The sequence below is a fragment of the Micrasema longulum genome, unplaced genomic scaffold (assembly GCF_059751315.1).
Source record: "Micrasema longulum isolate JH-2025_06_02 unplaced genomic scaffold, ASM5975131v1 h1tg001597l, whole genome shotgun sequence".
Classification (NCBI taxonomy): domain Eukaryota; kingdom Metazoa; phylum Arthropoda; class Insecta; order Trichoptera; family Brachycentridae; genus Micrasema; species Micrasema longulum.
Window position 1 is genome coordinate 413,470 of NW_028278779.1, and position 288,358 is coordinate 701,827.

At 32.8% G+C, this 288,358-nt stretch overlaps 5 protein-coding genes and 1 long non-coding RNA gene across 19 annotated transcripts; 4 read left to right on the forward strand and 2 right to left on the reverse strand.

The window, feature by feature from the left end:
* Window positions 1–1,739: 1,739 nt before the first annotated feature.
* LOC148274736 (uncharacterized) lies at window positions 1,740–182,942 on the reverse strand. The gene is made up of 6 exons (XM_088236721.1): window positions 182,808–182,942; window positions 27,836–28,482; window positions 25,231–25,331; window positions 4,398–4,723; window positions 3,523–3,772; window positions 1,740–2,163 (listed from the first exon to the last, which is right to left on the reverse strand). The coding sequence occupies exons 2-6, from the start codon at window positions 28,475–28,477 to the stop codon at window positions 1,740–1,742; spliced, it is 1,743 nt and encodes a 580-aa protein (XP_088092847.1). The 5' UTR covers window positions 28,478–28,482; window positions 182,808–182,942.
* LOC148274737 (carbohydrate sulfotransferase 11-like) lies at window positions 8,574–20,558 on the forward strand. 13 transcript variants are annotated; one of them, XM_088236731.1, is made up of 9 exons: window positions 8,574–8,613; window positions 10,928–11,192; window positions 11,598–11,809; window positions 12,775–12,933; window positions 15,531–15,684; window positions 17,102–17,155; window positions 17,362–17,535; window positions 19,018–19,193; window positions 20,290–20,558. In XM_088236731.1, the coding sequence occupies exons 2-9, from the start codon at window positions 10,944–10,946 to the stop codon at window positions 20,417–20,419; spliced, it is 1,308 nt and encodes a 435-aa protein (XP_088092857.1). In that variant the 5' UTR covers window positions 8,574–8,613; window positions 10,928–10,943; the 3' UTR covers window positions 20,420–20,558. The 13 variants fall into 13 exon arrangements, with proteins under 13 accessions (XP_088092857.1, XP_088092859.1, XP_088092853.1 ...); XM_088236733.1 differs by having other exon boundaries at window positions 8,574–8,834; window positions 20,290–20,549; XM_088236727.1 differs by having other exon boundaries at window positions 8,574–8,624; window positions 10,896–11,192; window positions 20,290–20,549.
* Window positions 49,666–163,228, forward strand: LOC148274738 (carbohydrate sulfotransferase 11). The gene is made up of 6 exons (XM_088236740.1): window positions 49,666–50,667; window positions 131,081–131,301; window positions 140,207–140,513; window positions 145,943–146,113; window positions 156,196–156,353; window positions 162,268–163,228. The coding sequence occupies exons 1-6, from the start codon at window positions 50,416–50,418 to the stop codon at window positions 162,353–162,355; spliced, it is 1,197 nt and encodes a 398-aa protein (XP_088092866.1). The 5' UTR covers window positions 49,666–50,415; the 3' UTR covers window positions 162,356–163,228.
* Window positions 182,943–184,731: 1,789 nt separating the features above from the next.
* On the forward strand, window positions 184,732–197,129 carry eEF2 (eukaryotic translation elongation factor 2). 2 transcript variants are annotated; one of them, XM_088236715.1, is made up of 11 exons: window positions 184,732–184,852; window positions 185,287–185,501; window positions 187,095–187,288; window positions 189,558–189,755; window positions 189,839–190,083; window positions 190,769–191,029; window positions 191,836–191,937; window positions 193,650–193,874; window positions 195,341–195,532; window positions 195,756–195,935; window positions 196,047–197,129. In XM_088236715.1, the coding sequence occupies exons 1-11, from the start codon at window positions 184,850–184,852 to the stop codon at window positions 196,764–196,766; spliced, it is 2,535 nt and encodes an 844-aa protein (XP_088092841.1). In that variant the 5' UTR covers window positions 184,732–184,849; the 3' UTR covers window positions 196,767–197,129. The 2 variants fall into 2 exon arrangements, with proteins under 2 accessions (XP_088092841.1, XP_088092842.1); XM_088236716.1 differs by lacking the exons at window positions 184,732–184,852; window positions 185,287–185,501; window positions 187,095–187,288 and having other exon boundaries at window positions 189,557–189,755.
* Window positions 197,130–197,859: 730 nt separating this feature from the next.
* On the forward strand, window positions 197,860–205,349 carry LOC148274740 (uncharacterized). The gene is made up of 9 exons (XR_015824217.1): window positions 197,860–197,997; window positions 198,590–198,645; window positions 199,697–199,751; window positions 200,043–200,091; window positions 200,649–200,711; window positions 200,996–201,050; window positions 202,164–202,229; window positions 203,144–203,192; window positions 204,988–205,349. It is a non-coding gene; the product is annotated as an uncharacterized LOC148274740 (long non-coding RNA).
* Window positions 205,350–212,006: 6,657 nt separating this feature from the next.
* On the reverse strand, window positions 212,007–283,921 carry Fs (Follistatin). Its single transcript, XM_088236722.1, has 6 exons — window positions 283,918–283,921; window positions 281,411–281,602; window positions 280,065–280,280; window positions 278,211–278,444; window positions 220,169–220,396; window positions 212,007–218,263 (listed from the first exon to the last, which is right to left on the reverse strand). The coding sequence occupies exons 1-6, from the start codon at window positions 283,919–283,921 to the stop codon at window positions 218,196–218,198; spliced, it is 942 nt and encodes a 313-aa protein (XP_088092848.1). The 3' UTR covers window positions 212,007–218,195.
* Between the last annotated feature and the right edge of the window lie 4,437 nt (window positions 283,922–288,358).

Sequence of the window (288,358 nt, forward strand, 5' to 3'; positions counted from 1 at the left end):
TTTTTTACTATTATACTTAACTATGATTTTTTACCATATATCTTTTAACTAGGTCTTTTAAGATGTTTTTTTTATTATGTTTTTTTTTGGGTTTTTTACCCAATGTCTTTTAAATATGTCTTTTACTATATATTTTACTTTGTTTTTTACTAAATGTTCACTATGTTTACTACCTTTATTTGTTTTTCCTATGTATTGATTACTGTTTTTATGTGTGGACTGTCTTAGAACGGGGTAAATAACGCCAGTTAGACAGTTAAAACGACTTTATATAAATGTATAATTTCACATATATGACATGATGTAGTCAAGTCCATCAGAGATTTAGGAGTTGTTTTGGACTATAAACTGACATACAACGAGCATATAGATAATACAGTAAATAAATCACTGAAATTACTTGGCTTCATTAACAGAATATCCTCTGATTTTACTAATGTCCGTACAATCAAAACTCTTTATTGCTCAACTGTTCGCCCTCTTCTTGAATATGCCTCAGTGGTCTGGTCTCCATTCTATGTCAATCGCATAAATCTCATTGAATCAGTCCAACATCGCTTGCTTCGAAAAATAGCGTGGATGCTTGGACTAGAGAGAGATAATTATTCTTATGCTGAAATAGAGTCAATGTTAAATATTTCTAGTCTACAAAAACGTAGAACTAATATTGACTCCATATATATGTTCGGCATACTAAATGGTATAATCGATGTTCCATCATTACTGGGACAAGTAAAATTCAATATTCCGACTCGTAGATTGAGAAACAATGAAGTACTGTTCATCGATCAGCATAGAACAAACTATGGCCTAAATTCTCCAATGACCCGCCTTTGTCGTATTGTTAACTCAAGACAGGATCTGGACTTTTTTGGTTTAAGTTTACAACGATTTAAACGAGCACTAAATAAATAGTCCAGATCTTGTCTCGATGTCCCTTATGTTTGTCAATGCTTCTTTCTTTTTTCTTTAAATGTTTTAAACTACTCTTTTATTGTAATATTTAAACCTTATAAATTGTATACATGGACAATGTCCGTTAATAAATAAATAAATAAATGATAATAATAATAATAATAAATAAATTTACTTGTTGTAAAATTGCAAACAATGGGGGGTCTGCATTGTCAAAACATGAGTTTATAAAAACAATGTTCTCACCATTTTTAATAGTTCAAATTAAGCAAACTCACTTATAAATATCGATAGATCAATCGTTTAACTAAAGTTATGCCCCATCAGCAACCTTCAAATCTTCATAAAACTGAAAAAGGAGCAAAAAAGCTTCTGTAATCCCAATTTTGGCAAGTCAAAAGATTCTAGTGTTATCTATTGACCGATTACGCTAACACACATTTTACACCTACATTTAAAAAAAAAAAATATTTGCATTCTTATTTCAATTTTGAGGGCCATTTTCAGCGAGTCGTCAATAATGTTTTAGGCTTGTACAAACTTCTGTAGACAAGGACGGATTTGACCCCCCAGAGAGCGGTCAGCGGAGACGAAGGAAATATAGCCATTTTAATAATAGGCCATTTTTAATGTCACAAACATCAACAGGTGGAAGAATTGAAAGAATATACATGTTTAAATATAGGCAGGATGGTGAATTTACAGTATGTAAAGTGGCCACTTAAACCAGCCAATGACAATTTAATGTGTCAATTTTTAAAATATGAAATTAACTGTTACGAGCCTACTGAAAGCTAAAAGTAAACAGTTGAAAAGAAGAGAAATTATTTGTTGAGTATTTTATTATGTAAATCATTACAAGTAAGGGTATGCCCTATTACAAAATCCCATAACTCCTCATACTTCTGCTTCCCCAGAGCCATAATATCAATATTCATTGAATTCTCTTCGCCTTTTGTAGTCAATTTTCTCAAATTATTTTCTGACATGACTTCCATACACTTCTCTAAATGATGCGACACCGCTGCCATCTGTGCTTCCATTACTGAGGCATATTCCAACAAATCGTTTTCTTCCTTGTCGAAATTTAATTCTTGACTTATGTCCATGCTCTCCACTTCAGGAGAGTTGTCAGATTTATGAGGGTTTATTTTGTGTTTGACAATATACCCGGATGGTACGATGACACATCTCGCTGGCAACAGGTCGTAAATCAGATTTATAAACAGTAAACTTTGATTCTCTGACCTGCAAATAGAACAACTCACTTGAAAAATTTTAACTTATGTTGGTTTTAATTGGTACAAAAAAATAGGATAATTATGTTCAATGAAGTGGTAAAAAAGCAACCAATTCTTCGACATTCTCCATCCAAAAACAAGACTGCATACAGTCTTCAGAGGCTGTCAAGGAACTATGAAATATCAACCCAATATCCAAAAAATTTAAGTGAAAAGAAATATATACGAGGGTGGATCATTAAGTCTGTGACTTAATGAAAAATAGTGTTTTTGGCAAATAAAACATTTAATTTTTAACATAGTCTCACTTGAGCTCAATACACTCTGTCAAATGTTTCTCCAGATTTTTTATTCCTTCCAGTCGAGGTCTTCAAAATAGGTGTTTGTTGGAGCGATGATTTCATCGTTTGAGCCCAACTCTTTCCGTCGAACCATTTCTTCAAGTTTGGAATTAGGAAATAGTCACTGAGGACTAAATCCGGAGAATATGGCGGGTGAAGAATCAATTAATAGCCCGATTCGTGACATTTTGGCATGGTGACTACGTACGTGTGCACCCATACATTGTCTCGGTAGAAGAACACTTTCATTATAGCCAAATGCGGTCATTTTTTCTTCAATCGACGTTTAACCGATTCAATAAGTTGGCATAAGATTTGCTATTGATTGTTTTTTCCCTTTTGATAATCGGTGTGAATTATTAATTACACAATGCATCCCAAAAAACCATCGCCATGACTTTGTTGGCTGACAGATCCACCTTGGCCTTCTTCAGCGCCAACTCGACTGGAGAAACCCACTGTTTCGAATGCTGCTTGGTGTCTGGTGTATTGTGATGGATCCACGAATCGTTCACAGTTATGAAACGGCACAAAAACTAATTCGGTTTGCGGTTGAACAACACGAAAGACTCCTTCGAATTTGTCACACAATTATGTTTGCGGTGAAGTGTGAGCAAACGTGGTACCAATCTTGCGGATAGGTTTCTCATAACCCATGTGGCCATTTAATGTCGAAACGACTGAACCATATAATATGCCAATGACTTTTACAATCTTACGCACTTTCAATCTCTGATCGGCCAATACCATACGGTGGATTTTATCGAGTGTAGTGATTTCAAATGGATGTCCATAAAATTTGGCATCACTAGTGTTTTTGCGACCACAATGAAATTCAGTAAACCACTTCTTTACCATTGAAATTGATGTTGCAGAGTCCCCCATCTTTTACTTTGGTTTGAGTGATTGAAATTTTGAAATTTGTCACAGACTTTATGATTCATCCTCATATGATATGTATATTCTATTTAATTTGAAGTGAAAACCAGCATTGTTGATAACAGGTAGGTACTGCAGAATCTTACCGTGTAAGTAAAGTAATCTTGTTCATATGTGAATCAATACTGTCTTGGGAAATGTAAAGAGTTACGCCGTGGAGTATGTGAAGTGGTGAACTAGAATGTCTGAATATATTTTTACCAACACCGAGAGAACGGTCAAATTTTAATTTTTCCATGAAAAACTTGTCTAGTTCAATTTGTTCCTTATTAATGTAGTGAATGTCCAGTTCTGTTGAAATGCTAGTGGAGAGGATTGCTAGAATGTCATTTAAACCTGGAAACGGATCAAACGCAATATTATTGATTAATTATACATAGTATCTTGATCATTTTTGTTACATGAAGGTGAGATCAGTCTTACACTTCAGGCACTATGAAATATTCTGGTGTGAAAACACCCTTTTAAATAAATATTTCATATCAAGCATGTCTGGAATCGAACTCGAGACCTATCGCATGGTAGGCAAATGCGCTGACCATTACACCACGAAGCCGACTTAGTTAAAATAAAATATTGAAATCTTTAAGCCTCATTCCTCTTCAGTTTAATTAAAATAGATAAATTTTATCACCGTCCTGTAAAAATAACAAAAATCACTTACGTGGTGTTGTTAGCAAAAGTATGATTTGTCTAACATACTGGAATACTTTTGTTACAGACTGTTTTTTTATAGACACAATATCTTCTCATACCATATAATTAGTTCAGCTTCGTGTAGGCTTTGCCCTTTTGTTCATTACCAATGACTTGAACTGACTGCTATTATAGCCGTCAACGATTTTGTCGACTGTAGCCGCATAATCGCAAACATGTTCACATCAGATATTGATGTTTTATTTCAAGATACAGAATACAATTTCATTTTTAACAGTTGTTTAGTATATTTAATGTTTCTTACCAAATTTTTCATCAGTACATAAAATTGGGTGCATGTCTTCTTTAGCAACATCTCCTACATTAGCCACCACTGTTGGTAATGGCAATGAGAGTTCCAGTTCTCCGCACTTATATCTTATACTTCCTAATAATGACACATGGGGAGTCATCACAAACGGGGGCTCTTCAGCTACGACGATCAGAGTAACATCTGCCTTGGAGTCCAGAACAGTTTGCTTTCGCTTTTTCCAAAATGGCGGAGCTTCATCTGATTCGTAGAGGTGAGTTTCATAGGTAAACACGCTCTTGTCTCTACATTTTAGCAAAAGTTCAATATTTGATATTGACCTGTAACAAATATGAAAATCACAAATTGAATATTTTCAATAAATTGAGTTTTTCTACTGACAGTTCTCGGTGGAACTGCATTTTAAGTCCGGCGATATCGGTCATGACGAAACCTGAACGTCATTGGTAAAAATTATAAATAAAAATGGAATTATTATAATTGATATTTTTACTTTTAACCAATTTTCACTAATTTTATGATTTTTCACATTCAAATTTATTTTGTGTAAAATCACTAAAATATATTTTTTGATAACTGACAGGTTGACATAACATTCAACTTTAATCCTACCATTCATTCAAACCATAGAACTAAGAATAGTCATTCAAACATTTATTTTGTAAATAAACTATAAACATTTAATGAAATTTCCTGGTTCATTGTAATTTACAATATAAAAATTCAAAAAATTTCAAGATCTCACCCAAAACACTTCAAAAAAGATCGAAGCCTTTAAAATGTGGTGCTACAGGAGGATATGAAAAATCTTCTGGGTGGATAGAGTCCGAAATGATGATGTTCTCCGACGGATGGAAAAAGATAAAGAGGTACTGAAGACCATAAAGAAAAGAAAACTTAAGTACTTTGGGCATGTGATGAGAGGCGAAAAATATAAAATTTCACAAGTCATTCTACAGGGAAGGATTGAAGGAAGACGCAGGCAGGTAGAAGGCGCATCTCCTGGCTCAAGAACTTGCGCGACTGGTTCCATTGCAGCACTCAGTCCTTGTTCAGGGCAGCTGCCAACAAAGTAAGAATCGCAACGATGATTTCCAACCTCCATCGGGGGGAGGAACCATAAGAAGAAGAAGAAGAATTTTAATCATTTAAAATCACTAATTAAATAAATGGGCTGACCAGTTTCGAAACAATAGAAAAATATATTTGGATACTTAATTTAATTAGTGAAATAAATATGAAGTCAAATCATTTAAAATTCAAATAATTCAGTTTTTGAATGAAAAGTTGGAATATACCGATGTATGAATTTATTTAACAATGCTTTTGTGGTTTACAAGTTTTTTAATCCATAACGTAATGTCGACTGTAAATCTCCTGAGATTTACACAACGATTTTCTTCCTTATTATTTTATTATTATTATTATTCTTCAATAACACAACGAATGAAAAGTTAATGAACACAAAGGAGATAACTGTTTAACTGCTGGCATAAAAATATGTCTATATTCTGTACCTGTATAAAATTGTTTTTGAATGTATAATGTTTTTAGATACATTCTAAGAAAAAAGTCTAAAATGAGACAGCTAGATAATAATAATGCAGTTTTTCTTAAAATGGAAACCTATTTTAAAAAAAAAGAAATATGCATATTGCTGCTTAAATTTAAAAGGGCTGCACGCAGATCGAAAACCCTGAAATTTTGTTTTATTGCATTTTTGCAATATTGAAATCAGTCTTATTTTTCCATCAGGACGAGGCTCCCGTGGATTTTAAATGACCCAAATCCCATAACAGCCCATTGGCACATTTTGGTAGCTAACTTCAGAGCAAAACCCCCATCGCCGCAGCTTTCTGAGTGATAGTTATAACAAAACTCCATAATTAGATACAGCTTTAAAAAAACGCATCTAATGATATTAAAAACAGAAATATAAAAAGTAAGATTAAAAATAAAAAAACAAAAACTCGTTTTAAAAACTTATAATGTCTGAAAAAAGTCAGGTTCAAATTCATGGCCTATTTAAATTTCAGTAGCGATATGTACAACATTGAAAAAAAAACATAAATTGTGCAATCGATTTTTGTGCGCGTGTTGGAAAAATGAATTCGATTAAAATTTTGCTTAAAACATTTCACATTTTTTTATGAGTTGATTATTCTGAACTAGATAAATGTTATGCTTTGCATTTTTACATTATGTTTTACACTCATAGTTAACAAAACATTAAAGATCGCCTCAATGCCTCACACCGCAAGAATGGCTGAGTCAAGTGTGCGCAGGTGTCATATAAACAAACACTTCGTTTAATTATGCTCCAAAAATAAACCTTAACACTTAAGACCTAAATGAAAAAGACACTTTAACTCTTGTTATTAGTAAATTAAATGACATAATTCGCCCAGCGGTCTAGTGATTGGTGTGATCGCCTACCATGCAAAAGTCTTAAGTTTAGTTAACGTAATATTTTTTAAATGTGTCTACATTGCAATATTTCGCAGTCCATTAAGGCTGATCAGCTTGCCTGTTTTTCTTTAGGTATTTTTTTTATTTTTTTATATGGGAGTTGCTTTATTATTTACCTTGCTTATAATATACAAGGTTTATATTTCAAAAAGTGGATTTTTATGCTATTAAATATCTTAAAATTTATCTAAACTATTGGGATCAGGAGGGATATATTAATGTGGGCTAATCAGGAACTTCTCAGCATTTGCTCACGTGGAGAGGAAACCACTTAAAACTCTTCAGGAGAAGCCGGCCTGTTGGCAGTAGTCAACAGGCCTTCCGTTCCACTAGAGGAGTGTTCGGCATTTTGTTCCCTACTTTGGTTTATTTTACCAATTTCCTGCGCTATATTTATCATGTTCTTTAGGTATTGGTACCCAACATAAAGGTATCAAGATGATGATAAAATTAAAAAGAACATTTTTTTTACAATACAGAAAAAAAAAGTGAAGACAAAAAGCGGTATGTAACCAGATTGTCATCAACTTGATTCCCATTTTCTAAAAGTGAGTTATTTATAACTAAAAATAATAGCCCCCAAAATTCAAATAAAAATGAAAATGTTTTTTTTATTTCAGAAAAATATTTAAATGACATTGTAACATCATTGTCATTATCCACACCCAGTGGTGCAAAGGGCACTGCATTGGTACTCCAACTGCAGCATATCTGCATCGTTTTTGTTACTTGGAAGGCAAGGTGATCGGTCTAATGTTTCAGGCGCAGTGAAGGATCACCTTTAAAGCCAACATTTCACATCTCCTGCTAAAAATCGAACCTGGGACCTAAAACATGATAGACAAACGCTCCGACCAATATACTACGAAGAGGACTTATCTCCACTCGATTTCTCGTTTTATATCCTAAACAAGAAACTTTAGTAGATTCTTGGTAACAAAAGTCTACCATGTATGCAAGAAAAGCGATTTATTATGAGTATTGATAAATCGAAAGTGACGGTTTTTGACCGGATGAAAATATAACTAAATGTGAGATCAGTATGAATGGAGATATTCTGAATCAGGTAGAAGAATTTGTGTATCTGGGAAGTATGTTTACTAGGGATGAAAAGACTGGGAAAGATATTGAAAGGAGGGTAAATGCCGGGAACAGGGTGAACGGTGCACTGAAATCTACTTTGGCAAACAAATGTTTATCGCAGGATCTAGCGAATGGGCAGCGAAAGAACGGCTAAAAGGATCTACGATGCGAAGGATGCAGGAAACGAGGAAGACTGAGAAAGACAAGATCAAGTCCATCAAATACTTGAAGATGGACATGTCAAGAGCAGGAATAAATAAATAATCAGAAGATGTATAAATGTAGAGGAAGCGAGGTCTGTGTGCAAAGACAGAGTGATATGGCGTTCTATCCTCTCGGGAAACGGTGTAATGGTTTGATTGATAAGAAACAAAATTTGGTACATTTTAACAGTTTTTTGTTTTTTAAAATCGATTTTAGTAAATCATTAAGCCTTTAAAAATAGGCAATAAAAATGCAGCCTTCAGCCTAATTTATGAAAGAAAGAAAATACAACAACTATTCTCCAAATAATGTATTTTATGTAGTCAAAAAATCTTCTTAATAACATATTGTGTGGCAGGTTAACAAGTGTTAAAAAAATACAAACAAAAATCATTCGAAGCACATAATATCGGTATATTGTTTTAAATTATCAGTGAGCTGTGCCATGTGATATGTATATTTAAAGTTTATCATTTCTTTAATTCTTACAAATTAAATTGATATTTCGATATAATATTTTAAAAATCAGATAAATCTTTTGAGAAAATAGTAATTTTAGTATTGGGTATTTTCACAGTCTGGAATTTAATAAAATCAGATGTCTCTGATATTCTAATACTATCAAAGCTCGGAATATGAAATGGAAGAAATCAGGATGTTTAAACATAGACAATGGTGAATGTGAAATGTGATCACTTAATCCAGCCAATTACAGGCTGTTAAGACCTGTAAATGCCTGGATTCCATGTATCTTTTTAAAGAGGTTCTCCATCTCGGTTGTAGTGTTTGAAAGTTGATTCACATACCTGTTTTTTACTTCAATACATTCATTATATGGACTGAGAGCTGTTAGTTTTAAATTATTGCTATTTTTACTCTAAATAAAAATAACAATAGTTTTTCCAATCCGTTAGCGTTTTTTTATTTGATTAAAATTGTAAGTAATATTAACAGAAAGCTTTCTAGGTTCCCCAACCAAAAAAAATAATTGATTATTACGCGATATTGCAGTATTTCCAAAGAAATCTCTGGTCGGAACTGTTTCAATTTGACCCTAAAATGGGGTCAACTGTGGTGACTTGTCATAATTCATTTCAACATTCAAAATATTTAAAAACTTAGAAAACAACTCTTTTTAAATCTCATGTTGCCACACCCAGTGGTGCGTAGAGCACTGCGTTGGTACAGCAATCGCAGTGTATCTTGATCATTTATTAGATACATGAAAGCAAAATGATCAGTCTCACACTTCAGGTGCACAAGTCCAGGGACAATGAAATATGCTAGTGTAAAAACACCTTGATAAATAAATATTTCATGTCAACCATGTCGGGAATCGAACCCAAGATCGCTTGCATAGTAGCTAAACCCGCTAACCTAGGGGTGGACAAAATGTTCATATTTTCAACGCACAAAATTTGAGCGAAGACTCTTCCGTCATGAGAAATTTAGGACCTTAATTTACCTTATTTATTTTTATTCTGAAAAATGAGGGCTAGTGCTATAAAAGCTCCTGACGCCACTGCAACCTGTGTAGATCTTTTATGACAGGTCTCCTTAAATTAGTTCTTGTCCTCCAAGCCTAGCTCTTTCTAGTTATTAAGTGGAGGCCAAGTGTTCTCATATTGCTAAATCTCCCCCTCCAAGCCCAGGGTCACAATTACAAATGCTATCTTCATCCGGTACATACCGAGGCAGTATTCTTAACTTTTCTACTATCTTCTTCTACCTCGGTATGCTTTATCGACCTGTTGATACGTGTTTTTATTACGTCATCTCAGATGTCATATGATCAAATCCAACCAATAAAAGTCACCGAAACTTTACTCCGCGTTCAATGATAATTAAAATTAAAGTATTTCTCTTCCTTATTTTTAATAGGCTCTTGTGATAAAAAGCAGCCACTTCAAAACGATCAAAAATTTAATAAATCGCAATTAAAGCAAAGAGTCCTGGCTTGAAAATGATTTTTATGACATTTGACAGTTCCTAAGACGGTATGGTTAACTTTTGTACTATCTCTACCTAATTATTACAAAGCCGGCTTTATCGATATGTTGATACGTTCTTTAAGGAAGACAGGAATAAATGTGTTTGTTTTTCATACTGGAAATATTTTTACCAAATCCCAAAGGTCGTAGTTTTAATGCGTAGATATGTATACTGTGGAGTATGTGAGCCCTCGGTACATATCGATAAACCTACCGGTACATAACTTGAAGATTAAGAGTTGGTAGTATATATTCGTTATCGCTCGGGAGAATTTGTCTTCAACTATGACGTCATAATGAAGGTATGTCACTTAAGTGTGGACCGTGCTATGCGTGTCCCCTTGGTACATATCAATGTACCTTCCCAAAACTTGAAGATAAATGATCGGGAGTGTATCTTCGTAATTGCTCGGGAGAATTTATCTTCAACCATACGTCATGGTGAAGATACGACGTCCTTAACTTTCGATTGTAATCGCGACACTGGCCCTTAAAGTAACAGGCTATTAGGTAGGCGACGAGCGCTCCAACATCCTCAGGCTTCTTTTATGCAACTTATCTTACATTGTCAATGCCATTTCAGTATTATTTTTCATAGGACTTTGAACTGTAAAGTCAATTTATTTTAATTCAGGAATATATTACTAACTCTACATTATCAGTGATAATACCCTACTAATACCTATACTCATTTACAATCAATCAATAAATGGTTGAATATTTATTTTCATGTTTCAAAATACAGGTTAATATTTACCAAAACATTACAACTTCTAGAGACTAACAATAATAGATGAATAATAATTATTGTAACATAAAGAGAAAAATACATTCTTTCGTAAATAGAAAAATTGTAAAAAGTGATCAGAAAATGTTTCTGGTATACAATAAATACACGGGGAGATTCCCGGTAGATAGATTTATGTTTGCTTTGTGTATATCCTTGGCCTTTATGATGGTCCTATTATACGTAGCCATTGTCAACCATGTTACAAATGAGTATGAAGATGAAATTGAAGATAAAGAGTTCTTGAAAGTGAAGGTAAATTACAAATTATGTGTTTTTATAATTATTAACAGATTATGACAAGGAGTTTTTATTTATATAATAGGGACTCGAATATGTTTTCCGACAGATAATATTATCTTTACCTTTTTATATCAGCCAACTTCATCTTGAAATGACAGTTTATGTTATTTTGCCAAAGTGAAAACAATATATTTTTCCATAGCATTAAACGTATCAAATTTCGGGTTTTTGCGGGGAATTTTACTGCACAAAAGTCTGCAGCTGAACCACATAGAATTTTCGTTGAGACTTACAAAGACCATGCTCAGTCGGAACATCACCGAACACCATTATCATCGTCTCTGCATGATTTTGACATGACATATTTAAAGCTCTAAATATCTACTAAAGTATAATGTGCGTTAATTTAATTTACAGTTTGGAATTCCGATAGAAGATCCGGATGAAATATCATCCGAAATGATAAACCAGTTTGCATATCTGAACGCGAGTGAGATGGAGAGACTATCACACAGAATGGAGGACAGGAGACAGATGGTTCGAGAGTCTTGTGTCAAGATGGGGATGGACATGTCCTCAGAACCCAATGGATGGGAGTTTCTCATTAATAAACAACATCATCTTATTTGGTAATTATATTTTGGTACTAACAATTGCGTTACGATGCCTTGGACTAACTGTGGAGGCGACAGATTGGTGAATTTTCAACCTGACGTTGCTGCGACCTGTGTGGATCTTATGTGAAAGGTCCCCATGCATTACAGGTTTAGAAACCGAGTGGAGAATGAGTGTTCTCATATTGCGAAATCTCCCCCCCCAAGCCCAGGCCCTTAAAGAGTCGGGCTATTAGGTAGGGGGCGAGCGCTCTTACATTCTTAGGTTTAACCAATGGTCTCTCGAGAATGCGGCATTTTTTGAGGTATAAAGCATCACATTTACATAGAATGTGTATAGATCATTTATCATCTGCGCTGCAGAACCTATATCTAGAAGTTTCAGAAAGGTCTATTTTAGCAAGGTGATTTTTCAATCTGCAGCGCACTGTAAGGTCTCTAGCGATAACTTGGTATTATAACTCGGTGATAAATCTTACCCTTAATTTAGCATGCTTTACTAAATTAATTGATACGATGAGAAGATGGTTAGTATTTATGTGTATTTTTAGTGCAATTATCAAATGGCTGATGTCATTAATTTGTTCACACAGTGGCATCTCAAAATCGTATGGCCATTAGAGCAGTTGCTAAATATTAATCTTCAGCTGTTGATCAATTATGTTGTTCAATTAATATTATTTAACGACATTTTTTGTGTAATTCTTTTGTAATTAGGTTAGTTATAAATAAAAATACTTGTTCGATACACTTCCACTTATTTATTTGACCAATTAGCGCTTTCATCCAATAATAGGCATCTTCAGCCTCTCTTTGAGGTGTGGCCCTGGCTCGTCTCAGGGGGGTCTCCTGAAAGCGAGTGGTGATGTCCAAATGCTTCACTTGGAAGTGAGTGTGGAAACGAAGAATAATCCGGTATAGGTACAGAATATGAATTAATCAATCGATGATGTATGAAGAAAATAAATCTGTTTTATCAGGTGCAACATCTTCAAAGCGGCATCGACTACTTGGCTGTACAACTTCAATATCTTAGGAGGATACACGCAAAACCAGGCGGCCCATGCCATCCAGCCCCAGTGGCTGGCCAGGCAGATATACCCACGACCCTCTGGACAGGAACTTCTAGAAGCTCACAGGTCTTTAATTCCTCATCTTCCCTGCACACAAATGACTATATATACTTTTAAAAGCCCCAGTGTCAGTCAAAGAATGGCTTAAAGACACCTCAGTTTGGGGATAGTCCTCACAAATATAAATTCTAATATTCTTAGAATATTTGAGGTATTTTATTTTGTTAAATTTCAGGGACAGTTGCACAAAAAACGGTAAGTTAAGAACGATAATGTTTAATATTTAGTTGTCACATTTTATAAAAATTGACGGCATTGGAAGCAAAGACAGCAACCTCCAAAATTTTTTTTTTTTTGTTATGATGTCATTCTGTAGTTTATCATCTTTATTTATATAAAAATCATGAGTGCAAACGTAGTTTAAAATCATACTTCTGATGGTTTGAAAATAGTGTTAAGCAAACAGCAATATCCATCAGCCATTTTGTTCGAACAATGATAGGCTTGAGATTTGAATTTTCAAAATGGCCGTGCCATACAAATATTAAGAAAGTGTTTTGAATTCGTGTTTCTATTAAAGTTAATTTATTAGTGTCTTAAAGTTGAAGTTCAGTGAAAATAACATTTCTAACATTAAGACTCTCTTTGGCATTAGTGTAGCAGTTTTTGTTATTTTTCTCGAAAACACCAAAACGAGAGTTTGCTATCTTTGCTTCCAATGCCCTCAATTAATAAAATGGGTCGCATGAAAAAATGTAAGATAAAGCGGCAACCCATAAATATGAAAACAAAACAATTATATTACAATAATTATAATAAAGCAAAGTAAAAATAAAATCATTAAGTATGAGCTCCAAACAGTAAAGTTTAGTTTAAATGTCTAATAGATTGAAAACAATATCTTCTCTTACCCTAAATTTGATATGTGCTTAGAGAAATAACTTAATAGAGTCACCCATTCTACGATTATTGACCCTGACGTAAGCTACAGATTACAGCAATACAACAGGCTGTAGGTACTCTGGTAGACAATAGCGAGCGCTAACCAAAACCGTTCATTACACCGTTTTCTAAGAAAAGTGCCACGGTTGCTCGGATTACAAAGGGGTAATTATTCCTATTTCGAAATAGAGCAATCTCTTAATCTGTCTTCATTGGAGAGACGTAGAACTGAGATGGACCTTATATGCATTTTCAAAATACTTAATGCTTTAAGTGATGTCCCATTTCTGTTGCAATCAATTTCTTTTCATGTTCCCAACTGTGTCACCAGAAGTCAAAATCTGCTATTTATAAAATCTTCTAAGAGCAACTTTGGTTTTTATGCCCCAATGTTTAGAATGTGTAGATTAGTCAATTCATCACACGACTTGGAATTCTTTGGGATAGATCTTCCGGCTTTTCGTAGATCTCTTTGCGACTACACAGTGTGGGATGAAGTTGGATTGGCATGGTTTAGCTCAAAGTTTTAGGTCTTTCATTTTTTTGAATATATTGTATACAATTATTGTTTTGCCCTTGTTTGTCTTTGCTAAATAGTTTTATGTTCTTTTTGTTCAGTTTCTTGCATTTATGTTTCTTCATGTAACTGTTGTAATTGGCTTAGGTCGTATATATAATAAATAAATAAATTACACGTTTGTTGATAAACTAAAAACCAAACAAAAAAATTGTAACGCTATTGTTCGATGCAATAGAGCTTAAGAGCTCATCTAGAAAATTATTTCTCTAAGGGTATGGTGCTATATTACATTTTGACAATAATTAACTCGTGTTGAGGAAGTAAAATAACTTCTTAAGTTGACATCCCTCACTCTACCTCTTACTTTTTTACAATCATTGAATACTATTTATCTTTATATATATATAATTTCTCTGTACGTGTGATGTCACTGAACTTCTCCTAAACGGCTTAACCGATTTACATGCGGTTTTCAGCGAAATGTAGATCTTTGCACTGTGCGTGTTCGTAGATTAAATTTTTAATTGATTCTGTGAAAAAAAAGTTAGAAGCATAAACTTTTTTTCATTGACCTACCAGGGTTGCATTCGACGAAAATGTATACACACAAAAAATGGAAGGATTTTGTTTTTTGTGTTTAAAAAAAAGTTGGTTTTTGGATGTTTACAAACAACATTTGCTTTTTATGAATCCCAATCAGATCCTTACATTATTTATAATTTATTCCCATTTATTTCTTTTTAATGGATTTTTGGTAATACTAAAATAATATTAAGCGACATTTAATACATTTTTGTGGTGAAAACAGCCGAGTTGGACATTTGCAAATAGAATTCTACATTTGAAAATGAATTATTTTATGTTTTGGAATTCAACCATAAACATGAACCTAGGTACCTACTTATCAATAAAAAATCTTTTTCCAAGGTAATAGCAGGCGAGCCAACGTTTGGGCAGAACAAAGTCTTTCCGGTCCGCTAGAATGCATATACATTTTTTAAACATTAAGAAAGGATATTTAGATAGTGACATTTCGGTCTTGATTTAAATGTAAATAAATGAGGGGCATCTCTGACATTAATGGGTAGATTATTCTCCAATTGAGCAGCTATTGCTGTGAAAGAGGAGGCTAAAGATGCTGAACTCTTGTTGTACACGTACAAGATTCACCCATTGTTAATTATTTTTGTAATTATAATAGTGATCCAGGAAGTGTGGCATTCATCATCGTGCGCCACCCGTTCGAGCGCCTATCTTCAGCCTACAGAGACAAAATGTTAAGTGGTCCTCCAATGGGCATGTACACCAATCTCGCTGAAGAGATCATCATGAAACACAGAAAGAAGAGAGTACAGGTATGTAATACAAACATTAACAAAATTTGTTATATTTTCGGAAAAAGAATCTACTTCTCATTGGTACCACTCCACGGTGCAGGTCGACTATCATCATGGCAATTTTTATTTAGTCTGCAGCGGCTCTGAACAAGGATTTGGAACTACTCACTCTCTTATGTTTTTAAACCAGGAGATGAGTCTTCTTCCTACACTGCTTTTTCTTTCAACTTTTCCTACAGACTATTTCATAAACTCCCTGCATAAAATGTTCAAAGTAGTCGAGCTTTTTTTATCAATTATCAATTGTACTTAGTATTTCTGGCGATGGGGTCACACTCGTAACGGTGTGATCACAGCAGATAACGAGGGGATGAAAGGCGAGTTCGAGCGCCTCGAAACCAGAACCAACCAGCTAAGGGAAGGTAAACTCGACAGAAAAATCCACCAGAGAAGGCAACGGGAAACCACTCTGGTCATCTTTACTCGAACCACTATGGCGAGTACGTCCAAAGCGCAGAACCGATATGCTTTCGCTGTAGTGATCGCCAACGTCGGGGGGACCTGATAAGGCACCGCAAGAAGAAGAAGTATTTCTCTTTCTTTTTTCGTGCGTCTCAATACCCCTTGTTGCTAACTCTGTGTACCCAAGATATTTTAAGCATTCTTTCATAGCACCATTTAAAAAAAAAAGTGTAGATTTATATAATTGATAGGCATTCTAATTGTTTAACATGTTATTATGAGGGGGGAGTCCTACAGTACCTGCAGGCCTACAGTATCGGCCGGTCAGTGTTACGGAAAACTGACACTCGATATTGTTGGTGTGACAGTGTCTCTTTGAGACGTACTCACACAAGCACACGTTTCGCGCGGCGTGAACCTGTCGCTGCTTGTTTACCTTTAATAGGGAGATATTTTCCATCGAGGGAGAATTATCAGTGCAGCTAAAAAGTTCAAGAAGTGCTATCTGGAAAGTACGGAAGTGCATAAAATCCCACAATGAAGATTGGATACAATGCAAAAGTTGTGAAATGTGGGTCCACAAAGCTTGTGCCTGCATTTCTGAGTTGTTTAATGACTACATTTGTGATTTTTATAACATATTCATAGTATTGCTGACACCCAATACTGGCTGCCACATTTTTAAGACCTAATTTTTTCAGGTTTTGCAATTTCAATGTTTTTTCTAAGTAATTGTAGCTAAGAAGAAACTTCTACGTGGTTCAATTATAATTTTGTAAATTGGCTATATGATTTTTGTGGAATCGACAAAAATCATAAGGTCACGGTACTGTAGGACTTCCCCCTATACTTAGTGAAATTCCTGAGGTAAAAAAAAATTAGAAGACCTTTAAGTCCTTAGGTCATAATAGATATAATGGTAGCCATCTTTTAATGGAAGTTGGCCATCATCAAGATGATTTTCACTTTGCAGACTGCAGCCGAGAACGATGCAGAAGAACTGCAATTATACCAGTTAGAGAATGAGGTACAGCGATTTCTTGTTTATTTGCCATAAGCTTCCCTTGGATAATAAGTTAGTTAAATTTCAGCTAGGCACTCTTTGTGACATGTCTGAGATCCATATGCAAACATATTATACGAAACAGGTTTCATTGTGTTGATTCAAAGCTGTCATTTCAAAAATAAAGTTTGATAGTAAAATATGTTATTTGTTTTTTTTTTACTTTTCAGGAAGACGAAAGCTTCCTTCATCAGCTGTGGCCGACATTCACCGAGTTTGTAAATTATATTCTAACTGAATCCAAAAGCAACAGGACTCTGGATATCCATTGGTCTCCATACACTTCATTCTGTTCTCTCTGTCAGTTTGATTTTGATGTCATCGTTAAGTTTGAAACATTTGAGGTAAAATTTGTATCCAATTGAAATAAAACTAAATTATTGTATTGTATTGTTAAAAATCAATATTGCAAAAACCCATGTACTGTGTAATACTTCGTGCCTTGATGGTCAAAATCCCCTGACTCTGTCAAACCAAATCATCGAAAGGGTCGAGAGTTTCAAACCTGGGAGTACTGAAATGGCAGCTTTCAAAAAGATTAAGTGCGGTTAGGAGTAGCAGACGCCACATTCAACGGTATGAAGGCCGTCTGGAGATCGGATATTTACTCAGTGAAAACCAAATGCCGCCTATAAAACGCTTGCATAACACCTATTCTCCTCTACGGATGCGAATCGTGGCACCTCACTAGGGCCCAAAACAGAAAAATTCTGAGTTTTGATAATAGGTGTCCCAGAAGAATCTTTGGTGTGCGGTGGTTTGACTTTGTTAGGAATGAAGTAATGAGAGAACGGACGCAGCAAACTCCGGTGACAACTGTCATCAAGCGAAGGCGATACGGTTGGCTAGGCCACATCCTGCGGATGCCTCACAGCCTTAACCACACTTGCCTACTTTACAAGGCAAGGCATCAGGTTCTCAACGTCCTGGACGTCCACTGCTGATTGTTCGTTGGGAGTTTATGTCAGAACTTCGGGACGAGAACCTGACTTGGGATGACGCAAAGGAGTTGGCAGCCGATAGAGATGCATGGTGGCTCTTTGCGAATACCATATGCTCCTACTAGGGAGCGGACATGGAATAATGATGATGGAATTATTGTATGCTTAAATTATTAACTCCGAAAAGGCTGTGCTAAAAAATTCCTTTGGGAACGGTACTGTTACACCGGTTACATTAAGCAAAATACGGAGTTTTCTAAAGTTTAGACATTTAAAAAAAAAACATAAATACATACTATTTAAAAATTCCTTTATAAATATTTTATTTGAAAAAAATTCATAGCATGAGCCAATCTATATGCCAAGATCATCAGCGACTTCTCTGATTGTGATTCGGCGATCGTTCATAACCATTTCATTCACTTTTTACAAGTTTTCATCGGTTGTTGAAGTGCTGGGGCGTCCGGGGCTTTCGTTATCTTCAACGTCTTAACGGCCATCTTGGAAACGCTTATACCACTCGTAAACTCTTGTTTTACTCATATCAGACTCACCATAGGCCTTTGTTAACATTTCACACACTTTGTTACACTTTGTTTCATTTTTTACACAAAATTTGATACAAATTCTTCAATCCATTTTTTTTAGCAAACAAAATCGCCGAGCTCATAAAAACACGTCTAACTTTAGTGGCTGCCACAGACAAAGTAAACTATGGATACAGCTGATAATTTTATCATACTTCAGGGGCATGTATATCTATATATAACATAACAAAAAAATAATTTGTTGTGCATAAGGCATCCGAATGAAATTCTTGTGAATTGCTGTATATTTTAATGTAATTTACTACAAAATGTCTGCATCTTACATATCTGTTTGTAGGAGGATCAAAATTTCTTAGTGCAGAAGGCCGGATTGACGAATTTGCTAAGCCCACACTGTCGGAACTCCGGAGTAGAGAAGAAAGACCACAAGGGAAAAGAGACTACAGATATCCTACAGGAACACTACTCGCAACTAACTCGGAACAAAATATCAGAACTTTATGAATTGTACAAGTTAGTAAAAATTTATTCATACAAACAAAAAAACCGTCACGCCGTTTTTGTAACAGAAAAGCCTTGGTTTTCCTAAGTGATTCTGAACAAGTTTGAGACATCCTCCATATGCAGAATGCACATTAGGCATCGCTGCAATGGTTCTCACCTGTTCAGAATCCATGTCCGGGACTCTGCCATTTGTGAATGTCAGCTTGATGGGGAAGATTTAAACCATGTTGTTTTGGATGCCCCATAAATGATTGTTATCCTGATTTCCTATCCGACCTCTCTGATATTAATATCCCATTCCCTATTCATATTTTAACTCTCCTGTCCCCACATGTATTTAAAATTCTATGTAAATATCTAGTTATAAATGGTGTTATAAATAGTTATAAAAGCTGTAAATATGTTATATTATTACATGTATATATTAAAATTAAATACTAATTTGTATACAGGTGTTCTTTAAACCCTGTCACATCCGAAACCACAATGATCAGTATGGGCAAGAAGGCATATTAGCATATTTAAAAAAATATTTAGAACAAAGAAAATGTTTAAAAGTAAAATATTTAAAAAAACAAATTGTTGCTTACTTCTGCAGGGGAGAAGTGAGAGGAGCACGGTGCAGTATCAGATTCCCCCCCCCCCTCAATTCTCCCCTGCAGAAGAAAGCAACCATTTGCTTTTTTGATATTTTATTTTTAAAAATTTAATTCATTCTAAAAAATTATTTTAATGTGCCAATATGCCTTCTTGCTCATACTGATCATCGTGGTTTCGGATGTGACAGGGTTTAATGAACACCCTGTATATTATATTACTAACACATGTGTAAATATGTATTAAAAAAAACAAAAAACTCGACACCGGCCAGAATACCCGAGTCGAGAGGAGAAAAGGCCATAAAAACGAAGAAGAATCACGCCGTTTTATCATTCACCATTCTGACTATGTTTAAACATCCACATTTCCTCAACTCTTCCATCGGTTGACTTTTGCGAAGTTAAAAGGCTGAAACCTTCATCATGCGGGTGAAATTCATCCGGCTGAACCAATTTATGTATTGCTCGTTTTTTTTTCAATGTATTCATTTGCGGATTTATTTCAGGAGTGATTTTGAAATTTTCAACTACAGTGCCGATGAATATTATAAAATGGCTAAAGAAGACTCGCTAGAAGAATCCGAAGAAGATGAAACAGTAGAAGAAAGTAATGAGATGACTGCCGATTTTCATTGATCTAATATAATATATTTTATTTTTGTAAATGCTGTCATTTTTTCATAAAGCTTGTTATCAAAACGGTTAGCATCAAATCAAAGATTTTGTAGAAATTTTAAGCAATGTCCTATAAACGACAAAAAAACAATCTGGTTTTTATTTTAATATTTTTGTTTCCAACCTATATTTATTTATTTATATATACGCCCAATGGGCATTTTTAAGGACATATTTATGCATAGATAATTATTATAAAGGAAAGTAGAAAGACACAATGGTATATAGTAGACTTGGTGGGAGTGGGAGCGGGAGAGAGGTATTTATAATTGAATTTGATTCAGTGATCGTTTGAAAGAAGACAACCTGTTATCAAAGAAATCAAGACTGGTATGTTAGTTGCCAGACCTAAGAATTTTGGGCATAGGGGAATGAAAACCATAGTCAGTTCTATGGTTATCGGTATGAAAAAGTAAGTTTTGTCTAAGGTTTCTAGTTGGGATATTTAATTTTATTGAGCTCAGTAGTTCAGGCGCATCAAAGAGTGAGTTGAGAATATTATTATTATATTATATTAGAATATTCTTGATGTGAACATCATAATATGGAGACCAGATAACAGAGGAATACTCTAGGTGAGGGCGAACTAGGGAACAGAAGAGAATTTTAAAGGTATTGATATTTTTGAAGTCAGTTGTGCTTCTGTTAATAAATCCAAGGAGTTTTAAGGAATTATTGATAACATGATCAATATGAATTGTAAAAGAAAGCTTAGTGTCAAGTATAATACCTAAATCTCGTATACTAGAGACACAGATGATAATATTTCATTGTACAGTGAGTAGTCGTTAATGTTTTAATGTAAATTTCGAGGCTACTACCTCATCAACTTGACTTTGTAAGGAATGAAGTAATAAGAAAATGGACTAACTCCGGTGATAGCTATCATCAAGCGAAGACGATACGGTTGGCTTGGCCATGAACTGCAGGTTCTCAACGTCCTGGACGACCACTGCTGACTTTGTCGGCAGTTCATGTCAAAACTGTAGGACGCGAACCTGACTTGGGAGAAGATGCACAGTAGCTGGCAGCAGACAGAGATGCCTAGAGGATCTTCGTGGACACCATATGCTCCAACTAGGGAGCGCACATGAAATGATGATGACCTCATCAACAGGACTTAAGAATGACTTTACTACATACAGTTAGAATTACACATGTCAGTTATTATATTATTCCAAAATATTTAGAAAATTAGAAAAACTGGAATAAGTCCTGATCATCCTATTCAGTGGTATTTACTTTCTACATCCGAAAGCTCTTACAGTCTAACCTTTCCTTTACTATCCCAAAAACATCCGCGCGTTATGGTGCTGTGTAGTCATTACACATGCAAACAAATTGAGATTTTAAATCGGAAAAATATAATATTCATAGGCAATTGCTTCAATTATTTATAGTTGAAGTCAAAAGTGATAATATTTTTAATCTAATTGCTAAAAACATGTAAAAATCATTAACTCATGATCACAGCGCCTGCGAAAGAACCACCCCTGACGAAAGTCGGGAAGCTACTAACCGGCGTCTGGGAAAAGTACTAGAAACTTTGTTGTTGGCGCGCGTGACGCGTGAAATCTTTTTTTTCGCTCCTGATTATCGAGATCGAGACGTAAAGATTGTGTGAGACAATTATATATTAAGATTAATCTTTTACTACGTATGCAACATGCGACACGTTGGTAAACTTTCTATTGTATATGTGATTTATCTCCGATTTTCGATAAAATACTTTTTCTGTTTCAAGATGCTTATTGAAGCATTAATTATTTATTCAAACCGATCCGTAAATGTATAACGGAGAATTACCCACAATCTTAACCCATAATTTATTATATGTATGGAGATATTAAAGATTAGAGGCAATGTGTACTAGCCACACATCAACGGGAATCCCTTCCCGAGTTAAGCTTACGGGGATTAAATTACTGGGATAACAATTCGCCCCGTATAAGCAGATAAAGTTTGTACTATTAGAAATCATACTAAAAACTGGACTGTTTGCATTATTCATGTGTGACAGATAAGCCTGATAGGCCTCCGACTGAAATAATAATCTATATATTATTACTCTAGAAATGATTGATTGTGTCTGTCCTGTACGGGCTTATTTTTCCGGCTGGTATTTTCACAAATATTTAGTATACGTACTGCTGGAGCAAAAAGTTTCATAAGCGAGTTGATTTGGGATCCTTATGGTTCGAATATTGGAACAAAACGGTTTTACGTTTCACAGGTCAGCCGCTAGATGACAATAGTGGTGTAAAAATCACAAACAGACAGGCAAAAAAATAGCTTCCTGAGAAAACAGAAAAACGTGAGTATTTGGTTTGTGGTGTAATTTTAAAAAAAGGGATGGCAGAAAAAGTAGCTTTTATCAACTTTAATTTTGTGCTCTCACCAGGAATCGAACCCGGAACCTTCCATGCGTGAGTCGAGCGTCTTAACCACTACACCATCCGTGGCCTCCGGGCCGCCGGGATATGTAGTATATTATAATTGTGTGGTTATGGAAGCGTTATTCTGATTGACAGATTATTCTTTTTTTTTAACAAATATTTGTGTTCTTATTATTTACTATTTATTTATTAGAAAATGAGAACCAAGATCGGGGTGCGAAAATTAGACCTCTGTTCCCTGGGTCCGCGGCATTAGGCACGGGATCACACCCCGGTTCATAATTATATTTAAATTGCTCCTAACAGCAAAAAATAAATTGTGAGGCTTAATAGGGTGAAATTTCACAGTGCCTAATTCTAATTAATCAACTGAGTCCCGCGGGGCCGATAAAGCGAGGCCCGAAGGGCTATCGCCGACTGTTGCCAGCTAGTTAAAACGATTATTGTCACTGCTAGTCTTTAGTCCTTATTCAGTGGTCCTGATGATAACGAACAGTAAATTAAAGTGGTTTTTATAAATTTATAAACAAAAAAATATCCGAATGATATAAACTAGCGGGTAACGCTACACTTCAAGATGGACGCATCTACACTCAATTTCCATCTTGGGATTTAACCGATTGAATAAAAAAAATTAAAAAATAAATCATTAAAACTGATAAAAGATATTATTTCCTAATGCATAAATTGGTGATATAATGGAATATTGTAATAAAATGTTAATTGATTTATAACCAACAATGATAAAATCAACATTTTTCATCGTGTTCTGATCAAAATGATAATATGGTTTAATATAATAAATGGTCAATTATTCGGTTAATTATACAGGGTGTTCTTTAAACCCTGTCACATCCGAAACCACAATGATCAGTATGGGCAAGAAGGCATATTAGCATATTTAAAAAAATAAATAATAATAAATCGGGTTGTGGTCCCGTGGCTAGTGTCTCGGACTCACGGACCAAAGGTCCGTCGTTCGAATCCCACTCTACCCCAACTTGATTCCATTTTCTAATAGTGAGTTATTTACAACTCGTTGAAAATGGCCCTCAAAATTAAATATTTGGGTAAATCATAAGAACGCAAATATGTCTTTTTAAAAAATAAAAATAATAAAAAATAAAAAATAAAAAAAATTTAAAAATAAAATATTTAAAAAAACAAATGGTTGCTTACTTCTGCAGGGGAGAAGTGAGGGGGTCGCGGCCGCAGAATCAGACTCCCCCCTCCTCAATCCTCGTTTCACCCCTGCAGAAGTAAGCAACCATTTGCTTTTTTTATATTTAATTTTTTTAAATTTTATTAGTTCTAAAAAAATATTTTAATGTGCCAATATGTCTTCTTGCTCGTACTGATCATCGTGGTTTCGGATGTGACAGGGTTTAATGAACACCCTGTATTTAACCCTTCGAAGTCCAATTTTTCTAAATCCAACTAAAAATATATTTTTTTGTATGTTTTATAATGCACATACTGGGAAAAATAATCAAAAAAAAAAAGTTTGATTTTTCAGTTTTCATTTTATTTCTAGGTTTATGAACATATGCTACATCGGGCAGTTTTAAAATTGACATTTCATAGTTCGACATTGTAAACCTATTTTTAAAAAAAACGAATAAGAATTGGTCAACTCAATCTAATTTAGTGTTTTGGGTAATGCTGAAATCACAATAATGTTCTAAATGTAAATGAGGAAGTTCAGTGGTTTTTTTCAAATTTTTTATTTGTTAATAGACTGTTAAACTAAGTCAAAATTTTTATTTTTTAATTTTTACATATCGTATTATCGGTGCTACGATTTTTTTAAGTTTTGTATTTCTGAAATAACTCCGCGTGTGACGTCAGAGGTTCATTTCCGCTTATTCTCATTCAGTTCTTCCCATTGGTCCAGAAGCGACAAGCAGACCGGAAATCTTCCATAGCTCTCAGATCATAGGTTGATTCACATGAACCAGTGATGTCATTTAAAGTAGTGCGTTTTTATCAAAATATTTCTTATTATTTTTTCTGTACATTTTCAAGAAACTTTGCCCTACAATTTAATGCTCTCATTTTTACCCCGCGTAAGAAATCATTTTTTGTATCCAATTTCCCGTAGGGCTGAAGTTCCTCATTATCATGTTTGGTTTCACGTGATCGTATTTTTTTGACGTTTCATCATCATCAGTATGACCAAAACGTAGTCGTATGCAAAAAATAAAAATCTCCGAATTTCTCTTTTCTCTACCCCCGCGAGAAGATTTAGAATAGCACCCCAGGGATCTGGTTTTATATCATACAGATAACTGTATTCTTCGTCCGCCGGACGCAGAAAAATATTTTTGGGCTTATAAAATACAACCATTTATTAATAGTAATTTTATTTTCACTTACACGTTTGTCGTATTTTGAAGAGGGAATCCGATAATCCATTTTCCAGAACAGATCTTTTGCCAAACTTCTTTGATTTTTAATCTGTCTTTTCTCTCAGTTTCCTGCAAACAAATGTAATCCATAGAAAAGTGGTAAGTATACATGTAGACGCTGTCCTTATTTAAAAAAAAAATACCACAGCAGCCCGGAGGCCCAATTACAATGGTTGCGAAAAATCACATTTTATTTACTTGTGTTCTCACCGGGAATCGAACCTGGAACCTCCCGTGCGTGAATAAAGCGTCTCAACCAAACCTGCCTTTTCCGTTTTCGGTAAGGGCCGGTATGAAGGTCATAAAAACGTAAACAAGATGTTGTTTTAAATTAAATATTACAACCAGAATTATCTTATTAAAAAAAAAAGAGAATACAATTCTATAAGAAAAGGTTTCAACTAAAGTATTTTAATATATTTTTAAAGTGTTACCGAAGGTTTGATTTTACGTAGAAATAAAGGAAAATATCACAAAAATGTATTTGATTTAAAACGCTTGTATGTCTTTTCAAAATCAAAAAATTAAAATTTGGCTGCGGCCACTTTCATGTTCAATTTATTATTTTTAAATTATTACAACAAATTTTAGTTCAATAATTAGTCTTTATTGAGATCCCAGATACCTAAGTTCAGTCTAAATTTGAAATGGCGTAATCTGCTGGTCTAAAAGTAATTTTATTTTAGTTACATAAAACTTTTAAGTATATTTTTTAACAGAAATATCTTTAAAAAATATTGTTTTTGTCTAATTTATGTTTTTCTATTATTGTATAATACCCTCATATAATATATAAACACAGTGTTTCAGTGCCAGACCGCCAAACTTCCAAGGAACATTCCTTACGGTAAACTTTTTGAAAAACCTTTTTTTTTTTTTTCAAAAACTCTTATTTTTTATGAAAAATATTTATTATTTTAATTTTAAAATGTCTCTGATTAGCATCCCCTCCACAAACCCATACCCCCTTTGTATTTGGCTTTTAAGTATTGCCAGCACTGATATTGAAAAATCCTACGTTCATTTTCATTATCATATTATTACATGCTAGCAACATTGAGATATAATATATAGAGATAACACTCCATACAAATCCGAGCTAAAAAGTCGTCCCAAAGGAAAGGGAATGACCAGCGGAGGAAGCAAGTATCGTCACATCATATCACGTGGACTTTGACAAGCTAAACAAGTAGTACAATAAAAAGCACGGACTTTTTACATCGGTCGACTGTAAGCCTGAAGCTGACTGAAGCCAATGTCAAAAGTAAATTGAGTTACATGATCGCCTTCTGGGGAACTGGTAACAAGACAGAAATAACAAGAATACAAAGACAACAAAATAAAATTCTTAAACTAACATACAACTTACCCTACCTGACCTCTACGACTGAACTGTACAAAAAAACACACCAGTTTGACATAAACTACTTGACTAAAATTGAGACCTTAAAAATTGTGCACAAAATAACACTGGGAAACATACAAGACGACGACATAATATTAGTCAAAAATGCTGACATACACAAATATAACACCAGACAACAACAACACTATCATATTGAAACAGCCTAAGACAAACACAGGACAGTCAAAAATACTACATAATGGACTTAAACACTACAACGACCTACCTTACTACTTGAAAACTTTTACTAGAGACAAATTTAAAATCAATCTGAAAAAGCACATGATGACTGAACTAACTAGACTAGACGGGACATAAAATGACTAGACAATATTAAATTTCTAATGTAACCCTAACGGGTTTTTTAAAATTGTAAATATATTTTTTTTAAATAAAAAAAAGTTCTATTCAGTATGTCGCTCCCTCGCACTAGACGCCCGACTAACTGAGCAGGACAGAGACAAGAGATAGCTTACGACTGGTAACATATTAATAAAGCGTTTTTTGACATTAAAATAGCTATTTTAAACAAGTATTGATTAAGATAAAAACATTGCTTACCGGTGAAAGGTTATACCATTGCTTTTCCAGACCAGTAGTATCAGTGCAGTATCTTAGTGTATATATGGGCATTTTAGTAGGAGAAAAGTAGTTAGGGAATGCTCGCAAAAGACTAAAGTCCGTTCTATCAAACAAATGCCAATTAAGCGCAGGTTGAGGGAACATATTTTGAACGCTCATGTTTACTCTAGTTATATACCTTAATGGCTAGCAACGCATTCTTCTTCTTAAAGAGCGTTCAGAATCGCACCGCTGGTCTCGAAATTTCGATACCAGCAGCTTGAGAGTCTCAATATTGAAAATTTTCTCGATACTCTCGAAATTTTGATACTAGCATCTCGAGTCTAAATATTGAAAATGCCTCGAGACTCTCGAAATTGCGATACTAGCATCTCGAGAGTCTCAATATTGAAAATGTGTCTCAACTCTCGAAATTTCGATACTAGCATCTCGAGAGTCTCAAAACTGAAAATTTCTCGAGACTCTTGAAATTTCGGTACTAGCATCTCGAGAGTCTAAATATTGAAAATGCCTCGAGACTAGAAATTTCGAGTCTCAAGTCTCGAAGCCCTAGACACGACACAAAATAAAACAAATCGCATCTCACCTCTTTGATTTCACCATATCTTGCTTCCTCTTCAGATAGGAACATAATCTCTTGCCGAAACTTGGTCCTTTCTTCCAACAATTTCTCACTTCGCGCCGTGTTCAGTTTCGCTTGGGACATTTTGTTTTTCATCAACAAGATAAAATTTTCGTCATGTTTTCCACATTCTAGGTCATCTACATTTTCAGCATCAACGGCTTTATACTCTTTATCCAGTATCACTGGAATAGAATCGTCGTGAAGCCAAATTCTCATCTGGACTGTGCAGGATAAATCGAAGTCTCCAAATTCAATTTTAGACACATTAGAAAACGTTTTTATGACTTTCAAATTATCTGCATCACACACCTCAACAATAAAAACCTCAATCTCGCTTTCAAGAACATATGTAGGTTTTAATGTATCTTTTATATAATGTAAATGAATATGCTTTATTTTCATATCTTTCTCAATCAAACAAGACCTTTGGAGCAGTCTGTTTTTGAATTCGATGATTTCGCCATGTTTGGTCGTTACTACTATTTCGGGGTTTTCAGGAAATGTTGGTATTTCAGGAATCAGACAAAACGTTGTAATGTTTTCGATAAACGCTTCCGGAAGAAGGGATTTCACGTGTTTCAGGACTGTAGTTGGGACATCCATTATTCCTGAAAAATAACGAAAAAGAAAACAGTAAGCATGATTCAACAATATTTTGAGTTTGTCCAAATTTTTGTAGACAGGAACTGGATTCAACTCCCTGGGGAGCTGTGTATATTAACATATTACAACAGAGATGAAGAACACATTAAGAAAAGGTAATATAGAAGGATATAAAATAGAATATTTAAGAATATAAACCAGCCATTGACAGGTCATAAGCCCTGTAGAGGCCTAGAGTTCTATATTACCTTTTCTTAAATGTTCTTCATCTCTGTTGTAATATGTTAAAGTAAGCATGATTGTTTTAAAATAAACATAAGGAATCTCTACATAAATTAGTCAATAAAAACCGAATAATAAAAACTACAAAAACATTTAAAAATGAACTTTCACAATTGATAAAAAATAGTAAAGAAAGTTACTATAAAAAGAGGCTAGTAAAAATATTTGTTTAATTAAATTTTTCTTTTTAACATTTAAGTCATATTTAAGTAAACAATATTTTGAGTTTGTCCAAATTTTTGTAGACATGGACTGGATTCGACTCCCTGAGGAGCTGTTTACATTAACATATTACAACAGAGATGAAGAACATTTAAGAGAAGGTAATATAGAAGTCTAGGCATCTACAGGGCTTATGACCTGTCAATGGCTGGTTTAATCTCTGTTGTAATATGTTAATGAAAACAGCTCCCCAGGGAGTCGAATCCAGTCCTTGTCTACAAAAATTTGGACAAACTCAAAATATTGTTGATAAATCCACCTGGTCCATGAAGAAGTATAGAAATTGAAAAATGACATTTTCAGGCGTTGCCTAGTATGTAGGTGAAATAATTCTATTAGATCAATCTCACCCGCATAAATAAAGGTTTCAGCTCTTTAACTTCACAAACATCAACAGATGAAAGAATTGAAGGAATATAGATGTTCAAATATAGACAGAATGGTGAATGTTACACAGTGTGTAAAGTGGCCTCTTAAACCTTGCCATTGACAGGTCATAAGCCCTGTAGATGCCTAGACTTCTATATTACCTTCTCTTAAATGGTCTTCATCTCTGTTGTAATATGTTCATCACATTAAAGTTTTATTTTAAAATTAATGTAATATGTTTTTATTTATATATATTTTTTAAATATTTTGTCCACAGTACTTGAAGTTTTTTTGTTAAGCAACTCGAAAACTTTATTTTATAATTTTCTTTACTATGTTATAGTATGTATGTGGGCATATGTGTATGTGCGTGCGAGTGTGTGTGCATGTGCGTGACTGTATGTGTATAATTATACATGCGTGCACACGCATGCGCATTTGCATGCATATGTATATGCGCTTATTTATAAAAAAAACGGAAAAATTATAATGTATGAAGCCTATGTAAAAACTCAAATATGTTATACGCAACTACTATGGGGAGCAGGATATCAAAATGACATAAACAGACTACAAAGACAACAAAATAAAATATTTAAGTTAGTATATGACCTTCCTTATTTAACTGCAACTAGAGAACTTTTTAAACAAACTAAGCAATTAAATATAACTGAACTCTTTCAACTAGAATCATTAAAATTTATCCATAAATTAGCCACTAATGTAATTGTAGACGAAGAACTAAAACTTGTAAAAAATTGTAGTCAACATGGACATAATACGAGAATATCAGACAAATACCATATACTACTTTCTAAAACAAGACAAGGACAATCAAGACTAATGAACCAGGGACTGAAATTATACAATAAACTACCAGACAAAACTAAACAAAAGACTCAGACAAACTATTCAAAAGACGTAAAAAATATTATTTTGAACAACAGAGTATGATTGAAAAATGTATATATTATTCTATGTAAAATGAATGTAATAATCCGTAAGGGTTTATAAATAAATTTTCAAATAAAAAAAATAATGTTACGTATTAATACACAAGTGTCATGACTTTTATGCGAAAATTATTAGGTGGGTAGTAATAAAAGTACTTTTTTATGGTTAAGAGTTAATTATTTTATTTACTTATCTTATTATATTTTTGTCGGCCTCGTGGTGTAATGGTCAGCGTGTTTGCCTACCAAGCGAGAGGTCTCGGGTTCGACTTCCGAAATGGTTGATATGAAATATTTATTTAAAAGGGTGTTTTCACAGCAGAGTATTTCATTGTCCCTGGACTGGTACCTGAAGCGTAAGACTGATCACCTTACCTTCATGTAACAAAATTGATCGAGATATGCTACGATTGGTGTACCAATCCAGTGCCCTATGCACTATTAGGTGCGGAAAGGGAATGATGATGATGATTATATTTGACGTTAACATAAATTGTGTCCATTTTTTCCAATTTAAAAATAAGCATATAAATTTAAAAAATGGTAAAGGATAAACGTCATTCGAAAGAAAAAAATCTGCTCTACAGGATATTGTGTGTTTGCTTTCACATTACATTTTTTATTTTTTTATTATTAGGTGAATGGGTCATTCACATCGTGGTTTAATATTCCGAAAGGAGTCAAACAGGGATGTGTAATGTCACCATGGTTGTTCAACATATACATCGATAACTGTATGAAAGAACTGAAAGATTTAAGAATGGGAGCAAAAATGAATGGTATAACTGTTAACTGTCTTCTGTATGCGGATGATGCCGTGCTTCTTGCTAGCAGCAAAGAAGACCTTCAATTCTTAGTAACAAAAGTCTACGAGGTATGCAAGAAAAGCGATTTGCTTATGAATGTTGATAAATCGAAAGTGATGGTTTTTGAAAGGGATGAAAATATAACTTAATGTGAGATCAGCGTGAACGGAGATATCCTGAATCAGGTAGAAGAATTTGTGTACCTGGGAAGTATGTTTACTAGGGACGGAAAGGTCGATAAAGATATTGAAAGGAGGGTGAGTGCCGGGAACAGGGTGAACGGTGCACTAAAATCTACTTTGGCAAACAAATGTTTATCGCAGGAGGCTAAACTAGCAGTTCACAACGGAGTTCTAGTTCCAACTCTAATGTATGGAAGCGAAGTATGGAATTGGAAAAATAATGATGAAAGTAGGTTGAATGCTGTCGAAATGCGATCCCTCAGGCGAATGTGTGGTAAAACGATGTATGATAGGTGCACAAATGTCGAGATCCGTGAAGTGTGTAAGGCTGAGACATGCATTATTGACAGAATCAAGAAAGGGGTGCTGCGTTGGTTTGGACATGTAGAGCGAATGGACAGCAAAAGAATGACTAAAAGGATCTACGATGCAAATTTTGATGGATGCAGAAAACGAGGAAGACCGAGAAAGACATGGCACGATCAAGTCCATCAAATACTTGAAGATGGACATGTCAAAAGTAGGAATAATCGGCGTGCGTGCATAAGAAGATGTATGAATGTAGAGGAAGCGAGGTCTGTATGCCAAGATAGAGTGTTATGGCGTTCTATCCTCTCTGCCTACCCCTACGGGGAAACGGCGTGATGGTTTGTTGTTGTTGTTGTATTAAAAGCCTTCAACATGAAATAATGTCAAGTACGTGTACTTTCGTGAAAGTGAGCATTTTTAACAACTCCTTCTGTTCGCGTACAATCAAGTGAATAATGATGTCTTTACAGTTTCCCAAAAAAAAATTATTTTAAATACATATTAACAAATATGTTGGGCAATTAACAATGATTTAAAGTAATAAAAGAAGAAAAAATATATATAAACCGATAACTACACGATCTCCCACAAATAACACCCTAAAGCAAATCAATTTAAATATTACATTGGTGAGATGCTCTTTTTGAACTAAAATATGTATAAGGACACATCGCTAAGTCAAACCTAAAAAAAACTAAAAAGAAGCTATAAAAAATATTCTGACCACGTTTATTGTAAAATTTGTTGTGAATTTTACTATATATCATGCGAAATTAAAAGAAAATGAAATGATTTGAGGAAATTATTCATGAAGTAATGTTCACTGCGTAAAATCGTTTTTTTTTTCAAGCAAAATAGTGAATATTTCTTTATTTTATTAAAGTAGCTTCGTTGTTTACATGTAATTTTAAATGTTGTAATTAAAAATCATAAAAATATACGTATTTTCATACAGTAAATTCAATTTATCTTTAGAAAACCCTTTTTATTTATAAACCCTTACGGATAACGTACATTAAAAAAAAATCTTTTTGAATTTATTATTATTATGGATAACTTATATAGCGCCATTTTCGTAATAAAATACCCCAAGGGCGCTTTACATAGTGATTCTATTGTTAAATTAATTTCATTGAAGCTTTTAAATTTGTAATTTAATTAAAACAATTTATGTTGTTGTCACATGCTACGGATTTATTCAAATGATTTAGAGAACAAGTGGGTTTTAAGTTTTTTCCGAAACATCACTTCACTTTCACAGCCTCGCACCTTTGCTGGAGGAGCATTCCATGCCATAGGGCCTGCGACCGCAAATGCGCGTTCACTAAATTTAGTGCGCTGTTTGCGTAGAGGTATAATAACTTTTCCTCTCGCCGTAGACGTAGCTGATCTAAGCGTGAGACGCCTGTCAGCTAGTCCATCTGGAGTGCATAGTTCCCTTAGATATTCCGGAGCAGAGTTGTGCAGTGACTTATACATAAGCCAACAGAGTTTGTATTCGACCCTCTGTGGAAAACGTAGCCAGTGTAGTTCCCGAAGTAGTGGAGTGATATGACTGAACTTAGAGATTCCGAAAATAAGTCTCGCTGCGGCATTCAATACAGATTGTAGGCGAGTCATTTTGTTCATTGGTAGACCTGCATAGATACCATTACAATAATCGACTCTAGACACTACAAACGCATTTATTATTTGACGGGCGGCATCAACCGGCAAATTTTTGCGTATGCATTTAATTTGTCTCAGCTGGTAGAAGCATGAACTTATCGTTCTACTAATTTGAGCGTCAAGAGAAAGGTCAGAATTGAGTAAAACTCCCAGTAGTTTAACGGTGGGTAAAGCGGTACTCCCTACATTGGGTAGGGCCGTATCCTGGATCAAATTCTGTCGTCTGGCTGAAGCCACCCACAGTTGTTCAGTTTTCGATGGGTTTAATGTTAGTCATATTCTACTGTTAATGATAACATTTTTAACATCTTATTAAAAGTTGTCTGAGTCTTTTGTTTAGTTTTGTCTAGTAGTTATTTGTATAATTTCAGTTTCTGGTTTATTGGTCTCGACTGTCCTTGTCTCGTTTTAGAATATTTAAAAAAATATATATTTTATTATTTTATTCAGAAAACATACAGTCGTACATAAAAAGTATTAAAAACAGCGATTTTCTAACATAAAAAGTCCAGTTAAGTTTTCTTAAATTATGCAAAAGATTTAAACACTAAATCTGACAAAAAAATAAATAAATAAGAAACTCAAATGAGAAAAGAATAATTGTTAACATTTGCGTTTTCCATGGAGGTTTTCATTGGTAATAAATCAAAATACCAAATGCACACCCCGAGTCATCCACGCACACACACATGAACGCACATACACAAACATAACATTACATGCGGCACAAATACATAGCACAAACCACTCAAGGTGTATATAATATATTGTTATATAATATGTAATATACTGTTCTGATATTCTCTTATTGTGTCCATGTTTACCACATTTTTTTTCAAGTTCTAGTTCTTCGTCTACAATTACATCAGTGACTAATGAATGAATAAATTTTAAGTATTCTAGTCGAAAGAGTTTAATATAACTGCCGTTGTAATCGGGACCCTGGTATTATACGAGTAGTATATATGTTTTGTCCCGTGTATGGGTATTGTCAATTTGCCGAAGAATTTGTAATTATTTGTCGAGATTCAGAACGCCATTAGAACTCAGAGCTGAATCTCATAATGACGAGGAACGTGGCCACCACTGCCTTCGGTAAATATTGCTGCCTGATATCAATCACTGCAATTTTCTTGAATAGAGAATAACTCTCGAGCTTTTGCTGCTGGGTCCAACTCTGTCTTGGTACAACCACCCCCAAGCAATTACACATGTACGTCATGACAAAAAAATAATACCGGACATAAGTACATAATATGGCGTCATCGCTTTGAATGAGAAAAAATAATTAAGTTGTCATATGTCAAGCCTTCTTTATTTCGTACATTGAACTAATTAGCTTTTATTTTTAGGACACGAATTTCGGACAGTACAAAAAAGATAATACAGTGTAATTAATGTTTGTTAATTAAATTTAATACTCACCAGACCTCATGAAATAATTATAATAAATAACGGGGTAGGAAGGAAAAAGCGCGCGTTTTCGTGGATAATATTAAAAATTCAAATTCTTAAAGGCTTTCGCGAGTTCGGAAAATAGCCGCAGATGAGCGGCGGCGCTTCTATGCGGCGCTGCGATCGACCGATGACGCCGACCCTTAAAACTGACCGCGAGCAAAAAAGAAACGTTTCAACAGAGCGACCGATCCCACGCCCGATCAAATAGAACCACCCTTCTGCGCAGTATCAAGATTTTCATTCATTGAAAATTTCCGCAGTTTTCCGGACAATATGTAACCGCGAGTAAAAAGCGCATTTTTATTTATTTGGGTTTGTATTACTGTTGGGAGGTTTGCTCGTGGTTTTTTGCGTGCTGGGTGCGTTTTCATGAACAGAAAACCTGGTGAATTTTCCGCGTTAGTCCGGCCCCGGCCGCCGTGTATAACGGACGTGCCGGAGCTAGTGGCGTGGTGCCGGCGAGGCAGAGCGCGCGTGTACCGAGATCGCATCGCCGTATCGTGACATAGTGATTAGTATCCTTCTCGATAATAGGTAAACATGACAAATAATTCACAAATTTCCACTAGAAATTAAGATGTTATATATTTAAGTTCACAAATCGGTGATTTTCTTGAAATTCCGTGATTCCCGCTTGATTTTTCCGACATCGCATGCAGTATTTTGAAATGTCAATTCCATGGCGCATATATACATATAAACAATACTAATTTGTTTCTTTTCAAATAAGAAAAATGCATTCATAATTTGAAGAACAACGCTATGAAATTCATTTGTTTTATGAACCATATTCGAAAGAAACGATTTTCAATTGTTTTATTTATGTATGTACTTTCATAAATTGTATAAAAAGGCAAATACTGAAATGTAACATTTCATATAATATTATATTATTATGAAATTATAATGATTCTTTTTTATCCAAATTTCAAATACTTATTTTTATTTAAAATTTAAATTACTTACTTTGATTCGTAAGACGATGGCTATAATTATTTTTTAAATATATTCGCTTTGCACATATTTTTATTTATTTTTTATTAATGTATAATGTTAAATATCCGCTAGGGTTATATAAACATATCAAAAGGTAACAAAATCAACAAAATGTAATGTAAAACAATTGAAAAAAATCCAACATAAATTTCTCCGGTTCATAATTTTTTTACTTCCTTTACGGCGAGAAAATATAAAAAACCTTCTCCTATATACGTTGAATTAACTCAAAATTAGTAGTAGAAGAATAATCTGATCAGTTTTTTTTTTGTATACAGTTGTCAATAATCTTTTTGATGTTCCTGATTTGGTAAAATGTATCTATTTCAGTGTGCCTAATAGGCCAATTAAGCATCATATTTATTTTAGATATATTAATATATCCAAGTCAAATCCGCACATTAATTCTCTGTTCTTTAGAATTTACTCTCTCCGGAACAAACACACAGACGACCAAAAATTAAATGTATTTGCTTTAACTTTATCAAACTTCAAGAACCAATTTTTCTTAATTTTTAAACTATAATTAAGTTCCTAGTATATTTATTTGTTTTTTTCATTTGTAATCGTATATTTATTTAAAAATTGTTTATAAACTCTGTATATGTAAAAGCTCTTTGGGCGTTGATTAATAAATAAATAAAGTCATGCGATGTCTCGTCTGGTTAGTATATATATTTTTTATTTTGTTGACTTTTAATTTGTCTACAAAATAACTTCAAGTATTTAGGTAAGTCGCTGTAGTGTTTAAGTCTATTTTACAGTATTTTGACTGGTTCTTTTCAATAGTATACAATAGACAAAAAATATTTTGAAAACTGCATAGTCATAATAAACTCGAACTTCTGATTTAAATAGTATTGAGAAAAAAATATAACATTTTCTTTACAGAAAAAAAAGATGGGGATCAAACATCTTCATAATTTAAAGTCGAAAATAAATTGACAGTATTTTGATTTCAGAAAAAGAGAATGTCGACATTATAATGAAAAACTTAAAAAATATCCAATTGAATCGTCCTATAGTCTAATTTAATTCCAATTTTGCAATAGTGAGTTATTTAAAAATAATTAACAAACGCTTTTTTCCCTCTCTGTTGAAATAAATTTAAATATGAACAACTCCCTAGGGAGGAAATCCAGCCAGTCTGCAAGCATTTGGACATAATTAAACATTGTTGAATTACTACCTGGTAAAAGAAGAAGTATAAAAATTAGAAAATTGTTTTCAGGCGTTGCCTAGTAGGTGATTTTTTTTTTTTTTTTTTTTTTTTATTAAGTTTTATTCATTTTAACAAGTAAATAACATACAAAATTGTATTTTTGTTCCCGCAAAGCCGAAGCTTGTCTGCGGGTTACATTACATTATTTTTTTTTAAATTTATAAGTAAGTACATAGTTTAATAATAATTAAAGAATAAGATATATTTAAACACTTAAGTTTCACTTGCTGTTTAATAATTTTTTGACTATTTTTTTAAATGAAATTAGGTTTTTTTCTTCACGATTTTTGGCTGGTATTAAATTGTACAGTTTTGGTACTACACTACCCATTGTTCTGTCACCATAGTAGTTTTTTTGTCGTGGTACCATCAGCTGCTGTGCCGATACTTGTCGGGTCATGATCTGGTGGTTTATTTTGGATTTGAAATTGCAATCGAGGAAGTGATCTGTCATTATCTTATATTGACACTGTTTGTTAATTGGCAAAACGTTAACAAAATCAAATAATATTTTATTGTTGTCTTTTGCCTCATTCTTTATTTTTACAGGTACGATAATTTTTAAAATTTGTACCTGTAAGCTCAAGACTCTATCCGTATAAGATTTAAAACTTAATCCCCATATTCTTAATCCATATTGAATAATTGGGTCAACTAGCCCCAAGTAAACTAGTCTCAGCACTGGGTATGGTATGTATGGTTTTAAATGGTACATGTTAAGTAAGCAAACTTTTAGCTTATTGCAAACTGTTTTTATCTGTTCTTCCCAATTAAAAGTGGAATCTATAATAATACCTAAATACTTATAATTTGATACGTGATCTATTTTTGTGCATTTGCAGTCTTGCAGATTGATATGCAAGCATTCGTGAGTGTGTGCATATATTAACAAATCTTCTTTTGGTCTATTATATGGGGACGTAATGTGTAACGCTTTCGTTTTTTTTATATTTATTGTTAGGCTATAATCATGTGACCATCTTAAAACTTGATTAAAATCCGATTGCAGTTTTTGCTGCGCGTCTATTTGTGAGTCTCCAATAGCAACAATTGCCGTATCATCTGCAAACTGATAGCACAGTGAGTGTTGTATGACATTTGCCATAGAGTTACAGTATATCAGGTATTCTAGGGGACCAATTACTGACCCCTGGGCTACTCCCGTTTTTACTTGTACTTTTTTGCTGAATATGTCTTGTATTTTCACAATTATATTTCGATTTTTGAGATAGTTAGCGAGTAGTTCTTTATACTTTCCTCTGATCCCAGCATCGTCCAAACATTCTACAAGGCGAGAGTGATCTAAGGTGTCGAAGGCTTTAGCATAATCGACGAAAATAACAATCACGTGTTTTTTGTTATTTAAGGCTTGGTTTATATTGTTTGCAAAGTCAGACAATAACTGTGTTGTGTTTTTTCTTTTTTGAAACCCATACTGTTTACAATTTATTATTGAATTCTTATCAAGATATTTTGTTATGTTCTGAACCAAGAATGTTTCAAATATTTTATTTATACAAGTCAATATAGAGATAGGTCTATAGTTACAGTATTCCAAGTGAGAGTTTCCTTTGTAAATAGGCCTTATTATAGATATTTTTAGACAATCAGGATAAATCCCCTTTTCTAGACACAGATTTAATTTGGTTCAGCCGGATGAATCTCACCCACGTGATAAAGGTTTCAGCTCTTTTACATCACAAAAGTCAACAGATGAAAGAGTTTAGGAAATTTGGATGTTCAAACATGGGCAGAATGGTGAATGTTACACAGTGTGTAAAGTAGCCACTTAAACCAGCCAATGACAGGTCATAAGCCCTGTAAATGCCTAGACTTCCATATTCCCTTCTCAGAAAATTTTTCCCTCTTTGTTGAAATAACTTTATTATTACAATTAAAAAAATTCTTAGTGATTTTATAAATACGTAATTTCAATTAAAAATGTTAATGTTTTTTTTTTTTTTAAATTCAGATCATTTTTATAGGATCTATTTGAACTTTTTTTTTGAATAAGCTAAAAAAACGATAGTGACGCTATCATTATTTTTGCCGTGTGGCATGGGATATTTTTTTTACAAAGGTTGAAAATACGCATATTTTGAATTACCTAAAAACGGCACGCTTCGCGCCCTATGGGACAAACTCCACGTATTATGTTAACGCGCCATAATTGTACGCAATGTTTGTTAGAAGCGCACTCGGCGGGCGTGACGAGTGACGTCAAAATGACGTCAGCCGATTGCGGACCATTTTTGTGTTGGATTTTGAATCCGAAAGTTATATCATTGGAATAATAAAAATCCGCACTAATATTTGGTATATTTTTTACGGTATTTCCGATTTGTAAAAATACCCCAATACCGTATTAAGCTGGTTTTTCCTACCGTTCACAGATTTTAAATTTAGTAACAAATTGGTTGAAAAAAATTGTTTTAATGTAATGAAGAACTTCAGCCCTACGGGAAATTAGATACAAATTTTTTTTTCTTGCGCGCGGTAAAAGTCGGAGCATTAAATTGTACGGAAAAGTTTCCTGAAAGTGATAAAAGAGCTTCGAAAGATATCCAGTTTTCTTTCCGTAAAGGGACCAATCGGCAGAACTGACAGAAAATAAGCGGAAGAGAATCTCTAAGGAAGTAATTTCAGAAATATAAAACTTTACAAATTTATAGGACTAATAATACGATACATATTTTTTAATTTTTTTTTAAATATTTGGCTTAGCTTCATCATCATCATACCCTTTCCGCACCTAATGGTGCATAGGGCACTGCATTAGCACACCAATTGCAGCGTATCTTATCATTTTTATTACATGAAGGTAAGATGATCAGTCTCACGCTTCAGGTTCCAGTCAGGGACTGTGAAATATTTTTAGTGTAAAAACACCCTTTTTTAATAAATATTTCATCCCAATCATGTCGGGAATCGATCCCGAGACCTCTTGCATGGTAGGCAAACGCGCTGACCATTACACCACGAGGCCGATAAGATAGTTTAATAGTCTATTAAAAAATAAACTATTAAACTATCGATTAAACTATTCGATTTCATCAGTTTCCTATCAAAAACAAAACCATTTGAGGTTAATGTTTGTTATTCACCCGTCAATAATTGTCGACAGATATTGTCTTTGATGTCAAAGGAATCTCATGGAATATAAATATTTGGCAACATATGCCGAGTATGTTCAATTCCACATAATTATACATATAAAAAAAATACCGTTGTTATTTCCTTGCATTTTTGGATTTGTACCCGTTTTTTTATAGCTTTTCAGTAGAACAATCACAAATAACTATCGACGTACTATTAAGCGACGTGATAACTCACCATGGTTGTTTATCGTATTTGCGATCACAATGAAACATCCGTGAACACCAATAATACTTGGCTGATTTATATAGCGCCATTTTTGTAAAAAATCACCTCAAGGGCGCTTTACAATTGTATACCTAAACTTACATTATATATTATATATCCAGATTTAAAATTGAGGGTATGATAGTCTAAAGAAGTGGGATTTTAGTTGGGATCTGAACTGACTGGGACCGTCGATGATTCATAAGTTTGAAGGCAATTGGTTCCAGGCAGAGGGGCCGGCGACGGCAAAAGCACGATCTCCAAATCTAGTGTTTGGGGAGCGCCGGATCTCGACAAGTTTTCCTCTTCCTGACATGTATTTTCCCTAATACAAAGGTCCGATAGGTATTTTGGAGCCTAATACTAAATGTCAAAATATTTACGTTTCGCGACGTATAATCCTGCTGCGCAATCACATATTTGAATTTCACCGGTGTAAATGTGAAAAATATTCCAAAACTGTTACTTTTATTTATTTATTATTTATCATGCTATGCATTGCATTTAGCCGGCGTTTGGCAAGCCAAATGTCAAGAAAAGCAGTCGCCATAGTAATTGTAATTTAATTTTCACTTTTTTGTATTAGATACTCCTTACTATTTTACAAATTTATTTGTTTATTTTTATAAACGCCCAATGGGCATTTTTAAGGACATATTTATACATAGAAAATGATTATTAAGAAAAGTAGAAAGACACAATAGTATATATAGTAGACTCTGTGGGAGTGGAAGAGAGGTGATTATAATTTAATTTGATTCAGTGATCGTTTGAAAGAAGACAACTTGCTATCAAGGAAATCAATAGGGGAATGAAATCCATAGTTAGTTCTATGGTTATCGGTATGAAAGGGTCAGTTTTGTCTGAGGTTTCTAGTTGAGATATTTAATTTTATTGAGCTCAGTAGTTCAAATGTTATATACTTCTTTTTGTAAACGACGATTTTTCACCAGTGAACTGTATTTATTTACGAGGAAAACAAAAAACAAACCGACACGAGCGTTGACTTAGAGATTACACACGCGTTGACTTATGACTGCGATAATTTAAGCATGTTCATTATTGTTCATTGTGATTGCTCAAATGCTTAGCATGTTTTTAAGCACGTCGAATAGATATTGGTGATTGAGCTACCGTAAATAATTACACGTATGTGGCATGCTTGAAGAGCGATTTATCGGGACATAAAAAAAAAGATTAATATGAAAAAAACACGCGAGTTAAAACGATATTCAACACCAAACAGAACGTTATTTTATTGAAAACCCTTGTGTGCATATTTTTTTACAAATACTTACAATTAAACAATTCAATAAAAATGTACAAATTTGTGATTAGGTGCAACATCGTTAAATTTAATTATTCTCCCGGAACTTGTGTTTCCTTATTTAAAAACATCCTTAGGACTTTTACATATACACGATTAATATACAAATAAATTATTCATTAAACTCTATACTCATTCTTTGTTAGAACACAGGATCATCAACGGCGAGGTATAAAACAAATCGAAATCATCACCGTATTGATTTGCAAGCCGCTGCATGCGGGTGACTGGGGAATTCGATGAATAATATTAATATCACGATGAGGCTATCACTCCCTCTCACTTCTGTTCAATGTACTTCATAGTCCTAACGCTCCTATATACCTGCGTGAAAAATTTCAAGGCTTATCAGTTCATGGTTTACCTCTTCGTTCTAATTCTAAGGGCAATCTCTTAATACCCATCCACAATTCCTCTTTCTTCTCTAACTCATATAGTGTCCATGCGGCTCGACTGTGGAATCATCTCCCATTCACCATGTCTCTGTTTAAATCACGTCTGAAGAAACATCTCCTTTATCTTCCTTAATCTCTCCTCCTTTCCTTTTTCCTCTTTTTTCTTTTTTCCCATTGAGTAATAGTTTTGATTTAAGGTAATTTATAAACAAATACGTTTATTTCTATTTTTATATATCTTTAGCTTTTTAATATTTTTTTTTTCTATTTAATATGTTCTGTAACTTGAATTATAAAAATAAAACTTTTATTTTATTGATTGGTTGGAAGAAATTGCAACTTGGCAATAAGCCCGTTAATGTACAAATAACATTATTTACAAAAAGTTAAATAAATAAATAAATGACTGAAACAGAAAATTAAATAAGGTTAGACAGCCAACTGTAAACCTGACGCCAAAAATCCAAAACAGATTATGTTCTAAATTGGTCTGGGTGTTGTAGTCTATTTTCATAACCTCCTTCCACATCCTCTCTTCTGCAGACAAACCTTTTTTTTTTAAAGTAAATTTTAAAAAAAATATTGCTACGGTGTTATTATAATTCTTTTTCTTTGTCTTCTTCGGTCTTGTTATCTCGACTGCTGAATAAAGGCATCTTCCAAACGTCTCCATTCCTTCCTATCCCCTGCTTTTATCGTCCATGTTTTACCGGCTATCAAGGCCATTGCCGTGACATTTCATCGACCCATATTATTTGTGGCCTTCCAGCACTTCTTTTTTTTTCCTGTGGTCTCCACTTCATTATTCTGAGTGTTTATCTGCCATCATCTTACCTCGCCAAGTATCTTCTCCACTGCCATTTTAATTTTCCTGCACGATCCATGAGATTTCATAGATATACTACTCCGGTTCGGCGCTTTATTTCTTAATTTCTTATTCCGTCTCTTAGACATATACCGAGCATCTGTTTTTCAATCCACTTTTCCACTTCAGTTTCTGGTTACTTGTCTGTGTCACAGGCACGATTTCTAGGCCGTATGTCGTCACATAAGTCAAATAATATTAACGTTTACCTCCGCAAGCAACTTGCCAAGACATATGTATGAAGCATATTGATGTACGGTTGTGAAACATGGTGCCTTACCGAAAGAGATAAAAAAAGACTAGATGCCTTAGAGATTTGGTGCTACAGAAAAATATTGGGAATTTCCTGGATAGACCACCTCACTAATGACGAGGTTCTCAGTAGAATCGTAAAAGGGAGGCACCTAATCAAAACTATCTCAGAGAGGCGAGCCCAAAATATCAGCCACACTATGAGGGTCTCCTGCATGACATCATAGAAGGAATGGCTGAGGGGACAATTCACAGAGGGCGCCCCCGACGGGAGTACTTGGAGCAAGTGTGCGACAAATGGAGGACGAAATGCAAGACTTTGCTGCAAACAAATCCCCAGGATTGAAACTGCGAAGATGTCGTCACCGGCAAAATACATGATTCATAGACATGTCGTTTTAAGCATACTGGGACTTGTTTATTTTTTATTATTTTTAATATATTTTAGCCGAAAGCCCAACTTAACCCTATTCTTTTTGGGAACTCCGCTGTCTGGTTATCTTTACCAAGTTTGATTGTGTGTCCTAGATATATGTATTCATCGACCATTTCGATTTTATTATTGCTCGTATAATTATTATGCCACTTTTATTTCTAAAAACATTTCGAACAAGATGTCGCAAATGAGTGAAGTGTTTGTTTTTGCGAATAATTGTTATTTTACTGTGCGCGGGTGTGTGTAACTAACTGCTCTCCTGTAAAATGAGATTTCTGAGTTGTGTCACTGTTATTCCCGGATTGCGATTGGTACAAATAATTATATCGAGAAAAGATAAGTGAAATAAATTGTTGTAATGCGGGTTTTAACTTAGTGAGTACCGCTAGTAGCTGGTGATAGTATTATTATGTATGTATGTATGTAGGTATCAGGGGCGAACCGTGTATAGAAGCGATTATGCGCAGCTTACCATTATATTTGACTACCTATAATAATGTTTTACGGTACCTTTATAAACGGAAAAACCAACAAATGATTAATATTTCTTATAAATCATTGCCACCGTTTGTATTTTTCTCCAAATATAAATAAAATTATTAATAAAGCGCGCCTAGCGCCAGCAACGAGCCAAGAAACTAGCCGATTACTCCAGCTTATTTCTGGATAAAAATAAGTGTACTATATTTTGAACATGTTAAACCCGTGGCGGGATTTTTCTCCTAGAGTAAACTTGCAGATTACACCAATTCTTTGAAGATTCTCGATTTGGAAAACAGTGTTTCCAACATTATTTCTTAAAGACTATTTTTCTTTTAGATGATACTTTTGACATATAACTTTAACACATGTAGCGCTCGACGCGGCCGTTTTTAGCATTATTCATTTTTAGAACAAATCGGCCAGTTGACATTACATTCGTAATGATAATACTGAATGAATTATAGTGCTAATTTTTATAAACTTTTATATAAGTTATGCGTTAAAATAATAAATAATATAGCAACAAAATAATATATAATATATCACAAAGTTATGTCGTTTGAGCTGATTTCATAGATGAGAGTTGTTGTATCGCACAGAACCACAGAAAAAATAGCAATTTATAGTATATATCACTACTACTATGTCGGTACAAATAAATGATATTTTTTTATGGCTTACCTGTAAATAAAATCACCGTTCGCCACTGGTAGGTATACCTGCCAATTAGCATGTTGTCATGGCTAAATCTAGACGGTAAACACTTGGGTTTTATCAGCGTAGACGTTAGTTTCATAATAGGGGTTACAATCTACATATAATATTTTGATACACGTGCATAATATTAACGGTATGTTTGAAGTAAAGGCAAAGTTCTTAAAGTTCAACTTGTAATTAAGACGAGGAAGATAAATGTTAACAATATCGTTGGTTAAAATTTGAAATAACGTAGAAAATTATTCAAGAAAAAGAGAAAAACATTTGAAAAATACATACTCGAATTTACTGTTTTTTGTAAAAATGTATATGTTTCTTTGACAGCATTTTGAGTTAAGCCAAATTTTCGTAAAATAATCTGGAACATTAACATATTACAACAGAGATGAAGAACATTTTAGAGAAAATAATATAGAAGTCTAGGCATCTACAGGGCTTATGACCTGTCAGTGGCTGTTTTTTTTTTTTTTTAGGTTTTATTCATTTTAACAAATAAGTAACATACATAATTGTATATTTGTTCCCGCAAAGCCGAAGCTTGTCTGCGGGTTACATTACATTTTTTTAAAATATTATAAGTAAGTACATAGTTTAATAATAATTGAAGAATAAAATATATTTATACACTTAAGTTTCACTTGCTGTTTAATCATTTTTTGACTATTTTTTTTAATGAAATTAGGTTTTTTTCTTCACGATTTTTGGCTGGTATTAAATTGTACAGTTTTGGTACTACACTACCCATTGTTCTGTCACCATAGTAGTTTTTCTGTCGTGGTACCATCAGCTGCTGTGCCGATACTTGTCGGGTCATGATCTGGTGATTTATTTTGGATTTAAAATTGCAATCGAGGAAATGATCTGTCATTATCTTATACTGACACTGTTTGTTAATTGGCAAAACGTTAACGTTTAAGTGGCCGTATCACACACTGTGTAACATTCACCATTCTGCCCATATTCGAACATCAATATTCCTTAAATTCTGTCATCTGTTGATGTTTGTGAAGTGAAAAAGCTGAAACCTTGAAACATGGAACTGGCAGAGGAAGGATTAAAGCCGAATGAACGCGGTCGAAGTGCAATCTCGACAAATTTGTGGGAAATCAATGTATGACAGGGTTACGAATGAGGAAATCAGGCGAGAGTGTAAATCTGAGTCAGGTATAATTCATAAGTTTAAGAAAGGGTCTCTGAGATGGTCTGGTCATGTAGAATGAATGTATGACGAAAGAATGGTAAAACAAGTATATAAGTAACGTGGAACGGGGACGACCAAGGAAGACGTGGCATGATCAGATAAACCCAAATCTTAAGTCTGGTCATGTCAAGGAAGGGCATGGATGCCAAGATGTATGAATGTGGAAGAAGCTGGAAATGTATACCAGGATAGACGTGTGTGACTGTCTATTATCTCTGCCCACCCGTACGGGAAAATGGCGTTATGTACTAGTAGTAATTTATTTGATAAAACTGCATAGTTAATGATGATGATAAAATTATAAATAAACTTATCAATTAAACTTCTTGGTTTAGTTTAACTTTTTATTAATTTGAGCAACGAGCGCTTTAAACCTGTTAAAATACTTATTTGATCTTAACTCTAAAATATGTTAAGAATAGTATAAAAACTGTAAATGTTGTAAACAATTCACCAATCTTGAAGATGCCTACTACGGCGAAAGCGCTCGTTGGTCAAAATAATAAAACGTAAAACTAAACCAAGAAAGTTCATTGATAAGTTTATTTATAATTTTATCATAATCAATTATTTACTTACAACTCGTTGAAAATGGCTTGCGATTTATTTTTTTAAAAAACACCTAAGAGGTAAAATCCAGTAATTGTCTTTTAAGATTTGGCGTATTTAAAAATAACAATAGGTATAATATCAAAATGTATACCTTTGTTATTCTTGTATAAGATTATCGTTTTAATCATTGCATTGGGCAAGGGAACGAATCGTACAAAAACGGAATATGTAATTAGCATAACAAAACATTTCCAGCGAATAGGGTTTTTCTTTGTGAATACTTACATACGCCGTGTACGTATTTACAAACACATTGTATATTTATTACGTATGCATCTCTCGTGTATAGTCATGGAATAATATAATTAGCATAAACGTTGTGAATTAATAAACTAGTTTTAATACCTTTTTTTTTTATACGCCTCCACTCGTTTGCGAGTGATTTTGGACATTTAGCAACTGCTAATAGACAGAGACGAGTGATAATTAAATCCTGGCCAGCACCGTGCGAAGGAACTGATAAAAGGCTACTTCCAACTGAGACAAATTAAATGTATACGCGAAAATTTGCCGATTGATGCCGCCCGTCAATTAATAAATGGGTGGGTCAAAAGATTAATGGATCAAGTCCATCGATCCTGATTCTGAGATAGTTAGACCTAGAGTTGAAAGACTTTTGTAAAATCCAGGGATGTTTTCGCTGCAAACACCTAATTTATTTTAATAGTACGTGAATCGATTTAAATAAACAGACAAAAAAAAGTTACACAAAGGCTTTATTAATATCAAAAGTACAAATCAAATAAAATAAAATGGACATGATTCACTATTATTATGAAAATTTTCCCAACGAAAATGAAGCACATTAAAAAAAATTAAAATAGAGCAATATATTAAAAACATTAAATTTGTTAAATTTTAACGATAAAAGAAAAATTATAGACCTTTTAAATTTATTCAAAATTGTAAATTGAATATGGGATTGCCCTGAACTATTATCTCTCATCAACTTCAGGGTGCCTGGAAGAATGACTAGACAAGTGCCACCGTTTTGTAGCAACAATTCACGGACAGTGTATACTTGTAATGCCGTATTAAACAGACTTCATGAACTCGGCAATAGTTATTCCCACGTATCTGATATATTTAGTGTAGGGTATTGTTCCTATAGAACAAACCTTTTGAACTTTTTCAAAGATGGTGAATGGTAATTATATTTATTTATTCATGCATTTCATAATATGCACAGTTTTTTGTTCACTTTGCCCAGCTGTATGAAACAGTACTTATGATTTTCTAGTTAAATTACTTTAAAATGTTTTGTTTTTTACATTTATTCTTGAATTGTTTAAACCTTCTACTGGAATATGTTGTATAATTTTTAGGTTGAATTTTTTTTATAAATCTTGGGTATTATGCAAACTAACATGCAAAACCCACTATAAACCTTCACCATTTGCTGATGACACAGTTGTTTTGTTTGAGGCTAGTGACTGGAACTATATGTTATAAAAAGCAAATTGTGGTATGAGAAGTGTCAAAAAGTGGCTGGATGACAATTGTGTATTTTGTGTATTAAATAAAATAAAAAAAATAATAAAATAACACGAGATGCATTTTAATAAGCACATGCACTAATTAGGACAAACATGCACTCAAAACATGTTGGTTTAATTGGTGTCCTGACGAAGAGACGGGTACGTTTCGAAACCGGTAGACAAAGAAAAGTCGGTAAGTGGTTATATACAAATATTTAATGACATTTAGTAAAATGTTTGACCACAAAAAATGCTTTAAATATTAATAATAATGTAATGTATTTATTAAGATATATAGTAAAAACTATAACCATATATAACTGGTTATAACTTAGATTATAATCAATATAAACAAAAATAATTTCTTTATTTAAATTTTTTGCAACAGAGAGGGAAACAAAATTGATAAGGGAATATGGAAGCCTAGGCATTTACGGGGCTTATGACCTGTCATTGGCTGGTTTAAGTGGCCATTTTACACACTGTGTAATATTCACCATTCTGACCATGTTTAAACATCTACATTTCCTAAACTCTTCCATCTGTTGACTTTTGTGAAGTAAAAGAGCTGAAACCTTTATCATGCGGGTGAGATTCATCCGGCTGAACCAAATCACCTACTAGGCAACGCCTGAAAACAATTTTCCAATTTCTATACTTCTTCTTTTACTAGGTAGTTAATTCAACACTGTTTGAGTATGTTCAAATGCTTGCAGACCGGCTGGATTTCCTCCCTGGAGGCTAAACTAACAGTTCACAATGGAGTTCTAGTGCCAACTCTAATGTATGGGAGCGAAGTATGGAATAGGAAAAATTATGATGAAAGTAGGTTAAATGCTGTCGAAATGCGATCCCTCAGACAAATGTGTGGTAAAAAGATGCATGATAGGTGCACAAATGTCGAGATCCGTGAAGTGTGTAAGGCTGAGACATGCATCACCGACAGAATCAAGAAAGTGGTGCTGCGTTGGTTTGGACTTTGGACATGTAGAGCGAATGAACGGCGAAAGAGCGGCTAAAAGGATCTACGATGCGAATGTTGATGGATGCAGAAAACGAGGAAGACCGAGAAAAGACATGGCACGATCAAGTCCATCAAATATTTGAAGATGGACATGTCAAGAGTAGGAATAATCGGCGTGCGTGCATAAGAAGATGTATGAATGTAGAGGAAGCGAGGTATATATGTAAATTATGTATTTTTTAATTACTTTTTAAAAAAATCTTTTCTAGAATATTTTAATTTCTCTTTCTTATGTTACACAAAAATATTATAACTGTCTTTTTATTTTAGGAGCAAAAATTCATGAACATTTTGTTGTATACACACGAACAGGCCATGCCTTTGTGGGTTTTTTTGTTCACTATTTTTACGATTAATATGTATTTTATTGCTATGTAACTATCCGTTCTTTTTTAAGACTCTGTTTTACCTCTTTTGTTTATTGTAAAAAAAAGATAGAGTGATATGGCGTTCTATCCTCTCTGTCTATCCCTACGGGGAAACGGGGTGATGGTTTATTATTGTAAGAAGATAATCACAAACATTATTATTCTAGAGATATACTGATTATAATTATGTTTCATTTCAGGTTAGGATATTCCAACCAATAAAGATTATCAATCCTGAGGCCTAATATTATTACAGTATCGCATAATCAACATAATAATTAGTTAGATCGTTACTACTTAGTCCTGCAAAGTCTTCCATTTTGATAGCGTAAGTTTGAAGGAAAAAGTCCGAGCCATATTTATATGGCTATATATAATCGTTCCAAAAAGCACGATCTCTCACCCATCGAAAGTGCCACAACAAAATAGGAACGTGGAGTAGAATGCTTGATGCTAAAATTACTAAATTATAACCCGAACACAACAATAGAAAAGGTTGTGAACTTTGAAAAAATACACAAATTAATTAGAAATATCCGAACAGACAGTATTAAGAAAGAAAATTGGAAAGTGATATTTAAAGACAGGTGATATTTTTTAATCGAGTAAAAATAATTGGCAACACGAATTGCTCTTCTGACAAAATACAAAGAAAAGAATTTTAAAAACATTGAACTAAACAACTAGGAATTGGATGGTAAAGGCGAGATTGAAAAGACTAACAATCGTTCAAAGGCTCTGTATACGAAATAAATCTTACGTTATACAATAAATCTAAAATCCTGACGATCTACATGGAAGACTATTGTAAAAGGATCCCAAAATTTAAACATAATTATTTAAAAACTATCAAAGATGCTTTATCCGGTGCACGTGAAGTAAAATATTTACAAGAGTTTAATCCAGTGAAAATATTTAACATTTTGTTTGTAACGTAAGCGGAAGCGAATATGAGTTCTAATTTTCGATTGGAATCGTTGCGACAAGGGCCGATCAGGAAAAAGTTATCAGGCATCATGGGGCACAGAAGATTCATCATCAGACCGGTCGGAAACACCCCGAGGAGGCCGAGAAGGAGCTGCATGGCACCGAAAAGGTGTCTCGCGTTCGCCGCTCCCCTCGCCGCATTGCCACTTCTGCTGGTGCTCCTGGCTACTGACCCGAGGAGAGGACACAGCTTGAGACATTTATCAGCCCACCAGGTGAGAAACAATAAGCTTCACATTTGATTTAGTTTGAATGATGCAACGCCGAGTTTTGGAACGAGCGATGCAAATTAGAGCCAATAGGTTATGGAATAATAAAGTGATTGTTGGGATAAAATTCGTTGGAATGTTAAAAGATTATCCCGATTTGCGATAAGTTTATTACAGTTTTTTAGAATTTTGTAGGTTATGATTATTAAATAGAGCGTGGACAATCGGATAAATATTCTGATACTAGTATTTTATTTATTTATTTAATTTACAACAGTTCACAAACAAAAAACAATACATACGACTTTGGTATAATTATCACAATTTGTTATGTTTATACAGGGTGTTCTTTAAACCCTGTCATATCCGAAACCACGATGATCATTATGAGCAAAAAGACATATTGGTACATTAAAATAAATTTTTAGAACGACTAAAATCTTAGAAATAAAATATGGAAAAAAACAAATGGTTGCTTGCTTCTGCACGGGAGAAACGAGGAGGAGGAGGGGAGAGTCTGATACACCGAAAACCGCACCATTTGTTTTTTTAAATATTTTTTTTTTTTAATATTCGTTCTAAATATTTTTTTAAATATGCTAATATGTCTTCTTGCCCATACTGATCATTGTGGTCGGATGTGACAGGGTTTAAAGAACACCTGTATATTTATCATCAATTGTATGTGAACACAACACGCAAAAGTAAAAAAATATCCGAGTATATAATTTTTTTAAATTAACTAGTTTAATCATCATCATTCTCTTTCCGCACCTAATGGTGTATGCCCTATGGGGCACTGCATTGGTACACCAATCACGGCGTATCTTGATCATTTTTGTTACATGAAGGTAAGATGATCAGTCTTACGCTTTAGGTGCCAGTCCAGGGTCTATGAAATATTCTAGTGTGAAAACACCCTTTTAAATAAATATTTAATATCAACCTTGCCGGGAATCGAACCCGAGACATGATAGATAGGATAGGTGGGAATGTATCATAGCGTAGTAGGCGGCAAACAAAACGGAATGAGGAAGCAAGCCACGAAATCTATGCAATACGCCAGTTACAGGTGATATTTTTGATTTTACATGTTTAAATTGGTAGCTCCATGAAAGTTTTTAGTCAATAAATAGTCCCAAGTATTAAGTAACATTGGTCTTTTCAATATAGTCAGTTCCGAGGGAAATATTGATATTTTAGTCCTGTTTGTTCCCAAACATTGGCTATATAAAAATATAAAAAATAGTACGTATATCCAGTTTTTCACAAATATGAGAGAACATGTTACACAGTAAATAGAAAAAAATAGTATATTACATACGACAATAGAAAAAAGAGCAAGACGAGATGAGGAAATAGAGTGGAGAGGGATTTTTATAATACAGTTGTCCGATTCAAATTTTGATATGATAATATCATGAACATAATTAAAGGTACATAAATTTATTACACACTGACAAATGTTTAATTTTAGAGTGTTTCAAAAAGTTTTTTTTGAAGTCATAAAATTTTGTATTAAAAATATTTAAATAGGGACAAAGTAAATTTGGAGTAGCTACGATGAATAAACGAGTTTTGAACATATTTTTTTTTGGGCAGTGGATTATAAAAAAAACACTGGTCGGCTTTCCGGACTTCGGCTTACGGCTTCGACTTACGGCTTTTGGACTTAACGGGACAGTTTATTGAAATACGCTCTAAGAGATAAGGACTATCGATAAAATTGTTTAAAAATTTTAAGAGAAAAGCATATCAGAAATGCTTCTACATTTAGTAAGGTAAGTTGAACTATGAAAGGAACAAGAGCCTTTGTACGAGTCAAAATAAGTCTGAGATTTACGATCCAACAGGGGCGAACCGTGTATATAAGCTTTTATGCGCAGCTCACCATTATATTTGACTATCCATAAAAACATGCAAATAATTACTATTTCTTATAAATAATTGCCACCGTTTGTACTTTTCTCCAAATACAAATAACAATATTGATTAAGCGCCCCCAGCGCTAGCAATGAGCCAAAGAACTAGCCGATTACTCCAGTTTATTTCTTTATACAAATAAGTGTACTATATTTTGAACAGGTTAAACCCAGTAACGGGTTTTTTCTCCTAGGGTGAACTTGCAGATTACACAAATTATTTGAAGATTCTCGATTTGGAAAACCGTATTTCAAACATTATTTCTTAAGGACTATTTTTCTTTGAGATGATACTTTCGACATGTGACTCGCAATACATGTGGCGCTCGACGCGGCCGTTTTTGGCATTATTAATTACTAGAACAAATCGACCAGTTGACATTTCAATAATAATGAGAATACCTACCTAATACTGACTGAATTCATTGTGCTATTTTTTGTAAACTTTTACATAAGTTATATAAAGATAATATAGCTACACAATATAATATATCACGAAGTTACGTCAATTGAGTTGATTTTATAGATGAGAGTTGTTGTATCACACAGAACCACAAAAAAATAGCAATTTATGGTATATATAACTTACATTTTATTATGTACCTACTATGTAGGTACAAGGAAATTATATTTTAATTGGCTTATCCATAAATAAAATCACCGTTTGCCACTGCGATACAGAAGTTAAAGGAATCTTTTTTGTATCTTATCTAGTTGTGATATATGAATTGTATTTCGAGGATTCCAAACAACAGAAGCACACTCAAGATGGCTGCGAACGAATGAATTATATACAATTTTGGGGGATGCGGTTGTTTTGAAAGAAGGTTATGAAAAAAACCCCAGAACCCCCAGAAAAATATTTCTTGGATTTTTTCTTGCAGCTGGCGGGAATCGAACCTGCGACGTCAGTTTCATAGTTGACCATCTATCCAACTGCGCTACAATAGTTATATATATAGTACATATGTAGATTCTTAAGATGCTTCATTATAAACACTCGTTCATATTAGCTTTCATTAGCCGCTCAGTTAGTACTAGAGTTAGTAGAGAGGTAACGACTCTCGCATTCTTTATCCGAGATAGTTGACCCGTTTTCCCATGTTTGAAGATGCGCCTTATGTGCCATATTGTACTCAAATCAAGACTAATTGAACGCAGTTATGCAGAATGCAGCCAGCCATAGAAAAGTGAAACTGAAACAATAGCATTTTTTGCAATAGAGGGAAAACATTTTTGTGAAGGGATTATGGAAGTCTAGACATTTACACGTATAACCAGCATTTTTTTTTAATCTATTTTAAAAAATTGTTAATTATATACGAATAAAATTACGAATGTTTTGTATATACATAATAAATAATAAAGTTTCTACCTCCCTTGCGTTTACAGATGGAGTTCGTTTTACATTCATTTAAATTTGTATATGATATATGTATACAGGGTGTTCTTTAAAACCTGTCACATCCGAAACCACGATGATCAGTATGGGCAAGAAGATATATAAGCATATTAAAAAAAATATTTAGAACAAAGAAAATTTAAAAAAACAAAATATTAAACAAAACTTACTTCTGCAGAGGAGAAGCGAGGGGAGCGCGGCCGGGCATTTTTGGCGCATCAGACTTTCCCTCCCCCCCTACTTGTTTCCCCTTGCAGAAGTCAGAAACCATTTGCTTTTTCTGATATTAAGTTTTTTTGAATTTTATTCGTTCTAAAAATTTATTTTCAAGTACCAATATGTGTTCTTGCTCATACTGATCATTGTGGTTTCGGATGTGGTAGGGTTTAATGAACATCCTGTATATATTTTACTAACGCATGATTTTCATTATCTAAAACAGATTCCTTAAAATTAGATATTAATTGATAAATTAATAGACTTTTAGGAAATGATCTGAAAATTTAAATATTTTAGTAAATAATAAGAATTCAAATATTTCTCTTTCTTTTAAAAATAAAAAAAAACACAATTTTCTACAGTATGGAGTTCAAGATAGAATAAGTCCCGTATGTTTTTTTAAATTAGAATGAAATGTTTTCATATTTACTATTAATTTTCAAATTTCTGAAAGAATATTAAAGTTTTTTTCCTAACACATGAATAATGATTTGCTAAAGTTGTATTACATCTAGGTAAAATTAAATAATTTAGAAATTTAAATTTATTTGGAAGGGTTTTGAGACATTTGTGAATTGGTGGGTTTTTTCGATGGCTGGTTTAAGTGGCCACTTTACACACTGTGTAACAAAATAAAACATCCACATTTTCTCAACCCTTCTATCTGTTGACTTTTGTGAAGTGAAAGAGCTTAAATCTTTATCATGAGGATGATTAAACATGGGCAGAATAGTGAATGTTACCCAGTTGCCACTTTAACCAGCCAATGACAGGCCACAAGCCCTGTAAATGCCTAGAATTCCGTATTTCCTTCTCAAAAATGATTTCCCTCTCTGGGGCAACAAATTTACATCTAAATGACTCCCTAGGGAGGTAATTCAGTCTGTCTACAAACTTTTGGACGTACTCAAAACATTGTTGAGATAATAGCAATTTTTTGAAAAGAGTGAATAATCAAATCTACACAACGGTTGTTGGAATGTTATTTACTTTGAAAAATGATAAATAGTGTAGACTTTTTTATTTATTTTTTTTTTTTTTTAAATTATGTTTTTGACCAGGTTTAATGATTTTTATTTGAGTTTGGCTGACCACACAACTTAACATAAACATTTTTCAGAAAACAGCCAGCCCTATTAAATCTCTGATGTGAAGTATGTTGTGTCATTGTGTATTGAAGATATTATTTTATATTTATGTAGGGGTGCTTACTTGTAAAGAATCGCTTAATTCATTTGTTATAATAACTATAAAAATAATTTAATCATATGTCAAAGGAATTTTGGTGATTTTTTAAAGTCTGGCTGACCACATAGCAGAAAAATGTCTGATCTAATATTGAATGATAGGTACCTCCATCCAAACTTTGGATGTATGAAGTGATATTCAGTATTTAATCATATTTTAGTTATTACAGGTATTTTCTATGAATGAATTAATAAAATTAAAATACTTGTGTATTTATCCACTTTTATTTATTTAAGAGAATCAGATTTCTGGAAAAATTGATTTTCTCCTCTGCATCTATGCCGGAAGATTTTCTTGTTGCCGTGGGTGTTTTTGCAAATTGAGAAATGCCGTATTTGGGATCAACGCTATTTTCAGAAAGTGATTATTACAGTTTTTTTGTATGAAAGCGGCCTAAAGTCTGTTCATTATTACAAGAATTTCCAAATAAACAAACTAGCCGCGTAGCATCCGACGACCATAGCGATTTTACACATATCATCTTAATCTAAATGTTACGGTAAAATTAAAGTGGATTGTCATTTATAAGATTCGTTTGTATCTATTTAAATTTGATAATTTTTTTTTCGCTTTTTTTTTTATAAAACTCCATAAATAATGATTTTAATAAAAATATTAATAAAATCGCCTAGGTTAGTTATAATGTTCTTATGATTTGACCAAATATTTTAATTTTGGTGACCATTTTCAACGAGTTGTAAATGACAGAACTCATTACTAAAAAATGTAAATCAAGTTAGGGTAGAGTGAGGTTCGAAGCTCGAACCTCTGATCTGTAAGTCCGCAACACTAACCACGGGACCACAACCCGATTCAAAAAACATAGTAAAATTTAACAAAAGAGATATTTTTTTAAAAAAGAAATACTAATTCTTATTATTTACCCAAATATTAAAATTTTTCGACCATTTCCTCAAAGCCGTAAATAACGTGCTGGAAAACTGGGAATTGAGTTGTGGTAGAGTGAGATTTGAACCTGGGACCTTTGGTCCGTGAGTCCACAATACTACCACGGGACCACAACCCGGTTCAATAATTAAGATTTTACTGATAATTTTATCAAAATCGTTGTTTAAATTTAGCGAGTACTCTCAGGTAAAAATCCTGCAGAAGGAAATCGACTCGAGATTAGTCGGTCTCATGGTGTAGTGGTTATTGCAATTGCGAGGCATTAAATAAACAAATAATTGTAAAACAACACATATTGATCCACCGTATTGTATTTTATCTTGTCGTGTAGTTTTTTGCGTAGTGTGAAATGGGCCAATCATGCGATATCACGCAGTGGGCTCGTGGTTCGCACGTGCACAGCGGTCCAGTCTCCGTGAATGTACGGTAACTGTTTTTAGCAGAACATGGAATCGACCTTACGGCACTCGACCAATATCTCATTTTTTCAAAATCGTGGACTGACTGCTTTCTGCATAACTGCGATCAATTGACTCTATACATTTGTATGTGGGTCTATGTCAAGGTTCCCATCACGTATCTGCGCGAATAGTCTATTGTAGATCATTATATTACATAATAATATGTAGTTAGCTATTCTAAACATAACCGTATTTACTATTCAACCTGCGTCGAGTTGACAATCAAATGTAATTACCTACCGCAAAATGACCCTTTTTTATGTGGTTAATTTGAGTCATTAATAAAATTAAAAATATTAGTTTTGTCCGTTTTTTTTACAAATTTAACAATGACTACCAAAAATTAAACAAAATGTTAAAGGATATATGTCATTGGAAAGAAAAAAAAAGCTTCACAGTATATTGTGTTTGTTTTTACGTTACATATTTATTTATTACACATGTGGTACACATTTTCATTTAAACAAAATACAAATATACTCATATACAAAGACACAGAAATCAACAGTGCTGTAAAATCAGTAGGCACCTAATTACATGTGCTATTTTTAGATTTTACCTATTAATCAATCAGCAAAAATTATGTCTTTGTTTTATGCATTTGGTGGCAAATCGTAGGATTTGAATAACATACTACAGCCTTAAGGAGAATAAATTTTTGACTAATTTGTTGTAATTTTTCCTGTTCTCCTCATTTCGAAAAAAACGAACACAACTTATGTTGACACCAATAATTAAGGCGGAGGTCGGCAAACTGCGGCTCTTTAGGCACTGGACCGCGGCTCACACAGCACAAGTTTCGCCTTTATTCGATATATTTCGTCTACCGGTTCTAAAGAAGAACTTTAAGGATTATTGCCACTGAAAGTTTCAACACGAAAATGGCGAGAATATTGCAGATGCTGTCATTAAATCCATGGAAAAACATCATATTAAACTCGATAAAATAGTTTCAATGGTGCAGATGGGGTAAAATGTTTTTTTTTAATAGTATTTTGTAGTCAAAAATTAATCCCGAGATACTTCTTTACTAGTGCATCATTCAACGAGAACCGCTTTGTGCGCAGACATTTCCAGAAGAAATGTTTTAATGATTAATATTGTCATCACAGTTTTTGCTAAAGCTTTTTATCATCGCCAATTTTAAGACTTTCTAGTCAAAATGGAGACCAAATACGCATATTTTTATTTTATTTATTTTTTTATTCAGGAAACATATTTTATTTACACAGTTAGACTTAACTCTAATGGACCAGTGAAATTTCCATATTATAATATAATGTTTGTGAAAGCAAATTATTCTACCAAATCCCAAAAGGAACACTATTAGAAGTCTAACTGGAGGATGGGTCATGGGGTCTAACACAAACTCTGAATTCTAGCAAAGAAATTTCAGATTTCTGGGCCAAAATATTCAATATATTACCCAAACATTGCAAAACCATGACCCGGATTCAATTTAATAAATTTGTGCAAAATTGGTTACTAGGTTTAGGTCGAAAAAAATCGAAAAATTTACTCAAAATACATCCTTTAATAATAAATTAATATTGTATAACTGTAAAGTAAATTTACTAGTAGGACGTAATGTTATTGTTTATTTTTGCATAAAAATGTCTGCATTGAAACAGGTTGTACCTAGTTAGGCAGACTAGACATGATCCAGAGAAACCTATTACCTAAGTGTGTATGTAGTAGATAAAGTTATTGTTATTTTTGTCACTAAACTATGATTATTATTATTAATTTTATCTAAGGTTATCAATTAACTATTTCGTCTTTTTTTTAAGTACAAAAAAGAGAAGGAAAAATAAACATAAATGGAAGTAGTTTAAAAATTTAATGAGTAATTTTAAAGAAGTTTATTTAAAAAAGAATAAAAAAATAGTAAAAGTAATTAAAAGGTAAGAATTAAAATAAATAATGAAAAACATGCCAAGATGCAAAAAAAAAAAACATTTTCAAAGTGAAAAACATAAATATTTTAAGGGATTCGAAGAAACAATGAGAAGAATCTTTAAAGGAAACGTAAGACAATAAATTTAAGTTAATTTAAAATACATCTTTTAAAGTAATGACACATTATAGTAAGAAAAGCAATATATTGTTTTAAAAAGCAATTCTTGGTTTAAAAGTATAAAAACATGTCAAGCGCAGCAAAAAAAAAAAGAAAAAATAACAGGTATATCAAATTATGTTTAAAATTTGAAAAAGAAATCTAGGGAGAAGATTTTAAACCAAAGGTAGTTGATAAAATTTCATTAAAGCGATATAAGCAGTAATGAAAATTTCAATAGAGAAAATTGATTAAAAATAACAATATTAATGTATGTAATGTGAAATGATGTAAGAGAAAAAGGCATCAACGGGAGTTTTGTTCAAAAGTTTTCAATACACTGTTTTTATTATTAAGGTACGTTGCCATTCATTTATTTATTTACATACATGTAGTTTATAACACATTGTTTGATACATAAATCGCAACTCCGTGGGATGAGCAATTAGTTGACACAGACACAAGAGTATATTACTACAAATATAGGATCAGAAACACAAAAAATAAATTGAAAAAACATATGTACGGCACATCATACAGAAGAAACAGTTTAAAACCTTAAGGAATTTGTCTCTTAAAGAAAATCTTAATTGTTCAACTGCCGATCTTTGGGTCTTTTGACTAATGAGTTTGCCGACCACTGACTTAAGGTAAAAGTTTTATAATTAATCTTTTATAAGGGTTTTCGGAAGAGGCTTTCTTATTGAATACGGACCCCTATTATTCTTTCTTTTTTATTCAATAATCCATTCTCATCATTTGTTTTTTCCTTCGGTTGAACGCCAACAGAAGGTGTCGAAAATGCTCACATTCCTATACTTTACATTCCATTATAAAGGTCTGTAATAAAATAAAATAATGTGTAACATAAACGTAAACACGCAAAATCTTGAAGAGCAGAAATTTTTCTTTCGAATGACCCATATACACGGTTTTTCAGGGCCAGACCGCGAAACTTCAAAGGAACATTCCTTATGGTAAGCTTTAAAAAAATACTAATAATTTTTTTCCAAAAAGTCATTTTAAAAATAAAAAAACATTTTTTTTATGATCTCAATATGAAATGAATCTTTAATCTCTCGATCTAGCATCCCTTCCGCAATTCCCTACCCCTCCCCGACAAAAAAAATTGCGATAAAAACGTATTTGACCAACAAAGTGATACGCACCAGACGCGGGTAAGAGAAGCGGCTGGGTAAGAGAGGGGTAGGGCTTTGTGGAGAGACTGCTTGTCCGAGAAATTAAGGATTTACTACATTTTGAGATTATTATTAATATTTTTTTTATTTTTTTTAAATGACTTTTTGTAATTTTTTTATAAAGATTTGTTTTAAAGCTTACCATGAGGAATGTTCCTTAAAAGTTTTGCGGTCTGGCCTTGAAAAACCGTGTATAACATTTACTATTTTTTAAATATTCGTGCTTATTTTTCAATTGGAAAAAAATGGACGCAGTTTATGTTAACGTCTAACAAATAAAAAAATAACTCTTAACGATAAAAAAAGGACCTTTATTGTTTGTTTTCTTTAAGAGCAGACAATTTTCTTTCGAATGACGACCTTTACCATTAATTTGTAGATCAAAGCAACAACATTTATTCAAAGTATCTCTGAAATTATTTTCGTTATTATTCTGTGATTCTGCGAATTACGAGAGATATACATTTATATATTTTAAATATAAATAGGCAAAATAAGGGTTGGTATATTCGTTCTGGAAAAGAAAAATGAGATATGAAAAATTTCCATTCGTAGACCTGGGGCTGACACCGATAGCGAGGGGTTGATAATTCGGTCTCACGTCTCCGCTCCACATCGTCAATAAACCCGGCAAATTAAAGCCCGAGTCGAGGATAGATCTGAAGGTTGGGGAAATATACCGAAAGGGCTTTATTTTGTGTCCTGGCTTGGAGCCAACATTTCCATATCTAGATTACCGATTACTAGAGAGATTATAGAAAGAACGCATCAATCATCGATCGAATAGGAATTATATCATAATGAAACAGAAAAGAAAATATTTGATTTGGCACAAGAATAGATACTGTATCAAACATCGCTTAGAAATCGGGTTACAAATAAAATACACTCGTACATAGGTTATGTAATTGGAACATTGGTCATATTTATTTATTTATTATTTTATTATTTTACTTTATCAAAGTATTAAACAGATGTAATTATTTTTTATTATATTCAGAAAAGATACAGTTATACAAAATAAGTATTAATAAACAGTGATTTTCTTACATAAAAAGACCAATTTAGTTTTCATTAATTTAAAATCGGGTTGTGGTGCTGTGGCTAGTGTCTCGGACTCACGGACCGAAGGTCCGTGGTTCGAATCCCACTCTACCCCAACTCGATTCCATTTTCTAATAGTGAGTTATTTACAACTCGTTGAAAATGGCCCTCAAAATTAAATATTTGGGTAAATCATAAGAACGCAAATAATTTATTTTTTTTTAAATAAAAAAATGTCAAAGATGTTAACATTAAATGTGACAAAAAATAACTAAATGAAAAAACTTAAGAGAGAAAAGAATAATCGTTATTATTTGCGTTTTCTATGGAGGTTATTATTGGTAATAAATAAAAAATACCGAATGCACGCTCTGAGCCATCCATACTCACATATATGAACGCATATATAAAACATACACATACATTACCAGCGGTACATATACATACATATTATAAACCACTCAAGATGTACTTTTAGCATCTATCCCAAATAATCAACTGCAGGAATACATTTTCTGTATAAATGCAACGTGCAGTTAAAAATGTCCATTATATGTTTTACAGCTGTGTCTAATAAATGAATTTGAGGTATAATTGTTTTTACAGAGGAAATTAATCTCGTATAGCGAAGAGGACAACGGAAACCAATATTTTGTAAAAGGTACGGCGATTCAACCATATTATTTATTGATTTTAAACTTCAAGTACAAAGAATAAGTACTTTGGCAGATTTATTGCTAAAAGCAATAACTTCCAGCCAACCAAAAAACAGATTGATCAAAAAGAAGAAATTGGTCAAAATTTTGTACTAAAAAACCATCAGTATATACCAAAAGATAGGTACATAAATGAAATAAAAAAAACCTAACTAATTAAAAATAACGGCTGTTTTTTTTAATTGGGAGATAAGGCTTGCACATATTAACTTCAATAAAATAAAAAAGTACATTATGTTACACATGTTAAATGATGAAGAATGTGGGATCAGATAATGTGTTTGGAAGGAGAGAGAAAGAGGAATCGAGAAAAGAAAAAGGGATAAAAATACATATTTATGAAAAATAATAAAAAAGCAGTAAAACTCAAGGAGTTTTTTTCATTTCATTTTTTTTTTTTTTTTTTTGCACCACAACAGGCTAGGATGCCCAATTACAGTGGTGAATTACATTACAGAACAACCAGGCTTGAGAAATTTTTTAAATTTTTGTGTTCTCACCGGGAATCGAACCCGGAACCTTCCATGCGTGAGTCAAGCGTCTTGACCACTACACCACGGAGGCCGCCGTTCAGGATTCTGGGGATATATAATAATGTTTCAGACGTTTCTTGAAGGTGTCCAGAGAAGGTGAATTTTTCTATGAACGGGTAGCTCATTGCAAAGTCTAGCAGCTTGGACGGAAAAGGAATAGCTGAAAATGATGTGCTATGTCGAGGAATAGAAAGTGTTCTATCACGAGAAGAGCGAAGCAAAACACCACGATCAATTGATCACGTATTTAGAACTATGAAACGAAAAATTAAAGCACATGTAAGACGCCTTTTTGTAATGATTATATATTAAATTTAATTAAGAATTCGCTGTAATCATTTTCAATGTAACCAAAACGATATTCCAGGCTTCTTATAAATTTCTTTTGAATGTTCTCGATTTGATTAATATATACATTATGCCGAGGAGACCATACTAATGAAGCGAATTCGAGTTGACTACATACGTTATAAGTACAACAAACTTGTTTATATGAACAACGTAAACAAAAAAAAACGTTTTTCAATGGGAATATTTAACTTTAAATGAATACCGTGACTGACCGATGTTTCGGATTCGGTTTGGGCATTTCGGCCAATAGAGTTTCGATTACGTTCGACTGTAATCGGGTTCATATATATTAAATATATATTTTTTGTAATATATATGTTATATTTAAAATGAATAAATTGAAATTGAATTAAAAAAATAGCACAATAAGAGGTATTAGATTGCTGTCTATACAAATAATTCGTTATTTTATTGTCGTTGTCTAACATAAAAAATAAAAACTAAATTGATTTTGTGATATGTTGACGACAGTTAGTAGTTCTAAGATCTATTAAAAAAAATTGTAATTCCTTTTTGGTTAATAAGTTAAAGTTCCTCTAGCGTATTGAAGCATCGAAGAACTGTTACATATAATAAATATGTATAACATAACAACGAATCAATGAGCGCTAAAAAAATTAAAAATTGAAATTAAATTTAAGCCTTTTATTTCATATTGTATTTTATTTAAAATTTATTTTGACAAACTTGTGAGATTTAACAGTAAAAAAGCCTAATTTTAAGCGTTTTGAACAACAACAACAACAAACCATCACGCCGTTTCCCCGTAGGGGTAGGCAGAGAGGATAGAACGCCATAACACTCTATCTTGGCATACAGACCTCGCTTCCTCTACATTCATACATCTTCTTATGCACGCACGCCGATTATTCCTACTTTTGACATGTCCATCTTCAAGTATTTGATGGACTTGATCGTGCCATGTCTTTCTCGGTCTTCCTCGTTTTCTGCATCCATCAACATTTGCATCGTAGATCCTTTTAGTCATTCTTTCGCTGTCCATTCGCTGTACATGTCCAAACCAACGCAGCACCCCTTTCTTAATTCTGTCAATAATGCATGTCTCAGCCTTACACACTTCACGGATCTCGACATTTGTGCACCTATCATACATCGTTTTACCACACATTCGCCTGAGGGATCGCATTTCAACAGCATTCAACCTACTTTCATCATTATTTTTCCAATTCCATACTTCGCTCCCATACATTAGAGTTGGAACTAGAACTCCGTTGTGAACTACTAGTTTAGCCTCCTGCGATAAACATTTGTTTGCCAAAGTAGATTTAAGTGCACCGTTCACCCTGTTCCCGGCACTCACCGTCACACTCAAGCGTTTTGAAGTAACTTTTAAATTAATGTTAGTAAATATTAGTATTTAACCACTCACCAACTTTTTATGTCTACCGGTTTCGAGACGTGCCCGTCTCTTCATCAGGACACTCGCTTTATAATTATTTATGTATGTTTCGGTATCTGCCTGGGCCGAAACTAGAACAAAAGCCTAAATTCATTTCGGTTTCGGCGGAAAATTTTGTTTCGGCCGGTCATTAAAAATTCACTAATAGTTTAAAGGATTAATCGTACATATTCTTATGTACCTACAATTAACCCAATAAATGCAATATCTTAAACTTATTTAAAACACTGCATATTTTGTGATTTTACAAGAAAAAAGATCATTATTATTATAGATAACATAATAGGTAATACAGATAGGTAATATAATACCCCAAGGGCGCTTTACAAAGTGATTATATAAAGAAATAAATTTAATTTGTAATTTAAGAAATACAATGTACTTTGTCATGACATGCTAAGGATTTATTTAAATAATTTAGAGAACAAGTGAGTTTTAAGTTTTTTCCGAAACATAACTGCTCTCTCACAGCTTCGCACCTCTGCTGGGAGAACATTCCATGCCGTAGGACCTGCGACCGCAAATGTCGAATTTAGTGCACTGTTTGCGTAGAGGTATAATATTTTTTCCTCTCAACGTAGACGTACTGATCTAAGGGTAAGACGCCTGTCAGCTAGTTTATCTGGAATGCAGAGTTCTCTTAGATATTCCAGAGCAGAGTTGCGCAGTGACTTATACATAAGCCAACAGAGTTTGTATTCCACCCTCTGTGGAAAACTTACCCAGTGTCATTCCCGAAATAGTGGAGTGATGACTGAACTTAGAGATTCCAAAAATGAGTCTCGCTACGGCACTCAAAACAGACTGTAGGCGCGTCATTTTATTCATTGGTAGACCTCACATTCCATTACTGTACACAAGATTTGTTTTTGCTTAAGATAATGAGAAACGTTAAGAAACATAATTAAATTGATCAACATTTTTCTGAACATAGACTACATATTAAAAAATGTATCGATGTTTTTAGCTTCCGTGAGACTACACTTTTTAGCCTGTATAGCACATACTGTTTTGGGCCTTACTTATAGATTGGGTATAAAGTTAAGTTTGAGAATAGTGGCAGAATAATGATGGTATAGCAAAAAGTATTACTTATAATCCTCGCATACAGTCAAACTCGGTTTAAATCTGGGATAGCGACCATAGAAACTTATACCTGCACATTTTGTGGTATAACGCTGGAATAAGCACGCGATCTGTAAAGATTAATATTTTTCGGCAATCAAAATGGATAGTTTATCAGATGTTTTTAAAATTTTAAACAATTTCGAAGTCCTACGACCTTTTGAATGCGATTCAAGAAATGTTATTAATGCATTTTATTTTACAATACGCCCAAGGGGCATTTACAAAAAATATACAGGTAAGTACAAAACACAGTAAGTAATAATTTAAAAAATAAACAACGCTTTTTTGTATACATCTAGAAACAATAAAAAGCATACTGCTATGCAAAATAAAAAGTGAAACTTTACATAGTAAAAAGTAAAAAAATATGGAAATAAGAAAAGTGGTTGAATTAAAAACAAATTGTAAATAATTTGTAAAGAATGTAAACTAAAATATATCTATTTATATATACGTATAAAAAATGCATTAACAAATTAATGTTAAAAACAAATGATAAAAATTAGTTTACAGTAAGTATATATAAGATATAATTATATTATATGGTACACAAAAATATTTGATACATTAATTAATAAAAAGTTACTGCGCTCGCACACAAGTCAGTGTTGACTGTTTAAAAAAATTAAGCACGAAATAACCCGTGAATTGTAATTCCAGGTAATAAATATTTTTATAAGTAAGTTTTTTTTATATCGGTTTTAAATAGTTACACCGGGTATGATTAATTTTTAATGCAAACCTGGTATAAGTAAGACCCATACTGTTTTGAGATTATATTAGTCTCACCTCAGGAAGCCTGAAGCAAATACTGTAAGAAGGCAATTAAAATAAGCTACATGAACCAATTTGAAATGCTGCAATTGACTTCATCAAATTAGAATGCAAATGTGTATTTTTATAATGCTGTATGCAAAGAAAAGTGTGACGTAACGAGTTCCCTCGGCACGATAGTGTGGTAGTGTGCTCATCCATCTATGTACAACACGCGCACGACGTAAAGCAAAAGTGTATTCTGATCTATTAGTGAACGTCCGAGCTATTGTAAGTATGGGACAAGCTAAGCGTACATCATAATATATTACTCGGCACAGAACACTGAGTCAGACGACAGAACTAGATTGTGATCTGAGGCTTGTTAATGCAAGTACCAACAACTCGCTACAAGCAGAAAAATATTCTCCACCGCATACCGGTAAATCGAAAAAACTACATGATTTTGGTAAAACAATCGATAAATATTTTTTTATTTTTTTTATTAAGGAAAAACAACAGTTGTTATATAAGAATACAAAATAAAAAAAAATAGCTTATACACCCAGTTAAAGTTTTTCACAAATATAATGAGAGAACATGTTACACAGTAAAGATAAAAATAATATATTATATAAGACATGAGAAAAAAAAGAGCTCTTAAGAAGGTTAAGGGATGAGGAAATAGAGTGGAGGAGTGGAGGAGAGGGATTTTCATAATATAGTTGACCAATTCAAAATTTTGATATTATAATAAAATAAACATAAGTAAAGGAACATAAACTTATTACACATATAAAGATGCTAATGATATCCTCGCTCAGATAAACTTCACCGTAATTTGCGTTCCAATGCTATATTTTCGGTAGGAAATTTTAGAACCAACGTCGGATTCTTTTCAACTCTGCCAAGGATCCTCAGAACAGTTAACAAACTGTGTGTCCCCAAACTCCTCCAAATTGTATTCCTACAGCAAAGTCAAGCATTCAAGAAGCAAGTGGAGTTATCACTCCTGACTTAAGATTACACACTTGCCATGTCTGCCATGATCAGTGGTCGGCAAACTCATTTGTCAAAAAAGTCAACGGTCACCATTACGACGATTAAGATTTCTTTTGAGAGCCAAATTTCTTTTCGTTTAAAACTGTTTCCTCTTCAAAGCCAACGAACTTTATTATGCAGAGAAGATCCCCGTATTTACTTTCTGTTATTGAGTAAACATTCTTTAATTTAGCGATGTAAGGAGATTTAACGATAATTGTGTTGATAATATTGATCACTAAATCCATAACATTAAAAAAATTCGCCTCTTGATGAACAATGCAATGTTAAACAAGTATTCCGTGATTAATTTTTTCTTCGAAAATAGAAAAAACAGCTTTCTCACTTCGGCCATACTTTTAGCTCCATATTATGTTGAAATGATAATGCCACATAATGAGATTTTTTAGAATAATAAAAAACAATTTTATTTAATTATTTGATGGGTAATATGCAATTAGGCTCAACTTCTGAGGTGCGCGACCTGGGTATCGTTTTTGATCAAAAATTATCCTTTATTAGGCACATAAATAATATTACTAGTAAATCTCTAAAAATGTTAGGCTTCATGTTACGTGTGACAAAGGAATTCAAAAACATAGGCACTTTGAAGTTGATGTATATTCATTAGTGAGAAGCCAGTTAGAGTATAACTCTACAATATGGACTCCTTATTACAACTGTCACCAAAATTCTTTTGAAAGAGTCCAAAAAAAATTCTTACGGTATATAAATTTTAAACTTAGAATCAGTTATGAATTTTTAATTACGATTTTTTACTAAAAACATTAAATTTGTTAAAACTTAACGATAGAAGAAAAATTATAGACCTTTTAAATTTATTCAAAATTGTAAATTCAATATGGGATTACCCTGAACTATTATCTCTCATCAACTTCAGGGTGCCTGGAAGAATGACTAGACAGGTGCCACCGTTTTGTAGCAACAATTCACGGACAGTGTATACTTGTAATGCCGTATTAAATAGACTTCATGAACTCGACAATAGTTATTCCCACGTATCTGATATATTTAGTGTAGGGTATTGCTCCTATAGAACAAACCTTTTGAACTTTTCCAAAGATGGTGAATGGTAATTATATTTATTTATTCATGCATTTCATAATATATACAGTTTTTTGTTCACTTTGCCCAGCTGTATGAAACAGTACTTATGATTTTCTTGTTGTATTACTGTAGAATGTTTTATTATTTAAACTTTCTACTGAATATGCTGTATAATTTTTAGGTTAATTTTTAATATATAAATCATGTATAATTTTTAGATTTATTTTTTTTATAAATCTTGGGTATTAGGAAATTGATGTTTTTAAAAAAAATAAATATTTAAGCCAAATATGTTAGTATTGTAAATGTTTGTAAAAGGCAGATTTGCCGTTTATGTTAGTAAAATAAAATAAAATTGAGTCATCAAGTTTAATATGACCATTCTCCATGCATTGGATTACAGTATTTGCAATATCTTCAATAATTCAAAAGGCAATAGTCCTAGAAGTTCTTCTATGGAACCCGTAGACTAAATAAATTGAACAAAAACACATAACTTGCGCTGTATGAGCCGCACTCGAGTGGCTTGCGAGCCGCATGCATCAAGGCACGAAGTGTACACAGTACATGGGTTTTTGCAATATTGATTTTTAAACCCATGCATGCGGAGTACCTATTAAGCTTATCTTCAGTGACCTGAAGACCCCCGACTGAATCGTCAATTGTAACCGCATCATCGGCATACTCTATCTTTAAAACTTTTTAGGGACTGAAATCCAGTATTTGTCTACAAACGTTTTGACAAATTCAAAATATTGTTCAATTAGAGAAAAAAATAATGGCTTAGAACTCCTATCGGAAACACGGAGAATTATGCTTAGTATTTATTTTTTATTTTATTTTTTATTAATAAATTTCATAAAAGGTACATGTTTAAAAAAATATATATACAGATCTACTTTATACATCTAGTAAATGTTATCACTGTAACTCTTCAAAAAAAGAGACTAACTCTTGTGCTTGGAGAGTGACTTACACTGTTGTAGTCGTTTATTTATAAGAGTTTATATAATTTTGAATATACGAGTACATGAGAAACAAAATAAAAACAGGATATATAAAGAAAAACATAAAACAATAATACATTCATACTAATTAAAATTTAATGTAGTTTTTACACGTGTTCAAAAAATTTCTTTAGATTTACTTTTAATTTATTTATTGATATATTATATTTATTAGTTTTAAGTTCATTGGGAAGATTATTATAATTTTTTACACCCTTGAAGACAAAGCTATTTTGACCATGACTTGTGTGGAATTTAGGAATTTTAATATTATGTTGGTATCTGCGTGACTTATTCATCTCAAATTCTTTTATTTTTTCTTCTTTATAAATTTGTACAGTAAAATTTATTTTATAAAGAGTGTCTACTGTATGAACATTTAATATTTTAAATAGACTTTCCGTATTAAATGTTGACGGTTTTTTTTTAATTACTTTAATAATAATAATAATAATGTTTGGATAATTTATATAGCACCATTTTTGTGAAAATCACCTCAAGGGCGCTGTACAATAAATAAATATCCCAACACGTCTTGCAGCTACAGAGCGCATGGACGGTTGGGATTCTAGTTCCTCGTCTCCAATTATGATATATTACAATTATGATATTTATGAGCTAGATAACAGAACGTCTTGCAGCTACAGAGCGCATGGACAATAAGAAATCTAGCCCATATTTTCATTTTTATTTTTAAATTTTTTTTTTGTCAATGAAGTTTCGAGTTTAAGTGAGATTTTAAAAACGAAATAAAAAACAGATTTATAAAATTAGAATTTAGATAAAAACAAGTTTTGCAGCTACTGAGCGCATGGATGGTTGAAATTCTAGACCCCATTTACTAAATTTAGATATTTGATAATTGATAACATTTACATAATATGATAGCTAACATCACAAAAAGTCTTGCAGCTTCAAAACGCATCGACAAATGGAATTTAAGAATGATTTTAAAAAGTTAATAATAAAAAATAATTTTAAGAAACGAAATAATAATACATTGAGCAAAGAACTAGTAAGTATGGCAATTAAGTGAACATTTAACAGCACAAAAAGTAAAATATAAAAAAGTAAACAAAGATAGCATTCCTTAACTTATTATTAAGGTTAACAAGACAATAGACGATACAATATAATTAATATTTGTACTATTATGAGAGGGTTTAATATATTGGCATATGCACCACCTCATTCTACAATACTATATTGTAACAAAGATTTAACAATTGAGTAATAAGCTGTTTTTAAATTTAGTTGTAATAATTTTAAAAAAAAAATAAATACACGGAAAATTTAAAATCTAACGCCATGAGAAAATTGTTACTACGCCACGCCATAAAAATACACGATACACCCACGTATTGTTCCAAAGTTAAAAGCCTTTGTTTGGAATATCGCCTTGTTTCCTTATTTTTTCCCTTCAGGTTATATACGTCCTCAGACTTCCTGTTTAAGGACTCTCACTTCCGTTTCCCTACCCGCCCCCATTCCGAGACCCCCCCGCCTAACGTTACTTGTTCCAGCCCACACTTCGACCAAAGCAAAGAAAAGAGAAAAAACGCAATAAAATGTTAATACGTGAAATATAAATTCGAACAGTCTGGAATCTTTTGCGGGGCTTTTTTTAGGAAAAATACCGTTTCATTTGTTCTGTTGTGGTAAGATATTTGAATGCGAGAATAAAAACACACTATCATTGATTTTGCAGAACGTTAAGGGTTGTACATATTTTTTAAAACAAACAAACCATCACGCCGTTTCTCCGTAGGGGTAGGCAGAGAGGATAGGACGTTATAACACTATGTATATGCATGTATACTAGAGTGGGCCGATGATGTATGAAGTTTTTTTATTTTTTAAGACATCAAAATGAAAAGGGTCTGAAATGTTGCATTTTAGATCACATTGAACGTAAAAATATTCTATACTATTTTTGGCCCTCAACCGAGGTTTGAAGTTTATAACCGTGTGAATATTTTGTTAATTATCTGTATTGATAAAAATTGTTTTTGTTAGTAAAGACATAACTTAATCGCATTTTAAATTCGAACACGTTTTAAAACTACCGAAATGCAAAAAGTTTGCACTCCGCGGAACTGATTCTGTTGAGCGCCTGGTTAATATTGACGAAAACAATTGCTCATTAAAAGAATGCTAACAATTTATTACAAAACATATTGCAACTCAAATAAGCTTAGAAAATAATCATGTCAAATCACCACCCTTTTAGGGAAAAAAAGACTCGATTTATTAGCTCCACGTATTTAGTAAACATGATAAAAATACAATTGGAAATAATTCATTAGTTACGTAAACCTTGACGAAGAAGCTTGTTTGCTTTATTTATTTATGCTTCATTAAGTTAGTTCATAACATCTTAAAAACTAATATAAACTTTTAATAATATTACAATTTTTTTTATCAGAATTTCTCAATAACATATTTTTTAAAATTCATTTTAAGTAATTTATTTTTTTTAATTTCCTTTATTTCTTCAGGTAACTCATTGTACAGCTTCAATCCCTTGTACAATGAGTTTTGAGATTCTGTTTTTTTCCTCATTGGTAATATTATCTTTTTTTTACCCCTTGTTTCATATGTATGACATTGATGGTTAAATTTTAATATTATTTTTATTTTATTCATCCCCTTAATTGTTTTATGTATAAACATTGCCACATTATATTTAATTTGGTACTTTACTGTGAGCAAGCCAATTTCTTTGTGCATTCTTTCTACATTAGAATATATATTTCTTTTGAATATAATCCTCATTGCCTTATTTTGAAGAATTTGTATATTTTGAATTTCTCCTTCATTACATAAAAAAAGAAATGCTTTGAAACCGGTTGGTGGAAAAAAAATGTAAAGGTTAAAAACAAAGTTGTTTTATTTATTTTATTATAATAAAATTACATTAAAAACCAATTGGTTTTGCAATAATGCTTTAACTAAGCAATATGTGAAAAAAACTTTTAATTTTTAAAACGGAAATCTGTTTTACATTAGAGTTAAATAACTGAATTCGGAAGTTAAGCGAAGATTTCAGAGAAAATAAGGAAAATGGTGTCCGCAACTACGAAACAGGAAGAGCAAAAACAAGATTATGGATTCAATTAGGCGCCATCATAAATCTGCCTTAATTTGCTTCTGCGAGACGATTAATTTGATTTATATTTGATCATATTGAAGACAATCCCAATGAAAATGACTTTAAAAATGAGAGCGTATTTTAATTCAATAAACGAGAAAATTAATCCGATAGATTAATTACTATAATTAACAAAGCTTGGGTTTTTAATTAAGTACTTTGACTGGATTATTCGCGATCTCCTGACAAGGGTTGCAAACAACGACTTAAAATCAGTACAGCTCCACTTTTCATCAAGTTTGACTTCAAACTGTGAGAGTGAAGTGATGTTTCGGAAAAATCTTAAAACCCACTTGTTCTCTACAAAATCATAGACATAAAGAGCGAATGGACATCGAAAGAACGGCTAAAGGGATCTACGATGCGAATGTTGATGATTGCTAAAAAAGAAAAAAGACCGAGAAAAACATGACACGATCAAGTCCATCAAATACTTGAAGAAGGACATGTCAAAAGTAGGAATAATCGGCGTGCGTGCATGAGAAGATGTATGAATGTAGAGGAAACGAGGTATGTGTGCAAAGATAGAGTGATGTGGCGTTCTATCCTCTCTGCCTACCCCTACGGGGAAACGACGCGACGGTTTGTTTGTTCGTTTCTCTAAGTCATGTGAATAAATCCGTAGCATTTAATAACAAAGCAAAATATTTTATCGAGTCTATTTTTTAAAATCAAAAACTTTGTTCCAATAAAGGAAAAAAATTTAACGTATGAAGCCTATGTAAAAACTAAAATATGTTATATGCAACTACTATGGGGAACAGGAAATCAAAATGACACAAACAGACTACAAAGACAGCAAAATAAAATATTAAAGTTAGTATATGACCTTCCCCATCTAACAGCAACTAAAGAACTTTTTAAACAAACTAAACAATTAAATGTAACTGATTTATTTAAACTAGAATCTTTAAAATTTATTCATAAATTAGCCACTGATGTAATTGTAGACGAAGAATTAAAACTTGAAAAAAAACTGTAGTAAACATGAACACAATACGAGAATATCAGAAAAATATCATATACAATCTTTTAAAACGAGAAAAGGACAATCGAGACTTATAAACCATGAACTGAAATTATACAATAAACTACCAGACAAAACTAAACAAAAGACTCAGACAAGCTTTACAAAAGATGTTAAAAATATTATTATTAACAGTAGAAAGTGAATTTTAAAAGTGAAAATATTTTGTTAAATGTATGTAACCCGTAAGGGTTTATCAATGAAATTTAAATAAAAAATAAATAAATAAAAAAATCAATGTTTAAAGCATTAACTTTGTGAACCAACATTGTTTTAAATGTTATGAAATATTTGTATATAACCACTTACATACTTTTCTATGTCTACCGGTTTCGAGACGTACCCGTCTCTTCATCGGGACACTAATTAAACCAACATACGAAACCCACAATACATCTTCACAAAAATATAAAACCACCACGACATGCATTTTAATAAGCACATGAACTGATTAAGACAAACATGCACTGATTAGGTTATTTAAGAAACAAAAAAGAGGGTATGAAGGGAGGGGCGTGAGTTTAATGGGTTTAGGCCTGACAAAGAGACAGGTACGTCTCGAAACCGGTAGACATAGAAAAGTCGGTAAGTGGTTATGTACTAATATTTAGTGAATTCTTTTATTTAAATTACAAATTCAAAAAGCTAAAATTTATTTATTTATTAATAGAATTACTTTGTAAAGCGCCCTTGAGTTATTATATTACGAAAATAGCGCTATTTATTAAAAAAAGTTATCCATAATAATAAAAATATAAATCTTATTGAAATTTTCCGATTGGTATGGAATATTTATGTTTAAAATCGCATTTAAACAACACAAACGAATTCATGATATATTAAATTAAGTTATTCCGCACCTAATGGTGCATATGGCACTGCGTTGTTATACCAATCACAGAGTCTTCTCTTCCCAGGAACATAATTAACTTATTGCAATTGAATACGAAAATAAATGTTTAAAAAAAGCAAATAATATACTATTTAACAAAGTGAATTTTTGGTTATCCTAGATATGAAAAATTAATGTACAGAAAAAAAAAATATTTCGGTGATTTTCGTACCACCATTTTTGTGAAAAATGTTGTGAAACCACCAAGGGAAAAACAATTGATTTGTGAAAAATCCCAAAACACCCCGACTTTTTTGTGGTCCCACCGAGAATCAAAACCGAAACGCCGCACTATGTAAAATAGTAGAACAACGGCATATCATAAGTGATTTTTACCAATGTTGCTACTGACACATTTCCATATATTTTTTAAAAAGTTTAAGAGATAAACTTGAAAATAATGTTACAATTTAAAATTAAGTAAATATAATACATTTTTTGTCAATGCCACAAACTGTATTTTTTACGGTACCATTTTAAATCTGTTCACTTTCAAAGTTAATTTATAATTAAACTTTGGAGTATTATATATATCTGAAAAGTTTATCTTTTGAACATTATAAAACATTAACTTTTTCTTCTTGAAATAATTATTGAAACATTTATCCAATAAAATAATATTTTTAATAAAATAAGTTCATCGAGACTTTTGACAGTCACCCACGTCTCCCCGTGCATTACATTGAATGCTGTTTTATAGTCTAGGCATTTATAAAAAACATTTAGACAAATTAGCTGCCAAAATTTGCTTATCATGAAGTTATTGTGAAAAATGAGATAAAAGTCAGAAAACCAAAAGCCGCTATCTATCTGGCGATTTAAAAGAAAATATTTTCGAATAAGTTTGTCATTCATTATTGAACCATTTATTGATATTATTGATAGGTATTTGTGATTTTATAGTAAAAATAATAACCCATCAATATTATTTTTTATATTTTATTGTATGAAAATAAAAATATCTAATAAAATTTCATTTGAAGCCTTTAAGACTATTTTATATTAGCGTTTTTTTTTCAATACAGCTTTAAATTGAAAGAGTTCTTGACTTTTGATCCGAAACCGACCTTTATTTTCTATAGTGCGCCGGTGTGTTTATCACGTTCTAGCATACAGCTTTTTAGTGATAAACCCGCCACTGTTCTTATTTGTAAAAAAGCGCTCAATAAACAAATAAAAAAGCGTTACAACGACAACACAGAAGCAATTTTTTTTTTAGTTTTTTTTTCCATTCTAAAAATGTAATAAGTCACATTTTATGTACAAATATTGAGCGTTGTCGAATTTCTCCAGCGGCCTCGAACAAAAGTATTTAAACGCAGGAATTTTACAATCCGTAAAAACATTTGGATGAGAGAACATAAAAGAAAATATACGTAGCAAGTGGTAAAGTTTATTTATTTGACTATTCGATATTCTTCCTAAAGCTGGGTTCACACGAGAACAATACAATAGATAGGACAATATTGTGCTGTCCCAGATCTGTAAACAGCCTCAGACAGGGCAATGCGACAATACAACAATACGACTGAAGTTAACACGCGGAGCGCTGCGAAAAATTATTAAGTTTACGAGTATTATACATTCTTAAAGACAGAAGTCCTAACTCCATGGGACCGAAGTCCTGTCATGATTTGGGACGAATAATTCATTAATACAGACATATATGGTGTACCACCACAAATATAATATACAGGGTGTTATTTAAACCCTGTCACATCCGAAACCACGATGATCAGTATGGGCAAGAAGACATATTAACATATTTAAAAAATATTTAGAACAAAGAAAAGTTTTAAAAATAAAATATTTAAAAAAACAAATGGTTGCTTACTTCTGCAGGGGAAAAGTGAGGGGAGCGCGGCGCAGTATCAGACTCTCCCCTCCTTCTTCCTCGTTTTTCCCCTGCAGAAGTAAGCAACTATTTGCTTTTTTTGATATTTTATTTTTCAAAACTTAATTCGTTCTAAAAAATTATTTTAAATGCCAATATGTCTTCTAGCTCATACTGAACATCGTGGTTTCGAATGTGACAGGGTTTAGTGAACATCCTGTATATATTAAAGAGTTAAATTTGTTGCAACAGAGAGGGAATTTTTTTGAGAAGGGATTATGGAAGTCTATGTAATGTATTTATTTGGATAGTTGTACAAATAAAATTTGAACATTATTACAACAGATATGAAGAACATTTTAGAGAAGGTAGTATAAAAGTCTACGCATCTTCGACTAAATAAATAAATACGCGTTAGGCATGACTGAACTTTGGGCTTGAGTTAAGTGTCACAATTTTAGAGGGCTCAGGGTGCGTCTATGTGTATTAATAGCTCGATGATTTTATTCAAGAACACCGAATTTGATTTTATCTTTACGTAAAAGCATTATAAAGTAAATTTTGTTAGTATACTCTTAAAAGGAAACGCGGTCTGACTTTTCTTCATACACACGTATTCCCGTATTTTATCTCCGGATTTTAACACTGGAGCACTGATTTTTTTACACAATATGAATATTTCCCACTGGCGTGTCTACATTATTTTATTATTTGATAAATTGTTTACTATGGGAACTAGAACCTTCCAAAAACCCGCTGTCTTCGGGCGCACGGTATACAAATATGATAGTTTTTTTGAAAAATTACCTGAATAAAAAAAAACCATTCTGATATTTTTTCAAATGCCTACTAACCTAACCTAACCTAACAAAATTTCGTACCACCGCATATCCTCACAATTTATGTAATCCGAAAAACAAAAATAATTATGTATATATTAATAAATAAACATCTAATTTTAACTAAATACAACAGTTGATATCAAACTTTCGATTGTGTTCATTTGATTTATTTACGAGTATATATTTATACATATATAATTCCTATGTACGTGTGATGTCACTGAACTCCTAAACGGCTTGACCGATTTACGTGCGGTTTTCAGAGAAATATAGATCTTTGCGCTGTGCGTGTTCGTAGGCATTAAAATCTTCAATCTAATGTGTAAAAAAATAAGTCAAGAGCATAAATGTTTCATTCATCGATCTATCAGGGTTGCATTCTAGGAGAATGCATTTACAAAAAAAATAAAAGATGTTGTTTTTTTGTGTGTAAAAAAAGTTTGTTTTTGAATGTTTACAAACAGCATTTGTTTTTTGTGGATCTCAATCAGATTTTTTCCTTATATTCTTTATAATTTCTACCCATTTATTTCTTTTTACTGGATTTTTGGTAACACTAAAATAATATTAAATTCAATACATTTTTAAAAATCGTATTCCTACATAAGTACATCACTTTGTTGGTGTGACGACCGGAGTTTGACGTTTGTAAAAAGAATGCCATATTTGAAAAAATATTTATTTTATGTTTTGGAATTCAACCATAAACAAGTTCCTACTTAAATTTAATGTTTGAATATTGACAACTTTTAGCTTAGGAATTTAATCACAAACAAGTACTTAGGTAGCTTATAAAAAACAAGTATTTTTCCAAAGCAAGCTAACGTTCGGGCAGGACGACGTCTGTCGGGTCAGCTGGTATGTTTATAGAATTTAAGAGATAAGATTATGCATATTTTTATTTTTATTTATAAATTTATTGCAAAAAATAATATGCATACTTAATAACAGGGAATCTATATAAAACCAATTAATGTAAAATGAAAATGGAGTGTTCTCTGTTTATGATAATCTCCATCTAACATATATTAGAACTTAATTATAAGCACTTGCTGACGAACTGCATTTTATGCAGTTTAGTAGGACTTGATAATTTGTAAGTTAATTTTTGTATGCTTTTGATAAATAAATAATTTTAAAAAATAACAAGTTGGGAAATCGATGGGTCATAAACAGACGTATTCGCTATATATGCATAATACTAGTATCTTCCGGATGCCGTCTACGCGGCGAGTGGCTATTGTCCTACTGTCCTATCCGTGCGCGTTCTAGAAAAATGAGAGTGGTGGGGGTTATCCGTCGTATGTCTCGGTCTGAATTTCTGTTCACACGAGGACAGTACGTCTGATGCCGGAACAGGCGCATATTGCCTGTCCTCGTGCGAACGCCACTTAAATGAAAATATCCGTAGCAAGTGGTTAAGTTTATTTATTTGACTATTCAAAATTCTTACTAAGCCTCGCGACGTTTCTCGGGGGTCGATATCCCCCCTATCCCCCCTTTCCCACCTTTACGCCTCCAGTGGACTTAATGACCCCCACGTGGCTAATGCCGTAGTATAAGGATCAGAAAACCAAACAAGATATTAGTCAGAAATTTGAACAGAATACGTCTCATTCAAATTTATTTCAACAGAGAGGGAAAACATTTTTAAGAAGGGAATATGGAAGTCTAGGCATTTACAGGGCTTATGACCTGTCATTGGCTAGTTTAAGTGGCCACTTTACACACTGTAACATTCACTATTCTGCCCATGTTTGAACATCCACATTTCCTCAACTCTTCCATCTGTTGACTTTTGTGAAGTAAAAGAGCTGAAACCTTTATCATGTGGAGGAGATTCATGCGGCTGAACCAAATCACCTACTAGGCAACGCTTGAAAACAATTTTCCAATTTTTATACCAGGTAGTTAATTCAACAATGTTTGAGTATGTCCAAAAATGTTTTCCCTCTCTGTTGAAATAAATCAAAATATGAACAACTCCCTAGGGAGAAAATTTAGCCAGTCTGCAAGCATTTGGACATACTCAAACATTATAAGAATACTTCTCCCTGCGCCTATATCCCGGTTCATCCGGGGTCGGGCCTCCTTGTACGCAAGCGCCAGGGCCTTCTGTCCTGGGTTGTCACGATGGAAACATTTTGCGCTGTCAGCTCCTCAATAGTAGACCACCATGTTGCTGGGGGTTTGCTCTGTCTTTAGGATTATCTGTGATGTTGAGCACTATTCTACTGAACAGTCCTCATCTCTAAGCACGACGTGAACATGAACATACCATCTCATCCTGCTTTCTTGCAGCTTTTCAGCTATCGGTGCCATTTTGAACGACCACCTGACATACTCATTGCGGATCCTGTCAATGCGTGTTATACCAACTGCCCAGCGGAACATTTTCATTTCAGTATGTGTATGTATATGTGTGTGTGGGTATGTTTATATGCATGTATATGGTGTATGGGTGTGAATGTATGTGTTTCATATGTATGTGTGTATGTATATGAATGTTTATAAGGGTGCACACGTGTGTGTGTGTGTGTATGTATATGGAGATATATAAATAAATATATATGTTAGTCTGCCTTGCCACGGGTCTTCTCCTACTAGGCATTACTTTATAATTTTTATATATATAATTCCTCTGTACGTGTGATGTCACTGAACTCCTTCTAAACGGCTTAACCGATTTACGTGCGGTTTTCAGAGAAATGTAGATCTTTGCGCTGTGCGTGTTCGTAGATATTAAAATCTTCAATCTTATGTGTAAAAAATAAGTAAAGAGCATAAGTGTTTTATTCATCGATCTACCAGGGTTGAATTCGAGGAGAATGCATTGACAAAAAATGGAAAGATATTGTTTTTTTGTGTTTAAAAAAAGTTTTTTTTTTATGTTTACAAACAACATTTGTTTTTTGTGGATCTCAATCAGATTTTTTCCTTAAATTCTTTATAATTTCTACCCATTTATTTCTTTTTACTGGATTTTTGGTAACACTAAAATAATATTAAATTCAATACATTTTTAAAAATCGTATTCCCACATAAGTACACCCCTCTGTTAGTGAGAAGACCGGAGTTTGACGTTTACAAAAAGAAGGCCATTTTTGAAAAAATATTTATTTTATGTTTTGGAATTCAACCATAAACAAGTACCTACTTAAGTTTAATATTTGAATATTAACAATTTTTAGTTTTGGAATTCAATCACAAACAAGTATCTAGGTACCCACTTATCAATAGAAAGTATTTTTCCAAGGCAAGCCAACGTTCGGGCAGGACAAAGTCTGTCGGTCAGCTAGTAAATATAGATGTTGTATGCAGTTGTTCGTGCTTTTTTAATACTGTCCAGCATTCTGCATCGTACAACATTGCAAGCTGTTTTGTACATAATGAATTTGAACAGAATTATGAGAAAGAAATATTCTGGTTGAGCGACCAAGGGACCGAGGAACTGATCAGGCATGGGTCGGCTGTGGCCAAAAATTTACCCGCTCGGTAAATTGTTGTTGCAGGGTTCTTCTTTTTTCATTTTATAATTATTTTTAAGATGAGAATCCGTATCGGTTTCCAATTTCTTGTCAGACGTCTCCTCTCACTTGAAACTATTTTCTAAAGAAATTTAGGAAACTGGAAATACGAAAAGCTTTTTCGGTTTCCGAAAGATCTAAACTATCTATCGATCTAGCAAATCATGTGAAATTAAAATGTGATCGATTGTAATACACAACAAAATATTTTCGCGTTCAAAATGATTTGCAATTGTACATTCGTTTCGAACCCGTTGACATACTTGTATTGTTCGTACCATTTATATGCCGATGATTTTCAAATGTATATCCAATTCGAACCTGTTGACATTGTTGAAACACATAGAGTAATGTCACTTGCACTCGAGCATATCTCTTCATGGACAAAAAAACAAGGACTTCTCATAAATCCAACAAAAACCTAAATTGTGCTTGTTGGTAGTAAACAAATGTATACAAAAGTGAATTTTTCCACACTTCCTCTTTTCAAAATAGACTTCAGTTAAAAACTTAGGCATTATCATTTATAAGCATTTAGGGTGGCACGATCAGGTTAACGAAGTTAGTCGTAAACTTTATAGCAGTTTGCACTCACTTAAAAGATTACAGAATTTCTAGCCAATTAATGTTAAGCAAACATTAGTCCAGAGCTTACTTCTTCCACTTCTTGACTATGCGGATGTATGTTATCCAGATGCTAACTCTGAATTACTTGACAAGTTAGAACGATTGCGGAATATTTGTATTCGTTATATCTTTAATCTTAGCAAATTTGACCTCATAACCGAGTATCGCACGCAACTACACTGGCTCAGTATCAGGCATAGAAGAAACATTCACATTCTATCACTTCTTCACAATATTTTAAATAATCCCACTTTGCCTGTTTATCTGAGAGAGCTCTTCCAACCTCTTTCACAACACGGACTATCTCTTCGTTCTAGTAACGAGAGAACCCTTTTAATACCCTGTCATCGCTCTAATTTTTTGCATCCTCTTTCACAGTAGTAGCCACTTGATTGTGGAATAATCTACGCACTAATGTTAGAGACGCACCTTCTTTATTTACATTTAAGTCAAGATTGAAATGTCACTATCTAAATATGTAAATTGTTCCTTTATCCTTCTTTTTTCCTTCCCATCCCCTCTCCTCTCTTCATAGTAAAGTAATATTTTTTTTATTCTGTTAATCTTTCTTTTTAATTTTTGTATAAAATTGTAGGATTCAATATATCCATGTATTTATAATTTTCTCAAACTGAACGGTTTGGATAGGTAGGAAGAAATTGCCTTAATATGCCCGCCTTTACATGTATGTGTATATGTATATAAAGTGTCAAATAAATAAATAAAATCTTAACGGTGTAAAAACCAATTTTTTGATCCGTATAATACAGCTTTAACCTTTCTTCCAAGATTGTTTCTGTCACGCGAACCGCGAATAAAGCACAAGTGTAGCAAACGTCAGTCACAACTTGGTACGGCTATAGTTTTAAGATTACAAGGCAAAGTGTGTTAGTAGAATTTTCCGAACAGAGATCTGGCTTCTGAGATAGGTACCGATAATCGTCACGCGAACCACTTATGTGATATTTATTAGTCATTCAAATAAAAGTTAGAAATGATAAGCAAAATGGCAGATGATTACATTTAGAAAAATACTTTTTTAGGTCATTTCTCCACCGTAAAATCTCCCTTCCCAGTGATGTGTACACAATGCATTTCTACTCATTTTCATTCCGCTCTCTTAGAGACATTATGAATATTGGCACTCTCAGAAGTGTGTACTTTGCTGTTTCAATCCACTGCAACCTATGGACTAGCTGGCTGGGGTTGTGCGGCATCCATTTTAAAGCCTCTCATAATTTCACAGAAATTATTATTGAAAATAATATTCCGGCGCCCTCGAACATACGCGTCAGAACAGTTGTCCCAATACATGAAGGTGCTGGATATGACACAATTAAACCTAAAAGAAGCACTTACAAACTTCTGGTCGAACAATAAGGAGAGGTCTCAGCAAAATGTCCATACGAGGTTTTCCCAGAGCACGAATTATGTCCTACCCAAACCCTCTCACGAGACATCTCTCATTAATCGCACCGAGAGTGTTCAATATTTTTTTTAATGCATAAAGCTCTCAAGGACAAAAACTATTTTCAAAAAAAGAGTTAAGGACTGGATTTTCCTTAGTGAGAGGGATTTGAGGAGGAAACTCCTTGATGATTTTCCGAATGTTTGAGTTTACTGTTTACCATATTGATGTGCCAAATTATGTTTCTGATCCTTTATTTGTGGTGATATACTCATGTGTCTGGGTCAACTAATTGCTCGTTCTATCTCAACATAGGACTTTTAGTCCCATGGAGTTGGGACTTATATCTCAAATAATTAACAATAAACATGTGTATGTAAATAAATAAACTAAATAATAACTTTTTTTCTTTATAAATATAATAAATACTGGTTTAAGATAGTCGGTACTCCTTTGTAAATTTACGTATCGATTGAAATAATTCATTAGGAAATAAATACTTATTGGGCACAGAAGAATAATTTTATCAGAAATTGGAGATAAATCACCTTTACAATCAAAAGCATACCGATGTGTGGCATTGTCGCGGCGATTTAGTCAAAGGGTTCTCACTCTCGATGTTATGAATCGATACATGCAGTGTCCTATGCACCATTAGGACGGAAAGGGGACGATGGCGAAGAATAATTTAATTTACACTGTTGAAATCATATCATTGGGTATTATTTTTATTTATTATGCTTCTCAAACAATAAATAAAACATTAGACATAAGTATAATAATCGCAAATTGTTATTTTAGATATTGTTTATCAATTATGTGTGAACACAGCATGTACAAATAAAGAACAAAAAGTTTAAAGTGGATTTTTTTTTTAATTCGCTAGCTTAATTGAATTCTATGATTGTTTTAAAAGTTATTACAATAAACTATTACTAACAGGTTATTACAAATTATTTTACCGAACTAACATAAGTGACTATTTGATTTTTTACATTGCGTTACAGTTTTCCTATAATTATTTAATGTATCATTAAATATATCAATCAACGAATGGTCAAATGTTATATTTGGTCTATCTTACTGTACGGTGTAGAGGCGTGGACTCTAAAAGTTAATATTATAAACCGCCTTGAAGAATTTGAAATGTGGATCCACCGTAGAATGTTAAGAATATCTTGGACGGATATGATAACCAACAATGAAGTGTTACGTAGAGCCAATACTAATAGAGAACTATTCACCACTGTTAAGCTCCGTAAGACTTCATATTTTGGCCATGTGTTGAGAGGTGATAAATATGCCATACTTCAGCTTGAAGTATGGCATATTTATCACCTCTATGAAGGGGAAGATTGAGGGACGTACAGGGGTCCGAAGAAAACAGCTTTCCTGGCTTCGAAACATCCGAGCATGGACCAGGATTAGAACTGTGGAGGAGCTGTTTTGCATTGCTCGGAATAGGGAAGCTTTCTCCCAGGTGATCGTCAACGTCGGGGGACCCAACATGACACGCGAGAAGAAGAAAGATATCAATGTCAGCATTACTTTCTACATTGTTTTACAATCTTAACATACGTGATAATGCATTAAAGTACGCCATATTGAAGGTGGGAAGATAAAATGTTGTGTACGATCTTAATCGCCGACTGGGGACATTCAGGGGTACATTCTCTAAACAAAATGTAGAATCAACATTACGGTAAATTATTTTATAAATATACATCAAGTCCAAAAACTGTCTCCTAAATTCCAACTTATCGAGACAGAGATGTTCTAGGCGCTAATCATAAGACTGAAGAGTTTTGCCCAGGTTACACATTTTTATTTATTTATTTATTTTTTTTTTTATTTAAATTTTATTGATAAACCCTTACGGGTTACATACATTTAACAAAACGTTTTCACTTTTAAAATTCACATTCTACTGTTAATAATAATATTTTTAACATATTTTGTAAAGGTTGCCTGAGTCTTTTGTTTAGTTTTGTCTGGTAGTTTATTGTATAATTTCAGTCCATGGTTTATCAGTCTCGATTGTCCTTTTCTCGTTTTAAAAGATTGTATATGATATTTTTCTGATATTCTCGTATTGTGTTCATGTTTACTACAGTTTTTTTCAAGTTTTAATTCTTCGTCTACAATTACATCAGTGGCTAATTTATGAATAAATTTTAAAGATTCTAGTTTAAAGAGTTCAGTTACGTTTAATTGTTTAGTTTTTTCAAAAAGTTCTTTAGTTGCTGTTAGATAGGGAAGGTCATAAACTAACTTTAATATTTTATTTTGCTGTCTTTGTAGTCTGTTTATGTCATTTTGATATCCTGTTCCCCATAGTAGTTGCATATAACATATTTTAGTTTTTACATATGCTTCATACATTATTTTTTTTTCCTTTATTGGAACAAAGTTTTTGATTTTAAAAAATAGACTCGATAAAGTATATAAATGTTAGGATGCGAAGATTGTTTTGCACAGATTCAATTAAATTGATATGAGTTATGTAATATGGTGAACCAGACTTCAGATCTAAATTCCAAATTACTACGAACTAATGAATTGCATGAACAATTTATTGATGTTAGTATTTTGTAAGTCTTCTGGTAAAAAAATGTAATACGATCTAAAATGACAACACTTTCTCGGCGTCGGCGTCGGATAAATTATTGTGAAAATTATGTACTGAAACCCAGACGTCGGAGTTTCCGTGAAATTTAGAACCTCTTGATTTTTTGCCAAATTATTCCGAGAGAGCCTCCTCTCGAATTCCCGCGAAATTACAAGATGTTTGGGCTCGAATCTCTTCCTCAGGAAAATAGGAAATTCGACGCTGCGGTTGACGAATGGCGCCGCGTCGCGTCGGTGTAATATTTAATAAACAACAATAGAAGAAAAATCGTTTCGGAATTATAATATTACAGCGTAAAGCAGCTAGATACTAGGACGTTATGCGTAATAAGGACATACATATTTTGTTTTTGTTTTCGCTGGCGGGTTTCCTAAACTGCCTGACTGGAGTCAGCTTTCCCGTTTCAAGACAGTAAAAACCAGTAGCGAACGGTGATTTTATTTACAGGTAAGCTTTAAAAAAATATCAATTATTTGTACCTACATTAGGTACATAATATAATGTAAGATAGCTACTGTAAATTCAAACTTCAAAAACTACCTAAATTCAAACTAAAAGTTAAAATATTTCAACAATGTTTGATTATGTCCAAATGCTTGCAGACTGGCTGGATTTCCTCCCTAGGGAGTTGTTCATATTTAAATTTATTTCAACAGAGAGGGAAAAAGTTTTCGAGAAGAAATTTGGAAGTCTAGGCATTTACAGGGCTTATGACCTGTCATTGGCTGGTTTAAGTGGCCACTTTACACACTGTGTAACATTCACCATTCTGCCCATGTTTGAACATCCACATTTCCTCAACTCTTCCATCTGTTGACTTTTGTGAAGTGAAAGAGCTGAAACCTTTATCACGTGGGTGAGATTCATCCGGCTGAACCAAATCACCTACTAGGCAACGCCTGGAAACAATTTTCCAATTTTTATACTTCTTCTTTTACCAGGTAGTAATTCAACAATGTTTGATTATGTCCAAATGCTTGCAGACTGGCTGGATTTCCTCCCTAGGGAGTTGTTCATATTTAAATTTATTTCAACAGAGAGGGAAAAAGTTTTCAAGAAGAAATTTGGGACAGGTCATAAGCCCTGTAAATGCCTAGACTTCCAAATTTCTTCTCGAAAACTTTTTCCCTCTCTGTTGAAATAAATTTAAAGTTAAAATATTTGTTTATCAACCTCCTTAATTAAATGTTGCTTTTCGTCATTTGAATCATAGTTAAGTTTTTTATTATAAAATTGAGGAAATATGTTTTTTTTTGTGTTTTATTCAATGTTTTTTTTTACATTGATTGAAGTTCTTTTGTTAAGTAACTTGGAAACTTTTTTTAATTTTTTATTTTATAATTTTCTTCACCATGTTATATTATGTATGTGGGTCAATGTGTATGTGCGTGTGAGTGAGTTTGCGTGTGCGTGTATATGTGTGGATATTTATACACGCTTGCGCATTTGCATGCATATGTATATGCACTTATTTAAAAAAAATGTTTTATATACCTACCTTCCTTTATTTTTAGAAATATGTGTATTTTGTACTTAAATTATTAATATTGTAATCCCTCAGCAAGCACATGAGGTTGCTTCTTTTTTGGTGTGGTATTTCGTTTCGTTTTTTGTTTCTGTACTTTATTATGTATTTCTTTTTTGTTAACATGTAACTTTTTTATCATTTAAAATAATATATATTTTTAATGCTATTTTTCTGTGGTCCTGTGTGATACAACTCTCATCTATAAAATCAACTCAAACGACGTAACTTCGTGATATATTATATTGTGTAAATCACGTATGGAATGTCACTTTCTGAATATTTGAGTTTTTCCTTTCTCCTCCCTCTTTGCCCCCTCCACTCTTCATAGTATAGTGTAGATAATAAGTCAATTTTTATTTAAAAAAAAAATAAATATGTATTTTAATGCTTTATAAAATATTATAATATACCTACAATATGTTCATATACCACTGATTTCCTCAAATTGAACGGTTTTGGTAAGTAGGAAACAAAGGCCGTAAGGCAATATATATAAATTAAATTATCCTCTAAATAGCAGCGATAACAGATAACTTCAATGGGGTTTTTTTGTGCAATTTACCCCCGATGTACGTATTATTGAATCGTCTAGTGATGTTTTATGTGGCAAAAGAGTTTCTGATTTCTCGTTTTTATTTTTCTAAGTAAATTCAAGTTTTTCGAGGCTAGCGATAATAATATATCGTTAGCAAGTGCTTTCAGTTTCGTGCGTAGATCGTAATCCGATTATTCGTTATCCGTTTTCCATCCACTCTGAATAATCAGGAGAGGCGTATGAAAACAAATTATAGGAAAAGTCGCGCGAAAACAATTCGATAAATCGGTGGAGAGCCTTATACTTGACACAGCACCTCTCGGAAAAATTAATGACGTGGAAACATTGAATTTCTGATTCGACGGCTTGCGTAGGGTTGCCAAACAGGTTTTAGGGACGGTTGTTGGGTTTTATAAAAAATATATCTCAATAAAGACGGATCGAAAAAAATATACATTTATCCATACTAAAATTATAAATGCGAAAGTGTGTTCAATTGATTTATTTATGCTCTATTAAGTTAGTTCATACATCTTAAGAACTAATATAAACTTTAATAAACATTACTATTTTTTCAATATTTCTCAAGAACATATGGAGTTTATCCAAATTTTTGTAGACAAGGACTGGATTCAACTCCCAGGGAGCTGTTTATATTAACATATAACAACAGAGATTAACATTTAAGAGAAGATAATATAGAAGTCTAGGCATCTAAAGCGCTTATGACCTGTCAATGGCTGGTTTAAGTAGCCACTTTGCACACTGTGTAACATTCACCATTCTGCCCATGTTTGAATTGAGAAAAAACAATTGTTTTTTTTTCTTGCAATTGGAGGGAGTCGCACCTGTGACGTCAGTGTCACAGTTGGCAGACACAAAATAAATAAAAAATTGAAATAGATTTTGAAGATAACCTTTTATTTATTTATTATTTACATACAATATTACATTTTAGTTATTTTAAGACATTTTTGACATTTTTTTTTACAGGACTCACCAAGCCAATGAGTATGGCTTGTCGGTAAAGATCCTTTACAATTAATCATATGATAGTCCTACATGGTTTTATAATAATAATTACTACTAACTTAGATATAGGGAGCGAAAAAAAAGTACATGTAATTGATGCTTTCAAAAAAAATATATTTATAAGATGTAAAAAAAAAAAAGCAAAAAAATAAGTGAATGATCACGCAATTTTAAGATAAAAAGTAAATAAATACAGAACCGGAGTACCAAAATTTTAAACATAAGTGTTTACATATTTAATAGGCACAAAGCATTTTATTAAAAACATTATTTATTAACATATCCATATCTATATCTATATATCTATATCTATAAGTAAGTCTATATCTATATATCATCCTCAACCATATCCATACATATTTATACCCGTACATGCACACATACACATCCATACATACATATATACACATATATACACATACATACATACATACATGTGAACATACATATACACACATAAATATCCATGAAAATATTACTTAGTTACTTAATATTCAATTTTTTAATATATAAACTCCTGATCGAATAGCCAATAAATGTATTTCAATAGCAAATATTAGCATCATCACTTTTTCCTTTCCGCACCTAATGGTGCATAAGACACTGCATTTATTCACCAATTACCGCGTATATTTGTCATTTTTGCAGTTAAGACGATCAGTCTTACGCGTCAGATGCCAGTCCAAGGACTAAGAAAAAAAATCATTTCAGCATGTTGGGAATTGAACTCGAAACCTATTGCTATGCACTGATCACTACACCACGGGGCCGAAACAGCAAATATTGTTGTTTTTTTTTGTTTGTTAATAAACGGTGTGAACCGGTATAAGTGAATTGAAAGCCCTGTCTTTCGTAGTATTTCGTTAGAGTCCTATCTCACTGCCCATTAAACAAGGCGCGATAAAAGTATGTCTAAATTCTAGACAAATTGTATAAGCATTAAATATCAAATGAGGATGACAGAACTTTGTGTTATAGTACAAATAATAATATTTACGTACTCTTAAGCATCTAAATAAAATATTTTTTGACGCTTAAATCTAAAAACATTTATGAATTCTCAGCAATTTAAATTGTTATAAACAATGTGTCAATTTAAAAATAATGTGCTTTTAATATCGTGAAACTAACAATCAAAGTTCAATCAACATCTTAGAAGAAATTCGGAGCGGTTCAATGAATAGGTATTGGAATGCAGTTTTTATTTATTTATTTATATATACGCCTAATGGGCATTTTTAAGGACATATCTCTACATAGAAAATTATTATAAAGGAAAGTAGAAAGACACAATGGTATACTATAGTAGACTTGGTGGGAGTGAAAGCGGGAGAGTTTATACCGGTTTCGAAACGTACGCGTCTCGCGGATACAAATTAAACCAACATGCAAAAAAATTGATGGGTTGATCGGGTTGTGGTCCTGTGGCTAGTGTCTCGGACTCACAGACCAAAGGTCTGTGGTTCGAATCCCACTCTACCCCAACTTGATTCCATTTTCTAATTGTGAGTTATTTACAACTCGTTGAAAATGGCCCTCAAAATTAAATATTCGGGTAAATCATAAGAACGCAAATATTTATTTTTTAAAAAAAATTTAAAAAACCCACTATACACCTTCACCATAGTTGTTGCACAAACATATACAACCAATAAGACATGCATTTTAATAAGCACATGCACTGATTAGGACAAACATGCACTGATTAGACTATAAAAATATTTTATAATTTATTTATTTATTGATTATATATACGACCAATAGGAATTTTTAAGGACATATTTATGCATAGAAAATTATTTAAAAGGAAAGTAGAAAGACAATGGACGATGGTCAGTACACTTGGTGGGAGTGGAAGCGGGAGAGAGGTGTTTATAATTGAATTTGATTCAGTGATCGTTTGAAAGAAGACAACTTGTTATCTAAGAAATCAAGACTGGTATGTTTGTTGGCAGACCTAAGAATTCTGGGCATAGGGGAATGAAAACCATAGTCAGTTCTATGGTTATCGGTATGAAAGAGTAAGTTTTGTCTGGGGTTTCTAGTTGGGTTATTTAATTTTATTGAGCTCAGTAGTTCAGGCGCATCAAAGAGTGAGTTGAGAATTTTAAATAGGACTAGAAGGGCTTTCACAGATACCTCTCTAAATACTGCGCGGAAAATACTATTATGCCTCACTAAAATCGACAAACTCGAGAGTCTCGCATTCCCGTTTACCGCACCCCCAAACTGAACCGACTTTATTTTTTTTTAATTTAAGGAATTTATTGCAACAGAGGTGAAAACAATTTTTAAGATAATATGAAAGCCTAGGTATTTACAAGGCCTATGACTTTTCATTGGTTGGTTTAACAGGTTCACTGTGAACTCCGTCAATTGGCGGAGTTAGAGTTGGGAAGAATTTTTCAATCCACATGTCAGCTCTGCCTCCTGGGGATGTTATCATTACAATGGTGGCCTCCGTGGTGTAGCGGTCAAGACGCTTGACTCACACACGGAAGGTTCCGGGTTCGATTCCCGGTGAGAACACAATAAATTAAAATGTGATTTTTCTCAAGCCTGGGTGTTTCTGTGACGTAATTCACCACTGTAATTAGGCCTCCTGGCGTGTTGTGGTGCAAAAAAAAATTAATAATAATAATATTAATACAGTACACATGGCATTGCAGATTAAACAAGCACCTAGCTAGAATTAACTTTTCCGAAACTTCTAGATGTAGATTCTGAAGTGCAGATGAGAGAACCCATTATATGTGAATGTGATGCTTTACAATGTAAAGCATGTAAAGTAAACTTTACATCATAAAAGGAGCCTCATCTTCGGGGGACCACTGGTCAAACCCGAGGATGCTAAAGAGCTCGTCTTCTACCTAATAGCCCGATACTTAACGGATTTGAGTTTGAAAGGGAAGATTTAGCAAAATGAGGACTCTCGCCTTTCACAGAGTAGCCGGGTTCTTTATAGATCTGGGCATGAAGGGCGAGAACTATTCACGGGGATCCGTCACAATAGATCATCAGGTTGCAATAACGAAGAATAAGAATAATCATCACGGATATAATAAACGTATCTGAATGGGGAAGACGAAATAAATTATTGTTCAATATTTCAAAATGCTCAGTTATGTCTTTCACCAGGGCCCACAAAACGCTATTCTTCCGCTATAGAATGAATGACCAGAATCTTATGCGGATTGCGAAGGTTCAAGATCTAGGCATCACTTTTGTGAGTTCCCTGACATTTCATGATCAGATCGAAACAGTTTGTAGTGGTTCATTGAAGATGTTAGGATTCGTTTTGCGTACTGCTAGGGTTTTTGGTAGTACACGAGTACTGAGAATTCTTTATATTTCGTTGGTGCGAAGTAGACTCGAGAGTGGCTCGGTGATTTGGGGACCGTGTGAGTTGAAGTACTCTCTTATGGTGGAGAGGGTTCAGAAGAAATTTCTTCGGTTTCTCTACATGAGGGGGTGCGGATATTATCCATGGCTTTATCCCACTGAGTTTCTCCAGGGTATGCTTGGTTACAGCAGTTTGAAGACTAGAAGGAATGTGTATTTAACAACGCACTTATTTCGATTGTTGCGCGGTATTATTGACAACCCTGAAATTATGCGGAGCATTAGCTTTTATGTTCCTGATAATTACCTTAGACAGCGTCAACATAGACTGTTTCACATTCCAATATACAGGACCAACCTGCCAATGGTTATGCCTGTTGGAAGGGCTATCTCTATGTTGAACAATATCACTTTGGACATTGACATTTTTCACGTCTCTGAGGGAGTTTTTCGTTACAAAACTCTCTTACTTTTTTAACATATTATTCTTTGGATATTATGTATACTAATGTGTTTTTTTTATATATACCTAATTTTACCTAATTATTTCTATATGTATGAATTAAGATATTTTATTTTGTAATGTACATATATATGAATAAATAAATAAATGATAAATGAAATGAAAAATCACAGTACTCTATCAAAAAATATTTGTTTTTTAAAATTGTTGATTCCGCTTCGTGCTGCTGCGGATATCCTAATCAATCTTCTGAACACACCCTGTGGTCTTGTCCCTTTCTCCCTCTCTATGATTACCGAATGGAGCTTCTCGCTACTATCCGTGGCCCTGTTATAGGTCCTGTCGGATGCATAGATCAGGTGGCTTCTAAAAATAATTTCAAAGCCTTTAAAAAAAAATGTAATCATTTTGGCGAATTGATCATGTCCAATCAATTTAATTTCCTCTTTTCTCAATCCAATGAAGTACATATTATGCTTTTCTGGATTACTATCTTTCAGCACAAAGACGCCAAAGCTACCAGAACACAGAGAAAAGTTTAGAAAAATGACAGCAAACTATAAAATAAAACATGATTTATTGTATCCGTCGCGGTACGACTAGAAGTTTTCAAACATATCTTAAGATGACCCATGAAAAGTGTGAACGGGTCTTAACGTCCACAACAGAAAGCTTTTAAATCATTGTTAAGGACTTTCTCATTAGGCGCAGATTTTCTTGAAAATAACGGAATTGTGATTCATACTCGTATTGGGGAGGTTAAATTATAAAATACTTTCGAAATTTGATTACAATTTCAGAGAAACCCAAAACTTAAAATATAGAATGTATGGGTATCATCATCATCACTCCCTGTCCATAGGGCACTGCATTGGCACACCAATCGCAGCGTATCTTGATCATTTTTGTTACATGAAGGTAAAATGATCAGCCTTACGCTTCGGGTACCAGTCCAGGAACAATGAAATTTTCTGGTTTGGAAACACCCTTTTATATATTTTTTTCATATCAACCGTGTCAGGAATCGAGCCCGAGACCTCTGGCATGGTAGGCAAACGCGCTGACCATTACACCACGAGGCCGACGTATGGGTATTGATATTTTTGCAGTCAGCTGTTTATTATTCGGCGACCATGCAGTTCTTTAAGCAAGCAGAAAGGAGGATTTGCAACAAATAGTCTTTAGAATGTATGATGTATGCCTGGAGAGCGAATGGGTGATGAACGAAAGAAAATCTATAATTAAATGGTATATTACATTTATATAATCCCCTCTGTAAAATATTCTACATCTCTGTATGATATACTCATTTTTAAATTTTGTTAACTCCCATTCCCCCTAATCTCTTCATAGTATAATGTAGATTTTTAGTTTATTTTGGTTTGAAATTTGTATAAAATAATAATATTCTGTATTAATACCTCGGATATGTCTATTAACTTCTTATTTTCTCAAACTCAGCGGTATGGTGTAATATGGCCCGATCGTATATGTATGTATTTAAAATATTTAATATATATGTATATAAATTGTTAAATAAAAACCCCCTAAGCGGTGAAATCCAGTATTTGTCCACAAACATTTGTTTGTATTCAAAATATTATTAATAACATTATTAACCATTATTTTTTTTATTTTTTTTACAATATACATAAGAGGTAAAACAGAGTATTAAAAAAATAAATAATTACATAGAAATGAAATACATAGTAACAGTAAAAATAGTAAACAAAAAATCCCACAAAGGCATGGCCAGAAATGTTTATGAATTTTTGCTCCTATAATAAATAAACAAGTTATAATATTTTTGTGTAACATAAGAAAGAGAAAAGAAAATATTATCTAAAAGGTTATATGTTTTTTATTTTATATATAGTAATTTAAAAAGGTAATAAAAAATATAACAAAAAACATAAAAACATTCCTTATTATTATTTATTTATTGACACTTTATATACATATACAATAAATATACATATAAGGGCGGGCATATTGCCTTAAGGCAATTTCTTCCTACCTACCCAAACCGTTCAGTTTGAGAAAATTATAAATACATATTATTAAAGGGCAACAAAATATATCATAGAAAAAAGAGTCTTTATCTTTAGTTTGAATCCAGGATAGTGCGTGTTTTTTAAAAGAAGGAATTTTTTTAAAGATCAAGATCAATGAAATATTATCAGTAAAAAAGAATTATAAATTTTTGTGCTAGTGTCTCTGTGCTAGCCTCGTTTTACAATGTGGTATTTCTAACACACGATTCCTTCTTTGACTTGATCTATTTGAATTACTTGTAAATAAAGTTTGGTTCTTAAATATATTTTTTAAACATTGAAAACAAAATATTTGTCTTATATCTAAAAGTTTAGCTTCTTGGAACGATTAAAAAAAAAGAGGGAAAAGTGCGATTTATGTGAGGCATTATTTTTAAGATGAATTTTTGAACAGTTTCTAATGGTTTAATATGGTCGTTATAAGCTACCTCCCATCCAATTATTCCATAGGAAAGCAACGACTGTACAAGTGCATAATATACCATTTTAACAGTATTTAGCTGGGCGTAAATACTTACCGTTTGATTCCTCAAACATCTTCAATAACAGTCTTTAGTGATGCTAAAATGCTATATTTACAATAAAGTTCGCAAGTTGAGTACTCGGGGGGAGGTGTTAGCACCGGAAGGGGTAAGATAGAGCTTTAGTAAGGGCGAATCCTTGCGAGGAAGGGTGGAACATATGGCTAGATTAATGTCACCAACTCCGCCTAGCGACATTCGAGGAATTAATCCTGCATTTTACACAATCTTCGTATTTCCCTTAATTAAATTCCCAGAAATTCAACGGTTCGAGTCGTAAAACGCTGTTATTACACGTTACTTTTAATTTTATCACACGGGCATAAGCATTTACGGAGGAAATCATTTTAGACGCGGTACGGCAAAAAGTTAACAACGATAAAAAAATATGAAAATAATAAATAAGCAGATTAGTGAATTAAGTAGAAGAGTAAAGAGATCACATAAAACTAAACCAATGACACACTATAACCTCTGAAGATGTCTTAACTTTCATAGACTCTTCCCAAAAAATATAATCCATTTTTTAAAAAATATTTCAGTGAGGAAGCTCAGAGGGTTTTATATTTATTATTATAATGGATAACTTATATAGCGCCATTTTCGTAATAAAATACCTCGAGGGCGCATTACATAGTGATTATGTAGATGAAAACATTTAATTGAAACTATTAAATTAAAATCAATTTATTTTGCTGTCAAATGCTACGGATTCATTCAAATGATTTAGAGAACAAGTGGGTTTTAAGTATTTTCCGAAACATCACATCACTTCACAGTCTCGCACCTCTGCTGGGAGAGAATTCCATGCCATAGGGCCTGCGACCGCAAATGCACGTTCATTAAATTTAGTGCGCTGTTTGCGTAGAGGTATAATAACTTTTCCTCTCGCCGTAGACGTAGCTGATCTAAGCGTGAGACGCCTGTCAGCTAGTTCATCTGGAATGCATAGTTCCCTTAGCTATTCCGGAGCAGAGCTGTGCAGGGATTTATACGTAAGCCAACAGAGTTTGTATTTGACCCTCTGTGAAAAACGTAGCCAGCGTAATTCCTGAAGTAGTGGAGTGATATGACTGAACTTAGAGAACCCGAAAATAAGTCTAACCACCCGATGGATCTAAACCCGGTTTTCGCAGACATGTAAAGTATCATAAAACAAAGCAACTCGTGTTTGTAATATCTTTTAAAAATAAAAATAAGTACCGTAAAACGGGGTTAAATTGCACCATCAAGGGTAACATTGCATCAAAAAAAAAAAGTTTTTAGAGACACCTGTTGTCATTGCTACTAACAATAACTCATTGTTTCTCCAAATATTCAATGGATGTCACTTTTCACTCTTACCTAAGGTTATTTTTCATTCAATATGGTACTTTAGTACTGAGCGATTAGCGGTTTGGGTTGGTTGTGCAGTTTTTATGAATAATTTCTATAGGTAATTCTTATCACATCTTCAACAGTGTGTATCATTCTAAGGTGAGTAAAGTGGTTTCGTATGTTGAATTTTGTCATGTATTTGATAATACCAGTATTTCTTACTAAATTTACCAAAAAATATTAATATTAATATTTCCATGTCCATGTGGAATCTATTAAGATACTGAAGGAAAAAAAAAGTGATGCAATGTCACCCCGCCCTAGGGCTTACGTTGCATCATTTTTCAAAAAAATATAGCTTGTATATGAAACTACAAAATATACTTATAACCACAAAAAAGTAAAGGAAATATATTATATAACCATGACATTTATTGTCAAAAACACTACTCATCTCCTCGATGAAAAAAATCATTATAGCTGAAAAGTTATTAAAAAGTGATGCAATTTAACCCCGTTTTACGGTACGTCAAATTCGTTTCTTACCGAAAATTACCGTAAATTACGGTATTTTATCGCGATTTTTGGAAAAATTACGTAATTTTACATCTATAGTCCGAGACACTAGCCACAGGACTACAACCCGATATCGCCCTTTTATGATGAAATTTTGTTTTTGATTCAATCTGAACCAGTGGGAAAATTCACTTTTTTTTGCAAAATGAGGGACACCCTTATGTACATCTTCAATTTTCTTAATATTTATTTTTCTCTTTCCTTTATTTCTCAAATAAATTAATAAATATCTGCGTACTTATATCATCGCTCTTATTAACCATAACAATAGTGAATATTATGACGGGTGACGTAAGGCGGCGTAATATAGAATAACTGGGAGTGTGTAACAATGATTTCCCCGAGGCCCAAACAAAAAAGAACCTCAATTTACACCCACACTTCAGCTGTAACATTACGTCGTGTCACTGCCGTAGCAATGAAACGTCATGATACATTCATTCAACACTCGTAAACTTCTGCAATATTATTCTAGAGAACAGTCCGTTCGCGTCCAAAGACTATAATTATAATTTTGCGTTAAATATTTATAGACCAAGCCAACGAAACATACGTGACGCGCTGTATCAACCCATCCGAAAAGCGAAAGGGTAACATTTATATCATAATCAAAATAAATTTCCTATTTTAATTTATATTAAAAAAAATTTTTAAAGCTTAGAGGTATTTTATCGACGGATCAATTGAAGACAGTTTATTATGCTCTAGTAAAGTCAATCTTTTAATATGCAATACTTGGATGGGGAGGGGCTTATAATGCTCATCTTAGACCCTTAAAAGTTCTACAGAAAAAAATCTTTAAAATAATACTTTATAAACCATCCTTGTTCTCAACTACCGAACTGTTCAAAAAATTTAATGTTTTAAGAGTGGAGGATATGTTGCATGCTCCGGGTGCATAAGGAGAGCCTCCCATCGGACCGTATTACGGGAAGGTTGAGAACAGGATGCCTCGCTCTACAGAGAATTAAAACTACCACAACCAAACATAATTATACGTACATAGGACGGAAGCTTTTCAATAATTTACCACAAAATTTAAGGATATAAGAAAAATTAAAGAATAGCTTCTTGATATAATTAACATTAACTGAATTTTGAAAATGGAGATGTATGTTTAATATGTGCCTGTGTTTATAAATTTTGTGTTTTTATTTAATATTTTTTAGTGTTATATTTTCTCAATTTTTTAAATTGTTTAATTTTTTATTTATATTATTATTTTGTTTTGCCTTTTTTGTTTCTTTTTTATGTTATTTTGTAAACTTGCCAAATACAAGAGCCAAACTCTTTTTTGGCACGTTCAACCTTAAGTGTTCCATTTTTTTACTGAATGTATTGTTTAATTGTTTATTTATGCTAATAAAGGTTTTTATTTAAAAAAAATATATTTTACATTCAAAAAAGTTTTCAATATAGTCATTAAATTTCTGTGTTTGTTCACAAATGAAATGTATTTCTTACATCATGAAATTCAGGAATATAGTATACGAGTATTGTGTGTTTTTTTTTCAAATTTTAAAATTAGCGTTAAAAGTGAAACAAAAAAGTAAAGGTTACGCGTCATTCGAAAGAAAATATTCTCCTCTACAAGACATTGTATTTGCTTTTATTAATTTATTTTTATTTCATAAATTTATTGCATAAATAAGTACATATTTAATTCCAGTGAATCTATATATAACTAGGGAATTAACATATTAGAACAGATATGAAGAACATTTTAGAAAAGGTAATATAGAAGTCTAGGCATCTACAGGGCTGATGACCTGTCATTGGCTGGTTTAAGTGGCCACTTTACACACTGTGTAACATTCACCATTCTGTCAGTGTCTGAACATGTATATTTTATTTATTTATTTTATTCAGAAAACATACAGTCATACATAATAAGTATTAAAAACAACAATGTTTTAACATAAAAACACCAATTAAGTTTTCATAAATTATGAAAAAGATAAATGTGACAAAAATTTTAAATAAATATGAAATTCAAGTGAGAAAAGAATAATTGTTAACATTTGCGTTTTCCATAGGTTATCGTTGGTAATAAATTAGATTTTACAAACGATAACCTCCGAGCCATTCACGCACACACACATGAACGCACATATAAAACATACACAAAACATATACATTACATGCGGCACATATACATAGCACAAACCACTCAAGATGCACATTCAGCAACTATCCTAAATAGGTACCTAGGTACTTGTTTATGGTTTAATTCCAAAATATATATTTATATTTTTTTAAATATGGCATTCTTTTTGCGTCAAACTCCGGTCTTCTCACCAACAGCGGGGTGTACTTATGTAGGAATACGTTTTTTAAAAATGTTTCACTAAGTTAAAAGACTGTTAAACTAAGTCAAAAATTTTTTTTTTTAATTTTTATATATTGTATTATCGGCGCTACGATTTTTCAAAGTTTTGTATTTCTGAAATAACTCCGCGTGTAACGTCAGAGGTTCATTTCCGCTTATTCTCATTCAGTTCTTCCCATTGGTCCAGAAGCGACAAGCAGACCGGAAATCTTCCATAGCTCTCAGATCATAGGTCGATTCACATGAACCAGTGACGTCATTTAAAGTAGTGCGTTTTTATCAAAATGTTTTTTATTATTTTTTCTGTACATTTTCAAGAAACTTTGCCGTACAATTTAATGCTCTAATTTTTACCCTGCGTAAGAAAACATTTTTTGTATCCAATTTCCCGTAGGGCTGAAGTTCCTCATTGAAATCTGTTCTGCAAGATTTTAAGACGGTTTTGAATTACGCAATTATTTGGGTAGGTATGTTTTTGTGTATAGTTTATTTTGGCATCAATAACTAATTTTCCGTTTTCGGTGGGGATTTCTAAGTTTGCGCCTAATGCCCTCAAATGTGTAATTTGTAAAACCATTTAAATAAATACAACATAACACAAATAGTAAAATAAAGTCCGAATATTTCCGGTTCAGATACCCTTTCTGTTCTCAGTCCGAAATCGGCAGCATCACTACATACGGGTGTGTTATATGAACCGGTATCCTAACGCATCAATTAATTACCGATTTTCCAAAATAATGTAATTTCCGCTAGTGGTGCGGCCGCACAAACTTCGGAGGCAAATTTAATTGCCCCGACCTCAACAACGGTGTAATTTGGATAATTTAAAGTTCGGCTTATTTAAGTTAGGCTTATTTTGGTGGTGACATCGGCTTAAGCAAGTTTTAACTCCACCCTGTTTGATTTATGGCGCTAAATTTGACACAGGGGTTAAGTACACACACGCGCTAAAGGGCGGGCCAGTTAATGATACTCTGTACAATATTAGATATGAATAAATATATTATTAATGACAATGTTGATTTATTTACGACACAGCTCAATTATATATGTTTTACACGTATAATGTCTACTTAAAAAAGCTTACTCTAAGCATAATTAAGAGATGATGTGCCAACATTGAAAGCAATATTTACACCCGTAAAGCCTTGCAAACATGAAAGTTGAACAGAGCCTCATTTAAATGCAACTACAGAATATCATGTTAGACCATTGGGATTGCATTTGCGATCTTCTGATGAAATAATCGGTGCGGTTTCTGTAAATATATTATTTATCATAGTATACTAGCGGACCCGACCGACGTTGACCTGCCCGAACGTTGGCTTGCCTGCAATTACCTTGGAAAAATACTTTTCATTGATAAGTAGGTACCTAGGTTCTTGTTAATGATTGAATTCTAAAACTAACAATTATTAATATTCAAATATTGAATTTAAGTAGATACCTAGGTACTTGTTTATGGTTGAATTCCAAAACATAAAATAATTCATTTTCAAATATAGAATTCTTTTTGCAAATGTCAAGCTCTTCTTACCAACAGGGGTGCACTTTATTCATAAATGCGATTTGCAAAAATATATTAAACGTCAGTTAATAATATTTTAGTATTACCAAAAATCCAGTAAAAAGAGATAAATAGGAAGAAATTATAAGGAATGTAAGGAAAGAATCTGATTGGCATCTAGAAAAAGCGAATTTTGTTTGTTTTTGAACATTTAAAAACAAACTTTTTTTAAACACGAAAAAACAGCATTCTTCCGTTTTATTGAATATGCACTCTCGTCGAATGCAACTCTGGTAGATCGATGAAAAAAATATTTATGCTTCTAACTTTTTTTTAAAGATTAGATTTATAAAAAAATATATCTACGAACACGCGCAGCGAAAAGCTCTACATTCCGCTGAAAACCGCACGTAAATCGGTTAAGCCATTTAGGAAGAGTTCAGTGACATCACACGTACAAAAGAATTATATATATCAAGAAGATATACGGCCTAAGCCAATTACAACAGTTACCCGAACAAACATGTAAAAGCAACTGAACCAGAAAAAACAAAAAGTTTTGTAACAAAGACAAACAAGGGTAATAAAAAAATGTTATAAAACATATTCGCAAACACAATCAACATTTGAGTCCTTGAGCTAACCCATACCAATGCATCTTCTTACCACTTTGTGTTAATGGCGAAAAGATCTACGAAAAACCGGAAGATCTATCCCAAATAATTCCAAGTCGTGTAACGAATTGACTAATCTACATATGCTAGACATTGGGGCATAAAAATAAAGTTGTTCTTAGAAGATTTGGTAAATAGCAGATTTTGACATCAGGTGACACGGTTGGAAACATGAGAAGAAATTGATTGCAACAGATATGGGACATCACATTAAAGTATTTTGAAAATGCATATACGGTCCATCTCCGTTTCACGTTTCTCCAATGAAGACAGATCGAAAGATTGATCTATTTCAAAATAGGGAAAATTACCCCTTCGCAATCCCAGTAACCTTGCCACTTGCTTTAGAAAACGGTGTTGGACAGACTCGATATGATCGATACGAGTCCTTTACAATGGAGGCCAAATTGGTGAAGCATATTCTAGACGGGGTCAAACTAGTGAGCAGTAAAGAGTTTTGGTGGTATTGTTGAAGTCTGTCGTCATTCTTTAAAGTTTGAGAGATTTGTTAAGAATATTGTCAATGTGTTCAAGATAGCAGAGTAATATCTAAAGTAATGCCAAGACCCTTTTTTGAAGAAACCATTGAAAGAGAAATATTTATTAGTTTGTTGTTAAATTAATAAACAGTTAAATTTTTGTAGACAAGGACTAGATTCAACTCCCTGGGGAGCTTTTAACATTAACATTTTACGACAGAAATGAAGAACATTTAAGAGAAGGTAATATATAAGTCTAGGCATCTACAAGGCTTATGACCTGTCATTGGCTGTTTTTTTTGTTTTTGTTTTTTTACAATAAACATAATAATAAAACAGAGTATTAAGAAAAAATAAAGCATAATTAAATATCAACGAAATACATATGAATAGAAAAATAGTAAACAAAAAAATCCCACAAAGGCATGGCCTGTTCGTGGGTATACAAGAAAGTATTAATGAATTTTTGCTCCTATAGTAAATAATGGACAGTTATAATATTTTTGTGTAACATAAGAAAGAAAAAATAAAATATTCTGTAAAAGATAATGTGGTATTTTTTTTATAGTAATTAAAAAAGGAAATAAAAAATATTTTTAAAAAAAACACAAAAATATTCCTTATTATTAAAGGGCAACAAAATAAATCATTGAGAAAAAGAGTTCATATCTTTAGTTTTAAGAGTTCATATCCAGGATAGTGCGTGTTTTTTAAAAGAAGGAAAATTTTGAAAGTTTGGAATCAATGAAATATTATCAGTAAAAAAAGAATTAAAAATTTTTGGGCCTATAAAATATGCATGTCTCTGTGCGAGCCTTTTACAATGTGGTATTTCTAACACACGATTCCTTCTTTGACTTGATCTATTTGAATTACTCGTAGATAAATTTTGGTTCTTAAATATATATTTTAAACATTGAAAATAATATATTTGTCTTATTTGGTTTAATTGGCCACTTTACACACTGTGTAACATACACCCTTCTGGCCATATTTGAACATCTATATTCCTTCAATTCTTTCATCTGTTGATGTTTGTGAAGTTAAAGAGCTGAAACCTTTATTTATGCGCGTGAGATTCATCTAATTGAAATATTTTACCTACATACTAGGCAACGCCTGAAAATTTTATTTTTTCACTTTCTTTACTTCTTCATGGACCAGGTGGATTTACCAATAATATTTTGAGTTTATCCAAATTTTTGTAGACATTTTTTGTAAACAGAAAAATCTAATCTAATCTAATTTTATAAACATATTTTTTTTTTTGTAAGCATTTACAGATGAAAGAATTGAGGGAATATAGATGTTCAAATATGGGCAGAATGGTGAATGTTACACAGTGTGTAAAGTGGCCACTTAAACCAGCCAATGACAGTTCATACGCCCTTTAGATGCCTAGACTTTTATATTACCTTCTCTTAAATGTTCTTCATCTCTGTTGTGATATGTTAATAAATTGTATAGGTTTTTTTTGCCGCGAGAAAGATATTATTTTACATTTATCAATGTTAAGTTGAAGACAAGAATGTTCAAGAATATAAAATTAGATAACCAAATTAAGAACATTCTTGAATTTGTATTTAAAAAAAACCGCGTGCGTTAATAGAGACGCTTCGGCTTCTGCAGACTTCAAATTAATTGTTAGTGTATTTAATACATTTTTTTATGAGCTGGTGAATAGATGTACAGTAAGTAATTAACGCGTCTAAATTCGGTAGGTAATTGTTTAGATCTGGTTAGGTTAGGTTAGATATTAAGAACTCTTTTTACGAGGGTATTGTATGGTAAATATTCAATTGATTAAAATATGAGTTACAATTAACATGATTAATAATATGAATTCATTTTTCCATATAATGGATGACTGCATTCCAAATTATACATAAATATATCCCAATTTTCTTCAATAAAATTTGATTTGGCTAGTTCGACAACCGTTGATAAATCTTTCGCCGTCTACAAAATATCTATGTCTTGTCTAGGGTTACCAATACGATACATAAAATTCTGTTTTATTTACGTGTATTTATTATTTTATTTTATTTTGAATCATGAAGTATTGTGTGCTCTAGTAATAACAATGTTCATATATTTCACCAAATGTTATTAAATACTTACCGAGTTTTCTTTGTCTACCACCGGTTTCAAGACGTACCCGTCCCTTCTTCAGGACACCAATTAAACCAATATGCAAAACCCACTATACACCTTCACCATAAATGTTGCACAAAAATATAAAACCAACATGCCGTGCATTTAAATAAGCAGCCCCTACATGCACTCGATAGGTTTTTTTTAAAATTGTTATTTACAAATATTTAATAACGTTCAGTTAAATGTTTGACCATAAAGTTAATGCTTTAAATATTAATAATATTCGAATATTCATAGATTGAATTTCTATTTTTTTATTTCTTCATTAAATTTTTTCCCATATAATAATATTTTTAAGGAATAAGGAATGGCCCACGGTCAGTCGCTGTAGTCTTTGTGGGCATTTTTCCAATTCATGTTATAGCATAATTTTAAGGTGTATTTTTCTAAAGTGTATTTTTGTAATTATATTTCTATGTAACTAATATGTGTACGGAAAAATAAACAAAAAAATCGTACAAAGCTTAGCCGTACATTATACTTGAGATATTAAATATAGATAATATTTTCTAACTTTATTAAAATCGGTTAAAATTCTAACGATTTTACTTTTGAAAGTTCTCCTGCCACCTGAACTACCTATTCAAAAATCAGTCAGAGCGCCAGGGTCGATGAGAAGTGTATTTAATCTAATTTCCGTAACTGGAAATTGAAAAAGATTATCCCGAATAGTAAATCGGTTCGTATCCGATGGCGATACTTGCAAAAAATGCCAATCCCACACTGGGCGGACACCCAGCACCGGCTAATCTAACATTTTGAAATTCTATCGTCAAATTATACAAATCGAATTTCAATAATTTATCGAGTACCTACCCTTCCATAGCCTTTACTAAAAGAGAGGTACCTATTCGTACGAAGTGAATATATCGTCTTTTTCAAATGGATTTCATTTTAAAAAGGGATGCTGAGTTAAATTGATTTAATTTAAACAATTAATCAAATAATTTAGATTCAGTAATAAAAATAATTATAAACCAAAGCAATAGCAACAAAACTGACTGCAATCTAACATGCTCAGAACTAGATACAACAGATTAAATTAAATATCTTGGTGCTATCTATGAATACGTAATTAGTTTTATATTTTTGTTTGGAATCACCTTAAGCCAACCATTATTAATGCTATAAAGCACTTAATTGCTTCATTAAACTTTTACATTTTACATTTTAAAGTAAACATTTACTGAATAGGATCTTTTCATTTTTTTCTGTTAATCTTATTTTTAAATAGGCAAAAAAATAAGATGGTAAAAGTACTATTATATTTTCCATGCAAAGTCGGATAAATTTTCTACGGTGATTTAAAATATGCATATTTTGAATTACCTGAGAACGAGACGTTTCGTGCCCTATGAAACGAATGGCGTGTATTATGTTATCCTGCCATACGGGTACGCAGTGTTTGTTAGAAGCGCACTCGGCAGACATAAAGCGTGGTGTCAAAGTGACGGAACGCCAACTTTGAGCTGTTTGTATGAGCTCATTTTAAATGCAAAAATTATGAATGAAAACTTGTTTTCTTTTCGAATTGATATTGGAGAAAAACAATTTTATTATTATGATTTATACAAAGACCAAAACTGAAAATGGAAAGACCATATTACTGAACTAGTTAAACGTATTAGAAAATGGATTTACATATTTATTGGATTAAGGAATATTTTAAGAATCAATAATTTTAAAATAGGTTATTACTCAATTGTACAATCTTTACGGCAATACGATATTATTACGATAAACTCTTTTAAAATAGTACAAAGATTAATTATCAACGTCGTTTAAAAGAAATCGTTGACATTCAATACGGAAAATTTGTATAAATTATTTAAAGTTTACACTTTATTATTTATTTATTTTTTGCACCACAACAGGCCAGGAGACCTAATTACAGTGGTGAATTACATCACAGAGCACCCAGGCTTGAGAAAAATCACATTTTAATTTTTGTGTTCTCACCGGGAATCGAACCCGGAACCTTCCGTGCGTGAGTCAAGCGTCTTGACCACTACACCACGGAGGCCGCCAAACTGTAGACGCGATACCAAAATAATATCAAAACTCCTAAATTCCACACAAGTCATGGTCAAAATGGTTTTGTTTTCAACGGATCAAAAAATTACAATAATCTCCCTAATGAACTAATAACTTATACCTTTATAGTAAGTAAATAAATTCAAAGCAAATTTAAAGAAATTTTTGGAACCCGAATAAAATCTAATATTTTAATTGGTATTACTGTTATTATTTTCTGCTTTTCTTTTTATTTCGTAAATATTTTTTTTCTCATATATATTCGAAACTTTATAACTTTAAAGTACTATATAACTATATGACCATGGTTGTTTAGTCTATACATGGACAATTGTATGAAAGAGATAGAATGTATGGGTATTTTATTTTTATTTTATTTTATTTTATTAACATAAACGGCAAATCTGCCTTTTACAAATATTTATAATATTAACATATTTGGCGTAATATTTTTTTTTTTTAAAAACACGAATATTAAAAACAAGATTTATAAAAAAAAAAATATTTTTTTTAAATCACACCAAAAATTATGCAACATTTATATTTTTGAAAAAATAACCTAAAAAATATACAGCATATTCAGTAGAAAGTTTAAATAATAAAACATTCTACAGTAAAACAACAAGAAAATCATAAGTACTGTTTCACACAGCTAGGCAAAGTGAACGAAAAATTGTATATGAAATGCATGAATAAATAAATATAATTACCATTCACCATCTTTGAAAAAGTTCAAAAGGTTTGTTCTATAGGAACAATACCCTACACTAAATATATCAGATACGTGGGAATAACTATTGCCGAGTTCATGAAGTCTATTTAATACTGCATTACAAGTATACACTGTCCGTGAATTGTTGCTACAAAACGGTGGCACCTGTCTAGTCATTCTTCCAGGCACCCTGAAGTTGATGAGAGATAACAGTTCAGGGCAATCCCATATTGAATTTACAATTTTGAATAAATTTAAAAGGTATTGGAGCAAGAATTGATAATAAGCTGCTTTTTAGTAAGCTGCTTGTTGCATGCTGATGATGCAGTTCTGTTAGCAAGCAGCAAGGATGATTTGCAACAAATAGTCTCTAAAATGAACGATGTATGCCTGGAGAGCGAATTGGCGATGAACGAAATTAAGTCAAAAGTGATGGTTTTTGAAACGGACGTCCTTTCCCTCATTGATCATGTTTTTATATCTGTACTTTAGATAACTGTCCATTTATATGCTCACACCTTAGATTCAATCTCAGAACAATAACGGGAAGACGCACTATTACCTTTTGACAACTCGCAGTTTCTTACCAAAAGATGTGTCCGCTTACTGCTTTTGTCATAGTTTCTAGTGTTAAAAGTTTTATGACTGGACACATGTAGCAATTCTTATTATATTGTGTTTTATTAACCAATGGTCATTTACTGGGGGGGTGGTCATTTACTGGTGCTTTGACCCTATTTTCAAAAAGTGTCAAAAAAAATCATTTATGAATAAATATTTTTTACAAATATTCTGTATCCTAACTGTATTTTAAATTTTTTATTTAACATATTTATTTATTTAACTGTTTGTACATAATGTTATTTGTACATTGGCGGGCTTATTGCCAAATGGCAATTTCTTCCAACCAACAAATAAATTAAAAGTTTTATTTTTATGATTCAAGTTACAAGACGTTTTCTATAGAAAATAAAAATAAAAAAGCTAAGGATATGCAAAAATAGAAATAACTGTATTTACACATAAATTACCGTAAATAAATACTATTACTCAATAGGATAAGGGAAAAAAGAGGAAAAAGTAAAGGAGGAGAGATTAAGAAAGAGAAAGAAGATGTTTCTTCAGACGTGATTTAAACAGAGACACTGTAGTAACATATTTGATGGTGAATGGGAGATGATTCTACAGTCGAGCCGCATGGACACTATATGAGTTAGAGACGCAAGAGCAATTGTGGATAGGTATTAAGAGAGTGCTTTAAGAATTAGAACGAAGAGGTAAACCATAAACTGATAAGCATTGAAAATTTTCACGGAGATATATAGGAGCATTAGGACTATGAACTATATTGAACAGAAGTGAGAGGGAGTCAGTATTTCCGCTGTTTAATTTTGAGCCATTTCAGTTGCCTACGATAACCAGAAATGTGGTCATATTTCCTAAGACCAAAAATGTATTCTAAAGTCGTTCAAGTTTATCGAGTTGCTCACAGCTTAAATCAGTCGTGGAAACTATATTTATCTATTCAATAAGTTACATTTTTTTACAAAAGAAATACATGACAAGGCGAAAGCACACATGAAAAAAACGAAATGAATACTCGTGCCACATCGAAAAATGGTTGCCAGTTGCCAGCTGATAAAAATGTAATCCCAATATATTTTTAGGGAATTTTCGTCTACTATTTTGCCAGAGATATTATAGGTGTCCAAAGGTACACCCGTCCGAAGGTATATCTGTCCAAATGTACACTTGTCCAAAGGTACATCCGTCCAAAGGTACACGACTTGCCCCGAATAGCAACCAGGAAATGATATGATGAAACTAGAACACGGATCCAAAATTCGAAAACATTGAGAGATAATGTTTATTGAGACAGCCTGTCACCATCTTTCATTACACATTGTTGGCATTTGTTGAACATATTCTCGATTCGTGTAATCATTAGTTTCAGTTATCCGTGTTTGAGCAATTGGCAGACTAGAATAATGTACAATATGTATTAAGCATTGAGCTTCAATACGGCAGATTTAGAGTCATCACACACTTCATTATTATTCAAAAGTATTTTACGATTCCGTTGCATCAACGCCGCGTCGTTCGTCTATATATTATTCATTGATTTATTTTACAATTATTGTACTATCACGGGTTTTTGTAATTTGTCAAAAAAATATTTTCCCAACTAATATCTTGAAAACTATCATTTTTTTGCTTCCGTAAAGCCGAGCATTGTCAGCGGGATACATTTTTTTTGTTTATTTTAAATTGTTATTATTACGCAGATCTACCAATGAACAAAATGACTCGCCTACAGTCTGTATTAAATGCTGCAGCGAGACTTATTTTCAAACTAAGTTCAGTCATAACACTCCACTACTTCGGGAATTACACTGGCTGCGTTTTCCACAGAGCGTGGAATACAAACTCTGTTAGCTTATGTATAATTAACTGCACAACTCTGCTCCGGAATATGTAAGGGAACTATGCATTCCAGATGAACTGGTTGACAGGCGTCTTACGCTTAGATCAGCTACGTCTACGGCGAGACAAAAGGTCATTATACCTCTACGCAAACAGCGCACTAAATTCGGCGAACGCGCATTTGCGGTCGCAGGCCCTATGGCATGGAATGCTCTCCCAGCGGTGCTGGGCTGTGAGAGTAAAGTGATGTTTCAGAAAAAACTTAAAACCCACTTGTTCTTTAAATCATTTGAAGAAATCCGTAGCATGTTGTAACAAAATATTAAAAAAATATTAAATTACAAATTTAAAAGCTTAAATTAAATTTATGTATCTATAGAATCACTTTTTAAAGCGCCTTTGAGGTATTATTTTACGAAAATGGCGCTTTACGTTGTACATAATAAATATTTAAAAAATAATAGGTAGTATAGGTACCTATGTTATTTTATGGTAAACTTAACATTTTGTTAATAACATAACATATTAATATATAGCGAATTATGTGGGAGGCATTGTTTAAATACTGTCACAACTTTAACATCCTTTGTACCCACAACATCTGTTCACTTCCCACCTCTGTATCCTTTGATCATCCGCCACATTAAGACCTCGTGTAGTGAATCGCGCGTTTATTTTGTTGAACGTGTGCCGCTTCATAGACTTTGTTTCCACCAACCACCAGTGTTCAGCTCCAGATCGGGGGGGCCCGTCCTAGTGTTGGTCCTGCTCGCAATTGACCAGTCGGACCACCGCAATTCCATCAAGAACGAACCAGGTTAGTGGCACCTATTCCTAATACATCACATTCGTTCGAATGACACTGCATACCGCATATCGAGGATATTCACTTATTTTATTGAAATTAAAATACAGTTCACTCCGCTGAGTAATATCGTATAAGCCTTAGGGCTTCGGCTCCAGAAATTTTTTGCCCCGCATCCGCGTGGGAATTCGTTTTCACACCGATGTATTACAACTGAGATGAATAACATTTTGGAGAGGGGAATATAGAGGTCTAGGCATCCACATGGCTTATGACCTGTCATTAGCTGGTTTAAGCACCCAGCAATGAATTACAGCACAGGACACCCTGGCTTGAGGAAATTCATATTTTTTAAATTATGATCTCACCGGGAATCGAACGGAGGGCGCCATTTGTTAAGTTACGGACTTTATTGATACGATCCGGGGTGACAAAAATGTCGCGCATTAGATAACCGTGCGCCTTAACCCTTCGCTGTTGTGTAAGCCAGGTGGCATTACAGCGAAATCGCCTCGCTAATTCCACACCCGGGATTAGGGGGTTAAGCCGTCCATAAATTATAGATTTGCCCTCTTTGGTAGCCCGGAGATCAGTACTTTACGCGCTCCTCCAAACACTGTTCATTAACACTTTTGCTCACAAATTGTAAAGAAGGGCTTATAAAACATTTCGCAAAGGCGTTAAAACGCCGCCACTAAACCACACTAGACTACCTACGACCTTAGAGAATTATTACTCTGAGCCTACGACACATTCCGAGGACAGTGTCATTTTTTTCCTTCTTTCCTTCTTTCCTCTCCTCTTCATTACCTTTTTCCATTAAAAACTTATTTTTCTTGCAAAAAAGAACTGGGAGTGCGGCTAAGAGTAGCAGGCGCCACATTCAAGAGCATGAAGACTGTCTAGAGATCGCATATTTACTCATTGAAAACCAAATGCCGCCTATATAACGCCTGCGTAACACCTATTCTTCTCTATGGATGCGAATCGTGGCACCTCACTAGGGCCCAAAACAGCAAAATATTGAGTTTTGAGAAAAGGTGTCTCAGAATAATCTTGGGTGTGCGGTGGTTTGACTTTGAGCGGAACGAAGTAATAAGAGAACGGACGCAGCAAACTCCGGTGACAACTGCCATCAAGCGGAGGTGATACGGTTGGCTTGGTCATGTACTGCGGATGCCTCCTGAGAGCCATAACCATGCTTGCCTACGTTACAAGGAATCAGGTTCTCGACGTCCTAGACGTCCACTGCTGCCTGTTCGTTGGCAGTTCATGTCAGAACTGCAGGACGCGAACCTGACTTGGGAGGACGCACAGGAGCTAGCAGCCGACAGAGATGCCTGGAGGGTCTTCGCGGTCACCATATGCTTCATCTAGGAAGTGGACATGGAATGATCATGATCTTCTTGCGGTGCCTTATCAGGTCCCCCGACGTTGGCGATCACTACAGCGAAAGCATCTCGGTCCTGCGCTAATCCAAGGCCAGGAGAACTGTTTGTTGGATGTACTCACCATAGTGGTTTCTGGGAAAAGATGACGAGAGTGGTTTCCTGTTGCCTTCTCTGGTGGATTTTTCTGTCGGGGTTACCTTCACTTTGCTGGTTGGTTCTAGTTTGAAAGCGCCAGAAAGCGCCCGCTCGCCTTTCATCCTCTCGTTATCCGCTGTGATCACACCGTTATGAGTGTGATCCCATTGTCCAGAGATTGCGACGTGGACGCTAACGAGTTGGACTAGTCAGTAGTGTTGCCGGTGGAATGCAACTGGGCGTTCGCAGCATTTAATAGTATCACACCCTCCAGCAAGATGAGACTCACTGCGACCTTACTGACGGTTCGAACCTTAAAGACTAGTATATTTATAAATAATTTATATAAAAATATTGCTTTTTTTTTTATCAATATTCCTACAGAGATGAGGTAGAATTATTATTATTATTTTTTTTTTTTTCCAAATTCAGGATTATCGATATTCGAGCGTTTACAGGGCTTATGACCTGTCATTGGCTGGGTTGAGTGGCCACTTTACGTTTTTTAACAACATTCCCCATTCCGCTTATTAGCGAATATCGACATTGGTACCATTTTGATTCTTGTATATATCTTATTAAATGAGAAAGCATTCACTAGCGTGTTGGAGCACCATCTATGTATTGATATTGAAGTTAAGTATTTTTAATTAGCATATTACTTTATTTTATGTATTTAAGACTCTTCCGAGTTAAATTAAGTACTAGTAATCGCCTGCAGATGATTCTGCAATTTATTTATACTTATATTTTGACCAGATCTTATTACACAACATTATTTTTTGGTATGTGTATTTTTGTACATACACATACCAAAAAATAATGTTGTGTAAAAATATTGCTATTTATATTTAAATAAAAAATGTAATGTCACTATCTAAATGTTGAGTTGTTTTTTTCTCCTTCGTTCCTTCCCATCCCCTCTCCACTCTTCATAGTATAGTGTAATTTTTTTTGTTTTTGATTTTGTATAAAATTTTAAGATTCTGAATATAATGTCATAATTTATATTTACATATGAGTTTTTTATTTTATTTTATTTATTTTAAAGGAATGACCCGCTAAGCCTCTATTTAAGAGGCTTGTCAGCAGGTGGGAAAGAGGGGATATGGAAGGAGGTAGTGAAAATTTTACCATAACACCCAGACCAATTAAGAAGAAAATCTTTCATGGATTTTTTTCTTGCAACTGGCGGGAATCGAACCCGCGACGCCAGTTTCACAGTCAGCCGTCTAACCAACTGCGTCACGACGCCTGTCTTATTAATTAAAAAAATTAGTTATTAATTTAAAAATACTTGGTACACTTCCACTTATTTGTTTGGCCATTTAGCGCTTTCACCCTCTAATGAGCATCTTCAGACTGGTGAATATTATACAGTGTAAGGATAATTTATATAAAACTAAATATTATCTTAAGTGTAGGTTTATTTAAAAACAAGTTGCAAAAGATACAATAATAATACCACTTTCGGAAAAAAGGGATTTTGAGTATTATTCAATTAAGATCTATAACCTACTTCCACTATCTATATAAGCAATTAGTAATGAGAAAATGTTTAAAAAGGCTATAAAAAAATGGATGGTGGAGCTAGGTAGAAGTAAAATGGATTGTCTCATTCGCCCATACCAATACTGAATTGACTGCTCCACAACTGTATAGCTTATGTTAGGGTTTTTGTTATTTTCATTGTAGGTTTTGTAATAAAAACAATATAGATGTACATAAATACCTTGTTTTTAAAACTGTCTGAATACTTGTTAATTATGTTTGTTTTTTTAAGTTAGTCTTCTTTGTTTATTCTAAAATGTAATTTAAAAAAACTAAATTGTTAAGTGCCCTCGGCACGAGAAACCCAGTGAGGTAACATTATTTTTATTATTAATTATAGTTTGTAAGCGAAAAATATGAATAAATAAATAAATACGCAATATTTCAATGGAACAGAGTAAGACAAATTGTTGAAACATGTTTTGGCGGTGTACTTTAAGAGAAGATTATATTTTATATATGTAATAGGAAACGTTAATGTAAATGATTAATGTAAAAAATTGTATTTGGTTGTAATGTTGTATTTTTATTTGTTATTTATAAAAAATAAAAATAAATAAATATGAAAAATATTTATTACAATGTACAGGGTCCAACTAAGGGGGCTAATAAGGGTGAGTTTTTGAATTCTATCTGCTGATTTATTAAAATTCTATCGCTATTATTTTTTATCCTATTTATTTCTAAAATATCTAATCTATCTAAATGTTGACCTTCATTTATTTGACGGACTTATGCAGTCCGTTCTTACGATGGTAAATACAATTTCTTATAATAAATACAGGCACTAATAAAATAAAATACATTTAAATAAAATTAAAGCTAAGACAAAAAAAAATACTACCTCAAGACAAGATCCGGTCTATCTTAGTGAATGTTTAAATCAATAAAGACTTACACTAAAAAAGTCCAGATCTTGTCTCGAGTTAACAATACGACGCAATCGGGACATTGGTGCATGCAAGCCATAGTTTGTGCTGTGTCGATCAAGGAACAGCACATTTTTATTTCGCAACCGGCGGATCGAAACATTGAATGCCACTTGTTCCAGCAACGATGTTACATCAATAAAGCCATTTAGCAAATTAAACATAAATATGGAGTCAACGTTATTTCTACGTTTTTGTAGACTTGAGATTTTTAACATTGACTCCATTTCTCCGTAAGTGTAGTCTCCCCTCTGGAGACTAATCATCCATGCTACTTTTCTTAGCAAACGACGTCGCACCAATTCGATATGATTTATGTCCTACATTTAAAAATTTTATGCTTTTTGATTTGTCGAAATTATGTTTTAATTCATTTAAATGTGATGCATAGTTTGATATATCGTTATTTAATATATTTGAAGCTAAATGTTCTACCTAGAATATGTTCATGTAGGTTCTAGTAATTTTCTCAATCTGAACAGGAAGAAATCGCCTTAAGGCAATATGCCTGCCCTTACAGGCATATAAATTGTATATGTATATAAAGTGTTCAAAAAAATAAATTAAAAATATAATGTTTCTTATGTAAAAAAAATTAATAAATAAAATGAGCCTACTGCTACAGGTGCTAGTCCAGTACATCATTCAGAAGCGTGATATGTCCTAATAAATGTTAAATTATTCAATACGTCACGCCTACATATCATATTATATAATGTACGAGTCTAAGAGAAGTTTCGTGACAATTTCTGTTGACTACTAACGGCTCGCAGCACTTAAAGTCTGTTCATTATTACAAGGATTTCCAAGTAAACAAACCAGCCGCGTGATATCTGACGGACGACCTATTTCACACATATCTTAATCTAAACGGTGGGGTAAAATAATAGTGCATTTACATTGATTAGATTCGTTTGTGCCTATTTAAATTTGATAAAATTAATGTTTTTAATTTTTTTATAAAACCCCATAGTTAATGATTTCAATAAAAATATCAATAAAAACGTCTCGGTTAATATGTTTTTTTAAAAAGAAAAATAGGTGTTTTTATAATTTACTAAAATATTTCAATTTTGGTGACCATTTGTAACTAGTTGTAAATAAATTAATATTAGACAATGGAAATCAAGTTGGGGTAGAGTGGGGTTCGAACCTCGGACCTCCGATCCGTAAGTCCGCAACACTAGCCACGGTACCACTACCTGATTCAAATAACATAGTAAAACTTAGCTAAAGATATTTTCATGATAATTTTATCAAAATCATAATTTGAATTTAGCGTGTAGTCTCAGGTAAAAATCCTGCAAAAGGAAATCGACTGGAGATTAGTCGGTCTCATGGCGTACTGGTTATTGCGTTATCCAGGCATTAAATAAATAAATAATTGTATAACAATGCATATCGATTCGCCGTATTGTATTTTATCACGTCGTGTAGATTTTTGCCGTGGTGTAAAATTGGCCAATCATGCGATATCACGCAGTGGGCTCGTGGTTTGCACGTGCAGAGCGGTCCAGCCTCCGTGAATGTATGCAGAAATGCATGGCACCCGGAGAGACGTTTGCAAATAGTTTATGTCAATAGTACCTTGCTAATCATCCTAACTACAATCTATATCGAAATAATGATAAAATTAATTATATTTATTTTATTCAAAAAACATACAGTCATACATAATAAGTATTAAAACCAAAGATTTTCTAACATAAAAAGACCTATTAAGTTTTCATAAATTATAATTATTTTTTATTTTTATTTTATTGAAATAAACGGCACTTAGTGCCTTTTACATATTAGTTACAAATCAAATTAAATATACATGCATGTAGGTATAAGTAATACAGAGCATTTAAAACAATATTATTAATTAAGAAAGTCTAAGAAATATAAACTATATAAAAGAATAAAATATTACCAGTTATAGAATTATCGATAAAAAAAAGATAATTTGGCATTTGAAATACTTTGAACCAGTTAAAAAAAAACTAAGAGAACAATTATAAATAACATTAAAAAAAATATATATGTATTATTATTGAAAACTAATATTTAGGTAAATAGTATATGTTTATGTATAAAAATATATAATGATGTAAAAAAATGATAAAGATAAATATTTTTTACTTATAAATTAATTCAAGAAAAGAAACGAAAAAAGAAAAAAAAACTCTAATAAAGAAGTTTAAAACATTTTTTTAACAATAGTAACAAATATGTGAATGCTCTAGAATTATGTGAAAGATGTAAATATTTAAAGTGAACATAAATAAATAAAAAGCTTAAGTAAGAAAAGAATAATCGTTAACATTTGCGTTTTCCATGGAAGTTATTATTGGTAATAAATAAAAATACCGAATACATACTGAGTCATCCATGGACACATATATAAACGTATACATATACACCCATACATACGCACATCTACATGCACATATAAAACATACACAAACACATCCATTACATGCGGTACATATACATATTATAAAACACTTTTTCTGGCAACTATCACAAATAATCAACTTCATGAAGAAATTTTCTGTATTAATGCAATGTGCAGTTAAAAATGCCTACGTTAATACCGAGTCCATTATATTTTTTACAGGTACGTCTTATAAATGAATTTGAGGTATAATTGTTTTCACAAGTTGGTATATAAAAAAGGGAATTTAATCTGGTATAGCGAAGAGGACAACGGAAACCATATTATTTAGAATTTTGGAAAAAGGCCTTTTTGATCCATACTGATGTTACATAAATACTCCATTTAATTTGCCTAACTCACAGAGAAAGGGGCAATAAAAGTAGTAGAGTTAAATTTTATAAATTGACTAAAATCGTTTTTTGATAAAAAAAATATATTTCATGAGAAAACCGATAGGAAGACCCACAGGCTTTAACCAGCCCGTTCCTGTGATGTAACCGGCGCGGCGCGGAGTTGCAAATTGCACTTAATTAATATCTCCGCAACTAATATGAATATTACCACGATTTTTTTTTAAATCTTCAAGTAAATAAAAAAAATCACGTAGATAATTTTAAATGGAATATTTCATCCATCGGATCTTTAAAAATGACAAAATATCGAGTACCCCGAGACAAACACGCGGTTTTTAGGGCCAAACCGCGAAACTTTAAAAACCCTAGCATTTTTTTCGAAAAACTCTTTTCAACGATATTTTTTTTATTATAATCTGAAAATGGCGTGAACCCTTAATTTCTCGGACTAGCATCCCTTCCACAAACCCCAACTACTTACCCTCCCTACCCAGACGCTTCCCTTGTCCGCGTCCGGTGCGTATCGCTTCGTCAGTCAAATACGTTTTTTATCTAAAAAAAAAAATTAGGGGAGGGGTAGAGATTTGTGGAAGGGATGCTAGTTCTTAAATTTGAATCCAAATTTCCATAGTCCAGACGGATAAAGGTCGGTTCGATTCCTAAGAGCATCAACATGGTAGGCAAGCACGCCGACGGCTACACTACGAGGAAGACTTATCTCCGATGGATCTTCTTTTTGAGGAGCCATCGAGTCGAAAACACTCGTCCAGGGTTCTGGTTCTATTCTCACATAGAACTTTATTTTTCATCCGCCCTAACACATATATATAATGAGAACCTACGCCTTTATTTATGTACACTAAAAGCCTTAATTAAATCGAAAAACAGTTTTTCAGACAAAAGAATATAAAATTCCAAATACTTAGAATCTTTAATTTTTCGATTATTTTTATACTATTCGTATCTTTATCATTCTTTCACGTTGTATCTCTTCTCTCTCCCGCGTTCGTAATAATAATCATTATAATAATAAATCTTTATTATACAATGTGATAAATATAGCAATATTTGAGTTTGTTCAAATGTTCATAGACAAAAGACTGGATTTCACCCCCTCGGGGGTCATTAAGATTAACTTAATGAACTTAACGTGAAACCCAGTCTTTTGTCTATGAACATTTGAACAAACTCAAATATTGTAATGAAACCAACTGGTCCAAGAAGAAGTTTAAAAATTGAAAAATTGTTTTCAGGCGTTGCCTAGTATGTGAAATAATTTAGTCAGATGAATCTCTTCACAACAATAAAGGTTTCAGCTCTTTAACTTCACTAAAATCAACAGATGGAAGAATTGAAGAAATATGGATGTTCAAACATAGGCAAAATGGTGAATGTTACACAGTGTGTAAAGTGGCCACTTAAACCAGCCAATGACAGGTCATAAGCCCTGTAAATGCCTTGACTTCAATATTCCCTTATTTAAGGTATTCTCCATCCCTGTTGTAATTATGATAAATAAAAAGTTATTTTATTTTATTTTATAACCATAATATAATATTAACATAAGCGGCAAATCTGCCTTTTACAAAAATGTATAATATATATTTTTTTAAAAACATAAATTTTCTTTTACCCAAGATTTATAAAAAAAATTCAACCTAAAAATTATACAACATATTCCAGTAGAAGGTTTAAACAATTCAAGAATAAATGTAAAAAACAAAACATTTTAAAGTAATTTAACTAGAAAATCATAAGTACTGTTTCATACAGCTGGGCAAAGTGAACAAAGAATTGTATATATTATGAAATGCATAAATAAATTAATATAATTACCATTCACCATCTTTGAAAAAGTTCAAAAGGTTTGTTCTATAGGAACAATACCCTACACTTAATATTCATGGTTAAGTAGCGCAATTTACAGCCTGACCAAAAAAACTATTTTTTTAAATAAATAAACAAATAAATTTAAAAGTTATGCAAGTTGTGTGGCCATTTGTGAGGGAACTGATACAAAGTGGAATATTTCTTTGAAACGGTCCCACATAACTCTCGGCTGCAAAGAACGGGGAGGAGATAAAACTAAACTGAAAGATCTAAGAAATAATGGAAAAGTAAGCCACACCATGATTTGAAAAAGAAAAATGCTTTGTTTTTTCAGTCAAATGTTTAGCTTTTTTATGTACGGTACCTGAGTACTTCTGTACGAATCTCAAAGCGGGTTTTTGGTAAAATATTTGTCTTTTTTACTAAAAGTTGGTCCCATATTCATTTCAAGGCCGCTTTCTGGTCACATGTTTTGCTTTTTTTAAACGGATATTTTTTTTAAAATGCGGTTAAATTTACAGAGAAATTGTCTAATGATAGCACTGAATTCAAATTTATGGATATTTAAAAAAAGAGAAAGACCCTTTTTAAGAAAGTAATATGGAAGTATACGCATTTAGAGGGCTTAAAATATTTTTAATGGTTCAAGTGATTACTTAACACATTGTGTTATATTCACCATTCTCTCTGTTTGAACATCTGTGACCCCAAGCATGGTAGACGAACTCGCAAACTACAATATTACTAAAAGTACAGAGCTGTTTGTAACTACATACACAAGAAGGTACTAATTATGCACGACATTTTCCGATTCCGCGTTTACATTCCTTATCCAATAAATTACCCGTGATATAGACATTTTGAATACAACAATAATGATTCATTTTGAATCATCATCATCATCATCATCAGCCGTCTCTTGTCCAATGTTGAACATAGGCCTCCCCCTTTAGTCTCCATATTCCTATCCTGAGCCAACCGCATCCAACCACTTCCTGCAACTCGTCTTATGTCATCAGTCCACCTTGTCTGAGGCCTGCCGACACTTATTCTACCTGTTCTGGGTCGCCATTCCAGGACTTTTTTGGTCCATCTAGAGTCTGTGATTCTGGCTATATAACCAGCCCAGCTCCATTTCTGGTTAGCAGCCCTATGGTCCACATCGGTGATCTTTGTTCTCGCTCTAATCCATGTATTGGTTTTTCTGTCTCTCAACGAAATACCCAACATTCTCCTTTCCATAGCTCTCTGTGTCACTGATAATTAGTGTAAATTTTTTTTTCGTGAACACAAAAGTTTCACAGCCATATGTCAGTACAGGTAGAACACAAGCATCAAAAAGTTTCTTCTTTAGAATTTAAAATAAGTCGATATAAAACGTCCTTTCTTTTTCACGCAATTTTTTCTCTATTTTTATGAGTATACTGGCTGAACACGCCCACGCTTCGCTGTGGCTTTGTCTGACTTGAATTATTAGGGGAGTAAATAAAAATAGTCTAGCAACTATACATTGACCGAGAAAACACATTGCTTAATTTAATATCCTTATTTGCGTTACTGTGACTATGCTGTAGAATATGAGGAAAGAAAATTGTAACTTTGGATAAAATTAATCAAAATGGAAGCACTGTGTAGAACTGTCATTTAGTACTAATTAACTATGAAAAATATGAGTCCGTGAAAAACGCATATAATGTTCTGTTTCCGTTGGAACTTTCGAATAAAAAGTATAAAGAAACACTCTTCTGCTAAAATGCAATATTCTGTAAAATTTTTAAGTCAATCCATCGATTACTTTCAGAGTTTTGCGACCAGCCACAAACATATGGAACCTAAATTTATATATTACCTTATACTTATTGTAATTTAATTGTTTTTTTTAACTCGTCCGGGCCTAAGGAGGGTATCTACGAGTAGGTTCCTCAGAAGCATCTATTCACTACAATAACTTAACAGCAAACAGCAAATATAAGAATTCATTGCTGTACAGTTTAATATTTCTTGATATGTTGCTAAGTTTGCACGGTCGCTTTTTTACAGCGATAACCACAAAAATCCGGATTTCGTTCGTTAGATTTTACATGCATTTCCCACTAGCGGATTGCGTGAATTTAGATCAGTGTTATTCAACGTGCATCCTCTGTACTGTTTTACCGACTCCACAATAACTTTTTTTTAAATCATCATATCTATTTAATTTTTTGCATAATCTTACCCCATAATGTCAAGAATTTATCAAAATTATTGAAATATTTTTGTGCCAAATTCTTTCAATAATAATTCACATTTGTCTTTACTTTCCCCTGTGCAAACAGCAAACATTACAATTCATCGCTCTATAGTTTGATAATATTTGATATGTTGGTAAATTTGCACGCGCGCTTCTCGCTATTTAGTCACTTTTTCCAGCGATAACCACAAAAATCCGGATTTCGTGCGTTAGATTTTGCATGCATTCCACACTAGCGGATTGCGTGACTTTAGAACAGTGTTATTCAACGTGCGTCCTTTGTACTTTTATACCGACTCCGATAATTCTCCTTAATATTTTTACAACAAATTAGTCAATAAATGTATTCTCGATTGAACGCAAGCCGATGGAGGTGTCGAATATGCTCACTTTCGTCTACTTGACACTCTATTTAATAGGCTTTTAATAAAATAAAATATCATACATACATAACGTAAAAAAGGAAATACAATATCTTGTAGAGCGGTAAATTTTCTTCCGAATGACGTAAAACCTTTATCGTTTTGTTTAACTTTTTTCACGCTCATTTTTAAGTCTGAAAAAAACTGACATAACTAATGTTAATATTAACAAATTACAACAGGGATGGAGAATACCTTAAATCAGGGAATATAGAAGTCTAAGCATTTACAGGGCTTATGACCTGTCATTGGCTGGTTTAAGTGGCCACTTTACACACTGTGTAACATTCACCATTTTGCCTATGTTTGAACATCCATATTTCTTCAATTCTTCCATTTGTTGATTTTAGAGAAGTCAAAGAGCTGGAACCTTTATTTTTGCGAAGAGAATCATTCGACTGAATTATTTCACATACGCCTGAAAACAATTTTCCAATCTTTAAACTTCTTTTTGAACCAGTTGGTTTCATTACAATATTTGAGTTTGTCCAAATGTTTGTAGACAAAACACTGGATTTCACCCCCTCGGGAGTCACTAAGATTAACAAATTACAACAGGTCATAAGCATCATTTTGAAATTGTTTCCATACCTTGTATTATGTTTATTTTGTTATTTTTAAATATTTTTCATACACTTTTAATTTGTAGTGTATCATAATTTTTATTCTGCTTTTGTAAATAATGTTTAGTTTCAAATATAAAAACGTCTGTAAATAAATATTGTTATCTGCATGTCCCTGAATGAGTTTTTTTTTTACACTCCTTGGGAATATTATATAAAGTTATGTATTATATGTTTTATTTATTTATTTATTTTATTAACATAAACGGCAAATCTGCCTTTTACAAATATTTATAATATGAACATATTTGGATTAATATTTTTTTTTTTCAAAAACATGAATATTAAAAACAAGATTTATAAAAAATAAAAATAAATCACACCAAAAATTATACAAGATTTATATTTAAAAAATAAACTAAAAATTTTACAGCATATTCAGTAGAAAGTTTAAATAATAAAACATTCTACAGTAAAACAACAAGAAAATCATAAGGACTGTTTCACACAGCTAGGCAAAGTGAACAAAAAATTGTATATGAAATGCATGAATAAAAAAATATAATTACCATTCACCATCTTTGAAAAAGTTAAAAAGGTTTGTTCTATAGGAACAATACCCTACACTAAATATATCAGATACGTGGAAATAACTATTGCCGAGTTCATGAAGTCTATTTAATACTGCATTACAAGTATACACTGACCGTGAATTGTTGCTACAAAACGGTGGCACCTGTCAAGTCATTCTTCCAGGCACCCCGAAGTTGATGAGAGATAACAGTTCAGGGTAATCCCATATTGAATTTACAATTTTGAATAAATTTAAAAGGTCTATAATTTTTCTTCTATCGTTAAGTTTTAACAAATTTAATGTTTTTAGTAAAAAATCGTAATTAAAAAAATCATGACTGATTCTAAGTTTAAAATTTATATACCGTAAGAGAATTTTGGTGACAGTTGTAGTAAGGAGTCCATATTTTAGAGTTATACTCTAACTGGCTTCAATTGAATAATAATAAAAAATAATTTTTAAAAAGCCCTGTAAATTCCATATTCACTTATTTAAGGTATTCTCCATCGCTGTTGTAATTTGTTAATCTTAATGACTTCCGAGGGGGTGAAACCCAGTCTTTTGTCTACTTATGTTAACACCTAATATAAAAGGACGAATTAAAGGACATAGAAAGTAACTTAAGATTCACAGTGAAGAACGTGTAGTCATATAATGCGCCGCTCTACCTTGAACATTATTTTAGGTAGAGCGGCGCATCTCTGTAACACACGAATAAGCCTTTAAGTTTGGTCAGAGCTTCGAGGAGGCACTGCATTGCAGTACAAATGTGCCGCCCCCTCTGTCCCGCCCCCGCGGCCGCCCCGCGACGGGGTGGCAAATAATGCAGGCTTTACCAGTAATGGAAAACGGAAAATAGAACTTTGGCTCGGATACATGGAGAGGCGGGGAGCCTAACATCGCCCGCCCGACGCGCGACGGTCAAAATAATCAGAATAGGAAGTTCCTGTAGCGCAAAAACAAATAACTATCGACATGCTAATAAGCGACGTGATAACAATTTCCCACCGTGGTTATTTATCGTATTCGCGATCAAAATGCCACATCCGTGAACACCTAATATTAAATTTCAAAATATTTACGTTTCGCGACGTATAATCCTGCTGCGCAATCACATATTTGAATTTCACTGGTGTAAATATGGAAAGTATTCCAATACTGCTATTTTTATTGATTTATTTATTATTTATCATCCTATTTACTGCATTTAGCTGGCGGTTGGCAAGCCAAATGTCAAGAAAAGCAGTCGCCATAGTAATTGTAATTAAATATTCACGTTTTTGTATTAGATACTCCTTACTATTTTGCTAATGATTGCATTGACAATATATTAATATTGTATTATGTTTTATGGTAAACGCCGAGTTTTCGCCAGTGAACTGTATTTACATACGAAGAAAACAAAAAACAAACCTACACGAGCGTTGACTTAGAGATTACACACGCGTTGACTTATGACTGCGATAACTTAAGCGTGTTTATTATTGTTCATTGTGATCGCTCAAATTCTTTTTAAGCACGTCGATAATTATTTGTGATTGAGCTACTGGTGATAATAAAGTTTAATGCAACGCGAAAACGCATTTATAAAGAACCTTCCGCCCGGACACAGACATTTATAAACATTAATTTACCATTTATTGTACAAGGTTCAATAATAGTAAAAACGACATCGGCCTCGTGGTTTAATGGTCAGCGCCTTTGCCTACCGTACAAGAGGTCTCGGGTTCAATTCCCGACATGGTTAATTTGTAATATTCATTTAAAATTGTGTTTTTACACTAGAATATTTTATTGTCCCTGGACTGGTACCTGAACTGGACTGGACTGGAACATGTAACAAAAATGATAAAGATACGCTGTGTTTAGTGTACCAATGCAGTGCCCTATGCACCATTAGATGCGGAAAGGGAATGATGATGATGATAAAAACAAGATTGGCTTAAAGTTCGTTTTAGAACATAAATAATATTGTACCTTAGAGGATAAAACACAGAGTCCACTTTTTACTGTTTCGAAGTTAAAAATGCAGAAATTATCGCAATAGGCTATTTTATTTATTTAGGTAAAAGTCAAGTAAAAAGAATAAGTACTTTGGCGGACTTATTGCTAAAGGCAAAATCTTCCAGCCAACCAAAAACAGACCGGTCAAAAGAAGAGTTTGTCAAAATTTTGTAATAAAAAACCATAAATATATATCTAAAGATACAATACAGAAAATAAAAATAACCTAATTAATTAAAGCTAAAATGTGTTTTTTAATTGGGAGATAAGGCTTGCACATATATATATATTTTTAAATACATTATGCTATAAATATTAAATGATGTGGAATGTGGAATCAGATAATGAGTTTGGAAGGAGAGAGAAAGACGAACCAATACGTACGTATACGTAAATAAAACACAGAACTCCACTTTCGTTATAAAAATGTTTTTTTTTAATTTGAAATAAAAATCTGAAGTCCACTTTGTTTTAATGCAAAAAAAACATCAGTAGTCCCAGATACGCTATTCTAATGTGTACTCTTATAATCATTACTTTACATTGAAAGTTATTTTTAGATTAAAATTATCTCATTTGGTTCAAAAGTTATCGTGTTGTGGAAAACGCACAATCACAAAATCTTGCTTCCTGAACATTTCGTTCAATGTGACTTACGTGGTTTATCCTTTAAGGTACAGATATTCAATAGAATTTTTCACTAGAATTTATGTAATGCACTTTTAAGTCAATTTAGTTATTTAATTAATATTTAAATAATGGATTTTGCTGTCAAAACTTTTTAATAAGTACGAGTAAGTATTTCTGTTGGGAAGGTTGCTCTCGTTCAATCCTTGAACCAGTAAAAATAGCACAAAAATAAATCATGAAGATCATTCTCAAAAAACCCTCGAGGTATTTAACGGAAGATCTATTCGCTGAGTTTGAGATATTGGATGTAAGACAATTGTTTGTGAGGTGCCTACTACTTAAATTTTATGATAAATTAAGTGAGGTCAAAAGAACCCAACAAAATATAAACACTCGTTCAGCAATACAAATTAACTGGATTGTCCCATTTGTATCAACCGCCTTTGGTAAAAAGCAAAAAAATGTAAATGCTCCAAAAATATTTAATGACTTATTGCCAAATATAAAAGTCTCAAAATGTAAAACAAATTTTAAAATAAAGATAACTGCACATATAAATAGTGTAGCGAGAGATTTAAAAAATATATATATATATGTACATCAAAAAACGTAGTACTTTATACACATATTATTTATATTTTTATGTATTTCATTGCTTTATATTTGCTTTATTATATATTACACTATATTATTTATGTTTAAGTAACATGTATTCTTGGCACATATATTTACTTTATATTTGTATAATAACGATTTTTAATTTCTTACATTTAATTAGCTAGGCTTATTATCAAGTAGTTTTAGTTTTTCTTTTTTATGTTATTGTTTATTTAGTATAGGACTACTTATGCTCTAACGATAGAAAATCTCCATCTTAGAACAGGCTGTGCCATGTTAGATGGAGACTATCATAAACAGAGAACACTCCGTTTTCATTTTACATTAATTGGTTTTATATAGATTCCCTGTTATTAAGTACATATTTTTTTTTTTACAATAAATTTATAAATAAAAAAAAACAAATTAAAAAAATAAAAATAACCATTTACCGACTTTTCTATGCCTACCGATTTCGAGACACACCCGTGTCCTTGTCTTTTTAATGCCGTGGAATGGCCAATAGGAATATTAAAATTTTGCTCAAAACACACAAAAAGGCAGAAATTATATATTTCAACCAAAATATTATTCTTAAATAATACAAAAAAACATACCTCGATGAAAATAGGTTTGAACTAAATTATTTTAATATATATTTTTTTTTTAATATTTAAGGCATAAATTATCTAACTCATAATTTAAGAAAAACACCACCAAATTCGTAATGCTTCTATTTTTAAAAAAAAAGGGGTTTTCTTTTATGACTATCCTGTTCAATTCATTCAAACGAATTCCCACGCGGATGCGGGGCGAGAAATGGCGGGAGCGAAGCCCTAGGGCTTCTACGATATAGTGAACAGTATTTTAAATTTAATATAGATAAATGAATATCCCTTTACGCGGTATGCAGTGTCAATCAGTCACAACCCCAACAAATGAAATGAATCAGGAATGGAAGCCACTAACCTGGTTCGTTCTTGATGGAATTGCTTGGGTCTGACGGTCAGTTGCGAGCGGCACCAGGGTAAACACCAATCTGATGCTCAACACTGGTGGTTGGTGGAAACAATGAGTTTGATTCGGCACACGTTGAACGAAATAATATATACGACACGAGGTCTTGCTGTAGCGGGTTATCAAAGGATACTGGCAGTGGGAAGTGAACAGATGTTGTGGCTAAAAATAATTTTGAAGTTGTGACAATATTTTAATGCATACCCACATAATTCGCAACCAAACTTCAAACCATAGAAATAAGAATAGTCCAGAAACCGCATACGCACATCAAACAGAAGGCGACTAAACTACTCATAAGTGAGTAGGTTTACGTTTTGACCCATTAGTTTATTTGTAGACGTCGCTCAGTACGCAACTCCTGATTTAAATTCAACTATGCCGTTTTGTGTCCTTTTAAAGTGTAGAAATACTGCTAGGATCTTAAATTAACAGGATGGTATAAAATTTGTGTAATTATCAAACGAATGTTTAAATAGCGAATGCATTCCTTGAAAAAAAAATTTTTTCCATCTGTCAGATTGTCGAAGATACAAAATGGAAATTTCGTTAGTGTTGCCAGAGTAGTAAAAAATTTTACCCTACTTTGCTCATCTAATAAAAGAACTAATGAAAATTAGACCTCAGATTAAACAACGCCGCGGGGGACATTTGAACGACATTATCTTTAAAACATCCAAAATTATTTATAAAAATATCCGTTTTATGTCTAATAAAATTTGTTTTATATTTCGGTAGTCAGATGGCAGGAGGGACCTGTATTTTTTCTATGTTTTAGTTTTCAAAAGTTTTAGTTAATATTTCAGTAAATACACGCAGTAAAAAATAAAAAAAAATCAGCGTCATTTAGAATGGTAATTTATGATTGAAAATCAACACTAAAATATTTTAGTTTGTGGATTAAAGTCTTGAAATTGAGACGTATTTCAGCTCTCCTGAACATTTTTGAAAATTACAGATGGTCCCTTCTGCCATCTGACTACCGATTTTAAGTTCAACGTTCATTAATTCTATTACTCTTATTAAATGACCCTTAACTTATCTACTCTGTTGTGTCAATCAATGTCTCCGCGTGCACAATAAAATTTTAGAGAAATTAACAGATTGCTTTTCTTTACCTTACATTTGTGTTATGATTTTTTTTCCCCATCAAGCAACATTACGCGGCGACATCACGAATGCGCGCGGCGAAAATAGAGCATGGTGGGGGGATTATTGGACACAGTCCGATTTATTCAAATATGATTCTACGCTCCTTCTGGACTATTCTTAATTCTATGCTTCAAACTATTAAAACAAAATATAATTATATTTATTGTCTTTAAATGAGTGTCAAAGTATCCAGGTTTAATTTAAATTTCAAAAGGCGTAGTCTGCCGGTCGAAAAGTAATTATATTTTATTTATATAAAACTTTTAGATACAATTTTATCAGAAGTAGGTACAATGGAAAACTATCGTTTTTATGCAATATTTATTTACTAAATTTTTTTCATAGGGCGGTTTGGAAAAAACTGTATTTTAAAATGGCAAAATCGTATGATTGCCTTACATTTTATCAGACTACAGCCTTATTTTTCCAAGAATATGTGCCGCTAAGGGGAAATTTTACTTTTTCGGTACTAAAGATTGTTTGAAAATTCTATATGAAATATGGCAGTGGCGCCCTGCCAATTTGTCAATTTAAAAAGTTGTTTCCATGTTTTTCGGAACAACAAACTTTTCAGGTTTTATTGAAAATATAATATCTCTGCTGTGGCAAGCAGATGTGTCGTACGTAAATGAGAATTTCACTGTAACAGTAAGACAAATTTCTACCAAAAAATACAAGTTTGTTTACGGTTGTAATTTATATTTTTGTTATTTTGGTAACTAAAGACCGAGTCGGAGTAGATCGTGGATTTACGATTGTCCACAATTTATTTTTAAAATTTATTTTAACCGCTTCTACGCAGCTTGTACTTAATTATTTATCTGTCGCTCGGGACTAACAGAAAACCACGGTACGAAACATAACATACACTGGAACCTAGTTTTACACGTTTTTAAAATAACACAGTCCAAATAAAATAAAAAAAATATAAAAAAACAATAATTTAACAACGCGTAACAGTAAATAATTATACTATTTGTTATTAGAATTCCCTACATCGTTCTTTTACTTACTTGGCGTATAATATGTGACAGGGGCGAATTGTCCATATAAGCGATTATACGCAGCTTACTATTATATTTGACTATCCACATGAATTTTTTCCATTATGTTGTAATGTTGTATCCCAACTCAACACAGCGCCCTTGGCTTTATAAAGTTTGGAATATGTAATTATTATTTTTTTTGTAATATTTGTATGAATAAATGGAATGAAAAATGAAGATAGTAACTTTTTTAAATTTCTTTTAAATCATTACCACCTTTTATATTGTTAAAGAAAAGCGGACTATAGCGAAAAAACGAATTTTATTCAGTTTTGTAAATGGTTGGGAATATTTAAAGATAGGAAAGGAACATGGAATGGACGTACCTTTGATACGATTTTCTTCAATTTTGGGCACTGGATGCTGAAATGCACTATGAATTATAGAACGACGCCGACGCACGACGAATCCAAGAAATTTTATGCAATCTCATTTAATGTGTCAAAATATTGTATTGTTTTGTTCCAAATCCTAATGTTCTATTTTTGTATTTCTTCTATCTTTCTGTAAGGTAGGTACCATAAGGATGGGGCAAGAGAAGGATAGAAAAGAAAGGTAATCGGCAAGGAATAATATTGATAAATTCTGAAATTTACTTAACATATATTTTCGTCCAAAAAATAAATAAAACTATTAATAAAACGCGCACAGCGCCAGCAGTAATCCAAGAAACTAGCCGATCATTCCAGCTTATTTCTCTATACAAATACATAAATATTTAGTACGCTTGCGATTACACAAATTATTTGAAGTCTCTCGATTCGGAAAACAGTATTTTGAACATTAAGGGCTATTTTTCTTTGAGATAATACAGTTGACATAATATGATCGCCATTACTTTCGTGCAGTTATATCGCAGGACTTGCGGCGCTCGACGTGGCAGTATTTACCATAATTCATTTCTAGAACAAATCTGCCAGTTGACATTTTAATTGTTAAGGGGATATTATCGACTGAATTCATTGTGATATTTTTCATAAACTTTTATACGAGTTTTGCAACAAAGTAATGGAGAATATAGCTACTTATAATATATCGGGAAGTTATCGCGGGTTCGGGAACTTGGGAATACCCGGGGAAAATATCGATACCGATCCCAGGGAGTTTTAGACGAAAATTTCCAACCATCGAGAAAAAACAGCAACGCATCAAAAACTGACATAATCAGCCAAGCGGGGTCACTATTTCGACAGTTATTTCCGTTACAGACAGAATCCGATTCCGACAGTTCCGAAAACGAGCTTAATTTAGTGGAATTATCTGAAATTTCGAGAAAAAAAAAACATTTGAAGATGAATTAAAGTAAGTTTGCGTAAGTAAAGTACACTCATAAGGAAGTTCTAAAAATGCGACAACGTTTATTAAAATTTAACAACGATTTTTAATTATTTAAGACCTCCGAAAAACGAACTCTGAATTTGGAGTTATTCTTATTATTCTTATTCTTAGTGGTGGAGGGTCAGTGCTATGCAAGCTCCTGACGTCACTGAGACCTGTGAAGATCTATTGTGACGGGTCCCAGTGAATAGTTCTCGCCCTCCAAGCATAGGTCTATAAAGAGCCTGGCTACTGTGTGGAAGGCGGGAGTTCACATTTCGCTAAATCTCCCCTTTTAAGCCCAGATCCGTAAAGTATCGGGCTATTAGGTAGGGGGCGTGCTTTTTAACATCCTTTGGTTTAACCAGTGATCCTCTGAGGATGAGGCTCCTTTTATGATGTAAAGCATCACATTCACATATAATGTGGATAGGCGTTTCTTCATCTGCACTGTAGAACCTACATCTAGAAGTTTCGGGAAGGTTCATTCTAGCAAGTTGTTGGTTCAATCTGCAGTGCCCTGAGCGGGCTCTAGCGATAACCCTCACTTGATTTCGGCTGAGCTTTATTAGGTCAAAAGCAAAACTTAGCGATACCCTTTGATCAGCTCCTTCGCGCGGTGCTGACCAGGTACTTTTTGCCAGAGCATTACACTCTGCTTCCTGGCCCATGACCTAAGCACATTACGAGGAGCACATGTAGGCAACCCACAGTAGGTTTCGGGGCCTGTTGGGGCTGTCTCAGCTCCCAGCCTTGCCAGTTCATCAGCTGCCTCGTTACCGTCGATGTTTGAGTGTCCAGGTACCCAAATTAATGTCAGACTGTTACACTCACCGACACAATTAAGCGCCGAATTTGGAGTTGCTTTACAAAGCTTAATTATCTGTAAAACCAACTTCCACAGAGAGTGAAAGAGTTTTTCGATAGCATACAATTTCGCTACTAAAATTAGATGTCAGCTTTTCGACAAGGCACTTATCTAAAGCAAACGATTTCGCAGACTTTTATTTGAGTTTTTGAATTTTTTAAGTGATCAACGTTTATAAAACGTTTGTTTTTTTATTTTGTCCATCTGTACGACCTTTCAGTCGTCTGCGGCGACTTTTTTCAAGGAAATAATGCATTTTCGTAGATTCCTGATTCTCGGGGAATTCGGTGAATTCGGGAATTTCGATTCCTTATTCCCGAGTCCCGGAATCATAAAAAACCCGGGAATTAAGAAACTCTTAGTGGAGTACATTGTAAACGCTTTGAAAATTAATTTGTGAAATAATGCTTACAGATAGAACTTTCCGCTGCAGATGTATTATAAAGTATTTCAAATATATAATAAGTATTTTCTTGTTCCAGGACTTTGGCGACAACGATAGCTATGTTTACAAGAGAGCGGCTGATGGGGGTATAAACGATGTCATCAGAAGAGAGCTGACTTCCTCGGAGATGGAGGCTGCAGAGGGCAGGATGGAGGGAAGAAGGAAATACCTAGAAAGGGAGTGCAACAACCTTCCCAAGGGGATATCCAGCCCCAACGCTTGGGAGTACCTCATCAACAAGCAGTATCATCTTATCTGGTAAGTGATACGAGGTATCATCTCAACACCACGATTTAGCTAACTCAAAAAGAGAACTAGAGTGTCAGTTATAAGGGAGTCATTTACCTGCCAATACAAATAACCTAAACAAAGACGACAGTCTGAAATTAAACTCAACATGGTTCCCGGCACTACACACTACAAAAATGACGCGGAATGTGCCTGCTGCCGACTGCGACACGGTATAAATTACTAGTAGATAAACCCATGTTGTTTTTTACCAAACGCTTAGTTTACCCTGAATATGGTCCAGCTTGAAATGTCTGAACGAGCCCAACTTATGCGGGCTCACCCAAAAAAGAACATTAAAAATAGATGTCTACATAATATTATTTTATCGCTAGCATCCAATACTCTTGTCCTATTAATTTTTGACGCAATAACAACGTAAGCATTAAATATAGCTAATAAGAGTGTTTATATGCCTCATAATATTCTTCAGGGTTTACTGTCATTAGATTAATAACATTATGGTAAAGACAATGGGCCGTCATTTTTTTATGACGCGCTCAGTCGAAAATATATCAAGAGCCGAAGGCAGTTTAAATCGAATTCATTAGATGTGGGAAATAGTCATTAATTCTATTGATAATTATTATAATCATAAATTCATAATCAATCATTTAGCGGATGTATCTAGAACCAGTATTAACCTTTCCGAGCCTGAATGTGAAGAGGGTACCCTGGTATTTCTGAATCCCAAGCTAAAATGCTATAAACACGACTTTAAAAAAATAAAAAATATTATTTCATAGTATTGTTTTTTAAATTGTTTCATAATTTATCGTGTTTTCTGCGAAATTCATACATTTTTTTATAAAATACTGTGCCAGAGGATACTACGAGTAAATGAAAAGGACCATTTGTATTTTTATTACGCTTGGTTTAGTTTTCAATAATGAACTACCCTTTTATTTTTATTTATTTTATTTTATTTGGGATTTTTACAGCTATTACATAAACAAAATAATTAGAAAAATCTTAACAATACTAAAGCCAATTAAAAAATCCACTGTAAATATAATGACACATAATATATAAGAAAAGAAGTTTAGTAATTGTATTTGTGTGACGTTTGTATTCATGTGTATGTGAATGTGTGTATGCGTGAATGAATAAGGGAGAGGATACATGTGCGTGTGGGAATGAATGAGGGAGAGGGTGCGTGTGTATGGGTGCCGAAGTATGAAAATAATATATTTGCTTAAAACTTGTAAATTGTATTAAAAATGGTACAATAAAGAGCTTAGTTAGAAACTTTTTTGTCAAAATTCAAATTACGAAATGATATATTTTTTTTTTTTTTTTTTTTAAGTACGAGTATGTTAAATTTCAAAACCGTATTCTGAAGGAAAAAAAAAGCATTTTATTTTTTAAATTTAACTGATACACATCGAATGAATAATGTGCGACGAGTCCTGTACAATACAGTAGGTAACCACAAAATGCAGTAAATACGAAATAATGACAACAATAAAATAAGGTTTGACAATACGCGAACGTTGATTCAAAACGAACACACAAATGCATATTATATGCACCTACATAATATATAAATAAGAAAAACAAAAGTTTAATAGAAATGATTCGGATTATAAAAATCAGGTGTCACAAACAGTTGGCCCGCAGTACGGGGATACATAATTATATTAAAAGATCTTCTCACTATAAAACTTATATATGTTCAGGGATAGAGAGCAACGGAGAGGAGGATGCGGACAAGACAATTTATTACCTATGGCAGTTTTGATAAATTTAATATTTTTGGTAAATATATCTATTTCGTTAAATTTCCTGTTATACGTATCCATAATACGGTTAATCGTAGCGTTTTTTGACGAATTCGTTCTGCATTTAGGTATGTGGAAAAGTTGTGTATAACGCGTTTGTCTCTGTGGTACCTTAAGATGAATGCGGGTAACCAATTCGGGAGAATCTATTTTATCAGATATTATGTTGGTGAGTAACTCTATATCAGCCGTGGTTCGTCTATCAGCGAGAGTTTGAAGATTATGAAAAACGCACGCTTGGCGATAATCTGGAAAGTTGAGATGTAGTCTACGGTTTAGTTTTTTTAGATGATGATGTCGTTTTTTCCTTTTATTTGTATTTACTGAAACATTTACTAAAACTTATGAAAACTAAATAATCAAAAAAATTACGGATGATCGTTTCTGCCATCTGACTACCGATTTATAATTTATCAATTATTTGTTCCAATATTTGAGTTTGTCCAAATGTTCGTAGACAAAAGACTGGATTTCACCCCCTCGGGAGTCATTAAGATTAACAAATTACAACAGGGATGGAGAATACCTTAAATAACGGAATATGGATGTCAAGGCATTTACAGGGCTTATGACCTGTCATTGGCTGGTTTAAGTGGCCACTTTAAACACTGTGTAACATTCACCATTTTGCCTATGTTTGTACACCCATATTTCTTCAACTGTTCCATTTGTTGATTTTAGTGAAGTTAAAGAGCTGAAACCTTTATTGTTGTAAAGAGAAAAAGAAGTGTAAAAATTGAAAATTTGTTTTCAGGCGTTGCCTAGTATGTGAAATAATTCAGTCAGATGAATATCTTCACAACAATAAAGGTTTCAGCTCTTTAACTTCACTAAAATCAACAAATGGAACAATTGAAGAAATATGGATGTTCAAACATAGTTAAAATGGTGAATGTTACACAGTGTGTAAAGTGGCCACTTAAACCAGCCGATGACAGGTCATAAGCCCTGTAAATGCCTTGCCATCCATATTCCCTTATTCAAAGTATTCTTAATCCCTGTTGTAATTTGTTTATTATTTGTTCATTTAAAATTGCATTTACTTACCAATTCAATAACGTATTATCGCTTTTTAGACTGAGCCCGTGTTAAGCCATAATAATTAACAAAATAATGTATATTTATATATATATAGTTTTTTTTTTCTTTTTCTTACTATTATTTATGTATATATATCTCTGTGGATTTAAGTATGAATATGTTTTATTTTATGTATATTTTTAGACACCATAAGTATATATTCAATCGTGTAAATGAATGCCTCGACACGGGTTGGCCCAGTGAGGTATTCTTTTTTTTATGTAAAAGTTTTATGTAAAACGTGAAATAAAAAATAAATAAATAGTAACTTAAAATAAATATCAATTGCATGTGATACAGTAGTTATATAAAAATAAGAATCCAAAAAAGGGATAACGTGAAAAAATAGTCAAATATAAATTATATATATATAATTACAGACATAAACAAATAAACAAAATAATAGAATCATTGAAATTAATAGAAAATAATACTAAAACATAATTGAAATGTGATTTGTGCATGTGGTTTATTTATGCATGTACCATATGGTGTAGTGGTCAAGACGCTTGATTCACGCACGGAAGGTTCCGGGTTCGATTCCCGGTGAGAACACAAAAAATAAAATTTGATTTTTCTCAAGCCTGGGTGCTCTGCGATGTAATTCACCACTGTAATTAGGCCTCCTGGCCTGTTGTGGTGCAAAAAAAATAAAATAATAATAATTTTAAAAAAAAATGAATGATTAAAAAAAAAAAATGATACAAAATTAACGGGAATTTCTAATTTGAAATGCTCGCACCACACCAATCGGTATTCTTTTTTGTAGCTACGTTGACAGCACTGTTTTTGACAATCTTTTAATGTTTGACGGCGATCGTATGCTCAGTTTTATGTCAGCGTCTGTTTGAGTGAGTCGAGAAATTGCTGTGTGGCGATTTTTACAATGGACAATAATTTCCTACAACGAGCGTGCCTCAAACGTTGTGTTGCTAATGAAATTTCGTGTGCCGAATCACTGAAAATGTTGAATAAAGCCTTTGGAAAATCGTGTATGTCGAAAACGCGGGTATACGAATTGTATAAGAGGTTTAAAGACGTTCGTAAATGCTTAGACGATCATAAACATACTGGACGTCCAGCAACGTTAAGTACCGAAGAAAATATCGAATCGGCAAAGCAAATCGTGTTGAAAAATCGATGTGTACCAATCCGAGCGCTTACTGTGTCATTGAGTATCTCATCATTGAGATGTTTTGGGTATGAAACGAGTCATTGCCCCCCTCGTCCCAAAAATACTGAAGAAATGTGGAAGGACAATTCGTGGATTTTGAGATTGTTTCGGAGTTCTTGGCTGAAAATTCGACTAATCTCATCAGCCAAGCACCGTATTCTCTAGACCAGGCCCCGTGTGACTTTTTTATTTTCCCAAGGCTAAAATTACTATTAGGAGGAACGAGTTTTGAGACGATTGATGCCATAAAAGAGAATTCGCTGCAAGGGCTAAAGGCCATACCTTTACAGGCCTATGAAAAGTGCATGAACAATAGGGTATTTTCATAAACTAGGGGTATGATTTTAAATGTATTCAGTATTTAAAGAGAATTTTTACGATTGCGACCATTTTACTATAAAAATCTGAAACGAATGTTTTCATTTATAATTTCCTATTTAAAGTTTGATAGAAATAAAACGGCCCGTAACTGTTAATTAGTTAAAACAGTGTAAAACAACCGATTGCAACAAAAACAACACGTAGGCTATACAAATTCACTATCACTATCTAAATATTTAAATTGTTCCTTTATCCTTCTTCTTTCCTTCCCATTCCCTCTTCTCTCTTCATAGTATAGTGTTATTTTTTTTTATAAATATATATATATTTATTTTTGTTAATCTTTGCTTTTAATTTTTGTTTAAAATTGTAAGATTCAATAAGTCCATGTATTTATAATTTTCTCAAACTGAACGGTTTGGGTAGGTAGGAAGAAATTGCCTTAAGGCAATATGCCCGCCCTTATATGTATATTTATTGTATATGTATATAAAGTGTCAAATAAATAATAATAAATTCGTATGAATTTGTTTGAACGGTCAGTCAGATTCGTAACGCGTGACGTCACAAGCCCATTCGGCATCCGAATGGTCGTTTTGGCGCCAATTCAAAGTATACGTTTTTAAATCGCTCTGTAAAATTAACGCGTGGACATAAGAAAATAAAAACTATACAGTTACCATCGTAATTTTTTTCTCTATTTTTTTGCAAAATAAAAAAAACGTGATAAAACCTTATTGGATTAAACATTGGCATCAATTTATCGTCTTAAATGGCGAGTATTTTAAAGGGGACAGTAAAAAAAAATCCCGTTATTTTTTGACCATCGTGTATGTATTTATGTATGTGGTTGAAGTATAGATAAAAGTAATGATTAATGTGACCAAATAACTGTTTATACAAAATTAAATAATAAAACAAAACATCTAATAAAAGCAAATAACAGTATGGAAGGAAATCAAATTCAATAAATTAATTAATTTAATGAATCAGTGGGTGCATAATGTATAATACAATGTAGTAAACAGATTGAATAAGTCCGTAAATAAATCAGACTGCAAAGATAATAATAAAAAATACATTATTGTCAGAGGTAAATATTGTAAATCTAAAGAGCCTCCGTTTGAGCAGGTAATAGAAAACGGTTATTAAAATAATCTTATTATTCCAAGTAATCGACTATTCTGATCACAATTCGATGGCTTTATAGGAAACTGACAGAGCAGCGTTACAATGGTCTCGTCATCGATCAAAAAATGATTTGTGAGAATTCCAATATTTGAATTTCATATTAACAAAGGGTTTCCATTACACCCCTTTGCTCTATATTTCCGACACAAAATGAACGGACACAAAAAATTCAGAAGACAAAGATCAATTTCGACTGGAAAAGCCCGATTCGCGCGTGTTTATAAAGTGTGGAATATTGTTATATAGCTAGAACATTAACGTAACATACAATATATGAAACTCAACGCAATAAAACCCCTTAATAAAAAGTTCTTTGTACAAACTTTAATATACTACAGTCGTTTTACACATATTGCTGTATGAAAGACAAAATAATAATATATTTATCAATAATAATTTACGTTTTTGATATCTACATACGATATAAGAAAACAAAGGCATATAGGTGGTCAACTTGATTCGACCGGAGATCCATTTTTTACTGTCCAGAGTCCGAGCAATCTACCAACCAATCAATTCGAGTTTTATGATAAACTTTACCAAATATTATTTTAATTGTTTTTTTTAACGATTAGATAAATAAAAGAAAATACGCAATTTATGAAAATGGTTTACGGTATGAAAAAACGCTGTACATCATCATACCCTAATAAATATGTGTAAATATGTGTTTATGTTTTTCCTTTTTTAAAAAAAAAAATGTTATTACTATTTTATTTTATTTTTACATCTGAGTATGTTTTTCATTCTTTATTTCCATTCTTAATTCTTAATTACTCTTACAAGTTTTCTTCATTTTTAATATTATTTCTATTTGTAAATACTCACTACAAACTACAAACCTTAAAATATATATTTTTTTCACTTAAATTTAAATTTTTAAACAACTTTCATTTATGTTTTCTTTTTCCTTCTCTTTTTTATACTTTCATAATTAACATTAGATTTGATTGCTTTTTAATATGGAAACTTCACTGGTCCATTAGAATTAAGTCCAATTGTGTAAAATATTAAACTTTGTAACTGTACTGTATGTTTCCTGAATAAAAGAAAATAAAAAATAAATAAAAAATAAAATAAAAAAATAAAATAAAAAAATAAAATACCCTTTCCGCACCAAATGGTACATATACCACTGCATTGGTACACCAATCGCAGCGTATCTTGATCTTTTCTTGTTACATGAAGGTAAGATGATCAGTCTTACGCTTCAGATACCAGTCCAGGCATGTCGGGAATCGACCCCGAGACCTCTTGCATGGTAAGCAGACGCGCTGACCATTACACCACGAGGCCGACATAGGGAAATATCACACACTATTAGTAGTATTAGTACCGGTAAGAACGTGAGAAATGGATTGAGAAAAATGATTTGTAATTTCAAAGTCAAGATGGATATTATGGAGAAATGCTTTCATATATAATTTTTCAAATTAAATTTTTTTTAAATGTCTATACAAAAACGCGACATGTTTGGCCTTGACAACTGTGACGTCAGATTTGAGACTATGTTCTATTCATATTTAAACGGTCACAAACAAAGTTCAAAATTTAACCGAATTCTGACATATTAGGGGCACATACATACATAATTTTTCAATTTATTTTTTTTTAAATGTCTACACAAAAACGCGACATGTTTGGCCTTGACAATTGTGACGTCAGATTTGAGACTATGTTCTATTCATATTTAAACGGTCACAAACAAAGTTCAAAATTTAACCGAATTCTGACATATTAGGGGCACATACATACATGATTTTTCAAATTATTTTTTTTTTTTAAATGTCTACACAAAAACGCGACATGTTTGGCCTTGACAATTGTGACGTCAGATATGAGACTATTTTCTATTCATATTTAAACGGTCACAAACAAAGTTTAAAATTTAACCGAATTCTGACATATTAGGGGCACGGCTAATGCAATGAACTGTTTTCGCGGGAATTTAAAATTGAAAATTAAAAAATATTTTCTCATGCTGAATGCTAAAAAAGAAAAGGTGATATTTCTCTATTGTTAATATTTCTGTCCCAAAGTTCTGTGTCAAGTTAGGACTCTTATATACATCAATAGTAGAAAATTTAACATTTTCCTGAGTAGCAACTTGGTGTGAGCATATTTCGCTGTAACAAAGTCAGATTTTTAGTTGGATATTGGCAAAAGAATTCAACGTATGAGCGCACATAATTAAGAATAGTCCAGAAACCGCATACGCACTTTAAATAGAAGGCGACTAAACTACTCATAAATGAGTAGGTTTACGTCTTGACCCATTAGTTTCTTTGTAGACGTCGCTCAGTACGCAACTCCTGATTTGAATTCAACTATGCCGTGTTGTGTCCTTTTAAAGTGTAGAATTACTGCTAGGATCTTAAAGAAACAGGATGGCATCACATTTCATGTGTAATTAACAAACGAATGTTTAAGTAGCAAATGCATTACTTAAAAATTAATTATTTTTCAATCTGTCAGATTGTCGAAGAAACACAATGGAAATTTCGTTAGTGTTGCCAGGGTAGTAATTTTTTTTACCCTACTTTGCTCATCTAATGAAAGAACTAATAAAAATTCAAATATGATTCTACGCTCCTTCTGGACTATTCTTAATTCTATGGTTACGTCTTCTAAATATCCTTTAATATAATCACACTTTTATAAACACGTTTAATAATAATTACTGATTTCCTTTTTCGTTTTTCGAAGCTTATGACATATTTTTACGGCCATGAATATGTTTTAGATCTTTCATTTCACAGAAGTTAACAGATGACAGAGTTAAGGAAATGTGGATGTATACATACGAGGTAAGATGATCATTCTTACGCTTCAGGTACCAGTCCAGGGACTATGAAATATTCAATCGTTCACAGTGTTTTCAAACACTCTTAAATAAATATTTCATATCAACCATGTCGAGAATCGAACCCAGACCTCTTGCATGGTACGAAAACGCGCTGACCATTACACAACGAGGCCGATAAATAAGAACTCAAGCATTTATTTTTTACATAAAAAATAATATATCCAAGTGTTCGAACATAGGCAATATGGTGAATGTTACACAGTCTGTAAAGTGGCCATTTAAACCAGCCAATGACAACTCATAAGCCCTGGAAATGCCTAGACTTCCATATTCCATTCTCAAAAATGATTTTCCTTCTCTTTTCCAATAAATTACAATAAAATAAATATTTCCTGTTTTATTATGTAATTTAAGTGATTGTGTAAGATTTTTTAAAATTGTTCTACGAGTAACATAATTCGAAAGGTACCCCGTACCGTTTTTAAATAATAAAAAATTTACTGAAATATTTTCGTTTTACAGGTGTAACGTCTTCAAAGCCGCCTCTTCATCGTGGATGTACAACTTCAACCTGATGGCCAACTACTCTACGAGGTTCCTGGAGAGGAGCAGAGAAGTTCCCTTGGTGCTGGCCAGGAGACGATACCCTCGACCTTCAGTACAGGATCTGAAGGAAGCCCAGAACACATCGACCACGTTCCTCATCGTCCGCCACCCGTTCGAGAGGCTGTCTTCGGCGTATAAAGACAAGTTGCAATTCGCCTTGCCGAACTCACTGCATTCGAGGTTGGGGATGAAGATTATTCTCAAGTATAGACCAGGAGCCAAGGTATTGAAAAAAGATTTCCAAAAATTTACCACATTTGATATCAATTAGATAAGACTGTTCTTCTTTCTCTTTTCACATCACCTAAAGTGGAGCATGTGAACGTCGCTAGACGCCTCCAGGAAACCCTATCGCCAGCCAGCACTCTCGCATCCTCCAACGTCAATCCCGCGTCCCTTAGTTCCGCCAAATAATTACGAATTATCGTCATTGACGGCCTTCCAGGCCTACAAAGTAAAATTAAGTTTTATGCGTGAAAAATAGAATATGTATTGTAATTTTTTTATAAACATGTTCAAATACAGGGTACCGGCGAATATAAATTTTCTTACAAATATACTCATTTTCGTACATAAATATCGATTTTACTTTATACTTTATACGATGAAGATAGCGTTTGTAATCACGGCCTAGGGCCGACCACGTGACATTTTAGATTTGGTAAAAATATTGCCATTATTTATTTAATTTATATTCAATTTTTTTTTATTTTTATGAAAAATATAATATTTTTTAAACATTTCTTCTTATCTTCCTGAGAGCGCTTATCGAAATGTCGATAGAGCCGGCTTTGTAATATCTCAGTAGATACAGACTAATCGTACTGTCTTAGGAATTGTCAAACACCATATAAAAACCATGTTCAAGGGAGCATTTTTTGCTTTGATTGCGATTTTTTTGAATTTTTAGTCGTTTTGAAGTGAACACTTTTGATACAAAGTCTTACCTGTGATAACAGAATCCTATTTAAAGTACAAAAGATAAATACTTTGATTTTTAATAAAGCATTCAACGCGGAATAAAGTTTCAGCTTCACTTATTGGTTGAATTCGATCACGTGACGTCTGAGGCGACGTAATTAAAACGCGCTTCGACATGTCGGTAGATCGAAATTCACCATACCGGGAAGATAAAAATAGTAGAAAAGTTGAATATATTGTATTTGTATGTACCGATGAAGATAGCGTTTGCAACTGTGGCCCTGGACAGCGGGAGCCAGCAGTTGTGAGAAGAGGCAATTTGGGTTAAGGCTCTTCTGAGGCATTTGCAGCACCTGTGGGCTCCCACCGCCCTGGAAGAACATCAATGACGATTTTTTGGCATTGGTCGGCGTAATTAAGAATTTTGTAATGATAAATTTCAGCGTTAACTTGCGATAGCACCACCTTCTGCCAACAACTGATCAACCGATCTAAACAAAGAAGAAGAAGTAATTGGAAAAATGTGTGCTGATAATGCAGCCAATTCAATAAAGTTATGGCTCTACTAAATAAAAGATCTGTATTAAGAGGACTGTACAAAATATTTATTTTAGTAAGCACAGTGTACGCTCTGTGACGACCTTCTCGAGACAAAACGAAATAGAGAGCGTTATAGCCTTCGTGCTATCTTTATATACTATACAAGGAGTACCCACCAAAGCAAAAATACTCTGCTGCGGCACTCACAAAAATCAATAAGAATTTAAATTAAAAACTACATTAAAGAAAAAAAACTTAACAGTAACTATGTGTACGTTTTCGTGTCACTACTTTTAAAAGTATTTTACTCTATAGGGCGCGTCTATGTATTCATATGTCAATGTAAATGCCTATATCTCTTTCCTACATGAATGTTCCATGCGTGAAAATAAGGGAAAAGTATTTGGCAGATGTTGCTAGTAAATAAATAACGCATCGACCTATTTAATAGGTCAATGGAATAACGCGTCTATTTATTATACGCCAGCTGGTACAGACTACAGAGTACCGACGGCGACGTGGGAAGTATTATGAATCTTTGATTCGGTGAAATCAATATACGGTTATAGCAAAATTGCGCTAATATTTGCGGTTAAAATAATAATTTCGTGGTGTTATCACGTTTAATATAATGAAAATATTACACAGAGATTATATTATACGATGTTATATTCTAACAATCCTAACGGACCCGTGTCCCATGAAGGAAGGGAAAATTTTCTAGCGTTCTTTATTTTTCCAAGCGTTACAAATTTGAACGGCAAAAGTAAAAAACTTGATGGATATTAGTACTTTTGCTTGGACGACAACTGATTTCGCTTTAACAAATAAGATTTTATATATTTCTCGGCCTCGTGGTGTAGGTCAGCGCTTTTGCCTTCCATGCAAGAGGTCTCGGGTTCGATTCCCGATATGGTTAATTTGAAATATTTTATTAGGGAAATCAACAGTTCTACATACATATTTTTAGTAAACAAACAGATATAGTGTATAAACTCAGAACTAATAACAGATTTCCACATAGTATACAAAGTTAGTAAAAAAAATATATTACATATCAAATAAATACATACAATTTATACATATCAAAATGTTATATTTATGTATAATTAATGAAATATTATTTATTTATTTAGATGGCTTACGCCTTTGACAAAGTATAAAATAACATTGAAAAACAATTATAATAAAACAAAACACCTGAACACAGTATAAAAAATATAGAGACAAGAAAAAAAATTAGCAGAAAATAAGGAAATAATAAAGAAAAATTAAATAAGAAATTATAACATAGGTATGCAACAAATTAACAATAAATAAAGGGTTTAAATAAAAAAGTATTGAAGTAACAGAGGCGATGTATCATAGCATAAACAGTAAAACAAGTATAACACTTGATACATTTTTATAATTTATGAAAGAAGTGATTAAGAAGTAATGATTTTAATTGGTATAAAGATAAATTAAATAAGTCTAAGTTTCCATGTTTGTTTGCTAACATGTGGAACCGTGGAATAGGTGAGTATTTGGCATAGTTTGAACTATGCAAATAAACAGCAAAACAAGTATTTTGTCTCGTCCCGCGCTGTCTCACATAAAAATTAACATAATTTAAAAGTTCGGGACTATCAAGAACATTATTTAATAACTTGAAAAGCAGCACTAAATCTGAAATTTTACTTCTATCACTAATACATATTAATTTCAACTGCTTTATTGAACATTTATGGTTAAGCTCTTCAATTGGAATGTATAATTTGAAATTTATAAATCTTAAAAACTTGTGTTGGACCTTCTCCATACTGTTTATATGGGTAACATAATGAGGAGACCTAACTGAGGATGCGTATTCTAACTGGCTTCTTACTAGTGTCATGTATAATATTTTTAATGCATCAACAGACTTAAACGCTTGTTGTTCTGATAACAAAGCCTAGGGTGTTTGTGGCTCTATTTACCATCTCATTCATATGGGGAACAAAAGTTTTATCATCAAAGATGACACCTAGATCTTTTATTTTCTTTACAAGAGTTAATGTCGTATTACTGATGCTATATTGAAAAACCAATGGATTTTTGATTCGAGAAAACCGCATTACATGATACTTATCCACGTTAAGAAAAAGAGAATTTCTTGTGCACCGGCCTCAAGATTATCAAATTTTTTTTTGAATCATGTTTCCTAATGTTTTCTTTCGTATTTTCCTATTAATTTTATTGAATTCTCTGAGCAACTTTGTAAGCGTCATCTCCCTGTTTCTAAAATTCACGCAATTTGTGTTGGTTAGTTTTCTTAAATATTTTTTTTAGTAGATATTGTCGATTCTTTCATCACAAAACGATATTCTCTATCATGTTTACTTCGCATATAGATGTTTAATAATTTTAATTTTCTTTTTGATGATCCAAACTAATATTTTCTTTGATGTAATTTTACTTTTGCCTCTTTTATTGCACGTTTTTTGAAAGTTATTTTTTTTTTTTTAAGAGAAATATTTGCTTTCTTATGATTTACCCAAATATTTAATTTTGAGGGCCATTTTCAACGAGTTGTAAATAACTCACTATTAGAAAATGAAATCAAGTTGGGGTAGAGTGGGATTAGAACCACAGACCTTTGGTCCGTGAGTCCGAGACACTAGCCACAGGACCACAACCCGACTAATCTTCGAAGAGATCCAATAAAAATATAGGGTATTGATTTGGAGAATGAATCACCACGGCGAATGTTCCTGTTATAAATTTATTCTCAACTTGTATAACAACAAGCATCGTGAGTTTGTTTCTTGCAGAACCTCATTTGAAATTATGTTTCCTGAATCGACGTTCAATGTACAGAGATATGCAGAATAAATATGTTTTTACGTTTGTAATAGATAAATCTAGAAAAAATGTGACGAAGTATCTGTCTAGGTCTATTCGTCACACGTTATACAGGGTGTTCTTGAAACCCTGTCACATCCGAAACCACGATGATCAGTATGAGCAAGAAGACATATTGGCACATTAAAATATTTTTTTAGAACGACTAAAATCTTATAAAATAAAACATAGAAAAAAAACAAATGGTTGCTTACTTCTGCAGGGGAGAAGCGAGGGGGACGCGGCCGTGCGGTTCAGACTCCCTCCTCCCCCTCCTCGTTCACCCTTGCAGAAGTAAGCAACCATTGGTTTTTTTTTCTAAATTGTTTTTCTTTATTGAAGTTTTTAGTCGTTCTAAAAAAATATTTTAATGTGCCAATATGTCTTCTTGCTTATACCGATCATCGTAGTTTCGGATGTGACAGGGTTTAAAGAACATCCTGTATAGATAAAACACATTGAAAAAGACTAAAAGATTTGCTTATGAATGTTGATAAATCGAAAGGGATGAAAATATAACTAAATGTGAGATCAGTGTGAACGGAGATATTCCGAATCAGGTAGAAGAATTTGTGTATCTGGGAAGTATGTTTACTAGGGATGGAAAGACCGAGAAGGATATTGAAAGAAGGGTGAGTGTCGGGAACAGGGTGAACGGTGGACTAAAATCTACTTTGGCAAACAAATGATTACCGCAGGAGGCTAAACTAGCAGTTCACGACGGAGTTCTAGTGCCAACTCTAATGTATGGGAGCGAAGTATGGAATTGGAAGAATTATGATGAAAGTAGGTTAAATGCTGTCGAAATGCGATCCCTAAGGCGAATGATTGGTAAAACGATGTATAATAGGAGCACAAATGTCAAGATCCGTGAGCTGTGTTAGGCATTATCGACACAGTCAAGAAAGGGGTGCTACGTTGGTTTAGACATGTAGAGCGAATGGACAGCGAAAGAACGGCTAAAAGGATCGACGATGCGAATGTTGATGGATGCAGAAAACGAGGAAGACCGAGAAAGAAACGGCACGATCAAGTCCATCAAATCCTTAAAGATGAACATTTTAAAAGTAGGAATAACCTGCGTGCGTGCATGAAAAGATGTAAGAATGTAGAGGAAGCGATGTCTGTATGCAAAGATAGAGTAATATGGTGTTCAATCCTCTTTGCCTACCCCTACGGGGAAACGGCGTGATGGTTTGTTGTTGTTGTTGAATATAAAGTTAGTTACCATGGAACTACCCTATTGCCTTATCCGGGTTATTATCTCGCTTATTTATAGACGGACAAAATAACGATTCGAATCGCATATTCATTTTGTGTGTATTTTAGAAGAGGACAATCGCGGAACCCCGCTGGCCGAGCTTCGAAGAGTTCGTCCGATATCTTCTGGACGAGGTTCGCGCCGGGCGAGAGCTGGACATGCACTGGGTCCCGTACACGACATTTTGCACTCCTTGTCACATACACTTCGACGTGGTCGCCAAGTTCGAGACTCTGCAGGTAAGGCAAAACATTACATGCATGTAAGTAGATTATTTTTAAAAAATTACTTTGGATTACTGTAGGTATTTAGTGACTACAGAGCAGTGGCGAATGGTGATTTTATTTACAGGTAAGCTATAAAAAAAATATCATATATTTGTACCTACATAGGAGGTACATAATATAATGTAAGTAATATATACCATAAATTGATATTTTTCTGTGGTTCTGTGTGATACAACAACTCTTATCCATTAAATCAACTCAAACAATGTAACTTCGTGATATTTTATATTATATAGATATACTATCCATTCTTTTAATTTATAATTCATTAAAAAATAAATAAAAAATACCATTATGAATTCAGTCGATATTAGGTATTCAATTGAAATGTCAACTGGTCGAGTAATTAATAGTGCTAAAAACGGCCGCGTGGAGCGCTATATGTCCTGCAATATGACGCATGAAAGTAATTATGGTCTTATGTAAAAAGTACCATCTCAAAGAAAAATAGTCCTTAAGAAATACTGTTTTCCAAATCAAGAATCTTCAAATAATTTGTGTAATTTGTGTAATCTGGGTAATCTCTTTTAACCCGCACTGGGGTTAAAACATTCAAAATATAGTATACTTATTTGTATAAAAAAACTAGCTGGAATAATCGGCTAGTTTCTTGGCTCACCGCAGGCGCTGGGCGCGCTTTATTAAAAATATATGGTAATTATTTATTTGTTTTTCTGTAAATAAATTTACAAAACATTATTATGGTTAGTCAAATATAATGGTTAGCTGTGCATAATCGCTTCTATACACGGTTCGCCCCTGCTACAGAGTCATATAGACGGTTTTAGGAATTCCTTAAGTCAATTAAAAAATAATTGGTTATCTGTTACTAAGTCATTTTACAAGTAACCATTGTGGAAATTTTTCTACAGCTTTAGTTAGCTGCATCAGTAGCTCAATCACAAAATACTATCGTGACGTGCTAATAAGCGACGTGATAACAATTTCTCGCCATGGTTGTTTGTCGTATTCGCGATCACAATGCAACATCCGTGAACACCTAATATTAAATGTCAAAATATTAACGTTTCGCGACGTATAACCTTACTGCGCAATCACATATTTGAATTTCACAGGTGTAAATATAGAAAATATTCTAAAACTGCTATTTTTATATATTTATTTATTATTAACATATTACAACAGAGATAAAGAACATTTTAAAGAAGGCCATATAGATGTCTAGGCATCTACAGGGCTTATGACCGTCTGTTGTAATATGTTAATGTTAACAGCTCCCTAGGGAGTTGAATCCAGTCCTTGTCTACAAAAATTTGGACAAACTCAAAATATTGTTATTTATTTGTTATTTATCATGTTATTTATTGCATTTAGCCGGCGATTAACAAGCCAAATGTCAAGAAAAGCAGTCGCCATAGTAATTGTAATTTAGTTTTCACTCTTTTTTATTAGATATTCCTTAGTATTTTGCAAATGCAATATATTGTATTATTTTTTATAGTAAACGCTGATTTTTCGCCAGTGAACTGTATTTATTTACGAGGAAAACAAAAAACAAACCGACACGAAGGTTGACTTAGAGATTACACACCCGTTGACTTATGATTACGATAACTTAATCATGTTCATTATTGTTCATTGTGATCGCTCAAACGCTTAGCATGTTTTTAAGCCCCTTTGATAGTTATTTGTGATTGAGGTACTGGGAAGTAATTACAATTGGAAGATACGGAAGTCATACCTTCACCATGGCGGTATAGTCAAAGATAAATTCTCCCGAACGATTACGAAGATACACTACCGGCCCCGTGCCTTCAAATTTGGTATCAAATTAAAAATAAAAATAAACATTTTTAATCATACCTCGATAAAAGATCACGTGTAGCTCCGTGGCTAAAAACAAGGTGTATTTATTTTTATTATAAAATAAATGTTACTTATCTCTACAACCTATATTCATATGATTCAAATTAGAATTACTATGAATTCACTTAAGTCCTGTCTTCTAGGTGGCTCCTTGCATTGACATGATATTCGTAATGGAACTATTCCTAGCAGTAACGACCTAACCTGACATTTCCTATCTAACCTAACCTCACCCAATGAACTAGAGCATGACCTTGTGACCTGTCAACTGCTTTAATTGAATGATTCATTCGCTAATAATTTCAATGCAATCAATCAACTGAAACATAATATTTGGTGATTTTTCTCAAGCGTGGGTGTTTTGTGCTGAAATTCACCGCTGCAATCGGGCCGATTGTGATGGGAAGATAAAGACGTCATACCTTCACCTAGATGGTATAGTTGAAGATAAATTCCCTCTAGCGATTACAAAGATACACTACCGACCCCCCACCTTCAAGTTTTGAGTAGGTACATCGACAAGGGGAAGCGTACGTCGCGGTACACATATCTACGCTCTAAAATTACATAGCTTCAGTATGACGTCATAGTTGAAGATAAAAGTCTCCTGACCAACTACAAAGATATACTACCGATACTCCATCAAGTTTTGATGCAAGTACATCGGTTTATACCGACGGGTCTAGAACCCCTCGATACGTTTATCTCCGCATTGAAAGTGACAACAATTTAGTTCCGCTCAGCAATTTTTCCTTTAATTATGATTTATTAAATTTTTCAATCGTTTTGAGGTCGGCACTTTTTTACTTATGTCTATTTTTTTTATTTTTTTTATATTTTTTTAAAATCTAAATTTCATATATAAACCCTTACGGGTTACATACATTTAACAAATATTTTCACTTTTAAAATTCACATTCTACTGTTAATAATAATATTTTTAATATCTTTTGTAAAGGTTGTCTGAGTCTTTTGTTTAGTTTTGTCAGGTAGTTTATTGTATAATTTCAGTCCATGGTTTATAAGTCTCGATTGTCCTTTTCTCGTTTTAAAAGATTGTATATGATATTTTTCTGATATTCTCGTATTGTGTTCATGTTTACTACAGTTTTTTTCAAGTTTTAATTCTTCGACTACAATTACATCAGTGGCTAATTTATGAATAAATTTTAAAGAGTTCAGTCACATTTAATTGTTTAGTTTGTTCAAAAAGTTCTTTAGTTGCTGTTAGATGGGGAAGGTCATATACTAACTTTAATATTTTATTTTACTGTCTTTGTAGTCTGTTAATGTCATTTTTATTATTATTAAATATATAATATATATTAAAAATATGAGAGCGAAATAAGTAAATTTTGAAGTCGAATTAAACTCCAACATAACTGTCAGTTTAATTAAACGAACCTAGATTTAAAAAAAATAATGTCACTAGGTTCTGTCCTATCAACATATAAGAGTATCTAGGCGTTAGTTAGTTACCACTGTAGAAAAAAAAATGTTATTATTATTTTTCCTTGTATTTAATATCTTTCTGAGGTAACGTATCGAAGATTGGCCTTGCAATCGCTCAGTACTACTTTAGTAGATAAATACAGACGATCGTTAAGCATATCGTTTTAGCATTGGACAAAAGTCATATTAAAATCATATTTAAGCGAGCTTTTTTTGCTTAAATTGTTATTTATTGGAGTTTATAATCGCTTTGAAGTGGGCACCTTCTATCACAGAAACCTATTTAAAATATAAATAAGAACTATTTTAATTGTTATGACACAAGGAACGCGGAATAATTATTTGCGGTCATTCATTTGCTTGTTTCAATCGTATGATGTCGATACGACAATTAGGTGGAACATACCGAGGTAAGATACAGATAGTACAGAAGTTAAGTATACCGTCTCGATATATACATATGAAGATAGCGTTCATGATCGAGGCACTGGTATAACAATTGAAAGGTAACAAAGCTATCTTCAGTTAATTTTCAAAAAAACACAGAATTTCGGAATAAAAAAAATCAAACATGAACATGATCACAATACCAGACTCCCAAATTAGAACAAAGGCGATGGCAGGCACTTCTATGTATTTTGTATTTATTTTTTAGTCCCTAAGCATAATGTAAATAAAATTATAACCTGTACATCCATTTGTATTCGAGGTAAAAAAAATATACAAAAAACAATATTTTTAGAAGAAAGTGATTACATAATAAAAATAATAAATATCTTTAACAATGAATCAACAAAAACATATCCAGTATTCTAATACCATGTGACACTTGCCATGTCCGCCTAGATTATGTCATAAGTATACCTTTGTAAATTTAAATAGACTTAAAGATTGTTTAGATTAAGTGTTAGGATATTTTTTTTATTTTTTAAGGAAAAACAACAGTTGTTATATAAGAATACCAAATATAAAAAATAGTGCATACATCCAGTTAAAGTTTTTCACAAATATCATAAGAGGACATGTTACACAGTAAAGAGAAAAATAATACATTATATAAGACACAAGAAAAAAAATGCTCTTAAGAAGGTTAAGGGATGAGGAAATAGAGTGGAGGAGTGGAGGAGTGGAGGAGAGGGATTTTCATAATAGAGTTGACCAATTCAAAATTTTGATATTATAATAAAATAAAAATAATTGAAGGAACATAAACTTATTACACACTGACAAATGTTTTATTTCACAGTGTTTCAAGAAGTCACAAAATTTTGTATTAAAATACCTAAATGGGGATATAAAATAAAGTCAATAATGCCAATCGGTTAGGGCTTTCATAAGCCTGTTTGCCTAAAAAAAAATAACAACGTTAAAGATTCGGACGTTAGCAAAATATTGTTAAAAGATTGCGTTTTTCCTTCATTCCATTCGAATTTCTATTGACAACGTATCGTAACGGAGTTTTCTTAATAATTTTACGAAATCGGAGTAATTCTATTATGCCGTGTGTAAAGGGAGTTTAAATCGTTCGCGTGGGTTTTTATTTTCCTGGGAATCTTCTAGACCATAATTTAGTGGCGGCGAAGTGCGATATAACGCCATGTGCCGTGTGCGATGTGCGCCGCGCGGGTCCGGGACGTGCTAAATCACATTCGACCGAGATCTCTGCTGTTTACGGAGAGTAATGGGCGGGAGGCGGGACAGACCTTGCTCCGGGATTCGGAGATCCGCAATCGTACCGAGATTAAAGGACTCGAGATCCGAACTCTCTAGAAACGCTATCTCGATATCAGAAGCTGGATGCTCCAGATACCTATCCGAGGGTTGAAATAGTATTTTGATATCTGGGCCCGATTATTTTCCTAGATCCGTAAAGCTGACAAGATTCTATACATCTAAGAGTGAGAAGATCCCGGGTATCCGAAGTTGATATACTTTTAGATAATATATTGTGAAACTGACAAGATCCTCTTTAAGGGCTTCCATTCATAAGGGCACATTTTCAATAACGACTCTCGAAATGCTAGTATCAAAATATAACGATGATAATAATATCATATTACATAATATTATAATAATGAAAATGAAGGTAGAATTCTACAATCTCAGTGCTAGCGCAGGCAACACAGAGAATCCAAAGCAAAAAAACTCACTCACCAGGTCAAAACAGCCATTTTTTCATTACACATATTTTCTAATAGCTCTGTCGGGAGCATGATGGCTGCTGGTTGCTAGCCGACTTCACTCTTAACATTTTCTTATCAGCCCGTTTCTCTCCACTGCTGGATATAGGCCTCTTCCAAATTTTCCATGTTTTTCTGTCCTGCGCACTCTGTTTCCATCCATGGCCCACGAGTTCGACGACGTCGTCAGTCCATCTCCTCTGTGGTCTCCCTACTTTCCTTTTATTTTCGCAGGGTCTCCAGTTTAGTATTTTGGGGGTCCACCTATCGACTTCTTGTCTCGCCACATGACCCGCCCACTGCCATGTTTGTCTTCTCACTCTTTCTGCGATATCGGTCACCTTTGTACGGCGTCTTATCTCCTCATTCCTTATTCGGTCTCTTAAGGAGACGCCCAACATTTGCTTTTCCATAGATCGCTGAGTGCACTTAATTTTGTGAACACTTCTTGCAGTGAGTGACATGGTTTCAAGACCGTATGTTGCCACCGGCAGAACACAAGAGCTGTAGACTATGGCCTTCAGATTATTTGGGATTTCCTTATTTCTGAAAATGTGTTTCAGCTTTCCAAACGCAGCCCAACTTAACCCAATTCGTCTAGGCAGTTCCGCAGTTTGATTCAATTTTCCCAATTAAAGTAACTTATAACAATTAAATTATTTTCCAAATTTCCCAACTCGTTGTTGATTAAAGAAGATTTTTCTATTATCTTATTTTAGTTAGACTATTGTGATCCATGTTTGGTGATATATGGATAGTTAGTTGGTATGTTTCGTATTCATTTGCATGAAAAGTTTCATTAAAAGTATTCTGTGATGTCAACAATTCCGTAGACTAAAGCTGACAAGTTCCTAGAGAAAATATAAAACACAAAATCCGTGATAATTTAAAGCTGACGGGTTTCTAGATATCGGAGGCAGACAAGTTCCTAGGCGGACAAGTTTCTAAGTGAATATCTAAGGATAATTAAATTCTTGATAAATGAATCTGACAAGTTTCTTGATATCTAATGCTTATACGATTATTGGCGCACAAATCGACAAGCTCCTTGATATCTGAGGGGGACAAATTTCTATATTTATATCCAAGGCTAATGAGATTCTTGACACATGAATCTGACAAGTTTCTAGATATCTGCGGGTGACAAGATTCTTGATACGCGAGTCTGAGAGGCTTCTTGATATTTTAGGCTAATAAGATTCTTGAAACGTGAATCTAATTTTCGCTAGTCTCCAGAATTTCAGTATTTTGCTGGGTTGTTATGCGATGTTATACTAAAAATTTTCTTTCGACAATATTGGAGTTCTATATATCTAGTCCTAAGTCCTAAGATAACTTAAGGTTACAAGTTTCTAGGTATCTGAAATTGATCAGTCGCTTTTATAAAAGAGTGTCAGGTCAAGACTTAAATATCACACATAATCTATTTTATTCAAATCATGTTTTTGTAGTCAAAGAAGAATGCGATTTCAATATCGGTGCAACATTTCTTATTCGTTTCTCTCATTCTAACCTAACGACGCATAAAACGCTCCAATTTTGACACCAATAGCAGCGTTATATTTATCTTTATTTGATGAAGATAATATGGCACGAGTCGTACACTTGCTACTCGCATGTCCAGGATAACAGGTGAAATATATAATTTTTTTGTGTTGCACATCATTAACCTAATTAAATATTAATTTTATCAGCATAGCGTAACTCTCCAACAAATAAAAGCATCGAATGGTAAAATTGAAATATTGCAAATTTTATTGATGATTTAAAAAACACACCACATGACGTAAAAAGCAATCACGCTTCTTTAGTTTTCCGATACGAAATATCGTAAGTTGGGGTATATTGTAGTGGGCGGGACAATCCTTCCCTTCGGAATACTGCGGCAGCCAGAAACTACAATCCGCAGACGTTTGAACGTATTTCATAGGGAGTCGTTCAACCCCTGCTGAGAAAAGCGAATCTCGTTGCTTCACTAGACTGAGCATATAAAACACCCTTTCTTTTGCGGGCCACAGAAACTTTCTAGACGTTTATTCGTGGATAGGGAGGTTTTAAGGATATTTCCGATTCCCGAGAGGGATTATTCTCGTTTTACTCCGCAGAACAGAATGAAAAGCGCGGGTAAAGATGCTAGGCAAGCTATTTGGTATGAGAATTATTGTCAAATCCGGCCCTTAGGGTCGTTACGGAGTTGAACTGACCGTCGCTTTGCACGACACGGAAACAGGGTTTCTTAGAGTCATAATAAATTTATACGTATCTATCATGCGCGGTCCGGTCCGTCCATATATTGGATAGAATCAATGCTTTCGTAAAAAAAATACTTCTAAATTTTTATTTTCTTTTCAAAAATAATAATATAGTTGATTCGCCGTATCTTTTACAAAATATTGGTTTCCGTTGTCCTCTTCGCTATACCAGATTAAATTCCCGTTTTTATGTACCAACGTGTAAAAACAATTATACCTCGAATTCATTCATTAGACGTACCTGTATAAATTATAATGGACTCAGTATTGGTGTAGACATTTTTAACTGCATGTTGCATTTACACAGAAAATTTCTTCATAGGGTCGATTATTTGGGATAGTTGCTGAATGTGCATCTTGAGTGGTTTATGCTATGTATATGTGCCGCATGTAATGTATATGTTTGTGTATGTTTTATATGTGCTTATGTAATAACTTATATTTACATATAAGTTATTAATTTTAAAAATACTTGGTACACTTCCACTTATTTATTTTGACCAAGACCAGTCTGAAGATGCCCATAAGGGGTTAAAGCGCTAATTGGTCAAAATAAATAAGTGGAAGTGTACCCAGTATTTTTTAAATTAATAACTTATATGTAAATATAAGTTATTACATCATTACAATGGAATTCCATCAAGAATTATCAATAAATAATTTAAATGAAATTTTATATGTGCGTTCATGTGTGTGCGTGGATGGCTCGGAGTGTACATTCGGTATTTTTATTTATTTTAATTTATTACTTCCATGGAAAACTCAAATGTTAACAATTATTCTTTTCTCACTTGAAATTCTTATTTATTTGTTTTTTTTTGTCACATTTAATGTTTATATCTTTTGCATAATTTATGAAAACTTAATTGGTCTTTTTATGTTAAAAAATTGTTGTTTTTAATACTTATTATGTATGACTGTATGTTTTCTGAATAAATTTAAAAAATAATAATAATCAGTACCTAACATAATGTTGATTAGCAATTAGTTGACTAATCTTTTTATTGACTGCAACAAATATTGTTTAAATAAATAGGTGCGAAGGTTTTCACGGTCGTTATCAATATTATGTATCTTTTTTGGGTGATACCGTGTATGTTGGATTTGATCCGACGTTGCCTACTGCTGACTGTGACACGGTACAAATTACTAGTACATAAACACATACATTTATCTATAAAACACACAGTTTTCCCTGAAGATGGCTCCTGCAATGGTAGCCGAAACGTCGGATCAAATCCAACATACACGGTATCACCCAAAAAAGATATATAATATTGTTTAAATACTTTGTTAATCGTAGCGATCTGAGAGAGGTTCGGTGTTCATTCATTAATATTTTTTTTTCTTTTTTATCAACATTTTATTGATAACTTAAATCCAACCAAGCCCCTTTCTGCGGCATTTTGGTCGAGTTGATTAACTTAAAATTGCGACAAGCCCGCATACAACCTTTCGCTTGCGCTGTTATGTGCGAACTGAAGTAAAATTCACTGCGCCCCATCTATTCTAGAACAAGGAACTACGCAAGTCTGTCGATTGCTATAAGGCGGTTGTCGAAGAGTTTAGGAAATGTGGATGTTTAAGCATAGGCAGAATGGTGAATGTTACAGTGAGTAAAGTGGCAACTTAAACCAGCCAATGACAGGTCATAAGCCCAGTAAAGGCCTAGACTTCCATATTATTTTCTCAAAAATGTTTTTCCTCTCTGTTGCAACAAATTACACTTTTTTACTATATTTAAGGTGTCTAGCTGTGCCAACTAATGAGAATGTAATAGATAATTTAACGTTGTTATGCAGAAAGCAGCAAGTCCACAATTTTGAAAAAATGAGATTTTGGTGTTATCGGGTGCGGTAAGGTTAATTTTTTGTTTTGCTGAAAACAGCCAGACCACTTTCATACAAAAAAACTGTAATAATCACCTTCTGAAAATAGTGTCGATCACAAAAACGACATTTTTTTATTTGTTTAAAACACTCACAGCACTAGAAAAATCTTGCGGTACTTCAAAAAAAATTAAACCTGGTAAAATGCATAATTAGATTCTTTTTTGTAATATAAAAAATAACTAATGTATTCATTGGTTATCATTTGTCAAAGTCAAAAACATTCCAACTGTTGTATAGATTTGATTATTCACTCTTTTCACAAAGGTGCTATAGTCTCATTTTTACTTTTCTATGACTGGCTGCTTTCTGCATTTAATTCAGCTTACGTCGATGTGTATTTGTTTATTTCGTATTGTAATTAAATTCACAGATGTAAGAATTATGTATGTACGTGCCTAAAAAAAATAATTAATTGATTATTGAATTTCTAGGATGACCAAAACTACCTTATCCAGAAGGCTGGTCTGCATGACATCATCAAGCCGCAGTGGAAGAACAGCGGGAAGGGGAGGAACACAGCCGCCCTCCTGCTGACCCACTACTCCCAGTTGTCCACGAAGCAGATATGGGGACTGTACAATCTCTACTTGTAAGTATTCATCGACTACATCATACCGCGGGGAAAACAGCAGAAAGGAAATACAGGAATAGGCAAAAAGCTGACGGAATCGAAAAAGGAGGAAAAAACATAAAAAACGCTGGATTCACACGGAGACAATACAATAGAGAATCAAAGCACCCCCTTTCCCGAAACTGTTCATAAAGAATGGTCTTTTTTTTTTTTTAAAACTAATTAAGCGAAAATTTAATATTTCTTTACAGTCAAACCGCGAAAATAACAAAACAATAACAACAAACAATTCAATATTCCGACTCGTAGATTGAGAAACAATGAAGTACTGTTCATCGATCAGCATAGAACAAACTATGGCCTAAATTCTCCAATGACCCGTCTTTGTCGTATTGTTAACTCAAGACAAGATCTGGACTTTTTTGGTTTAAGTTTACAACGATTTAAACGAGCACTAAATAAATAGTCCAGATCTTGTCTCGATGTCCCTTATGTTTGTCAATGCTTCTTTCTTTTTTTTAAATGTTTTAAACTATTATTTTATTGTAATATTTAAACCTTATAAATTTGTGTACATGGACAATGTCCGTTAATAAATAAATAAAACAAAGAAACTTTAAATCGAATGTGAGGGTTTTTGAAAGAAATGAAAGAATGACTAAATGTGAAATCACTGTGAATGGAGTTATACTAAAACGAGTAGAGGAATTTGTGTATCTGGAAAGTATGTTCACTAGGAATGGAATGGCTGAGAAAGATATTGAAAGGAGGGTGAGTGCCGGGAACAGAGTAAACGGTGCACTTAAATCGACCTTGGCAAATAAATTTTTGTCGCAAGAGGCAACATTGGCAGTTCACAACGGAGTCCTGGTCCCGTCAGTGATGCATGGGAGCGAAGTATGGACTTGGAAAAACAGGGAAGAGAGTAGGCTGAATGCTGTCGAAACGCGATCTCTCAGGCGAATGTGTGGTAAAACTATGTACGATAGATGCACAGATGTTGAGATCCGTACATTATGTAAGGCTGAGACAAGCATTATCGACAAAATCAATAAAGGAGCTCTGCGCTGGTTTGGACATGTAGAACGAATGGACAGCGAAAGAACGGCTGAGAATATTTACAATGCGAATGTAGATGGATGCAGAAAACGGGGAAGACCGAGAAAGACATGTCGAAAGTCGGAATAATCGGCGCGCGTGCATGAGAAGATGTATGAATGTAGAGGAAGCGAGATCTGTATGCAAAGATAGAGTGTTGTGGCGTTCTATCCTCTCTGCCTACCCTTACGGGGAAACGGCGTGACGGTTTGTTGTTGTTGTTGAAAACACTTTTATTTCGCGAATTTTGTAGGTAAATACGCGAGATAAAAGTGTTTTCTACGGCCGCAAGAGCGTTTGGAATATCACCCCAGGACATGAAAGCTAGAAAGTTACATGTGTATAGAAATTGTGGTTAATTTAGTAATTTCTCTAAACGTAACGTACAAAACTGCGATTGTGTCAACTGACAAAATGTAATAAACCAATACTCTTCCGCAATGAAGATCAAAAATGAGACCATAAACAATCAGTAAAATGGCAAATTAACCTCTTGCGACCGTGGTTATACAAGTTCGAAATGTATACGTGTAAATATAAATAATTACAACATTGCATAGATATATTTAACTGTAGTAAAACCACCTTTCAAATAAGAATTCAAAAACAATTACGTTCACAAAATTATGTTTCTTTATAAAAATTCATAAAATTATAAATTTAAGATGTTTTTATTCACTCGTATCAAACACACACTCACCCTGTCCTTATGGACACCCTCACACACATATTTAATAAATATCATTTCAATTATGTTTTTTTATTTATTAATAACAAATAAAAATACAATATTACAACTAAATACATTTTTTTACATTAATCAAATACATATATTTACATTAACGTTTCCCATTGCGTAAAATAAATAAACAATTCTTGTGTACATAATGAGGAGTGACGTCTTACAATAGATTATTTTATTTTAATCAATTTATTTTTAGAATAACATAAATAAATTACAAAAAAGATATAAACGATATTTTCAATCAGTTTTACTTAAAGAATAATTATAGATGTATTTTTTTTACTTCTTTCTTAAATATATTGTATTCCTGACTGTACTTTTTATTATCTTTGTTCATTTCATTAAAGAAAAATGTTTTTATATCTCATTTTAAAAAAAACATTTCGTTATCCAAGTGACTTGCTCTTCAAAGAATTCAGAGTACTGAATATTATTCAACAGTATATATTGAGAACGGTGGTGGTTACACACATAAATAGAGACATTTACCCGAGCGTCAACCACAACCATAATACAAGATACTCTAATAGGGATCTGATACTAAGTGAAGGGGTCAACACTGTTCTGGCATCGAGACAACACTATTACGTAGGCAAAAAGGTCCATAACCTTTTGCCAGAATCGTGGAAAGACGGGAGTGTTGTCAAGTTACGGAAGGTGTTGACCTCGCTCTTTCATGACATTGGTCGTAGGGAGTCAGAAAAGTTTATGCATGCCACGGATTGGAGAACCTTACTAGATGTCAAAAATAAAATATAAAAAATAAGGAATAATAAAAAAAAACATATTTATAGATGACAACCATGAAGTTTCGCATAAATAAATTGTCTATGTTTTTATGAATGTATGTATGTGTATGCGCATGGGTGTATGTACGTGTGTGTGTATGTACACGTGTATATATGTGTATATTTATATATATGTGTGTATATATGTGTATGTCTGTATGTATATGAATCAAAATGTGTATCCGAATAAGTTTATATTTTGTTTGTCTGTGCTCTATATTAATTTGTTAACTATTATAATATATTAAAATGTAATTGCCTAGCTTGGAACGGGGTGTGTACCCTTGTTAGCTAGGCAAAGTGAACATGGAATTGTATTTTTATAAAGAGTGTGAATAAATAAATAAATATCTACATTCCTTTTCTATTGATTTCAATGATACTGTTATTTAGTTTTTTTTCAATACTACTATATTTACTAAATGTTATTAAATATTTGTATATAACCACTTACCGACTTTTCTATGTCTACCGGTTTCAAGGCGTACCCTTCTCTTCGCCAGGACACCAATTAAACAAACATTTAATCAGTGCATGTTTGTCCTAATCAGTGCATGTGCTTATTACAGTGCATGTCGTGTTGGTTTTATATTTTTGTGCATCAACTATTGTGAAGGTGTATAGTGGGTTTTGCATGTTGGTTTAATTGGTGTCCTGACGAAGAAACGGGTAGACATAAAAAAGTCGGTAAGTGGTTATACACAAATATTTAATAACATTTAGTAAAATGTTTCACGACAAACTTAATGCTTTAAATATTAATAATACTACCAGTTTTTACTATTATTTTGTAGATTTTAATGATACCATTATTTTGTAAATTTGATTGAGTATGAATCTAAACTCGTATAATTTTAATTTTAATATTTACATCTGATTATCTTTTTTATATTGTATTCTTTGGAATTTTATTATTTATTACTTATACATTATTTTTCTGGATTGTTATTCTATTGCATCACATGTCATTATAATTTAATCTTACTAATTTTAATTTGTATTTTTTATTGTTAACTATTATGGCTTGACACGGGCACAGTCTAAGAATCCTTAATAAGTTCGTTAATATTTAAACGAGTGTAATTTAAAATGAATGAATGAATAAATAAATAAATATACACTCACACACATATTCACATACCTACCAAAACCACACTCCACTCCCTTGCCCACGCATCCTCACTCCTCACACACTAAAACTCGCACACATACACATCTTTATAATATCTAACAGAACTAGATTTTTATAATTGTATTTATGTGGAAATCTTATTTGGCTTTATTTTATATTTTTTTATTATGTTGTATTTATTGTTTTGTATTGCTGTTGTTTTTCTTAATAAACTAAAAAAAAATGCGTTCTTCGTAATAGCATTATCATCATCTCCCTTTCCGCAACCAATGATGCATAGGCCACTGCATCGGTAAACCAAACGCAGCGTAGCTCGATCTTCTGTTATATGAATAATTTTACTTCGCCTGATGATTTGAGAGAGTTCTTCCAACCTCTAATCACAGCATGGGCATCTGTTCGTTCTAGTAACGAGAGAATCATTTCAATACCCATTCATCGCTCTATTTTTTGCGTCTTCTTTTACAGTAGTAGCTGCTCGATTGTAGAACAATCAACCCACTAATATCAGAGACGCCCCTTCTTTATTTACATTGAAATCACGTATGAAATGTCACTTTCTGAATATTTGAGTTTTTCCTTTCTGCTCCCTCTTGAACCCCTCCTCTCTTTATAGTATAGTGTACACATATATACACACGTTTCTCTGAAGGTTTGCAGTCCGACCCTGAAACACCGTGTACACTGCTATATACAATTTAATTTGTTTAAATTTACTCGATTAAATTTTAATTTTTACTTTTTGCGATAAAATAATTGAAAAGTAAATAACTCGAACGTTTGGTTTCGGGACTCAATAGGTTAAAAACAACTCGACAAAAAAGAAATTATGTTTTATGACAATACATATTGAGTCAGTTCCAAGTTCCAATACTGTCATAAAGTTCTTTTATTGGGAGGACAAATGGTTAATAAAGTGAAAATGACCTTTTATTAGTGTGTGACTTGTATTCGTTTTTCTAATAAAATATCGTATTTTTTTACTATTTTTATTTATTTACAATTTTAAAAAACCCGATAGGGTTACATTACAAATTTAATATTGTCTAGTCATTTTATGTCTCGTCTAGTCTAGTTCGTTCAGTCATCATGTGATTTTTCAGATTGATTTTAAATTTGTCTCCATTAAAAGTTTTCAAGTAGTAAGGTAGGTCGTTGTAGTGTTTAAGTCCATTATGTAGTATTTTTGACTGTCCTGTGTTTGTCTTTGCTTTTTCAATATGATAGTGTTAAGAATGTTTAAGAATGTTTAGACTATAAAGAATATGCATCCCGAATGAGCGAATGAGTTTTTTTGTACAATATGCATAAGAGGTAAACCAGAGTACTAAAAAAATTAAGAACAATTACATAGCAATGTAATACATATTAACAGTAAGTCCCACAAAGGCATGGCCTGTTCGTTGGTATACAAGAAATATTTATGAAGTTTTTGCTCCTATAATAAATAGACAGGTAGAATATTTTTGCAAAATATAAGAAAGAGAAAAGAAAATATTCTGTAAAATATTAGAAGGTACTTTTTTATTTCATAATAATCAAAAAAAAAAAAAAAAACATAAAAATATTCCTTATTAAAGGGCAACAAAATATATCATAGAAAAACAGAGTTCATATCTTTAGTTTGAATCCAGGATAGTGCGTGTTTTTTAAAAGAAGGAAAATTTTGAAATTTTGGGATTGACAAAATATTATTATCAGTAAAAAAGAATTCAAAATTTTTGGGCCTCATCAAACCCGAACTCACACCAAGTACTGTCCAAAATCTTGATTTTAAACTAATGTTACCACAACACAGTGGCCAATCCTCAGTCCAATAATATTGGAGACGATTGTTTTAGACAATTTGTAGGGAGTGATATCGAGTCAGGTGAAATTTTGTATATTTTTGTGTCGGATTCCCTTGTTCGAATTTGAAGTTGGCCAAAAAAATTATTAATCGCATCTGAGAAAGGCCCCTTTCGCGACTTCATCAGCCATTTGTCCCGGGATTCCACGGTGTGGCGAATCTAAGCGATCATTCCACCATACAAAACGGTTCTTATAAAAAAAAATAGTTTATAAATCGTCAATAAGATCCATATTCTACACACTCTAAGGAATCCTGCAGTTTTTTATTCGATCAACATACTATTTCTTGTCAATAACACGGTTATTTTTCTTTTCCAGATACGACTTTGTCCTGTTCAACTATACCATAGATACGTTCCTCGAAGTAGCGAAAGATTACAATCCTAAACACCTCCCACCTACTTGACAGAATATGACTGCTCGAGAAATGGCCTATGAAGATATGTCTCAAGATTAAATGGAAGGTGCAGACTGTACGAGACACCAAAATGGGATCAAGTAATTCGAAACTGAGCAATTCGGAGTCAATGAGTGAGACAAAGAGATAACGTAGAATAAACAAGATGCTGTGAAATGCTGCTGATTTTTACGCAAGCAGATAGTTAAGTAGGACCATCGGAAGAAATTTAGTGATTTAATAACATGGCATTGGTTGATTCATATCGCATGCACGTTCAAAGTCTTCATATAATTAATCCTAGTCAAAGATAAAATCTTTTCTTAATTAAGTACGCTTATGGCAGGAAGTAAGCTGTAGTAGAACCGAGAGAATCTAGTTTTTTAATTAATGATGTCAATAAGTCATGTTCAAATCCAACACCGACATGATTGAATAGTGTAAGATGAAAAATCTGAGTACATTATTGAGATTTTTTGGGGGGCACAAACTCCCAGCTTTTAAATTACTTTAAAGTGTAAAAAAAATTACGGGTAGAAGAATTTTTGTAGAAGCCCAGGACCCAGCACTGTAATTATTGGAATCTGTCTTTTCTTGAAGTACAAATCGGTCGGGAAAGACGATTCACAAAAATTTGGATGCTACGGTCAGACATTTCTCAGTAACTTTACCATCGGAACAACATCACACAAATGTCTCATAAAGACTGTTATATTAAAAACTGTAAATTATAGCCTAAGGAAGCGTCGATTTAGAAATCAGATGAAGATTTTATGATATCTTGTAAAATGGTTGTGTTTTAATAATGGACCACTTTGTTTTACTAAAGATTCCAACCGCTGTGTAAAACTGAGTGATTAACTATATTAAGTTATTCCAAAAGGCAAGAAAGACAAATTCAACTAAACAACATAATATTTATTATCTAGTTTAATTAAGAAGTTATGTTCAAAGTGAGAAGCAATATTATAAATAGAAAAAAGCAATTTCCATTGTAACCGTGTTCCTTGATTAGTATCAAATTGAAAATTTAAAAAAATGTTTTTTTCATATTGGATTGTGTATTAATTGCTTGATATTTTAAAAATACTTCAATTTTTACTGTTGTGAAAAAAAAATTGCTCGAATGCTCAACCGTTGAAAATTTTAATAGAAATTGTATATTTATTTTAGATGCTTTAATTAGGAAATCTTTTAAGACTCCACTCTCATTTAGTTATGTAAGATTCACTTTTAAGTAATTTAAACATTAAATGGTTGTAAGAAATAAATCCACCTGTATTATAGTATAAATATAATAAATTAAAAACAAAATTAATTTTTGCACACAAATCGATCTAATCAAAAACAAAAATTGTCTTTTTCGAGTATTTAGAACAAAGATTTAACCTTTTTTCAACAACTCGAGAGTTTCAATTTTGTTCGGTGACATAAATAAACTGATGGTTGTAAGAAATACATCCCCATATATCATAATATATATTTTAAACAAAATGAATTTAAATTGATCTAATCAAAAACAAAAATTGACTTTTTCGTATATTTCGAACAAAGATTTAACCCTTTGTCAACAACTCGACAGTTCCAATTTTGTTCAGTGACATAAATAAACTGATTTTACAGAATATTCCACTGAACAAATGCTAAAAATATGTTGTCTAAAATGTTTATTCAACGAAAGCATTACATTATTAGATCGGATGGTTTTCAAAAGCATATTGCATTTTCAGATTACAAGTCAAGTTTTAGATTGCAAATATATAACAGATAATTGATTTTGATATGAATGGTTCATTTTTGCTCTATCTTCCTTTTACTCAATTCTAATAATTTCAATCGCATAGTATTATTAGGTATATATTAATAATGATTCTCATTTAAACCCACCAAAAATCCAAACAAGTAAAATGGTAATTGAATATCGATGAAAATGTAATTGATAAAAGTGTGTGCCTTATCTGAATGTAACGATGTAAAGAATAGTTTACACATCCAAGCTCATTAATGCTTTTTTTCCTAATGTCAATTTCAAAATATGCTTTATAAATACCTTGCTGATAAAAAATACGAGTAAATATTTACTAAAGGTATTACACATTGGAATAGATAAAACAAACACTAAAAAACAAATCATTCCTAAAACTATTTAATCAAATATTTTGACAGCTACAGTTCAAATCAAAACAACATTGAGTTTATTTTGCAGTGATATATATACCCAATTATATTATTAACACCCCCCTTTAACTTAAGAAATCTTATAATTTCTTTATTTCAATTTTGTGGATATGTGATTTCATAATAAATATTCTGTCCTATCTAAAAATGTAATTCAAGTTGTGTAAAATTTAGGTTAAAAATAACATAACTATTCATAAACATGTATACACATAGTAACATTAAATTTATGATCACTTACCGCACTCTGAGCAAATCTTGGCATATTAAATAATTTGGTTGAAATGCGTCCTTAATACATTGAGGTATAAAACTAGTGTAAGCATAGGCGTTCGAAATATGGTCCCTCAACCTGCGGCCAGTTGGCATATGTTTGATAGAACGGACTTTAGTCTGTTTCGAGTAGCCCCCGGCTACTTTTGAACTTTTGTCTCCTCGCAATTACTAAAATACCTATACGTACGCTAAGATACCGCACAAATCGACCTGGAAAAGCGATGGTATAACCTTTCACCGGTATGTAATGTTCTTATCTTAATCAATACTTGTTTTAAATAGCTATTTAAATGTCAAAAAACGTCTTATTAATATTTTACCAGTACTTATTATTCGTGAGTTATCTCCTGTCTCTGCCCTGCTCAGTTATTCGGGCGTATAGTCAAACGAAAAACAAATGTGACGCGTATGCAGAAGGGAGCGACATACTGAATAGAACATACAGTGGACCGATGTAAACAGTCCGTGCTTTTTACTGTGCTACGTGTTTTGCTGGCCAAAGTCGACGTGATATGACGTGACGACACTTGCTCCCTCCGCTGGTCATTCCCTTTCTTTTAGGGACGTATTTTCAGCTCGGATTTGTATGGAGTGTCAACTCTATATATTATATCTCAATGCTTGAATATGGTGATCTCGCTCTACATTTGGTGAACTTGGCTGAGCGTAAGACCAATTAATTATGTATCACTCAAATTTGGGTGTTTTGCCGAGAAAAGAAAAAAAAAAGAAAAGCAATTAATTTGAAATTGCTTATTGCACCTCACCAAAACCTAATCACAATGAAAACATAAATTATAATAATTTGTATCTACATTCATAGTTAAAGTATATCGAACTAAATTTAAAAAAAATAACAATACAATAGACACGCAAAAAAAATTATGATTGCGTAAATCTTAATTAATTGGACATAGTAAAAATTTTCACGTGAATTTCATAAAGTTTATTAATAAAAATAATTATTTATTATAAATGCAATAAGCTATAGAAATTTTAAATATTACCAAATCGTAGAGTTACCTTGTTTTAAGTGCACAAAAAATCATATCTCATACTATTAACGTCCTATTCAAATGTGAGCAGTAATTATTTCGTTTTACTACTCTGAATTTAATATGATAAGCATATAAATATTAAATTTTTAGTATATTATGTAATTTTATAACATGTTTATTATGTAACATATTATTTTTCATATTATAATTACTTATTGAAATGTAATATTTTTGGTCGCAATTTCAACTCTCGATAAACTTTGGTGTACCGTAAAACTCCAATTATCCGGATTAATGAGTGCCAGATATTATTTCTTTTAAATTTTGAATTGGAATCACATTAAAAACTTACTTAAACATATCCAGAAAAGTTGATTGTACGATTAAACCAAAATGAAAAACTACTCCTTTATTTTTTTTATTTCCTGACAACAAAATGGATATTTGGCAATCCGGATGACTGTAGTTCGGATAAACATAGTTCTATTGTATTTGGTAATTATCGAAAATGTATAATTATCTATTAATGTTACATAATTTTAAAAACAACACCTGTTTTAAAAAACATATTTTTGTGATTTATGCCGATGAAGAGTTTACGAAGATAAACCATAAATTGTCGAGATTAAAATCGAAAGTTATTGTGTTTGAAAAAATATACAATATATCATTCATAATCCCAAAATCTGGATAAGAGACCCATAAATTAAATCACGAAAAATGTAATCATTTAAGTAAACTTTGTTTCATTATAAATTACGGTTAGGCAAACTAAATGTAAAGATTATTCATTAAAAGCCATTTTAGTGATTTTTTCAAAACCCTCTAAAAACTGATTTTACCTAAGCAAATCTAATCTAACCTTTATTGGAGTCCTAAAATCACGATTCCACTTTTTAAAAGATTTGAAGTAAGTTATTTGAACCTTTTTTATAATTACCAAATACATGGAAGACCTCTTTTGCTTAGAGAAGAACAGGGATTTAGGATAATGAAAGAAACCGGGCATAATCTCATATCTTTTTTTGATCCGAATATACCTAACATACTTCAACAATATTATTTTACTAATGCGTTTTATAAGGATATTATTTATGGTAAATATTATTGAAATGAGTTGTACATTTGATATATTTTCTACACATTTCCGCTCAAAAACAGAATGAATTCAACATTCCATACATAGTGCCTAAATGGAATATTTAAGGCTGTAGTCTGGTAAAACGCACGCAAAATGAGGAAATCATACGATTTTGCCATTCTAAAACGACCGTTTTTTTTTAATCACGCAATTATAAAAAAAATAAAAAACTTAAATTAGATAAAAAACAATAATTTTTAAAGGTACTTCTATTAAAAATATGATAAAAAGTTTTTTGTAACTAAAATACAATTACTTTTAGACCGGCAGATTACGCCATTTCAAATTTAGACTAAACTTAGGTATCTGGGTTCTCATATAAAGACCCGTATGCAGAGACAAACCTTAAGGTGAGGAGAGTACATTCTATTGTCTTCACCTTCGGGTTATTCTCTGCATTTGAAATTAGAATGTACTTTCCTCACCTTAAGTTTTGTCTCTGCATACAATACCCGTATGCAGAGACAAACCTTAAGGTGAGGAGAGTACATTCTATTGTCTTCACCTCCGGGTTATTCTCTGCATTTGAAATTAGAATGTACTTTCCTCACCTTAAGGTTTGTCTCTGCATACGGGTATAAGTATTGAACTAAAATTTGTTGTAATCATTTAAAGATGATAAATTGAACATAAAAAGTGGCTGAAGCCTGTACCGATAAAGATTGATTGGTTAGATATAGAATATTACAACCAAAATTATCTTCTTTTAAAAAAAAAGATAATGCAATTCTATAAAAAAAGGTTTCAACTAAAATATATATATATTTTTTTTTAAGTATTACCGAAGGGATAATTTTACGTAGAAATAAAGGAATATGTCACAAAAATGTGTGTGAATTAAAATGCTTGTATTTCTTTTCAAAATCAGAACATTAAAATTTGGCTGCGGCCACTTTCATGTTCAATTTATTATTTTTAAATTAATACAAAAAAAAATAGTTCAATACTTAGTCTTTATATGAGAACCCAGATACCTAAGTTTAGCCTAAATTCGAAATGGCGTAATCTGCCGGTCTAAAAGTAATTATATTTTAGTTACATAAAACTTTAAGGTATATTTTTTTAATAGAAATACCTTTGAAAAATATTGTTTTTATCTAATTTATGTTTTTTTTTTTTTTTTTGCGCGATTAAAAAAACATTCATTTTAAAATGGCAACGTCGTATGATTTCCTCATTTTGCGTGCGTTTTACCAGACTACAGCCTTAAAGGTCATTAGTTTTGTAATATTTGAAGCACTAACGTTGTGGTTTAATCCTTATAATAAAATAAATATAAAGCATGTTGGTTTTTAACCACTTTTTTTCTATCGACCGGTTTAAAAGCTAAACAAGCTTCTTTATCAAGGTATAGTTAAGTATACCTTGATAGAGAAGCTTGCATAGCTTTGAAAACGGTCGATAGAAAAAGAAGAAAAAAAGTGGTTAAAAACAATGTTTTATATTTATTTACTGTTATACATATTCAACTTATTATTTTGAATGCTGCTACAGATGTTAGAAAAAATTCGAAACCCACTTTTGTATTTGACAACTTAGATCACAAAGCATGAACGGATCTGTCCAAATTTTTGTAGACAAGGACTGGATTCAACTTCCTGGGGAGCTGTTAATATTGACATATTACAACAGAGATGAAGAACATTTTGGAAAAGTTAATATAGAAGTCTAGGCATTTACAGGGCTTATGACCTGTCATTGGCTGGTGTAAGTGGCCACTTTACACACTGTGTAACATTCACCATTTTGCCTATGTTTGTACATCCATATTTCTTCAATTGTTCCATTTGTTGATTTTAGTGAAGTTAAAGAGCTGAAACCTTTATTGTTGTGACTGTCTAACATTCACCATTCTTCCCATATTTGAACACCTATATTCCTTAAATTATTTAATCTGTTGATGTTTGTGAAGTTAAAGAGCTAAAACCTTTATGCGGGTGAGATTAGTGTAATTGAATTAATTGACCTCCATACTAGTCAACGCCTGAAAATGTTATTTTTTCAATTTCTATACTTCATGGACCAGATGGATTTATCAACAATTTTTTGAGTTTGTCCAAATTTTTGTAGACAAGGACTAGATTCAGCTCCCCGGGGAGCTGTAAATATTAATTATTAATTAAATGCTCTAATTTTTACCGCGCGTAAGAAAACATTTTTTTGTATCAAATTTTCCGTAGGGCTGAAGTTTTTCATTGAAATAACTATTGTTTCCAAACAAAATATTATGACATAATATTGATTTATCTCTCATGTTTTCTGATATTAAAATAATAATATGCAGCATGCTTTCGCATTCAATTTCTAGTTTTTTCGATCTCCAAGCATCTATTGGATAAAATTAGCAAAAGCTGTGATGCCCTAGTTATAAGAATTTCATAGAGAATATATGGTTAAATTACTAATGTATAGCAAATGGCTAAAAACCCAATGTGAAAATATATATCTAAAAAACGCTTTTAAAGAAGCAAAATTCCATTACCTTAAATATCTAACATCAATTATTAATTGCCCTAGAATCCCTTATTCCTAACAACGAAATTAAATAAATACACAATTGTTTTACTAATTTATAAATTGATATAAAAAGCTGATATATCAGCTGCAAGTATTGTTGTTTGTCAGTAATATTTTTGGGCATTATATTGGTAAAATATAATCTTTAAAAATATGTACTAACCATCGCTTCATTTATTTGTGAATTTTTCGCTGCATCTCTTGTATCTCAAATTATTACCACATTTTGTAAAATAATTACAAAAAATTTAGTTTTAGTCCCAACATAAACGGAGTTTTAGTCCCAACACTTATGTATGGAAGTGAAACATGGAACTGGCAGAGGAAGGATGAAAGCCGAGTGAACGCGGTTGAAATGCGATCTCTTAGACGAATGTGTGGGAAATCAATGTATGACAGGATTACGAATGATGAAATCAGGCGAGAGTGTAAATCTGAGACAAGTATAATTGATAAGATTAAGAAAGGGTCTCTGAGATGGTTTGGTCACGTAGAACGAATGGACGACGAAAGAATGGTAAAACAAGTATATATGGCGAAAACGAACGGCAACGTTAGACGAGGACGACCAAGAAAGACGTGGCATGATCAGATAAACCAAAATCTTAAGTCTGGTCATGTCAAAAGCAGACAGAACCGAAGGGCATGTATGACAAGATGTATGAATGCGGAAGAGGCTAGGATTGTATGCCAGGATAGACGTGTGTGGCGGTCCATTCTCTCTGCCTACCCCTACGGGGAACTGGCGTGATGGTAGTAGTAGTAGTAGAAGGGGAACCAAAAAAAAAACTGACAGAACCTTCTTATAACTGACAGTCAAAAAGTATTTATGTAATGTTAGAAATGAAATGCAAAAAACATGTATTGTCAAACCTTTAAAATTTTATAAAATTAAACTTTGTATCTGTTTATCATGTTTTATATTAAGATAAAATACTTGTAATTGTCAAGAAATTAACATTATTATTTCCAATTTCAAAGGCATTTTACACTATTATAATTGATAAAAGCACCTTCAACTCAATTTTATACAACTTTGAAAGTATTTGTTTAGATTGTTTGGCTGTTTTCTAGATTTTAAAAGCAATAAATCTTTGCACCAAACCAAGGTTAGTAATGCATTAATGTTATTTATTATAATACATACATAGATCAATTGTAATATTTTAACTTTAAAATTTCCTACGCTATTGAAAATGCCTATAAGTTTTCTAGACAACTCTAGATAAATAAGAATAATATTAGATTTGTTGATAGCGTTGAAGTTTACGACATGTTGAATACTTAGAGTAGGAAGGGGTCCATGTTGAATACTTATATTAGAAAAAATGCAATAAACTATTCGGTATAATAAATCTTTTATTTTAGACGTAAGCCTTTTGAGGAAAATAAATGAGAGCGAACGTTTTGTTATTTTGTTGGTTCTAAGAGAAAGTTAAGTAAAGATATCGCTATTCCTACTGACATTACCATTGGCAGGCTGGTTCCGCAAGCAGGAAGATAAAACAGCTTAAGCTGCCTATGTCTTAGGTAGCTATTAAGGACATTTAGGGTCTTACATGTAAACCTGGTATAAAGTTAGACCTAGGCGTAGTGGCAGAATGAGGACGGGAATAGCATATTTATAATAGTGGTAGAATAAGGATGGTATTCCCATCCTAATTTTACCACTGCTAGGCGTAACTTTATACCAGGTTTATAATTAAGGCCCAAAGAAAAATACTCTCCATTACACCTAATTTGATCGTAATACAACAGATCAATCGGAAAAAAATGCATTTCTTTTTCTCCGATCTATTGTACCCTCTGCATACTTTACATTGAATTTCGGATCTTTTATCCTTGTTCTGTGTGCTGTAAAAATGGATTCTTATACAAGTAAATGCCATAAGCATGTACGAATATGTGCAACCATACAATCTACTGACAATTTATATCGACTATTAAATCTATTTGAACCGGATTGTGGCTAGGGTTGCCAACTCAATCCACCGAAAATCCGGGAGGTAAAATTGATAACAACTAAAACGAAATATTGGTAAGTAGATTGGGATTAATGGATAAATGCAGCAACTTTTTAATCCTTGCCCTCATTCATTTTCACCAGAAAAGGCGGATGGAAAATACGGTTCAGTGTGTGAAATGGAACCAGAAAGTAAACCTTTTTTTTTTACTATAAACATAAATGATAAAACAGAGTATTAAAAAAATAAAACATAATTACATAGCAATGAAATACATATTGATAGTAAAAATAGTAAACAAAAAAATCCCACAAAGGCATGGCCTGTTCGTGGGTATACAAGAAAATGTTAATGAATTTTTGCTCCTATAATAAATAATGGACAGTTAAAATATTTTTGTTTAACATAAAGAAAAAATAAGATATTCTGTAAAAGATAATATGGTATTTTGTTTTATTATTGTATTTATCACATTGTATATTATTGTAAATAAAGATTTATTATTATTGTTATTATTATCCTGAATAAGGTAATCGGGTGGAGATAAGTCCGCCTTGTTCTGTAGTAGTTGGTGAGTTCACCTATCATTCTTGAGGTCATAGGTTCGATTCCTGGCAGGGTGGACTGCTTAAATTGCCATGTTTCACTGTCCCAGGACTGGCACCTAAAGCGTAAGACTAATCACCTTACCTTACTTAGATGATTGAAATACGCTGAATTTTTACGCTCAGTTTACAAATGCAGTGCCCCTATGCACCACGGGGTGCGCGGAAAGGGGAATGATGATGATGATGGAATAGATTCCGAGTGATTTTATCTGAATGTCGGGAGTTGGAAGATTAAAAGAAAAATCTTATTCCCGGATGGATCCCGGAATTCCGGGAGGGTTGGCAACCCTAATTGTGGCCCGTGGCTTGTGTCACGGACTCACGAAGCGAAGGTCCGAGGTTCGAACGCCTCTCTACCACAACTTAATTACCATTTTCTAAAAGCGAGTTATTTACAACACGTAGAAAATGGCGGCCAAAATCTAAAGATTTGGGTAAATGGTAAAAACGCGAATATTTATAATAATAATAAAAAAATCTTCTTCCGGATATTACACAACGTTCAATAAATCTTCCGTATTGTGATAACTCAGAGCCATCCAGCTACTTTTAAATTTCAGCCATGGTCAGTCTCCTTAAGCTGAAAATTTTTTTTGTTCAAAATAAACATATGACATCATAAATCAAACCAGCACATCTACAGTGCCATAAAAAAAAAAAGATAATAAATATTTTTAAAACATGTCAATATTAAAACTCAAAAAACGTAAGATAAAAAAGCATGTTTTAAAAACATGTCGATATAAAAACTCGAAATTTATAAAAAAAAAAATTGTACTTACGGATTTTTGTAGAGATTTTGGCAAATTTTACCTAATAAATTGTCTACTACGAAGAAGATGGCGGGTATTGGAAGTATACGCCTCATATACCTAAGTATACATAAATTTCCACCACCTGAAATATGTAGCTTGATAGTCCTATTTTTGTTCTTGATTAATTGACTCCCTTTCAATAATCATAGTCAACAGGCTTTTTTATTCATAGACAAACAATCAACTTATTTAATCACTTAAATTTCGAAACGTACTGACAAGCTGTCTCCTTACATCCAAATGTTTACAATTACTTATTTAGACATAAAATAATAATGTTCTAATCAAACTAAAAAGGGTTTGGAGGGAGGCTTAAAAAGTATGTAAAGCAATTAATATTTTGTTTTTTTTGTTGCTATTGTTCAATAATGAGCATTAGAGTGAGCCGATGATGTAGGAAGTTTTTTTTTAGATATCAAAGTGAAAGGGGTCTAAAAAGGGGTCTTTTGGATCGCATTGAACGTAAAAATTATTTAAAAAAATATTCCATACTACTTTTGGCCCTCAACAGAAGTTTGAAATTTATAACTGTCTGAAATTTTTTCAATTATCTATATTGATAAAAAAAAATTTTTGTTCGTAAAGATGTAACTTAATCACATTACAAATTCGAACACGTTTTAAAACTACCGAAATGCAAAAAAATTACACTCCGCGGAACTGATTCCGTTTAAACTATATAATGATGTAAATCAACATTTATTAAGTAGAAAAACTTATTGAGTGAGCTTCGCATAACTAATGACAGTAACAAATTGCCCTATAAAAGAATTGTTGTAGCTTGGCCCACATCATTTGGAGGCTTTGAACTTTACAAAATGGAGAATAAAACTGAACTTGATATGCTAGATAGTATTATGCCAGTTTACAAAGTATCTAAGGTAGTCGGCTTAGCTCCATACACATTCGGAAAAAAAAACGGAATAAGTAATGTTAAGGTTACGTGGCTGGATATTATCTACAGCGCTCTCGTCACTATTCTATTCTTGTACGTAAGTCCAAGAATGGAGAGAATGCAAAATAAAAGAACTAATGAATTCGACATAATAATCATTGCAATCAAAATATGGTTTCCTATAATTGTGGATGTTGTAAGCAGCATAACTCTCATTCACAACAGAAAGTTTTTTCCGGAGTTTTTCAAACAAATGTTTCAGCTTGATCTAAGAATGAAAGAAAACAAAATAGCCCTGGACTACAAACGGCTAAGGACAGCGGCATACACCAGCCTGGTCGTCACTTCGTTGTCGATCGCTTTTTTCTTCACGATGAATGAAATCAACCTGATGTTGGAAAATGTTGGCACGGATCTGTGGGATATCGTGAGCGAGATACACACGTTCGTTTACCTGTTGACGGTGATGCAAATTTGGCTGGGGTTTTACAATCTGAGCTACAGGTATAATCTGATAAACGACGCGCTGCGAAAGCTGAACAAGAAAAACGACCATACAATAAAACTCGTCAGCGCGAAGGTTCGGAGTGAAATAACTGAAAACCAACACGAAAAGTGTTTTGTTGTCAATAAAGAGAATATTCTGCATAGAATTCACACTCTGTGCTCCATCCAAAATGACCTGCGAACTGCCACGGTGACTTTGAACAAAATATACTCCGTAATATTGCTTCTGATGGTGACAGAAACATTCGTGAATACAATAGTGCGATTGTATCTCATATCGCCGGACGAGAGTGCGAGAATAACAGCTCTCACAATAACCGGAGTTATGTTTTATAACTTACTTCACTTTTTACTGATCAGGAGTGCAAACAACATCTCTGAAGAGGCAACTATTATTTTTTTTTAAACTAACACTTTTATATTCTTGGTCATGTTTTTTTTTATTAGTATATCACAAAATATCAAATAAACACAAAAACCAACAAACAAAAATAACCACTGTAAAAATTAAACAAAACAAATATATTTGGACTGGATAAACACAACTTTACACCTTGAAGTTTTGATTCTTGATGAGGTAAATCCTTCAATCGTTTGCTCCTTTGCTGCAAACTGGTAGAGTTCTTTGCCTCGGCGGGAAGCTTATTAAATAGCTTTGATACAATATATTCTGTCGTCCTGCTTCCATAGAAGTTTTGTGCTCTAGACTCTACCAGTTTCATGGCTGTTATCGATCATGTTCCATGTTGGTGACTGAGCGGGGTTTTTTCCTCATCAAAATGCTTTATTATTAAATATGCTTAAAGTGGTAAAGTTGCTTCACCGGAAGTACCCCACAATGCTTAAATAGGATTGTGTCATTATCTTGAGAGGTCTTTTCTGAAGATTGTAAATTCTATCAACGTATTACTTGCGAGTTCCTCCCAAGACAGAATTCCGTATGATATAATTGATTCTGCAAGACTTATGTAAACTAAATTAAGTAATTTAAAGGTAATATGTTCTTCAGCTGATGAAGTTTTACCATACATAGCCTCGTACAGATGATGTTAATGTGATTTTCAAAGTTGAAAGTTATGTCAAATGTTCTTCTTCTTCACGTGTCATGTCGGGTCCCCCCAACGTCGACGATCACTCGGGAGAAAGCTTCCCTATCCTAAGCAGTGCGAAACAGCTCCTCCACAGTTCTAATCCTGGTCCATGCTCGGATGTTTCGAAGCCAAGAAAGCTGTTTCTTCCGACCCCTCTACGTCCCTCGATCATCCCCTTCATGACAAGCTGAAGTATGGCATATTTATCACCTCTCAACACATGGCCAAAATATGAAATCTTACGGAGCTTAACAGTGGTGAATAGTTCTCTATTAGTATTGGCTCTACGTAATACTTCATTGTTGGTTATCATATCGGTCCAAGATATTCTTAACACTCTACGGTGGATCCACATTTCAAATGCTTCAAGGCGGTTTATAATATTAACTTTTAGAGTCCACGCCTCTACACCGTACAGTAAGACAGACCATATATAACATGTGACCATTCAGCTGTCAAATGTTAAGCCAAGGTATTTACAATCACTTACAATTTCTAACATGTACATTTACATGACGTAGTGCCTTCGGGTTCGTTATGAAGACACGCGTAAGTGTGGGCTTTAATTCTAGTATTTTCTCTCGTAGTATAGGACGATGTAATATAATATAGTACCTTAGTTTTGTTAACATTTATATGTTTATCTGCTATAATACATACCTACCGTATTTTGCGGACGATAAGGCGCACTCCAATAATTTTTTTGTTGAATTTTCAGTAAAAAAAGTGCGTCTAATGGTCCGAAAAATACGGTACATGTCTAAATATAAATTATTTACACGTAATAGGGAAATACCACGTTTTTTTACATTTTTGAAGTAATAAAGGTCTATGCAATACTGTCCAGTAAAAAAAATTGTTACTTATAAGTGGCATAATTTATTTTTTTTTATTTGAAATTTTGAGTTCCCGCAAAAAGGATCATTCCATTGGCCACGCCCCTAATACGTCACGATTCATGTTTATTTGTTCCTGACCATTTAAATTTGTTTAGAACATTGTTACGAATCTTGACGTCACAACTATCAAAGCCAAACATGTCGCGTTGTGTGCATGTTGTATTTTTTTACAATTTTTCTTTTAAATTTATGTATGAAAACATTTCTCCACAATATCCAATGGATTTTGAAAATACAATTAATTATTCGAAATCCATTTCATATATTTTTATCGTTTTTCGTAGTATGTGATATTTCCCTAAAAAACTATATTGTACTTATTAGTAGCATAAAAATATGTTTTAATTTGTAATTTTCAATTCCCGCGAAAACGCTTTATTGCATTGGCCACGCCCCTTATACGTCACGATTCACATTAAATTTTGACGTTTTGTCATTCCAGAACGTACTTCGTATGAAGATACCGTCGTATATTATTTCATCCGCGTTAGTGATTTTACAACTATTTTTGTGTATTATGCCTGGAAGACAAGATTATAAATACGGTATAGTACCCAAATGCACAACGAATATACAGGGTGTTCTTTAAACCCTGTCACATCCGAAACCACGATGATTAGTAGGAGCAAGAAGACATATTGGCACATTAAAATATTTTTTTAGAATGACTAAAATCTTAAAAAATAGAAGATAAATAAAAAACAAATGGTTGCTTACTCCTGCAAGGGTGAAACGAGGAGAGGGGAACCTGATTTATTTAATAGCATAATTATACATTTTTACAATTTAAAAAAAATTTCACTTGTTATATTTTTACTAAAACTAAAATCCCACCAAGCAACTTTTTGTAGCTTGTTGGTGAAGATTATATTTATACTGACTTAATAATATTATTTACATTTATAAAAACAATGAATAACAGATACAAATTAACAACCGGAAAGATCAGAATAAACATGTTTATACAAATAATAATATATAAATTTATTTTTTAAATACAAGAACACAGTCGATCGTACGGCCGCGCCCCCCTCGCTTCTCTCCTGCAGAAGTAAGCAACCATTTGGTTTTTTTAAGTATTTTAATTTAAAATATTTTCTTCGTTCTTAATATTTTTTTTAATATGCTCATATGTCTTCTTGCCCATACTGATCATCGTGGTTTCGGATGTGACAGGGTTTAAAGAACACCCTGTATTATTATAGGTAATTCACAATGTCAAAATCCCTCGTAAAAACCACGTGACAATAAGGGCCCATACAAATAGTAAGGGAAAATGCCAAACATTGTAGAACATGAATCTTGACGTCACGAATTTCATGATCAATCATGGCGGATTTTTGTGAAAGCGTAGTTTTTAATATTTTTTTTTTTAAATCGTGAATGAAAACTTTTTTAAAGATTTTAATAATACAATTAATTTTTCTAAATTCAAATATTTTTATTGGTATGGTACGGAGAATATTGATTGTAACAAATACCATAACAATATAATTTCGGTCCTTTTCATGAAATGGTGTACAAAACAAAAAATAAGTTTTTTTAAAGAAAATGACCTAAATTATATTTTAATAGTATTTGTTATAATCAATATAGTGTAAAGTTTCTGCAAACCAAGTTTTGTAAAATTTCCATTGAAAATAAACGTAAAAATTGCACTTTTCAATAAAAAATTATAAAAGCGCCATCTATGAATAATTAGTTTCATATTTTTGTTTAGTATCACCTTAAAAGGCACCTGCTTTGACTATATATGAAAGTTGTGCAGTTGTCGAAATCACAAATAGTGAATGCTACGCAGTGTGTAAAGTGATCACTTAAACCAGCCAAAAGCTTCGCAAATGCCTATATTTCCACATTCGCCATTAATTCCTTCATTTTATTTATATGTTTTGGTTGAGATGTTTAACCAACAATTACTTCAATCGTCTCTATTGAGATATTGATCCCTTTAAATTTAATTCGAAGAGGGTCAAAATCCAGTATTGGTCTACAAACAAACTAACACCTAGTACATAAAACATATTATCTTTTTATTCCAGTCGAAGCTTTCCGGACTTTTAATTCACAGAATATACAATAGCAACAGTCATGAAGAATGGAGTAAAAATGTAATCATTTACCTAAATAAATACTACTAACCACTTTCTACAATACAAATCATCAGTACCTAATAAAAACATTTGTTGTATTTCAGCTGAAAGTTTATTCCTTGCAACTTTTGCACCAGAAGATAACGGTTACAGCATGTGGCATGTTTCATTTTGACTATTCAATCATTCTGTCTGTAAGTATTAAAGGCAGCATTTCTATTTCTCCATAGGTTGTGCACTACACGGAATTATATTCACATTGTAATGCAGCAAAGCTGTTAAAGAATATAAAAATGAGTTACTGTTAAGTCAGTGTTGTAATATTAAGTATCGAAATTGTTACACATATTGGAACCAATATAAAAAAATAATCCGTCAAAAAATAGTACGCAGCGGTAAATATTGGAAATACGACAATTTTAACGCTGGCAATCCCAAATTAAAAGTGGTGTATTTTGTAATAATTGACTACTGAAAGGTTGCAATGTTGTTTAACTGTGTTAGAAAAACTATAAGAACGCCAGCGTCCTCCATTATTGACAAAGTATTTAACTATCTACAAAGATCTTAGTGCTGATTAAACTTATTTTTTGTGATTTTAATGTAAAAAATCTCAGGTAGAAAAAAAACTTTGATTTATAAAACAATTAATATAATTTATTGAACACTTGAATTAGTTTTAAATCCAAAAGAAACTACTAGTATTAGTGAAACATTTTACAAAAATTTCCTAAAAATATTGGCTTCACGGCATATATTTTTAAACTACAACAGGCCAGGAGACCCGATTATAGTGGTGAATTACAGTACAGAACACCCAGGCTTGAGAAAAATCATATCTTGATTTTTGTCTTCTCACCGGAAATCGAAGCCGGAACCTTGCATCTTAACCCTGACTCGAGCACCTTAGCCACTACACCACGAAGGCCGCCATCAATTAATTACTAGAATATAATATTATGTCGTATATACCAAAATCAGAAACTGTGCTTTTGAAGGAATCAAAAGTTATATTTTATTCATTTAACCTTTCGTACATACATATTTGTACATTGGCGAGCTTAATGGCAAATGGCAATTTCTTCCAACCAACCAATAAAAACGGGTTTCATAAAATTCATTTCAGTTTCAAAGCGTATGCAATAAAAATAAAATAATTAAATGAAATAGATACAACACTAAAACTAGCACTACGCATATACGGTAGAACTTCGTCAATCCAAACTCCAGTCATCCGGATTGCCAAATATCAGGAAATAAGAAATAAAGGAGATCTTTTTATTAATTAAATTGTGCAATTAATGTTGCCGGGCATGTTTAAGTTAGTTTGTGATTGTGATTCCGATTCCCTGCATTATTTCAAAAGCAGTAAAATCTGGCACTCATTAATCTGGATAATTGGAGTTTTACTGTATAGTATAAATGAATTATTATTGATACTAATATTCAATGGGGAAAGGATATAAAGGGAGAGGAAAAGAGGAGAGATCAAGATCAGATAAACTGTAAGCTGATAAGCGTGGAAATTTTTCAAGAGGCATATAGGAGCGTAGGATTATGTATTATATTACAGTTAACAGAAGTGAGAGGGAGAGATAGTCTCTCCGCTATCTAATTTTGAGTCACTTCAGTGGCCTACGATAATCAGAAAGGTAGTCATATTTGATGTAATAACTTATATTTACATATAAGTTATTAATTTAAAAAATACTTGGTACACTTCCACTTATATATTTTGACCAATTAGCGCTTTCACCCTCTAATGCACCCTTTCACCCTTTTAGTTTCATTTTATAATAAAAAATCTTTGGGCCAAACATTAATTAATAGTAAAGATCAGGTCGACAAATTTGAAAATAGCGGAATATACGAACTAACATGTACTTGTCCTGGTTATATAGGACAAAGCGGGAGAGCTATTAAATATAGAGTGAAAGAACATTTAGCTTCACATAGATATCAAACTATGCGTCACATTTAAATGAATACATACTTTTGATAAAGCAAAAAACATAAAAATTTTACATATGGGACATAAAGGTCAAAAGTTAGATAGATTGGAAATTTTAGAAATAAATAGGATAAAAAATAATAGCGATAGAATTTTAATAAATCAGCAGATAGAATTTAAAAACTCACCCTTATTAGCCCCCTTAGTTAGACCCTGTACATTGTAATAAAACAATAAATACTTTTCATATAATAGAAGATTCTCTTAAAGTACACCGGAAACACTGTTCCATTGAAATATTGCGTATTGTATCTTTTTCAACTTGTTTTTAAATGTACCTACACTTAAGATAATATTTAGTTTTATATAAATTATCTGTATAATATTCACCAGTCTGAAGATGCCCATTAGAGGGTGAAAGCGCTAATTGGTCAGAATCAATAAGTGGAAGTGTACTAAGTATTTTTTAAATTAATAACTTATATGTAAATATAAGTTATTACATCATTACAATGGAATTCCATCAAGAATTGTCAATAAATAATTTAAATGAAATAAAGTAGTCATATTTCATATGCTTATTATAATGCTGCATGATACAAATAGCAAATAGACTAAACACCTATGTGTGTATTTAAAATAATAAGAGGCAGCATAACCCAGCCATAAAAGTTAAAACAAAGCCTACTTTTAAGCAGATAAAAACGAGGTCATCGGGTATATAGCTATTCAAAGTACTTAAATTCCTAACAGTGTACGGACAGCGAAGTCACCTAATCATAGAACCGAGAGTCTTCAACGACTTGCCGCAGAAGCTCAGGGAATCAAAAATTGAAACAAAAAGATGTATTATCGGAGCAATTAGGTGAAAACATTATTTATAATATAGTGTGTTGAATTCCCACTGACTCGACTGAAAAAAGGTAAAATTCCTGCCTCGATACAGGGCTACCTAGTGAGGCTGGTAATAAGGAAATAAAATTATTCGTATAAATAAAAAATATTTTAAATTTTAATAAAATTATAATTTATGTCTCATTTCACAGGTTGGTGGTGCTATAACAACATATCTGGTTATTTTGTATCAATTCAAACAATCTGACGTAGGCAAGGTGGGAAATGTCAACAAAGAAAATTCAACATAAAGTTACTGCTGATTTTTAAATGATGATGCATAACTCATGTACATTCCTGTTTCTAGCACTGAACTTATTAAATTTTTATAAAAATTATTTGATTACTTTTATTGTTAAAATAATGTTTGATTAATTACATATTGAAGTATGCAGAATATACTTTAACTTATATATCCCACCCGCTCTCTATCTGATATCTGACAAATGTTTGTCGCTAAAGGCAAAATTAGCAGTTCACTATAGAGTCCTAGTACCGAACCTGATGTATGGGAGCGAAGTATGGACTTGGAACAACAGGGATAAATGCAGGCTGAATGCTGTTGAAATGAGATCTCTCAGGCAAATGTGTGATAAAACACGTAAATTATGTAAGGCGGAGATGAGCATTATTGACAAAATCAAGAAAGGAGCTCTGCGTTGGTTTGGACAGACAGCATGACCAAATTCAACAAACATTTGAAGATGGACATGTCAAAAGTCGGAATTATCGGCGAGCGTGCATGAATGTAGAGGAAGCGAGATCTGCATGCAAAGACAGAGTGATATGGCATTCTATCCTCTCTGCCTACTCTTACGGTGAAACGGCGTGATGGTTTGTTTGTTTGTAGTTACCAGACAACATTAAACAGATTGTGGTCCCGGAGGTAGTGTCGTGGACTCCGAATCAGGAGGTCCGAGGTTTGAATCCTGCTCTACCACAACCTGATTCCCATTTTCTAACACGGTTTTTATGACTAAAAGGAAATGGTCCCAAAATTAAAATATTTGGGTAATTCAAAAGCTATTTTTTTTTTTTTAATACATTTAAATGATATACTATGACGTTCACTTTTTATTAATTTTCAATAATTTGATCCTGTTGTCCATAAATCATAAATTAAACACACGATAAATATTTTTTTAAAACAAAATTTATTGTTATGGGTATACAAAACTCGGTGTGCCTACATTTTTTTAATAATCAACGTGCTTTTTTATAAAAATAAAAGATGAATGATACTTCAACCCACAAACTTTGAATGCCCAGTTACCGGTTTCATTGCTTTCGCGATATCTTCGAGACAGGGAGGATGTCACGAAAGCAGCTTGCCCACCACATACCGCACACCGCTTCTGAGGACATAAGTTTCCTTGGCGGTGCCCCCATGAACGGAATCGTTGCTCGTTGATATTGCGAAAGCAATGAAACCGGTCACTAGTTATTCCTAATTTGTGGGTTTAAGTATCACTCGTTTTTTATTTCTATAATAAATTACTTCAACCAAGAATTTTGAAAACTTGAATGTTTTCATCAGTGTTTGAACTTAAAGTAAGGTAATATTATTTTGAACACATGAATATAAAATAAAAACAAGCATATTTTAGTTTAAAAAGTAGATAAGTACTACTCACATTACTTTTAAGCGGGAATTCGGGCTTGAATATTTTTCAAAAAATAGCATCAGAACACTTTTCAAATAAAAATGTCAAAAAAACTAGTTGTTAAAAGCGCGCCATAATTCATTTTGACACTGACATTTTAAACAGAAACAGATTTCAGATTTTTTAATTAATGTAAAAAATCATAGACAATAATTAATACAGGCAAATTAAAACACTAAATCGATTTTTCAGAAAAATAAAACTTACGGATCGCGGCCGTTGCTGGTGACATTTTTAATTTTTAATTTTTACGATACATATCAAACTTAGGTAATTTTTAGATTTTTTTGTTTCCATAAAGAAAAATCTGTGATCGAAAAATAGCACTTTGGAAATGAACATATTAAAATTTTTTTTTTTTTTAATGTTTATAGTATGCATTGGTTTAAATATTTAGAGGTCTTATTACGTAATGTTTCATTTTATCTCAGGTAGAACATCGATTTTTATTTAATTTAATTGCTAATCATATCAACATGTTGTAGTTGAAATAGTTTGTAAAAATCTTATTTAGATCTAAAAAGGTTTGCGTTCTTTTACTACTCAAACATCAACAAAAAACCTCAGTGAGAAGAAAGAACCAATTATCTAAGTGAAATACTAAATAATTTAAAAAAATATTTTCATTCCATATCATAGCTAATTGTTATTTTTTGTAATAATCTTCCAACTTTTGCGAATAATCTCTTGGAAATAAATTTAAGTTAATAAGTACACACGTACAATTTATTTTTCATTGTATTATGAACTGTAGGTATAAGAAATCGTAAAAAATATTTAAATTAAAAATATAAACAACGACATATGTAATTCTATCCATTTTGTGTAATTCTATAATTAAACATATATATGCATGTGAAATTGTGTTGATTCAAATTGTATGTTTTCGAGTATTTATGTATCTTTGTTGGATAACCTTAAGTTTTTTTTGTTAATGTCCAGTTATTTTTTTCCCCAATCTAGAATATTTCACTGCGTCTGCTTTTTATGTCTTAAACTATACATATAATATTTAATCTCAATCGATATTTCAAAGTATAAAGATCATTCATAAAATTTGGGTTTGTGCAAGCGAAGTCTAACAAACGCATGTGCTTTATTTACAATAAGTGTACTCACCTTAGTCGGTTATTATATTTAAATAGATGTTTGCACCAACAAGTAAATTTAAGGGTTTTATGAGTTTGTTACAGTGTTGAAATCAACGATTTAACGTTTTAGGTTTCAAATTTAGAAATAATATTTTTGAAAAATTAAAATTTTTTGTTTCGATTTCATGAAAAATGCAGCAATAATTTTAATTCGTTTTTATATGCTGATATTTAATTTTAGTCCAAAAGGGAAAATTAGCATTTTTTTATTTAAAAAAAAATGAGCATACTGAAGTTGGTTTTTATTATTTAATAATAAAGAAAAAAAAAATTTTTTAATTATTAAAATAAAAAAACTTTTTGTGTTGTATGGGGGTTATAAAAAAAATATTTTCATTTTTTCAATAACATTTCTCAAAATAATTGGTATATTTACTACATGAATATGTATTTAATTCTTGACAATTTTATTATGTCCCCAAAAAAAAAATACTTTACAGAATATTCTTTTTCTTTCCATCTTTTTAACTAAGTGATGCGAGATTGACGAAGAAGTATACGAGAGTGCTGGCTGATTAAGCTCTCAAGGACAAAAACTATTTGCAAGAGAGTAGTTAAGAACTAGATTTTCCTTAGTGGAAGAGATTTGAGTGAAAACTCCATGGTGATTTCCCGAATGAGTTGTTAAAAAAATGTAAACATTATCCCCCGAAAATATTTTGCATAAAAACAAAAAAGTTTTTGGTCTATATGTTGTTTATGGAAATTTGCTTCGATTTTATTGGTCGACAGTGCTGCTATCTAGTGCGTTTTCGTTCGTGGCATTTAACGGTGCCTTTCGCCTTTTCCTTTCCCAGGTTGATCGCCATTACTGGCGTATCGTAATTTTGACTTAGCCAGCGAAATCGGAATACATCCACCATGGTAAGTAATTGAATATGCCGATATTTACATAAAAATAATTCTAAAAGTGTGATTAACAAGTTTGTTATTTTATTATCCGTGTTAATCGAACGAGGTTTCCATAGTTGTGTATTGCACCATCGAGTGAAATTTTAATTTGAACTGTGAAGATTCGACGCGAGTGTAGTATCCAGCTGTCGCGACCAAGTGTTATTACTCGAAATGGTATGAATTTATTCCAGTAATCGTTTAAATTGCTGTCGGAGTGTTAACTTAAGTGCGACGTAGTCATCTTGGAAAAATGTTGTTACACGTTGACATACACGAGGTCCGCGGATGGTGTTTACGTCAAAAGTTTCGCGGGTGCGGATTTCGCGTCACCGAGTTCCTCGACGGCGAGTTTAGTGTCCGGTCACGTTTGGATCTCGTTTTAATGGGGGAGTTGTTTGTTCTAGGTGAATTTCACCGTAGACGAGATCCGTGGTATGATGGACAAGAAGCGGAACATCCGCAACATGTCTGTCATCGCTCACGTGGACCACGGCAAGTCGACCCTGACGGACTCTCTCGTGTCCAAGGCCGGTATTATCGCCGGCGCGAAGGCTGGGGAGACTCGCTTCACCGACACCCGCAAAGATGAGCAGGACAGGTGTATCACCATCAAATCAACGTGAGTACCTGACTCCCATACGCACGTACATAATTACAGGCTCCAGATCAGGGGAATATATCTTCTTTTGACTGGCTTCTGTTTAGAACTTCGATAGAAAAACAAATCCCATTTCACCATATTGAATCTATTTGATTGTATTATATAATTCTATCAATTAAGTATTCTTTCTAATGTTTTAACGGACGAATGTTCTCCATGCTTTGTTAAAAAGTAAAATCGGTTCACTTTTACATTTCTAATAATTATTGTTATGTTTTTCCCACGAAAAATTTAGCTTATTACTGCAATTTATTGTATAGAATGTCGATTAACCAAATGTGATGTTTTTTTTTAAATAAATGAAAGTGAAATCACTGTGAATGGAGTTATAGGTACTAAAACAAGTAGAGGAATTTGTGTATTTGGGAAGAATGTTTACTAGGGATGGAATGATTGAGAAAGATATTGAAAGGATGGTGAGTGCCGCAACAGAGTGAGGGTTGCACTTAAATGAACCTTGGCAAATAAATGTTTGTCGCAAGAGGTAAAATTAGCAGTTCACAGTGGAGTCCTCTTTCCGACCCTGATGTATGGGAGCGAAGTATGGACTGGAAAAAATAAGGATGAAAGAAGACCGAATATTGTCGAAATGCAATCTCTCAGGCGAATGTGGTAAAACTATGTACGATAGATGCACAAATGTTGAGATTGGTACATTATGCGAGCCGGAGGTAAGCATTATCGACAAAATCAAGAAAGGAGCTCTGCGTTGGTTTGGTCATGTAGAGCGAATGGACAGCGAAAGAATGGTAAAAAATATTTTCAATCCGAATGTTGATGGATCCAGAAATAGAGAAACACCGAGAAAGACGTGGCATGACCAAATCCAACAAATATTTGAAGATGGACATGTTAAAGAAGAGGAAGCGACATCTGTATGCAAAGATAGAGTGATGTGGTTTTCGTTCCTCTCTGCCTACCCTTACGGTTATTTGGTATGTTAGTTGTAATTTGATGGGCGTAATTTGATGATGTGTTCAAGAATCGGCAGAATGCTGAAATTGTCTATTAAATTAAACTGCCTTAAACAAGAATTTACCTCAACATTGTAATTATTGCTATATGTTGTGTTTACATTGATGTGATCCCTCATTTTTACTGTTTCGTATGATTATACTATGGTCTTTATCAACTGTTTTATTAAATTTATAATTATTTCAATAACACATTGCATTGGTACTTGAAAATGAAGATCAAATTCATTATCTTTGAATGAATACTACATCGATATGATACTCTGCCTAAGTTGATTTATTCTATTCTAAATTTAATACTTTTCTTAAATGAGACATGATTTTCACTGCTGTATCTGGCATAACTGCGAACGTGTTATATCACAGGATCTGCTGTAGATGTTTTATCTATAACAAATCCCACGTGTTTACTTCGCTAAAGCAGTCATCATTACCTTATCCTCGTCTAACAGGACACTGCATCGGTTCTCCAATTGCGAGTGTATCTTGATCATTTGTTATCAACACAAAGGGGAGATGGTACCAGTCTAGGGACTGTGAAATATTGCAGTTTAAAAATTATATAAATTGATTTTAGTGCCATCTCCATGTACTTCGAGTTGGAAGAGAAGGACTGCGTGTTCATCACCCACCCCGACCAGCGTGAGAAGACCGAGAAGGGTTTCCTTATCAACTTGATTGACTCCCCCGGCCACGTGGATTTCTCCTCTGAGGTCACCGCCGCCCTCCGAGTCACCGATGGAGCTCTGGTCGTCGTCGACTGTGTCTCTGGTATGTTCTGATAATTATTTTTGCTTTGGACAGTATCAAAGTCGTAAATTTGCGAGGGTGAAAATGTTATCTCATCCTTCTGTGACGCTATTTATTTTCTGTTGATTTGAAATTTATTAATTTATTTGATTTACCCACTAACATTTTTCCCCTACTGGCCAAATTGCAATACACATGTAAACATTTGTGCGAGAAAAGTATTTTTGAATTTTGTTAAAAATAAATCATATTACAGTCAAACTTGGTTATAATGATCACGGAAATAGCGAGGTCTTGGATGTAACGAGGAAATATGTTCAAGGTTTTCTTCATACATTTATTCACTTTTATCTTGAGGCACTTCTCGGACATACCGAACAAAAACAATGTCAACAGTTGAGCAAAAACTCTTCATTCGTTGAAAAACCTAATTTTTAAAATAAGAACCTGAGTGATAAAATGCAAACGGGGGGCTAACATGGGGATCGGATGACGCTTATGACAATGTAAGTGTCTTAAGTACCTAATTTGTGTTTTCGCCAAAACATTAAAAAAAATCGCACATGGTTGAAATTGCGTGTAAAAATTCCAAACTTTGTGAACCCAGTAAATACTGGCACGGCACCACATTACAACTTACAGAAAAATTTTTTTCACACACCTCAACATTTTTTATGCCACATTCCATTTCACAAATAATTGCCAGTTTTTCACAAATTGAGAGACACTTCCTCTTGTGAGTAGACATGTTTATAATTCAAGGGTTAGTTTTGGACTGATCTGACATCGCCCACTCATATTGTTTATTACGCACTGACCATAGAAAATTTTTAAAAACTGAAAAGCGTTGTAAAAACCCCCGAAATAAGGATGTCATTCAAAAAGTAGAATAAAAAGTTGTAAATTATAATGTTGTGCCGAGCCGGTACTTACCGGGTTTACAAAGTTTGGATTTTTTACACACATTTTAATCATGTGTGTTTTTTTTTTAAGTCGGCAAAAATATCAATTAGGTACTTAAAGACTTGCAAAGTGTCATAAACGTCACCGGAGTTAACCGCCTGTTTAAATTGTATTAGCCAGTTTCTTATTTTAAAAATGATGTTTCCAATGATTAAAGAGTTTTTGCTCAACTGTTCACAATACGTTTGTTCGGTATGTCCGAGAAGTAGCTTGTTACAAAAGTGAATAAGTATGGAGAAAACCACAAACTAATAAGTGGAAGAATGTTTTCTAGTTATATCCGAAATCTCGCTATTTCTGTGATCTTTTATAACCAAGATTGACTGTATTTCGGTAGTCTGATGGCAAAAGGGACCATCTGTAATTTTCAAAAATGTTCAGGAGAGCTGAAATACGTCTCAATTTCATTCATCATCTTAATAATCCACAAACTAAAATATTTTAGTGTTGCTTTTCAAAAGTAAATTACCATTCTAAATGACTGATTTAAAAAAAAAATTCTGCGTGTATTTACTGAAATATTCATTCAAACTTTTGAAAACTAAAACATAGACAACAATACAGATGCTCCCTTCTGCCATCTGACTACCGATTTATTGTTTTTCCGGGTTGCAATGTAATCATAGCGTCTTCTCGGAGCATTTTTTGTGTAATGTCGTTCAATCACGGCTGAAGTCTGTTAGAGAATGGAATAGAGGAAGGCAATTACCCACAAACTATAATTCTTCATTGGATTTACCTACATGTGTGATGTTGAATAAATGTTCTAATGAATTTCCTTAAAACATCTAGATTTCGGAATATTGAACATGTGCTCTTCATGTAACAAAATCTGCATTATTCTTTGAAGAACTCCATTTCCATAAGTTAGTTAACTGTTAAAACACACCATTTGGAATAGTTGTTTTTATCTAAGATTCAAAGATTAATTGAATAAAAAAAAAATGGTGACTGAATAGAAATCACTATTAAGAATTCAGAGTCCGATTTATTATTTTTAATTTACTAAGTAGTGAGAAGAGTATTCTCATCTGAAGTAGAAATCATCTTCATCTTTGTCACTTAAAATATGCCCCTTCCAGCACAACACGTGCCCCTCCCAGGCCCCCGGGGAGCTGTCTCCGGACTGCCCTCGGGGGCCCGTGACGGTGTGGGTGGTGCGATGGAAGCAGAACAACTCCGGGCTGGCTAAACGCTGTCTCGGGACCTCTATCTTTATGTCCTAACGAGACACGCTACGCTACCCTGGATACACTCATTTCCACCTGAAGAAATAACTTGGCAAAGTTTTGTGCTGGGAAATCTGCTAATTTTTATTTGTTTCCAGGTGTGTGTGTGCAGACTGAAACTGTACTGCGTCAAGCCATCGCCGAGAGAATTAAGCCCATTCTGTTCATGAACAAGATGGACCGCGCTCTTCTGGAGTTGCAGCTGGGGTCTGAGGAACTTTATCAGACCTTCCAACGTATCGTTGAGAACGTCAACGTCATCATCGCCACCTATTCAGATGACTCTGGACCTATGGGTAACTTACTGCTACTTGACACGACCCTTAACTTTTTACTTTACTCTATATTGTTTGCATTGTATATCGGCTTGTTTCTCTAGGTGAAGTCCGTGTGGACCCCAGCAAGGGTTCAGTGGGCTTCGGCTCTGGCCTCCACGGCTGGGCTTTCACCCTGAAACAGTTCTCGGAAATGTACTCCGAGAAGTTCAAGATTGATGTTGTCAAACTAATGAACAAGTTGTGGGGTGAGAACTTCTTCAACGGCAAGACCAAGAAGTGGGCCAGGCAAAAGGAAGCTGACAATAAGCGTTCATTCTGCATGTACGTTTTGGATCCCATCTACAAGGTAAATCATGATATAATGTAGTCATATTTTTCTTTAGTATTTGAAGTTGATTTCCAACATTTTATTTTTATCATTAAGCATTTTCGGTGATCATTTTCTATCATTTTTTGTAAATGTCTTAAAAATTTTGATTTAATGTATGAATATAATTTGAAACATGTATGGCGACCTCCGTGGTTAAAAAAGAAAGAAAAAAGAAACGGCAAATGTGGATGCGTGACATATTCGAGATATGCTATTTCCTGCTTTTCTAAACAACTACATTCTTTCAGTATTTTCGTATGTCTCGTGCCAAATTTTCTGCTCCTGACAATCTGAGACCACATATATTAATTCAGACATTATACAAAAAAGATGCAGCAGGCATGCTCGTGTGTCCACTGGATCGACAAATCGTATGACGTCATCGGTGCGCATCGGAATAGTCGCCCCTCCGAGAAATTACATCGACATTACTGCTGGGCGTCTGTCTGTGTGTGAGGTCTGTCTGGCCCGGATCAGTGGACGCACTGATAAACAATTCGAAGAAATCTCAATTCTAAGATCTATTCGATCCGTCCAATGTGTGCGGTGTGGACCTGTGGACGCTTACCTTAATTCACCACTTATCAGTCCTCGTTTCTAGGGGTTCAAATAATAATATTTTGCGGTAAATATAACTAGAGTTGTCTCATTCGTGTTGTAGGTGTTTGATTCCATCATGAACTACCGCAAAGAGGAGGTAGAAAGTCTCCTTGTCAAGATCGGAGTCTCCCTGAAGCACGAGGATAAGGACAAGGATGGAAAGCAGCTCTTGAAGGTGGTGATGAGGAGTTGGCTGCCGGCCGGAGAGGCACTCCTTCAGATGATTGCCATCCATCTGCCGTCCCCTGTGGTGGCCCAGAAGTACCGTATGGAGATGTTGTACGAGGGACCCCATGATGATGAAGGTGCTATCGGTATCAAGGTGAGGGTTACCGCACTACATGTATTTTTTTGAATTTGTATCAGAAAATCTTTTAAAAATCATCGAAGCTATGTTTTTTTATATTTAGAGACCAGATAAATACTATTTAAAAAAATAAAAAAACAGCAAATGACATTGTCATATAATCACAATAAAAAGGAATTAAAAATAGTCGTTATTTATGTACTACCATCATTGTCGATTTCTTCTGTATTACTTTGTCTACGCCTTTCCACAAAATGTCGTCAAATATTTGCTTTAATGCAAGTAAAATTTACATCCTACATCTCTGTTTCCGTACTATGCATTTTATACGCAATAACTTTTCTTATCAATGAAGCATCATAATTCAGGAACATTTTAAACAATAATGTGACTTTTTTTTTCCAATAATTTTATGAGAGAACTTTACAGCGATTTTAAGACACCATCGATTATAAGAAGCACCTCTGAATTCAGAGATACCAAAAACAGAATAAACTACATGCGTCTTATAATTAGGAAGTTCAGTATTTTTTATTTTTAGAACAAATATTTTAAATTACTCTGCCCGGTGGCACTAGTTCTCTTCGGTGAGTTAAAATGAAATATTTATAAGATTTTTTTTAACTTCACTACCATTAAATATAAAATTTCACGGCTTTTCAGTCTGGTGGAGTTCCAATGAGTTTTTATATCAGGTGAAACATAGCGTTAATCCAGAAGAACACCTACCTGTAAATAAATTTCCTTGATATCGCATGTAACAAGCCTCCCGTGGCTATAATGTAACACCACCATTTAACCTGTTTATTTTATATTTTCAGAACTGCGATCCCAACGCACCCCTCATGATGTACATCAGTAAGATGGTGCCCACTTCCGATAAGGGAAGGTTCTACGCCTTCGGTCGTGTATTCTCCGGAAAGGTACGTTTGCTGCGCGATCCTATCCACCAATCTCCTCGCGCACAGTCCTCGTGGTGCTGGATGATGATACGCAAGTACTGACAACTCTCATGGCTCACCACACGAGTTTACCGACAATCAGTGTGCACTAAGTGCCGCTAAAAGGTCTACTCATTTTTTTAGAGCCATGACATTGATGATTGTTACTTCTGATCAGCACCCGAGACATTGTTTATCAACAGTTTATTTAATTATCAAAATATGTTTTTGTCATTTTTTTTCCATTTTGTCAAATGGCCAAAGCACTTGTCATAAGCTGAAACTAAAATACATCGTTCAGTTTTATAATGACACGAGTAATCACACGCATAATTATATTTTCTATTTGTTTTTTTTAAGATTGTCAGTTAAATTTCTTGGATTTTCACCGCCGTTTAGATGTACAATAAGTTTTTCTGGGTTATTATGCCGTGTGTCAGCACTCTTGACATTTTGGATCGCATTATAGTGTCCATCACTAGGCTTGATCTACGACGGTTGTGTGATGGACGCTTGTGCGAACGACACAGCGTAATAACCCAGAAAAACTCATTGTGCAATGTTGTTTGTGTAATTAATAATGCTTGTGTTAAAGTAAAATATTATGATAGTGTGACTCATGACTGATAAGGTGTTGTGGTGTAATATAATGTATTATGCCACATGTCTGCGCTACTTTATCTTTGACTTTCAGGACAGATTGTCTAGTATCGTTTTAGTGATTCATAAGTCTTGATATTGGAAAGTTTAGGAGCACTGAAATTTATGAATAAATTTGAATTTCGTTCTAAAAATAATATTGTTAAACTACTGAAATGAAATTGGGCGCCTGCTTTAGCCAGAAGTTTAGAAAATTGAATAAAAAAAATGCTGTTTCAAATGCATCAAAGCTATTTTTTTTTATTTGTGAAGGGAATCAAAATATGAACATAAACAGATTGTGAAATAAAATAATGTAATATTTTAATGTGATATTTATGTTTATATTTTAATCGGGTTGTGGCTCCGTGGCTACGGTTGCAACTCACGGATCAGAGGTCTGAGATTTGAACCCCACTCTACCCCAACTTGATTCCCATTTTATAATAGGGAGTTATTTACAACTCATTAAAAATGCCCTCAAAATAGAAATATTTGGGTAAATCATAAGAACTGAAATATTTCCTTTTTATTCAAAAAGAATAAACATTATTTAACAATTCCAAAATATAGTATTGGGGGACTTCATCAAGTAATGCTTCCCTCAAATACTCTTTTGGTACGAAATTGGACATATTTAACACTATGAAAAAATATGTTGTTTACACTTGGGTGGAATAACATATACAATAAAACTCTAATTATCTGGCTTAATGAGAGAAAGAAAGAAAAAAAAAGTTAATTACACAAATTAAAATTTCTCCTTTATTTTTTATTTCCTGATAAAGATCCGGATACTTGGCCATCCGGATGACTGGAGTAAACAGAGTTCTACTGCACTGTAATTTCAAGCCTCAATGGGGGAGATTCATGATGAAGTTAGTTGTAGTATTGCCTGATATTAAAAGGCTAAGATAATGTCATCTGTCGGGAAACAGTGAGAACTAAAGTCCCTATTATATCATTTTTAAATATCCCTCATTATTCATCAACAAATTGATTAAATATGGTCAAGTTCTTCAATGTATGAGAATATTTTGTGTCCCGTTCCCCAGGTCGCCACCGGGCAGAAGGCTCGCATCATGGGCCCCAACTACACCCCCGGCAAGAAGGAAGACGTGTGCGAGAAGACTATCCAGCGCACCATTCTCATGATGGGCCGCTACACCGAGGCCATCGAGGACGTTCCTTCCGGAAACATCTGCGGGTTGGTCGGAGTGGATCAGTTCCTCGTCAAGACTGGCACAATCACCACCTTCAAGGAAGCCCACAACATGAAGGTATGCCTAAATTTATATATATCTACTTTTCATTAACATATATATCGACTCTGTTTACATCAATGGCATTAAACCACAATTCTGGAAAAATAGGTTTCTCTATTCTGAATGTATTTTAAACGGTTTGCATAGGTCTTATATACATTCTAGCAAAAGGATTTGAACTTTTGACTTTTTTCAGAATATGTATGAGATCTATGCAATTGGTTTAAAACACGTTGAAATAATGAAATCGCCTTTTCCTGAATTGTGGGTCCTTAGACCTGAATGCGGGCGATATACAGTGCATCCTCATTTTACACGCGAGGATACATTCCACTCGGTAACTTGTACAAAAGTATACTGAAAAAAGAACAATAGTGGAAAGCTTTCCTTATTTAAAAATTGTTTTGAGTATAAAAAAAAGGCATTTACTATTACATTAAAAGATTAAGTTTGTAATTTATTCTACCCGTAAGCTTATTTAAAAATATAACATGACAACAAAATCATGATAAAGATTATTCATTATCACCCTTCACTTGCGCATACCCCTCTGCGTCTAGTAAGTAAATGAGCGACATAAGGAATTTCAAAACGTATAGTATATTGTTCGATTAATTTTCAAAAATTTTTAAATTTCCTTTTTTTACCATGTTATTTCAAATCCGTGTAAAAGAGGTTCCAGTGTATGTTCAGTGATTGGCTGTTTGCGACGTGGTACTCGAGAAAACCATAAAACATGCGCACGTTTTCACAGATAACATTTTTACTAAAAATTGTTAAATGCACATAAAAAATATTTTAACAATGGTGAGTTGTTTGGTATTGTGGATTTAACCCTACAAATGCCGAGCAGAAATATTTGTCAACCTTTCAGTTTTTTTCTGCCATATTATTTTTTTGTCAAATCTCACCAATAACTACAGTAAAATGCTGTGTTTGTATCTGTTTATTTCAACGCCATAATGGTTTATACAACATTTTTATAGAATTAAATAAATTCAATAAAATGCTACAATTAATACACAGGGAATGAAAAGAATATAGAAATGGAAATATTTTAAATAAACGAAAAAATTAATATATTGTCATACCTCATGCCTAAAGCATGTAAATGTAAATAGAATATAAATAAATTTCAGAATACTTGTTTTGAAATCGTATTTTTCACAAACATTTATAATAGTAAAATAAAATAAATATGAATAACTTTGTTTTTAACCACTTGTTTAGAATATTTACTTAAATATACAATGCACTTATTTACTTGTTTTTTTTAAATATGTATATTATAAATCTTTATAATTTCAACTTGAACAATAATAACTTCCAACTCCCCAGCTCCCAAACTTAACGCAAGTATTGCGATGATTGGGTTAGTAACTTCAAAGTTTTGCGAGTCTTTCACACTTTTTATTTAAAACTAAATAACTATGTAGTTAAGTTGATAGGATTTAAATATTAATTTTTGTTCCCCCGTTTAGGTCATGAAGTTCTCTGTATCGCCTGTAGTACGCGTGGCTGTGGAGCCCAAGAATCCTGCCGACCTCCCCAAGTTGGTGGAGGGCCTGAAACGTCTGGCCAAGTCAGATCCTATGGTGCAGTGTATTATTGAGGAGTCTGGAGAGCACATCATTGCCGGAGCTGGAGAACTCCATCTTGAGATCTGTCTCAAGGTACTATTACTTATATCACATGTTTTGATTCAGTTTGTATGAAAAAATAGTTCAGTGTATCACTAATTTATACATTTGTAATGCCATCTAATTCACCTGTTAAATAAATAAATTCAGTTACAGAAGTTGGCTTGTTGCATTTGATTAAGATTAAATCTGATAATGTTGCTAAATAATTTAAGAGAGTGATTTTAATGGGATGTGTTGTTTGGTTTGAATTCAGGATCTTGAAGAAGATCACGCCTGTATCCCAATCAAGAAGTCTGACCCTGTTGTATCATACCGTGAGACCGTATCTGAAGAGTCTGACCAGATGTGCCTGTCCAAGTCTCCCAACAAGCACAACCGTCTGTACATGAGGTCCCAACCCATGCCTGATGGCCTTCCCGAGGATATTGATGATGTAAGTATACTATATTATATCACTAGCTTCTGAACATAAAGACAACTCGTACCAATTCATATCTATAAAACTGAATCGCTTTTATAAATAAATATTTTTCTCGTTTATCAGGGCAAAGTGAACCCACGTGACGACTTCAAGACTCGAGCTCGTTACTTGAGTGAAAAGTACGACTACGATGTAACAGAAGCCCGTAAGATCTGGTGCTTCGGTCCCGATGGCAATGGTCCCAACATTCTGGTGGATTGTACCAAGGGAGTGCAATACCTTAATGAGATCAAGGACTCCATGGTTGCCGGTTTCCAGTGGGCCGCTAAGGAGGGAGTTCTGGCTGAAGAGAATCTGCGCGGTGTTAGGTTCAACATCTATGATGTGACCCTCCACACGGACGCCATCCATCGCGGAGGCGGACAGATCATCCCCACCACCCGGCGCTGCCTGTACGCGTGCCTCATTACCGCCCAGCCGCGCCTCATGGAGCCCGTGTACCTGTGCGAGATCCAGTGCCCCGAGGTGGCCGTGGGAGGCATCTACGGAGTGCTGAACAGACGGCGCGGGCACGTGTTCGAGGAGATGCAGGTGGCCGGCACCCCCATGTTCGTGGTAAAGGCGTACCTTCCCGTCAACGAGTCCTTCGGCTTCACCGCCGACCTTCGCTCCAACACGGGCGGTCAGGCCTTCCCGCAGTGCGTGTTCGACCACTGGCAGATCCTGCCCGGGGACCCCACCGACAACGGCACCAAGCCCTTCACTGTGGTACAAGACATCAGGAAACGCAAGGGACTGAAGGAAGGACTCCCAGACCTGACGCAGTACCTGGACAAGCTGTAAACCACCTGTCTCCGCTAGACGCCACTATATTCCAATCGAGTTGCACGGCCTTACATCCCAACCTGCAATTTGTTTTAACTTGTAACAAATATTTTAATTTCCTTTTTTATAATTTGGATGTCAGTTCAGTTGCGCGGGAAACATTTATATATACATATTGGCCGATCCGCTTTCTTCTGACACATCTCGAGTGTCGACCGCTCGGGGCCAATGTAACGTTAATTTATTAAATTTTAATAAGAGAAGGGCGGTGTACATTGTGTTTTGTACAATAATCTGTTATATTAAAGAAAACATCAAAACAGAAATATATCTTATTGACAATGAGAGACTCTTATTGAGATAATAAACATGTGATCATAACATATTGTATTGTTACCCTCTCTTTTTACCACCTCCCCAACATATCCCCCGACACTCGCACACGGTATATTATACCCTTCATATCCCAGGTGAGATGCAAACTGTTTTATTTATTGTAACATTTCAAATTACTTTGCAAAACATTCATATTTTGTATAGTTTATATTAATCTGTTCAGATTTACACTACCAAGTGAAACATTTAAAGGTAATATTAATGTAGTTAACGTCTAATCAATTTTAGTCTGCCTCGTGGTGTAGTGGTCAGTGCGTTTGCCTACCACGCAAGAGGTCTCTGGTTTAATTCCTGACACAGTTGACATGAAATATTTTCTAAAAAAGTGTTTTTACACTAGAATATTTCATAGTCCCCGAAACGTAAGACTGATTATCTTACCTTCACGTTTCACTGTGATTGGTTTACCAATGCAGTGCACTGTGTACCATTAGGTGCGGAAAGGGAATGATTAAATGAAACTATGAATTTCTCATGACAAATTAATCCATCTTTTTATATTTTAAATCGGCTTTGTTTAATATTTATTTATTATTTCAGGTTCACTGCTGTTCGATTCTCCTTTATTCAACGTAAGTTACACCTCTGTATTCATTATAAATATTATTTTATAACGTAACCAAATTCTCATATTAACCGATTCATAATAACACCACACAAGTATTTAGGTTCAAATTCTAATGATGATATTAATCACAGACCTGATCTGAAATATATAAGTTTGTAGCCGATTGATTCCTGATTGAATGCCTTTTCAATTTTATTCTTTCAATTAAAAAATGCACGCTTAACAATTCATCTTGCTTTTTCCAGATACCCGAATTCTATGGCCTTATCTTCGCTGAAAATATAGGTAAAATAATAAATATTTGTCGTATCATAATTTGTTTACCGTCTATCCATAGTAACACTTCTAACTCCTTAGATTGTGTAGGCCAGTAATTGGACGATATCCTATCTTTTATTTGAAGGGATTTTTGTATAAATTGTATCATTATTATTTTTTAATATGTTTGGTATGATAGCATTAAGCTGATACATCAAATACAATTAGAAACATTTATTAATCCTTCTGTCCCAACATGCAGCAATTATTTTCCTAGTAAAGGTTATTCCATTGCTCCATAACTCACATTGTTAGAAAATTCCTTCTGGACTTATAAACCTAAATGTGAAATATTTACAAAAATATTGTAATGAAAAAAAAAATACGCAATAGGCTTTTACAAGAGATAAACGATACAAGAATATTAATTTGGAATGTCCTGGAAATTATGAATATTTAAAATACTGATAGGAAAAAAGGATTTTCATGATGATAATTAATCACAGACCTGATCTGAACTATATAAGTTTGTAGCTAATTGATTTCTGATTGATCGCTTTATACATTTCTTTTTTTCAATTAAAAAGTCCACTGCATAACAAGTTTTTTTTTTTGGCAGATATTAAGGATTTGCGGCTCAAATCAGAGATACCAGAGTTGTGCTAAAATTTCAAGGTAATTAAAAATTATAATAAATCCAATTAGTATGTAATTTGAATATTATATTCACTTTAAATAATAATACAGTACAACCCCTGTTTTACGTTTTTAAGGGAGCAACAAAAAATGTTAAACTGAGCAAAACGCTAAAGCGAGGAAATGAAAAACACTGCAGAAAAATTGTAAAAACTGTCTTAATTGGGGATTATTCATATTTACCTATGATTTCATTGAAAATATTTTGTAGTTTTGCAATCCATACCACAATGTGTTCTTTTATTGAATTTAAAAAAATAAAATTAAAATAATTTTATTTAGGTAGGTACTTAACTTTAAAAGCACAAAAATAAAAATTTAAATGTTCACAAAATGCATACAATGATTTTTTCCTTAAATATTGGGAAATTTAATTTTTATGGTAACACTTTTTTAGTATGGCAACACAGGATTTCAACTGTCATTTACATCGCGGCAAAACTGTTTCACACTTTTATGATAACCTTTTAAACAATCTTCTTTCTAAATTATGTTTATAACTTCAAATAATATTTCTATTACCAAATTTTAAAACTTTTTGCATCGTAATCTATTAATGTAAGGACTTTATTCTTCCTAAACACGTGTCAACTGCATGACACAATTTAGTTAAATGTCAAAATTAGACACTTAAACAAAATGGCCAATTACACTGCACCTACTTTGAATTTGGACAATCATATACACATTTTTTTTTTATTTACCTCGATTTTATTCTCCATTTACGCGGCGGCGCGCAGCTCGGTGTCACGACAGATCGAATTGGTTTCGATTTTTTTTTTTTAAATGTAAAACCGGGGTTATAAAAAATTGTAATATTTGAATGAGAATGTATGGAAAAAATGGAACCTAAACATTTTTGCGGGAAAATGAAAGAACGAGGTTTTACTGTATATTTATATGATGAAAATTAATCACAGACCTGATCTGAAATATATAAGTTTGTAGCTAATTGATTTCTGATTGATCGCATTATACTTTTTTTTTTCAATTAAAAAATGCACTGCTTAACAAGTTTTTTTTCCCGCAGATATGAGGATGTGTGGCTCAAATCAGAGATACCAGAGCTGTGCCAAAATTACAAGGTAACTAAAAATTATAATAAATCTTCATAATGCATATGTAAATTGAATATTATGTTCACCCTATAAATAATAGTTTATATATAAGAATAATATTGGAATATCCTGGAGACCACAATCTTAAAAATGTTTGTTTGAAAATAGTATTTATTTTTTTATGATGAAAATTAATCACAGACCTGATCTGAAATATATAAGTTTGTAGCAATTTGATTTCTGATTTTTTCTTAAGCCTAACTATTTTATCAAGATTTTAAACATGGTGCTAATTTTTTACGTTTCTATTGTTTGTAGGTCTTTTTTCATCTTGGGTTTGATGACTGCACATTCGATTGTTGAAAATGTAAGTTTAAAAAAAAAAAAACAATATTTATTAATATTTCTATTACAAAAACTTTAATTAGTCAATTTCTCCCTTTCTCAATAGATTAAAATAATTTTACGGAGATTATTTAACTAGAAGTACAGACCTTGACCAAGGAGAAGGCTCCTTAATCAAAATTGACATATTTTATTTACTAGTTAAAACACTTGTTAGTGACTATGAATATACACTCTATTTTTGTTCTTATATCGTTATATAGAACATGCTTGATAATAAATTACTCACATATGCTGTGAGTACCGCATGTAGTGCTGTCATAGGCGTTCCCAAACGTATGTGAGCACTGTCAATTCAGACAGGTGAAGAACTGCCCAAGTGAATGAGTTGATTAATTTGAAAATGTTTGAATTAAAACTACTCGTGTCAACTTCTTACTATGATGATAAAATACATATTTCCATACAGATTCGTGATGGTTGTCAAAGCTCAACAGGACTGATAATTTTTCGCTGAGATCTAAATTACTTTATTTATTTTTATTTTGTTTAACTTAATGGCTTTATTTTTATTTTCAGATTGTCTTTTGAGATTTGAAGATTTAATGGATAAATGATGGTCTCGCTTCCATGGAATAAGCAGTAAGTTAAAATTATAATTATTTTTATATTTTCAATAATAAGTACAATAAAATAGAGTACATAAATTACTCATTATCTTATCTATGTTTTTCTTTTTGAAAAATGATAAATATTTAACAAAAAATTATCAATGTAATATTTATAATGATGATAAAAAACTCATTATCCAGACAGATTCGTGATGGTTGTCAAAGCTCAACAGGACTGATTATTTTTTAACTGAGCTAAACTATTTTATTAATATTTACTTTATTTAACTTTGTGTTTTTTTTTTTTTTTTACAGATTTTCGCCCTTTAAGATTTTGAAGAAATAATGTCTCGCTTCTCTAGAATAAGCGGTAAGTTAAAATTTGAATTATTCTGTGATTTTCAACAAAAATTACAATTTAAAAAAAAACATTAATTATCTGAAATTAATATATTTTATACATAAGACTGAATTTTTTTTAACAGTTCTCAAAAATATTTTTTAATGATTGCGAATACAGGTAAACTTCGTTTTGGACCAGGGTTCCGTTCCGAGAGACACCGGCATAAAAAAATAGGCATAAAATGAACACAAATATAGTGGAAGATAAATGGTCAGGTTCCGTGTCAAAATTCTAAGAACAATCTAACATGTTTATTTAATACATATCCAATATATATTAAAAATAAATAATAAATGTATTTAATACATACACTTAAAATTAGTTTACAAAATAAATAATAATCTCTTTATATAAATAATGATTTTTTTAAAACAATTTCGTTTAAAAACAACAAGTTCGTCCATACACTCCCTACCCAATTAAATTCTCACACTTTTTTGAAAAAAGCATCTGATTTCCTTTGATTGTTGCTTCCTTTCTTGCAGAATCATAGCATAAACTACAAATAATTTAATATTTTAATTTTAATAATAATAAAATAAAAATAATAAAATAAAAAATATAATCATATCTTTTTATTTTTCTTAAAAACAAAACGAAAACTAATTCAGAAACAATTTGACTCACACAATAGGCTGCTCGCGTACACGATACTAGAATAAAACAATATGTAAAAGTGTCTGTTATTAGAATCGCGGCGCCTACTGTCGTCTGGTGTCAGCCGAACTGGGGAATCCCACGCCGGCACCAACCGGTGTAATTGTAAATTGGCCTAAATTGAACCGGTGCAAAACGACATTTACCTGTATTTCAATTTTGGGAGCATTTTCAACGAGTTGTGAATAACTCATTATTAGAAAATGGGAATCAAGTTGGGGTAGAATGGGGTATTCATGTCAATCTATGCATAGTTAAAATTCACTTTATTGATGCAATATTTATTATGATGATAGAAATTCATTATCCATACAAATTCGTGATGGTTGTCAAAGCTCAACAGGACTGATGTAATATTCGCCTTAGGATGATTTCTGTTATAAATGATAATTGTATTTTCACTTACACTTTTTGCTGTTTCAGATATTGGCATCTTCTACCACCAAACATGCTGTTCTTATTGTGGACCATTCCTGCTACAATTTTATTGTAAGTTTTTTTAAAGATTATTAAATAACCACTTACCGACTTTTATATGTCTACCGGTTTCGAGACGTACCTGTCGCTTCGTCAGGATACCAATTAAAACAACACGCAAAACCCACTAATCACCATTACTATAGTTGCACAAAAATTTAAAACCAACATGCCATGTTTTTTATTGGTAACCTTTACAGGCACTTATTAGTTTATAAAAATGGTTTGATGTTGTGGGAGAAATAGCTGATAAAAGAGGGAGGGGCGTGAGTTTAATGGGTATAGGGCGACCTTTCAATGGAACATCATATAATGTGCTATACTGAAAGGTTGTTTGATTATCTATCAATGGAACATAATTTTTTATAGCCTTTCTAATGTGAAATATTTTCGTATTATTTAATTTTAATCATTTATTATTTGTATGCAAGATTTTAACTTTGTATCTTTATTGTCGTGATTAAAATTGATTTGGTGATTTTGCGAATTCAGAGGAATAGTTATTGTTAATATATCTCATGCGTTCTTTAACATGAATATTGAAATTTCTTGATGTTCTTCCATCGTAAACTGAAGGACAAGTATTGCAATTTAATTATTAGTTTACATCCTAAATATTGAAATTTTCAAATGCAGTATTTTCCTCCTTGAAAATTGCTCTTATTCCAGATTTACTAAAATTCTAACAATCATTTTTATCATTCTTTACTAATTTCTTATAGCTGGATAGTCAACATTATGTTTTTTTACTAAGTATTATCGACCCTTTTTGTGTTTTTTTAAATATTTTTTTTATGATGAGAAATTCACAGACCTGTTCTGAAAAATTCTTGTGGATAAATAGTTTTCTGATAAGATTAAGATTTTTTATTTTTTAAATAACTTTGTCAAATTTCTGATAATACTGAAATGAAATTTTATTTTAGGACTAGGAATGCTGGGGCCCGTTGACTGATTCAGATCTACAAAATAAATGTAAGTTGAAAGATTTTTCTCAAATTCATTTTTGCTAGATAGATCTTTAATTTGCAATTTATTTGCTTTTCATATATTTTTTTCAATATTATTGATGAAAAATTAAAAAAAATAGTTTAACAAACAAAGAATGGAAGTAACGCAGATAATATATTAATTGACTAAAGCCAGTCATACCTTACGATATCACAGACCCCATTTTAATTTTTAAGTGTGAACATTAGAATTGTAAATAAAATATCTTAACCTTTAGGTCATCTAGAGCTATGATTGTCTGGCACGGTAAAGATTTTCAAATTGTTCATGTTACTATGTACAAATCTCAATTTTGTCATTTTTTTTTTTACTTGTGATAGTCTTGTACTAGATGTGCAATCTTCTTCTACGTCAGTCCCTCAATGCTGAGGATCGTGACCACCATTAACACTTCTGATTAGTCTGTTACACTCCAGTCTGTCCCCAGCCCGACGAACTGACACATAAAATTTTAGCCCCGTAGCCTCCTTTATTCGGTCAGTCCATCTATATGGGATTCTACCCCGGCTTCTTCTACCTTCAACTCTGCAAGACATAATTGCCTTTTTTAGATTGTCTGGCTCACGTCTAGCAATATGTCCAAAGAAAGATAGTATCTTCAGTTACCACTGACATACGAGTTGTAATATGGAGCTCTTCCAGTATCGATGCATTCATCATTCTGGCTGTTCAAGGCACACGCAACAACCTTCTCCAACACCACATCTCGAATGCATCGATCCTCTTCCTCTTGTAGGCACGCATTGTCCACGTTTCAGCCCCATATAGGAAATCGGAGAATACTAGGGCTTCCATCAACCACTATATAAAACCCTAACAGATTTTAAAAATTATATATCAACAAATTGACAACCCCACACTGCCACTACTTAATTCCTGTTTTCTAATAGTGAGTACACACTCAAATAATACTATTTATATGCAGACATATAGATTTTAAATTTACATTTGAAGCACTAACTTCGTTGTTATTCATTATAATTTGATGTATATTTATTTGATAATATTTAGTAATCACTTAAAATAAAATAGGATAAGATTAATTGTTAGTTAAGTTACCTTGATAAATATTATTGATTGAAGCGGCATTAACTTTGTGAAGTAACATGAATAAATAAATATATAATTAACAAAACACTTTGTTCTTAGATCACTTGAGTTTATTTTAAAGCACCACTAGTTTCGGAAAGCACAGATCCTTCCATCTACAGTTTATACTAACACCCGTAGAAACTAGAAGTGCTTTAAAATAAACTCAAGTGGTCTAAGAACAGGGTGTTTTATTATTAACACGTTTACTAGTGAGTTACTTGCAACTCGTTGAAAATGGGCATTCATATTGAAATGGCAAATCATAAAAACGTTAATAATTCTTTTGTAAAACACGTTAGCATTTGTTACACAATTTGAAAAATGTTTTTTTACCTGTTTAAAGAAATTAATGTCTACATGTCGTTCATATCTATTACCGTTTATTAGAGGCTTCTGCGGATATTTCTCAATACCTCCCTTCCAGCACAACACGTGCCCCTCCCAGGCCCCCAGAAAGCGGTCCCCGGACCGCCCTCGGGGGCCCGTGACGGTGCGGGCGGTGCTATGGAAGCAGAACAACTCCGGGCTGGCTAACCGCTGTCTCGGGACCTCTATCTTTATGTCCTAACGGGACACGCTACGCTACTCTGGATACACATATTTACATTCTCCCTTAGATAGCGTTTGTTTTTTCTTTCATGGAGTTGATTGATTGTTTTCTTTTCAGGTGTTAGTCGCTAAGATGCCGAATGGTGGGACCGGTGACAGAACCTTCTTTCCGATGTTTCAGACAGCATTACGGCGTCCAAGCTGATGCGAATGAAATGTCACAAGGATGTACAATACGAGGCATAACCCAGAAAAGCATTATGTATCTGAAAGGCTGTGTAATTTATATATATCCCTGTGGTATTCAACAAACGGAGCAGTAGTAACCTGTATTCAGCCCCAAGTGTTGTGGAATGCGGTTATCAATTATATTCAACTGACCGTCAAACTGTAAAAAAACATTAGAAGTTTTATAAATCACTTTTGTATTTAATAAAATGTAAGTTTGTTTTTTTCTGCTCAATAAATGTTTCCACTAAATAACTTTTTACTTTCTAAATAATAATAAACCTTATTATCACAAGAATAAACGCATCCACAATAGGTTCAGTGCGGTGAATTACTCAGCCCTGCCTGGATCTGCCGTAAAGTTGTTCAAATCGCACAGCCTAACCTAAACAAATGTAGTTTTGATCAAATACTATTAACTCTACAAAGAATGGCTGAAATCAAAATAATTTTATTACGATTAAATTTTTTTCACAATTAAATTGATTATTAGACCTGTCCAGATTAAAAATATTTATTAGGGGAGCAGTCAAAGTAAAGTATGGGATGTGGCGGAAAGGATTGGTTGGTTAAAGAGCCCTCAAAAAATAAATATCATATTAATCAATCAATCTATTATTCTAAATGTACAAAATGACATTAATATTTTAAATAAGTGGAAACAGGAAGGTCATGTCTGAATGCCTGATAGATGGACAAGGTGTGTTCACAAGTGGAGACAGAGAATGTGAGGCTCCAAGTACGCCCACCTATGAGATGGTCAGACGATATTCGGAGGTTTGCCGGCAGACAATGGTTGAGGACGGCGCTAAAGCGGGATTGTGGTGGGGGACAGGAGGAGACTGATTATGATGAAGGGAATAAAAACAAATCATCTTTATTTTATATCTGAATATGGGCACTAAAATAGGGTGAAACATTTGGAATAACTACATTAAACCAACAATGGTAAAGTGCAGCCCTAAAATTGGAGCATTAGATTGTACTGCGAAGTTTCTTGAAAATGTATGAAGAAAATTATAATGATTTTCATAAAAATAAACTACTTTGCGTGACATCACTAGTTCTTCCGAATCAACCAATGATATTAGAGTTGTGATAGATTTCCGGTAAGTCAACTGGTGAATTAGCAGAACTTGTCAAGAAGGGGGAGAACTTGAGACGTCACAAGCAAGGTAATTAACAAAATACAAAACTTTAAAGAATCATAGCACTGATAATATGATACACAAATTTTAAAAAAATATTTGGCTTATTAACAAATTTAATAAAGCCACTGAACTTCCTCATTGAAGACATGGAGTGGATAAAGGTGTTATTTAACAAAAACACCTTTGTTCGCTCTCAAAATCTGTTTTCTGCAACTTTTTGATGGTGTAGTTGGCTGTATGCGAAAGGGCTGCATCAAATCTTCATTTATGTAAAAAACACGCATTTTTAAAAAATTGCGACAAAACCTTCACCCACTTATGTCTTCAAATTATAAAAAGTCATCGCTACACATAAGAAGTATGCTTTGAATTTAAAATTTACTTGTAAATTTTCAATACCAGATCAATTCCTTAGATTTTTCATTAAAAAAATCTCTAAATGCCTTCTTTTTTTGATCAAACAAAAATAGCTTACAATGGCCCTATGTCTTGTCTCGATATTATTTGTTTTAATAATGTTAAAAAATAAATTTGCCTCAGTCTTACAAGGGTATCAAAATATTTTGATTTCTCTTTAGTTCCTTTCAGATTATTCATACTTGATCTTAATGTTACATAATTTATCACAGAAATACACGTGTATGTTAGAACAGGTGTTGCAGAATAACATTGATTACAAAAGAAAAACTGATAAATCAACTGAATTGAAGTGGCTAGTGCATATGATTTTTTTCCATATAAAATGTTCAACATCTGTGAACATGTTATGTTTTCAATAGTCTATCATGCGCTCTATATTAATTTAGTGTGATTTGTTTGGAAATTCCAATAAATCAACTAAAAAATGCCTACCTGAAATGGTTGTTCATGATATTCTGAAAAATATAAAGGCAAAATTTTACACAATTTGTATGCAGATAAACACAGCGGCTAATTAATTTTTGGGGTGTTTTATCGATAATTATTTTTGCAATAAATTATTCAAAGGTGGATAAACGTGTGTAAAAGTACAGTACCTACACATTGATAGGAAGTTCAATCATAAACTGTTGGAAAAATATTACGGGGAATAAAGTGATGTTGCATATTTCCGAATTATTTTAGAGAGTACGTTTTCATCTGCAAACAACAGAAGACTGCATGATAATTGTTAACATTTATTTCTTCCACTTAGAGTCTTCCTTCTGATTTTATCACTAAATAAAAGATTTGTTTTCTATGTAATTTGTTTTCGGCCGATATTATCATGTTTTTGTAGTAGGCCTAAAAAAGGGGAATAAATCAAATTTATAAAGGTTGTAGTCTCATTCCCATTCTACAATTCCCCAACAAAAGAGTAAAATATACCATTTCAAGGCTAAGCAAGTAAAAAAAAATATCCATTAACATCCTATGATTATCAATTTATTACCATACCCTTCATACTTTATATGCCAAAAAGAGAAAAGTGAAGAACAGAGATAGACTTAATTTTTCCGTGAGTATTTCGTAAATTAAATCTGTAAATATCACATTTGATTGGCTACTGTGAGCTGACATTTTTTTTTTTTTTTTTCAAAATACAATTCCATGTTCACTTTGCCCAGCTAACAAGGGTACATACCCCGTTCCAAGCTAGGCAATTACATTTTAATATATTATAATAGTTAACAAATTAATATAGAGCACAGACAAACAAAATATAAACTTATTTGGATACACATTTTGATTCATATACATACAGACATACACATATATACACATGTACATACACACACACGTACATACACCCATGCGCATACACATACATACATTCATAAAAACATAGACAATTTATTTATGCGAAACTTCATGGTTGTCATCTATAAATATATACATTATCTAGCTATGTCCAAAATTATATTTTTTCATACAATATAAATAAATAAATATACTTATTACAATAGAAATAAGTCAATTAAAATATTTATTCCGAAAGGATTTTTGCTGCTTTGCTTATTTATATTTTTGTAATAATAACAGATTACAAGCAACACTCTCAGTAATCCTTTATAACCGTCCACAGCATGCGATTTACTCATAAAACACTAATTTTGAGAAAGAAATTAAGCACCAACTTTCAACATTTAAGTAGTAGGAATGCCTTATGGCCTGCCACTTTACACATAATCATTGTGCCTATGTTCGAACATCTAGATCTCTACAATTTTTTAAAGCCCTTTATATCCATAAATGAGGAAGTTCAGTGGCTTTTTTGCTTTTTTTTTATTTGTTAATAGACTATCAAACTAAGCCAGGAAACAATTTTTTAAAGTTTTGTAATTTTTTAATTACTCCACGTGTGACACACTAGTTTTCTTCATTGGTTGATTTAGAAGAATTTGTGACGTCATTTAAAGTCATCATCATTCCCTATCCGCACCTAATGGTGCATAGGGCACTGCATTGGTACACCAATCGCAGCGTATCTTGATCATTTTTATTACACGAAGGTAAGATGATCAGTCTTACGCTTCAGGTACACCAGTCCAGGGACTATGAAATATTCTAGTGTAAAAACCCTATTTTAAATAAATATTTCATATCAACCATGTCGGGAATCGAATCCGAGACCTCTTGCATGGCAGGCTAATGCGCTGGCTGTTGCACCACAAGGCCGACAATAAAAATTGGTTATTTAAAGTAGTTCATTTAATTATTTTTTTTCATACATTTTAGACCAACTTTGCAGCACAATTAAATGCTCTAATTTTTCCGCATTTAAGAAAACATTTTTCATGCATCTGATTTCCCATAGCGCTGAACTTCCTATTTCTTTGACTGTTTCGCGATACCATTTAGTCTGTTTGTTGATACTGTGGACAAATATTATCAAGATTTTATTTTTCTGGTCTAGATTATATGAATAGTTAAGTTACAAGGTTATGAAGCCAAATAATGCCCACTTTTATTCAAATTATTCAGTGAAAAAATCCTGCCAATACATCGTCTAATGAAATGTTTGACTAAGACAATGCATTGCAAAAAAGTCACCTGAGGCTTTTTGCAGGTGGAAAACCTGATGTAAATTTTTGGGAAAAACAGGGGAACAAAACCTTTTTATGAAAATAATTATTATTTCATGCAATTGTTTTTGGTAGTTAAACTTTTCAAAAATAAAGTAATTATTCACTACATCACATTTATGCAGAGCATCAGTATTTAAAAAAATACATAATAAACATACATTTTTCAGGAAAAAAATATTACCATCCAGCTTGTTGATGTTTTGTGTTCAGTAAAGGTTTTCTTGTTGTTTTTTTTCTCTTTTTATTTTGGATGTAAATGATTTTATAACACGCAGATCACTGAGTTATATTTGATCGTAGAATGAGGAAGTTCAGTGCTATGCAAATTTTGATATAAAAGTGTTTTCTTACACGCAGTCAAAATTAGAGCATTTAATTGTACCGCAAAGTTTCTCTAAAATGTATGAAAAAATTAATAAAAATGAACTGCTTTAAACGACGTCACAACTTCTTCTAAATCAACCAATGATAGAGGTGTCGTGATAGATTTCCGGGAGGCTTACCCACAAATCAGAACAACTCACCAGTGACCTCACGCGTGGAGTAACCAAACGTTGAGTATCACAAAACTTTTGAAAATCGTAGTAATACGGTACTTAAATTATTATTTTATTGGCTTAGTTTGATTAAGTCTATAAAAGTTATTTTGGTTTAGTATGTAAAGAAAAGAAAAAAATACCGGCGAAACTCCTCATTGTATTTAGGGAATAATTATATTTATAATTATGAAAAATTAGATCCCTTGATATGTATTTTATTTTGTGTATGGTGATTTTTCAAACTAACTACATAAAAAAGTTAATTTGTAACTATACGTATTGGAATCTGTCTATATATGTGTAATATACATAATATGAATTATAAATCTACAATTTAGTTATTCAATGCCATTTTATTAATTATGTGCATATTTTTATTCAAAAATTCCACTGAAAAGATTTCATTCATTGCTATTTATGAAATATCATACGATAATAATCGAACCATACGAGTATTGTATATAGTCTATTCCAGCATTTTTAAGTGAGTATCAAAAAATATATAAAATCAGTGAATCAATTATTTTAGTTGAAAGATTTCTTACCTCTGAGTCTGAGTCATAAATTGCAGAGTGATGCAAAGTCATCGAAGCCTCTGAGTTATGAGATTCTAAATCAAGAAAATTAATGACTGTCTGGTCGGAGTGTAGGCTGTATAAACACTACTGTCCGCTGTATAATACGCTATCATTAGTCAACCAAATTACAGGTTGCGAGTTGGGGATAAACTTTGGGAATTTACGAGATGGGCGGCGACCAGACCAAACCGTTTATGCATTATTATAGTTTACAGTATATTTTGTCTAGACCAGGTTAAATAATGTTGTGTTGCAATATAAACATCTTGCATTATGGATCTTTGATTAGCTCTATTCAGACTATAAAACGTAATGAAATTAAATGCATAAAATATGGTTATCTCACAAACATCATCATAAATATTATCACTTGAATATAATACTTTAATTTTTAAAAAGCAATTTTGGTATTAAAAATGACATTCTGCCTCGTCAATTTTTTAATTAATAGAAGTGAATTAGAATATTTGATTTATCCAAATATTTCAATTTTGAGACCATATTCTTTTAGGCGTAAATAACAGTGTTGGAAAACGGAAAATAAATTGTGGAAGAGCGGAGTTCGTATCTCGGAACTCCTGATCTGGAGTCCACGACTCTACTCACTCACTCACCTTATTACCTTAGTAAAGTGCGTTTTGATTCTCCACACGATTACATCAGCTGTTCAATTGAATGCATCAATTTATTGATATGTAACATAATTTAAAAGTAAACATACTAATTATCAATTCGCGTCCCTGTAAAATACAATTCCACTCATACACGCATGCTGATTATTCAAACTTTGGACAAATAAGCATTGTTCAATTTGACGTTTTTCTTAGATTTATTTGGTCCCTACATCCAGCAGCATACTATAAATATTATATAAAAGCCTTCTCTCATTTTTTGTTCACATCAAATAATCTTTTTCTTAATTATATTGTATACGTAATTACGTATACAATATAATTAAGGACATTTTCATTAGTCCTACCACTCCTACCGCATATTTGCAAGAGATTATAGCTTTCTACTATTTCAATATTACACTTCAATATAAAGTTAAAAATTTAAAACATATTTTTTCAACAGAGACGAAGCTGTTAAAAATCTGGGAGTCTAGGCACAGATCTTATGATCTGTCATCGGCTGGGTTAAGTGATTACTTTACACACTGTGTAACAATAACCATTCTGCCCTTGTTTGAAAATCAACATTCTTTCATCTGTTGATTGCTGTGAAGTTAAAGAGCTGAAAATTTTATTGCAGTGGATGAGATACATCGAACTGAATTATTTCACCCACCAGGCAATGCCTGAAAATACCTTTCATAGGAAGTTGACTTCCATATTCAATTATGGCATTTTTTAATTCTCTAGACATGCGTGGTTTGAATATTACATTTGCATGCGTGTTGGCCCGCCATAGAGGATTAAAGTATGAAAAAAAACTAGCGACCTCTATTGTTGGGAAGGCATATGTTTTTCTCAAATATATACTATTATTATTGCCAAATGGCAAAAGTTACCACAGTAAAATGGCTAATTGCAGTATCCAAAGCTGTATATATTCCTAGGAAAAAATAAGGTATGTGAAGTAAAACAGCGGATGTATGTTAATTAATTTATTGAAACGATCATACAGTTATGTATCCAGTCTTTGTCGATTGTTACTAAAACGGTTCGTTCCATTATTCTGTTTAGCATTTATATATTTGAATAAACATATAATCGGAATACACAAATTGATGCAAAAAATATTTATGATTTATAGTCACCTTAGTTTTATTTCAAACTGATATTTTGGTTTATAACAAAGACTGCGTTGACGATAAACAGAATATTGGGATTCACCCCACATTAAATAAATTAAATAATGCGATATTTATAAATTAAATCAATATACAATTAAGTCATATACATGGATTAAAAATTATAAACACATAAAATCTACAGTAAAATTGTACAAAGTATAAGAAAAAACATCTGTAAGAAAAGTATAACTATATCTGTACTAAGCTTTATTTTAGGAACCAAAACAATAATAATATAAAACTACAGGAATTCAATTTTAAAAGGGAAGCTTTGATCTGACATTTACATTCTTATACCACATTCTGAAGTTGCAGTTATATAAACAACATTTTGTCTGAAAGTTCCATATGTCTGTCACATAATATTCATACCTTATTATTTTTGTGTGTCACAAACACATTTTTCAGAATTATCATTATGATACAAATCATTGAAAGTTTTATTCATATGTTAGTCACACAATACGATCATCATTGTGATGTTTCCAGTGCATGTTTTATGCACTCGTTTGTTACACGATATTCACAATACAAAGATACAAACCATGAAAAGTTTTATACATATGTCTGTCGCATAATTGTTCACACAATTGTTCAAGTGATATAAATCATTGAGATGGAGTATATCCCATTATTTATATCACTTTTACTGTTCACAATCATTGTTGCGATTTAAACCACTGCGACAAATATTTTTTAACAGTTGCTACATTAAATGACTAGTTTCAATTTAATAGTCATTATTTGGTGGGTTTAAGACTAATAATTTTACATCCAAATCAAAACAACAAATCTTAATTTGCATTCAATCCTTCTAATAAGGTTGTCATCCTAAAATCTTCCTCGGACAAGTCGTTCGTAGATCTAAGATTTTATTCTATATGAAAAATAATATCGATGGTTTATTTACTTACAATTAGTACATAACTTGTTCGAAAATTTTCAATTGAATTTAAATTGCATTTACAGTAAAAATATTGATCGAAATAATTACGGTTTTCTCAGAGAAAGCTGAGGATTGAGATTAGAAAGACTTAAGGTCCTAAAGATGACACACAAAAGAGGTTTTATTAACACTGTTCGAAACATTTTCATGTAATGCTTTTTAAATGTCTATAAAATTTTTGTTTTACTTTATTACAGCGAATACGCAGTTAGTAATTCTGCCATTAGAAGTTAGGACACATTACTTAATGTTGTTCAGTAAAATGATGATCCTTGGAAATGTAAACATTAACAACCTTTTTCTATAGTTAATTCCAATAAACTTAAGTACATTATTTTGAGATTCTTGTACCACAAACTACTAAGATTATGTTTGCGGTTTTACAAATTACACTATACATCAAAAATTCATATTTACAAAACGTGAAATTTAGAGAAGGATAATACTGAAAAGTCTCATGCAGTAGAGAAAATTTATACAACGAAGACAGGCTCAATCTATGGCATTTTAATAGGTTTATTCAAAGGAAAACAGTAAACGAATGGTGGAATGAAAGTAACGAATGGATAGAAGTGTTTACTTATTACCTCGAAGTGAATTCACGAAATAAGTTGATCACAATATTATCCTAGAATTCACTATTACAAACTACTTAGTTGAATATGAACTATTGGCAATAATTGTACACAGTATAAACACATCTCCTAACGACTAATAAATATGTTATTTACCCCAGATATTACAAAAACAAATAAGAGAATAGAAAATTGATAGCGCCTTTCGCAGACAGGAAATGTGGAGTAAAGTCATTAATCTAACATTAAAATTAAGCATAATGCTGTAGATATCGCAGTCTGGGATCAGACTACATTACTCGATGTTACAAATGAAGCTTTCGACCTTGAGATTGGACTGCATTTTTGACTAGAGGTCAAGCAGAGATTCCCAGAACATAATATTCTCCGCATCGCAAATTGATATCTTTTTTGTTCCACACTTTGGACTAATACGCGTTCACATAGTGGGGCACAATTATGTCAAGGATTTAGGAACATCAACCGATGAGTTATAATGTTCATTTAATTGTGATGGATCGGGCTCCAGACGGATGGGAATATCCGAGGTAAACGTTAATTTAAACTATCTCAACACGACGAAGAACGCACATAGACTTTACCTAAATGTAAATAGACATTATCAGACATAATTATCTCCATATTTTGGTACCTACAATATTAAAACGTAGTACAATTAAGGTGCTAGAATACACGTGGAATATATCGATACACGAGAGAATGACACTTACAGCCTAAACAATAAAATTAACATAATTAGTTAGAAAATTCGTGGACCCGTAAATAATGATTTGTTTGGAAGTATTCTCCTAATAAATGCTACCGTATTGACTAACTTGTCAAATGTATCCGATGAACATTTGAGATTTTTATCATAAATTTATGTTCTAACTAGTCAAAGTCATGTCAGTTCATGACACTAAAACATTTCATAAATAGATTTTTTTTACAATTTTCTTTTTCTTAATAGTTATACATCCTAATAGAAGCTGCACAAGTAGACGTACACGTACACATCTGGTCGCCATGCTGCGCTACAAATTCCAATATATTATATTATGCACATATATTATAATATAATAAAATGATCATGTTACAATTTGGAACAAGAAGTACATGAATTATGTTACCTAAACATGTAAATTTGAATTATCTATTACGAGAAGATTTATTTAAATTTTGTCGGAACATTGACTTTAATAATCTATAATATTAAGCACATCGACATTCAATTCTTTGTCTATTATATTTACATACACAAAAGTCATTGTATGGATAGAATTACACGATAGTTTAGGAAAATGCCAGTAAAATTTAGCCTATCTATTATAATATTTTATTTTTCAGGTTGATTAAGGTACTTTCAAAATAATTATTTACCATTGATAATAACGATACGTATTCATAGAACTTTATTTTTCTTATATTTTTATCATAAATACCTAAAAAATTAAAACATATTACAATTTAGGTCGAAGAATATAAATTTAGTAATAAGTCTGTAATAAAAACACAGAAGCATTAGGAAATTAAAGGAGATCATAGCTTACTGCTTTGAAGTCGAATTGATAACTGAATCAATCCGAGATCCTGTAAACTATGTAGGTAAGTTATAGTAAAGTTTAAATTATTTAAAGATTTATGCTAATTGTAACAATTGTAATCTCTAATTTTGAATGATGAGAAAGCAATGAAAAACTACTGAATACTTTTTTTTATTCGCTTGAGTAACATTTAAGCTTTACTGATATAAGAATTGAAACAAATCAGTACAATATATGTTTTTTATTATATTATTGAAGCAAATAAGTAAAAATAAGCTAAATATTAATGGATTCATATTATCTGACATTAGAAAAAAAAGAGTACCGTTGAAATGATCGTTGAAATATTAAATAAAGGTTTTGCAGCCAGAACAAATGATTACTTCATAATATCATTATGATATTTCTAGCAACATAAGTATCAACTCCATACAAATCATTTTTTGCTCACTATTATAGTCGCGTATCTACTGCATCATTAAAATAATTATTCCGCTGCATGACTTCAAAAAACTAAAACAAAAAAGAAGGACGTTTGTCATCTTCTGATGCAAATGTGTTTCGTGCAAATATTTATTTTTAACTGATGTTGAATGACATAAAAACTTGTTAATTTTTGTAGGTGTGAATACTACAGTACAATACAACTAATAAAGTCTGCCCAAAAATATAAACCTACCTATAAAAAGACAATAATTTGATCGGTGGTCCCTACATAATATGTGAAAATGTCATTTTTTAAACAGTTTGCATAATTTATTTATACACTCATTGATAAAATGTGAAAATTGACATAGTTAGATGTAAATCCCTAGATAGGGCTATTTAAATATTGGCTCTTGAGGTTCTCAGATTATTTATTTTGATTTACTCGAACAAATATTACATTCCTTTGAGGTTTTTATAGATTGATTATAACCATTAAAAAATGCGTAAGTTTATGAACATAGGGGAAAAGAAGGACACTTGATCCCTGGGGAGACTTGTTCATCTAGCAATATCTCTTAAATTCATGTTAATTTTCTTCCCATGCTGGCAACACTTGCTACTCGATATTCACCATAAACGTTAGAGTCCGTTTAGAGCTGTAAAAATCAACCGAGCGAGGGACACGTCTTGACTGAACTGTTTTTTCCAATTTGGAAACAATTTTTCTCAATCTTTTAACTTCGGTATATGGTTTTTACATAAACCTGGTTTTTACGTATTTAATTAATTTATGTGTATATATTTCAGATCTATTTTCTGTCAACAGTTGCTGAATCTTGTTTGTAATTACCATTTCAAGTGAACAAAATGAACTACTGAGGATTCCTTTTACTATGGGACACTAGATCCTAGAGGCATTTCAAATAAAATTAGCCAGAAAATGATATTTTGATTTTCTATTGTTCCAAAATTGATCATTAATATTAAAATGGTTCTAGTTTAATAGTTAATCAATAAAAAAAAGGTATAAAAAAAAACAAGGGGCGGATAAAAAAGACAAAATAAATCATTTTACTTTAAATTATCATTTCAGCATTAAAAAAAAAAGGTTTAAAGTTAACAAACTTTTTTGGTTACTATTAAACTAAAGTTATTTATGACTCTCGTGGTATGTTTAATAAATTTTCCATAACTATATATAGGGACCAAATCACCCTCGGGGGGGGGGGGGGGGGAACAAGTCACCCTCATTGCGGGCATATTGATTCCTTTTCCCTTGCATTACATTTTATTTAACATGTTTTTTTATAAAAAACTGTTATCCACATTGGTAATTGCCGATGAACGGCAAAATAAATTTCCCACCTATTGAGTTACAAAGAAACTACAATAGGAGAAAAGTTATAACAAAAATACTGAAACGGGGATCAAGTGAACGTAGTTATACAGAAAACAGCCAGCCATAGAAAAGTGAAACTGAGATAATAGCACCTTTGTGAAAAGAGTGAATAATCAAATCTACACAACAGTGGAATGTTTTTGGCTATGACAAATGTTAAACAATAAATATATTGATTAAAATTATTATTTACAATTCTTGATATAATTCCATTGTAGTGATGTAATAACTTATATTTCCATATAAGTAATTAATTAAAAATACTTGATCCACTTCCAATTATTTGTTTCACCAGCAATATTGCGTATTGTATCTCTTTCAACTTATTTTAAATGTGCCTACACTTAAGATAATATTAAGTTTTATATAAATTATCCTTATACCATATAATATTCACCAGTTTTAATATGCCCATTAGAGGGTGAAAGCGCAAATTGATCAGACAAATAAATGGAAGTGAACCAAGTATTTTGAATTAATAACTTAAATGTAAATATAAGTTATTGCATCATTACAATGAATATATTAGTTTTTTTATACTACAAACAAGAACCAAATTGTGTATTTGACCAGTTTTAATGTTTTTTAAAGTACCATAAGATTTTTCTAGTGCTGTGGGTGTTTTCGGCAAATTGAGAAATGCCGTTTTTGAGATCGACACTATTTTCAGAAGGTGATTATTACAGTTTTTGTATGAAAGCGGTCTGGCTATTTTAGCAAAACATAGAATTGACCCTACTGAACCCGATAACACCAGTATCCCATTTTTTCAAAATTGTGTACGCCACGGCTGCTTTCTGCATAACTACGTTCAAGTGTCTCTCTTTTCCCCTAATTATCAGGTAGTTTAGTAAACTTATATCATATTTATTTTATTCTGAAGTAATAAAAATTCATTGTTACTTTTTGCTCACGATTGGTATGAAAATAATTTTCATATGTGTTTAAAATATAAATGCTAATTGTTTTAGTTTGTAAAATCAAAAGACAGTATGTGTAACAATATAAATTAAGAAAAAAAGCGTTTTGGATGGATTATGATTACAAGTATAATAATAAATAATTCAATTCTTTGCTCTCCTCCGATCGGAACTACGATACTTCTTCTGTTTCATCGTCGATGTCTTCATTCGAAACTGTGTTCATTTCATCCAGATCAACTGTAAAATAATTTATCTCATTAAAGGTTACATCATCATCAATGACAGAATTTTATAACTGGTAAATCTAAATATAACAAAATGACAATTATTTCATGTACAATAAGTACATATTTAGTCTACCACAGCGGAGCAGTGAAGCGATGTGTGTTTTTAGTGTGAAGAAGTCTAGGAAAGAGGTCGGGTGGGTTTGTGGAAGGGATGCTGGTCTGAGACATTATAATATACCTGTAGCTCAATCACAAATAACTATCGACGTGCTTATAAGCGACGTGTAAACAATTTCTCACCATGGTTGTTTATCGTATTCGCGATTACAATGTAACATCCGTAAACACCTAACATTAAATGTCAAAATATTTACGTTTCGTGACGTATAATCCTGCTGCGCAATCATATATTTAAATTTCACCGGCGTAAATATGGAAAATATTCCAAAACGGCTATTTTTATTTATTATTTATCATACTATTCATTGCATTTAGCCGGTGGTTAGCAAGCCAAATGTCAAGAAAAGCAGTCGCCATAGTAATTGTAATTTAATTTTCACTTTTTTGTATTAGATACTCCTTACTATTTTGTAATTTTTATAATAAACGCCGACTTTTCGCCAATGAACTGTTTTTGTTTACGAGGAAAAAAAAAACAAACCGTCACGAGTGTTGGCTTAGAGATTACACACGCGTTGCTTATGACTGCGATAACTTAAGCATATTTATTATTGTTCATTGTGATCGCTCAAATGATTAGCATGTTTTTAAGCACGTCGATAGTTATTTGTGATTGAGCTACTGGGCCTCGATTATGATGGGAAGATAAAATTTATCTACAAAGTAAAATTAAGTTTTCTGTATGAAAAATAGAATCAGTTAACAATTTTTTTTTCTAAACACGTTCAATTATCGGTTACCGACGAAGATACTTTGAATTTTCATACAAATATCCACACTTTCGTACATAAATATCGATATTAGTTTATACCATCTCAGTATATACCGATGAAGATAGCCGTTTATAATCGCGGGCCAGGGCTGGTATTCAGAACGCATTTACAGCGCGCTGTAAGGCGTATTTAGTACGTAAAAACGCGCTACACAGGCTATAATTGCGTTCGGAATACCAGCTCAGAAGGTGCGCAGAACCAAGTTCGCGTACATCATACTGTGTTCGAAAGTCTGCCAAACGCCCCCCCTCCTACCCGACATGTCACCTGCGCGCATGCGTGAAGTGGCCGCGTAATGTTGCCAGACCGTGAACAATATATTATCATAACACAAATATAAGAACATTTTGTGTTATGTTATTTTATGTTTTACCATAAAAAATACTTGACCGACTGGACTATAAAAAAACAGGTGCTTTTATTAGGCAAACGCAACAATAATAATTAAATAATCATTTTTCAGTCAGTTTCAACCCCTTTTCAGAAAAAAAATAAAAACTTGTTATTTGTGATATCGTTTCCTGATACTAAAAGTGATATTTTTTAGATGTAATTGTTAGAAGTACCTACCATAATATGTGTATTACATGATTTGTAAAATTTGTCTGTTAGTAAATAGTAATGAAGAGTTAGCCTGTAAATAGACCTTTTATTTAAGTATAATGTACAGCGCCCTTGAAGTGATTACTCACGAAAACGGCGCTATAAAAATTGTCGAAATTTATTAGTAGTTAAGTGAATTAATACCTTTTAATATTATATTAAGTTTTTCTTTATAGGCAGTCGAAGATAACTCCGTTAACTTTTCATGGGGCCCAGGGAGACTTAAGTCCTCAGATGCGGTATGCGGAGAGCAAGTTAATCTAGAATTGTTGTATCGTCCAGGCTATTCACGGAGCTGGGACAGGACAATATTGTCCCGTCTCGCGATGACGGGAATGCAATAAGGTTTAAAGTCTTACCGGAGCCGCAGGAGCCGGCGTGTCGCGTCTCGATGACGTAGCCCGTGGCGCACGCCTCGCGCAGCATGTGGCACCAGGACGGGTAGGTGTGGTTGTTGCTCGCGCACAGGGCCAGGCGCGCGCGCGGGCAGCGCGCGCCGCACGTCACGCAGCGCGGCGCGCCCGTGCGCGCGTCCAGCAGGCACGCCTGCCGCGTGCGGCACCGCACGTTCCGGCACGACGCGCGCGCTGCAACAAACAAATCGTACAATATGATACGGAATATATTAAGGATATTTATCAATAAATTATTTATTGATTTTTTTCAACGGCTCATGCCTTTGGCTAGTATAAAAAAATATAATTCAAAAACAGTACGAACACTTCGTGTATATAAATAACATACAGAATAATATGTGGAAAACTATAATTATAATCGGCCTATAATTTGTTGCAGGAGTTCTCCCGATAGATTTTGAGATAAGAGACGCAGTGGTAAAACGCTCTGTGAGGAGAGGAGAGAATATGGAATACTTTGGTGTTGAGCTGCGCCCTTCCGAGACAATATTTAGCGTACTGTGTGATATTATGCGAGGCGTAACTCTCAATCAATGGCAGAATAGATGGGAGATGGTATGTACGAGGAGATGGATGTAGTCTTTTTTACCTTCCGTCAGACACAGGATGTGTAGTAAGTTCTTGGTGTTTGACCATCATACCGCGCGAATGGTTTCGGGACATGGGGAGTTTAGACAAGCTTCATAAACTTGGACTTGCCCCTGTCTCGAGCTGTGCTTGCGGAGATAACCATCAATCGGCCGAACACATCCTGTGGCACTGTGTGCTATTGGATGATGCCAGAGATGAGATGCTGAATGGTCTGACAGGGGTCATGCGACCAGCGTGGAATGTGGATCTGATGGGCAACAGTACGAATTTTGCACTCTTCCGTCAGTTTGTCCGGACTTGGGTATCGCGTTGGGAGCTCCGCAGATGCGCGGACGCCTAGGTGGGTAAAATATGGTGGGACAGGCAACTGTTCCCGTGGGATGCTCATTCAGTTGGGACCGTGCTTCCTTCCGAGCGGAATGCACACGTTCTTTTGTTTTGTCCTCCCCTTGCGGGGGTGGTATTCGGATCCTCTGCCCCCGACCACCCAAGTAGTCCATTATTCAAAGCCGTTCTCTCATTGTAAATATCCGTGTTTTTGCTTATGTTTGTTTTATTACTATAGTTTTCAGAAATTGTTTTTGTATATTTGGATACGTTTATTTATGTAAATTGTTTGTGTAAACACATATTTTTTTAATAAAAAAAATAAAAAAACAGAGGCATTGAGGTCAGGCCTTTGTCTATACATTCTCCTCCCCCCTCCTTAATATGCATAGAGTTTGTATTCCTTAGGAATATTTATAGTAACTTTCCTCTATGTGCAGCTGACAGAGAGGCCCCCAGGACTCTATAACAGCCGCGGGTGGATGGTGGGCTTAAGGATCTCCCCTCAATGGCCTATAATTTGATTATAAAGAAGCTATCAGATACTGTAAAATTGCCAAACATGTATCTATCGTATTTCAATAGACATATGTTTGGCAATTCTGAGTCAGACAGTTCGTTTTCACTTTAAAGACAATTGAAGGTAACTCCTTTAACTTACTTCCCCCTATACTCGGGCCCCAGGACGATCAAGGATTAAGGGCATATAATATTCCCCAGAACCAGTGAAAAGGTGGTTTAAACTCACTTTATATTTAATAAAATATACAGCCTTCTCATTCCTCATTTCTCACTCCTGCCCCAGCCTCTGTCTATCGTCTGCCGCAGCACCTCAAACTGTGCATCCTGGATTTGTAATTTGTCTTCCATTATTCGTCTCACATTTTGTTCAGTTCAGCGCCACATTGATTTATAAATCAAATTTGACAAAATCAACGTTATATAATATATAGATCTCACTAAAACTCGGATTCACGATCAGTCTGGCGGCTGACAATCCTTTACTAATTACAGTCCTTCCTAGAACTCGGTAGAAATTGATTCGGTCATTTGAGAAACCCCACAAGTCAGGTTTTTGGCGGATGTGACTTTGACTTGAAACGCTCTTCATTCCGTTAAAAAAAAACAACGCTTTATTTTTATTTTTTCAATAAAAACCTTTATTAGTGTAAAAAAACAAAACATGCAGTAAAAAAATGGAACAATTAATGTTGAACTTGCCAAAAAAGAGTCTGGCAAGTTTTTGGCAAGTTTACAATTTTTTTTGTTATTATAAAAAAAAATTCGTTAAAAGCCCTTTTTTATTTTAGTAAGATTAGAAATATTTCATTCAAAATAATATAAAAAACTGTTTGTCTGCGTTTACTAAAAAGTTTAGGCTGACAGACTAATGGGGGTTTCTCAAATGATTATCTCAAATTATGAAGTTTGACTTTATTATTTAGGCTTAACTGGACAATTCTCAGAACCAGGCGACTCTGGTCGTGGTTTGTACTTATAACCATACACATACATGTTATCAATGGATTTCTATAGTTGTATCTTAAAATCATAGTAAATCAATTGTACTTATTTATCATTATCATATGCTGGTTGCCACAACAACATAACAAAGCTATAATTTATTGGTTATTGTAAACACGCGGTCACTTAAACCCCCGAAGTTGCAAAATACAGTAAATAGCATAATTCAGATTCAGTGCGTCTATTTTCAAGGGTAAAATATCCATTTCGTTCGGCAGATTGGCTGTAAGTACAAAGCGTTTTATTGTTTTTATAATCTAGGTATTAAAAAAAATTTCGTTGAACATTTTCAATCCTTTCTATGTTTGTTATGTATTGTGGGCTCCACACAACGGATGCAAACTCCAAATTACTGCGTACAAAAGTGTTGTATAAAGTTTTTAATATATTTGGTTTTTTAAAAGGTTTGGAAATTCTTAACATGAAGCCCAGCATTTGGTTACCCTTTTCAACAGGATGGGCGAATCGTCCACTATAAGCAATTATGCACAGCTTACAATTATATTTAATATTCGATAATAATGTTTTTAAATAACTGTTTATGGGAAAATAAATAAAATAATTGATATTTATTATAAATCGCCACCGTTATATATTCCTACAAAAAATATCTGTTAAGTGCGCTTTTCAGTAAACGATGAAATTAGCCGATTGTCTTAGCTTATTACTGCACACAAAAATTACACTATATTTTAAAGATATTATTTTGAGATCTCTATTTGGAAACTAGTATTTCGAATATTATATCTGAAGGACTATTTTTCTTTATTATGATACCGTTGACATATTATGTGTCATATATTACATAGGACACGTGGCGTTCGAAGTGGCTATTTTTAGCATTATTCATTTTTGTAATGTTGACATTACAATCACGGAAATATCTGCTGAATATCATTGTAGTATTTTTTTTAATAAACTTTTGTACAAGCGCTGTTTTAAAATGGTTTAGAATAAAGCTATATATATTTTAATATATCGCGAAGATAATAAAATAGCCATTTATAATTACATTACTTATATATTATGTACTTTGTAGGTATAAATTCACGAACATTTTTTGTAGATTGCCTATAAAAAAATCACCACAACACCGCAACGCGCGGATGTTTTTAGCACAGTAAGTGAAGGGTTAATGTATGATATCAAGTAAGCTATGTATTTTGAGAAGTCCCGATCTCAAGTCTAGACACCAACGTCAGGATATAAACATAAAACTCATTATCATAATCTTTCCGTCCAGAGGGATGATTCGAGGCTGAAGTAAATCCGAAGAGATTTCAATAAAATATATTTTACGATATAATCCAACGACCCAAAGAGATAAAATAAGTACCTTACTAACTATTATTAAATTTAGACTCAGTATATTTTTTACAGTTAATTTAGGCGTAATCTAGGCGGAGGGATATTGTAATTAAAAAGGGATTAGGGGTTGTTCGAATATAATAGAATATAAAGTTTTACTTTCAATTTATTTTCATTCGCTATCGTATTGTGTGCCAGCAATATATTCATATATTCACGTCATATTACATATTATATTATAGTTGTGTCCTGGTTACAGGGCAGACTTTCTGCCAAACAATATACGCGAGGGAGTATTAATTATTATATCATTAATTAATACACCTGACGCTCGACACGGGGGGTATATTCCACGCAGAACCGTGTACAAAAAACCGTGTAAAAAAGTTTTTTTTGTATTAAAATCAGTGAGGAACTTAGATGTTGAAAGAAGAGTGAATGCGGGCAACAAAATGAACGGAGCACTAAGCACAGTAATTTCCAATAAAAATATGTCGATCGAAGCTAAACTGGCAGTGCACAACGGAGTTTTTGTCCCAACACTTATGTATGGAAGTGAAACATGGAACTGGCAGAGGAAGAATGAAAGCCTAGTGAACGCGGTTGAAATGCGATCTCTTAGACGAATGTGTGGGAAATCAATGTATGACAGGGTTACAAATGATGAAATCAGGTCGTAATCGAGAGTGTAAATCTGAGTCAAGTATAATTGATAAGATTAAGAAAGGGTCTCTGAGATGGTTTGGTCACGTAGAACGAATGGACGACGAGAGAATGGTAAAACAAGTATATATGGCAAAAATGAACGGCAACGTTAGACGAGGACGACCAAGGAAGACGTGGCATGATCAGATAAACCAAAATCTTAAGTCCGGTCATGTCAAAAGCAGACAGAACCGAAGGGCATGTATGACAAGATGTATGAATGCGGAAGAGGCTAGGATTGTATGCCAGGATAGACGTGTGTGGCGGTCCATTCTCTCTGCCCACTCCTACGGGGAAATGGCGTGATGGTAGTAGTAGTAGAGGAACTTTAGTGTTTTCTTCATGTTTTTTTTTTGTTAAAATATAACTATCAAACCATGCCTAAGTGATGTCATACCAAATGTGCATAAACGGGTATGTTCATTGTCTGATATTAATAATACTAGTGAATAATCTTTGTTGCAATTTCGAAAGTATTTTGTTTTAATGCCATACTTTTAAATAAAATAAAGGTACGATAAATAGGTCATGGGCTCTGCAAATGGGCCGACTTCCGTATTTCCTTTATTTATCATAAAATGCTCTTCATCTCTGTTGTAATTTGTAATAGTTTGGACGGTATATTCTCAAATAATATCATTTGAATTTATTTATTTAATTTTACAATACGCCCAAGGGGCATTTACAAAAAATATGCAGGTAAGTACAAAACATAGTAAGTGGTAATTTAAAAAAAAAACAACGCTTTTTTGTATACATCTCGAAACAATAAAAAGCATACTGCTATGTAAAACAAAAAGTGAAACTTTACATAGTAAAAAAGAAAAAAATATGGATTTAAGAAAAGTGATTGAATTAAAACGCAAATTGTAAATAACTTGTAAAGAATTCAAACAAAAAAAAAATATACATAAATACATTAAAAAAAAATGGTATAAACAAATTAATGATAAAAACAAATACTAAAAATTAGTTTACAGTAAGTATATATAAGATATATTATTGCAACAGAGAGTGAAAACATTTTTGAGCAGGGAATATGAGAGTCTAGGCATTTACAGGGCATACGACCTGTCATTGGCTGGTTTAAGTGGCCACTTACACACTGTGTAAAATTCACCATTCTGCCTTTTCTTGAACATCCATATTTTCTCAACTCTTTCATCAGTTGACTTTTGTGAAGTAAAAGGGCTGAAACCTATATCGCGCGGGTGAGATTCATCCGGCTGAACCAATTCACCCACTAGGCAACGCCTAAAAACAATTTTCCAATTTTTTATACTTTTTTTACCAGGTAGTTAATTAAACAATGTTTTGAGTATGTCCAATTGCCTGCAGACTGGCTGGATTGTCTCCCTCGGGAGTTGTTCATACTTAAATTTGTTGCAACAGAGAGGGAAAACATTCTTGAGAAGGGAATATGAGAGTCTAGGCATTAACAGGCTTTCCCCCTCTGTTGCAACAAATTAAAATATAAACAACTCCCTAGGGAGAAAATCCAGCCAGTCTGCAAGCATTTGGACATACTTAAAACATTGTTAATAACATTTATTCTGCTCTAGATTATACTACGTATTCATTGAGTAACAAATGTGTATTATATAAATCTATAAAGGCGCTGCCGGTTCGCGGAATTTGTGGCTCTGTATCATTTCGGAACAAAGAAAAAGTGATAAATTCAAAATTTTATTGGAACATGGTTTTTACACAAGATTCACACTAAATGAAGGTTTAGTGATTCCAAAGACAAGCAACAAATATGGGAAAAGAACTCTAAAATATGTGGTTCCAGTTATGTCCAATTTGTTACCAAACAATCTTAGAAATGGCACTACCAAAAGTGACAAGGGCAAAATAATAGACTGGCTATTCGATCAGGAGTTTATATATTAATAAAATTGAATATTTGTAAATATAGATTTATATAAAACAGAATTTATAATTATGCAATATTCTCATGGATATTTATGTGTATATGTATGTTCATATGTATGTATGTGTATATATGTGTATACCAGTGGCGAGCCGTGATTTATTTTATAGGTAATCTATTAAAAATGTTCATTAATTTGTACTACATATAAGTACTTACGTAATTATAAATGACAATTTTTTTGTAATTCTGTGAAAATCAACTCAAATAACAATTATTATTAACCACGCGATAAACGTAGTTTTATTCTACACTATTTTAATACATTACTTGCATAAAAGTTTATTAACAAATACCACAATGATATTTCCATTATGATCTGTCATTGACAGTACTGTACTGTCAAGACTTGAGCACCGGCCGATTTCTTTTAAAATGAATAATTCCTAAAACGGCCACTGGGAACGCCATCTGTCCTATGTGATACATAATATGTCAACGGTATCCCATGAAAGAAAAATAGTCCTTCGGAAATAATGTTCGAGATACTAGTTTCCAAATAGAGAATCTTCTAAAAATATTTGTAATCTGCAAGTTTGTTTTAGTACTAAAAAAGCCGACTTGGGTTAAAGACGAAAAATACAGTGTACTTTTTTGTATGGAAGAATAAGCTGAGGTAATCGGCTAGTTTCATCGTTCAGTAAGAATAGGCTGGGCGCTGGCGCTGGGCGCGCTTCATAGAAATTTTTTTTTAGAAAGATATAAACGGTGATTTATAATAAATGACAATTACTTTATTTTTTTCCCATAAACATGGTTACTATTTAAAGTCAAATATAATGGTAAGCTGTGCATAATCGCTTACTTTGACGATTCGCCCCTGGTGTATACATATATGTCTATATGGATATGTATGTGTTTAGGTAAGCCGTTTCTAAACGGCTCTTCCTAAAGAGTTCAGTGACATCACACGTACAAAGGAATCTTTATATATATAATTCCTCTGTACGTTTGATGTCACCGTACTCCTCCTAAACGATTTAACCGATTTACGTGCGGTTTTCAGAGAAATATAGATCTTTCCGCTGTGCGTGTACGTAGATATTAAAATCTTCAATCGAATATGTAAAAAAGAAGCTAGGAGCATAAATGTTTAATGCATCGATCTACCAGGGTTGCATTCGAGGAGAATGCATTTGTTGTTTTTTTGTGTATAAAAAAGTTTGTTTTTGAATGTTCACAAACAGCATTTGTTTTTTGTGTATCTCAATATTCTTTCATTAAATTCCTTATAATTTCTACCCATTTGTTTCTTTTTATTGGATTTTTGGTAACACTAAAATAATATTATACATTAAAATAATACATTTAAAAAAATCGTATTCCTACATTAGTACACCCTTTTGTTGGTGAGACGACCGGAGTTTGACGTTTTCAAAAAGAATGCTGTATATGAAAAAAACATTTATTTTTTGTTTTGGAATTTAACCATAATCAAGTACCTAGGTACCTACTTAAATGAAATATTTTAATATTATTAATTTTAAGTTTTGGAATTTAATCACAAACAAGGGGGGCTATACTATATTACTAAAGACATTGACAATATTTTGTACTTTTTGTAATTAATAAAATGAGGAGGTTTGCTAGGGGAAATTGGATGTAAAAATATTTTTTCCACGCGGTAAAAATTAGAGCATTTAATATTGTACGACAACATTTTTGGAAAATGTACGAAAAAAATAAAAACGAACTGCAGTAGAAATCCAATTATCCGTACTCCGGCTATCCGAATTGCTGATAATCCAAATAGCTTTTAGAATTTCAGAATTTTTTTAGACGGAAACGTACCTACTGGAAACGCAAAATAACGACTCGGCTCCCCAAAAACGGGTGATGACAGTCAAACAGCTTCTATTGACCGAGATGTTCAGTAAGCAATGACTTTCATTTACAGTACGGTATGTACATTCTGTACTAATATTTAGCACTTGTAACTACGTTTGGCATGTAAAAGTGCTGCCTTTTCATTTATTTAATTAAAAGCTCATTGTTACTTTTTAATAATTCATTTTCATTTTCAACAGATATACAGATTTTTAAAATTATTTATTCATTCAAACAAATACATAGATTTTACAAAAATAATACAATAATAACGTATCCCAAACTCTATGAAGCCAAGGGCCCTGTGTTGAGTTGGGATACAACATAATGGAGAGTGGAAGCACGTACATAATTAAATAATAGCAAACAAATAAATATTAAGCTCGTAGCTCAAGAAATCTACATATACCGAAATTTAATTCAACGAAGTTTGGAAAAAAGTCTTTGGAGAATATCTCTCGAACTCTCTATAACAAGCTACCAAGTAAAATTAAAGAAAACAAAATTCGTAAAGTGCAAAGCGTGGCCCTTAAGAATTTCTTCCTAAACCTTTTTATAGAAAACAAATATAAAGGTTATTTTTGACTGGATATTAATTTGATGTTTTACTGTTTCTATTTATAAGAAATTGTGTTTGTTTTCCTTCTTTTTGATTGCTTGCTTTTTAATGGTTTGTTTTATTTAAGGTTTCTCTATATCTGATGTTTAATGCTTTTTAGCTAGGATGTATGTTTTTTTTTATTTTATAATTGCATATTTGTAGGATAAAATAGTATTTTTCTTGTTTGTTCTTCATACTATGTACTTTTTGGTTAGGATGTATATTGTATATTTTATAATTGTATATTGTAGTATAAATTTATTAGTCTATCATATTATGTATTTTGTTATAATTGTTATACATTAAACTGGTCCATTTCTGGTTGATCTTTAAATGATGTACTTTTTTTATAATTGTTAGATTTTTCTTTTAAGGTAAGATGTTTGTTTGTAGTTAGGATGTATATTTTTAATTGTATAATTGTTACACTTTAAACTGGCATATCTCTATTGAAATTAATCTGATCTGGTTGATCTTCAAATTTCTATTTGTATGAACTGGTTTAAGATTAGCCAGAAATGCGATGTCTCTTGTAACTCTTTATATCATGTACTTTATAAAATTGTTATATTTTCCTCAGTCCCGGAATGAGTTCTAATAACTCCTGGGAGTATAATGTATATGCATTGTATGATTATATTAAATAAAAAAAATAAATAAAATTAAATATTATTACATAACATACATATATTTTAAAGGGTATCTGGACAACACGCTTAATAGTTTATAAATCTATGCAATATTTCGCAGCAGTCTCCTGCAATGGTCTCTTCCCTTAGACAAAATCCAAACTTGTACACTCTTGAAAATGAATTTCGTTTTGAAGAACTTAACATGTGCATCCAGGACATTGAACACTCTTGGGGCCACAAAAGAGAAATTCCTCTGAGCAAACGTCGTTCGTGATTTTGGAATTAAATAGTTCTAATTACAGGAAAACCTCGTACGAGCATTCTGCTGGGATCTACTCTTGTAGCCGCATGACCAGAAATGTGTCAGTGACTCTTTTTAAAAAAATTGTCTAATGTCCAGTACCTTCATGAATTGGAACAATGTCTCGGATGGGAAAGTGGGGGGACTTAGAATTAATTTTGGTTCGTTTTGTTCATGATAGACGCAGTGCCACCACTTCATTAAAACATACTATTTTTTCGGAAAAAATCTTTATTTCGGATAATTGGAGTTCTACTGTTCTTCGAATGACGTCACGAAAAAATGCATCTTCGTATTATACTAGTGTATAGCCTGTAACTATGCTAAAAAAGGGAACATTCTGTGATGGAAAAGCGGTCCGGAGTTTCGCACCCACAAACCAATTGAAATTTATCTTCTGTGCCAAATAGTTTTACTTTTCTTAGTAACGAAGCTAAATTGCGAGAACTGTTCCAATAAAAACGTATCCTCCTCTCAGTGACTGATCGATTTCTCAATCTTAATTTCGAGAAATATAATATTAAACAATGTGGATAATATATTATGTTGGTATATTCACGTAACATGTAACGGCCATTAATATCCATCATGTCAACAGACAATCAGCATTTAGTGACGGACGGAACGGCAGACATCCAATCTGTCCTTTTTTGCAGTTCAACGAAGGTCTTTGAAAACGAACATCAATAATGCATACTGCAATAAAACTGTTCTGTTCTGTGAAATATCTGTACCCGTTATAGATAAAAACAACCGATAATCGGAATCGAATAATCGTTTTTTCAGCAAGTCCATTATCGTGCATTTAGAATCATATCAATCTTTATTACATGCATCGCATGCTATGGGATTGAACATGAAACGAAAACGGACACAAGAAATCTCCGAGTAAAAACTGGATCTAGTATTTAAAAATAATTATATTTATATAATTTTATTTAAAATACACACAACGAATCCATTTAATCTATTACAGAAAAAACGATGAAAATTGACTAAAACCGAATGTAGTTTCTCGCTACTATCCGTCCTTCTTTTATATTTTATTTATTTATTTTTGTACAAACATAAGTTTCTTGTGCATTATTTAAGGCATAAGTTCCAACTCCATGGGACTAAAAGACCTGTGTTGAGATAGGACGAGCAATTAGTTAACACAGACACATAACTATATTATCGTAAATATAGGATCAGAAACAAAAAAAAATATTAAAAAAAAACATATATATGGTAACAGTAAACTCAAACAATTGGAAAATCATTAAGGAGTTTCTTACTCAAATCTCTCCTATAAGGAAAATCCAGTCCTCAACTCCTTTTTTGAAAATGGTTTTTGTCCTTAGGAGCTTAATACGCTCTTCCAAAATATTGAACACTCTCGTTGCGATAAATGAGAGATGTCTCTGAATAAAAGTCGTACGGGTTTTGGGTATGACATAATTCGTGCTCTGGGAATGTTTATCTATATATAGATATGGTGGGTTAAAAAAAGAATTTTAAGGTTTAAGAAAGTTTTGTAATCAATTCGGCTAATCGATCTGTCCAATAAATTTAATCGTCAAAAGCGTTTTAGCGTCAAAAGATAAAAACTTTAAATTTGTTTAACAATGACCTTTTAAGTTTGTCCAAATTTTTGTAAAAAATGACTGGATTCAACCAACCAATGACAGGTCATAAGCCGTGTAGATGTCTAGACTTCTATATTACCCTCTTTAAAATGTTCTTCATCTCTGCTGTAATATGTTAATATAAATTTGTTTGGTTTAAGAACGGAAAAATACTATCGAGAAAAGCAGATGATTCTCAAATCATACATATTAAACACGCCAATGACATAGATAAAAAAATTGTTTAAAATATCCAGAACATCCTTCAAGCATCAATTATTATAACATCTTTTGCCACGGAGCCACAGCTATGCAAAAAATGCAAACAATGCAAAGGATTCACCCTTTTTACAATCTCCCGAGCAGATCCTAGAAGAAAACAAATTGTCTTAGCCGGAGATATCAACATAAATATCCAAAGCGGAAAATCTGTCCTAATTGATTACACTAATCTTCTTATGCACTATGAATTTATATGATGATTAAACGTACCAACAAGAGTGACAAATGAGGCAGAACCTTGTATCGACAACATTTTTGCTAAAACAATTAACCCCACTGTATCTGCTGTGGTTCAAACCTCTACTACTGATCATTACACCACTGTAGTTGGTATTAAAACCATAGTTCACCAGCCAAAAAAGTCGATAACTCACCGAACTACAATTTTTTGGTTCCAAAATTCAATTTTGTACTAATTTTCTTTAGACATCTCTAGTAAAAAATATGCTGTATTTTATATTTAAAAAAAAAGAAATGCTGTCTATCTCAGAACAGGTATTTACTATACCCGGTGAGAAAAGACAGTGCTTAATATTAACATATTACAACAGAGAGGAAGAACATTTAAGAAGGTAAGAATATAAGTCTAGGCATTTACAAGGCTTATAATCTGTTATTGGCTGGTTTAAGTGGCCACTTAATACACTGTGTAACATTCACAAATTGAAAAAATAAAATAGGGAATCAATATACAGGGTGTTCTTTAAACCCTGTCACATCCGAAACCACAATGATCCGTACGGGCAAGAATATATATTAGCATATTTAAAAAAATATTTAGAACCAAGAAATAAAAAATAAAAAATAAAAAATATTTAAAAAAACAAATGGTTGCTTACTTCTGCAGAGGAGAAGTGAGGGGAGCGCGACGCATTATTAGACTCCCCCCTCCCCCTACTCGTTTCTCCCCTGCAGAAGTAAGCAACCATTTGCTTTTTGATACATTATTTTTTAAAATTTTATTCGTTCTAAAAATATAATTTAATGTGCCAATATGTCTTCTTGCTCATACTGATCATAGTGGTTTCGGATGTGACAGGGTTTAATGAACATCCTGTAGATGTATAAATATGGGTAAAATGGTGAATGTTACACAGTGTGTAAAATGGCCACTTGAATCAGCCAATGATAGGTCATAAGCCCTGTATATGCCTAGACTTCTATATAACCTTCTCTAAAATGTTCTTCATCTCTGTTGTAATATGTTAATATTAACAACTCACCAGGGAGTTAAATCCAGTCCTTGTCTACAAAAATTTGGAGAAACTCAAAATATTGTTGAGTGCTTAATATGTTTGCTTATATTTTAATTTAGCTTATTTGTATATTTTTTACCTTCCTCACTGTATATAATATAAAAATACTATGATAATAAAAAACGCCGATTTTCAGCACTGAACTGAAAAAAAAACACAGTCACAGAGAAGAATTCACTCCTTCCTTTTCTTCATTTGAATGAAGTACTTAAATATTATGTACCTATTTCTAAATGACATTTTTTCAGTTGAAATAAACCATAGTAGTATAATCAAAATTAAATCCAATAAGAAAAACAAAAAAATATTCGGTTATAAAAACAACTGGTTATCATTGTAAGCGGTCATCCACATCGCTACCCCGATGCATTTTGCTAAAATGAATTACGAACTTGCCAAACGCCGCGTCATCCCGCCAAAACAACCATAGAAAAATCAAACTGATGTGGATAAGAAAATTAAATGTAGAAACCTACACTTTATAATTTTTTTTATTTAAAAGAATGACGAGACTAATGATTCTATGAAAATTAGCTAAGGATATAGCACGAAATAACAGTGATTCGGATTTTTCAATATAATTATTTTATTTAACATGTTTAATAGAATTACAAAGTAATAATTTTTACTTTATATATGTACAATAATAGTAATGATAATAATAATGTTAACAAATTACAACAGGGATGAAGAATACCTTAAATAAGGGAATATGGAAGTCTAGGCATTTACAGGGCTTATGACCTGTCATTGGCTGGTTTAAGTGGCCACTTTACACACTGTGTAACATTAACCATTTTGCCTATGTTTATACATCCATATTTCTTCAATTCTTCCATTTGTTGATTTAAGTGAAGTTAAGAGCTGAAACCTTTATTGTTGCGAAGAGAGTCATCTGACTGAATTATTTTACATACTAGGCAACGCCTGAAAACAAGTTTTCAATTTTTAAACTTCTTCTTGGACCAGTTGGTTTCATTACAATATTTGAGTTTGTCCAAATGTTCGTAGACAAAAGACTGGATTCCACCCCCTCGGGAGTCATTAAGATTAAAAAATTACAACATGGATGGAGAATACCTTAAATAAGAGAATATGGAAGTCTAGGCATTTAAAGGGCTTATGACCTGTCATTGACTGGTTTAAGTGGCCACTTGAAATCCAGTCTTTTGTCTACGAAAATTTGGACAAACTCAAATATTGTAATAATAATGGTTTATTAATATAATTGTTCATATTGACAGTGACGACATACAGACTAGAAACCACGCCTGTGACACAGACAAATAGCCAGAAACGGAAAGACAGATGCTCGGTGTATGTCTAAGAGACAGAAAAAAAGATGAAGAAATAAGGCAACGATCCAGAGTCGTATATATCATGGATCGCGCAGTAAGATCTAAATGGCAGTATGCGAAGCAAATGGACGAAGCAAAATGATGGCATGTGGACACGCAGAATAATAAAGTGGAGACCATGGGCAAACAAAAGAAGTTGGAAGGCCACAAAAAGATGGGTTGGTGAAATTGCATCGATAGTCGGTAAAACATGGATGATAAAAGCGGGTGATAGGAAGGATGGAGACGTTCGGAAGAGTCCTTAATCTAGGAGGGGAGACAACAAGGCTGGAGAAAAAGAACATGAACATTTCTATAATCTAAATTTTTGCGGTAAAGCATTTCTCTGGACTGTATGTAGTCTGCCTTACTAGGTACAATTGACTTCCTACTAGTGTATTTATTATCAACCAAACTTCACATAACAAAATAAATGAAAAAATAAAACTGTTATTTTTGTTGTACTAAAATTAAAGAGGCAAAGGGACGTTCAACTCTTTCGTTAAACGTTCATTTAACGAACGGCCTAGGCATTCAGTTGAATGCCGGCATTTTATAAACAGCCTAGCCGCTCAGTTCAGTGACTGATTTAACCATTTGGCGCCAAAAAATATAATCGTGGATTGGGTACCGCGTGAAGACCATAATTTATATCGTTATCATAATTCCCCTTTCCACACCCAATGGTGCATAGAGCACTACATTGGTACACCAGCCGCAGCGTATCTTGATATTTTTTGTTACATGAAGGTAAGATGATCACAAATGAAATGTTATGGTGTAAAAACACCTTTTTAAATAAATATTTCATATCAACCATGTCGGGAATCGATCCCGAGACCTCTTGCATGGTAAGCAAACGCGCTGACCACTACACCACTGGGCCGTATTTACTGAATAAGTTTAATGGGCATCATATTATAATCCAAAGTGCCTGATCAAATTTAGTATTGTATCATATTTCAATTTTGTAAAACAATTCAGCTCAACACAGGTTTTTACCCAAAAAGCTGAAATAATATACAACCAAATGTAACTGAATTCCTGTATTTGAAAATAAAATAAAAAATCAAACAGTATTATTTATAAATATGTTTTAGTAATTCTTCTGACTTCTACTACATTCTACTCAATAATCATTAATCTGTTATTTTATCTAATATTACTGTTTTATTAAGAAATAAACTTATAAGGAATATAATTTATTTTCAAGCCTTGACAAAGGAGCAGTCATGTTCTGGAACCGGTTGGCATTCAAACTGTTTAAGTGATTTTTGTATAAAGTACTCGTAGGTTATATGATTTAAATTTAACTGTCGTAAATTATATGATTTAAATTTGATAAATTTTCATTCCGTCAAACCGAGTTTAGTATGTATTATTTTTATTCAAAATATTTGTTGCGTTGTGGAGATTTATTCGTCTGATTCTAAGCGCAGAAGATAGGTCTGATGAAGGTGAGGAATTGGTACAGCATGAAAATCAATCCTTTGAGTGACAGAAAAAAAACAATTACACAATAATATAACATTAAAATGCATCCTCTAACAGAGACAGTGTGTGTGACTTGCCTTAAAATATTAAATCCTAATTATATTGCAAAGTTCGAGCCGAACAAAAAATCTCATCACTAACAGATTTCGTCGTAAATTTTTCAAAAGGGTGTATCTCGTTTTTTGTCGAAATTGATAAATGAATATTTTAATAAAAAGTTATATTTATGTAATAAATTGGCATCATACTGCAGTGGCGAATGGTGACTTTATTTACAGATAAGCTATAAAAAAATATCATATATTTGTTATCTACATAGAAGGTACATAATATAATGTAAGTAATATTTACCATAAATTCATATTTCTCTGTGGTTCTGTGTGAAATCAACTCAAACGATGGAACTTCGTGATATATTATATTATATAGATATATTATCCATTACTTTAATATATATAATTCATTAAAGAATAAATAAAAAATACCACTAAGAATTCAGTCGATATTAGGTATTTAATTTAAATGTCAACTGGCCGCATTGTTTTAGTAATTGATAGGGCTAAAAATGGCCGCGTGGAGCGCTATATGTCCTGCAATATGACGCATGAAAGTAATTATGGTCTTATGTCAAAAGTACCATCTCAAAGAAAAATAGTCCTTAAGAAACAGTGTTTGAAATACTGTTTTCCAAATCAAGAATCATCAAATAATTTGTGTAATCTGCAAGTTTAATCTAGGAGAAAAACCCGCACTGGGGTGAGTACATTCAAAATATAGTATACTTATTTGTATGAAAAAATAAGCTGAAACAATCGGCTAGTTTCTTGGCTCACCGCAGGCGCTGGGCGCGCTTTATTAAAATTTATATTTATATTAGGATAAAAATACAAACGGTGGAAATGATTTAAAATAAATGTTATTATTTATTTGTTTTTCTGTCAATAAAATTACAATAAAACATTATTATGGTTAGTCAAATATAATGGTAAGCTGAGCATAATCGCTTCTATACACGGTTCGCCCTTGTATACTGTCTTAAAATAATAATAAAAATCCCAGCAAAATACTCTTAGATTATTCTTTTAATATTTTACAGGCGAAAATTTTCCAAACAAATTCTTAAAAAGTCGTCTCAAAAGATAAAAATTTGAGGTACGCCTTTTTGAAAGATGGATGACGATTTATGAACAAATATTCTATTTTGAGGAGTATTTTTTTTGTTTTATTTACGCCCGACGCGCATTTTTATATCAGGCGAATATGGTTGATACATAATTACAAATTAAATGTGTTTACATATTAACATACACCACCACCATTCTCTTACAGCACCAAACGGTGCATAAGGCACTGCATTGGTACACCAATCGCAGCGTATATTGATTTTTTTTTTGTAACATAAAGGTACTAACTAGTCTTACGCTTCAGGTGCCAGTCCAGGGACTATGAAATATCCTAGAGGAAAACACCTTTTCAATAAATATGATAGATGCGACCGGTAAGAGAAAAAAACTAAAAAACACGATTCTCTAGAGAAACAATGAATTATTTCTCTGTACGAATAAGATTCTCAATGTACAAGTTTGGGTAAAAATAAGTAAAGGTGTGTTTACTTTTTATTTTATTTAAGAAAACTTTTTTACCAAAGTGTCATAAACCATTACGTAAGTACGATAAGTTGATAAATTACTTGCATGTTGGGTATAATATTAAGTGGCAGACTTTAAAAATAATTATACATGTGATACATTTTCAAATACAATTGACTCAAAATGAGGTCTTTTAAATGAGGAACTTCAGCGCTACGGGAAATTGGATACAAAAAATGTTTTCTTGCGCGCGGTAAAAAATAAACCACTAAATTAAATTGCAAAGTTTCTTGAAACTGCATGGAAAAAATAATAAAAAATATTTTAATGAAAACGCACTACCTTGAACGACGTGTACCGATGTAGTGCCTTATACACTATTACGCGAGGAAAGGGAACAATATTTCATTATCCCCCCAAACGCCGTCAGTCTAATTGGGGAAGGGGGGTGGGGGCAGCGTTGCCAAACTCTAGCGTTTAAAATTTCGTACATTCGTTTCAGACGTTGCGTTGCCTAGTATGTAGGTGAAATAATTCAATTAGATAAATCTTACCCGCACAAATAAAGGTTTCAGCTCTTTAACTTCACAAACATCAACAGATGAAAGAATTGAAGGAATATAGATGTTTAAATATAGGCAGAATGGTGAATGTTACAGTGTGTAAAGTGGCCATCTTAACCAGCCATTGACAGGTCATAAGCCCTGTAGATGCCTAGACTTCTATATTACCTTCTCTTAAATGTTCTTCATCTCTGTTGTAATATGTTAATTACATGTGATATATTTTCAAATGCAATTTATTTTTTTTATTTATTTAACTTTTTGTACATAATGTTTTTTGTACATTGGCGGGCTTATTGCCAAATGGCAATTTCTTCCAACCAACCAATAAAATTACAGTTTAATTTTTATAATTCAAGTTAAAGAACATATTCAATAGAAAAAAACAGATTAAAAAGCTAAATATATATAAAAATAGAAATAAACGTATTTGTTTATAAATTACCTTAAATCAAAACTGAACAACAATGGAAAAAAGGAAAAAAGAGGAAAGAGGAAAGGAGGAGAGATTAAGGAAGAGAAAGGAGATGTTTCTTCAGACGTGATTCAAACAGAGATAATGTAGTAACATCTTTGATGGTGGATGGGAGATGATTCCACAGTCGAGCCGCATGGACACTATATGAGTTAGAGAAGAAAGAGGAATTGTGGATGGGTATTAAGAGAGTGCCTTGAGAATTAGAACGAAGAGGTTAACCATGAACTGATAAGCGTTGAAATTTTTAACGCAGGTGTATAGGAGCGTTGGGACTATGAAGTACATTGAACAGAAGTGAGAGGGAGTGATAGTCTCTCCGCTGTCTAATTTTGAGCTATTTCAGTTGCCTACGATAATCAGAAATGTGGTCATATTTCCTAAGACCAAAAATGTACCTTATGCATGTATTCTGAAGTCGTTCAAGTTTATCTAGTTGCTCACAGCTTAAATCAATTTACTCAAAATGAGGTATTTTAAATTGGAATCGTTATGCTGAATCGTTTTATTTATTTTTTAATCAATCCTTTGTGTATAATCATTTTAAAATAAACGATGGGAAAATTAATATCTTCCTCTTTTGAACACGTTTCTGAAGTCATTATTGTTCCGCGTATTCCAGTAACCGGCCAATACGAACCGTCGGAGGAAATAGTCGATCACAAATAGATGGGACTCGCTTCCGCCAGATAATATTTACGGCGCAATTTTACTCGAATATTATCGACTTTGGATACTCGGATTTACACGCAGTCAAGAAATACAATATTCAGCCAATTAACGAAAAATAATTGGGAATATAAAATCAGAAAATGGAAAGAGGATAAGGTTTTTTCATATTTTTTTAAGGTAAATGTTATTTTATTTTATTTGGGAAACTGACAGTTCTACATACATATTTATAGTAAACAAACATATATAGTGTATCAACTCAGAACTAATAACAGATTTCTACAAAGTTAGTAAGAAAAATATATTACATATTAAATAAATACATATAAAAATGTTCAATTAAATTCATTTATTTAATTCAATTAATTTATTATTAATATAACATTTACATTACAAACATATATTCAATACGAACACATTATAAAAAAGGAAAAAAAAAACGAAAGAGACTCATGTCAAAGTAGTAGGAGAATCTTGCTCCGAAAAACCCCTTCGGATACATGGAACGTTATTTTCACGTACTCGTTAATACTCTTCAATAATCAAAGTTTTTTTTATTTTTAAGAACAGTAAGTTATTGAAAATCGGGTGGGATTAGAACAAGGATGCTTGAGGAGAGGATAAGGGGGGAAGGAAGATGTACATATTTATTATTATAATGTCTACCAAGTTATATAATTAATTTTTGGTGTAAATTTTAAATCTGACATGATGTTTGTGTAATCTATGTCTTTAAATTTGTTTTGTTCACCGAAAAAGTCCTACGAAAAAAAGCATTTTTAACATATTGGTACATGAAACAGGTGGTACCGTCTACAAATCCTGGCTGGTACATGTATTGTTATTAAACTAAGTAGTTCTGTACAGTCAACTATTCCTATCATAATTTTGTGAAGCAGTAGTTGGTCCGCACCCACTCTGCGGTATTGTAGAGAAGTGATTCCATGGTAGGTGGAGGCAGTGAGAGTTGATACATACGAAATACCGGTTTTGTATTTTAAGTACTTTATTAATTTGTTTTGAATATTTTTTATTCTTGTTACATATATGGAATACTAAAATATTCAACAATGTTTTATCAGTATGAAACACATTTTTGAGAAGCGAATATAGAAGTCTAGGTATTTACAGGGCTTATGAATTGTTAACGGCTGGTTAAGTGGCCACTTTACACACTGTGTAACATTCACCATGTTTAAACATCCATATTTCCTCAGCTTTCCCATCTATTGACTTTGGACCCATGCCGGTCGAGGTGTGGAACTAATGTCTGTGCCGTCTTGGTCCCGATCTAAAGGAAGGTGGGGGTAATTAACCCTTTACGGAACAGGAGTCACCGGACGTGTCTGGGGCTTGAGGTTTTTGATTGCGGGTGCCCCTGTCAGTGGACATATTTTGCTGAGGACTTCCCTGAGCACGGAATATACGACTCCTTTATTTCTTTCGCTTGATGAGGTAAAATTCTTCAATAATCACAGTTTGAGTAGGTATGAGTGTTGCCAAAAGTTGGTTTGCAACCAGTGGTCTTTGGGTAAGCCTGCTGCTTTTGGGTGCGCTGCCGGTGACCGGCCTTGAGTGTCACTTGGGGGCATTCTGGTGCTCCAGAGAGAAGAAACTAGCGTTTCCTATCACTGTCGACATAAAGGGGTTTGAACTGGGTGAAGGATTTCAGGGTCCCATGTAATGGAGACCAAATTGTATAAGCATTATATTCTAGATGGGGACAATCTAGTAAGTAGTAAAGCGTTTTGATGGTATTAATATTTTAAAAGTCTGCGTCATTCTATTGATAAAGCCAAAAAGTTTGAGAGATTTGTTTACTTAAACTTAAAAATGTTTAAAATAGAATCACGTTTCATATATTCAACATATTCTTTTTTTTACACGTTTCATATATTCAACATATTCTTTTTTGTAATAACTAGCACCGTCTCCCTTTATAAGCATAATTTTATTGTTTTTTTTACTTTCCAGAAAACGATTTTTAAGCAAGCATACTTTTCAGAAATCAGGTATGCATATAAATATAATGAGCAATAAAGCCTCGTGAAATGCTTCAACGTTTAGAAATGATAGCATTTCCTCGAAAGGACGTGCTTTGTACGAATATATTATGTGGAAACCGACATATGATATTATTATAGCGATGATACATTATAAAATAAGGAACATTTTTTTCTGGAGGTTTCCAACAACCATAATCTTTTTAGAAAGAAACTGTAGATGTTTTTACATTGATTTATTTAATTTATTTTATTATCTGTGTATATTAAATTTAGTTAAATAAAATAATTGCTTTAATTGTCTAACTACTTGGGTGAAGTAACCCTGTTTTTAAGACAATCAAAAATATATTAATTTACTAGCAAAAAACACAACATGTAAATAGATATATACGAGTACATATGAAAAATAATAAAAAATACATATTTATAGAAGAAAGTGGTTACATTTAGATAAACTTTTTTTTACTTATTTGTGCATGTTGTGTTCACATATTTTTTTTACAATTTATGCATGAATTTTTTTACATTAAATATAATGTTCCCCTCATTGGGGTCCCGTGCCGAGGGAGACATTTTAAATAATTTTGAAACATGCATTATTAAACCCAATTAAATCATAATTTCAAATACATATAAAACATAATAAAAACACAATAAATAAAATAATTTTTCTACCTATTTGGCCTGATCCACTCATCATGCGCACTTCTTAAGAGCGATTTTTTAGTGATAGTATTAACTAATAATTGTCTTTATAGACAATGGAAGTAGGTTGTACACTTAACATGAGAAGTAGACCAATCCTCTTTGACCAAAGGCTGTGTTTTTTTGATTGCTTTTGCAGCATCAGGGTGGAAGGTCAAGTAACTGTAGTAATTGTTAGGTGTCAATAAATGATGAACCATAATGACTGTAATAGTATTTTAAAAATTTATGAAAATCGTCTGGAGCGTTTGCATAATCAAAGTATCAGCATTATTTTCAAACTCAAAAAACAAAACCATGTATCATTTTTTTCGCACTGAACTCAAGTGCCTTCGTTTTTATCAGCGCATAAACATTCAATCTCTCTCACTTCTTTATAATATTCTTCACAACCCTTGCGCTCCGAAACATCTCGCTGACAATTTCATTTGCCTTTCTAATCATGGTTTTTCGCTTCGCTTTTCTCAGAAGAGAACACTTTCCATTCCTCGACATAGCATATAATTTTTCAGTTATTCCTTTTCTGTCCAAGCTGCCAGACTTTTGGAATGAGCTACATCTTCATTTAAAAAATGCACCTTCTCTAGCCACCTTCAAGAAACGCCTAAAACTTACTATGTATCATTGGAACCCTAAACTCCGTGCATTTTATTGTTTGTGTCCCGCAAGGCTCTAACCTGGGTACATTGTTGTTCTCAATTTTTATTATTAATATTAAAAATATAATTTTAAACTCGCGTTTTCTGTTGTTTGCGGATGACTTAAAACTATTCTTAAAGGTGACAATTTCACTAGGGCCCAACAAACTGTATTTTCTCGCTACAAAATGAATAAATCAGAATCTGACATGACCATCAAATGTTAAGGATCTGGGCGTTAGATTTGTGAGCACCCTGACATTTCATGAACACAGGGAGACAATTAGTGGTAATGCATTGAAGTATTTCATTTTAAATATTTCATCTAGGATTTATCTTTTAATGACTTACATGAAAGGCGTCGGAGTTAAGAAATTAAAAAAAAAAATAATAATATACAGGCTGAACCCGACTACGCTTCGCTGAGGCTTTGTCTGATTATATTATTAGGGGAGAAAATAAAAATAGTCTAGCAACTATACATTTACCGAGAAAACACATTGCTTCATTTGATATCTTTATTTGCGTTGCTGTGACTATGCTGTAGAATATAAAGGAAGAAAATAGTTATTTCGGGTAAAATTGATAAAATGGCAGCACTGTGTAGGACTATCATTTAGTACTTGTTAACTATGACAAATTATGAGTCAATTTAAAATGCATAGAATGTTCCGTTTCCGTTGGAACTTCCAAATAAATAGTATGTATAGGTAGAAACACTTCAAATAAATAGTATATATTGGTAGAAACACTTCGAATAAATAGTATATATTGGTAGAAACACTTCGAATAAATAGTATATATTGGTAGAAACACTTCGAATAAATAGTATATATTGGTAGAAACACTTCGAACAAATAGTATATATTGGTAGAAACACTTCGAATAAATAGTATATATTGGTAGAAACACTTCGAATAAATAGTATATATAGGTAGAAACATTTTTTCCATTATACATAAAGACAATTAGTAAGTTCTCACAATATAAAAATTGCTATTAAGAAATGGATAGTGGAGGTGAGTTGCGCACGGATCGATGAGTGGATCAAGCCAAATAGGTAAAATTTGTATACTGTTTATGAAATTTGTTCTATTGGTCTATATAAATTGGTTATGTTTTTTATAATTATTTTAGTTTTTTATTGTTTATAATCTTAATGATAATTAGGTTAATTGAATGAATTACGTTTTTTTATTGTTATTATTATGTTAACTTTGTAAAAGTAAAAATAAATAAATGTCCCTTAACGGGCACCTCAAGCGGAAGACCGATGACCTCACCTTCCTGTGACAGATGATCGAGATACGCTGCATTTGATTTCAATGCCGTGCCCTATGCGCCACCGGGTGTGTATTCGTATCTTGATGTATCTAAGTATCAAGTCTTCGTGTCCGCATGTCTCCGTGTATCTATTCTCCGTGTCCGCATGTCCACAAGGGGAAGGTGGCCAGACAGTTCTTCGGGTTAAGATTATAATCTTGAGTCTGCGCTCTGCATCTAAATTAGCATTCGCTACAATATCGCTCGCGGTTAGGGCTGAGAACAACCGATTATATTATTATTAATATTAATAGTTTATTATCAAAAAATGCCCGGTCAGCATTTTGCGAAGGAACTGATAAAAAGGAACTAGCAACGTTTTGCTTTTGACCTAATAAATCTCAGCCGAAATCAAGTGACAGTTGAACGTAGTTATGCAGAAAGCCGTCAGTCCACAATTTAAAAAAAATATATATTGGTGTTTTCGGATGTAGTAAGGTCAGTTCGAAATATTTAAATTACTCCTTTATCCTTCTTCTTCCCTTCCCATCCCCTTTCCTCTCTCAATAGTATAGTGTTAATTTTTTTATTTTTTTTATTTTGTTAATCTTCGTTTTTAATTTTTGTATAAAATTGTAAGATTCAATATGTCCATGTATTTATATTTTCTCAAAATGAACGGTTATGGTAGGTAGAAAAAAATTGCCGTAAGGCAATATGCCCGCCCTTATATGTATATTTATTGTATATGTATAGAAAGTGTCAAATAAAATAAAGAAATAAATAAGGTCAGTTCTAGGTTCTGCTAAAAACAGCCAGACCGCTTTCATACAAAAAACTGTTAAAATTACCTTATGGAAATAGTGTCGATCACAAAAACGGCATTTTTCTATTTGCAGAAAACACCCACAACACTAGAAAAACCTAATGTATTCGTTGTTCTGCCTATAACGCGTCTATTTTATACGTCATTAATTGCAATTAATTTCAATATGAATTCATTTATCTTTTGATATTTAGAAACGATGAAAGTGGCTGCTTGTTTTGTGGCATCGTCTATTGCACATAATCGCGCTAACTCGTGTGCAAGATTGCAATAAAAGTACTAAAAACGCAACTATTCGGGAAAAAGTGGAATATTTTACAAGGCTTTATGGTCATTAGACAAATATACACATGGCCATATAAGTGCGTACCTTTATGAAGTCCACATTCTTCAATTAATTAAGGATTAAATCTTTATTATGCCCACATATTGCATTTCAAATGTAATTACACCACACCGTAATTAATACAAGATTTTCTTTAATTGAGCAGGCGTAGCATTTAAATAATTTATTTATCTATTTGGGAAAAAAATACCAGTTTTTACATAATATATATTACATACAGAAAATAAGAATATATAGAAACTCAGATTGCAAAAAGAGACAATATAAATTGTCCACAGTGATGTAAGCTGTTGATTTAGTACATTATTTATTTATTTAATTTTTTGTACATAATGTTATTTGTACATTGGCGGGCTTATTGCCAAATGGCAATTTCTTCCAACCAACCAATAAAATAAAAGTTTTATTTTTATAATTCAAGTTACAGAACACATTCAATAGAAAAAAAAAGATTAAAAAGTTAAAAATATATAAAAATAGAAATAAACGTATTTGTTTATAAATTACCTTAAATCAAAACTATTAATCAATGGGAAAAAGGAAAAAAGTGGAAAAAGGAAAAAGGAAAGGAGGAGAGATTAAGGAAGAGAAAGGAGATGTTTCTTCAGACGTGATTTAAACAGAGATAATGTAGTAACATCTTTGATGGTGGATGGGAGATGATTCCACAGTCGAGCCGCATGGACACTATATGAGTTAGAGAAGAAAGAGGAATTGTGTATGGGTATACATTATAGGTTTATTATGGAAATAAATGACGACTGATACTTTAATCCACAAATTTGGAATATCCAGTGACCGGTTTCATCGCTTTCGCGACATCTTCGAAACTGGTATCTTTATTAAGAAATTCAATATATTTATACAAAACAGAAGTACGGATAGAAAATTCAAAATAGAGTAAATTTAATTAAATTATTTTTTTCTTAAGGATCATTAACAAAGTGTTTCAGGTAAACTTATGAGTTTATATAGTAATATTTCTTATGAGTTTAAGTATTGTATAAATATTATTTTTAATATATATGTGTAATAATATATAAATATTTAATAATTGATAATTTAACATAAAAATATTGAGTCAGTTATTGTCCTGCGATCCTTCAGAGTAGGAAAATTTAAAGAATTAACCATGTACTTTATTTGTTCTATAGGAATATGCCGTTTGAAATTAATGAATCTCAAAAATTTTCGTTGGACTCTTTCAACATTATTCATGTGCAAAAAGAGGACCATATATTAGAGTTGAACTCTAATTGGCTTCTAACCAATGATATATACAAGAGTTTCATTATTTAAACTGATTCAAATTCCTTTATAGTTCTAAGAATAAAACCCAAACTTATACTTTTAGAAGTAATGTGTTTGATGTGTATTTTTTTATTTTTTTTGTTTTTTTTACAACAGGCGAGAGTGTAAATCTGAGTCAAGTATAATTGATAAGATTAAGAAAGGGTCTCTGAGATGGTTTGGTCACGTAGAACGAATGGACAACGAAAGAATGGTAAAACAAGTAAATATGGCAAAAATGAACGGGAACGTGAGACGAGGACGACCAAGGAAGACGTGGCATGATCAGATAAACCAAAATCTTAAGTCTGGTCATGTCAAAAGCAGACAGAACCGAAGGACATGTATGACAAGATGTATGAATGTGGAAGAAACTAGGAATGTATGCCAAGATAAACGTGTGTGGCGGTCTATTCTACGGGGAAATGGCGTGATGGTAGTAGTAGTTGTAATAATTACATAGCACTGAAATATATATTAATAGTAAAAACAGTAAACAAAAATCCCACAAAGGGATGGCCTGTTCGTAGGTATACAAGAAAATTTTAATGAATTTTTTCTCCTATAATAAATAAACAGTTATAATATTTTTGTGTAACATAAGACAGAAAAAATAAAATATTCTGTAAAAGATTATTTGGTATTTTTTTAAAGTAATTAAAAGGAAATAAAAAATATAAAAAAACATAAAAATATTCCTTATTATTAAAGGGCCACAAAATATATCATAGAAAAAAAGAGTTCTCATATTTAGTTTAAATCCAGGATAGTGCTTTTTAAAAGAAGGAAAATTTTGAAAGTTTGGAATCAATAAAATGTTATCAGTAAAAAATGAATTAATTTTTTTGGGCCTATAAAATATGCATGTCTCTGTGCGAGCCTCGTTTTGCAATGTGGCATTTCTAACACACGATTCCTTTTTTGATTTGATCCATTTGAATTACTTGTAAATAAATGTTGGTTCTTAAATATATATTTTAAACATTGAAAACAATATATTTGTCTTATATGTAAAAGTTAAGCTTCTTGGAACAATTGGAAAGAGGGAAAAGAGCGATTTTTGTGAAGCATTAAATTTGATATAAATTTTTGAACAGTTTCTAATGGTTTAATATGGTTGTTGCATCCAATTATTCCCTAGGAAAGCGATGACCATTGAAAGAAATCTCTCATTACTAAAACCAAGACATCGCCCATGATGTAATAGAGGTAAGAACAGTTCTCTCAGATAAACAGGCAGGTGATCATTACATCAATAGGCATTTAACTTCATTATTGAATGAAATTGTGATTTCAGAGATCAGAGAACGTTTCGTTTGGCGTCAGAATTCGTGAATAAGTTGATGGCGAAAATTATTTCAACGCCAACCAAAACATATACCGCGGTTGCAGCACACTTGGCCTCCTGCCATGAGCGTGATGAGAGCTGAACTTGCATCACGTCTGATTTTCAGGAGTTAGTAAACCAAGATACTAATTATGAACGCGGTCGAAAGTCATCAGGTTATTTCAGGCACGAGAGTGACAATTATGAAACTAATAGTGATGCATGATTTACAGAACGATGAAATCATTTATGGTTTCTATACAAAAACGAAGTTTTTGCCCAACCTATTTTGAAGTTTTTGTATGTAGCTGAGATTCTCTTGTAACTATGAGAAGGTGTCTAATTTTATGCAGTAGAAAAAGGAAGGTCAGTGGTTTTAAAAAAATTAATAGTTAATAGACTGTCAAACAAAGCAATATATATATATATTATTACTAGCGGACCCGACAGACGTTGTCCTGCCCGAACGTTAGTTTTTTCAATAATTTTTTTATTTGTTTATTTTTCCATATATAGAATTTTCATTACAAAAATACATCTTAAAATTAAGCTGAACCGTAATTTTGAAAAAAAGCCAACACAGACTTCAGCGTCTGAGCGTGGGCCATTCCTTTTTTCATAATTTTATCTTTATAAATACAATTCCTCTGTACATGTGATGTCACCGTACTCCTAAACGGCTTAACCGATTTACGTGCGGTTTTCAGAGAAATATAGATCTTTGCGCTGTGCGTGTTCGTAAATAAAAATCTTCAATCGAATATGTAAAAAAGAAGTTAGGAGCAAAAATGTTTTATTATCAACCCTGGTAGATTGAAGATTTTAATATCTACGAACACGCGCAGCGCAAAGATCTACATTTTGCTGAATACCGTACGTAAATCGGTTAAGCCGTTTAGGAGGAGTTATGTGACATCACACGTACAGCAAAATTAAACGAGTATATATAAAGATGTACTATCGCTATGAAAATATTCTAACTTTAATTGTTTACTTTCAGTCAATACTTTATAAAACATCGTCTTCATCATATTACCCTTATCTGCACCACGGTCGCAATTGCAAACGCTATCTTCATCGGTACATAATGAGACGGTATACTTAACTTTCCTACTTTCTAAATCTTCCTCGGTATGCTCTACCGACCTGTCGATATGTGTTTTCATTGCGTTATCTCAGACGTTATTTGATCAAATTCGATAAGCGTCGCCGAAACTTTGCTCCGCGTTCAATGCTAAATTTAAATGAAAATATTTTTCGTCCGTATTTTAAATAGGCTTCTGTTATAAAAAGCACCCACTTTGAAATGATAAAAAAATAATTAAATCGTAGTTAAATTAAAAAATGCTGGTTGGAAATGAACAAAATTATCAATAATTCCTATCATATTTTAGCGTACACTGCGCAAATTTCGCGAACGCGAACAGAAAGAGGTGTCGAAAATGCTCACTTCCGTCTAATTGATATTCCATTTTGAGGCTTGTAATCAGATAAAATAATATGTGAAACGTAAACGCAAAGACCATATCTTGAAGAATTAGAAAACATTCTTTCGAATTACGTGTAACTTTGTTTAGTTTTTAGTGCTTATTTTTAAAATTGGAAAAGACGGACACGACTTCCATCCAATATTACGTGTATTTTGAAATTTAGACACGTCATTTAAGATTCAATTTTAAGGTTAACGTTGCTATTTTCGATTAAAATTTGAATCGACCTTTACTCGATAAAAACTCAAACTTTATAAAGATGCTTAGTGCGGCCCTGACATATTGCCCGTAATCAACTGTCATTATCAACAGTTAACATACTTTAATTTACAAATGTATCTCTTAAATTGAGAAAAAAAAGTATCTGAAGTAAATATGTTGCTATAAGGAAAGTTTTTAAGCAACATAATACACGTGTCGGGACAATAAATGCCAAAAATCAATGTAAATCATGGGAAAATATTCGGAATCAATTTCCTGTGAAAATTGACTCCTTTAACACCTTTGACGCTCCTACTGCTGCAACCAAACATACTGCAATTCACCATAGTCGATTTTTATTTATTATAACGTAAATATCCACGTTATTTACAAACAAAACCAAGAACAGCTACAAAAGCATCCGATCAAACCGTTATGTTTATGTTGTCAAATAAAACAAAATGGCCACCAATTGGTTGCTAACCAACAAACCAACATCGCTTGCGTTTTATGAAACGTAGTGAAAAGGCTTGTCTATAGGTTCACGCATTATTACTCTGAGGTCGGTGAGTGTTATTGCATTTATAGTAAAACACCTTAGCTGTCAAAATAAACTAAATTTGAAAAAAATGGCTTCCCAGAAACTGGCAATTTATCACAACACGATACATAACAACGCTATAATTGTTCACTGGAACGAGTGATGTTTCAAATATCTTTTTATTTATTAAAACAATTTTACTATTTTTTTTAGATATTTTATCAGAAATGCTTTAGAAAATTATGGTTTTTGTCTAAAGTTTTTTTTAATTATGTGATCTTGAAACAGCGGCGTTTTAAAATGGCAAAATCGTACGATTTCTGTATTTTTTATCAGACTACAGCCTTAATGATATGTTACAAGTCCTTACATTGTATGAGATGTAAACGATTTAAGTGCACACTTAGTTCATCTCATGTCTTAACATCCTTCCATGGAACATCAAGGAAACGTATCATTTATAAAAGGTATAATTATTTCATTCAATTTCTGTCTCACAAATGAAATCTCGTTCGTTTTTATGGCATTTCCTGCAGGCATTAATTTTGTAAAAACGTAATTCATTAATATGTTTATTTTTTGGGTGATACAGTGTGTGTTTGATTTGTTTCGACGTTTTAGCTACCATATGTTTGGATAATTTATAAAGCGCCATTTTTGTGAAAATCACCTCAAGGGCGCTGTACAATAAATAAATATCCCAGCACGTCTTGCAGCTACAGAGCGCACAGACGGTTGGGATTCTAGTTTCTCGTCTCCAATTATAATATATTTATTTATTTTATAACTTATTTATATATATTTTTTTGATATTATTTGTTAAATTCTTTAAGTGCCTTTTAATGAATAAAAAACACATGTAAAAATGAAGGTATTGCCTAAACAAAGGAATTTTCTAGCTAACTAACTAACTTTGGGACCTTTAACAAAGAACTTCTGTACATTTTAAAACTATAAAACAAATAAATAAACATATTTATTTAGAGCATCATCTTAATAACCTTATTTACTTATTTATTTTACAGAAACAAACAGTTGAAAATGATATAATAACATAAAAAAAACTACGGTTTAAAGACAGACCAGATAAAAATCATACATATTAAATTGTGGTACAACAAAAGGGTGTTTTTATGTATGTATGAGAGTAAGTGTTTATGTGTGTTTGTGTGTATGTGGGAGTAAGTGTTCAGGTGTGTGTAAGTGTGATCATCATTAAATAGCAAGTGAGATCGTATCGCAGCCAGAAAAAATCAGTCTTAATTTATTTTTAAATAAATCAAGGGGCGTGTTAAATATATCGAAAGATGAAAAAAAAGCATTATAGTTCGAGCAGGAACGACAGAGGAAAGAGTGTTATTATTATTTAGAGTGTTATCTTATTTTGTAGAGTTGGAATGATTTTAATTTCCCATTCATTACATAAAAAAAGAATTGATAAACAGTTTTTATGTGTGTATATGATTTTTTTAGATAAAAATATTAGCGTTTTTATTTATCATATTTCTTAAGTTTCCCATCAATAATTTGTTTTGTTGCGTATTGGTTAAAATAAAATTAGAACGCTTTTGCGGTTAAGGAATTTTGAGATTTTCTGAACATTTTAAAAATAAATCCTCGCCTCTAGTTGAGTAGTTATTGGAGATTCGAGTACATATCGCACATTCGATAAAATAGAGTCGTATCTCGAAAAAACAGAATTTCCAGGAAATTGAGTAATTTGGGGTTTATTTTATAGAACTCCATTTTTATACTTTTAACTAAAAAATTAAACACCGATAAGTCTACTGAACACATTATTTTATTTAAAAAATATTAAAACTGTAATTTTGTAACACCTGTTTTTATATTTTTAAAAATAAAATAAAGTATTCAGTAGACTCAAATCAGTGTTTGATTTTTTTATTAAAAGTATTACCAGGAAAGCCTAGAAACTAAATAAACATGCTCTTAAAATCATGTATTTTTTACGGGTTATTTATATTATTTTTCCATCCGATTCTTTCAAAGCAATGCCGATGTGTGACACGTTAAGGTTTATCTTTAAAAAATTCTAAAACAGTTTTTAAAGAATTTTCGATTGTAATAAAAAAAAGTTAAAATATGACACTGTTTAAGAACGGCGCGCTCAAATAAGTGTACAGTACCCAGCAGTAGATAAAATATATTGGGCTTAAGAATGAGACTGACGACTTTGTAGAGTGTCGTCTCTGTTGCAGGAGTTTGATATCTGTATCCATGTATGTATGAAAAAGACGACGCTCTACAAAGACGCAGTTTACCGATTACGCCGGCAGTCTCTTTCTTAAGCCCGATGAATTTTATTTAATTCTGGCTACTGTAAGTGTGTGTTATACAGCCATCAAGCGGGCAAACAGTAAAGCTAGAATGAGGAAGTTTAGTGCTATGGGAAATTGGATTTAAAAAATGTTTTATAATACGTGGTAAAAATTAGACATTTAATGCGTTATTGCGAAATTTCTTGAAAACATTAATTAAAAAACGTTTTAATAAAAACGAACTAGGGTGGGTGTTATAGTTATTAGATATGTTACAGAAATTGGACATTCAAAATCTAACGGTCCAAAATTTGTAATGGGTTAATTTTGTCGGCTTCATGGTGTAATGGTCAGCGCGTTTGCAATACCATTTATTTATTTATTCAATCAAAATTACAAAATTAAATATTTATGAACTTATTAAGGCTTTTTAGGCTATGCCTGTGTCAAGCCACAGTAAATAACAATAAAAATACATAGTAAAATTAAATAGATAAAATTATTATGACATAGAATAACAATCTAGAAAAAAAAGGTAAATGTAAGAAATAATCTAATTCCTAAGAATACAATGCAAAAAAGATAATCGGAAATAATTTTTTAAAATATAAAATTATACAAATTAAGAATCACAGATAATCAAATATACAAAATAGTGGTATCATTAAAATCAACAAAATAATAGTAAAATATAGTAGTATTAAAAAAAAACAAAATAAGAGTATCATTTAAATCAACAGAAAAAGAATATATACTTAAAATGATAGTTGAGATATGTATTCTAGAAACTCACTCAATACTATAGTAAGAAATATAAGAAATAGGAGCAATAAATCATATGCAAAATAATAGTACGTACTAAATTAAATTAAACAAAAATACATATGTGAGAGGTCTCGGGTTCGATTCGATACATGGTTGATGTGAAACTTTAATCTTAAAGTGTGTTTTCACACGTCCTTTGACTGGTACTTGAAGCGTAAGACTGATCATCTTACCTTCATGTAACAAAAATGATCAAGATATGCCGCGGTTGGTGAACTAATGCCGTGCTCTATGCACAATTAGGAGCGGAAAGGGAATGATTATGATGATAATTATAAGAAAAAAAGACAGAAAAAAGTGTTTATTTTATTGTGGAGATAAATTCTTTTTCTTTATTTAAAGAAAACAACAGCCATTGTAGTAACAAAAAAAAAATATTTATAAATAAACCAAAATTATGTGCCTATTAATGTTTTCTATATATAAGTAAATACAATGCAAAAAAATAGGAAAAAAAGCGTACCGGTGAAAACCCACTCCGTATAATTCCGTTATGACTCTATTTTATCCGATGTGCGATATACTTCGTGGTCTGGCAACACCAGGAGAATAGGTGCTTTGGTTATTTATTGGGTACTGCGGTAACGCAAATTTGATTCACGCGTCTGCGCACTAACACCGAGGAATTTGTTAGGCGCGCACGATGCGCGAAACGCATGTGGCATGCGCGCCCGCGAACAACAAAGTAAAGGGGCCCATTCACGACACAATGCATCATTCGCATCCGCAAATAATTGTGCATCATTCAAACGTGTTGGTCAATGCCAATTACCTGTCAACATGTAGACCAATTTTTATTAGATCAAGAATAACTCATTTATATTTTATAATGGAACTTTGTCTTATTGTTCAATCAAGACCTGAATATTTTAGTACACACTCTTCAGAACAGAAGAGAACTCTTCGTTCTAATTCTCAAGGCACTCTCTTAATACCCATCCACAATTCTTCTTTCTTCTCTAACTTATATAGTGTCCATGCGGCTCGACTGTGGAATCATCTCCCATCCACCATCAAAGATGTTACTACATTATCTCTGTTTAAATCACGTCTGAAGAAACACCTTCTTTCTCTTCCTTAATCTCCCCTCCTTTCCTTTTTCCTCTTTTTTCCTCTGTTTTCCTTTTTCCCATTGAGTAATAGTTTTGATTCAAGGTAATTTATAAACAAGTACGTTTAGTTCTATTTTTATATATCTTTAGCTTTTTAAAAAAAAAATTCTATTGAATATGTTCTGTAACTTGAATGATAAAAATAAAACTTTTATTTTATTGGTTGGTTGGTTGGAAGAAATTGCCATTTGACAAAAAAGTTAAAAAAATAAATAAATTTAAAATTAGCTAATTTTATAACACCAGAAATAAAAGTAATTTAAAAATAATATTTACGTAACAATCATTTATACAAAGAGAGCCCATATGCATGGCAGTGAAAATTTATAATAAGCTTCCTAAAAAATATATTAAATATTTTTTAAGAGTGTTAAAAGTGTTTCTAATAAATATTTTTTATTTATTATTTATGACAATTTTTTTTTAGTTTTTTTTTTACAATATACATAAGAGGTAAAATAGAGTATTCAATTATTTTACTAGTATTTTACCTTCATATGAAATAACTAACACTTTTTTACAAATATTGCAACATAAATTAAACTCAAATTTAGCGCTTACTTTTAACAGTGATATACATAACCATCGCACACGATCTCATAACTGTCTACATTTACCCCCTGTACACTCCTCTAAATTCGGATTGAGGTCACTCCTCTACATTGCCTCTACTCAATATAACCTCCTGCCTATTCACTTTAAATCAATTTCTTACCAGTCTACCAATGGAAATCAAATAACACTAGAAAATCATTTCCTCAAATTATTTCTCGATAATCCTTGACCCATGTAATTTAATGGCATGGCATCACTACATAGCCTCTTCTACAAAATTAAAGATTTTATATCAAGAAAGGAAAAAATTATGATGTACGAAGCCTATGTCAAAAGTAAATTGAGTTACATGATCGCCTTCTGGGGAACTGGTAACAAGACAGACATAACAAGAATACAAAGACAACAAAATAAAATTCTTAAACTAACATACAACCAACCCTACCCGACCTCTACGACTGAACTGTACAAAAACCAGTTTGACATAAACTACTTGACTAAAATTGAGACCTTAAAAATTGTGCACAAAATAACACTGGGAAACACACAAGACGACGACATAATATTAGTCAAAAATGCTGACATACACAAATATAACACCAGACAACAAAAACACTATCATATTGAAAACGCAAAGACAAACACAGGATAGTCAAAAATACTACATAATGGACTTAAACACTACAACGACCTACCTTACTACTTGAAAACTTTTAATGGAGACAAATTTAAAATCAATCTGAAAAAGCACATGATGACTGAACTAACTAGACTAGACGAGACATAAAATGACTAGATAATATTAAATTTCTAATGGTAACCCTAACGGGTTTTTTAAAATTGTAAATAAATAAAAAAAAAATAAAAAAATGTTAAATAATATATTATAATTTGTTTTTAAAAAGGTCTCCGAGATATGTCCATTTTTGTTTTAATTATGTTCAACTAAATGTATTTTTATTTTTATCTGATAATCTTTAATTGTATCAATTCCAGAATGAGTTTGCTAACTCGTGGGAATACAATTGTGTTTTTGTACATTTTTGTATTTTGAAATAAAAATAATAATAATTGTTTTTTACATAGTAATGAAATACATAATAATAGTGCAGTAAACAAAAAATCCCACAAAGGCATGGCCTGTTCGTGGGTATACAAGAATTGTTTATGATTTTTTTGCTCTTTTAATAAATAGCCAGGTTATAATATTAAAAAATAAAAATATTCCTTATTACTAAAGTACAACAAAATATACCCGTATCATAGAAAAAAGAGATAATAGCTTAAGTTTGAATATTTATTTAGTATTAATATTATTGAATGAATTAAAATGTATCAAATATAAATAACGTAACCAATAATAGACAGCATAACTTATATAAATTTTTACTGTTTGTATTTTCTTAACTTTTTTTATTTTTTTATTATTTCATTTGTAATTTGCTTAAATTACGCATTAAAATAAAAAAAAACATTATTTTTTATTTGTTTTTGATCAGACTGTAAGAAATTGCTTGTGGCAATAAATCCGCCATTTAACCGTGTGTACCTTTGTTTTATTTAAGAATAAATATTTATTTATTTTTGTATTAATCACATTGTATCTCAGTGTATCTTGATATTTTTTGTCAGATGAAGGTAAGATGATCAGTCTTACGCTTCAGATACCGGTCAGATATGAAATATTCTAGTGTAAAAATACTATTTTGAATAAATATTTCATGTCAACCATGTCGGGGATCGAACCCGAGGCCTCTTGCATTGTAGGCAAACGCGCTGACCGCCAAACCAGGCCGACATATTAAATATTAGATTAGATCAGTTTAATTCCGTTGTTACTCTTGCGCTTCATAACCAAATTCTGTATTTTATTAATCAAATTTTTATAAATACACATCGAAGCGCAACGTCGTTTTCTTCTGTCATATCCAGCTGGAGTAGGAGCTCATCATGTCAACAGGCAAAATCGTACAAATATGTTATAATACGAGTATATCAATGTTTAAATCCAGTGCTCGTTAGTAAATAAATTATTATAATTTGTTTTATAACGTGACTATTTTCAGCGCAGCCCTAATCTTCCTAATCGACAATATTTTGTTTAAAAAATGCAGTTCATCAATAAACGGTTGTGTGGGGCCCTTTACAAGTGACGCACTCACGCATGAGGGACAAACGCATACACACTTCTCGACCTTGGCGTGTCCTTGACCGTGCTAAGGTCACGGAGTGTTGCAACGTTTCCCGCCAAATATCGAATATAGAATGTTGCATTTCCCGCCTTTAAAACGCCAAAAGGGAAAAAGGAATGACCCGGCGGAAGATTTTAAATCGTTTTTCAGCAAGTTATTATATTTCTTAATTGTATTTATTTATTTAGTAATACTCGGCAGCTAACGTTATTTTTTAAATCTCCTGGCAGCCACAATTATTATTACAATTCACCAATACCTAGACTACACCGGCTAGGTAACGAGTATGGTGAAGTTGATATATTTCGTCTATCTTTATGTAAATATAGGTTAAGTATTCAAAAGGTTATAAATTAATTTGTTTAAAATTTCTAAATATTGTTCTTTATTTACTTTTTTTTCTCTCATGCATCTCTATAATAATGTATAAACAACTTATATGTATGTATATTAGGGTGTCCCAGAAAAATCAAAATTTTATTTTTTTATGCATACCATCTAATTTTGTTTGAATGATGTCAAAACACTTATAATTAAAATTTCACGTAAATTGAATCACGGCAACCCGTGCCGACTTGCATCGGAACTTGTTAGAACTTACATAGTACGGCGCGCGCGAACTAAGTGTTAATGTGCTTGTTATATCGTGTTTGTTTTTATTAGTGAACGTATTGTTTTCGTTGTGTCTACATGTCTGTGGAGTTACGCAGTTCTAAAAAGGAAATATTTTTGGTTGGGGATATAAAACATCAAATTACAGGTTCTAAACTTCCCTCTAATGGACAAGTGCTGGCGGTTTTATTTTATAATGTTCGCAAAGTCAATTTAAGCGTCAATGAAAGTGCAAATCTTACTATTCGTGAGTGCATTATTTATTGGGAAAAGGCACGTATACCGACTAAATCTTTACCTAACTGTGCAAGGAATTTGTAGCCTTATACCAAGATTGGAGAAATTTGCAAAAAGATGCAAACAAAACTCAAAATGTGTTTGAGCAGCGTCGACAAGAGTTTGTTACAAATACAAAAAAAAATGTTTGATAATCCACATGCCAATGCGCTTCAATTAATAAAGATAAATGAAGATAAGATTTTCTTACAAAAGCAGAGAGAGCCAGGACGACCCGGTCATTTAGCTGGAGTGGACAAAAAATTGACAGAAAAGGAGGAAAAGGAGAGTCTTAGAAATATCCAGGAACAAAAGCGGCTGGCCACTTATTTGGCATCCATAACACCCTCTGCGTATTCTCATGAACCATTACAAGAAATTTCATCTTCTGATTCTGAAGTAACGGACTTACAAGAAGATTTGTCCATTCCAATTGAGAGGAAAAAGACCGATACTATTAAAACTTTTGTGAAGAAAAATTTCGTTACTCCGAAACTGGTGGCGGCATTAGACAGGTGTCAGTAAAGTATGAGAGATTCTGTCTTTATTATTGAAGCAACTATAGAAGCACTTGGCCACAACACTGACGAATTTCCTACAAGCAAGTCCTCCATCCAAAGAATTCACACAGAAAAGCGAAAACAGCGCGCAGAAGCTATAAAACTTCATTTTCAAAACGATGTACCAGATACTGTAACTGTCCACTGAGATGGAAAACTGTTGCCAGCTTTAGATGTACGCAAATCTAAAGAGGAACGTCTACCAATCGTTGTTTTATACGATGATAAAGAACAACTTATTGTTGTGCCAAAATTAGAAAACTCATCGGGAAGCGAACAGGCACAAGCAGTTTGGAATGCTATTGTTGACTGGAATCTTGAAGATAAAGCACAGATCCTCAGTTGTGATACTACTGCTTCTAACACAGGCCAAATTAATGGTGCATGTGTGCTTCTCGAACAGAAATTGAACAGAGAAATGTTGATTTTTGCTTGCCGCCATCACATCTACGAATTGGTACTAAAAGCTGTGTTCGAGAAAATCAGCCAAGTCACTACAAGTCCCGATATCCCTTTATTAAAAATTTTTTGATCAAACTGGAAAAACATCAATGTAGAGAAGATACAAAGCCACAAAGAAACGCTATTACGTCTGAACGATTCTAAAATTGATGAACTTTTAGAGTATTACAGAACTGAATTGACCAAAGAAATTGTAAGAGATGACTATCGAGAGTTAATAGAGATCTGCATAATATTTTTTGGCGGAGATAAAGTTAATGAATTTAAAATTCGGCCTCCAGGCGCCATGCACCAAGGAAGATGGATGGCGAGAGCTATTTATTTATTAAAAATATCGTTGTTTAGCTCTCAATTCCAAATGTCAAATAAGGACAAAACAGCTCTATTAGACGTCTGCCTGTTTATCGCGACATCATATGTCAAGCCTTGGCTGCAATGCACTTTAGCGGTAAAAGCGCCCTACCAGGACTTGTGCTTTTTGAAAGCTGTGAAGGCATACGAAATGGTCGACAAAACTATATCAAAAGCGGCTATACAGAAGTTTTGCCAGCATTTGTGGTATTTAGCAGACGAAGTGTCTATCTTATTTCTATTTGACGATGATATTAACCAAGAAAATAAGGTAAAAATAGTTGCTAATTTGGCTAAAGGAAATCCATCGGTCCACAATAAACGCTACATTCCATCGAGAGAAGAACTTAGCGGGACTCTTTTCGAAAAAAACATCGATGACTTTGTTTCCATGAACAGCAGATCCCTTTTCAGGCGACTCAAAATTGATGACAGTTTTCTCATGGAGTGTCCTACTTCGTGGCCTGCTAATGCTTCGTTTCAACCCGCTAAAATGAAGGTGCAGTCACTGAAAGCAGTTAATGATACGGCTGAAAGAGCTGTTAAGTTGATGCAAGACTTTCATGGCTTAATCACAGTGGACGAGGAACAAAAACAATATTTATTACGTTGCGTACAAGAACACAGAAAAGTATATCCTGACTGTAAAAAACAAACCTTAAAATTAAAATATAATTAATAATGTCCTTTAAATAATTAATATGTATAATACATAATAAACATGATACAATAATCAAAGTACCATTGTTTTATTTACAAAATAAATATTAAGTTGAAATATTCCCCTATGGTTTCCGTACAAACTTTTATATTCAAAGTTTGACATCAAGTCGGCACGGGTTATCGCTATCCGATTTCAATAATATTTAGTATTTCAGTTATTAAAGTCAAATGGAATAAAATAAGAGGGTATGCGTGTCTCAATCTGTAAAAAAAAAATGCCCTTATAGTCTGGGACACCCTAATGTATATGTATGTCCATGTATGTGTATGTGTTTGTATATATATGTACATGCATGTATGTATATGTGTGTGTGTATGTATGCATATGCATGTGTATGTATGTGTGTATTTATTAAATATTTGTCTATGTACCCATATACCTATGTTGGTACATTTCCTTATTTTTACTTATTATTATATCTTTTAGTTTTTCTTATGTTATCTTCAATTTAAACTAAATTTACATACTTATAGTTCACTGCTACACTTGAATGTAATTTCTAATATATGTAAAAGCCCGTGGGGCGTGTAAATTAAAAAAATCAAATAAATAAATATAAAAAAAAATAAAAAATTACCATACTTAAATTTATCTATAATTTTACATATTCTTTATTCCTTATGTACACAAAACATTTTGATCTAAAGGTAGAGATGCTTCCTGCTTCCCTAATACTTTCTGTAGCTTAATCACAAATAACTATCGACGTGCTAATAAGCGACGTGATAACAATTTCTCACCATGGTTGTTTATCGAATTCGCGATCACAATGAAACATCCGTGGACACCTAATATTAAATGTCAAAATATTTACGTTTGGCGACGTATAATCCTGCTGCGCAATCACATATTTGAATTTCACCGGTGTAAATATGGAAAATATTCGAAAACTGCTATTTTTATTTTTTATTAATTATTTACCGTGCTATTTATTGCATTTAGCCGGCGCGCCGGTTGGCAAGCCAAATGCCAAGAAATGCAGTCGCATTAGTAATTGTAATTTAATTTTCACTTTTTTGTATAAGATACTCCTTACTATTTTGCAAATGCAATATATTGTATTATTTTTTTATAGTAAACGCCGATTTTTCGCCAATGAACTGTGCTTATTTACGAGGAAAACAGACAACAAACCGACACGAGCGTTGACTTAGAGATTACACACGCGTTGACTTATGACTGCGATAACTTAAGCATGTTTATTATTATTCATTGCGATCGCTTAAATGCTTAGCATGTTTTTAAGCACGTCAAAAGTTATTTGTGATTGAGATACAGGGCTCCGATTACAACGGAAAGTTAACAGAGTTATCTTCGGCTGTCTGTAAGAAAATCGATATTTGTGTACGAAAATGAGTATATTTTCATGAACATTTAAAATCAATGTATGCCAGGGTTACGAATGATGAAATCAGGTGAGAGTGTAAATCTGAAACATTAAGAAAGGGTCTCTGAGATGGTTTGGTCACGTAGAACGAATGGACGACGAAAGAATGGTAAAACAAGTATATATGGCGAAAATGAACGGCAACGTTAGACGAGGACGACCAAGGAAGACGTGGCATGATCAGATAAACCAAAATCTTAAGTCTGGTCATGTCAAAAGCAGACAGAACCGAAGGGCATGTATGACAAGATGTATGAATGAGGAAGAGGCTAGGATTGTATGCCAAGATAGACGTGTGTGGCGATCCATTCTCTCTGCCTACCCCACGGGGAAATGGCGTGATGGTAGTAGTAGTAGTAGTAGTAACATTTAAAGTATCTTCGCCGGTAACCTATAATTGAACATGAAAAAAATGAATGCATATTCTGCTTTTCATACAGAAAAGATAATTTTTCTTTGTTGATAAATTGAAAATAAATGTTAGCTCCCTTTTGTAATGGGCCCAGGATCTCTTAATGCGGCCCCAGAGAGGGCAGCACGCAAAATTCGTTACATGATCGCCGGGAATTATTTTATTCAAGTTGCTTTTACGCAATCATAAAATAAATCAAATGGTATAAACATCTTAACCCCTTCTGACCTGAATGAATTCCTTTGGCTATAACAAAATGTCGTCTGTTCTTACTAAAACAATTTTAATTATTATTTATTTAATCAATGAAATACAAACAATAGCAAAATTTCACATACTACAAATGCCGATAAAAGTATATGAAATTCAGTGTATTTTCAAAATCAATATGGATACTGTGAAGAAAAATGTTTTCATACATAACTTTAAAAAGAAATTATAATAAATATGTCCCTAGAAAAACGCGACATGTTTGGCGTTGATAATTGTGACTTCGAGATTCGGGACAATGTTCTATGAAAATTTAAACGGTTGCAAACAAAGTTCAAAATTTACACGAATTGTGACGTATTAGGATGCCTAACTTTAAGACGCCTAACCAATTTTTTTTTTCGCAACGGAATTTAATTTCCATTTTGTCCTGAGTCCTGACTCACTCACAAAAAGTATGCAAAAGTGAGAAGGATGTGAAACTCAGTCATCACAATTTTCAAAAAACGTGTCGATAAGACCAGAATAAAATAAAATATGTGTGATCCACAATAAGATATAATACCCTTGTGTTATATTGTACTTTCGTGCATCATCCACTCCAGTCATCCGGATTGCCAAATATCTAGATTGTTATCAGGAAATTAAAAATAAAGAAGCTTTTAATATTAATTGAATTGTGCAATAGGGAAATATCACACACTACGAATACCGATAAAAATATATGAAATGGATTATTACATTGATTAATTGTTTTTTCAAAATCAATATGGATATTGTGGAGAAATATTTTCATGTATAACTTTAGAAAAGAAAAAATGAAAAAATATGTCACAAAAAAACGCGACATGTTTGGCATTGATAGTTGTGACGTCAAAATTCGTGACGAAGTTCTATAAAAAAATTTAGACTGTTAAAAAGTTCAAAATTAACATGAATCGTGACGTATTAGGGGCATAGCCAATGAAATGGCCGTTTTCGCGGAAATTCAAAATTACAAATTTAAAAATATTTTTTATGCTACTAAGTAGTAAAATTTTTTTTTTACTGGACAGCACTTCATAGACCCTTGTTATTTTAAAATTGTAAAAAAAAGTTATATTTCTAAGATAGTTTTGTCACAGTTTTAGTTTCAGAATACTGCAATATAGTATACCTAAAACATGTAATACAGGAGTGAGATGTATGCTCAAGTAATGGCTAGTGAAAAAAGATTTTTTTAATCTAATGAAATTTCTAATAAAGTATGGCGTTCTTATTTGTTTTAATCTGGTAAAGCGTCGGTTGGCGTAAATTACCGCCAATTTACTAAATCAATTTTTTACAGGAGACAATAAAAATAGTCTTTAAACCAAATCTAACCGTTTAGATATAATACATAGAGATGACACTCCATTCATATCCAAGCTAAAAAATCGTCCCCAAAAGAAAAGTTATGGCCAGCAAGGGATGCAAGTGTCATGACGTCATATCACAGCGGCTTTGGCAAGCAAAGCACGTAGTACAGCAAAAAGCACGGACTGTTTATATCGGTCCACTGTGAGTTCTATTGAGTATGTCGCTCCCTTACCCGAATCTCTCATTTACGTCCGGCTAGCTGAGAAGGACAAAGTCAAGAGATAGCTCATGACTAATAAGTACTGGTAACAGTGGTAGCAAATAAATAAAACGTTTTTTAACTCTTAATTCCCAAACTTCGATATTCCTTTCTCTGTTATTATAATACATTAATATTATTGACTCCCTCGGGGGTAAAATCCAGTACTTGTTTGTAAGCATTTGGACAAACTCTAAACATTGTTCATGAAACTGACTGAGCCAAGAAGTATAGATATTGAGAACTATTTGAGTAATGTATTTAATTAAACTGAAATATTTTAGTCACATGAATCTCACTCGCATTAATAACGGTTTCAGCTACTGAATTCCCAAAAATAAACATATAGAAGAATTTAAGAAATATCGACGTTTGAACATTGGCAGAATGGTGAACGTTACACAGTGCGTAAAGTGGCCACTTGAACCAGTCAGTGACAGGTCATAAGCTCTGTAAATACGTCGAATTCCATAGTCCCTTCTTTGTTGAAATATGTTAATGTAAATATCATTTATTATATAAATAAAACACGAGTGATACTTTAATCCACAAATTTGGAATATCCAGTGACCGGTTTCATCGCTTTCGCGACATCTTCGAGGCTGGTATCTTTATTAAAAATAAAATAAAATACTTAAACTCATTAAAATAGCATTATATCAATTCATTAGTTAACCCATAGAAAATTTGTTGATAATGATCCTTAAGATAAAAATAACTTTATTTAATTTACTTACATATAACTTTGAATTATGTACCCTTACCTCTGTTCTGTATAAATACATTTAACTTTTTAATAAAGATACCAGTCTGGAAGATGTCGCGAAAGCGATGAAACCGGTCACTGGATATTTCAAATTTGTGGATTAAAGTATCACTCGTGTTTTATTTATATAATAAATTACAATGAACTTCCATCAAGAATTTTCACTTACAAACTTAAATGTTGTAAATATCATTTATATGAACGAGAGTAATTCTTTCGAAAAGGAACAAAGTTTTTTGTTTAATGCCAACACCAGTTTTTTTCCCTAGTAATTAAAATAATTATTTGCCACTTTTTAATTTCAGTATAATAAAATAAATAAATCTTAAATTTTTGGTATGAGTATTAAAGTAAACACCCGGTTTGAAGGGGTAAAAAGTTATGTGAAAATAAGGTTTTTTTTGTAAAATTAAAAATGTTAGGTTAACCTTCATAACGAATGAATTAATTAATTTATTGTCAAATTTATTTCCAATTAATTTTTATCAAACACTTTAATGCGATCGTAAAAACGTGAGGATTATTCAATTTTAATTAGTTATTTAATTATTTTTTGAGAATTATTGTCAATGGAAAAAAATGTTTTTTTCTGTTTATAATCAAAATCATTTATTTTTCGCCCCTAACGGTGAAAAAGGCACTGTATTGGGACACTGATCGCAGTGTATCTTGATAATTTTTGTTACATGCAGGTAAGATTATCATTCTTACGCTTCAGGTACCAGTTGACGGACTATGGAATATTCTAGTGTAAAAACTAATTTTCAAATAACTATTACATGTCAATCATGTCGGTAATCAAACCCGAGACCACGTGGCCGGCTATAAATACATATTTCAAATAATATTGTATTTATTTTTTACTGTTAGTAGTTAGTAGATACCAACTATACAAATAAAATAAGACTTCTTTGTTCTTAAAAAAATAATTTAAACGTTGGGTTTTGCAGCGTGCAATTCGAAAGAGTAGGGGAGACAGAGATTAGTGGACTCACTTTTAACTTAGTGATTAAAAAAAGAGGAAAAAGCCTTTGGCCGATGGAATATTAACGAAATATTGTAATATTTACATTTGATTATGTGATCATACAGTAAAAAAACCTAAAACATCTGCCCATAAGGAAGCAATTATGTTTACAGAAAACCCCGTCTGGTAGTTCGGCTAACCTCGGGTGTGGGGCCATAAGACTCATAGTATTGGGTTAGTTGACTCATTCCAAAATAAAATAATAATGTTAGATAAATCGACTTAAAAATATTAAAAGGCATCTTTTATATTTCGATTATTTATTCAATAACAATAATGTGCTTACATAGTGACAGTATAATGAAAAAAAACAATAACGGTAAACGTAAATAATTGAACAAAAACTACCCTTTACGATTGATAGAAAATGGTGAAAGGTAAATGTTTTGTTTAAAAAAAAAATGTAAACATCAGATATAGGATGGTAAAGGATATATCAATGAGTAGTTATTGTGATTATGCATTGGTAGTAAGTAGCGTTTCCAAGACAAGACAGGCGCCGTGGCGCAGTTGGTTAGACGGCCAAATGTGAAACTGGCGTCGCGGGTTCGATTCCCGCCAGCTGCAAGAAAAAAAACCGAAAAAGGTTTTTTTCTCAATTGGTCTGGGTTTTGTGGTGTATTTTTCATTACCTCCTTCCATATCCCCTCTATCCCACCTGCTGACAAGCCTCAAAATAGAGGCTTAGCAGTTTATTCCTTTAAAAAAATAAAAAAATTAGGTGAGTCGAGTAACCCCAATGCCGCTTAATCGACTAGCCCAAGTCGTCAGTTTACATTTGAAAGCACTATTTTCAATTAAGGACTGGTTCGACAAGAAAAACAACTTTCGCTATTCACCCTCGAAAGATGCAAAATTGTTTCAGTTAGCTAAAATTCTAGTCTTTTGAAATGTGAATTAAATGATACAAGTCAAGTTATATACCCTTCATTAAAATACATATTTATTGTGTAAATAAATACAAATTTTAGAAAAATAATTAACGTTTATTAAAATTCTTCGAAATCATTATTTTGCATTCGCTATACGTATATATGATAGTAAAAAACGATAAAAGAGAAGTAAAAAAGTTATTCTACAAAGTAAAATATTGAAAATCAGCTCTTATTAATTGATTTATGCGTTGCGATCCAAAAGAATACATATACTAATCCGCACCAGCAATGTTCTAGACGGGAAAGACTTAGAACGCCCTCTGTTGAGAACCGGAAGAGTTATCACGGATGACTCTACTAAGGCCTATAGTCTATTAACCCCGGTCTCCCCTAATGTTCTTAAGTAAATATTAGTATGATCATCATCATCAAACCCTTATCCATACTGGACCATTCTTAATAAATTGATGTAGCAAAAAATGTTCGGCATTGACATCGCAATAAAAAAAATGCAAATCAACTTTCTTCTATACGGTTAATCCCCAGAGATGCGCGTTCTCACGAACATCGATTAAGATCAGTTAACATCCTTACATAACAGATGACTAATGATCGTAAATTGAAATGATTTATAGGACGGGAGAACATGAGATGCACCGTAAATATGAGACGTGTGTTTTGCAACATTGTATCTCGCCGCTATCATTATCCAATAGGATATACAAAGTTAGACGCGAGAGGGAGATTAAGTGCATTTAATAGTTTAGTTAGTATTTGAGGGGTACCTCTTCGCAATTTGCCTTGATTTTACAATGTACAGAACGTAAGACTGAGTTTTGACAGATGTAATTGCCAGTTCGATCATTGTTAAGCTAGAGTAATTCTGCCATACGAGGTGTGTTCAGAAAATATCGGGATTTTTTTAATTTCGCGGATTTGAAGTATGCGTGCCTTAAAGTATGGTAAAATTTTTAGCTGTGTTCATTGTTTATTTTGTCTGTGGCAGCCACTGAGGTGAGACGTGTTTTTATGAGCTCGGGGACATCTCAATCTCTTTTTCTCTGTTACTTTTATTATCAAATCAACTATCAAATTTACTAATGGCAATCCAAACATCTATTTTTATTTATTAAGGAAAAACAACAGCTGTTATATAAGAATACAAAATATAAAAAATAGTACATGCATCCAGTTAAAGTTTTTCACAAATATAATGAGAGAACATGTTACACAGTAAAGAGAAAAATAATATATTATATAAGACATGAGAAAAAAAAGAGCTCGTAAGAAGGTTAAGGGATGAGGAAATAGAGTGGAGGAGAGGGATTTTCATAATGAAGTTGACCAATTCAAAATTTTGATATCACAATAAAATAAACATATTTAAAGCAACATTGACTTATTACACAGACAATTGTTTCATTTTGCAGTGTTTTAAAAAGTTTTTTTTGAAGTCACAATTTTTTTTATTAAAATGGTCTAAATGAGGACAAAGTAAATTAAATTTGTAGCAGCTACGATAAATAAACGAGTTTTGAACATAACTTTTTTGGGCAATGAATTTGTTAAAATCACTAATTTCTTCATCATACATAAAAATCTTAGACGATTCCGCTTGGATTAACAAGTTTGTTGACGAATTAATTGGTATCCCAACACTTAAAGAATTTTCATCTCACTCTCCAGCCGTTTTTATACATGAATTTTGGTTGACTCGCCACTCGTTGCGGGGTCGTCGCTGACTGGAAACTATTATCATCCCTGAACCAATCTGAACCCCGAAAAGAAATTTCTCCCCAGTAGAGTCGTTTTATATATTGTAGTTGTCTATTTCATAACGGGCAATCATTTAAAAAAAGTTGAGGATCTAAACTGATGGCAGTCTCTTGGACGGCAAAGTGGGTGCAGCGTTTGTACCTTACGATGGCGTCAGAGAGCTGCCGTCGAGAAAGTTGAAACTCGGCGATTTCTGCTCCGTGTTTCAGGCGGTACTCTTTGCGATCAGAGAAGCCCTGGTCTATGTTTTGAAGAAACCACCAAACAGATGGAAGAAAATAACGGTCCTGACAGATTGCAAATCTGGTGTCCATGCAATAACTGACCGAAATTCGGTCAACCCTATTGTAATGGACATTAGAACAGATATCCAGAAGCTTCGATGCAGACACCAGGACGTGTACATCGGCTGGATACGGGGACAGAAAAATCCACTTTTGAAATATAAACCTTGTATATTATAAGCAAGGTAAATAATAAAGCAACTCCTATTTAAAAAATAAAAAAAATCATTTTAAAAACCACATGGACGATTTCTTTCAAAAAGCACAAATCTTGGATATTGGCATCAGGCCAAAAATGTAATAATCACAATATAAAATAATTACATCATACGCAAAAACTAGTAGGTTCTAGAGATTTCCATTAATCCATAAACTTTTAAAGTGGAATTCGTTCAAACAAAACATCCATTTTACTTACGGAATGGCGCGATATGCAAGCAAAGGGACCCTTTCTATCAAAGCCTGGTCCCCGATTACAATGAAAAGTTAACAGAATAATCTTCAATTGCCTATAAAATAACATAAAATTTTCTTTACGAAACTGTATATATTTTAATGAAAAATTTAAGTATCGTCGTCGGAAACCTGTTATTGTTTAAACATATTAATACATCATATTCGCTTTTACTTAATAGACAACTGAAGATAAATCTGTTTCTCATTATGAAACGGGCTCTGGGTACTGACAGAGATCTTAGCGGCAGACTTTGTTACAATAGATCACGGGAGAGTCTCTACTATAAACAGTGATTTTAAGGATATTTCAGAAAGGTTTTCATGTATAAATATAGTTTAAAAGTGTTCTCAATCGGAAAGAGAATTCACGCTTTAATGTTACTTAATGACTCAATTTTACGTTTAAAATGACCAATTAAAACGTTTCTCACCAACACACTGCAGTAAAAGTGCTTTCTCCACTTTTATTTTCTCTTTTTATCAATCCAAAAACAAAAAACCTCCCCTGTTCGTACCATCTCCGAGTATATGCCGAAGATTTGCAATTGTATATTCATTTCGAACCCGTTGACATTCTTGAAACACATAGAGTAATGTCACTTGCACTCGAACATATCTCTTCATGAACAAAAAAACATGGACTTCTCATAAATCTAACAAAAATCTAAATTGTACTTGTTGTTAGTAAACAAATGTATTCAAAAGTGAATTTTTCCACACTTCCTCTTTTCAAAATAGATGGTACAGAAATTCCATTCATGACTTGAGTCAAAAACTTAGGTTAACATATTACAACAGAAATGAAGAACATTTTAGAGAAGGTAATATAGTCCTGGCATCTACAGGGCTTATGATCTGTCATTGGCTGGTTTAAGGGGCCACTTTACACACTGTGTAGCATTCACCATTCTGCCTATATTTGAACATCTATATTCCTTCAATTCTTTCATCTGTTGTTATCAAGATACGCTGCGATTGGTGTGCCAGTGCAGTGCCCTATGCATAGTGCATAAGTGCGGAAAGGGAATGATGATGATTTAAATTCACTGATAATTTTCTTGCCTCTTCTTTCACAGTAGTAGCCACTCGATTGTGGAATAATCTACCCACTAATGTTAGAGACGCCCCTTCTTTATTTACATTTAAGTCAAGATTGAAATCTCACTATCTAAATATTTAAATCGTTCCTTTATCCTTCTTTTTTCCTTCCCATTCTATTCATCCTCTCTTCATAGTAGTGTTAATTTGTTATACTCGTAGTATAGTGTTAATTTTTTACATATTTTTATTTTGTTAATCTTTGTTTTTAATTTTTGTATAAAATTGTAAGATTCAAAATGTCCATGTATTTGTAGTTTTCTAAAACTGAACGGTTTGGGTATGTAGGAAGAAATTGCCTTAAAGCAATATGCCCGCCCTTATATGTATATATATTGTATATGTATATAAAGAGTTAAATAAATAAAAATAAGTGAATATATGCATTTAAACCATATTATATTCATGACATTCCATCATCCCTCGTATATGTGAAGTATTTAACACGAATTTAAATAGTTTTGATATATTTAACACTCCATATAATAGGTACAGAAGAGAACTAATAGACTTGATTCAGAATAACAAAAAATATACGTTTAGTCTTTTTTGGCTTTTTGTTTCTCGTCATCAAACCAAATGCAATTTTCCACTCCTACTTTCCTTCATTCATCCTTGTGCCATTTCTAGGACGTTTTCTAAGTTAATTATTCATTAGATTGGAAAAGTTATATTAGCAGGTACCTACTGAAGAATTGCAGCCATGTAATTTAAAAAAAGATTTCAATAAACATTAGATATGATGTACTAAACTTATTAATTATAAAATTTTCATTGGAATTGAATATTTTTTTAAAAGTATTCTTGTATTTTTTTTTTTCATCACATAGTATACAAACATAACATAAAACGGAATAAAATAATAAAAAAATCTTACATAGTGGGTAAACGATTTTATCAGTTTTACGTTACGGCACGAAAACAATAAAAATATACAGCATAAATATTTTAATATAAGAAATAAAAAAAAAAACCTTAAAAAACAAATGAAAAATCAATGTTTCCCAAAAAAACAGTATCTCATACAAATTCTTGTAATTTGTTTATGAAGACTAGGTAGAAAGATTAGATAGAGACGGTGAACGACGATAGTGAGGGTTGTATTTACTACCTTCCTACTTTCCTTCATTATTCCTTCACCACTACTCATCAATTTCCTTATTTTCCTTCGCATTATCTCCTTGTTTTGTTCATATTTCTTTTACTTACATGTATGGGATATTCATTCCTTTTGTAGTTTATTTATTTATTTAACTTTTTGTACATGATGTTATTTGTACATGGGCAGGCTTATTGCCAAATTACAATTTCTTCTTACTAACCAATAAAATGAAAGTTTTATTTTTATAATTCAAGTTACAGAACATATTCCATAGAAGAAAATATTAAAAAGCTAAAGATATATACGCATAGAAATAAAAGTATTTGTTTACAAATTACCTTAAGTCAAAACTATTACTCAATGAAAAAAAGAGGAAAAGGGAAAGGAGGAGAGATTAAGGAAGAGAAAGAATATGTTTCTTTAAACGTGATTTAAACAGAGATAATGTAGTAACATCTTTTGATGGTGGATGGGAGATAATTCCACAGTCACGAGCCGCATGGACACTATATGAGTTAGAAAAGAAACAAAAATTGTGGATGGGTATTTAGAGAGTGCCCTGAGAATTAGAACAAAGAGGTAAACCATGAACTGATAAGCGTAAGGACTATGAAGTACATTGAACAGAAGTGAGAGAAGTTTAAACCGTTGTCACTTTATTTTAGTATCGTTAAGTGGAAACATGTCATTGGATCGATCACCCTACTATGTTAATAAGTATTTATTTTTCTATGTTTAATCATGTAATCTGTTTGTATTCTAAGTACTAAAAAAAAAAACAACAGTAAATAGTTTTCTGGTTCATATTGGTACTTCATGGTTAATTGATACGAGTAAACATAATATATGCATTATTTATAAAAATAAATTGCTCTATTAATCCGCAAAACATACGTAAATGTGTGTGATCTTGGATGGTGTGTAAATGATCCGCAACACTCCCCAAAACAAAATACGTGTTACGTTTTTAAGCGTTAAAATTTGTGTACTCGAGACAGCCATTTTGTTTCCAGCGTCCACGCCTCGAGTCTAGGTGGTGTTGGTAACACCCGCATTACTGTACACGGTAAGCGCAGACGCAGGTATTCCGTTACGTCAGTGCAACATGTCAACAAACAAACAAACAAACAAACAAAATAATAAATGGGCCACGCGGAGGTCGCCGCCGAACCTGTTTGCAATAAGGAAGTGTGGCTGGGCACAGTGGACATTCGGACCGATACGAGGACCAGTACTCTGCCCGGCCGGGGGCAGGCGGCGGATAGGAAGCATGCCCGATCGTACGAGTGTTATTGGCGGTCGACTGGACTTGGCTAATTATATTGGAGATTATATTTAACACAGTTTACTGTATTGGCGATAGACTAAATTTGCCCAATTATATTGGCGATAGATTGAACCCAGTTAATTGTGTTGGCGGTACTTATTTTACTAGTGATAGATTGAACCTAACTGTATTGGCAGTAGACAGAACATGGCTAACTGTATTGGCAATACGCCGAAGTAAGCTTATCGTATTGGCGATAGGTGGGACTTAGTCAACTATATTGACAGAAGACAGAACGTGGCTTACTGTATTGGCGATTGATTAGTTATACTAGTTATGTATTGAAACTAACTGTATTGGCAGAAGACATAACATGGCTAACTGTATTTGCGATACACCGAAGTTAGCTTATCGTATTGGCGATAGGTGGGACTTAGTTAACTATATTGGCGGTTGATTGAACTTAGCTTACTGTATTGACGATTGATTGAACCCAGTATATTGTGTTGACGGTACTTATTTTACTAGTGATATATTGAAACTAACTGTATTGGCAGTAGACAGAACATGGCTAACTGTATTTGCGGTACACCGAAGTTGGCTTATCGTATTAGCGATAGATGGAACTTAGTTAACTATATTGGCGGTTGATTGAACTTAGCTTACTGTATTGGCGATTGATTGAACCCAGTATATTGTGTTGACGGTACTTATTTTACTAGTGATATATTGAAACTAACTGTATTGGCAGTAGACAGAACATGGCTAACTGTATTAGCGATACACCGAAGTTGGCTTATCGTATTAGCGATAGGTGGAACTTAGTTAACTATATTGGCGGTTGATTGAACTTAGCTTACTGTATTGGCGATTGATTAGTTAGACTAGTTATATACTGAAACTAACTGCATTGGCAGTAGACAGAACATGGCTAACTGTATTTGCGATACGCCGAAGTTGGCTTATCATATTGGCGATAGATGGGACTTAGTTAACTATATAGTTATATCGGTAGTCAGAAAGGACCATCTGTAATTTTCAAAAATGTTCAGGAGAGCTGAAATACGTCTCAATTTCAAGACTTTAATAAAAAAACTTTAATATTTTAGTGTTGCTTTTCAATAATAAATTACCATTCTAAATGACTGTGATTTTTGAAATTTTTTTTGCTGCGTGTATTTACTGAACTATTAATTAAAACCTTTGAAAACTAAAACATAAACAAAAATACAAATGGTCCCTTCTGCCATCTGACTACCGATATATTGTTATTTGTGCGGATGTTGGGCCACCGGGAGCTGAAAGAAGCTTGTTACTTGACCTAATGTCTGCATAGTAGTTAAATGTGTGAGCTGTACTAATAATATAATGCTGTTTTCTTTTTCTTTATTTTTTTTTTTCTCTTACTATTTTATATGTATATCTGTGTGGATTTATAGTGAATATGTAATATTTTATATGTATTTTATATATATTTTTTAGACACTATAAGTGTAATATATTAAATCATGTAAATGAATGCCTCGACACGGGTTGTGCTCAGTGAGGTATTCATATAAAAAAAAAAGTTTTTTGTAAACGTGAAATAATAAATAAATAAATAAATATTGGCAGTAGACAGAACATGGATAAGTATATTGGCGATACACCGAAGTTGGCTTCTCATATTGGCGATATATAGGACTTAGTTAACTATATTGGCAGTAGACAGAACGTGGCTAACTGTATTGGCGATACACCGAAGTTGGCTTATCATATTGGTGATAAATGGGACTTAGTTAACTATATTGGCAATATACAGAACATGGCTAACTGTATTGGCGATACACCGAAGCTGGCTTATCATATTGGCGATAAATGGGACTTAGTTAACTATATTGGCAGTAGACAGAACATGGCTAATTTTATTGGCAATATACCGAAGTTGGCTTATCATATTGGCGATAAATGGTACTTAGTTAACTATATTGGCATAGACAGAACATGGCTAATTTTATTGGCGATACACCGAAGTTGGCTTATCATATTGGCGATAAATGGTACTTAGTTAACTATATTGGCATAGACAGAACATGGCTAATTTTATTGGCGATACACCGAAGTTGGCTTATCATATTGGCGATAAATGGTACTTAGTTAACTATATTGACAATAGACAGAACATGGCTAACTGTATTGGCGATACACCGAAGTTGGCTTATCATATTGGCGATAAATGGGACTTAGTTAACTATATCGGCAGTAGACAGAACATGGCTAATTGTATTGGCGATACACTGAAGTTGGCTTATCCTATTTGCGATAGATGGGACTTAGTTAACCACATTGGCAGTATATTGAGCTTGACTGACTGTATTAGCGATAGACCGTAGTTGACTTTGCACCAGTAGATGACTCATATATGGGAGGAATGGATCCATGCTGGTCGAGGTGCGGAACTCATGTCTGTGCCGTCTTTGTCCCAATCTAAGGGAAGGTGGGGGTAATTAACCCTCTACCAAACAGGAGTCACTGGACGTGTCTGAAGCCTGAGGTTTTTGATTGCGGGTGCACTTGTCAGTGGACAGTGGACATCTTTTGCTGAGGACTTTCCTGATCACGGAATATACGTCTCCTTTATTGAGTTTGCTTGTTTTAAACAAATTTAAAGAAAATGCTAGAACCCCAATTAAAAATAGTAATTATAATTTAATTTAACTGTACCTACCTAATCTAATATTTAGTTTTTTTGTGCACTTTGACATTGTAATTATTTTCTTTTTTTAGAAGAAAGAAGGGAGGACTGATAGCTCCGTATGGATCCGCCGGCGAAAGGATTTTTAAGTTCGATTAAACAAAATACTTATTTTTTTATTTTTTATTATTTCATTATTACTGTCGTATTTTATTTATTTTTTACGTGTGGAATGATACGGAGTGGCTATTTCAATGGACGCATTTTTTCTTATTTTTTTGACATTGTATTTAGTAATGCATAGAAAACTATAATTGGCCTATAATTTTGGTTTATTTGCAAAAAATTTTTTTGTTGTTGTAATGGCTGTTGTTTTCTTTTCATAAATAAATAAAATAAAACAACTTTAACGAATTTTAAGAAGCAATTATTATTTAAAAAAATAAATAATTATTGCGTGTCTTGTGTTTAAAAAAAATTTTAACTCATTTTAAATTGTATTTGTTAACAGTTTATAACCCTTGTGCATGTAAAACCCCCTTTGGGCGTTAATAAATAAATAAATTCGTAAAATTTTGTATTCGATTACTGACATTATTGATGAACCAATACTATTCGAGGGTTATCTATAAAACGCAACAGCTTTATTAATTTTGTTTGATATAAAACAATGAGCAAAATAATGTTTATTTTATGTAAATAAATGCTATAATTTCAGCCTGGAGAGAAGCATGGCCTACCTTAATACCAATATGTGTAAAATTGAAGAAAAACCTTGATATGAAGATGATTAATCCTGCGGTTCATACAACGGTTTATTGGGGCAGGTTGGCGAAGTAAACGTACTAGTATATAATTATTGTTTAGCTGCGGTTTATTTATTGGTAAATTTTTTTGAACATCTTATTTCCCATTATATCACGCATCACATTTTTTCTTAACACAGAAATTACCAATAATATTAATATCACTACAATAACATTTTATTATTCAAATGCCGTTCATATAAGTTTCACTAAAATGAAAAAAAAAAAAACTATTTTATTTGTATTACGAATGCAAACAAATATACAGGTCAAATAATTATAAATGGAAACTATAAAAAATGTTGATATAAAAATAGTAGGGCCTTTTATCCAATAATATGTTTGAACTTAATTATACTAAAATAAAGCGACGACGGTTCGAACTATATAAATAATTAATATACCACGTATGAAAATAAAAGAAATATGGACAAAACGAGGAGATAGTGGGAAAGAAAAGAAGGAAATTGATGAGGAGTGGTGAAGGAAAGTAGGAAAGTGGTAAATACAATCCTCATTATACATCGTCCGCCGTCTCTGGGTAGTAAAGTCTTCATAAAGAAATTACAAGATTAAAATATTTATACTCTTTATTTTTATTATTTACGTGCTTTAAGGTTAAACTGATAAAATCATATATACCTACGCACAGGCTGGCCTATAAGGGATTTTTTTTCTTATTATTTTATACTGTTTTATGTTATGTTTGTATGCTATGTGGTGTTAGAAAGAAATTACAATAATAAGTAAGGTGATCAGTTTTACGCCTCAGGTGCCAGTCCAGGGACTATGAAAATATTTCAGCGTAAAACCATTTTTTAAATTAATATTTCATGACAACCTATGTCGGGAATCGAACCCGAGACCCCTTGTGTGGTAGGCAAACGCGCTGACCACTACACCATGAGGCTGACAAAATTTTAACTGATTACGATTTAAAAAAAAAAAACATTTTTGTACTGTAGCATAGGTTCTTTGCCAGCCCGCTCGTTAAATCGCTTAGAAAGAAAACTGATCCGAATACAGTGTTTAATCGTGTCAATAAGGTTTAATTTATTTTGATACAGCATCCCTGTCAGCATAAAATATTATAAAATAATATTATAGAAAAAGCTGACGAATAGGCTCAATACAGTTCCTGATTTTGCTGACTTTCCAATAAGTTTTTCCAAGAGAAAAATAAGAAGCAGAACTTTACAGTTATGAAATGATCGCTATTTTATAGAACCCCCAGGAAAAGTAACAAAAATGTGTTTTCCATCTATTTACCATGCTTTTGAATTCAGAAAACTGCAGCGTGTAGGATACAAACTTACAAAAATCCTTATAGGACATGGCGGATTACGAGCTACTTGCACAGATTCAAGATATTTGAGATCAACACCTGCATGGGCAATGATGTGACTCTCCAAGATGTCTCCCATCTGTTGATGCATTGCCCCTTTTTTAGTTTACAGAGAATGCAACTGGAGGCGCGATGCAAAAGCGTAAATGAGGATTTACACGATGTTTATGTAGTAATTAGTCACAAGGGCTTGTCAAGGGAGGTAACATTATACATAATAGATATAGTAAAGGCAATAAAAGGTATCAATGATAGCGGGACACCAAATGCCGAACACTCTTCAAGTGGATCGGAAGGTTTGCTGACGAATGACAACAGTCCGCCTTCTCCTGACGAGTTTCCTGTGGTTTCTTTGTCACTAGAGCAAATGCGGAGACGCTTCTAAAACATCCCACCCGATCCGTGCATATTATATCAAATCTAAACAAGTTTTTTATTAAAGTAAATTTGATAGGATATTACTTTTTTTTAAAGTAAACAAATAAATAACTATCCCTTTGACGTCGGTCAGTATGTGACCTTCGCCTATCTAACAGCATCTAGAGATTTTTTTAAACAAACTAAGCAATCAAATATAACTAAACTCTTTCAATTAGAATCATTAAAATTTATCCATAAATTAGCCACCAATGTAATTGTAGACGAAGAACTAAAACTGGTAAAAATTGTAATAAATATGGACATAATTCGAGAGTATCATAAAAATATTATACAACTTTCTAAAACAAGACATGTGAAATTATACAATAAACTACCAGACAAAATAAACAAAAGACTCAGACAAAATTTTCAAAAGATGTCAAAAATATTATTTTGAACAACAGAGTATGAATAAAAAATGGATACAGAGTGTTCTTTAAACCTTGTCACATCCGAAACCACGATGATCAGTATAAGCAAGAAGACATATTAGCACATTAAAATATTTTTTTAAAATTAAAAAAAATAAAATATTAACAAAACAAATAGTTGCTAACTTCTGCAGGGTAGAAACGAGGAGGGGGAGGGGGGAGTCTGACATACCGTTAACCGTGCGGCCGCGCCCCCCTCGCTTCTCCCCTGCAGAAGTAAGCAACCATTTGTTCTTAGTAATATTTTATTTTTACAAATTTTCTTCGTTCTAAATATTTTTGAAAATATGCTAATATGTCTTCTGGCCCATACTGATCATCGTGGTTTCGGATGTGACAGGGTTTGAAGAACACCCTGTTTTTTGTAAAATGAATGTAAAAATCCGTAAAGGTTAATAAATAAATAAACAAAGTAAGCATCAAATAATTATAAATTGGTCAACTCACGATTGCAGGGCCCCCTGTAGGCCACGGGGATGCTGCGCCCCTTGCGGCACGCCGCGGCGCGCAGCTGGCACGCCGAGGCGTACGTGCGCCCGTCCGCGCCGCACAGCGCGCGCTGCTCGTGCGGCTCGTGCTCCGCGCGCGGGCACGAGCGCGCGCAGCGCACGCAATGTGCGCGCGAGTCCTGGTCCACGAGGCAGTGCCGCCCGCCACCGCACCGAATGCGCGCGCACGAATCTGCACGTTGAAAAATATCATCATCCTTCTTTCCGCATCCATAAGTGCATAGGGCACTGCAATGGTAAATACACAGATCAACAAAATTACCAAAAACCAGTTAAATAATAAGTAATTTATTTTATTTATTTATTTCTTCAATATAGTTTTTTTTATTTATAGGAAAAATATTCGTAAACCATATTTGCCGCAACAAATCGGTTTTTTAGAACAGGCATTTGCCCATATAGGAACCGATTGCAACATTAGGCGTATTAATATTTCTGGCTTGCCGACCCTTCAAAAAAAAAAAAAAAAAAAAAAAAAAAAAAAAAAAAAAAAAAAAATTGATAAAGCTTTGCATTCTGTCTCTGACATTATTCATGATCAAATAAACTTTCCTAGGGTTATCTGCAAAATGTAAAAGCTTTATCATTTTAATACAGACAGATTTGTTAGTATTAAAAAAAATAATTTATAAATAACACCTGGGCCGCCATTACTAACACTATCTTCATTGGTACATTTTTCTACCTTTATTTAACATTAAAACATACATAAATAAATATAAAAAAATAAATTAGGTTGAACATGTCAAAAAGAGTTTGGCTCTCGTGTACGAAATCATACAAAAAAGAAACAAAAATGCGTAAAAAAAAAAAAAAAAAATATTCAAAAATTGAAAAAAATAATACATTTCCAGATAGAATTAAGTAAAGTCGATACAATAATCGATTTACGACAATGTGTATTTTTGCATGAAAATTTAAAGTATCTTTGTCGGTAATCTGTCATTGAACATGTTTAAAAAAAAAGTTAACTTACTCTATTTTTCACACTGAACACTTTATTAAAAAGTAAAATTAAGTTTTTTGTGTGAAAAATAGAAGATGCATGCATTTTTTTTTTATGTAAATATTTTATTTAGAATACAAACAGATGAACAGGTAAAATAATTATAAATAGAAACTATCAACAATGTATAAATAAAATAGTAGTGGAAAATGGTGATTTTATTTACAGGTAAGTTATAAAAATATAATATATATTTGTACCTGCATGGGAGGTACATAATATTATGATGTAAGTAATATATACTTTAAATTTATATTTTTCTGTGTGATACAACAACTCTCATCCATGAAATCAACTGAAACGATGAATTTCGTGATATATTATATTATATAGATATATTATCCATTACTTTAATATATAATTCATTAAAAAATAAATTTAAAATACCACTATGAATTCAGTCGATATTAGGTATTCAATTGAAATGTCAACTGGCCGCATTGTTCTAGTAATTACTAGTGCTAAAAACGGCCTCGTGGAGCGCTATATGTCCTGCACTATGACACATGAAAGTTATTATGGTTAAAGAAAATAAATAAAAAATAAAAAAAATGAAAAAAGGAATAAAACGAATAAAACGATAAAAATGAAAAAAAATAAAAAAATAAATAAATAAACAAAATCAATAAAATAAATAAAATAAAAATGTGAATAAATAAAATATAGAAATATAAAAATATACTGATGTTTTATATAACTTCTATGTATGTAAAAACCTTTTGGGCGTGAAAAATTAATCAAATAAAATAACATAAAAAATAAAACAACTAGCAAAAGAATCCTTACTCTGGCAGTGTCCGTAGTAGTCCAGGGTCAGGTCGCGCGCGCGGCGGCGGCACGCGCGCTTGCGCAGCCGGCACAGCGAGCGGTAGGAGCGGCCGTCCGTGCCGCACACGGGCCCGGCGCGCGCGCCGCCGCAGCGCGGCGCGCACACGCAGCGCGGCCGCCCGCGCCGCAGCGCGCAGCGCTGCCCCGCGTCGCACTGCACGCCCAGGCACGAGTCTGCACAGACAACGGACCGTCACAACTTGGCCAGGCCAGCGCGAGAGCCACGCAGAGGAAGCGGGACCCGGACGCGACTGAGACGCCATTGAAGCGAGATAAATCTACGGGATACGTGCTGCTTTACTGATGAGGATTACGGATATGGAACCTCACCAGGGCCCAAAGCAGCAAAATTCTGAGTTTCGAGAATAGGTGACTCAGAAGAGCATTAGGTGTGCGGCGGCGGTGGTTTGACTTTGTGAGGAATTTAGTAATAAGATAACGGACGCAGCAAACTCCGGTGACAACTGTCATTAAGCTAGCATTAAGCGATACGGCTGGCTTGGCTATGTGTTGCGGATGCCAAGCTTGCCTACTTTACAAAGCATCAGGTTGTCGACGTCCTGGACGTCCATTGCTGACTGTTCGTCGGCAGTTCGTATCAGAACTACAGGACGCGAACCTGACTCGGGAGGATGCAAAGGAGCTAGCAGCTAACAGAGATGCTTAGAGGATCTTTGTGGACACCATATGCTCTAACTAGGGAGAGGACATGGAATAATAAAAATAAAAAAAATGACATGTCATTGGCTGTTTAAACTGGCCACTTTACACACTGTGTAACCATTCACCATTTTTCTTATGTTCGAACATACATATTTCTTCAATTCTTCCATCTGTTGATCTAGTGAAGTAAAATAGTAAATACTGCTGTCACCATTTATTTAAATTAGTGTGATTAAAATCACAAACACTACGAAACTACAATTTTAGGAATCAACAAATCAGTACAAAAAATGCGGGCATTTCCAACGTTTAAATAGCCAATTCTCCACGTGGAAACAGATAAGACTTAAAAACTTCAATATAAATATTTTGCTGCAGGGAATTTTACCACATCACCAAGCCTTTGAAATTATTGTTTACGCACACACTTCGAAAAATCAATTTTTATTTATTTATTTATTTAATCCAATATAAAATACAATACAAATACATAGTTAACAAAATGTCTATACAATAGGTAGGTACATTCAATATATATATATTTTTATGGATATAGCCACTCCACTGGCCCACAGGCACGTTCCGGAGTGTCAATTAGAACGAAGATTGTATTTATTTGTTCATTCTTAAGAGCGAGTTACCTCTGCAGCCTACGCACGGCACGCCGCCGCCAAGCGCGTGCCAGAAGAACAGCGCCCCCGAGTCCAGGTCCTCAGGGCTCCATGCGGCACCCGGCTCACGGCCGGCGGAGCAGCACTCGGCGCGCCCCACCCTCTCGGCCGTCAGCTCCTTGCAGCGCCCGTTACGCTCCATGGACGCCCAGCAGATGCCTCCTGCAAGACACGACCGGACTATGTGGGTTACAGTATATGGCATAGTTAGCTTAGACTCCAGATACTCCATCACAGATGTTTATGACGCCAATAAAAATTCCTTAACCAAAACTTATCGATATGACCTTTTTATCGCGTCCAGTGCGGCCATTGTGATTAAGCTACAAGCATCGCTAAGCATGCATTATTCTTTGTGGTGGTGGTCAGTTCTTTGCAAGCTCCTGACGTCAATGTGACCTGTGAAGATTTATCGTGACGGGTCCCCGAGTATAGTTCTCGCTCTCTAAGCACAGGTCTATAAAGAGCCTAGCTACTGTATGGAAGGCGAGAGTTTATATTTTGCTAAATCTTCCCCTCCAAGCCCAGATCCGTAGGCATGCATATTTTTTATTTTGGAATTGCTTGCAAAATCTAGGTAAAGAGTATGATAAAACAATTTATATATGAATGGTGGGATTATGTACCCGCAAATATACTTTTCCGTTGCATCAAACATCTACGTATGACTACATGGTTTCAGTTTATTTCCTGAATGCAGGAAGTTCAAAGCATGATAAGAGGATAAATTATTTTGATGATTAACAAAGCTCTCTCTAGGAACTACCACAAGGACCTCCCAAGCCAGACAGGTTGGTGCTGAAAATCTGATTAAAAGAGATCGAAAGGTGTCTCGATAGTAGGTAGTTGGAACAACTTCATCCGCCTGGAAGCTTAATTATCAAGTTGAGGGGTTGGGCAAATGTTCTACCAAGAAGATAAAAGAATGACAGAGCATCGCTGGAAGAAGTTCACACAAGTCCAGGGGGACCACGGCGATAAAAAGGTACAAAAACTCTTTGAAATAGGTCAGAGGTGGAGCATATCAATCAACCCTCGTATTGTTGTACATTTAAGAGATGTTTCGTCGTTCAGCGCTTATATTTTTCAAAAAGTAATTAGCAAGACTCTGTTACTATGCTATGGTAATAATTATCAGTAGATTAACTAAAATTCTTAAAAGTACTATATTGTCCTCTTTGTCTAATAATCTGTTGTCGACGTTAATGTAACCAACTAATCTCTTGAAGTCCTAGTAAACCTTTTTCAAACAAAAATATTTCGAGCAGTACTCAACTTCCTCATTGCTCATAGATACGAGTACATACGTATAGTCATATAATTATAATATACCAGAAGGCACGTAGAACCAAGTTTGCATATATCGCACTGTGTCAAAAAGTCTGCCAAATGCCCGACATCCCGCCTGCGCGCATGCGTGAAGTGGACGCGGGATGTTGCCAGACCACGAAAATATATTATCATAATTATTTTATATATCTGATTTCTTTTTTTCTCTCGCAATATTATTCTTAAACTTTTCTTTATATTTAAAAATGTTTTTCCTTTTTTTGTTTTTTCATATTTATGTATTTATTTCGTTAATATTTTTGGTTGCTTATGTGTATTTACCCACTTGTTACTATTATTATAGTTATGCAATTTTATAATTTTTTGTTATGTATTTATGTTTGTATTTTTTTTTCTTCATATTTTTGTTCAATATATGTTAAAGGCAATTTATGCCATTTATGTAAAAATAAATAAATAATACAAATATAAGATAATTTTGTCGTGTTATGTTATGTTTTACTACAAAAAATATTTTACTGTCTGGACTATAAAAAAACAGGTACTTTTATTAGGCAAACGTAAAGAAACCATCATACAATAATTTAGTTATTAAGTAAATTAACACGGTTTAATATTATACAAAGGCTTATTAAAAGAAAGTCGGGTAAAAAATCGACTACCCTGGCAATACTAACAAAATGTCCACCTCGTTTTATTTAATAATCTGACAAACGCTCAAATAATCGGATTCTTAAATAACAATATTAGTGAGTTCGTTACTTACAGATGAAATGTGATCCCACCCTTATCCCGTTTTATCCCAGCAGTATTTTGACACTTATAAACGACACAACACGGCATAATTGAATTTAAATCGACAGTTGCGTACTAAACGACGTCTACAGAGTAACTAATGGCCAAAACGTAAAACTACTCATTTATTAGTAGTTTAGTTGGCTTTAATTTGATGCGAGTGCGCGGTTTCTGGACTTTTATAATTCTATACTATAGCATTTAATAATATTTGTTCAGTAAAGAAGACATGAAATAAGCACTATTGCATGATGGCACAATTTTCTTCCAGACCGAAGCGATCATGTAGATTTTATTATAATCAAACGATAGTAAACGCCTTTGTTCCTTAGAATTTAGAATTGACGCTGAAAATATAAGCTGTCAGATGAAGTGATTGACGATTGACAGACCCATAGCCTATAGCTCTATATCAAATACTTAATGGCAACATTTGACACATTATGGTTTGGAACAATGCAACGTTTCAAGCGAAACTCATTTATGCATTATCTTCATCCGACATACAAATGCATTTCGCTGCCAGTCATCTTTTGCTGAAGTCATTCGTCTTTCAAGGCGCATTCCAGTATTCTTGAAACCAATCGACTTTATGTCGACTGTTCCGAAGCATTTTATTTTGTGTGCGCGCCGGAATAAGAAAATACAACGTTATTTTTTTACAGTTTTAAAGAAATAAAGGTCTATGAAATACTGTTCATTAAAAAAATATGTACCTGTGTATTTATCATTGCAGGGTTATTCCAATCTATTTTTCTATAATTCGCCTACGTTTATTTTATAAAACTGAAAATACATGTTTGTGTTTATTTTTTTATTTTTTTATTCATTTTATTCACAGTATATTTTTGTTATATTCATTGATACATAAATCCCAACGCCATTGAACCAAAGTCCTGTATTGAGTTTGTTTGTTTGTCCGTGACATCTCCGAAATGGCGAGTCGTAGTGGCCTAAAATTTGGACACGTCAATTAAGATGTGATTTTAAGGTTAACGTTGCTATTTTCCTCTACTCGATAAAAACTTAAACTTTATAAAGATGCCTAGTGCGGCCCTGACATATTGCCCATAATCAACTGTCATTATCAACAGTAAACATACTTTGATTCACAAATTTATCCCCTAAATTTAGATAAAATAGTATGTGAAGTAAATATGTTGATATAAGGAAAGTTTTTAAGCAACATAATACACGTGTCGGGACAATAAATGCCAAAAATCAATGTAAATCATGGGAAAAAATTCGGAATCAATTACCTGTGAAAACCGACTCCTTTAACAGCTTTGACGCTCTCACTGCTGCATCTAAACATACTGCAATTCACCATAGTCGATTTTTATTTATTGTAACGTAAATATCCAAGTTATTTACAAACAAAGCCAAGCATAGCTACAAAAGCATCCGACCAAACCGTTATGTTTATGTTGTCAAATAAAACAAAATGGCCACCAATTGGTTGCTAGCCAACAGACCAACATCGCTTGTGTTCTATGAAACATAGTGTTATGGCTTCTCTCTAGGTACGCATTATTACTCTGAGGTAAATACGTTTTTTTTTTGTTATAAATTTTTATTCTGGTCAAAAAACATAAATATTAAGAGTGATTTTCTTTTTTTTGCTAAAGAATTGGAGTTTTACATTACTACTTACAAGATAATAATTTAATAAAAAAATGGAACATTTAAACTGAAATACTAAATACTAACAAAATATAAATTAGATATGCGAGTATAAACTACAAAATATGTGTATCGGTTTAATATTATTCGTCATAAAATGCATTTGTGTATATATTTATTAGATTCAGAAACATATTAAGTCGGCCTCGTGGTGTAATGGTCAGCGCGTTAGTCTACCATGCAAGAGGTCTCGGGTTCGATTCTCGACTTGGTTTATATGAAATATTTATTGAAAATAGTGTTTTCACGTTTCGAGAATATTTCATAGTCCCTGGACTGGTACCTGAAGCGTAAAACTGATCATCTTAACTTCATGTGACAAAAATGATTAAGATAAGCTGTGATTGGTGTACCGATACAGTTCCCTATGCACCATTAGGTGCGGAAAGGGGACGATGATGATTAAGTAAAGACAACATAAAAAAAGCGTACTAACTTTCTGTTCACTAATTACTCTAGTATGGGGTTATTGGGTGGGGAGGAGCATATAATAGCATACTGACCCCTTTAAAAGTTGTACAAAGAACAATTCTTAAATCCAAAATAAAAGTTTAACTTTCCCAACAAAAATAATTCATTAATTATTCCAAGTTCTTAAAGTGGGCAATATTTACAGATAAAAAATATTCAGTTAAAAGCAAAAATTTTGACATCTTTGCGATTTCCAAATAATTTTGAATTATCAAAATGTCGTACTAAATAATTCCTACAAAATTATGTTTATTTAGGGATAAAAAACTTTGATCGCCTACCTTAAGAAATTAAGAACATAAAAAATATGAATAAATTTAAAATTGAATCAAAGGAACACTCTGTATAATAAATACTATGAATTATTATAAGAATTAAATCAATAAAAATAATTGAGAGATCGAAAAGGTCTCTCTCCAAGCATAAAAAGTTTTTTTTTTTTTCGGAGAGGAACAGCTTTCTTTCTTCTCTAACTCATATATTGTCCGTGTGGCTCGACTGTGGAATCATCTCCCATCCACCATCAAAGATGTTACTACATTATCTCTGTTTAAATCACGTCTGAGGAAACATCTCCTTTCTCTTCCTTGATCTCTCCTCCTTTCCTTATTCCTTTTTTTTTCCTTTTCCCCATTGAGTAATAGTTTTGATTTAAGTTAATTTATAAACAAATACGTTTATTTCTATTTTTAAATATCTTTAACTTTTTAATATTTTTTTTCTATTAAATATGTTATGTAAAAATTGCCATTTGGCAATAACTATACGCAAGGAGCGTGGAATAAATTAAGGGTCACGTATAACAACTCATACAGACAATAATTCGGTTTGCCTAGGTACTGCAGTGCCTCTGAAATGTTTACAGCTGGACGAATAAACACCTTCGCTGCCCTGCTTCGCCAAAGAGCCTGGAGCCTATGGAAACGCCTAAAAAACTCTAATAACGAAATTCTCCAAGCCACTGCAGGGTGGATCCATTCACCGTTGTTCGAGCGATGGCGCGATATGTTAAGACCACCATAAGTTCTGCAATATAAAATTTTATTTTATGTTTATATTTATGTTTATTGTTATATTTATGTTTATTGTTATATTTATGTTTATTGTTATATTTATGTTTATTGTTATATTTATGTTTATTGTGATATTTTTTTTATATTTATAATTATGTTCATGTTTATATGGTAGAATTGGCTCTGCACTATATAGCTATTTTATTGGAATAAAAAAATTAAAAAATAAGCCCGCTAATGTACAAATAACATTATGTACAAAAAGTTAAATAAATAAATTAACAGCATTAAAATAACAAAATTCTAAACTTATATGCCTATGAGATGAATCCTTTATAGTCTATTAATACTAACATTATAGTAAGTTAACCAAATAGGAGAACAGTATTCTAGCTGGGGACAAACAAATATATAATGAAATTCATTATCAAAACAATAAAAAAATCTAGCCCACAATCTTGTCCTAATTTGTCCCGGAGTGATTTATGGCTGCCATAACTCATGCACGAATCAGCCCGCCATCACCAGAGCTGGCGCTGTGTCCGGACGACTAACTGACTACTAACCGTAGCAACGTTGCAACAGATTGCTCTTTTATTATGCAGAAACTTGTCCCGGCCGCAAATCGCATTATTTATGACCTCACACGACACGCGATATGCGGCCCGAGATTCGCAATTAACACGTCTCACGTTAAGTAATTAATTTGTCTCCGAGTGCGGTGATTTACTCCGCAACTGGTGATAGGATCTACAAAGTAGTTTGCAAATAGGTCCTATTACATAAATTACCCTCGTTCATGACTGAACAATCATTATTGAGTGTAAGTAGTACTTACATACATATTATAATACAAAATACATACCATTGAGGTGCGCACTTTATTGTATTTTATTTTATTTCTTAAGTATCAACTCTCACTGCTTCCACCTTCCATAGAATCACTTCTCTACAATTCCGCAGAGTGTGTGCGGACCAACTACTGCTTCACAAAATTATGACAGGAATAGTTGACTGTACAGAACTACTTAGTTTAATAACCATATATGTACCAGACAGGATTTGTAGACGGTACCACCTGTTTCATGTACCAATAAGTAAAACATCGTGTGTTAAAAATGCTTTTTTTCGTAGGACCTTTTCAGTGTACATTACAAATTTTTAATACATAGATTACACAAACATCACTCTGTCAGATTTGAAATTTACACTCAAAATGAATTATGTAACTTGGTAGACATTATGATAATAAATATATACATCTCCTTTTCCCTCCTTATCACCTCTTCAAGCATCCTTGTTCTAATCCCGCTAAAAATAATAATAACTTACTGTTCTTAAAAAAAAGAAAAAAAAAGATTTTTAAAAAATATTTACGAGTACATGAAAATAACATTTTTATATGTTAACATTTTACAACAGAGATGAAGAACATTTAAAAAAAAGGTAATATAGAAGTCTAGGCATCTACAGGGGTTATGACCTATCAATGGCTGGTTTAAGTGGCCACTTTACACACTGTGTAACATTCACCATTCTGCCTATATTTGAACATCTTTATTCCTTCAATTCTTTCATCTGTTGATGTTTGTGAAGTTAAAGGGCTGAAACCTTTATTTATGCGGGTGAGATTCATCTGATTGAATTATTTCACCTACATACTAGG

Excerpts from the sequence above, each read along its gene's own strand:
- LOC148274737 (XM_088236731.1), top strand. The coding sequence starts at position 10,944 with ATGAATAATAATTATTGTAACATAAAGAGAAAAATACATTCTTTCGTA. Across the intron at positions 11,810-12,774 it reads AAACAACATCATCTTATTTG|GTGCAACATCTTCAAAGCGG; the intron begins GTAATTATATTT and ends CTGTTTTATCAG. Across the intron at positions 12,934-15,530 it reads GAACTTCTAGAAGCTCACAG|TGATCCAGGAAGTGTGGCAT; the intron begins GTCTTTAATTCC and ends TAATTATAATAG.
- LOC148274736 (XM_088236721.1), bottom strand. The coding sequence starts at position 28,477 with ATGGATGTCCCAACTACAGTCCTGAAACACGTGAAATCCCTTCTTCCG. Across the intron at positions 3,773-4,397 it reads ATGTACTGATGAAAAATTTG|GTTTAAATGACATTCTAGCA; the intron begins GTAAGAAACATT and ends ATCCGTTTCCAG. Across the intron at positions 2,164-3,522 it reads AAGATTACTTTACTTACACG|GTCAGAGAATCAAAGTTTAC; the intron begins GTAAGATTCTGC and ends TTCTATTTGCAG.
- LOC148274738 (XM_088236740.1), top strand. The coding sequence starts at position 50,416 with ATGAGTTCTAATTTTCGATTGGAATCGTTGCGACAAGGGCCGATCAGG. Across the intron at positions 131,302-140,206 it reads AAGCAGTATCATCTTATCTG|GTGTAACGTCTTCAAAGCCG; the intron begins GTAAGTGATACG and ends TTCGTTTTACAG. Across the intron at positions 146,114-156,195 it reads CCAAGTTCGAGACTCTGCAG|GATGACCAAAACTACCTTAT; the intron begins GTAAGGCAAAAC and ends TTGAATTTCTAG.
- eEF2 (XM_088236715.1), top strand. Across the intron at positions 185,502-187,094 it reads TGTATCACCATCAAATCAAC|TGCCATCTCCATGTACTTCG; the intron begins GTGAGTACCTGA and ends AATTGATTTTAG. Across the intron at positions 189,756-189,838 it reads AGATGACTCTGGACCTATGG|GTGAAGTCCGTGTGGACCCC; the intron begins GTAACTTACTGC and ends TTGTTTCTCTAG.
- Fs (XM_088236722.1), bottom strand. Across the intron at positions 280,281-281,410 it reads GCCGTGCGTAGGCTGCAGAG|ACTCGTGCCTGGGCGTGCAG; the intron begins GTAACTCGCTCT and ends TTGTCTGTGCAG. Across the intron at positions 278,445-280,064 it reads CTACTACGGACACTGCCAGA|ATTCGTGCGCGCGCATTCGG; the intron begins GTAAGGATTCTT and ends TTCAACGTGCAG.